The sequence below is a fragment of the Macaca nemestrina genome, chromosome 2 (genome assembly GCF_043159975.1).
Source record: "Macaca nemestrina isolate mMacNem1 chromosome 2, mMacNem.hap1, whole genome shotgun sequence".
NCBI classification, from domain to species: Eukaryota; Metazoa; Chordata; class Mammalia; order Primates; family Cercopithecidae; genus Macaca; species Macaca nemestrina.
In genome coordinates, this window is record NC_092126.1 from 93,703,740 (window position 1) to 93,992,097 (window position 288,358).

At 38.7% G+C, this 288,358-nt stretch overlaps 3 protein-coding genes, 1 long non-coding RNA gene and 3 pseudogenes across 24 annotated transcripts in view; 2 read left to right on the forward strand and 5 right to left on the reverse strand.

The window, feature by feature from the left end:
• Window positions 1-2,463: 2,463 nt before the first annotated feature.
• Window positions 2,464-122,943, reverse strand: LOC139361765 (uncharacterized). 3 transcript variants are annotated; one of them, XR_011619384.1, is made up of 4 exons: window positions 122,167-122,943; window positions 101,993-102,107; window positions 6,031-6,162; window positions 2,464-2,764 (listed from the first exon to the last, which is right to left on the reverse strand). It is a non-coding gene; the product is annotated as an uncharacterized lncRNA (long non-coding RNA). The 3 variants fall into 3 exon arrangements; XR_011619383.1 differs by lacking the exon at window positions 122,167-122,943 and adding an exon at window positions 121,969-122,145; XR_011619385.1 differs by lacking the exons at window positions 101,993-102,107; window positions 122,167-122,943 and adding an exon at window positions 121,969-122,145.
• Window positions 26,203-27,490, reverse strand: LOC105480081 (E3 ubiquitin-protein ligase RNF13 pseudogene; annotated as a pseudogene).
• On the reverse strand, window positions 81,284-83,125 carry LOC105480082 (FLYWCH-type zinc finger-containing protein 1 pseudogene; annotated as a pseudogene).
• A 28,413-nt stretch (window positions 122,944-151,356) lies between the features above and the next one.
• Window positions 151,357-151,860, reverse strand: LOC105480084 (large ribosomal subunit protein eL32-like; annotated as a pseudogene).
• A 25,400-nt stretch (window positions 151,861-177,260) lies between these two features.
• Window positions 177,261-243,577, forward strand: LOC105480090 (FMR1 autosomal homolog 1). 7 transcript variants are annotated; one of them, XM_011738532.3, is made up of 18 exons: window positions 177,262-177,456; window positions 198,068-198,120; window positions 199,853-199,946; window positions 211,535-211,606; window positions 212,016-212,164; window positions 212,383-212,476; window positions 212,876-212,992; window positions 214,931-215,101; window positions 217,731-217,809; window positions 221,760-221,869; window positions 227,939-228,025; window positions 229,357-229,414; window positions 229,502-229,564; window positions 234,540-234,743; window positions 236,624-236,824; window positions 237,518-237,598; window positions 241,730-241,821; window positions 242,541-243,577. In XM_011738532.3, exons 1-18 carry the CDS (start codon window positions 177,406-177,408, stop codon window positions 242,709-242,711), a joined length of 1,947 nt encoding a protein of 648 aa, XP_011736834.2. In that variant the 5' UTR covers window positions 177,262-177,405; the 3' UTR covers window positions 242,712-243,577. The 7 variants fall into 7 exon arrangements, with proteins under 7 accessions (XP_011736831.2, XP_011736834.2, XP_011736836.2 ...); XM_011738529.2 differs by having other exon boundaries at window positions 177,261-177,456; window positions 229,357-229,564; XM_011738533.3 differs by lacking the exon at window positions 237,518-237,598 and having other exon boundaries at window positions 177,266-177,456.
• On the reverse strand, window positions 236,730-256,140 carry LOC105480089 (DnaJ heat shock protein family (Hsp40) member C19). Of its 4 annotated transcripts, none has more exons than XM_071091328.1 (7): window positions 255,528-255,744; window positions 254,577-254,628; window positions 254,427-254,500; window positions 253,498-253,577; window positions 252,482-252,552; window positions 251,210-251,287; window positions 236,730-237,613 (listed from the first exon to the last, which is right to left on the reverse strand). In XM_071091328.1, the coding sequence occupies exons 1-6, from the start codon at window positions 255,588-255,590 to the stop codon at window positions 251,217-251,219; spliced, it is 411 nt and encodes a 136-aa protein (XP_070947429.1). In that variant the 5' UTR covers window positions 255,591-255,744; the 3' UTR covers window positions 236,730-237,613; window positions 251,210-251,216. The 4 variants fall into 4 exon arrangements, with proteins under 4 accessions (XP_070947429.1, XP_070947428.1, XP_011736829.1 ...); XM_071091327.1 differs by lacking the exon at window positions 236,730-237,613 and adding an exon at window positions 239,013-241,263; XM_011738527.2 differs by lacking the exons at window positions 236,730-237,613; window positions 255,528-255,744 and adding an exon at window positions 256,002-256,140 and having other exon boundaries at window positions 251,122-251,287.
• The window catches only part of LOC105480086 (SRY-box transcription factor 2), a 753,725-nt gene continuing 721,496 nt past the window's right edge, over window positions 256,130-288,358 (forward strand). For 9 of the 10 annotated variants that reach the window (XM_071091313.1, XM_071091315.1, XM_071091319.1 and 6 more), the window contains exon 1: window positions 256,130-256,257. The gene's annotated coding sequence lies outside the window, so the exon portion shown is untranslated. The remainder of the gene's footprint in view (window positions 256,258-288,358) is intronic. The other variant, XM_071091314.1, reaches the window with a different exon arrangement.

A 288,358-nucleotide genomic window follows, 5' to 3' on the forward strand; every position in this document is an offset into this window, starting at 1 on the left:
AACACACATTAGGCCCAGCACGGTGGCTCACACCTGTAATCCCAGCACTTTGGGAGGCCGCGGTGGGGATGGGGGTGTGGATCACAAGGTCAGGAGTTCAAAACAAGCCTCGCCAAGAGGGTGAAACCCCATCTCTACTAAAAATACAGAATTTAGTCGGGCATGGTGGCAGGAGCCTGTAATCCCAGCTACTCGGGAGGCTGAGGCAGGAGAATTGCTTGAACCAGGGCGGCAAATGTTACAGTGAGCCAAGATCGGACCACTGCCACTCCAACCTTGGTGACAGAGTGAGCTCCATCTCAAAACAAATAAAAAACACCACCACCAACAAAACACATTAGAAATTTTTTTAAAATTAAAAAATTTTAAAATGTTTTAATTTTAAAAAAATTAAAAGCATTGCACTAAGAAAAAGAAACATAAAATCTGAGACTCTTTAAGGAATCCTTCTGATATTCCTCAAAAGTAGATTAAATTTGCTCTCAGAAGTTTTCAGTTTTTGATGGTGGGAAATGGTAATTTCTGAAGAAAACCACAGATCATATTTAGATGAGTCAAGAAGCTATTGAAGAAAAAAGAGGAGTAAATAGGTATTTACTCTGAACTAGGTGCTCTTGGACATACTGCCTTATCAGAAACACCTTAAAAGGACCAGAATCCTTTTGGCTTTCAGGACTCGGTATTTGAATACACCAGGTTTACTAATGTTGGTAAAGTAGACAACACAGTTTTGCCTTTCAAGAAATTAACTGGACTTTGACATCAGAATTCCCAAATCCTGAGATCATGCCGCTGCACTCCAGCCTGGGTGACAGAGCAAGACTACGTCTCAAAACAAAACAAAACAAAACAAAATTCCCAAATCTCTCATAATGAAGGCATTATTTTAACAATACTCTTTGTGGAAAATTTTCCATTGCATCTTCAAAGATTGCACTTTCTTCCTCAGTGTATTTCCAGAGCCTCACATCCTTTACGGCAATAAGATAAATAAGTAATTGAACACAAAAGATATATAAATGAATGATTAGGGAAATCAATTTTTACAAATCACATTTTCCTTAGTACTTTTTCAGTGAAATTTATGAAACATGGGCTCTTCTTCCTATAGTAATATTATAGCATGCATATTAATATAGGAAGAAAATCATAGTATACAGCATTTTAAAACAAGTGGTTTACATGTGATGCCAAAACCAAAATAAGAACAGGAACATGATTCCTGAGATCTAGAAACTGTACCAAATACATGGGGTTTAGATTAACCATTTATTTGTCCCTTTACTCACTTTTTCATTCATTCCATTTTTAGATGAATTTTATTAGTTTAATTCCATTCTTTAACTTTTCATGCTACAGTTTACATACAACCAACACTTTATACATGATTTTTCCTAAGACAATAATAATTCCTATCCCTGTTCCTGTTTGGCATCTTTTTTCCTATTTCAGTTCCCCGTTCCTAATCTGCATCTTGTCAAAAGTGCCACAATGACACAGACAGACATTCAAAGCCTTTTCTGGTACAAAGCAGGAGATGTGCACAGCAACAAATAGAGGCAGTCACAATGGGATGTTTCTATACTGGTTGTTCATGTGTGTGGTTCTTTGACTGCACTGCAGGTAACTAGAGATCATTTCATTTGATAACAGTACAAGAAAATGGTTAAACCAAAGTTTGTGTTCCCTGGTTCTACATGAACCACTGTTGCTCTTACTAGCCATCTCAGGACAGGGTTCTGAGTTTGAATGGTTTCTCAGCCAAGTGTTATTAGAAAGGCATTTGTAGTCACCAGCCTTCACTAGACCTATGGAGTGCTCCTTTTCCGGGCACTTCGAGGTGGTGCATAAGTAACACGAGACATGTTTCTTACTTTTAAAGAATATGAACTAAGGATCTTTGTTAGTGATTTTAAAAAGAACCTACCGGCCGGTGCGGCAGTTCATGCCTATAATCCCAGCACTTTGGGAGGCCAAGGCAGGTGGATCACGAGGTCAAGAGATTGAGACCATCCTGGCCAACATGGCGAAACCTCGTCTCTACTAAAAATACAAAAATTAGCTGGGCGTGGTAGTGCATGCCTGTAGTCCCAGCTACTCAGGAGGCAGAGGAAGGAAAATCACTTGCACTCAGGAGGCAGAGGTTGCAGTGAGCCAAGATCACACCACTGCACTCCAGCCTGGGCAACAGAGCGAGACTGTGTCTCAAAAAGAACCTACCACTTACTACACATAATATTGAAGTCTCTTTATTATGATTAAGATCTTTGAAAGCTATGAAGTGACAATAACAGTTGTCATTCTAGAAACATTCTACAAATATTTATTGAGGGTCTACTGGGTGCCAGGAACTGTTCTAGGTGCTGGGGATATAGCAGTGCATAAAACAAAGTTCTTCCCTCATTGAGCCTATAAAACATAGAAACAAGTAGCAATAATAACTTTAACATTGTTTTAATTAAGGATTAAGAGGCCTGTAAAACACAATATACGGGAGGAACATTATGTGGCTTATTAAGCATGCCACACACATTGTCATTTCTTTATGAAGTCCAATTTAGATGCAAAAATCATTACAAAGGTGTGGCTTTGTTTTCATCACTGCTGCTCACTTCAACTCACCTGGGAGACAGGGACAATGACTGAATGAACTGTGAAGAAGGTGGAAGACCAATTGTCCTTGTGTTGGGTAGCAACAGGTTGAAGGGAAGACCAAATCACCTTACTGCTTGCTGCCATTAACTCTCTCCTCAGGGATTGAAGGCTGGTTGGGAAAGACAGATCTCGGTAAAGGGTCAAATGGGAACTAGGCAAAAGTCAGAACTTAACTATGTATTTTTAATAAGGCCCAGCAAGTTTCCCTGAGGTCCAACAATTTGGCAGAGTTCCAGAATCCTTTCTGTGTTTCTGTGTTTGTTCCAAGCTGTGAGACTAAAGCACTCCCTGCCAGTCCTCTGCAGCTCATCTTCGACGATACAGGATGGCTGCCAGGAAAATTCATCCTAAAGCTTTCTGTGCTGTGTTCTTTCCAACTACCTGCTTCCAAAGGAGAACTATCTGTTAGTTCTCAAGCACAAGTACCACTTAAGATCCTGAAGCCCATTTGGATGTGATTATTTTCCAGTTATTAGCTTAATCAGAAGAACTGTGAGCACAAATAACTGCTCTGTGTATCCTCAGAGAACAAAAGGACATAAGCATTAAATTGTGGCATAAGTAACTTGTTTTTAGAAATATTTTTAAAATGTAATTATTACAATGCATGGCTACAGTGGACTGTGGGGAGGGGTTGAACTCAGTAAACACTGTAACAAGGACTGCATCTCTCAACTTGAACCCCGGATTGTTTGATTAGACACAAAGTCAACAGGCTAGGATGAAAAACTTTCTGAACCAATACTCAAATTATTTCTTTTATTTTTTAATTTCCCTTTTATTTACTAGTCTCTCAAGGAGTGGAGGAAGTAAGGAAAGGAAATGACAAAGATAATATCCAGGCAAGTACGAGAGTCTTCCTGTACTAACTATAGTCTAGGCAAAACTTTGTCACCAGTGAAACTATTGGCAAGTCTCAAGGAAAAGACATTAATGTGACTTTCCAAGGCCAACCTGCTAGGGTACATACTGGGCAGGGAGAGGGAAGGAGGTTTAAATGTGTGGAATTACTGTTAAAGGAATGGAAGCCAAAAGTGCTTCAGCCACCCTAGCATCAGTTACACTATCTTATACTTTGGACCAAAAAAATATTAGCTGTATACATACAACCAGATAGAGTTAAGAATGTGTGTGTGTATATATAATATACAGTTATATATAGAAATATGTGTGTGTTTGTGTGTGTATGCATGTGTAAAATGCTGTATCTAGGATTAAAGATATAGATATAAATCTAGATAGATCTAGCTGTGCACATTGACCTAGTGGTGAGGAGGGGAGCAAATATGGAAGACGTTCTAAGGTTTTTATTTTAACATTTTGGCTTGTATTAATAGCCTACAATGTCTATGCTTTACTTTTTCTTCTTTAAGAGCAGAAGGAAGGTGGTTTGTCTCTCAGACCACACTAAAGAATTGGAGAGCATCCTGTGTACCAAGCTTTTGGTGGTAGTGGACTTGGGAAAAGTCCACCACTAGCTCAGTTTCTTATGCTCTGGGAAAAGCTCTCAGGAAGCAATCTCTTCCTCCTATATACCCCGCCTCTTTCCCCGCTTCTGTAGGCCTAACCCAGAGTTAGAGTCTGGGGACAGACCTGGCTGGAGCCTGGAACAGGGTCCCCACTGCTTCCACTGTGCAGAACAAAAAGGGCACTGCAGGGACACTCAGTGATGCCAGAGGAATTGACCAAACCCACCAAAAGCTGCCCTGACCTTCTCTTAACAAACAGTCTGGAGTGAGCAATATCCCTGTCTTCAAAATAACTTTTAAAATGCATAACAGAAAGAAGGCAAGTGTGCACAGAATAAAAACCAGCTAAAGGAGAAATGACATAGCGCTGGCTCAAACATTGTGTGAACCAGTTGCAGAAAGAGAATTCCAATATATTTCTTATGTATTTCACACACATTAAAAGGAGGGCTGGAAGGACATTACACAGATTATAAATTCCACTTGTCATTGGTATATATAAATGAGAAATAAATAGTTGTGTCAGCATTTTTGTCCATGAATACAAAAAAGGGTTTCAATCCTTTGATCTCTAATTCTCACAACTCTCTGTTGAGCAGCTGAGAGAGGTGTTAAGAGAAGTAAAAGCAACTTTTTCAAGTCACATACAGTTCAACTAGTTTAAAACAAAAGTCTATCAAACACAAATCCCATACACATTCTCCTCAACACACAATTTCTCCAAAAGGAAGCTACTGCTTTATGTAAACAAAGTGAAAATTATGATGATGATGCAATTAAATGTAATTTTGGCTATTATTTATAGCTAAACAGAGTAACTTCCAGAGTAGCTCAAGTTTTGTCCTCTGTGGCAGAGACACAGGGCAGAACTGAAGCAAGACTCTACGTAGAGACTGGGGAAAAGTAATGTTCAGCAACCTTACAAAGTGTAAGGTAGAAAATAAAGCAAATTATTTTGTTAAATAACAAAATTATCTATATTCCCACATTCAGAAATAACTACTCTTTACATTTTGATTTATTTCCTTCTAGCTTTTTAAAATGTGAATGTTCTCTTTGTTCGCAATTAGGCTCTTACTATACTAACTGATTTTTGTGTTTGCTTTAAAAGTTTTAAAGATAACACAGGCAAAAACAGTGAAAAACTAAATGCTTTCAACAAATGACGGTACTCATTTATAAATAATAAAACAGATCTGTATGAAGTGACTTGTAAAGTCGTCTAGGACATGTAGTGAAGTGGAAAAAGCAAAATACTGAACAACATGGAGTGTAAGATCTCATTAAAACGAAAAGAAAGTCTATGTGGCTATGTGCATGCATGTATAAGTGTACATGTATTACCCTCTCCCCATATATGTTTGTGTGGACATAGAAAGAAAGACTAGAACATCGGTTGTCTCTGTTATAGTAAGTATATGTGCTATGAACTGAATGTATATGCTCACCATAAAATTCATTTGTTGAGACTCTAACTCCAGTGTGGTCATATTTGGAGTAAGAAAATAATTAAGTTTACATGACGTCATAAGTGTGGGGTCCTGATTTGATAGGATTAGTGTCCTCATAAGAAGAGAAACCAGAGAACTCGCCCTCTTCCTCTCTCCTTGTGCATATACCAAGGAAGTATTCTGTGAAAACACACGGAAAGGGCAGCCATTGACAAGTCAGGAAGAAAGCCCTCATCAGAAATTGAGCCCTGCCAGAACCTTGATCTTGGACTGTCTATCTTCTAGACCTGTGAGAAAATAAATTTCTGTTGTTTAAGCCACCCAGTCTACAGAATTTTGTTAAACAGCTCAAACAGACTAAGACAATATACTTCCTTTGAAATACAAAAATAAAGAACAACTATTTTTTAAAAACAATCCAGACATTTTGGGGAAAAAGAAATGAAAAATCTTACCCTAAATTTCGCTCTTCTAGGATCAGTCACCGTTAACAGGTACAGAACCTTCTAGTCTTTCCTCTGTGTATACAAACATATTTTTTCTTTTATCACCATGAGACCATACTCTTCATACCATTTTAACATTTGCTGTAAGAAAAAAAAAATTATCACAGCTTTCCATTCTTTTAATATTCTTGTCTAACATTATTTTTATATGTTCTATATACAGAGAAGCATATAGAGCGGTGCTTTGGCTTGAATGTGTCCCCAAAACAGTGCGTGTTGGAAATTTAATCCCCAAGTGCAACATCATTGAGAGGCGAGGCCTAATGGAAACTATTTAGGTCATGAGAGCTCCACACTCATGAATGGATTAATGCCAATTATAAAATAGCTTGAGGCTGAGGGTTCAATCTCTTGCTCTTTCTCATCCTCTTTTCACCCTTCCACCATGGGCTGATGCAGCAAGAAGGCCCTTGCCAAAAGCAGACCCTTCAATCATGGACCTCCCAGAACCATGAGCCACTAAATTTCTGTTCATTGTGGATTACCCAGTCTCAGGTATTCTGTTATAGCAACACAAAGTGGACTAAGACAGATGGATATACTATAGCTTGTTTTAAATAGAAAGAAGAGACTATTATTTTGCTGGTCACAACAGTTCTATTTCCCACCCTCCTGCAACTTTTCTAGACCTTACCCTGATTTCTCTCCCTCTAAGTGACCAGTGATGAGCTATAGGACAATGTCATAAGCAGCCACCAAAAGAAAATCATTCACTCTATGAATCTTCTTTTTTTTTATTTTCATTTATTTTTTTTTTTTTGAGATGGAGTCTCGCTCTGTTGCCCAGGCTGGAGTGCAGTGGCCGGATCTCAGCTCACTGCAAGCTCCGCCTCCCGGGTTCACGCCATTCTCCCGCCTCAGCCTCCCGAGTAGCTGGGACTACAGGCGCCCGCCACCTCGCCCAGCTAGTTTTTTGTATATTTTAGTAGAGACGGGGGTTTCACCGTGTTAGCCAGGATGGTCTTGATCTCCTGACCTCGTGATCCGCCCGTCTCGGCCTCCCAAAGTGGAATCTTCTTGATAACATGCTAGTGGTTGCAGATCTCTTTCATAGAATATCCTTCTATACATTTGTCAAATAAAAACAAATCTGGACTTAGTAAGAAGAGACTTTATTCAAAAAGATTATTGTAAGGGGAGATTACTGTAAGGAAACTATTGCAATAGGGGGAGGAAGACTATTGTAACAGGAAGAATGCTCTGACCATGAGATCTGCAAGCATCTCAAAAGTTAGGCCAAAAAAAAAAAAAGATTTTTTTCTTTTTCAGAGAGGAATAAACAAAGCTAGGAAGAGCCAGGTGTGGGAAAGTAGAATAAAAGATGGTGCAATCAGATAGTATATGAGAGAATGTCTGACCTCGAGATCAGCTTATTCTAAAGGGGCATTGTATGCTAGCCCAGGCTGAGGGTGGGCCAAAGTTCAGGGTCCTGGAGAAAGGAAAGAAGCTTAACCAAAGTTTGAATACCAAGAATTTTGTTCCAATTGATCAATGGGACAAGCAGTTTAGCTTATCATTTATGAGGCTAAAAAAAGAAATTTTGAGGATCTATGTCAGGCCTTGTTATAAGTAAACAAAGGAGGCATCTGTAAGTCTTTTTATATTATTATTTCTTTAAACAGAGTCTCGCTCTGTCACCCAGGCTGGAGTGCCGTGGCACAATCTTGGCTTACTGCAACCTCCACCTCCCTGGTTCAAGCAATTGTTGTGCCTCAGCCTCCCCACCACACCCAGCTCACTTTTGTATTTTTAGTAGAGACGGGGTTTCACCATGTTGGCCAGGCTGGTCTCGAACTCCTGACCTCAAACGATCCACCCACCTCAGCCTCCCAAAGTGCTGGGATTATAGGCGTGAGCCACCATGCCTGGCCTCTGTAAGTCTTATTAAATCATTTTCCAGAACACAAAGAGTGGGGGGATTTCTTACCCTTTACTGTTTTTCTGGCTCAGGTGAAATTAAACATTGTGAAATTTTGCAAATAAGGTTAAAGTTAGTTACTGGGTACCCTCAGTATTGTGTTGGGCATATTCCATAAATATGTTATAACAATCCCATAAACTACATGCTATAGTCAGTCCTCATTTTCATAAATAGAAACTAGCTCAAGGAGGTAACATTCTCAATGTCACAAGACTAATGAGTGAACACAGAATTTACTGAAACTCAATTATCTGTAATTCACTCAGTTCTCAACACTGTACTGCTTTCATGAAAGCTACATGGAAAATATTTGTAACTGGAAAGTTGGTAGGTTCCTTGGTTATCTTTAAAGGGTAAATGTAAACCATCAAATTATCTTGGAGTTTATATAGTCTAAGTGGAAGGTGACTTGGAGAAATGAAACTTATATGTGATAGAAAAAAATACAGATTTTCACATCAAACTACCTGGCTGTGAGTCCTAGCTGCATCATTTCCTGAGGAAGAAATTTTGGGTGAGTTACTTAATTTAGTTGAGTCTCAGCTTCTCCACCTTTGTGGGGAAGAAGTTATAACAATATCTGCCTCACAGAGGTGTTTCAAGACTTCTCTAATTTGTTCAAGTATATTTCCTGCTTTGCAAATTACAAAACACCAGTACAAAATTAGTGAGTTACCCTGTATTTTCCTTCCTGATTATTGACCAACCAGACTTCAGGGGGTGCTATTAACAAGATTAAAGCTCATTGAAGTTAGCTAGAATGTTCTATAGAGTTGTTGACATGTTAAGTTGAAGCTGTTATTTACTTCTACATATGAATATGTAAAACATTTCTAACAGGAGAATGATCCAGAGCTAATAATTTAAACCTGATAGGGTCACCTGAAATTGCGGTGCTTCATATGCAGAAGATGTGTGAAACAATTGGATAAAAAGAAACAGGGAAGCTTACAGAACACTTGACCAATAACACTGTGTATAAAAGCTAGGAGTGCTTTACTGAGATAGTGAAAAGATATGCCTCTAGTCATAATATAGCAATGCACTCAACCCTCATTACACAGTGCTGCCTACAAATGTTGTTAGAGTTTATTCTAACTCTGTTTCCATTATAATAAAGCCCCACTTTTGAGGATTTGTAATTCAGCCAAAATAATTTGCTACAGGAGTGTTTCAAAAGACCTTTTTTATAACACTTTGAATAAACCCCAACATTAGAAATTCTAAACAATAAAGACACTGCCACTTCTAAAGCAGTTGTTGATGGATGAGTGTTAAATTTTTGGTCACGTGGGCTTTATTTCTATTATATGAAGTTCTTCTAGATCACATCTTACTTTAGTTAATAGGCACTAATAGGAAATGGAGGGCTTCAAAACAGGTTTCTTTGGTACACTTTTTATTAAGAGAATGAACAAAAAAGGCATTTGAATATAAAGAAAAAAAGCATGTTTGCTAGGAAGTCAATCTAGCCCTGAAAATTTAGATTTACAAAATATGAAAATTTTACTTTGCCTAAACCATATAATAAAAGCCATGTGCCTAGGGAAGTTCATTAAATTTTTTAAAGTACTAAGGGAATGATGGGAAATACTGTAATAGATCGCTTAATCCAGGATTTTCAAACTTTGTTACCAGGAACATCAGATGTTAACAGTTGGCCCACGCCCAAACAAAAAAAACTAAAGAAAATAAACAGGCCAGGTGTAGTGGCTCACGCCTATAATCCCAGCACTTTGGAAAGCCAAGGTAGAAGGATCACCTGAGGTCAGGAGTTCGAGACCAGCCTGGCCAACATGGCAAACCGTGTCTCTACTGAAAATAACAAAAATTGGCCAGCCATGATGACATGCACCTGTAAGCCTAGCTACTCAGGAGGCTGAGGCAGGAGAATCACCTGAACCCAGGAGGCAGAGATGGCAATGAGCCGAGATCGTGCCACTGCACTCTAGCCTGGGTGACAGAGTGGGACCCTGACTCAAAAAGATAAATAAACGAATAAGCAATAAACAATGAAATGAATTCTCTTAGTTACATAAATTTGGCTGCAAAAAAATAAACCCTCTTTGGAAAGCCAGAGAGCAATAGCATATTGAAAAGTTAGAGAGCATCAGCATATTAAAAATCCTGAGAAATACATTTAACCTTGTTTAATATGTTTATGTCAGTATTTCCCACATTCATTTTTACTATATGGCTTTTTTTTTTTTTTTTTTTTTTTTAACAATCAACCACTGTTAATCACCAAACATCAAGAATCAGTAATTTAATCTACAGAGTAGAGATTCTCTTTGACTGCTGAGAGATCATTCACTGCATCAGAATCCCCTGTTAACAATACAAATTCCAGGATCCCAACCCCAGACTCACTCACTCAGCCTAAGGAGTAAGAGCCCATTCTGCATAGTGACACTCTCCCCATCCCTGGGATTATTATGCACATGAAGCATGGCAGCCACTGACCTGTTATCCAACAGGATATCCCAAGGGTGTAAAATTGGTGGGTGCTGTTTTCTGGGATAGAATGGACACATTTTTTAAAGATAAAAATATATTTTACTAGGAGCCATTCTGTAGAGGACATATAGTCAAGTAAGTGTAATGCAAAAGGTGTTCTGCAAAGTGACTTGACAGAAACATAGAAAGGCCTCTGGTTGAAAAATCTCTTGTCATCAGTCATGACAGTCAAAGTTTCAATATCAGAAATTCCGTTGTTCTTGGAAGTGAAAATTGAAATAACTTTTCTTAAAAGCTATTGTAAATTACTTGGCAAAGGACTCAAAAATATAAAATGGCTTTAACTTAGTGATCCTACTTCTGGGGAAAAAAACACTTAAATTCAGAAAAAAACTTTTTGTACAAAGAAGTTAATTGTAAACTTATAATAGGGAACCTAAACCTCTGACAGTGTGTAATAAATTAGTGTATATTCATATAATGTAGTATTAGGTATTTATACTAAAATTTATAATAGCACAAAAAACACATTGTAATGCTAATTTTAAAAGCAAAGATAGTAGTCATGAATAGGAATTAGGGAGAGGAGAAAAGGAGGCAAATCATCTTTTAGTTTTAACTTTTAAACTGTTAGGATTTTTTGTTACAAACAACATGCATCATTTTGACAATTTTTTAAAAAGTGAGATTAAAAACAGTCCTAAGAATATTAAAAAAATACACCAAAACTTAATAGTGCTGATATGTAAGGAATAAGATTTGGGGTAATTTTAATATTTGTTTTCAATCTTATGTTTTCCAAATTCTTTCTTATAAATGTGTACTCCTCATATAAACATAATCTGAGCATTATTCTTTTAAAATTCTACCAGTTTGAGATAGATTACATTACAAATGGGACTAGAAATTGGCAAAGCACTTTCTGAAGACATCTGACATGAAAATAAATTCCTTTCATAAATATAAAACATAACATAAATCATAAACATAAACATAAATCATATACATAAAATAAATTTCATTTTTAAAAATTTACTGGGAAGTGTTCAGCAGAGAAGTAACCTTATCTAGGCCAGACATGGTGGCTCAAGCCTATAATCCTAGCACTTTGGGAAACTGAGGTGGGCAGATCACTTGAGGCCACGAGTTCAATACCAGCCTAGCCAATATGGCAAAACCCCATCTCTACTAAAAAAACACACACACACACGCAAAAATTAGCCGAGCTTGGTGGCACAGGCATGTAATCCCACCTACTCAAGAGGCTGAGGCAGGAGAATTGCTTCAACCCGGGACACAAAGGTTGCAGTGAGCCCAGATGGTGCCACTGCACTCCAGCCTGGGCAACAGTTTGAGCCTCTGTCTCAAAAAAAAAAAAAGTAATTTAAAAAAGAGTAAAAAAAGAAGTAGCCTTATTTAGTGCACTGTGCAGTAATTGGCCCTCTAAAAGAATGAACACTGTTTGGAATCTCTTCCAGAAAACTATAAATGGAAAATTGGATGCAATTCCTAAAGCTTGAGAGCCTAAAGGAGGGACCATGAGAACCGGGTCTTGTACCTGTGAGGAGAGAACGCACAGGGCAGTAGATGCTGTTATCTCTGAGAGTATGCATTAGGGCTGATTCCAGAAAAGCTGCATACTAGGGCTTGACGCGGTGGCTCATGCTTGCAATCCCAGCACTTTGGGAGGCCAAGGCGGGTGGATCACTTGAGCTCAGGAAGTTCGAGACCAGCCTTGCCAACATGGTGAAACCCCATCTCTTCCAAAAATACAAAAAATTAGCTGGGCATGGTGGTGGGTGCCTGTAAACCCAGCTACTCGGGAGGCTGAGGCAGGAGAATTGCTTGAACCCGGGAGGCAAAGGTTACAGTAAGTCAAGATTGTGTCACTGCACTCCAGCCTGGGTGACAGAGTGAGGGGAATAAAGAAAAGAAAGAAGGAGGAAGGAAGGAGGGAGGGAGGGAGGGAGAGAGGGAGGGAAGGAAGGAGGGAGGGAGGGAAGGAAGGAAGGAAGGAAGGAAGGAAGGAAGGAAGGAAGGAAGGAAGGAAGGAAGGAAGGAGGAAGGAAGGAGAAGGGGAAGGAAAGAAAGAAAGAAGGAAAGGAAAGGAAAGGAAGAGAAAGAAAGGAAGAGAAAGAAAGGAAAAGAAGAAAGAGAGCGAGGGAAGGAAAGAAGGAAGGAAGGAAGGAAAGAAGGAAGGAAGGAAGGAAGGAAGGAAGGAAGGAAGGAAGGAAGGAAGGAAGGAAGGAATTAGAGTCAACAGGCTTTTTTTTTTTTTTTTGTAACTGCTGCTGAAACCAACTGACAGGAATAGGAAGCAAAGGCAGAACAGGAAGCAAACCAAGAAAACTCAAGTCCCATCTTCCTCCTCCAGTTTTCCTATCTCCCACTAGCACTGCCTACTGGCAGAGCCTAACAGGAAAGCATTTGATCCAGCAGAAATGTAACTGCAGAGTCTTCAGCCCTAGTATCACAAAGCAAAGAAGGGAAGGTTTGGAGCTGAATGACAACAGCTTAATAGTAAGCATGCACAATATGTTATATAAAACAGGCAACTTGAAAATGATTCAAAAACCCAACTATGTCAACCTTTTGTCTTAGGAGTCCAATAATGGAGAAATCTTTCCCTAGCTTTCTACAGTCTTTCCTGTATTTAACACACAATGAAACAATCAGATACTTTCCAAAAAAATTTGATGTCTTAACCACTTGTCAAAAAGTAAAAAGAGGTAAAATTAATTTCAATAATATATATCATTTAACCCGATATATATAAAATATTCCAATTTTGATATATGATCAATATAAAAAATGAGATATTTTACATTTTTTCCTTGTACTAAATTTTTGAATTCAGTGTATTTTACACTTATGCCACATCTAATTTGTTCTAGCCATATTTCCAGTTCTCCATGTCACATGTAGCTTGTGACTAACTTACTAGACAACATAGTACTAAAGGATGAGTTTCATCCAACCAAGAGATGACTGAAAAAATATCAGCAAAAACTGAGTGTCTGTGTGTGTGTGTGTGTGTGTGTGTGTGTGTGTATGTATAATTATGGCATATTACAAACAAAAAATGAGGACAAAGGAGGAATAATGTACAAATACTATATATTGTGAAAATATTTAATTATTACAAAAATGGGAGAAAAAGAGAGGGAAAGAGAAAAAATTTCTATGCAGAAGGGTCTTTTGATCTCAGCTTTAACATTTTATGTCAGATAATTCTTTGTTTTGAGAGTTGTCCTGTTTATTATAAGACATTTAGGAGCATCTCCAACCTCTACCCATTAGATGCCAGTAATATCCCCTCAGTGTGACTACCAAAAATGTCTCCATTGCCAAATGCTTCCTGTGGGGCAAAATCACCCCAGTTGAGAATCTCTGTTGTATAGGTAATAGGTAGAAGAGTTAAAGGAGACTATTAAAACCTAATAAATCAGATAGTAAAAAATTACATGCAGAAATAGAGGTGAATAGGTACTGTAACAGATAGTACAAAGTACAAAGTACAAAGGTAATCACCAAAACAAAAATAAATATCTTCATAGATACTGAAAGTAAATATAAAGGAGCAAAGAACACACATCTCATAGAGAAACAAAGCAAACATTGTACGACACAAATAATTATGTATATATTATATCAAAATTGAAAGCAAACATACCAGTCACGTCAATAAATGTAAATAGGCTGAACTCCCCTACTAAAAGAAAAATATTTTCAATTTGGCTCACAAAGCAATTGCTGTATATAAAAATCACATTAAGACAAAATGATTCAGAACTAATAAAAGGATGGATAAATGTACCAGGCAAATGGAAACAATAAGAAATCTATAGTAGCAACTATGATATCAGAACTCAAGCCAAGAAAGCAGTATACATAACAAAGAAGAGAATGTTTACATGCTAAAAGCCAAAATTCACAAGAATATATGTTATAAATTTCTTATAATTTGTATTCTTATAACCAAATAATATAGCAATCACTTTTATAAAGCAAAAGCTATAGAGATGCAATGAGACAGAGATTAAAACACTAATAATAGAAGACTAACAACTATTATCAACACAAGGCACATCAAGTACTGTCCTATCAGTATGGATATAGAAGACCTAAACAACACAGTCAGTAAGTTTGGTCTGATGGCTATATATCAAAATTTGTGCACTGATTAGAGAGAATAGCATTTTCTCAAGTGCTTATTAAACACTACAAAATTAATTCAATATTAAGCCACAAAGAAAACATCAGTAGCTTCTATAAAGTAGACATATTAAAGCAATAATCCATGATCACAAAAACAAATTAGAAATTACTAATCAGGTAAAAAAAAAAAAAAAGGAAGATCCTTTCACCTGGAACTTTAAAAAGAAACACCTATTTAGCAACTCTTGGGTAAAAGAGAAAATATAATCCAAAATTACAGAATGTTTAAAAAAATAATAAAAACGAAAACACTTCATAGCATAATTTGTTTGAACACATTTACAGTAGCAACCAGAGGAATTCATAGCACTAAACACTTAAGAATAGAAGAATGAAAATAAGTAAGTTATATTTCCAACTCACAAATGAGGTAGAAAAAGCAACAAAATAAACCAAAAGAATTTATAAACAGGAAAATCAGGAAGGTATGCAAAAATTCCTAGGTGGAGAATAGAAAAACAGTAGAACTAATTAATATATCCAAATCCTGCCTCTTGAGAAAAAATGAACAAAACAAATTGCTAGTTCTCATGGTAGAGAAAAATCATATATAAATATACAGTATAAGAAATTACAATGAGGGGCCAGGCACAGTGGCTCATGCCTGTAATCCCAGCACTTTGGGAGGCCAAGGCAGGCGGATCACTTGAGGTCAGGAGTTTGAGACCAACCTGGCCAACATGGTGAAACCCTGTCTACTAAAAATAAAAAATCAGTAGAGCATGGTGATGGGTGTCTGTAATCCCAGCTACGCAGGAGACTGAGACAGGAAAATTGCTTGAACCTGGGAGGTGGAGGTTGCAGTGAGATGGGATCATGCCACTGCACTCCAGTCTAGGTGACACAGTGAGACTCCATCTGGAAAAAAAAAAAATTACAAGGAGGAAATAACTATTTAAATAAATAAAAAAAAAACTCATTAAGATGTTAATTTGCAGACCTGTATGCAAATAAATTTAAAAACCTAGAAAGGAATGATAATTGCTAGAGCAATATACATAACCAAAACTGATCCCAGCAGAGAGAGTAAAGGCTTGAATAAAACGATTTCTTTAAACAAAATAATGTTATCAAGGAACTATCCCGCCAAAAGCACTGGGCTAAGACAGTTTCACAGGGATTTTTTACCAAACCTTTAGAGAACAGAGACTACTAGTGCTCCATATATTGTTCCAGAGTAGAGGTCCCCAACCTCCAAGCCGTGGACCAGTATTGACCCATGGCCTGTTAGGAACTGGGCCACACAGCAGGAGGTGAATGACAGGCGAGTGAGCATTACTGCCTGAACTTCGCCTTCTGACAGATCATCAGCAGCATTCACTTCTCATAGGAGTGCAAACCCTATGTGAACTCCACATGTGAGGGATATAGGTTGTTCTCCTCATGATAATCTAATGCCTGATGATCTGAGGTGGAACAGGTTCATCTGGAAACCATCTCCTTCAACTCCCAATGCCTAGTGTGGAAAAATTGTCTTCCACGAAATCAGTCCCTGGTGCCAAAACTGTTGGGGACTACTGTTCCAGAGCATTGAAAATGAGCTAACCTACTTACTTCTTTTAAAGAAAGAAGTAGAATATTGATAATTATATCTAAAAGTACTAACAAATGAAAACTAAAGACCAGTGAATATCCATGCGAAAGTGCTAAGTAAAATGTTGGCCAGCAGTGTCCAAACCTAAGGAAGAAAATAACACACCATGATCAAGTAAGATTTACCTCAGAAATACAAGGTGTATTCCACATTATTAAGTTCACCAATATAACAAGCTATCTTAATAGATCTGAGGGAAAAATGTGTTTATTTTTATAAATACTGAAGAAAAACTTTGACAAATTCAACACTCATTTCTGACAAGAAAGTTACTCCAGAGAATAAAAATTGGTGTATATTTTCTTAACTACCTAAAATACGTACACCTTAGCCTTAAAAATGTCTTAATGAGGAAGCACTTGAGGCATTTTCACTAAGATTCAGGAACAGGCAAGAAGGCCAAATATCTCCATTACTATTCAACTTTGTAGTAGAGGTATTAGTCAATGCACATAAACAAGATGAATCAACTGAAGGCATTAGAATTGTTAAAGACAAGTAAAACTACCTCTATTAAGTAGATGATATGCCAGTACACATAAAAACCCCCAGAAATTTAAAGGTAAAACTGGCCCAACAATGAAAGAATGAATAAGTCAGGACATAAAATTAACATTGAATAATCAACAGTCTTCATCTACACAAATAATAACCAGTTGGAGAAAATAATAGTAGACAAAATTCCAATAATGACACCAATGGAGAAAATTACATATTTAGAAATAAACTTAAGAAATGTGCAAGATTTGTGAGGAAAGTTTAAAATCAATCCTGAAAGTCACAAAAATAGATGAACAAAAAGGCATTTCCTCTTGTTGGATACTACAATGCAGCAGCATAAAGCTGTCAGTTCTCTCAAAGTGAATTTATTAATTTGATGAAATTCCATTAAATATAGTAATAGCTTATTTATGAAGCTAGATAAGTTGACAAAAAGGTTGATAGGGATACTTTCAGTTTCAAATCTGACTTGTAAAGAGCTTGGAGATTGTCACACTGTGTTTACAAGAAAAAGCTGTACAAACTGAAAAATCAATTATTTTTCTTTAACCCATTAGAAAACTGAGCTTGTAAGGCAAACTGCTACCCCCAAATCTGGAGAAGCAAGTTCATCTAGAGAGACACAGCTGAGATCTACTTACCTGGAACAGAAGTCTCTGGGTCCATAAACTAGCAGGAACTTTCAAATGGTAGTTTTGATTAACTGCAGGAGAGTAACTATGAACTCCAATTAGAATGAGAAACTCCTGGGGACAGTAGTCTGGGGGTCTTGAATTCTGTGAGCTTTCCTTTTAGGAACTTTATCAGGTTCTCAAAGACAAGACTGAGAAAGACACCCTCATGACTCTGACACGGGGAGGGAAGAGTAATCATTGTGAAATACAGAAATATGCCCAGAGCTTTCTTTGTAACAAAGGTTTACTTGAAGGAAAAAAACATTGCCAGAGTCATGATGAAATCTTTCTTGGTCTAATCTGTGATAACCTGTGAGGTTCCTATCAATACAGCATTCCTCCCACTCCAGTAGCCTCTGGCTTTTCTGTCTCATCTAAAGGGGTTTAAAATAATGTTAAAAGGTGTCACGAATTACAGGCAATGAACTGGGAATGTTATAGCTAAAGAAGGGAGCAGGGATGAAAGGAGAGAAAAACAGGTGAAGGTCATAGCCCCAAAAGAGAGGACCACTAAAACACTGAGATTTAATTGGAATATTATAGAATGCTCCCATCCCTCCACACCTTACCACCATACCACCACACAAACAAGATTACAGTACAATTACAATTGGATTATAGCTAACGGAGCAGCAAGATACAGACTCTGAAAAGTACTTAGGAAGTCCCAAAATCAAGAAGGGAGAAAAAACAAAAACAAGGGACATATTTGAAGCCTCTGATAACTATAGCTATAGGAAACATAAACATAGACCCACTCCTAGGCAGGTTAACATAAATCCTCACATTAAAGGCCCATTTACCTCAGTTCATATTATCTGATACAACATGTCCAGCTTTTAAGACATGACAAGGCAAAGAAAGGCAAAAGGCAAGAAAATAATCAGTCTGAAGAGACAAAGCAAGCATAAGAACCAGACTCAGATATGACACAGATGTTGGAATTATCAGACAGGGAATTTAAAATAATTATGATTAATATGTTATGCACTCTTGGGAGACAACATTCAAGAAAAGATGGGTTATTTAAGCAAAGGAATGGAAACTCTCAGACTCAAAGGGAAAGGTTAAAAGTAAAAAGCACTGTAACAGAAGTGAAGAGCATCTTGGATGGGCACATCAGGAGACTGGACACAACCAAGGAAAGTATCAGTGAGCTTGCAGATAGGTCAATAGAAACTTCCCAAATTTAAATGCAAAGAGAAAAGAGGAAAGAAAAAGCATAAAAACAGAATATGCAAGAACTGTGGGACAGTTCAAAAAGGTGTAAAATACATGTAGTATAGGAATAAAAGAAAATTATCAAACAAAATCATAATGATAGGGGTATGTCAACTGGACACAGGAGCCAACTGAAAGAGTCCTCAGGGGCCAAAGTTGAAACAATTTCAGCAGCAAAATAAAGAAATATCAGATTATAGCCCAAAATATAGAATAAATTTCCATGAGTCTATCCTGATATTTAAAAAATTGAATAAATATATGGGGAAGAATAGATAAATCTTTAGAGCAGAATTTCAAATAATTTATGTAGATACTCGATCTTCATGGAAGAGGAGCATAACTCCCCAATATTTAACTGTCGTCTATATATAGTGACTTCCTTATCAAGCGTAGTATGGAAACGGTAACCTCACAGTGGAGAAACATGACAAAAACTACCTCTGCCAAGTGTTCAATGTTCACATGAACAGTGATGTCATGTTGACAATATATGGTAAGTATGTCACTTTCCATCTTTGGTTTTCCTCCCTCAAACCCAAACCCAATATAATCATGAGGAAAGCATCAAACAAATCCCAATTGTGAGATCTTCTATAAAATACCTGACCAAATATTCTTAAAAACTGTCAAGGTCACCAAAAAAACAAGGAAACTCTGAAAAACTACCACGGCCAAATGGAGCCTAAGAAGATATGACAAATAAATATAATGTGATATCCAGGATGGAATCCTAGGACAGAAAACGAACATTAGGTCAAAACCAAAGAAATATGAATAAAGTATGAACTTCAGTTAATTACCAATAACAATAATACCTTATTATTATTGGTGCAATTATCATGACAAATATACTATCCTATTTTAAGATGTTAATAATAAAGAGAAACTGTGTGGAGTATATCGGGAATTTTCTGCACTATTTTTGAAATTTTTTATAAGTCTAAAACTACTCTAAAATAAAAAGTTTATCTTTAAAAAGTTCATATGGCCAGGCACGGTGGCTCACGCCTGTAATCCCAGCACTTTAGGAGGCCGAGGCGGGTGGATCACCTGAGGTCGGGAGTTCAAGACCAGCCTGACCAACATGGAGAAACCCCATCTCTACTAAAAATACAAAAATTAGCCAGGCATGGTGGCGCATGCCTGTAATCCCAGCTACTCGAGAGGCTGAGGCAGTAGAATCGCTTGAACCCAGGAAGCAGAGGTTGCAGTGAGCTGAGATTGTGCCATTGCACTCCAGCCTGGGCAAAAAGAGCGAAACTCCATCTCAAAAAAAAAAAAAAAAAAAAAAAAAGGTTCATATGAAGAAACAAATATGCAAAAATTGTCAGGAAAGCACTAAAAACAAATCTACAAGGGATACTAATCCTGTTTAGACTTAATCCTACATTAAAACATACTATAGACTACATATAGTTAAAGCAATGTGGTACTGATGCATAGTCTAACAGAAATTAAATAGAAAGCCCAGGAGAAGACACAAATATATGTAGAAATTAAATATATGATAAAGATGTCATCTCAAATCACTGGAACAAAGATTTAATAAATAGTGCTGGGTCAACTGATGAATCCTGTGGAAAAAATAAAATTAGATGCAGACTTCACATCAAATACAAGAATAAAATTCACAAATTATGAAATATAAATATTTTAAAATATAATTAGACAGAAGAAATGGAATTCACTAGAAGAAAGCATGCGTGAATTCCTCTTTAAATCTTATTGTTAAGAGAGGTTCCTATGACTCAAAATCCAGTGGCAATTTTTTTACATTGAGAAATTTGAGTACAGATTTAAAAATAAACATTTTTTGCCAGGCATAGTGGCTCACGCCTGTAATTCCAGCACTTTGGGAGGCCAAGGTGTGTTGGGGACAGGCCCTCAAATCTGGCTATACACAGGCCCCAAAACTGGACATAAGCAGAATCTCTGCAGCACTGTGACATGCTCGTGATGGCTATGACGCCTATGCTGAAGGTTGTTGGTTTACCAGAATGAGGGCAAGGAATACCTGGCCCATCCAGGGCAGAAAACTGGCTTAAGGCATTCCTGAACCACAAACAATAGTAGGAGTGATCTGTGCCTTAAGGACATGTTCCTGCTGCAGATAACTAGCCAGACCCATCCCTTTGTTTCCCGTTTTAGTTAATCAATAATCTACAGAAACAATGCTTATCACTGGCTTACTGTCAATAAATATGTGGGTAAAACTCTGTTCATGGCTCTCAGCTCTGAAGGCTGTCAGCCCCCTGATTCCCACTCCACACTCTATATTTCTGTGTGTGTGTGTCTTTAATTCCTCTTGCACTGCTGGGTTAGGGTCTCCACCACCGAGCTGGTCTCGGCAAAGGCAGCCAGATCACTTAAGGTCAGGAGTTCGAGACCAGCCTGGTCCAACATGGTGAAACCCCGTCTCTACTAAAAATACAAAAATTAGCTGGGCATGGTAGTGGGTGCCTGTAATCCCAGCTACTCAGGAGGCTGAGGCAGGAGAATTGCTTGAGCCTGGGAGGTGGAGGTTGCAGTGAGCTGAGATTGTGTCACTGCACTCCAGCCTGGGTGACAGAGCAGGGCTCCATCTCTAAATAAACAAAGAAACAAATAAATAAATAAATATTTAAAAATAAACCTTTTTATTGCAAGAAATACCATTAGTAACATCAAAGACAAACAATAAACTAGGGGAAGAAAGGGTACCTTCAGTCCACACTGGAGACTTTCTCTTCCCAGCAAAAAAAAAAAAAAAAAAAAAAAATTAAATTAAATTTTAAAAAGACAACTGACAAACTAGGAAAAAATACTTGCAACATTACTGTAATAGAGATATTCCTAAGAAACAAACAAAAAAAACTTTAAACATTTTAGAAAAATATTTAGAATAAAAGAACTCTCATGACTCAACAATAAAAACACAACCTAATTTTAAAAGCCATTTGAATAATACTTCATTAAAGAAGGGATATAGCCCAGGCACAGTAGCTCACACCTGTAATCCCAGCACTTTAGGAGGCCAACAAGGGCAGATCATTTGAGCCCAGAAGTTCAAGACCAATCTGGGCAACATGGCAAAACCCTATCTCTACAAAAAAAAAATTACAAAAATTATCCAGGCTTGGTGTTAAATTTGCAAATTAAAAATGAAAATAAAGAAGATACACAGAGGGCAAATAAGTACATGACAAGATGTTAGACATCATTAATCATTGAGAAAATGTAAATTAAAACCACAAAGACATACTATACATTTGCTAGAATTGCTACAATTCAAAAGAATGACAGTATCAAGTCAAGACAGGGATGTAGAGCAACTGGATATCTCAAACATTATGAGTGAGAATGCAAAATAATATAGTTCATGTGAAAAATAGTTTAACAGTACCTATAAAGTTAAATATATTATATGAACCAGCAATCTCATTTGTAACCATCCAAAATAAATAACAATATGTGACCACACAAAGACCTATGTGGAAATGTTTATGACAGCTTTATTCATAATAGCCAAAAACTAAAAATAGCAACATATAAACATACTGGTAAATGAAGAAACAAATTGTAGTACATCCATGCAATGCAACACTACCCACCAGTAAAAACGAACAACCCACGAATACATGTAACATGTATGAATTTTAAAGCACTGTGTTAACTGAAAGAAGCCAGACACAAAAGGCTACATACTTTATTGCCAATTATATGACATTCTGGAAAGACAACAGCATATAGAGAGAAATGAGATTCATGGAAGCTGGGGGTAAAAAGAGGGGATTGTGCAAAGAGGCATGAGGAAATTTTTAACGATAAAAATCTGTTAAAATTTTTAAAAAGACAAAGGCTAGAATAACCTTTGTAATGTTGGAATAAATTTGAAAAATAAAACAGAGGTGGGGAGAGAAAAAGACAAATTAAGAGTTTCTTAGACACAGATCAGGGCAGGAGGGCAGATGGAAAAGAAGAGATACCTGATGACTAGAGGCTGAAAGAAGGTTCTTCGGAGAAGAGATGGTTCATGAAGCTTTTTCTGGAGAAATTCTGAGTTTTTGTGGGTAAAACTTTATTTTGTATCCCCAAAAATCTTCAGGAATAAAAGCAAATGTCTCATTGGCATTGGCTCTTTTGGATTTCTTGTGGATGCATTAAGGTTAGCTCCTGACTAAAACAGAGTTAGTTTATGCACATTAACATGGTTAGTCAATATCCTGCTTTTGTTTCAATGTCTCAGATCAAAAAGATCTTCAAGTCTAAGGTTGCTGAATTGGCCTGGCATTTTCAGCACGCATAATTCTGAAGAGAATGACCATTTTGAAAAGCTATAGTCTTTTATCCCCTTTTATATCAGGTTTATTTTATCAGAGAAATAAAAGTAGAGAGGTTTTACTCATTTCAGGGAATGCCTTAATAGTATTCTAATGTCTATTGTGATGATAAAAATGAAAAATTAGAGATAGGAGGAATTGCTAAGAGTGTTAACTACAGTGAAGACAGTTGAGACAAAGTGTACATGCAACAGATTTTGTTTTCAATTTTAGTTATTTTTCTTTTTTCCCCCTCACATTCACTTCATTTCTGGAAAGCAAGTCCTCTCCAAATCTGCTTGACACCAAGTCTTGAACACAGAATTACTTTCTTCTGTTTTATTAAAATACTGTTAGCACCTTTAATGCTAAAGTTTTTTTCTTGCTTCATTTGTAAACATAAATAAATACATAAAGTTATGTGTAATTGTATTAGTCCGTTTTCATGCTGCCGATAAAGACACACCTGAGACTGGGCAATTTACAAAAGAAAGAGGTTTAATTGGACTTACAGTTCCACATGGCTGGGGGAGCCTCACAATCATGGCAGAAGGCGAGGAGAAGCAAGTCACATCTTTTTTTTTTTTTTTTTTTTTTTTGAGACGGAGTCTCGCTCTGTCGCCCAGGCTGGAGTGCAGTGGCGCAATCTCGGCTCACTGCAAGCTCCGCCTCCCGGGTTCACGCCATTCTCCAGCCTCAGCCTCCCGAGTAGCTGGGACTACAGGCGCCCGCCACTGCGCCCGGCTAAATTTTTTCTATTTTTAGTAGAGACGGGGTTTCACCATGGTCTCGATCTCCTGACCTTGTGATCCGCCCGCCTCGGCCTTCCAAAGTGCTGGGATTACAGGCGTGAGCCACCGCGCCCGGCCGCAAGTCACGTCTTACATGGATGGCTGCAGGCAAAGAGAGAGCTTGTGCAGGAAAACTCCCGCTTATAATAACCATCAGATCTTGTGAGACCTACTATCATGAGAACAGCATGGGAAAAACCTGCCCTCATGATTCAATTACCTCCCACCAGGTCCCTGCCACAACACATGGGAATTCAAGATGAGATTTGGGTGGGGACACAGCCAAATCATATCAGTAACTTTAGTAAATTTACAATTAATGTTTAGGCAAACTATACTTTTAATATTTCAAAATAAACATTTTTATTAACTCTAGTTTTGTACAAAATGATTACAAAGATATATACTAGGTTATATAATTATATATAATACATAATAAATATATACTAGATAACATATATCTAGTATGTTATAAAACACACAGGTATATATTCCTTTGAAACGTGTTATATAACTTCAATTATATCTACGCTTTCCTTTTTTATTTTGATGGAGGGTAAATCTTTCTTTTGATATTTATTGTCCAAAGGATATTATATTGCTTTACATTCTCAACCCTCTGAACCTCACCCCACTCTACCTTTTTCTCTCCAAATAGCCACATTGTCTTTGGATACATCAAAGAAATCTGGATATACCATAAAGCTGATAGATGAGGAACATAAGTAAGAGGCTCCAGAAACATGGCACCATAAGATTAACACAGGGACCACCAGTGACCCTCAAAAATAAGACTTCTTTTTTAAATTAAGATTTCCATAACAATTATTATGTTATAAATAATTATATCAAAAGCCATTTGAATTATTTTACTTATTTCTTTATTAATCCAATTTAATTTCATAACTCAATTACTTTAGAATGCTGATACTAGGAATTTGCAGTTGAAGAGATAGCACATTTCACCAAAAACAATCCGAGGCTTATGGTTTTTTACAAGCAAAGTTTTTGCATGAAATTTTATTAGTTCATTTTGTTGAATGTACCTTCTTGAATTTCAGGGGCCATTGGTCATGTGATAGAAAAATCTTTGACCATTGTGTTGTAGTCTTCATGAACAAATAATTTTATGTTTTTGTTAAGTATACTTATTGCTAAATGACATGATTTTATTTTTCTTTCCAGCTTTTATTTTAGGTTCTAGGATACATGTGCAGGTTTGTTATATGAGTAAGTTGCATGTCTCTGGTCTAGTGTACAAATTACTTTGTCACCCAGGTAGTGAGCACAATACCAAATAGGTAGCTTTTCAGTTCTCTTCCACCTCCCATCCTCCACCCTCAGGTAGGCTCTGGTGTCTACTGTTCCTTTCTTTGTGTCCATGTGCACTCAATGTTTAGGTCCCACTAATAAGTGAGAACATGGAGTATTTGGTTTTCTGTTCTTGCGTTAATTTTTTTTAACTGGATTGTAGAGTGGAAAACACGTTTATTAACATTCAAACTCCCCTCATACAAGGCCATATAAAAATTGTATAAGTATTTTGATTATACATTAGTCTACATTTTCTACATAATTACAATGATGTATAATACAATTTAGCTTTTCATAATACATTGTTTCAAGACATCATTAGTTCTGTTAAACATAAGTCACTTACTTTCAAATCCAATACTTGAATAATTTCCTCTGTGCATAGTTTAGCAGGGCTAATTAGCATAAGATGCCATTTATTAAGAGCTACATGATCTGAGCATTAACAGTTGTTGAAGTTTGGTATTTTTATGCAGCATTTTCTTTTTGCTTTGATAACAATACCACAAAACTCTTAAGGATACTGAAATTTAGTAAGTAAAGTTCAGAGACATTACTTTAGTTATTGAATCAAATCTCCACATAACACTATAGTAATTAAAACGTTTAAAAAAAAAAAAAGTGTTGAAATCTGCACTGGTATAGACTGCTCCTGTCAGGATAAGACTCTTTGGAACAGAAAGGGAAAAGACTGCTTTGAGCTTCAATGTGCCGATAGGAGGAAAGACACTGAATTACCTTGTTGCCTCTCACTAATGATGGAAGGTCGGGTAAATGCCAGAACATATTCCAACTCAAAAACTCTAGGTAACTTTATGGAGGTAGAAGCTGCGTTATTTCATGCTAGGTAGCTGTAGCACTGACCTCACGTACAAAATGCAAAACACTTAAATACTGTGATCTAGGTCTTAATTGAAAGCTATACTGAAGACTTTTTGTTGTTGTTGTTGTTTTGGCTATACTTTCATTCCAAAAGAAGAGCTGAAATGATGCTTGAGTTACAGCACCAGTCTATTATTATCAGTGAAGAAGTACACTCTTGCAGATAAACACCAGATCAAAAGTCCTTTTTCAGCAATTTTATTAAATTGTAGAATACTAAAAAATAAGTTATTTCTATGGAAATCTTTGAAGGGAGTAAAAAAATCAAACTAAAGTATATACCTAAACATTTTAAAGGGAAATAAACCAATCATCTTCTGAAAGTCAAACAGTATTTGCTATGTTGTAATCCCATTCACTATTAGGCTGCAACTGGACCACAACATTATGTTCATTAGTTTCGTTTTCTTCATCACTATTGTTGGTATCTTCATGGTCATCTTCCTCATAGTCTAAAGATTTGGTCATGTTCTGATGCGAGCGGGATTCTGACAAAGCCCCAAATGACTGGGCACTGACAGAAGCTAAAAGTCTAACTGAAGGAGTATGTTCTGTCACTTCATTTTATTCTTGGCTACCATCTGTGTCAGAGTCTGAATTGCCTTGAGAAGGAACTTTTTGCTTGCACACTGGACAGGTTTTTTTGGTTTTTAGTTAGTCAAAGGTCTACACACTTGCAGTGATAAGCATGGGAACAGGGAAGGATTCTGAGCTTGTCTCCCTCTTCCTGCTCATCTGAACAAATGGCACATACATCGTACTCATCTCCTTTCTTGAATTTATGTATAGGGAGTTTCTTAAGTTGATCTTTATGAAGTCTGTTTCTTCTAGCTCTATGTCTATCCTGGAAAAAATTTGTGATCCAATAGAAATGAAAGCATATTTCCATAAAACAAATGTCCATGTCAGCTTTATTTGTAATAGCCAAAAACATGAAAATGACTATAAAGATGAGACAGATGCCTACTATGGTAAGGAAGGCAATTAGGTAGCATTCCAAGGGAAGACTAAATTCTGGAATTAAGACAAGGTGGCCCCCTTTTTCATATGTGAATTCATCTTTCAGAGAATTAGCTGATGATTCACCAATAAAGACAGATGGAATGTCAGTTGTCTTTAGTACCTCAATGTCGTTGGATTCCATGCTAATGAGGTCAACAGAATCAACATCATGAACTATGGCTGCTTTGTATTCTGCTCTCTGTGCATTTAAAATCTTTGTATCAAAATTATAATCAAGTCTTCTGATTAGCACAATGAAAGTGCCAGATGAATTATCTTTTACTGGTGGAGGCACTATGGGTTTACACGCATTCTCTGGTTTTGAGTTAATCAAAAAACCCTTTAAACTTTCAGCTGGAAGTCTATAACCAAATCTTGCAGGAAGGTCATCAAATGTCAGATGTATTTTCAAAGTTATATGCTAAAATGTCTGCTTCTACAGGCAGTAGGTTTAAGAATGCAAAGAGCTGGACAGTCAAGATGGTGTAGACTTGTGTGACTGACAACACAAGCATCCCTGTGGAGAGCAGCATCTTGTTGTAAAATCACCTGGAAGTCCAGCCCTCGCAACACAAACAGTCTTGCCGGCCACGTTGCAGGAGAAGTCCCTACCTTGACTTCATGACTGAATATCTGCACTGACCCCACAGCCCGGAGTAGGAGCAGGGATGACAACACTTCTTGTGTTAATTTGTTAGGAATAATGGCCTCTAGCTGCATCTTGCAAATGACATGATTTTGTTCTTTTTTATGGCTGTGTAGCATTCCATGGTGCTTATGTACCACATTTTCTTTATCCAGTCCCCCACTGATGGGCATCTAGGTGGATTCCATGCCTGTGCTTTTGTGCATAGTGCTGCAATAAGCACATGCCTGTGTCTTTTTGGTAGAACAGTTTATATTCCTTTGGGTATATACCCAAATATTGGATTGTTGGGTCAAATGGTAATTCTGCTTTGAGCTCTTTGAAAATTCACCAAACTGTTTTCCAAAGTAGCTAGGAACTAATTTACATTCTCACTAGTAGTGTATAAACTTTCCCATTTCACTGCAAACTCACCAACATCTGTAATTTTTTGACTTTTTAGTAATAGCCATTCTGACTGGTGTAAGATGGTATCTCACTGTGGTTCTGATTTTCATTTCTCTGATGATTAGTGATGTTGAGCATTTTTTCATATGGTTGGCCACATGTATGTCTTTTGAGAAGTGTCTGTCCATGTCCTTTGCCCATTTTTTTTTTTTTTTTTTTTTTTTTTTTTTTGAGATGGAGTCTCATTCTGCCAGGGTGGAGTGCAGTGGTGCAATCTCGGCTCATTGCAAGCTCTGCCTCCCAGGTTCATGCCATTCTCCTTCCTCAGCCTCCCAAGTAGCTGGGACTACAGGCGCATGCCACCATGCCAGGCTAATTTTTTGTATTTTTAGTAGAGATGGGGTTTCACCATGTTAGTCAGGATGGTCTCGACCTCCTGACCTTGTGATCTGCCTGCCTTGGCCTCCCAAAGTGCTGGGATTACAGGCGTGAGCTGCAGTGCCTGGCCCCATTTTTTAACACGACTGTTTTTTGGCTTGTTGATTTGTTTAAGTTCCTTATGGATTCTGAATATTATACCTTTGTCAGAGGAATAGTTTGCAAATATTTTCTCCCATTCTGTAGGTTATCTGTTTATTTTATTAATAGTTTCTTTTGCTGTACAAAAACTCTTTAGTTTAATTAGGTCCCACGTGTCAATTTTTGGTTTTGTTGCAATTGCTTTTGGAGTCTTTATCATGAAATCTTTGCAAGGATCTATGTCCAGAATGGTATTTCCTAGGTTTTCTTCCAGAATTTTCGCAGCTTTATGTTTTACATTTAAGTCTTTAATCCATCTTGAGTTAATTTTTATATATAACGTAAGGAAGGTGTCCCATTTTTATCTTCTGCATATGGCTAGCCTGTTATCCCAGCATTTATTGACCAGGAACTCCTTTCTCCATTGCTTATTGTTGTCACTTCTGTCGAAGATCAGATCATTGTAGGTACATAGCTTTATTTCCGGGTCCTCACACTTGTTTCTTTGGTCTATGCCTCTGTTTTTGTACCATTACCATGCTGTTCTGATTACTGTAGCTTTATAGTATACTTTGATATCAGGGAGTGTGATGCCTTTGGTTTTAGTTTTGTTTTTTGGTTTTTCGTGTTTGTTTTTTTTTTTTCCCTTGGAATTGCTTTGGCTATTCAGGCTCTTTTTTGGTTCTATGTGTATTTTGGAATAGTTTTTTATAATTCTGTAAAAAATTTCATTGGTAGTCTAACAGGAATAGCATTGAACTGTACATTGCTTTGGACAATGTATTAGTCTATTTTCATTCTACTGATAAAGACATATCTGAGACTGAGTAATTTATAAAGAAAAAGAGGTTTAATGGACTCAGAGTTCTACATGGCTAGAGAGGCCTCACAATTATGGGAGAAGGCCAAAGGCAAGTCTTACATGGCAGCAGCAAGAGAAAATGAGAGCCAAGCAAAGGGGGAAACCAGTTATAAAACTGTTAGATCTTTTGAGACTTATTCACTACCACAAGAACAGTATGGAAAAAACTGCCCCCACGATTCAATTATCTATCACTGAGTCCCTCCCACAACACATGGGAATTATGGGAGCTACAATTCAAGATGAGATTTGGGTGGGTACACAACTAAACCATATCATTCCACTGCTGGCCCCTCCTAAATCTCATGCCCTCACATTTCAAGGCCCATCATGCCTTCCCAACAGTCCCCCAAAGCCTTAACTCATTTCAGTATTAACTCAAAAGTCCACAGTCCAAAGTCTCATCTGAAACAAGGCAAGTCCCTTCCACCTGTGAGCCTATAAAACCAAAAGCAAGTTCAGTTACTTCCTAGATAAAATGGGGGTACAGGCATTGAATAAATACACTCATTCCAAATGGGAGAAATTGGCCAAAACAAAGGGGTTAAAGGCCTCATGCAGTCTGAAATTCAGTGGGGCAATAAAATCTTAAAGTCCAGAATGATCTCCTTTGACTCCATGTCTCACATCTGGGTCATGCAGATATAAGAGGTGGGTTCCCATGGTCTTGGGCAGCTCTGCCCCTGTGGCTTTGCAGGGTACAGTTGCTTTTATGGGCTGATGTCGAGTGTCAGTGGCTTTTCCAGGTGCATGATGCAAGCTGTCAGTGGATCTACCATTCTGGAGTCTGGAGGATGGTGGCCCTCTTCTCACAGCTCTGCTAGCCAGTACCCTAGTGGGGACTCTGTGTGGGGGCTTCAAGCTCACATTTCCTTTCTGCATTGCCCTAGCAGAGGTTCTCCATGAGGGCCCCGCCCCTGCAGCAAACTTCTGCCTGGACATCCAAGCATTTCTATACATCCTCTGAAATCTAGGCAGAGATTCCCGAATCTCAATTCTCGACCTCTGTGCACCCACAGGCTCAACACCACATGGAAGCTGCCAAGACTTGGGGCTTGCGTCCTCTGAAGCCACAGACCGAGCTGTACCTTGGCCCCTTTTAGGCATGGTTAGAGTGGCTGGGATGCAGGGCATGAAGTCCCTAGGCTGCACATACCGGGGGGGCCCTCGGCTTGGCCAAGGAAACCATTTTATCCTCCTAGGCCTCCAGGCCTATGATGATAGGGCAGACCATGAATGCCCTATGACATGCCCTGGAGACATTTTCCCCATTGTCTTGGTGATTGACATTTGGCTCCTCGTTACCTATGCAAATTTCTATAGCTGGCTTGAATTTCTCCTCAGAAAATGGGTTTTTCTTTTCCTCCACATCATCAGGCTACAAATTTTCTAAACTTGTATGATCTGTTTCCCTTTTAAAACTGAATGCTTTTCACAGCACTCAAATCACCTCTTGAATGTTTTACTGCTTAGAAATTTCTTCCACCAGATACCCTAAATCATCTCCCTTAAGTTCAAAGTTTCACAAATCTCTACGGCAGGTGCAAAAGGTCACTGCTAAAACATAGCAAGAGTCACCTTTACTCCAGTTCCCAACAAGTTCCTCATCACCATCTGAGACTATCTCAGCCTGGCTTTCATTGTCCATGTCATTATCAGCATTTTGGTCAAAGCCATTCAACAAGTCTCTAGGGAGTTCCAAACTTTCCCACATTTTCTTGTCTTCTTCTGAGCCCCTTACACTGTTCCAACCTCTCCCTGTTACCCAGTTCCAAAGTCACTCTCACATTTTCAGGTATCTTTACAGCAGCACTCCACTCCTGGTACCAATTTACTGTATTAGTTCATTTTCATGCTGCTGATAAAGACATACCTGAGACTGGGTAATTTACAAAGAAAAAGAGGTTCAATGGACTCACAGTTCCATGTGGCTGGGGAGGCCTTATAATCCCAGTGGAAAGCAAAAGGCATATCTCACACACAACAGGCAAGAGTGAATGAGAGCCATGTGAAAGGGGAAATCCCTTATAAAACCATCAGATCTCATGAGACTTATTCACTACCATGAGAACAGTCTGAGAGAAACTGCCCCCATGATTTAATTATCTCTCACCGGGTTCCTCCTGCAACACATGGGAATTAAGCAAGCTGCAATTCAAGATGAGATTTGGGCGGGGACACAGCCAAACTATATCAGGAAGTATAACCATTTTAACAATATTGAATCTTCCTGTCCATGATATGGAATTTTTTTTTATTTGTTTGTGTTGTCTCTGATTTCTTTCAGCAGTGTTTAGTAATTCTCATTATAGAGATACTTCACTTCTCTGGCTAGCTATATTTCTAAGTGTTTTATTCTTTTTGTGGCCATTGTTAATAGGATTGTGTTCTTTACTTGGCACTCAGTTGGGATGTTATTCATGTATAGAAATGCTACAGATTTTTGTATCATGACTTTGTATCTTGAAACTTTGCTGAAGTTGTTTGTCAGACCTTAGGAGCCTTAGGGCAGAGGCTATGGTGTTTTCTAGTTATAGAATCATATCACCTGTAAACAAAAATAGTTTGGCTTTCTCTCTTCCTGTTTGGATGCCTTATTTTCTTTTTCTTGCCTGATTGCTCTGGCTAGGAATCTGGTACTATGCTGAATAGGAATAGTGAAAGTGGGCATCTCTGCCTTGTTCCAGTTCTCAAAGAGAATGTTTCTAGATTTTGCTCATTCAGTATGATGTCAGTTGTGGGTTGGTCATAGATGGCTCATTTTGAGGTATACCTAGTTATTGAGGATTTTTAACATGAAAGAATATTGAATTTTATCAAAAGCCATTTCTGCATTTACTAAGATGATCTTTTTTTTGTTTTTAGTTCTGTTTATGTGATTAATCACATTTATTGATTTGGGTATGTTAAACCAACCTTGCATTCCAGGAATAAAGCCTGCTTGATCATGGTGGACTAGCTTTTTGATGTGCTGCTGGACTTGGTTTACTAGTATTTTGTTGAGAATGTCTGCATCTATGTTTATCAGGAATACTGGCCTAAAGTTTTCTTTTTTTGCTGTGTCTCTACCAGGCTTTGGTATCAGCATGATGCTGGCCTAATAGAATGTGTTAGGGAGGGAACCCTCCTCCTCAATTATTTGGAATAGTTTCAGCTGAATTGGTACCAGCTCTTCTTTCTATGTCTGGTAGAATTCAGCTGTGAATCCTTCTAGTCTAGGACCTTTTCTGGTTGGTAGGATTTTTATTACTGAATCAATTTCATAATGCCTTATTGATCTGTCCAGGGTTTCAATTTCTTCTTGGTTCAATCTTAGGAGGCTGTACATTTCTAGGAATTTATTCATTTCTTCTAGGTTTTCTAGTTTATGTGCATAGAGGTATTCCTAATAGTTTCCAAGGGTTTTTTTGCTTCTATAGGGTCAGTGGTAATGTCCCCTTTGTCATTTCTGATTGCATTTATTTGGATCTTACCTGTTTTTCATTATTCTAGCTAGTAGTCTATCAATCTTATGCTTTCAAGAACCAACTGTTGGTTTCATTGGTCTTTGTATGGATTTTTATGTCTCCATTTCATTCAGTTCAGCTCTGATTTTGGTTATTTCTTTTCTCCTACTAGCTTTGGGATCGGTTTGCTCTTGTTTTTCTAGTTCCTCTAGGTGATGCTAGGTTGTTAATTTGGGATCTTCCTTTTTTGATGTGGGTGATTAGGTGATTAGTGCTGTAAACTTTCCTCTTAACTCTGTTTACAACAGATGAGTTTAGGTCCTAATATATCTGTTTTAGATCTCAAATATCTTTGATAATTTTCTGCCTCACTTATCTAATACTGTCACTGAGGTGATTAAGTCTCCTACTATTATTGTGTGGTTATCTAAATCTCTTCATAGGTCTCTAAGAACTTGATTTATGAATCTGGATGCTCCAGTGTTGGATGCATATATACTTAAGATAGTTAAGTCTTCTTGTTGAGTTGAAACTTTTATCATTATGCTATGCCCTTCTTTGTCCTTTTTTATTATTATTGGTTTAAAGTCTATTTGTCTGAAATAAAAATAGCAACTCCTGATCTTTTCTGTTTTCATTTGCTTGATAGATCTTCCTCCATCTCTTTACTTTGAGCCTATGGGTGTCATTGCATGTGAGATGGGTCTCTTGAAGACAGCATACAGTTGGTCCATGCTGCTTCATCCAACTTGCCACTCTGTGCCTTTTAAGTGGGACATTTGTCCTGTTTACAATTAAGGTTAATATTGACATGATGTGGATTTGATCCTATTATGTTGGTTTTGGTTTCTATGTAGATTTGATTATAGTTGCTTTATAGTGTCAATGGTCTATGTACTTAAGTTTCTTTTTGTGCTGGCAGTAATGGTCTTTTTGTTTCCATGTTTAGCATTCCTTTAAGAACCTCTTATAAGGCAAGTTTAGGGGTGATGAATTCCCTTAGCATTTGCTTATCTGAAAATTATTTTATTTCTCCTTAGTTTGGCTGGATATGAAATTCTTGGTTGGAATTGATTATCCTTAAGGATGCTAAATATACATCCCCAATCTTTTATGGCTTGTAGAGTTTCTGCTAAAAGTCTGCTGTTAGTCTGATGGGATTCTCTTTGAAGGTGATCTGCCCCCTCTCTCTAGCTGCCTTTAATATTTTTCCTTTTACTTTGACCTTGTAGAATCTGATGACCATTTCCTTGGGGATGGTCATCTTGGATAGTATCTTGATGGGTTCTCTGAATTTCCTGAATTTGAATGTCAACATATCTAGCAAGGCTGGGGAAATTTTCATGGTTAATATTCTTAAGTATGTTTTCCAAATTGCTTGCTCTCTCTCCTTCTCTTTCAGGGATGCCAATAAGTCATATGTTTGGTCTCTTTACAAAATCTCATATTTCTCAGAGATTGTGGTCATTTCTTAAAATTATTTTTTCTGTGTTTTTAAATGACTGAGTTGATTCAAAGAACTGGTATTCAGGCTATGGGATTCTTTCCTCAGCTTAGTCTATTCTGCTGTTAGTATTAGGTTGGTGCAAAAGTAATTGTGGTTTTTGCCATATAAAAGTAATGACAAAAACTGCAATTACTTTTGCACCAACTAATACTTCTAATTGTATTAAGAAATTATTGTAGTGAGTTTTTCAGCTCTATCAAATCAACTTGATTATTTCCTAAAATGGCTATTTTGTCTTTCAGCTCTTGAATCCTTTTACTGTATTTCTTAGATTCCTTAGATTGGGTTTCAATTTTCTCCTGAATTTCGACGATCTTCATTGCCATCCAGATTTTGAATTCTATGTCTGTCATTTCAGCCATTTAATTCTGGTTAAGAACCATTGCTGGGAAGCTAGTGCAGTCATTTGGAGGTAAGAAGACACTGGCTTTTTGAGTTTCCAGAGATCTTGTGCTGGTTCCTTCTCATCTGTGTGAGCTGATGTTTCCTTAATCTTTGAAGGTGACATTCTTCCAGTGGGGCTTTTTGCTCTTATATCCTTTGATGCCTTTGAGGGTTTGACTGTGGTATCAGTTGGGTTTAGTTCACTGACTTTATTTCTTAATAATTTCAGTGGGCCAAGGCTCAGCTCAGCATTTGTAGGCTGTGTGCTCCAACCCTAGGGGCTGAGACCAGGCCCACAGCTTTTTTTCCTGGCTCCTTGAGGTTGAGTACCTTCTGTGCTAAAAGATCTGAGATGTTGCTGCTGGCAACACCACTCTGATGTGGGGGGTGCCTGCAAAAGCACTTCATTATCGGGGGATGGCAATAAGGTCAAAGCACATGCAGACAACAGCAGAGCAGCAGCAGGGTGGTGGACTGTGCACATGCATGTGCTAGTTGTAGGACAGCAGCAATGCAGTTCACACACACATGTGCATACACCAGCAAAGTGTTGGGGGAAGGCTGCAAGCAGATGCGCACTGGCTGGGTCCATCTGCAAAAGCTCTCTCATGGTTAGGCAGTGTCTACCAGCAAACAAGCTATGGTGGTGGCCACTGAGAAGCACCCCAGTTAGGCATCTGAGGCTGTGCTGTAAGTGAGTGCAGCCTTGCATGAACCCTGGGAGAGACCAGCAGACAAGGGACACCCAAATCAGACTGGCTCTGTCCCATGTGGCAAGATAGACCTGCTCTGTCCAGGTCCAACAATCAACAAAGGCCAAAGCTACCTGAAGGAGCATGGCAAGCCTTGGGGGATGGGTGTCCCTGTCCATGCTCTACTGCAGCTATTCCTGAGCCAAACTATGTGAGCTCCATGCAGGCTGGACTCCTGTTCCTGCCAACTCTCCAAGCAGCTCTCCCTGCCAGCTCAAATGTCCACGGGGCCATAAAGTCTCCTGCAGCTAGGATTCCAGAGGTCTTTGGTAAGAATGGGCCAACTCCATACCTATTTAACTCACATTTTCCCCAGGAGCTACTCGGGATCAGAAACGAGATCTAGTGCTCAGCAACCCAATGCAGGGTTCCCAGCTTCTTCATCCTTCAGTCTACCATCCGCATCATCCTCTGTCCACATTCAATGCCTTCCTTTCAATAACCTGCTTGGAGTGTGCCAGTTTTCTTGCTGGTCTGGTCCCCCAGTGGGGGAAGCTCTTCCTGGCTGTGTCTAGTTGGCTCCTCTTTTTGATTACTCTGAATTTAAAACATAGTTTTGATTAGAAAATTGAATCCTTCATTTAGAGTAGTTACAACATTTTCAGTTTGTAGACCTCCATTTAGGGATAGTTGTAAGTATTTCAATTTATAGATACAAAAATAAAAAGTATAGAGTGGCTAATAGACAACTAGGATTTATACTTACAGCTTTGCACTCTATCTCCCGTAAATTTTGGAGTTTTTGCTTTCATAAACATTTACTAGTGCCCTCTGGTGACAATATATATAAGAATAAATATGTGTAACACAGGCTCCTCTTCTCATAATTCTGCTTTTCTTTAGAAAATGGAAATTGAGATTATTTAGATAAAAATGAAACTGACTTCACTCTTCCTGGCCTCCTTCCACGGAATGAAACATGTGAATTTATATATTTGCCTCTTTTCCATTGGTTTCTATTTCTCATAATTCTAAACATTGAATAATCAGCTTGGAAATTATGCAGCAATACCAAGAATATTCCCTTGTACATCTTATATCTTCAGCTTTTGGGGTTTTTTTCAGCCTACTTTCATCTTTTTATTTCCTTCATGAGGAAAGGAAAGGACAGGAAGACATAAATGTGCTTATTTATATCCCTACTTCCTTTCATACTGCAGAACACCCACTGACCTCAGGCTACCCTCATATGAATACATAGCGTCTATTTGCAATGCACCTCTCCCCCACTCCCTGTAGTCCAGTCTGAGTCTGGTCTAGCAACAACAACAACAAATGCCTCAGAGCTACCACAAATGAACAGTGGCTACAATTCTGATGGAAACATTATAAAAGATTTTTATTTATTTGTCTTTCTCTAATAAAGATTCTTCTTTTAATATTTAAAAAATTCCATTGAATGATTGGAAAGACAATGAAGGTTATAAAATTACCATTTGCACCATTATAATTTTGATGAAGATGTTAATAGTAACTTTATCCACCTCTTCCAAACAAAGACAGAGAAAAAGATAGGTGGCCTGGAATCTTGAGGAGGGGGAAGTATGAACTATTATGGCCTCTCATGAGATAAGCCTCTTCTAAAATGTTATTAGTATCCTTTAATCCTTTGGCAACAGCCTGTGGCATTCCTTAAATAACTGGCCCACCAGTAAAACAGTCATATACCTTCTGTATGACAAGTGGGCCTGCCAGTCTGTTTGCTTCTGTCTCATTCATCTGTTAAACCATATGGTTTGATTTTCCTTAGTGTGGTTAGGACAGAGTAGGGAGATAGAAGAATACTGGGAACACAAAATCCTTCTGTGTTGTTTTTTATTGTTTCAGCTTTATATTTGTTTTAAAACCTGCTTTACATAGTTCTGGTTTTTGTTGGTGGTGGTTTATTGTTTCAGCTTTATATTTGGTTAAAAACTGCCATGGACTTTCTTACATTTAAAGAATCAGTGTAAAGTCTCCCAGTGCCCAATGGATTTCCACAAAACATTAGTCCTATGAAATGCTCCATGAACTAAAGATTCTGTAGCCATATAAACTTGGGAAACAGTACAACTATATCTCCCTTCTGGAGATTCACAAGGCAAGGTAGAAAGTTAAAGTTTCAGAGTAGTCATATAAGAAAGAACACAGCTTAATTTTGTTAACTCAGTGCTACCCAAGTTTACCTGACCACATTGTTTTTTTATGTAACACTTTGGCATCAAGCTAGTGTTCAAAGACTATACTTTTGGAAATGCTGACTTTAAAGTCTCATAAGCCAGCAGGTTTTATTATGTACTATTTCAGTATAATGAGTTATTTTCCTATTTAACTTTTATTCTATGTACATGTTTGTTTGTTTACAAGTTCATAGAAATAAATCTAGACCAGTAGTTTCCAACCACAGATCATCTTGCCCCCCAGGGACACTTGATGATGTCTGAAGATATGTTTGTTTGTCACAACTTGGCAGTTGCTAATAATATCTAGTTGGTGTGGGGTCAGGGATGATGCTAAACATCTCACAATGGATAGGACAGCTCCCCATAACAAAGAATTATCTGGCTTATATGTCAATAGTACCATGATTGTGAAATTATCATCTACACAGTGGTTAACTTTGAGAAGTGGGATTGCAAGTAGGGGTCAAAAGAGAAAGGTTCATTTTTGATTTTATACAAGAATACTTTATTTACTTTTATAGTTAAAAATATAATTAATTAATGTATATATATTATAGAAAAGTTTAAAAATACACCAAATATAAATTTAAAATTACCCTGACATAAACATTGTTGAATGCTGTTAGAAGTACTAAAACATAAATGTACATTCTAACTCCACATCCCACCCAGATTTCTATAAATAGAAAAATACTATTAATAAATCCACAAAAGCCTAGAATTGTGTCAGTCTCAAAAGCGTATAAAAATCTCTGAAATATAGGAGGCAAGGGAGCTTACTGAAGGAGGAAATCAGAGCTCCAAATTAATAGATGTGCAGAAGTAGCTTGAAAGGTACTTCAAGTCAAAGGTAGCATACATGGGGAGCTGGAGGAGGTCTGTAGAAAAGAGCAAGGTGATTTTGGGGAATCCACAGAAAGCGCAGACAGTTTATCTAATGCTGAGCAGCCCATTTACCTAATGCTGAGCAGCAGAGGACTTAGGTCCCAAACCAAAGCAATAAGTATGAAGCCTCTTTAGTCCTGCGAGACAGGTTAGTGCCCAGTATAGATGGAAACTCTCTGAAGTTATGATGAGCCACCATTCCTAGAATATCTCACTCACTCTAGAGCCCATACCACCTCTCCCCAACAATCGTTAGAGGTAAGTTAAAGTTTGAAAAAGAAATACACACATTCATACATAGAACAAGAGAGAATCTAAAATAAGATTCTAAAAATATGTGTACATTAAGAATTTGAGGGCCAGGCACGTTGGCTCACACCTGTAATCCCAGCACTTTGGGAGGCTGAGGCAGGCAGATCATGAGGTCAGGAGTTTGAGCCCAGCCTTGCCAACATGGTGAACCCCCTCTCTACTAAAGATACAAAAAATTAGCCGGGTGTGGTGGTGTGCACCACCAGCTACTCAGGAGGTTGAGGCAGGAGAATCACTTGAACTCAGGAGGCGGAGGTTGCAGTGAGCTGAGATTGCGCCATTGCACTCCAGCCTGGGCGACAGGGCAAGACTCTGTCTCAATAAAATAAAATAAAATAAGAATTTGAGAAAATAATTTTAGTCTTCACAATGACAGATGCTACAGCAAATTCCCATTAGAGGAGTATGCCTTCACCTGAGGCAATTGGTGGAGCCTTCAATTTGCTGAAATACAGCAGTTGACCTAGACTAAGGTGTAATTTTAAATTTAATGTAATATAGTTATGATGGGTGCTGTGAAGATGTTTTAGGAATATCTCAACCAATTTTCCTTACTTACATATTTTTCTGTGTATAAGAGTGATATGTAATAAAACCTATCTTGAAATAAGTCAAAAATTATTTCCATAAACATAAAATTAAAAATCAAGGTGAAAAAGTATTGTGTCATAGTTTCATTGATAGTATTTTTGTTCTTTCACAGTGACATATAAAATAATGACATCTTATATAACATAAAATAGATATAAAAGCCATAACTTAAATATTAGCAAACTATATCCATTAATATATGAAAAACATATTATATCTAAGTTGGCTTTAATTCCAAAAATGCAAGATTGTTTTAACTTAAGAAATCAATTAATATAATTCACCCTATTAGCAGATTAAAAGAGAAAAAGCATTTGATCTTCTACCTAAGTGAAGAAAAAAGGCTCTTCGGAAAATCTAACATTCAGGCATGATAATACTCATGCTGACTAAGAATAGAACAGAATCTCTTTAACCTAGTGTGATGGTTAATACTGAGTGTCAACTTGATTGGATTGAAGGATGCAAACTATTGTTTCTAGGAGTGTCTATGAGGGTGTTTCCAAAGGAGATTAACATTTGAATCAGTGGACTGGGAGAGGCGGACCCACCCTCAATCTGGGTGGGCACAGTTGCCAGTACTGCTAGGATAAAAGCAGGCAGAGGAACGTGGAAGGACTAGACTGGCTAAGTCTTCTGGCATCCATCTTTCTCCCAATCTGGATGCTTTCTGCCCTCAAACATCAGACTCCAAGTTCTTCAGTTTTTGGACCTACACCAGTGGTTTGCCAGAAGCCCTCAGGCCTATGGTAACAGACCAAACACTGCACTGTCAGCTTCCCTACTTTTGAGTTTTTTGGACTCAGACTGCTCCTCAGCTTGCAGACAGCCTATTGTGGGACTTCACCTTGTGATCATGTGAGTCGATACTCCTTAATAAACTCCCTATCTTTTTTGTTTGTTTGTTTTTTGTTTTTTTTTTTTTAGCCAGAGTCTCGCTCTGTCACCCAGGCTGGAGTGCAGTGCCTTGATCTCCGCTCACTGCAAGGTCTGCCTCCTGGGTTCACGCCATTCTCCTGCCTCAGCCTCCCGAGAAGCTGGGACTACAGGTGCCCACCACCATGCCTGGCTAATTTTTTGTATTTTTAGTAGAGACGGGGTTTCACCATGTTAGCCAGGATAGTCTCGATCTCCTGACCTTGAGATCCACCCGCCTCAGCCTCTCAAAGTGCTGGGATTACACGTGAGCCACCGCACCCAGCTAAACTCCCTTTCATATATGAATTTATCCTATTAGTCCTGTCCCTCTAGAGAACCCTAACTAATACACCTAGGAATGGATGTTTACAAATAAATAAACAAAAAGCTGCTGCAAAATTATGCATAATAAAACTCTTGAAAGCTTTCTCTTTGAAATCAAGAACAAAAGAAATATGACTACTGATGTAGTTTGGATGTTTGACATCTCGTCAGATCTCATGTTGAAATTTGGCCTCGAATGTTAGAGGTGGGGCCTGGTGGAGGGTATTTGGATTCCGGGAGCAGATTCCTCATTAATGGCTTGATGTCATTCTCGAAGGGGTAAGTTGTCACTATTCATTACCACCATAACTGATTGTTAAAAAGAGCCAAGCCCTCTCTCTTTATTCCTCTTTGACCATGAGATCCCCACTCCCCTTTGCCTTCCATGAGTGGAAGCTTCCTGAGACCCTCACCACAAACAAATGCTGATACCATGCTTCTTGTACAGTCTGAAAAACCATAAGCCAAATAAATCTCTTTTATTTATAAATTATCCAGCATCAGATATTCCTGTATAGCAACACAAATGGACTAAGTTACCCACTGTCACCACTACAATTCCACATTGTATGAGGATTTTAGCTAGCATAATAAAGCACAAAAAAGCGTTAATGTTCTGGAAGGAAGAAACTAAACTTGATACCTAGACATGATATAATTGTGATGTAAAAATTCTAAAACTATCTACAGATAATTTTAAAATAAGTAGGAGAGTTTAGTAGAATTACTGGAAATAAAATCAGTTTACAGAAATAAATGGCTATATTTCTATATATCTTGAACAAATAGTTATTGGCCGGGAGCAGTGGCTCATGCCTGTAATCCCAGCACTTTGGGAGGCTGAGGCGGGCAGACCACGAGGTCAGGAGATCGAGACCATCTTGGCTAACATGGTGAAACCCCGACTCTACTAAAAAAGACAAAAAAATTAGCCAGGTGTGGTGGTGGGCACCTGTAGTCCCAGCTACTCGGGAGGCTGAGGCAGGAGAATGGCATGAACCCAGGAGACAGAGATGCAGTGAGCCAAGATCGCGCCACTGCACTCCAGTCTGGGCAACAGAGCGAGATTCCGTCTCAAAAAAAAAAAAAAATTATTTATAATAGCATTAAGCATACAGAATACCTAAAAACAAATCTTACAAAGAATTTTTGAGACATTGATGGAGAAAACTATACAATTTTATTAATGGATATAATAATTTATTATACATAACTTATTTTATTAATGGTTATAAGTCCTAAATAAATGAAAAGATAATATCATCTCATTAAGCAGAACACTCAATATTTAAATACGTAGATGTTCTCCAATTAATTTAATTTAGACTCAATTAAAAGCCAATACTCTCAACTTGTTTTTGTGAATCTTGACAAGTTAATTTTAAGATTAATGTAAAAATATATAGAATCTCTGTGGGATGCAGCAGCTCACACCTGCAATCCCAGCACTTTCAGAGGCCAAGGTGGGCAGATCACCTGAGGTCAGGAGTTCAAGACCAGCCTGGCCAACATGGCGAAACCCTGTCTCCACTAAAAATACAAAACTTAGCCAGGCATGGTGGTACACACCTGTAATCCCAGCTACTTGGGAGGCTGAGGCAGGAGAATCACTTGAACCTAGGAGGCAGAGTTGCAGTGAGCCAAGATCATGCCACTGCACTTCAGCCTGGGCAACAGAGTAAGTCTCTGTCTAAAAAAAAGAAAAAAAAAATATATATATATATATATATATACACACACACACACACATGTATATATATATGATCTCAATTTATTTTTTGTGAATCTTGACAAGCTAATTCTAAAATTAATGAAAAAATATATAGGATCAAGAATAGCCAAACACTTTATAAAAGAGGAAAGATTTGCTTTACCCAATAGCAGGACTTATTTATTACAAAATGACTGTAGTTAAAGCAATGTTAAGTATTGGTGTAGGAAAGGATAAGTAGATTGATTAACAGAACAGAGCCCAAACACACTCTACAGATATTTGAAAACACACTCTACAGATATTTGGTGGTGAGCCCACTGAGTACCATGGAAAAAAGTAAAATTGCATCTCTATCTTGTACCAAACACAAACACCAGCTGCAGGAGTAATAAAGACTCAATCATAAATGACAAACTAAAAAGCTCCAAGAAGTGAGGAGAATGCCTTCATGATTTTTGGAATGGGGAAAGTTTTCATAACCAAGACACAAAGAGAACTAAGTATTTTTTGAGTATTAATAAGTAAGACTACGTTAAAATTAAAAACTTAAGTTCATCATCTGCCACTATAAAAGTGAAAATACAAGCTACAGAGTAGGATAAGATATTTGCAACACATGTAACTAACTAAAAAGTACTTCTATTCAGAAAACATAAGGAACTCCTAAAAATTAGTAAGAAAAAAATGAAATACAAATTTTTAAAATGGGAAAAAGTCTAGAACTTCACAAAGTGGAAACTCCAAATGATCAATAAACATATGACAAAATATTAACGGTCAGTAGTCATCAAGGAAATGCAAATTAAAACCAGTATGAAGTAGCTTTGAGTACCCATCAAATTGACGAAAATAAAAATTCTGACAATATCAAAGGTTGGCAAAGATGTGAAACAAAGGAAATTCTACACATCGCTGATGGTCTGTGAATTGTGTACAAAAGTTTGAAAGTTAGTTTAGCATTTTAGTAAAGTTAAAGGTATGCAAACTCTATGCCCCAGCAGTTTTTCTTCTACATACATCTTTTAAAGAAATTCTTGTATATGTGCACCAGCATAGTGGTACAGAATATTCTTAGCAACATTGACTGTAAGAGTAAAAAACTGTAAAACAACCCAAATCTTATCAAATATTGATGACTAAATAAGTTGTGGCATAGTGATACAACTATACTACAACACAATGAAAATGAATACAACTGAACCCCACACTACCATGTGAATAGATCACAAAACCTAATATTGACATAAAACAAGTCCAAAAGAATACAAGTCCAAAATATGATTCTATTTATGTGAAATCAAAAGTTCAAAAATAGGCAAAACCAGACTATAGTGCTTAGGATGATGTTATGAGTTGAATTTTGCTCCCCTAACATATGTGTTGCAGCATCTGTGAATGCAACCTTATTTGGAAATGGGGCATTTGCAGATGTAATCAAGTTAAGACGAGGTCATCAGGGTGGACTGTAATCCCATACAACTTATGTCTTTATTAGAAAAGGAAAAGACAAACACATAAGAAAGATGAACAGGTTATGATGAAAGCAGGGATTGGAGTTATGCTGCCAGAAGTCAAGAAGTGCCACAAGTCAAGAAAAGCATCCTTAGATGCTTCAGATATATCATGGTTCGGCCAACACCTAAATTTCAGACCCAAAATTATGAGAAAATAAAATTATTTTGTTTCTGGTATTTGTTAAGACAATCCTGAGAAACTAATGTACATAATAAAACTATAAGTACATTTTTGAAAGCAAAGAATTTATTATCTCAAAAAGCAGAATAGCATTTACCTCTAGAGCCTCAATAGGCCTGGAATTGGTGCTGACACGTATCTTTCCTATCTGGCTCTTGTTAAGATGCTCTCTTTCTGTTTGAAGTTTGTAATTTAACTATGACGTGTCTGGCTGTGGATATCTCTTTATTTGTCTTAGTTGATATTCTTAGACTTCCTAAATCTGAGACAAGTGTCTTTCATGCATTTTGAAATACTCTTAGCCATTCTCTCTCCTAGTATTACTTTTCCTTCCTCCTCCCTATTCTCTCCTTCAGGAATTCTGACTGGATACATGATAGATCACATGCTACCTTCCAGATATTTTCTATTTTCTACATCACTGTCTTTCTGTGCTGTATTGCATGTAATTTCTTCATATTTTGCCATTTTGCAACCATCACGGTAATCACTGGTTTGGGCAATTATTAATGAATGTGGATCCTTCATGAATGACTAGAAAAAAGGAAAGTTTGAGGGGAAACTGAATAATTGTATGAACTCAAAAAGTTTCTCTCAAGTCTATGTATTAGTCGCAAAGGGGAAAGCAGTAACTATATCGTGGAGAAACTAGAAAACACTCGATTGCATGATCAAAATTAACATCAATGAGGAACAAATTACGTTTTGTGCCACCAGATGTGATTTTTTTGAGACAGAGTCTCACTCCCATCCCCCAGGCAGAAGTGCAGTGGAGTAACCACAGCTCATTGCAGCCTTGACCTTCCAGGCTCAAGCAATCATCCCACTTTATTTTTTAACTTTTTCATAGAGATGAGGTCTCACTTGCCCAGGCTTGTCTCGAACTCTTGGGCTGAAGCAATTCTCCTGCCAAATTCAGCCTCCCAAACCGCTCGGATTACAAGCATAAGCCACCATGCCTGGCCCAGATGTGATATTTTGAGAAGGATGCAATGCCCCTTATTCAGTAGTCTGGTCTATGATGTATAATCTGAACTAAATTTAGAAGAAACCATGAAACGTTCTCGCCCAATGTTTCGTGACAAATGTAAGCCTTACAGAAAATGACTTGAGTGATTGTTTTCTCAATTTTTCATCCTAGATGCGTAGGAGAGAGGTTAATTCATTCTATACAATGTATGCTCCAGGGCTTAGTTCTCCTGAGGAAACTCAGTTAAAAAGGGATGACTCACACAAATTCAAATTGAGGCATTCTACTATAAATAACTAGCCCATATTCTTCAAAAATATTAATGTCAACAAAGACGAAGAAAGGCTGGTGAACTATTTCAAATTCAAGGAGATGTGACAACCAAATGCAATATGCAATCCTGGACCGAATGCTTTCCTGGGAAAAAAAAAAATGTTATAAAAAACAACATTGAGACAATTGACAAAACTGTAATATAGACAGTAAAGTATTATGTCAATGTTAAATTCCCATAATTTGATAGCTATCCTGCTGTCATATAAATAGATATTGTCATTCACAGTAAATACACAGACAGTTTAAGATGGTAAAGAGGTATGATATATATGCAGCCTACTCTCAAGTAGTTCAGAAAATAACTACATATACACATCCACACAACATCAGCTGTATTTCTTAAAACAAGTACAATATTGGTGTTCAACCTTCCCAGTTATCTTAGAAATGCAAATTAAAACAACATATGACTTTATACCCAAAATAATGGCAAATATTAGAAATTCAGATAAGATCAAATGTTGTTAAAGATGTGGGAAAATGGCGATCCATATACACTAATGATGAAAGTATATTGGCAGAGAAATTCTGGAGCGCAAACTGCCAGGACTTACCAACTCACCCTTTGGTCCATTAAAAAAAAAAATCAAATATATTGATAATTCCAATAAATCTAAAAGGACTAAATTCTCCAATTGAAAGAAAAACTCAGAAAACAACTCCAATGCTTATCAATAATTATGTGGAAAATAAATCATGATAAATTAATATTTGTAATATTATACAGCAATGAAAATGAATTAATTACAGCTACACACATTGATGTGGAAGAATCTCAAAAACATATGAGGAAAAAGGCAAGTCAGGGCCAGGCGCAGTGGCTCATGCCTGTAATCCCAGCACTTTGGGAAGCCCAGGCGGGTGGATCACTTGAAGTCAGGAGTTCGATACCAGCCTGGCCAACATGGTGAAACCATGTCTCTACTAAAAATACAAAAATTAGTTGGGTGTGGTGACACATACCTTTAATCCCAGCTACTCGAGAGGCTAAGGCAGCAGAATCACTTGAACCCAGAAGGCAGTGAGCCGAGATTGCACCACTGCATTCCAGCCTGGGTGACAGAGCAGAGCAAGACTCTGTCTCAAAAAAAAAAAAAAAAAAAAGTCAGAAGAGTGCAAAAAGTACCCTCCATTTATATGAAGTGCAAAAACAGGCAAAACTTAACCGTATAATGTTTATTATTCATACATGTGCAATAAACCTTCAAAAAAAGTTAGGTAATGATGAAGACAAAACCCAGGGTAGTTGTACCTCAGGGAAAAAAGAGAGGGCTCAATTGAGGAGGGATACCCAAAAGGCTTCACAGACGTTGGTAATTTTCTATTTCTGCAGGAAAGTCATAATTACATATGTATTTATTTAATAGCTAATACCATTTAAACTGTACATTCATACTCCCTACTCTCTTGGTAAGTGTAACTCATAATAAACAGCTAAAATAAAAGCAATACTTTCAGAAGTATATGTGACAAATGTTAAGATATGAAAAGGAAGGATGATGGGTACTCAGGTGTCTTATATTTTTCTCTGTGCTATTGTATATATTTGAAATATTCAGTAATAAAAAGAGAAAGGAGATGCAAGGAGGCATTTAATATGATTCTCTTAAAGTCTACAGATCAGGTTGATGGAAAATAAATAAAGATATTTAAAAATTTGGGTTATATCACTAGTAGTTTGCACTAATAGTTTCATATAAAACGTTTGACGGCCAAAAATGAAAATACATGATCATATATAGGCCAGTTAGAAAATCTCAAAACATTTGAAAAGTAGACAGACAGCATACAAATTTATATATGTATATATATATAGTCTATTTGAAAATTATAAAATCCTGTCTACTGGAGAGACTGTCCTTTTCCCATTGTATGTTCTTGGCACCTCTGTCAAAGATGAATTGGCTGTAAATACATGGATTTATATCTGGTTCACTAGTCTACATGTCTGTTTTAATGCCAGTACCATGCTGATTTGGTTACTATAGTAATAGGTTTTGAAGTCAGGTAGTGTAATGCCTCCAGTTTTGTTCTTTTTGCTCAGGATTGCTTTGGCAATCCAGGGTCTCTTGCAGTTTCATATAAATTTTTGAATTTATTTTCTATTTCTATGAAGAATTTCATTGGTATTTTGATAGTGATTGCATTGAATCTATAAATTGATTTGAGTAGTAATGTCATTTTAACAATATTAATTCTTCCAATCCATGAGCATGGAATATCTTTTTTTTTATGTCCTCTTCAATTTCTTCCATCATTTTTATAGTTTTTGATATAGTTTAGCTCTGTATCCCCACCTAAATCTCACTGAATTTTTATTCCTAGTGTTGGAGGAAGGGCCTGGTGGGAGGTGATTTAATCATAGGGGTAGACTTCCCCTTTGCTGTTCTTGTGATAGTGAGTGAGTTCTCACGAGATCTGGTTATTTAAAAGTGTTTAGCACTTTCCCCTCCACTCTCTCTTCCTCCTTCTCCAGCCATGTAGGACATGACTCCTTCCTCTTCACCTTCCACCATGATTGTAAATTTCCTGAAGCCATGCTTCCTGTATAGCCTGTGGAACTGTGAATCAATTAAACCTGTTTTCTTTATAAATTACATGGTCTCAGGTAGTTCTTTTTTGTTGTTGTTGTTTGTTTTTTTTTGAGACGGAGTCTTGCTCTGTCACCCAGCCTGGAGTGCAGTGGTGCGATCTCGGCTCACTGAAACCTCTGCCTCCCAGGTTTAAGCAATTCTCTTGCCTCAGCCTCCCAAGTAGCTGATATTACAGGCGTGTGCCACCATGCTAAGCTAAATTTTTTTGTATTTTTAGTAGAGACAGGGTTTCACCAGGCTGGTCTCGAACTCCTGACCTCCTCATCCACCCGCCTCAGCCTCCCAAAGTGCTGGGATTACAGGCATAAGCCACCATGCCCGGCTTAGGTAGTTCATTATAGTAATGTGAGAATGGACTAATACAGTTTTCCTTGTATAGATCTTTCATTTTGGTTAAATTGATTCCTAGTTTTTTAATATTCTTTGTAGCTATTGTAAATGAGATGGCTTTCTCTTTCAGATTATTTGCTGTTGGCATATATAAATGCTACTGATTTTTGTACGGTGATTTTGTATCCTACAACTTTACTGAATTCATTTATAAATTTTAACCATTTTTTTGGTGGAGTCTTTAGGTTTTTCTAAGATCATGTTATCTGTGAACAAGGCTAATTTGGCTCCACTTTTTCAAGTGGAATGTCATTTTTTTTCTTCCTTTTAATTACTCTAGCCGGGGCTTCCAGTATTGTGTCAAATAAAAGTGATGAAAGTGGGCATCCTTGTCTTGTTCCAGATCTTAGAGGAAAGGCCTTCATTTTTTCCCTATTTAGTATGATGTTAGCTATGAGTCTGTCAAATATGGTCTTTCTTATTTTGAGGTGTGTTCCTTCTATACATGGTTTGTTGAGGGTTTGTATCATAACAGGATGTTGAATTTTATTAAATGCTTTTCTCTCATCTATTGAAATAATCATATGGTTTTTTGTTCTTGTTTCTGTTAATGCGATGTATCATATTTATTGATTTGCATATGTTTTAAGCCATCCTCACATCCCTGGGATGAATCCCACTTTATCATGGTGAATGATCTTTTTAATGTATTGTTAAATTCACTTTGTTAGTGTTTTGCTGATTATTTTTTCATCTGTGTGCATCAGTGATGTTGTCCTGGCCTATAGTTTTCTTTTGTTGTGTGCTGGGTTTTGAAATTTAAATAGTGCTGGCCTCATTGAAGGAGTTTGGAAGTGTTCTTTTCAATTTTTTGGAAGATTTTGAGAAGGATTGTTATTAGTTCTTTAAATATTTGATAAAATTCAGCAGTGTAGCCATCAGATCATTGTCTTTTCACTAGTGGATGACTTCTTGTTATGGTTTTAATCTCACTATTCATTATTGGTTTGTTGAAGTTTTCTATTTATTTATGGTTCAATGGTGATAGTTTGTATGTGTCGAAAAATTTATTCATTTCTTCTAGGTTTTCCAATTTTTTGTGTGTATAGTTGTTCATAATTGCTATGGTTTGGCTTCCCCACCCAATACAATCTTGAACTGTAACACCCACAATTCCCATGTGTCATGGGAGGAACCTGGTGGGAAGCAATTGAATTATGGTGGTGGGTATTTCCTGTGCTGTTCTTGTGAGAGTGAATAAGCCTCATGAGATCTGATGGTTTTGAAAAACGGGAGTTTCCCGCACAAGCTCTCTTGTCTTGTCTGCCACCATATGAGATGGGCCTTTTACCTGCTGCCATGATTGTGAGGCCTCCCAAACCACGTGGAGTGGTAAGTCCAATAAACCTCTTTCTTTCCTAAATTGCCCAGTCTCGAGTATGTTTTTTTTTGTTTGTTTGTATTTTTTGTAGAGAAGGGGTTTCACCATGTTAGCCAGGTTGGTCTCGAACTCCTGACCTCAAGTGATCCACCCACCTCAACCTCCCAAAGTGCTGGGATTACAGGTGTGAGCCACCGCACCCAGCCTTAGGTATACCTTTATCAGCAGAATGGAAACAAACTAATACAATAATAGTCTCTCATCATTCTTTGTTGTTGTTGTTGCTGTTTTCTATTTTGTTGTTGTTGTTGTTGTTGTTGAGACAAGGGACAGTGTCTAGCTCTGTTGCCCAGGCTGGAGTGCAGTGGCACAATCTTGGCTCATTGCAACCTCCATCTCCCAGGTTCAGGTGATTGTTGTGGCTCAGCCTCCCAAGCAGTTGGGACTACAGGCATGTGCCACCATGCCCAGCTAATTTTTGTACTTTTAGTAGAGACGGTTTCGCCATGTTGGGAAGGCTGGTCTTGAACTCCTGACCTCAAGTGATCCACCTGCCTCGGCTTCCTAAAGTACTGGCATTATAGGCATGAGTGACCGCGCCCACCCCATGCTTTGTATTTCTATGGTCTCAGTTGTTTTCTGTTTTATTTGAGTCTTTTCTCTTTTTTTCCCTAGTTTAGCTAAAAGTTTGTTAATTTTGTGTATCTTCATTTTTTAAAAAAAAAAAAAAAGGCCCAACTTTTCATTTTGTTGATCATCTGTACTTTTTTTGTTTTAGTCTCAATTTTATTTATTTCTGCTCTCATCTTTATTATTTCATTCCTTCTACTAATTATGGGTTTGGCTGGTTCTTGCTTTTCTAGCTCCTTGTGGTACATTGTTAAGTTATTTATTATAAATTTAAGCATTTATTGTTATAAATTTCCCTCATAGAACTGCTTTTGTCATACCCCATAGGTTTTGGTATGTTGTATTTCCAGTTTCTTTTGTTTCAATAAATTTTTTAATTTCCTTCTTAATTTCTTCATTGTCCCATTGGTTGCCCAGGAGCATTTTGCCTAATTTGTGTAGTTTCCAACATTCCTCTTGTTATTGATTTCTAGTTTAATTCAATTATTGTTCAGAAAAAAATACTTAATATGAGTTCTACTTTTTTGAATTCCTTGAGAAATGTTTTGTAGCCTAATATATGATCTATTCTGCAGAATGTTCCATGAACTGATGAGAAAAATGTGTATTCTACAGCAGTTGGGTTAAATGTTCTGTATATGTCAATTAGGCCTATTAGGTCTAGTGTGTAGTTTCACTCCAATGTTTCTTTGCTGATTTTTCTGTCTGGATGATCTGTCCATTGCTGAAAGTGGGATGTTGAAATCTACAATTACCGTTTTGCAATCTCTCTCTTTATATCTATTAATGTTCACTTTATATACTTGGAGCTCCAGTGTTAGATGGATAAATATTTGTAATTGTTATATCCTTTGCTGAGTTTACCCCTTTATCATCTTACAGTGACCTTGTTTCTTTTAACAGTCTTTGATTTTTAGTCTATCTACTTCTGCTCCTTTTTGGTTTCCAGTTGCATAGAATATCTTTTTCTACCCTTTTGCTTTCAGACTATTTATGCCTTTATAGGTGAGGTGGGTTTTTTGTAGGCAGCATATACTTGAAACTTGTTTATTTTTCAACCATAGTATGCCTTTTAATTAGAAAACTGAATTCATTTACATTTAATGTCATTCTTGATAAGTAAGTACCTACTACTGCTGTTTTGTTGCTTGGTTTTTGGTTGTTTTTTAACTCGTCTCTTCCATTTTAACTGTCTTCTTTTGTGGTTAAGTGATTTTTCTCTAGTAGTATGTTTTAATTTGTTGCTTTTTATTTTTAGTGAATCTATTATAGGTTTTTATATTGTGGTTACCATGAGGCTTACATAAAATATCTTATGTATATAACAAGTTATTTTAAAGAGATGACAACTTATCTTAGATCAAAAGAAAGGAATAGAAACAAATTTTTAAAAAAGAAAAATTTCTATACTCTATCCCCCTACATTTTGGTTTTAGTTGCCTGAGTTTATATTATTTTTATATTACCTATCTCAACAGATTGCTATAGCTATCATTGTTTTTCATAGATTTGAAGATGGGACTTTCATCACAGGACTCTGTGCAGACCCTCCCCTGTACTAGCCTGGAGCTTGGTAGCTCTGCTGTATGAACAATCACTGCAGTTTGGCTCTCAGGAAGCCACATCTCTAGGGGAAGGGGAGGAGCAATACATCAAGGAAGCACCCGTGGAACAAAAGAATCTGAATAGCAGCCCTTGAGTCCCAGATCTTCCCTCTGACATAGTCCGCCCAAATGAGAAGGAACTAGAAAAACAATTCTGGTAATATGACAAAACAAGATTCTTTACTACTCCCAAAAGATCACACTAGCTCATGAGCAATGGATCCAAACCAAGAAGAAATCCCTGAATTGCCAGAAAAAGAATTCAGAAGGTCGATTATTAATTAAGCTAATCAAGGAGGCACTAGAGAAAGGTGAAATTCAACTTAATGAAATTAAAAAAAAAAGAAAGAAAATGATACAAGATATAAAGGGAAAGCCCTTCAGTGAAATTAGATGGCATCAATAAAAAACAATCACAGTTTCTGGAAATGAAGGATACACTTGAGAAATGCAAAATACACTATTAATTCTCCGTAATGGAACCAAACAAACAAAAGAAATAACTTCAGAGCTCAAAGACCAGGTTTTCAAATTAACCCAATTGAACAAACACAAAGAAAAAATAATTTTAAAAAATGAACAAAGCCTCCAAGAGTCTGGGATTATGTTAAATGACCAAACCTAAGAATAATTAGTGTTCCTGAGGAAGAAGAGAAATCTAAAAGTTTGGAAAATTTATTTGAGAGAATAATCGAGGAAAACATCCCTGGCCTTGCTAGAGATCTAGACATTCAAATACAAGAAGCTCAAAGAACACCTGGGAAATTTCACAAAATGATCATCATCTAGGTATATAGTCATCAGGTTATCTAAAGTCAAGATGAAGGAAAGAAAGAATCTTAAGAGCTGTGAGACAAAATCACCAAGTAACCCATAGAGGAAAGCCTATCACATTAACAGCAGATTTCTCAGCAGAAACCCTATAAGCTAGAAAGGATTGAGGCCCTATTGTTAGCATCCTTAAACAAAATAATTATCAGTCAAGAATTTTGTATCCAGGGAAACTAAGCTTCATAAATGAGGGAAAGATACAGTCTTTTTCAGACAAACAAATGCTGAAAGAATTCACCACTACCAAGTCAGCATTATAAGAACTGCTAAAAGGAGCTCTAAATCTTGAAACAAGTCCTCAAAATACACCAAAATAGAACCTCCTGAAAGCATAAATCTCACAGGACCTATAAAACAAAACCACAACTTTAAAAAAAAGGTATTCAAGCAACAAATATCATGATGAATAGAATAGTACCTCACATCTCAATCCTAACATTGAATGTAAATGGCCTAAGTGTCCCACTTAAAAGATGCAAAATGGCAGAATGGATAAGAATTCACCAACCAAATATATGCTGTCTTCAAGAGACTCACCTAACATATAAGGACTCACATAAACTTAAGGTAAACCGAAAAGATATTCCATGCAAATGGACACCAAAAATGAGCAGGAGTAGCTATTCTTACATCAGATAAAACTAACTTTAAAGCAAAAGCAGTTAAAAAAGACAAAGAGGGACATTATATACTGAGATAAAAGGACTAGTCCAACACGAAAATATCACAGTTCTGTATACATATATGCACCTAACACTAGAGCTCCCAAAATTTATAAAACAATTACTACTAGACCTAAGAAATGAGATAGGGACACAGAAAAGTGGGGGACTTCAATACTCCACTGACAGCACTAGACAGGTCATTAAGACAGTCAACAAAGAAATAATGGATTTAAACTATACCCTAGAACAAATGGACTTAACAAGTAATTACAGAACATTCTACCCAACAACTGCAGAATATACATTCTATTAATCAGCACATGGGACATTCTTCAAGACAGGCCATATGATAGGCCACAAAACAAGTCTCAACAAATTTAAGAAAATTAAAATTATATGAAGTATTATCTCAGACCACAGTGGAATAAAATTGGAAATTAACCACAGAAGGAATCCTCAAAACCATGCAAACACATGGAATTTAAATAATCTGCTCCTGAAAAATCACTGGGTCAAAAATGAAATCAAGATGGAAATATAAAAAATTCTTTCAACGGAACAATAATAGTGACATGACCTATCAAAACCCCTGGGATACAACAAAGGCAGTGCTAAGAGGAAAGTTCATAGCCATACATCAAAAAGTCTGAAAGAGCACAAACAGACAATCTAAGGATACATCTCAAGCAACTAGAGAAACGAAAACAAACCAAATCCAAATCCAGCAGTAGAAAAGAAATAACCAAGATCAGAGCAGCACTAAATAAAATTGAAACTAAAAAAAAAAAAAAAAAAAAAAAAAAAAGATAAATACAAAAGATAAATGAAATGAAAAGCTGCTTCTTCGAATAGATAAGTAAAATTGATAGACCATTAGCAAGATTAAGAAGGAAGAGGGAAGATCCAAATGAGCTCAATTAGAAACAAAATGGGAGATATTACAACCAATACCACAAAAATACAAAAGATCATTCAAGGCTACTATGAACAAGCATAAACTAGAAAACCTAGAAGACACATATAAGTTCCTGAAATATACAGTCCTCCTAGATTAAACTAGGAAGAAATAGAAACTCTGAACAGACCGATAATAAGCAGTGAGATTGAAATGGTAATTTAAAAATTACCAACAAAAACAAGTTTGGGACCAGATGGATTTGCAGCTGAATTCTACTGGATATTCAAAGAAGAATTAGTACCAGTCTTATTGGCACTATTCCACCAGATAGAGATAGAGATTCTATGAAGTCAGTCTCACCCTAACGCCGCCTCACCTAAAACTACAGACCAACATCCCTGATGAATATAGATGCAGAAATACTTAACAAAATACTAACTGAATCAAACAGCATATCAAAAAGATAATCTACCATGATCAAGTGGGTTTCATACCAGGGATGCAGGGATGGTTTAACACACACAAGTCAATAAATATGATACACTACATAAATAGAATTAAAAACAAACATTACATGATCATCTGAACTGACACAGAAAAAGCATTTGACAAAATCCAGCATCTCTTTAGGATTAAAACCCTTAGCAAAGTCAGCACAGAAGGACATACCTTAATGTAATAAAAGCCATCTATGACAAGCCCAGAGCCAACCTAATACTGAATGATTCTGCACCTGAATCAATACAGAATATTGATTCTACTCATCCATACATGCTCATGGATGAGTAAAACCAATATTGTGAAAATGACCATACTGCCAAAAGCAATCTATAAATTCCAAGCAATTTCCATTAAAATGCCACCATCATTCTTCACAGAACTAGAAAAAAATCCTAAAATTCATTGGGAACCAAAAAAGTTGAAAGCATTCCCCCTACGAACTGGAGTAAGGCAAGGATGCCCACTCTCACCACTTCTATTCAACATAGTACCGGAACTCCTAGCCAGAGCAAACAGACAAGAGAAAGAAATAAAGGGCATCCAAATTGATAAAGAGGAAGTCAAACTGTTGCTGTTTGCTGATGATATGACTATATACCTAGAAAATCCTAAAGACTTCTCCAAAAAGCTCCTTTTTGATAAATGAATTCAGCAAAGTTTCAGGATACAAAATCAATACACACAAATCAGAAGCTCTGCTATACACCGATGGTGACTAAGCTGAGAATCAAGAACTCAATCCCTTTTACAATAGCTGGAAAAAAAAAAAAAAAGCTAAAATACTTAGGAATATATTAAATACCTAACCAAGGAGGTGAAAGACCTCTACAAGGAAAACTACAAAACACTGCTGAAAGAAATCATAGATGACACAAACAAACGAAAGCACATCCCATGCTCATGATGGGTAGAATCAATATTGTGAAAATGACCACACTGCCAAAAGCAATCTACAAATTCAATGCAATGCCCATCAAAATACCGCCATCATTTTTCACAGAACTAGAAAAAACATACTAAAATTCATTTAGAACCAAAAAAGAGCCCACATAGCAAAAGCAAGAAGCAGCAAAAAGAACAAATCTGGAGGCATCACATTACCTGACTTTATACTATAAGGCCATGGTCACCAAAACAGCATGATACTGGTATAAAAATAGGCACATAGACCAACGGAATAGAATAGAGAATCCAGAAATAAAGCCAAATACTTACAGCCAACTGATATTCAACAAAGCAAACAAAAACATACAATAGGGAAAGGAGACCCTATTCAACCAACGGTTCTGGGATAATTGGCAAGCCACATGTAATAGAATGAAACCGGATCATCTCTCACCTTATACAAAAATCAACTCAAGATGGATCAAAGACTTAAATTTAAGACCTGAAACCATTAAAAATTTTAGAAGATAACTTTGGAAAAACCCTTCTAGACACTGGCTTAGGCAAAGACTTCATGATCAAGAACCCGAAAGCAAATGCAATAAAAACAAAATTAAATAGATGGGACTTAATTAAAAAGCTTTTGTACAGCAAAAGAAATGATCAGCAGAGTACACAGACAACCCACAGAGTGGGAGAAAATCTTCACTATCTATACATCTGACAAAGGACTAATATCCAGAATCTACAAGGAACTCAAACAAGTCAGCAGTAAAAAACAAAACAAAACAAAACAAAAATCCCATCAAAAAGTGGGCTAAGGACATGAATAGACAATTCTCAAAAGAAAATATACAAATCGGCAACAAACATATGAAAAAATGTTCAATATCACTAATGATCAGGGAAAAGCAAATCAAAACCACAGTGCAATACCACCTTACTCCTGCAAGAATGGCCATGTTCAAAAAATTAAAATATAATAGATGTTGGTGTGGATGTGGTAAAAAGGGAACACTTCTACACTGCTGCTGGGAATATAAACTAGTACAACCACTATGGAAAACAGTGTGGAGATTCTTCAAAGAAATAAAAGTAGAACTATCATGTGACTCAGCAATCCCACTTTTGGATATTTACCCAGAGGAAAAGAAGTCATTACACAAAAAAGATACTTGCACAGGCATGTTTATAGCACCACAACTCGCAATTGCAAAAATATGGAACCAGCCCAATTGCCCATCAGTCAATGATTGGTTAAAGAAATTGTGGTATATATGTACCATGGAATACTGCCTAGCCATAAAAGGAACAAAATAGTGGCATTCACAGTAACCTGGAAGTAATTGGAGACCATTATTCTAAGTGAAGTGACTCAGGAATGGAAAACCAAACATCGTATGTTCTCACTCATAAGTGGGAGCTAAGCTATGAGGATGCAGAGGCATAAGAATGATACAATGGACTTTGAGGCCTTGGGGGACAAGGTAGGAGTGGGGTAAGTGATAAAAGATTACACATTGGGTACAGTGTACACTGCTCGGGTGATGGGTGCACAAAAATCTCAGAAATCGCCACTAAAGAACTTATTCGTGTAATCAAACACCACCTGTTCCCCAAAAATCTATTGAAATAAAAAATAAATTTTTAAAAATGCTTAACATCTCTAACCACCAGGGACATGCAAATCAAAATCACAATGAGATATCACCTTGTACCTGTTAGAGTGGACGTTATCAAAAAGATGATAGATAAGTGTTGCTGCAGATGTGGATGAAAGGGAGCCTTTGTACATTTTGTGGGAATGTTAATTCATGGAGCCATTTTGGAAACAGTATGGAGGTTCCTCCAAAAACTAAAAATAGAATTACTATATGATTCAGCATTACTACTACTGGGTATATATCTAAAGGAAGTGAAATTAATATGTAAATGAAATACCTGTACCCCCAAGTTTATTGCCACACTATTCACAATAGCCAAGATATGGAACCAATCTGAGTGTCCAGCAACAGATGAATAATTTTTTTTGTTTTGAGACAGAGTCTTGCCCTGTTGCCCAGGCTGGAGTGCAATGGCATGATCTCAGCTCACTGCAACTTCTGCCTCCCGGGTTGAAGTGATTCTCCTGCCTCAGCCTCCCGAGTAGCTGGGATTACAGGTGCGCACCACCACGCCTGGTTATTTTTGTGTATCTTTAGTAGAGAATGGGTTTCACCACATTGGCCAGGCTAGTCTCGAACTCCTGACCTTGTGATCCACCCACCTCAGCCTCCCAAAGTTCTGGGATTACAGGTGTGAGCCACAGCGCCTGGCCGAATGAATTTAAAGTTATATATATATATATATATATATATATATATGTATGTGTATATATGTGTATACATATATACACACACACACAATGAAATACTAAGCCATAAAAAGCAGAAAAGTTCGCACCAACATGAGTCAATCTAGAGGACGTTGTGTTAAGTGAACAAGCTAGGCACAGAAAGACAAATATCATGTAGTCTCACTCATATTTGGTATCTAAAAAAATCACAGAGTAGAATGATAGTTACCGGAAGTTGAGTGGGGTGAAAAGGGTGGAGAGAGAAAGGGGAAACGTTGGTGTGAGCATATAAAGTTCCAGTTAGACAAGAGGAATAAGTTCTGGTGATGTTTTGCACAGTAGGGTGACTTCAGTTAGTAATAACGTATTGTATATTTCAAAAATTTCTAAAAAAGTGGATTTTAAATGTTCTCACCACAAAAAAGTGGTAAGTATGTGAGGTGATGGATACGCTAATTGGTCTAATTTGCTTTCTCCACCATGTATACATGCATTAATACATCACATTGTACCCCAAAACATATACAATTGTTATTTATCAATTAAAAATTAAGAAAAATCATTTAAGCTCTTCCCTATTTCTGATTAAATCTAGAATCTGCACTACTTGGTGGAAGCCTGTTTCCTTTGCTTCACTTTCACTCTAGATGGCAGCAGCAGAACAAAATAGAAGAGAAAAATCTGTTCTCACTGAGATGTATTCCTCGTCTACTATGTAAAAAAAAATCTCAGAATGTTATTAGAAACAAAATATACCACTAAAAATTTTTCTTTCATTATAGAAATACTTTAACAGTATTTCAATTATTAAAAATCAATGTACAGATGTCTTCATAATTGTTCATCTTGTCAGGACACTGATAATAAGATATTTACAGAAATTTTTTATAACAATATTTCCTTAAACAGTCACTGCTTATATTAACAGATTTACACTTGAAGGCTAAGATGTCATGTTTGAATATCAAATATACTTTTTAAATTGATGGAAACATCTTATAAGGGCTAAATAATTGAAGGGATAACAGAAATTATCTGGGTGAATATATTACAGAAATAAAACTTTAACATTTCTCTAACAACCATGCTTTTAAAGTTATTTCAAATACAAATATACACATGAAACTGGATTTAAATATATTAAAATTATAGCTTATAAGCATTTAAAAAGAAATAATTTTATTGTAAAACAACATTTTCCACCATCACACTTTAAACTGTGAGGATTTATGATCCAAGAGAATTTGTAGATGAGATTGCAGAAACACTGGAAACATTTTAAAAACAAAGAGACCTGGAAAGGAACCAAGAGATTAAAAGAAGGATGCAAGTTATAATTTTCAAAAAGGGACTTCCTTTTGAAAATATAGTTTATTTTTCTTGACATCATAGCCTCACAAAACTCCAGTCTAAACAGAATTCACGAGAGCTTAGAAAATAGAATTGTCCAGGTTTTGTGCCTTATGGCTCTAGAAGGTGCAATTCATGCCTCTATACTCATAGATTTATGTATTTATTAAGACAATTTTCCTGCAGAGGGCATCAAAATATCTTGGAGAAGGGTTATCTTTTTCCAAATTACACAAAGGTGCTATTTGGACTAACGGTGGCAGTGTTATCAGGAGCCAGAATGGCTTCACTAAATTAAAGCCCTGCCAAACTAAAACTTCCCGCTTTGTGCTAGAATTATTGGCCTGATAAATAAGAATTTATTAACCAGAGCCTTCAGATTATCATTGCCCAATCAATTATTTAACCAGATAGATGGAGAGGCAGCATAGAATAGTGTCAAGGAAGCAGGCTCTGGAGTGGAGATCTTAGTTGGATTTCTAGCTCTGTCATTTACTCATAGGCCCTGCTTATGTTTATGTGAATTGGAAAGCAGCTTGGCATCATGTGATTGGAACATTAATTTTTAAATTTTCTTTATCTAAGCATTGCATTCAAGAAATTTAACCTGAGGGGAAAATCAGGAAGGTGGAAAAAGCTTTATGCACAAAGAAGTTCATCACTGTATGATTTATAATAATGAACAACCTGAAAATGAGGTACAACAGGGAAATGGTTAAGTGAATTACAAAATACAGTAAGATTCAGTAATCAAATGAACATTTATCAAAGGTTTACGACATGCCATGTATTCTGCTAGGCACTGGAGATTCAGCCCGGAACAAGATAGATACGGAATCTGACCTTCCTATGATAATTTAACGTCAACTTAAAGAAAGCAAGAGGCAAGCCCTTATAAGAGCATACTATCCACTATACGGTTTATATATGGATATATGTATATGTGTGTATATGCAGAAAAAATACTAGAAGAAAATAAATCAAAATGTTAACAATTTTTAGGTCTTTTGTTATAATAATTTTTATACACTTTTCAATATTTTCTACAATGAGAATGTTACTGTTTTATTTATACAAAATGGCATTTTACCAAAGGTAGGCTACAAAAGAAAAAAAAATTTAATAATGTACTTAAAAGTCAAGGTCACTTGAGAGTACAGAAAATCCCTTCAGATATAAAGACAAATTACATTGTCTTTTTTTGTATTTTGATTTCCATCACAGTGTCCCTTTGCAAAGCTCATTTCCTCTCTAGCATTTGGAAGGCCTGTCTGTTCTTACGCAGGGAAGGAATGTGAATGCTAGCAGCACATTCCACCCTGGTGACACAAGGGGGTGCACAGGCCCTGCTTCCAAATGTTTCCCTTTGTCTATTTGGAAAGAAGAGGGGAAAAAAAACCTGACATTTGATTTGGTGACTAATTAAAATGTTTTAATAGGCTTATGTATACAGTTCACAGCGCATTTCTAACCTGAGAGATCTTTGAGAGCACGATCCTGTGTGCAAACCACTCCGACTTCCTCACATTTATTTCACAAGAAAAAATATTGCAGGAGAATGAGTGGCCTTTTAAAGCACAATTAGTAAAACTGGAGATAATACATAATATAATAATACATACAATAATACAAATAATATGGTCTAATTTTTTTATTTAAATGTATTATATGAATAAATAGAAAAATCTGGAAAGAGGTATGCCAAAGTATTAAGTCATTATCCTTGAAAGCTGGATGATAGGATTTTTTTATTACCTTCCTCCTATGTAGGTACATTTTATAATTTTTGTGCACAATGAATAAAAATTTGATTTTAAAATAAGAAAAATAAATGAGTACTCCCAAATAAGTACCAGTTCTTATGATCCTTATTAATTAAATAAATGTAAATTGCTACAAATCACCCAGAGATATGGTAACAATATAGCCCTATCTGCCAAAGACAATTTCACTTTGTAACTGTTGTTCTGATATAACTGTGAATAATGCCCCTTTCATTCCAAAACTCTGAATAAGTCACCCTACATGTATATTTTTAAATTTTTACCCCTAGCAAGTTGTGCCACTTTTGTCCTTATATCAGCAGGTTGCTTCCAATCCAAAGGATCTCAATCCTTCTCTCTACTAATATGCTAAGATGCAAGGCTAGTCCAGAAATCCTGAGATTCTCATGGTTACACCAGGGTCAGCATGGGCCAGGGTATACCCCAAGACCCATCCAAATCAGTCAAGACAGAATATTTTTGAGGCCCATCTTAACCCCTTGGCTGAAGTGCCTTTAAGGCACCCTACCAGCAGGACATCTTCTGACATGTATTTTGAGACAGAACCCTGGCACTACTATGAGAGAGAATATTTTTCAAAGTACTACTATACATGTAAAATCAATGATCCTACTGCCTTGGTTAAAATTCCTTGAATTAGAAGTAACAAACATGCTCAAATAACAAGTGAAAATGAAAAATTTGCAATTAATCTAAGGGTATCTCCCAACATTTAGTACATGGAGTCTGGCCAGGCTCTGGGTCTTAATTTCTAAGAGACAGAATCTAGTTGATTCAGTACAATGAATGGATTGGTTCCTCCTGGATTAGGTGTCCACCCTAACTCTGTCAGTTATGGCCAGGGAGCGAGGGAATAACAGTAATGAAATGGTCTACCCATGTGAATTAGGAAACGAGAATGTAGTCTGGGTAGATAGCCTCATCAAAATCTGCTTGTTAGCTTTCCCTCCTTCACAGAGAACTGGACAAGCTTCTCCTCTTCAATGACATACTCTGACTACATAGGCAGAAAAGAAGGAGCTTTTACCTGCACATCAGAAGTATTGTGATGATACCTCCAATGATACCCTCAACCATAGTTTTCAGCACAGCTGCCTTGTAGTTTCTTAATTCTATTGCCAACTTCCAAGGGAACTGGGACCATAGTCCTTCTCCACTTTCTCCATACTTTACATCCTATGATAAGGAGTCATGAGGAAGTTTCAGGTCACCCATCTGAAGAGCAAAATCTTTATTCTTTTGCTTTTTCATCCGTTCACTCATGTAACAAACATTTATTGCATTTCTATCAATTGTCAGGACCTGTACTTAGTGCTGTGGGCAGAGATAAGACATGGTCCTTATTCACAGGCATTCACAATGTACTGAGAGAGTCAAAGAGATAAAAGAATAATTATGTTACAATGTGATATGACATACAACAGAAGTATATATAGAGTGTGCTAAGTGCAGAGTAAAAGGATCTAAATCATCCCTTTGAGAAATTAAGGCATCAAAAAGGTGATTATATTCTATTTGGATGTTGAAAAAAAAAGACTTTTCTTCATGGAGATGAAGAGGAAGTTTCCCAGCTAAAATACAACAATAATAAATAGCTACCATATCCTTAATATTTACTGCATATAGAGACACTCTGACATATGGTGTACATGGATTATCTCATTTAAACTTTACAGCCCAACTGGTCTGCTTGTCATACCATTGCCCATATATATCTCAGGACCCGCCAACCATTTAGAACAGAACTACAAGCACACAGGGACTTTAATAAATGACAACGAATGAGTGAATCATCTCTCTCAATCCTGGTTTCCATTTTTATTAACAGAATTGGAGCCAGGCAAGTTGGCAAATGCCTATAATCCCAGCACCTGGGAGGCTGAGGTGGGAGGATCCCTTGAGCCCAGGAGTTTGAGGCTACAGTGAGCTATGGTCGCACCACTGCATTCCAACCTGGATGACAGAGCAAGACCCTAACTCTTTATAAAAATATTAATCAGTCAAGGGGGCTTGTCAAGGGGGTGGCTATGTGAATAAATTGAAAAAAATACAGTCTATCAGTTAGTCAAAATTTGGTCTCTGGAATGTGAATCAGTCCCCAGTATGTATGTGTTTTTACAATGATAAGTGAAGATACTCAAGTAAAATAAGTTATGTTGGATCAATGGAAAGGCATTTTTCAAACTTTTCATTATTTTAAAATAAAGAGCCTCGGCCAGGCCCAGTGGCTGACACCTGTAATCCTAGCACTTTGGGAGGCCAAGGTGGGTGGATCACCTGAGGTCAGGAGTTCGAGACCAGCCTCAACATGGAGAAACCCCGTCTCTACTAAAAATACAAAATTAGCTGGGCATGGTGGTGCATGCCTGTAATCCCAGCTACTCGGTAGGCTGAGGCAAGAGAATTGCTTGAACCTGGGAGGTGGAAGTTGCGGTGAGCCTAGATTGCACCATTGCACTCCAGTCTGGGCAACAAGAGCCAAACTCCACCTCAAAAAAAAAAAAAAAAAAAAAAAGAGCCTCAAGCAAAGGCTCCTTCCTCCTCATAAGAGCTAATGCATACTAAATACCTTCAGGTGATGAAACTGTCCTAAGCACTTAATGTAAATGTATTATCACTTTAGTCTTTATAAAACTGTGTAGAATTACTAAGCTCATTTTATAACTTAGAAAATAAAGCAACCCAGAGTTAAACTGTCAACGTTTCCAAAATATGTGAGTAATACAATCAAATCCATTTCTATTTGAATCAAGGGCCCAAGTTCTTATCTACTAAACTGTACCATTTACCAGCTAAAATTTAGAATTTCTGAGTTTGTTTAGCTTAATTCTATTATATTCAGAAAACATACTTTGTATGATTTTCATTTTTTTAATTTGCTGAGTTTTGTTTTATGATACTTAATATTGTCTACCTTGGTTAATGCTCTTGGTCAACCTGAAGAAAATGTGTATTCTGCTATTGTTGGGTAGAGTCTGTGAATGTCAATTAAATTCAGTTGGTTAATGGTGTTTTTTAGTCCATCTTTGCTAATTTTCTCTCTACTTGCCTTGTCAATTACTGAGTTGACAGAACAAGAAAAATTGAGCTGAAGTTTCGAACTATAATTTTTATTTGTCCAGTTTTATCAGTATTTGCTAGAGCTCTGTTATAAGTCACATATATATTTAGGATTGTTATCTACTTAATAAATCTTTCCTAAATCTATTTAGTAAATTAATCATTTTATAATTATGTAGTATCCTTCTTTATCCCTAGTAATTTTCCTCTCTCTGAAGTCTACTTTGTCTTATACTAATGTAGCTACTCAGTTTTCTGTTGCATAGTGTCTGCATTGTATATAATTTTCCATTCTTTCATTTTTAACCTATCATATTGTTATATTTAGAGTGGGTTTCTCATAGGCAGCATATCATTGTTTTCCTCATTCTGACAATCTGTTTTTTAACTGGTATGTTTAGGTAATTTATACTTACTATCATCACAGATACATATTTGGATTTAGGGCTACCATTTCGGTATTTAAGAGTAAATTGATTCTGAATAAGTGCTCCTTTAAGATTGAATGAGTTTTAATAAAAAGGAACTAGGGCCATATCTTTAGCTGTATAATAGCCTTTTTTATTCTTTAGAGCAGTATGCAGTTGTGTTACAAATAATCAAAATTTCCAAACAAACTTTCTATAATAACAGTTACTTTTATAATTGAAAATGAGAAATATTATTTTAATGATAAAATAGCCATATAACATAGAGTAATATTGTTATCTCAGAAGATCATCAGTAATATTAACTGAGATAATGTATGTGAAAAATTACTACACTATAGAGGAAAAAAGCAGACTAGTGTTTGCCAGGGGCTGCAAGTGGGGGAAGGAGTTGATTTAAGGGCCCAGGGAAATTTTTCTGGAGTGATAGGACTGTTCCATGATTTAGTTGTGATGCGTTTATATACATTTGTTAAAACTTACAGAGTGAATATTACTGTTCATAAATAATACCTTAATAAAAAATATTTAAATGCCTCACACACAGAAGGTAGTAAATAAGAGAAATTCAAAAGTTAGTTTTCACTTTAGATGATATATTATATTCTCAAAAATGGAATGAATGTGAGAACCAGTGCATACAGTTGAGTGTGTATCTAAATGCATGCTATTTGAAAGCTGACATGCTGTCTCACAAGTGTTTGGATGCTTACAAGCCTTACTTCTGTCATTGTCCACTAATAAGATATAGAAATAGGGTTTTTAAAGGGTTGTAGTTAGGTAGGCCTCCTGCCAGTTCTGTCCAAACTGTCCAAACTTACCAGCACTGTCTCTGGTCTCTAATTAGGGGGTGGAAAAAGAAAGTTTCAAGTGAAATGACACAGCATGAATGTAGTTAACAGAAATGTTAAAATTGAGAGCTGAAAAAATAAAGTAAAATAAGCTAAAGAGTGATGCTAACACTCTGGGTCACAGTCACACTTGCCAGTGGCATTTGAATAAATGAAGCGTGAGATTTCCCCACAGTTCTTGCAGACTTTGAATGTCATGATTCCATAGGTAGGTGACCGTGTTAGGATCAGAACATGAGGTGTGTGGCAGCCACTGAAGCAGACAATAGTGAAATGGGGTTACACCCTTTAGGAGCATTTTGCAAGCTAAAATCTTTGGAATGATGGAGGGTTATTCACTGCTGATAATGGCAAAAAGTTAATATTTCTTGAGTTTCTGAAATGTCAACAATTTGGCTAAGTGTTTTATATTTATTTCTCAGAATAGTCTATTGCTGTATTATTACCTCCATTTTACAGATGGGAAAGTTGAGGCAAAGAGATTGAGTTACTAGCCCAAAGTCACAAAGCTAGTAAGTGTGGTAGAGCTGAAATTTGAATCCAGCTTCTTGCATTCTAAATTTCCTTCTTCTAGCCACTATCCTACAATAATCATTTGTTCAGTGGAAATGCTTTTGATCATATCTTCTGGTAGTTGTATAAATTTTATTGAAAAAATATTATTTCATTTTATAAATTGCACATTGTAAAAAGACCTTGCGAAGGAGGACAGATGAATTGAAAATTCAAGGTATTTTAGATTTTTAAATAAGTACCCAAGAGCTTATATCTGTAGTCTAAGGCTTAAATACAGCTTAAAGAGAGAGAGCGACAGCGAGCGAGCGAGTTACAGAGAGAGAGAGAGAGAAAATAGCAAAACATTATGGAGGAGACTGGCAGCAAGGACTGTGCTTCCGGAATTAATGCAGGGCACTCTGACCTTGCTGTGAAACTGACCAGACAGGGTAGAAACCGAGGGCTGGAAGGGCTCTGCCTTGTAAAAATGAGATGGAACAAGCCAGGGCCATGAAAGATAGCTGAGCAAATATTGAGGTCAAGAACCCTATATGAGTCTTATTCTAAGTTCAATCCAACTCCTGGAAATCGAATTATCTATTTCTTAAGATTTACAATGATCCTACACTTCTTGGGGCCAATTCATGGAGTGATAAGGGGTTGTAAGCATCCAGGACACACAGCCTTTGTTATTCTATGGTTCAACTCTGATGAAAGTAAAGTTCTGAAGAATCCAGGCTACTTTTCTTTGTTCAAGAAAAATTAGGGTTTTGAAATAGAACTTAGGGTTTTTTTTTTTTTTTTTTTTTTGAAATACAAATTAGGGTTTCTGAAATGAAACTCTACCTTTTCTGTTTAAAGGGATTATGTTAAACAAATATACCAGGAATCATTCAATAAAATTGTTTTTGCTTTTCTGGAAGGTAGATCTAGAGTCTACAATTATTTTATTCCCTTTTTGACAATACACAGGACTTATTATTTGTACCATACTCTTCAGCTCTTGAATATATGCAGCTTAAACATGTCACTTGTACTATTCTTTAATTGCCCCATCTTTGTTGGTCTGGCTTTCTTAAGCTTTTTATGAGAGGGAAGATTCATATACTTCTACAATAAAATGTATGAATAGTCATGTTAATTGAAATAGACTATAAATAATCAGTTCAAGTCCAATTTTTCTACAAATTATTTACAAAAAAAGTTTTGTTAAGATATTTTTGGATGTAGAAATTACAGATACAGTGTACCAGTTTGTGGACCTGCAATACTATGCTAGAAAGGAGTTTTATTTGTTTATACTGTGTATGTTATATTTTTAAATAAACAAATTAATCATCTTAAACCTACAAAAATATACACATGCATATACTTGTACAAACTACAATTCGTATTAATTTTCTTATCTAAAGCTTTCAAAAGAGCATATGCATTGACAATATTGAATCAGAAATTTGAGAATGGTGATGCTATTAGCAAGATAATAATCTATTACATCTATATATTACTTTATGTTTTGGCAAGTGCTATTATATGTACTATCATTTCAATCTTCATACCAATTCTGTGAAGCAAACAAAGCAATAATTATTATCTTTTTTAAAAAATCACGTTAATTTTTATCTAGTTCTGAAAGTAAGATAAATTTCTTCAAATATATTGTGAAAAACAACAGGAGAGAAAGTTGAGAGTTTTTCCCTATGGTTTTAATGAAGAAGAAATTTGAGGTCAGAGAGATTCCATGGCTGACTCTGGGTCAATCAGCTAGAAAGTGGCAGAGCTAGAATTGGAGACTAGTCTGACCACAAGACTTGTGGATTATTCTCTCAACAAATCCAGTGAGCATCAACTTGGTGTCAGGCTCTCTGGTAAGCACATCTTATGCCACAATTCCTTCAGCCAAGAAACAGAAGAAAAGACACAGAATTTTACAACTTAAACCAACCATAGGAATCTAGGTCTGAAGAAAGTACTAGGACCATACTGTTAGGAGAATGGCTTCTTTTCATTCTAAGGGGAAATTTAATTTGCTAAATAAAGTAGAATCTTTCTTCCCAAAACTTTGTTTCAACTATTTGATGGGTCTCTTGAACCCAACAATCACTCTGGTACTGGTTGGGGGCCTGTTGACTAGTGTAGAGCAAAGCTACCTTATACCAGCCACTCCCATAAATGACCACACTTGCTTTGTAAGTTATGAACCTTAACCATGTGCAGCTCCGAGAGTCTACTGATGGTTGGACTGAAGTGGTGAACATAGGCCAGTTTGGTGAATTATTAAACTATTTCCCAAAACTTAGTCTTTCCCCTGATACTGTGGTGAAATGGTTATCATTAAACTGTTCCTGACAGGTTTTAGAAAATGAACTTATCGTGAATTAGAATTGACCTAAAGACATTTAATCCAATTGTCAACTTTATAATGAAGGGCTTCAAATTTACATATTTGATGTTATCTCCAACTGAATTCATACATACAGTCTGTATTTGTTTCCTGGCACTGCTGTCACAAAGTACCACAAACTGCGTGGCTTAAGCCATACAAATTTATCGTTTTACAGTTTGGGAGGTTGGAAGTCTAAAATTGAAGTGTCAGCAACGTTGCTTCACATTTTGAGATATTGAGGCTTAGGACTTCAACATCTCTCTCTGGGTATATGAAGGCTAATGTTGTGTATATCTTGAAGGGTGTTTTGGATGAGATTAACATCTAAATCAGTAAATTTTGTGTAAATCATATTGCCCTCCATTATGAGGGTTGGCGTCATCAAATTAGTTGAAGGTCTGAACAGAACAGTAAGACTAGCCTTTCCTAGCAAAAGGGAATTCATCAGCAAACTGTCTTCATACTTGATCTGCATCATCAGCTCTCCTGGGTCTCCAGTCTGCTGGCCCCACACTGCACATGTGTACTTGCCAGCCTCCATAACTGCATGAGCCAATTCCTAATAATAAATTTCTCTCAGGCCTGGTGCGGTGGCACACACCTGTAATCCCAGCACTTCGGGAGGCCGAGGTGGGTGGATCACCTGAAGGCAGGAATTTGAGACCAGCCTAACATGGTGAAACCCAGTCTCTACTAAATACAAAAAATTAGCCAGGCATGTAATCCCAGCTACTTGGGAGACTACTTGGGAGACTGAGGCAGGAAAATCACTTAAACCAGGAGGCAGAGGTTGCAGTGAGCTGAGATTGCACCATTGCCTGGGCAACAAGAGTGAAACTCCATCTCTAAATAAGTAAATAAATAAATTTCCCTCTGTCTCTCTCCCAACCCCCATTGGTTCCATTTCCCTGGAGAACCCTAATACAGGGGTGGGAGAGATCCAGGAGACACAAAATTCAACATCCCCTGCTGTGTATTATGAATTAAAATCTTTTCGTAAATCCTGTAATCATCTTGTGAATGCTACCATTATATTGCATTATACTTTCTAGTGTTTCAAATATCACATAGATGTATTTTAAATATACCATAAATTTTGCAGACCTGCTTTGGAATTTATTTCTATTTTAATATGTCAGAAGCCTCAAAAACTGGAAATAGCTTAGGTCTTTCTCAACTTCTCAGAGACTCTACTTAGCTGTTACTTCTCTACTTACCTCTGCCATTTGCCTCCAACTACCAGGAAATTCTTGCTAATTTTGGCCTAATAGCCTTTGCATACATTCTTCTTATTTTTCTTTTTTTCAATAGAGATGGGGTCTTGGTATGTTGGCCAGGACTAAGTAGACTCGAACTCCTGGCCTCAAGCAATCCTCCCACCTTGGCCTCCCAAAGTGCTGGGATTATAGGTGTGAGCCACCACACCCAGCCTGTACATAGTCTTCTTCTACTTTCTTTCCCTGGTTATTTTCATCACCTGCTCTAAGAGAGCTTCTCAAATAAACTCCAACTTTACTTAATCACTACCTAATTAATTACATATTTAATTTGTGCTAATATGAGAAAAAAAATCTTTTCTTTCATTTTCATACTATAATTCCAGCCTTCTTTATAACTATGTATGCTTTTGTGATAAAGTTGTCTCCAATGCCTTATAGGTATGACTAAGCAATTTGGCTTCTAAAGTATAGTGGGAAGCCACTGAAGTATCAGGAGAAGGTGAGTTATACAAGTCCATTTTTCTTGGAAAGATTCCGCTGGCTGATTTGTAGAGAATTAATTAGAGAAGGCAAAATGTATGCAGGAAGACAAGATAGGAAGCTCAAAAATTAATCCAGATGAAGAGATTACAGTTTTATCTGATACAGCTACAATGAACACTGAGAAAGAAAAACATACTTGGTAATTGGTTAGATATGAAGAATAGGGAAGGAAGAAACTGTCAGTAATGACTAACAGATACAAAAAGATGGTCAACATCACCCATAATAAGATAAATGCAAATGAGATCTACAACGAGATACATTTCTCACCTTTATTTTTGAAAAAAAGAAAAAATCCAAAATCTTGACAGCATTCTCTGCTGATGAGACTTGGGGAAACAAACACTCTCATTTAATGCTGGTGGAAATACCAAATGGTATAGCCTCTTTCAAAGACAACTGAGCAACAGAAACATTTATCTTTTGACTCAATAACCCCACTTCTAAAAATCTGTTCCAAAATTATACCAGCAAATATCCAAATTGACACAGGTACAATGCTATTCACCACAGAAAAATTTGTAATAGCAACCAATGAATATACTAGAACTTGCTTGTATCCACTTGCAAAAATTGATTGTTACATTTCCAGTAATTTTGCAAGCTAGTTTTTAAACACAGTCACTGTTGAAATTATGTTATATAGACTTACAATTAAACAAATTATATTAAAAACAAAGGTAAGTCAGGCATAGTGGCTCATGCCTGTAATCTCAGCATTTGGGGAGGCCTAGATGGGAGGGTCACTTGGGTCCAGGAGTTCAAGACCAGCCCAGGTAATATAATGAGACTTTGTCTCTACAAAAAAACAAACAAAATTGGCCAGGTATGGTGGCACACACCTGTGGTCCCAGCTACTTGGGGAGTTGAGGTGGGAGAATTGTTTGGGCTGGGAAGTCAAGGCTGCAGCAAGCCATGATTATATCACTACCATCTAGCCTAGGGAACAGAGCATGACCCTGTCTCAAAATTTAGAAAACAAAAAACAAAAACAAGCAAAACTATGTTCTTCAGATTATTTACATGTACTGTATCCAAACGCTGGGAATACTATATAATGATATGCTACTGTACATCACTTCTCATTCAGTGACATTATATTAGTAGCTTAAAATCAGCCATGGTAGGAGTATTGACACTACAGACATTTGCAAACTCCAAATCAGGACTTTTTCCCCTATAGAGATCTAGTTAAATATTTACCAGCAGACAACTGGAAATAATGCAAATATCTACCAAAAGGTTCTGGTTGACTAAACCATGATATACCCACTCAATTGAGAAATATGTAACTATAAAAGGAAACTACAAGCCAAGAACGATTACATTAACCTCTGAGACAGCATCTGCCCCATAAGCAGAGTCTCGCCCTCACCGTTCTGCCATGAGTCCACACCCACTGCCAGCTCACCAGAGATAATGATATCGCTGCGCTCGTCATGGACAATGGCTCTGGCATGTGCAAGGCCAGCTTAGCAGAGCTGGCTATTTTTATATACTTTATATAAAAGTGATCTCTAGGAAAGTGAAAAAAGTAAGCTGAAGAAAAGTGAGTGTAACATGTTACCATTTATTGGTAGAAAGGAGAGATACAAAGGAAGAACATGAAAGGAGGGAGGATACAAAGACATATGTTTTCACATTTTTTTAATGTAAGGCTAAAGCAAAAAGGTTTTTAAATGGCTACTTACAGGGAGAGGAAAGAAACTATAAGGAATATAGGAATAAATGATGGACTTTTTGCAATAGATCTTGTTTGGTACATTTAAGTCCTGTAACTATTTTACGTAATTAAAATTTAAAGTTAAATTTTTTAAATTCCTAAAAATCTAAGCAAAATGAAACCAATCTAAGCAATGAGCTGATGGCATAATTATACATAGAAGAAGTATTTCAAATAAATTGAAAACACAATAATTTCATTCGTCTATTTGGATATACCCTGAAGCTCAAAATAAATAAATAAAATGTATTTAAAAAAAGATCTTGAATAATTTTCAACAATCATATTGTTAGTGACAACATTGGTTATGATTTTCTGAAACTATTATAATACAAACTAGGATGAAGAAAAATAGATAAAGGATAAAGAAAATAAGTAATTATATTTACACATTTAGGAACCAATTTTTTTTTTACAATAGTAGAGAGAATATGAATTTAAAATCAAAGAAGTAAAACTATTGTAATCTTAAATTTAAAATTAAAATATCATGATTTCTATAGACCAACAACATCCAAGTTGAGAGCCAAATCAAGGAAGCAATCCCATTCACAATACCACAAAAAGAGTAAAATACCTAGGAATACAGCTAACCAGGAAGGTGACAGATCTCAACAATGGGAATTATAAAACACTGCTGAAAGAAATTGGAGATGATACAAACAAATGGAAACACACTCCAAGCTCATGGGTAGGAAGAATCAATATTGTTAAAATGGCCATATTGCCCAAAGCAATGTACAGATTCAATGCTATTCGTATCAAATTACCAACGACATATTTCACAGAATTAGAAAAAACTATTCTAAAATTCATATGGAATCAAAAAAGAGCCTAAATAGCCAAGGCAATCCTAAGCAAAAAGATTAAAGCTGGAGGCATCATACTACTTGACTTCAAACTATATGACAAGGCTACAGTAACCAAAACAGCATGACACAGGTAGAGATATACAGACCAATAGAAGAGATTATAGAACTGAGAAATAAAGTCATACACTGCAACCAACTGATCTGTGACAAAGTTGACAACGGTGCTGGAACAACTGGCTAGCCATATGCAGAAGAATGAAACTTGCTTTTTTTTTTTTTTTTCTGAGACGGAGACTCACTCCATCGCCCAGGCTAGGCTAGAGTGTGGTGGCAATCTGTTCACTGCAAGCTCCTCCTCCTGGGTTCACACCACTCTCCCACCTCAGCCTCCCGAGTAGCTGGGACTACACAGGCGCCCGCCACTACACCCAGCTAATTTTTTATGTTTTTGTATTTTTAGTAGAGATGGGGTTTCACTGTGTTAGCCAGGATGGTCTTGATCTCCTGACCTCGTGATCTGCCCACCTCAGCCTCCCAAAGTGCTGGGATTACAGGCATGAGCCACCATGCCCTGCCTGAGCCACCTGGCCTTCCTTTCACCATATACAAAAATCAACTGAAGATGGATTAAAGACTTAAATGTAAAACCTAAAGCTATAAAAACCCTAGAAGAAATGTAGGAAATACCATTCTGGACATAGACCCTAGCAAAGATTTCATGATGAAGACTCCAAAAGCAATTGCAACAAAAACAAAAATTGACAAATGAGACCTAAAGAGCTTCTGCACAGCAAATAAAACTATCAACAAAGTAAACAGACAACTGATAGGAGAGAATATTTGCAAACTATGCCTCTGACAAAGGTCTAATATTCAGAATCTATAAGCAACTTAGACAAATCTACAAGCCAAGAACGATTACATTAACCTCTGAGACAGCATCTGCCCCATAAGCAGAGTCTTGCCCTTGCCACTCTGCCATGGGTCCACACCCACTGCCAGCTCACCAGAGATAATGATATCGCTGTGCTCATCATGGACAATGGCTCTGGCATATGCAAGGCCAGCTTAGCAGGCAGCGATGCCCCTCCATCGTGAGGCACCCATGGTGCAAGGGTGTGATGATGGGCATGGGTCAGAAGAAGTCCTGTGTGGGCAATGAGGCCCAGAGCAAGAGAAGCATCCTGCCCCTGAAATACCCCACCGAGCATGGCACGGTTACCAATGGAGAAGATCTGGCACCATACCTTCTTCAATGAACTGCATGTGGCTCCTCAGGAGCACCCTGTGCTGCTGACTGGGCCCCCCCCCGAACCCCAAGACCAACCATGAGATGACCCAGATCATGTTTGACACCTTCTATACCCCAGCCATGTATGTGGCCATTCAGGCCGTGCTTTCCCTGTAAGCCTCTGGCTGTACCACTGGCATCATGATGGACTCTGGCAGGGTCACCCACACTGTGCTCATCTGCAAGGGGCACGCCCTCCCCAGTGCCATCCTGCATCTGGACCCAACTGACTACCTCATGAAGAGCCCCAGGGAGTATGTCTACAGCTGTACCACCACCGTGGAGCAAGAGAGCATGAGATATCAAGGAGAAGCTGTGCTACCTCACCCTGGACTTCCAGCAAGAGATGGTCACTGTGGCCTCCAGCTCCTCCCTGGAGAAGAGCTGCAAGCTGCCTGAAGGCCAGGTCAGCACCATCAGCAACGAGCAGGTCCTCTGCCTCAAAGCTCTCTTCCAGCTTTCTTTCCTGGGCATGAAACCCTGTGGCATCCATGAAACTACCTTCAACTCCACCATGAAGTGTGACGTGGACATCTGCAAAGACCTGTACGCCAACGCAGTACTGTCCAGTAGCACCACTGTGTACCCTGGCATCCCCCACAGGATGCAGAAGATCACCACCCTGGCTTCCAGCACAATGCAGATAAAGATCATAGGTCCTCCTGAGTGCAAATACTCTGTATGGGTCCCGTGGCTCCATCCTGGCCTGGCTGCCAGCCTTCCAGCAGATGTGGATCAGCAAGCAGGAGTACCATAAGTCCCACCCCTGCATCGTCCACTGCAGATGCCTCTAGGCAGACTGTCACTTAGTTTCCTTTGTTTCGTTACACTCTTTCTTGACAAAAACCAAACCTGTGCAGAAAACAAGATGACACTGGCACGCATTAGTTTGTTTTTGTTTTTTGTTTGTTTTTGTTTTTGTCTTTGGTTTGACTCAGGATTTAAAAACTAGACCATGACAGTGTCAGCAATCGGCTGGAGCCAGCATCCCTCAAAGTTCTACAATGTGGCTGAAGACTTTGATTGTATATTGTTCTTTTTTTTAATAGTCATTCCAAATATTGTGAGATGCATTGTTACAGGAAGTCCCTTGCCCTCCAAAAAGCCTCCATATTTCTCTCTAGGGAGAATGGTCCAATCCTCTTCCAAGTCCAGGAAGGTGACAGCATTGCTTTCATGTATATTATGTAATGCACAATTCTTAAATCTTTGCCTTAGTACTTTTTAATTTTGTTTTATTTTGAATGATTGGCATTGTGACCCCTGTTTTCTGTCTCCCAACTTGAGATGTATGAAGGCTTTTGGTCTCCCTGGGAGTGGGTGGAGGGTGGAGGCAGCCTGGGCTTCCCTGTACACTAACTTGATACCAGTGCAATAAAAAGTACACACCTTAAAAAAAAAACACTACTCTTAAAAAATGGGTAAAGGATATAACTGGAAATTTCTCAAAAGAAGACTTATACAATGTCAATAATAAACATATGAAAAAAATGTTCAACATCAATAATCACTAGAGAAACAAAAAAAAAACACAGTAAGATACCATCTCACACTAGTCAGAATGGCTATTATTAAGAAGTCAAAAACAACAGATGCTGGCAAAGTTGTGCAGAAAAGGGAACACATATACTGCTGATGGGAATGTGAACAAGTTCAACCACCATGGAAAGCAGTTTGGAGATTTCTCAAAGAACATAAAACAGAATTACCATTTGTCCCAGCAATCCCATTACTGGATATACACCCAAAGGAATGTAAATCATTCTATCAAAAGGCATGCACATGTATGTTTATCAAAGCAATATTCACAATAGCAAAGACACAAAATCAACCTAGATGCCCATCAGCAGTGAACTGGTGAGGAAATGTGGTATATATATACCATGGAATACTACACAGCTATAAAAAAAGAATGAAGTCATGTCCTTTACAGCAATGTGGATGGAGCATGACGCCATTATCCTAATTGAAGCAATGCAGAACAGAAAATCCAAATATCACATGTTCTCACTTATAAGTGGGAGCTAACCATTGAGTACATATGGACACAAAAAAGTAAACAATAGACACCAGGGCCTCCTTAAAGGCAGAGGGTGGGAGGACGGTGAGAACTGAAAAACTACCTATTGAGTACTATACTTCTTACCTGGATGATGAAATAATCTGTACACAAACTCTGATGACATGCAATTTATCCATATAACAAACCTGCATATGTACCCCCTTAACCTAAAATGAAAATTGATAGGAAACAAATTTAAATAATAATAATTAAACTAAATTAAAATATTATGAAATCAGATTTTCTCTTAAAAAAATATATGTATTCCAGCTGGTCGCAGTGGCTCAGCCTGTAATCCCAGCAGTTTGGAAGACTGAGGCAGGTGGATCACGAGGTCAGGAGATCAAGACCATCCTGGCTAACACGGTGAAACCCCATCTCTACTAAAAATACAAAAAATTAGCAGGGTATGGTGGCAGGCACCTGTAGTCCCAGCTACTCAGGAGGCTGAGGCAGGACAATGGCGTGAACCCAGGAGGCAGAGCTTGCAGTGAGCCAAGATCAGGCCACTGCACTCCAGCCTGGGTGACAGGGTGAGATTCCGTCTCGAAACAAACAAACAAACAAACAAACAAAAAAGTATGTATTCCTTAGCTACGTTCACTGAACAAGTGTAGAAACAATGACCAATGAAGCAACAATGAGCACTCCTAAAACCCAGACCATGGTCTCTAAATACCATTTCCCAATACTAAATACCTTAGAGAAATGGATGATATCTCTACTACAGCAGAAGATGTCTATGATAATCTTGATATATCTTATAATATTGAAAACATTAAGCTATTAAGTACAATTGAAATTTGTCAAAAGGACTCAGGAGCCAAACTGAAGAAGCCTCTACTCTTTAAAGATGGCATAAGTTGAGCATCAATAAAAATAACTAATGCAGTGGACTAAAACACTTAAAAACATTTTTAAAAGTTCATTGATCAGCCAGGCACAGTGGCTCATGCTTGTAATACCAGCACTTTGGGAGGCCAAGGAGGGAAGATCACTTGAACCAGGAGTTCCAGACCAGCCTGGCCAACATGGTGAAACCCTGTCTCTACCTTGAAAATACAAAAAATTAACCGGGTGTGGTGGTGTGCACCTGTAGTCCCAGCTACTTGGGAGGTTGAGGTGGGAGAATTGCTTGACCCCGGGAGGTGGAGGTTGCAGTGAGCCAAGATCACACCACTGCACTTCAATCTGGGCAACAGAGCAAGACTCTGTCTCAAAAAAAAAAAAGTTCACTGATCACTCATGGAAGATGATACAGAATGAACTAATCACACTGAAAGCTGATGAATAAAGGAGAAGAATATTTTGTCTTTCCTATATGAAAGGTACTGCTGGATAACCAAAAGTTGTAAGGAGAAGTTTATCTTTATAGAAGAATTTCAACCAATAAATGAAACACTGATTTAAAAATAGAATATTAACATTTTGTAACCACTAATGATATAATGGATCTATTCTAAACAATAACCATCAACAGTTGTTCACAACACAAAAAGGAGAGACAATTTGACTTTCTGTGCTTCCTGATGAAAGTACCCAACACTTTCCATAAACTATTCCTATAAAAAAGCAAACCTGAACAAAACCAAGTTAAGCCTTCAGCTCAAACTACCAATTTACAGGAAATTAGAGGGTCAAAAAAAAAAAACTACAGGGCAAACATTTCTTCAACAAATATATTTGGGATGAGGTGAATAAGAATGAGAATGATTAAAAAAATGTAAGACATATATCAACATTTGCCGTTTATGGACTTTGTGTGGATTCTGATTTAAATTGACAGTGAAATAAAAGGAAAAATTTGTGACAAGTTATAATATTTTCATAAATATTTTAAGAGGATTGTTTCAGAGACACATGCACAACTAAATACGCATAAAATAGTATGGTATTTAGAATTCACTTCCAAATAATCTAGTTTGGGACGTGGTGGAGTGGGTGGAAACATAAATGAAAAAAGATTCGCCATGCTAATTGTTGAAGCTAGGGATTCTCTCTATTTTTATATATATTATAAATTTTCATATTAAAAAGTTTTTTTAAAAAGTTTAAATACCTGTCCTATTTCTGTTTGAACCGAGGGGATAGAGATGTTATTTACTAACTTTGTAATATTTTGAGAAGGACCAATTTGCGGGTGGGGAAGACATCTAGAAAAAGGAAGATTAATAATTTAACTTTCGGTTCTGAACATAATTTGATGTATCTGAGAGACATCCAAGTGAAGATACTAGTAGTCAGATATATACAGTCTGAACCTCAGCAGAGAGACTGGAGATATAAATTTAGGATTTGTCAACATGTGGATGGGAATTGATGCATTACATAGAGAACGAATATGCTACAGAATAAAAACAATTAAAAATACCAGTTGGGCGCAGTGGCTCACACCTGTAATCCCAGGCCTTTGGGAGGCCTGGGTGAGTGGATCATCTGAGGTCAGAAGTTCAAGACCAGCCTGGCCAACATGGTGAAACCCCATCTCCACTAAAAATACAAAAATTAAACGGGCATGGTGGCAGGCGCCTGTAATCCCAGCTACTCCAGGGGCTGAGGCAGGAGAATTGCTTGAAACCAGGAGGTGGAGATTGTAGTTAGCCAAGGTCACGCCACTGTACTCCAGACTGGGGGACAGAGTGAGACTCCATCTCAAAAACCAAATAAACAACCCAAATGCAGTGTTCTAAGGTCTTTTTTTTTTTTTTTTTTTTTAAATGGAGTCTCATCCTGTCGCCCAGGGTGGAGTGCAGTGGTGCAATCTCAGCTCACTGCAACATTCGCCTCCCAGGTTCAAGTGATTCTCTCTGGTCTCAGCCTTCTGAGTAGCTGAGATTACAGGCATGCACCACCACGCCCAGCTAATTTTTGTATATTTTTAGTAGAGACAGGTTTCACCATGTTGACCAGGCTGGTCTTGAACTCCTGATCTCAAGTGATCCACATGTCTAGGCCTTCCAAAGTGCTGGGATTACAGGCGTTAGCTACTGCACCCAGCCTAAATTCTTTAAATGTATTTACTTAATCCTCACAATAACCCCATGAAATAGGAACTATTATTATTCTCTTTTATATTTTAGGAAGCTGAGGCAAACAGAGTTTAAGCCTTGCCTGTAGTGAGTTCAAGCCCTGTAACCAGGATTTGGATCCATGAAGTCTAGCTGTGTAAAAACAGAACAGCCCAGGACTGTTACCTAAATAGCTCTAATATCTAGAGGTAGAGATCGCTAATGGTAGTAAAGGAGAAGAGAGAAAAGGGCTCGGAAGCAGCAGCAGCCAAAGAGGTAAGAGAGAAACAGTTTAAACAAGTGTCAGCATAAGTCAAAAGAAGAGCACATTCAAGAAAGAGGGAGTAACCAATGGTATCGAATGGTGTGAGGTCAAGGAAAATGCACACTAAAATTAATTCTATTACTGGTAGAAGACTCAGCCCATGACTCCTAGTTGTTTTTTTTGTTGTTGTTGTTGTTGTTGTTGTTGTTGTTGTTATTTTCCTTCGGGATACTTTACTAGAATAACTTAAGGTGTGATTCTAACTTGATAAATAGAAAAGAAATGCTTTTGTAATAGCTTCTACTATAAACATATCTTGCCTTAAAATACATGAAATACACAAATCCAGACACTCAAAATATAATTTAGAGAGAATTTTCCTGTGGCTAACAATAGAATTCCTTACTGAAATGATTCATCCTAGCATTCTCTTATATGGGGATTTCTCTTAATACATTTAAAATACAATTTAATTTTCAAATCTGTAGGACATAAAATTTTAAAGACACATTTGCTGTACACCTGTATGATTTTTACTGATTGTAGTATTTGCTAAGATTAGGAAGAATTTAAATTTTCAGGAAGAATGACGCTTAAGAACTATTAAAGGAAAATGATTAGCTTTTCCTACCATTCAAAGATTATCTTCTTTAAATTTTCAAATCTTAGTTTCAGTTTCAGTGAATAAATTGTTAGCAGTTATGTTTTTGGGTTCTCACGCGGAATCTTTACATTCTCAAGAAATTTATTTGTGATAAGGATAATAGTAAAGAACTTCATTTTCATCTGTATATATGCAGTTCTTAAGAAATCTTCAAGCACCAAGTGCATCACACATGGTGAAAAATAGATTAGAGATATTCCTCTCAAAGAATATATTTGTAATTATCAATGTAATATTAGCTTATGTTTTAACTTTCATAAAAAAATATATATACCATATAAAGTGTTTTTTTGGCTTGAATTTTTACAACCTTTACAACAATATTAGAAAATGGGAGACACTTACTTTCCTATCTATGTTTGTTTGATTTAAAATGTTGGCTTAAAGATCAAGATGCAATTATTAGCACCTGTCTTTAATCTGAAATAATAGAGGAAAATGGTGGGATGCGCGACACGAACTGCATGATCTGAGGAAACCTATGAAAAAGCAATGTACTACTTTTCTTCCCTAGTAACTAGAGTAAAATGAAAATAATAGCTATGTTGGAGTTGCCAACTATCGGACTAGATCAGGGTCATCGCCTGGCACAGTGACTGTTATATACTAGGTTCAGAAGATCACTGTAGAACAGACAAATGAACATACAAATGAATAACAAATGACGCTTGTGTTTGCACCAGTAATGAGAAGAAGGAGGAAGTGTGTTAAATAATAATAGCCAATTTGTACTGCATGGCTATCACGTGTTCAGCACAGCAGATAATTATAAAAGCCAAGATTTACTAATGCTTACCATGTGTTCTACTACCTACCAAACCATCACTAATTGAAGCCTCAATAGGTAGCATTATTATCATTATCCCTCATCATTTCATCTTACAAATGAGTACTCTGAAGCAAAAGAGGTCAAGCAACTTCCCCAAATCACAAAGCTGGTAAATGATAGTTTTGGGCTTTGAACAGCTTATGTTCAAAGCCTGCTCTTTTAACTACCAGGCCACAGTATACATTCCATATGGTTAAAAACTATATGTTGTATTTGCTGAAATCCTTACAGTTCCACCGCAAATCCTACCAACAGCCTTATTTGCCACTTTAGAAAGATATTTGTCTTCCAGAATCACTGACTTTCAGAGCTAGGTAGCGGCCTAGAGATCAGTATAAAGTAGTGGCCAAGTACATGGGCTTTGGCCTCAGGCAAGATGCACATCTGGCCTTACCCCTGTACCAAAAATTTATTTTTGTTTTTGTCATTGTTGTTTTAAGCCCACTACGTTATGTTGTAATTGGTGACGCACCATTAGATAACTAATACAATTACCCATAAATCGGCTGGCTTTCAGGAGAACACGTCTTGAAGCACAGTTGAACTTGAATCTTTTCTGGGTCCTCCTGCTGGGTCATGCTGGGGAGCCGCTCCCACTGCCTCAAGGCCTCTATGCCCTCCAGGTCGGGCTGGTGGCAGTGGCTGCGAAGGACCATGACCCGCTGGCCCCAGGTGATGGCGCAGCTGCGGCAGCCCAGCCAAGCCTAATCCTGGTACATCCAGTACACCTTATTCCTGGCTGCCTTCTCCTTCCTCTAGAGGAAGGACTTGGGCACCAGGAACCTGCCCCCCAGGGAAGTCCTCAGAATTCCAGGGACCAGAAGGGTTCTGGGCAGTCCCACTGTGACAGGATGGAGAAGTGCTCCCGCTGCCGCAGGGCCTCCAGGCCACCCAGGTCCAGTGGGTGGCAGTGCCTGTGCATGACCATGACCCGCTGGCCCTGGGTGATGGCGCGGCTGCGGCAGCCCATGCGGGCCTGGTCCCAGCAGGTCCAATACATCTGCCTGTAGAAGAAGGACTTGTACACCAGGAAGCTGCCCCCCAGCGGGGACCGCAGGAACTCAGGGCTTCCGGGGTCTGCATCCATGTCCTGGTCCTCATCCAGGGATCCTTCCAGGGCTTGGGGATGGGTTGGCAGCTCCTGGTCTTCGACCTTCGCTGGCTTTCCAGGCTGGGGCCTGGTGACAATCAGGGGTCCGGGGCCTCTGCGGTAGAGAAGACTGTTCACGCCTAGGAGGAGCGTGTCCACTTGGCTCCCAGGGCCGTCCTGCATAGCCTGCAGAGTCTCCATGGCCTTCTGCTGCTGCCGGGCCTCCAGGCCCTCCACGTCAGGTGGGTAGCAGTAGCCACGCATCACGGTCACCCGCTGTTCCTGAGTGATGGCCCGGCTCAGGCAGCTGTGCAGCGCATGGTCCCGGCAGGTCCAATACACCTTCTCCCCCAGGGCCTTCTCCTGCTTGTAGGGCAACGACTTGTGCACCAGGAAGCTGCCCCCGTAGCACCTCCTCAGGAACTCAAGGGGCCGGGCCTGTCCCAGCCCCAGGATCGAGCACTTCTTGGGCGTCAGGCTCAGCAGCGACAGGACTTGGGGTCCGTCGCCCTCCTCTGGGCCGGCTTGCTCAGCACCAGCCCAGGGGTGGGCTCTGGCTCCGGCTCCTTGGGGCAGTGCCACAGGCCCACCCCCTCCAGCAGCTCCTGCACTCAGCTTCCAGGGCCCTCAGGATCCCAGGGATCTCCCAAGCCCTCTGGCAGGGCCAGGCTGGGCGGCTTCTCCCACTGGCGCCAGGCCTTCAGGCCTTGCTCATCATGGGGCGCGTGGCAGTGGCCCCGCAACACTGTGGCCCGCAGACCTTAGGTGATGGCCCGGCCCTGGCAGCCCAGCTCAGGGTGCTGGTGGCACTTCCAGTACACCTTGTCCCCCACAGCCTTCTCCTGCTTGTACAGGAAGGACTCCAGCACCAGGAGGCGACCCCCGAATGGTGTCCTCAGGAACTCCAGGGAATGCGGGTGCTGTGTCCAGCTTGCTGCTCTTCTGTTTAGGCATCTGGGGGGCTGGCTGGACCGCCCCTCCCTGCTCCTCAGCTGGCAGGATCTGCAAGGTGCTGGCGAAGGTGGCCGGGCCAGTCATCTCCAGCGACAGGACGCAGTGCACTTCCTGGGGCTTGAAGCCCACCCCATCCTCATCTTGGTTGGATGCTGTGAGCAGGACCAGTTTGGAGAACTTCCCGGGCTTCCTGAGCTGCCAGGACGATTTCAGTGCCTGGCTCGGGGGATGGCTCCTGGCCGGCCTTCCCACTGTCACCCTCCTGTTCGCTGGGCTTGGTCAGAGGCATCCCGGGACCCAGGGCCTGTCCCTCAGGCCACGCTCAACCCCCAGCAAGGAACCTGGAGTCCAGCGGTTCCGTTCATGTGCCCGAGCTGTTGCTGTTGCTGCCTCGGCTGGTCGTGGTGGGGCTGCGGCGATGTCTGGAGAATCCTTAGATCACCGCGCGTTCCCTGGGTTCCAGCCTTCACAAGTGAGTGAGAGACGCCACCATCATCCCCCACACCTGGTCACGGCGCTGGCTTGCTGGGCAGGAGACCTGGGGGACAGTCCTGTAACTTATCTGGGCTGGTTTCACCACGGCAGCAGGGCCCTCACTCTCCGGCGACAGCGCTTCGGCGGGTCCCTCAGCCTCTGCTGCAGCAGCAGCAGGCGTGGACTTCGAGGCTCAGGCCACCGCTGCCACCCCGACCCCGGCACCTGCTCTCCGTCCCGAACTGCCCCTTGGGAGCTAGCCCTGTCCAAAAATTTCTTAAAGGTCTGTTTATTATTATTTCACTTTGGAAAATGAGGCAAGTATATTCAGAAGCAAGCAACTATGTACTGCTCACCAGGTATTGACTACATTAGTTCAAGTTCCCACCTACTGCTATTAAATTTTGTCTCAGCAAGACAAGGCAATCTAGTCATTAAGAAGCCGGTCCCTGCTTTTAATGAGTGGGCCTCAGTGTTAATAGTTTCTTACTTTTGATGTTTTAACTTCATGGGAAATGGAGCAGTAAGAAGCTGGCCCATTTTTCTGACAACAGAAGGGGAAATTCAAGACTGTAACAATATTGAACTCTAGTCAGCTTCTTTTTTTTTTTTTTTTTTTTTTGACAGAGTTGTGCTCTTGCGCCCAGTCTAGACTCTCAGGCTGGAGTCTAGTGGCACAATCATGGCTCACTGCAACCTCCACCTCCCAGGTTCAAGCAGTGCTCCTGCCTCAGCCTCCTGAGTAGCTGGGATTACAGGCACCCGCCACCACACCCAGCTAATTTTTGTATTTTTAGTAGAGATAGGTTTTTGCCATGTTGGCCAGGCTTAGTTCAGAGATTTTCAAAATGCAATTCAAATACTCCCGAGATCTCCAAGACCATTTCAAGAAGTCTACAAGGCCAAAGCTGTTTTTATGATAAAACTAAGATGTGATTTTTCTTCTTCATTATGCTGTAATTGCCAGTGTTGCTAAGGCAATGGTAGGTAAACCCGTAGGTTCCTTAGAAAGAATCAAGGCTGTGATACCAAAGTACACTGGCAGTTAGCACAATCTTCACCACCACATGTTCACAATAAAAATAAAATGTCAGTTTCACTTAATAATGTCCTTTATAAAGCAATAAAAATGATTAACTTTATTAAATCTAAACCCTTGAGTATACACCTTATTAATATTCCATATTACAAAATGGGAAGTGCATATGAAGCATTTCTACCACATATTGAAATATGATAGTTGTCTCTAGGAAAAGAAATTCATGCAACTGAGTTACAAATGGAACCAGCATACATTTTTATACAACATCATTTTTACTTGAAAAAGAAGACTGACAGACAAATGAATTTTCAGATTATTTGGCAGATTTTAATTTTAATGGACAAAGTAAGCCTGTCACTTCAAGAAAAACAACAGATGGTATTTATTGCCTATGATCAAAATGTGAGCTAGAAAATTAAAATTTTAGAAACCTTGAATCTACTGCTATGAACTTGGTAGTTTTTCAATACTTACAAGCTTTCCTGATGAGATTAGTGGTGATATTAACAAAATAATTTTTGATATTGTAAAATGAAATGGGTCAAGATTCAGAAAATCTGAATAAGTCCGTGAACCAATATTTTTATCATTGAATAATGTTACAAAGTCATGCATGAGTAAAATACCCATTCTAAGTTCAAAACAAATAAGAGGATTTTAAACACAACCACATACATAAAATTTATTTATATAATTTAAGGTTCTACAGTGCAGTTAACCTTTTTTTTTTTTTTTTTTTTTTTTTTTTTTTTTTTGAGACGGAGTCTCGCTCTGTCACCCAGGCTGGAGTGCAGTGGCCGGATCTCAGCTCACTGCAAGCTCCGCCTCCCGGGTTCACGCCATTCTCCTGCCTCAGCCTCCCGAGTAGCTGGGACTACAGGCGCCTGCCGCCTCGCCCGGCTAAGTTTTTTTTTGTATTTTTAGTAGAGACGGGGTTTCACTGTGTTAGCCAGGATGGTCTCGATCTCCTGACCTCGTGATCCGCCCGTCTCGGCCTCCCAAAGTGCTGGGAGAGTGCAGTTAACCTTTAAGAAACTAGCTCTTGGGTGGGCATGGTGGCTCTCACCTATAATCCCAGCACTTTGGGAGGCTGAGGCGGGCAGATCACGAGGTCAGGAGTTCGAGACCAGCCTGGCCGACATGATGAAACCCTGTCTCTACAAAAAATACAAAAATCAGCTGGGCATGGTGGCAGGTGCCTGTAATCCCAGCCACTCAGTAGGCTGAGGCAGGAGAATAGCTTGAACCCAGGAGGCAGAGGTGGCAGTGAGCCAAGATCGCTCCATTGCATTCCAGCCTGGACAACAGAGCGAGACAGGACAGGACAGGACAAGACAGGACAGGACAGGAAAGAAAAGGAACCTCTTGCACAGGTTTGATATAATGTTAAAAATGAGAAAACAGTAACAGACAGAACAAGTGAATAGCCCAATATCAGAAACGAATTGCTGAGGATCTGAGATGAGAAACTTGGCTCTTAAATCCCTACCTCCCAGGAAAAGTTTCTACTAATATCACAACTGTATTAGTATTTAGCCTTTTTAAGATTCTGAAGAACATAGCCCTTACTTGATCCCCAATCATCAGAACTTAAAATTTAGAAAGAATTGGTCTACAAAATAGTTTCCAACTTTTTAATGCTAAAACATTTTTAGGATGTCTACATGGAGTGTATATATTGTAAGCATCCATTGACAAAATACTGTAAGAAATTATATTTAGTCTTTGGCAACATATGATGTACATTTTGATTCAGGTTATCCTTTCTTTTTTTGCTTGAGATGGAGTCTCACTCTGTCACCTAGGCTGCAGTACAGTGGCGCGATCTTGGCTCACTGAAACCTCCACCTCCCAAGTTCAAGCCATTCTCCTGCGTCAGCCTCCCCAAGTAGCTGGGATTACAGGTGCCTGCCACCACGCGTGGCTCATTTTTATATTTTTAGTAGAGATAGGATTTCACCACGTTGGCCAGGCTGGTCAAGAACTCCTGACCTAAAAGATCCGCCTGCCTCGGCCTCCCAAAGTGCTGGGATTAGAGTGAGCCACCATGCCCAGCCCAAGTTATCCTTTTTAAGCATCCAAATCCCACAAATTGGAATTCAAAGGTCTCAATCTAAGTCTTTGAAAATGCTAATAACAGGGGTAACCCTCAGATTCAGACTAACACAGAAGGCAAAATTTGTCCCATCAGCTATGGAGAAATCTGAATTTATTTGTATTTTTATTGTAAATGTACGCGAAGAAGGGACAATTTTCTCAATAAATCTGGTGCCTTTTCAACATTCTAGTAGAGTGGGAGAAATACAACTGTCTAGTCTCCTTTGTGAAGGTATTACTACTCTGGTTTTAACCAGTGATCATTCCTACCCAAAGATAAAATAGCACCATATTATTCCATTGCCAAACCCAACCTGGAATTGAAGCAGGGAGGAGATGCAAAGTAAAAATGGCTGCATGCAAATATAAGGTATTCTGTTTCTAGCCTTATTCTGCCTAAGACTTAGAATCAGAGAATTTCAGAATCAGCAGAAGTCTTACACATAATCTAGCCAATCATCCCTTTTTAAAGATAAGGAAACTGTGACCCAGAAAAATTAAGTGGCTTCCTCAAGTTTTTACAGTAAATTAATGCCAGAGATAAGACGACAACATGGGCTCTTGTCTATACCACAACTTGATCATCTAATTGCTTTTTTTTCTTGATCATCAGTTTTCTATCTCTAAACCTACACTGAAGTTTTCCTAACCACAACAAAAAGGAAACAGCATGCTAAAGAATTGGTTAAATCAAATCAAGGAATTCTATTTACTTTCAAAAAATAAAAGAAACTCTTGTTAAATGCTAAGAAGTTTATAATAGTATAGTCAGTTGACACAGGTTCTCAGGTTTCAATTACGGAAAAACATTTTGCCCAAGTCTGTAAATGCTATCCTAATTTATCAGATTACTTACTTAGAAAGCGTGCTTTTGATCTGCTCTTCCAAAGAAGAACAAATGTACAGACTTCAATACTTAATAAAGTTGAAAGCTTCTCCCTGGGGTAACTGAAATTTTTATCAAAGGGGCGATAGACCTGGTTGCAGCTGTAACAAAGAAGTACCATATAAAGCCAAGTGGAAAGCAGTTATACATCATTGGTGGTAAAGGGCCATTGAACATGGTCATATTAATTGGAATCTATTGCACAGGACATTCCACTACCTGCTGGGCAAATGACCCTGAAAGTTTTGAGTCTCTCTGGTGTATAAAAAAGTTCAGACGTAAAAATAATCATACAGATGGTGGATTCTCTATCCTTGAATGGACATAGCTACCCTGAGATCTGGGTGGCTGGAAATTTCTTTTTTAAATAATGCCCTTTGAGTGAGTCCCCATATATGCATCTTCTTTTACAACCATTTGAAAACTTGTCTTCTAATAATTTCACACAGAGCTTTCAGTGTAGCAACATTCAAAAGAACGAAACTAATGAAACACAGCAACTTTTACATTTTCACTTTTGTGCTTTGGGAAAATTCTGATTAAAAGGTATGAGACAGTTCAAATTGGAATTGCATCATTTCCTCCAAAATGAGTAACTTCTAATCAAATAGAAAAATTAGAGAAATTGATAGCCAAGGCAATATGGAACACATTTCAGATATATCAGGATGCAAGCCTTATGCACCTACAATTTAAATTCTTTTATCCTTAGATGCTATATTGTTCCAGATTTTAGGTTATATGTAAAGAGTAATCACTATATTTGCCTTTTAGGCAGATGCTGTTCCAGACCTTCATCACAGCTACTTTATCTTATTCATTAAACTAAATATTAAAATAAACCCCCAGAAGATATTATAATGTCAATAAATAATAATCTTAAAATGCTAGAAACATTGTCAGGATATGCCAACTGATAAGATTAATCCATTTTTGACATAGCTACACAATAATACTGGAAGACTTGAACACCCCACTGATAGTATTAGATTATCAAGGCAGAAAACTAACAGAAAAATTCTGGACTTAAATTTGGCCCTTGGCCAATTGGTTCTAATAGACATCTACAGAATACTCCACCTAATAACCACAGGATATGTATCTTCTCATCTGCACATGGTACATACTCTAAAATCTACCACATTCTCAGCCATTAGGCAAGTCTCAACAAATTCAAAAAAAGTGAAATCATACCAAGCATATTGTCAGACCTTAGTGGAATGGAAATAGAAATCAAACCAAGAGGAACTCTCAAAACCACACAATGACATGGAAACTAAATAACTTGCTCCTGAATGGCTTCTTGGTAAACAGTAAAATTAATGCAGAAATCAAAACATTATTTGAAACAAATGATAATGGAGACACAGCATGACAAAATCTCTGGCATGCAACAACGCAGTGTTAAGAGGGAAATTTATTGTACTAAATACTTACATCAAGAGGTTAGAAAGATCTCAGATTAACACTCTACCACTTACAGGGACTAGAAAAACAAGAACATACTAATTCCAAAGTAAGCAGAAGAAAAGAAATAATTAAAATCAGAGTAGAGCTAAATACAATTGAGACCCAAAATACATAGAAAGAATCAACAAAACAAAAAGTGGGTTCTTTGGTAGGATAAACAAGACCAATAGACTGCAAACTAGATTAACAAAGAAAAAAGTGAGAAAATTCAAATAAACACAATCAGAAATGACAAAGGTGGCATTATAACCGATTCAACAGAAATACAAAAGATCCTCAGAGACTACTATAAACACATCTATGCATACAAATTAGAAAATCTAGAAGAAATGGATAAATTCCTGGAAACACATAACTTCCCAAGATTGACAGGAAGAAATTGAAACCCTGAGCAGTCCAATAACAAGTTCCAAAATTGAATCTGTAATTTGAAAAAAAAAAAATCCACAAACCAAAAAAAGCTGTGGACCAGATGGATTCACAGCTGAATTCTAGCAGACGTAAAAAGAGCTAGTACCGGCCGGGCGTGGTGGCTCACGCCTGTAATCCAGCACTTTGGGAGGCCGAGACGGGTGGATCACGAGGTCAGGAGATCGAGACCATCCTGGCTAACACGGTGAAACCCCATCTCTACTAAAAAATACAAAAAACTAGCCGGGCGAGGTGGCGGGTGCCTGTAGTCCCAGCTACTCCGGAGGCTGAGGCAGGAGAATGGTGTGAACCCGGGAGGCGGAGCTTGCAGTGAGCCGAGATCCGGCCACTGCACTCCAGCCTGGGCGACAGAGCGAGACTCCGTCTCAAAAAAAAAAAAAAAAAAAAAAAAAAAAAAGAGCTAGTACCAATCCTACTGAAACTATTTCAAAAAACTGAGGAGAAGGAACTCTTCCCTAACTCATTTTACGAAACCAGTATCATCCTAATACCAAAATCTGGCAAGGACACAAGAAAAAATAAAACCAAAGGCCAATTAAACCTGATGAACATAGTTGCAAAAATCCTCAATAAAATACTAGCAAACCAAATCCGGCAGTGCATTGAAAAGTTAATTCACCATGATCAAGTGGGCTTTATTCTTGGGATGTAAGGTTGGTTCACAATACACAAATCAACAAACATGATTCACTACATAAACAGAATTAAAACAAACTCATATGATCATCTCAATAGATGAGAAATATTTCAATGAAATCCAATCCTTTCATGAGTGAAAAAAAAAACAAACCTCAAGAAACTACACATCAAGAGACAATACTTCAAAATAATAAAGGCATCTGTGACAAATCTATAGCCAACATCATACTGAATGGGCAAAAGCTGGAAGCACTCCCCTTGAAAACTGTAATTAAACAGGGATTCCCACTCTCACTGCTCCTATTCAACATAGTACTGGAAGTCCTAGTCAGAGCAATCAAGCAAGAGAAAGAAAAAAATAAAAAGACATTAAACCAGGAAAAGAGGAAATCAAATTATCTCTCTTCACTGACAATATAATTCTATACCTAGAAAATCCTAAAGACTCCACCAAAAGAATCCTAGACCTGATAAACAACTTCAGTAAAGTTTCAGGATATTAAAATCAACATTCAAAACCCAGTAGCACTTCTATATACCACTAACATGCAACCAACTCAGGAAGGTAATCCCGCTTATTATAGCCACAAAAAAACACCTAGGAATACATCTAACCATGGAGATGAAAGATCTCTACATGGAGAACTACAAAAAACTGATGAAATAAATCATAGATGACACAAACAAATAGAAAAATATTCCATACTCATGGATTAGAAGAATCAACATTGTTAAAATGTCCATAGTGTCACAAGCAATCTACAAATTCAACACTATTCCTATCAAATGATCAACATCAGTTTTCACGGAATTCTGAAAAACTATTCTAAAATTCATATGAAACCAAAAAAAAAAAAATAGAGGCCAAACAACCACAGCAATCCTAAGCAAAAAGAACAAAGCCGGAGGCATCACATTACCTGACTTCATACACAGTTTGAAGATGATAGTAACCAAAAACAACAAAATATTAGTACAAAAATAGACACATAGACCAATGCAACAGAATAAAAACCTCAGAAATAAAACCACATGCCTGCAACCAATTGATCTTTGACAAAGTTGACACTAACAAGCAATGGGGAAAAGACTCCCTATTCAATAAATGGTACTGGAAAATCTTGTTAACAGTATGCAGAAGAATAAAACCAGACTCCTTTCTTTCGCCATATACAAAAAGACAAAAGATTTAAATGTAAGATTCAAACCTTAAAAATCTTAGCAGAAAACCTAAAAATATCTTTCTGGGCATTGGCCTTGGCAAATAATTTATGACTAAGTCCTCAAAAGCAATTGCAACAAAAACAAAAATTGGCAAAAAGGGCCTAATTAAACTAAAGAGCTTCTGCACAGCAAAATAAACTATCAACAGAGTAAACAGACAACCTAAAGAATGGGAGAAAACATTGGCAAACTCTGCATCCAATAAAGGACTAATATCCAGACTATAAAAAACTTAAATCAACAAGCAAAAAACAAACAACCACATTAAAAAGTGGACAAAGAACATGGATAGGCACTTCTCAAAAGAAGACATACAAGCAGCCAACAAACATAAAAAAATTCCCAGCATCACTAATAATCAAAGAAAGACAAATCAAAACCACCATGAGATACCATCTCACACCAGTTAGAATGGCTATTATTAAAAAGTCAAAAAATAACGGACGTTGGCAAGGCTGTGGAGAAAAGGGAATGCTTATACACTACTGGTAGGAATGTAAAGTATTAGGTTGGTGCAAAAGTAATTGTGGTTTTTACTATTAAAAGTGGCAAAACAGTTGAGCTACTGTGAAAAGCAGTTTGGAGATTTCTTAAAGAATTAAAAATAGAACTACCATTCCACCCAGTAATCCCATTACTGGGTATATACGCCCCCAAAGTAAATTGTTCTACCAAAAAGACACATGCACTTGTATGTTCACTGCAGCACTATTCACAATAGCAAAGGCGTGTAATCAGCCTAGGTGCCCATCAACAGTGGGTGAGATAAAGAAAATGTGGTACATATACACCATGGAATATTATGCAGCCATAGTAAACAAGGACATCATGTCCTTTGCAGGAACATGGATGCAGCTGGAAGCCATTATCCTAAGCAAATTAACACAGGAACAAAAACCAAATACCCTATGTTCTCACTTATAAGTGGGAGCTAATCATTGAGTGCACATGGACACAGAAAGGAACAATAAACACTGGGGACTCTGAAAGAAAGGAAGGAGGGAGGAAGACAAGGGATATAAAACTTCCTATTGGGTACTATGTTGGCTATGTAGGTGACAGGATGAATGGAAGCCCAAAACCTCAGCATCACACAATACACCCTTGTAACAAACCTACACATGTAACTGCAGAATCTAAAATAAAAATGGAAATTTAAAAAAAGAATAATCACTTTCTAAGATTTCCAAATTTGCTTAGTTTTATAAATTGTCTAAAACTTATGTATAAATCAATGAAAGTATAAGCCCTGGTTACGTGAGATCCAAATAATGAATGTCCTTTAAAAGTATTACACTACAAGTGGGCGTGGTGGCTCACGCCTGTAATCCTAGCACTTTGGGAGGCCAAGGTGGATGGATCACCTAAGGTAAGGAGCTCGAGGCCAGCCTGGCCAACATGGTAAATCCTCACCTCTACTAAAAATACAAAAATTAGCCAGGTGTGTTGGCGGGTGCCTGTAATCCCAGCTACTCAAGAGGCTGAGGCAGGATAATCACTTGAACTCAGGAGGCGGAGGTTGCAGTGAGCCAAGATGGGCACAGTGGCTCATGTCCATAAAGGTCAAGGCAGGAGAATCACACGAGCCCAGGAGTTCAAGATTAGCCTGAGCAACATAACAAGACCTTGTCGCTACAAAAAATTTTAAAACTAGCTACGAGTGTTGGTGTGTACCTGTAGTCCTAGCTACTTGAGAATCTGAGACAGGAGGATAACTTGAGCCTAAGAGATTGAGGCTGCAGTGAGCTGTGAGCTGTGATTGGCTGTGTGATAGAGTGAGATTCTGTCTTTAAAAAATATTTGTGTGTGTGTGTGTGTGTGTGTGTGTATTTATCATACTTCAAGCCAACTTTCATTTACTCTAAACTGGAAGCCCCAAATTCTTAAATATATTAATCTAGTGTCTCAAGACATATATCACATACTAAAAAGATGCTGAGTTTATATTACATCCAAGTTTTACTTTCCACCAGGATTCCACACAAAATGTTCAATGGATTTTTTAACAAGTAAAAGTTATATATATTTATGGTATATGACATAATGTTTTTATATACATATACAACTGTGGAATGGATAAATTCAAACTACTAAACACATGCACCATTTCACATTTTTTTGTGGTGAGAACACAAAATCTTTTAGCACTTTTCAATATACAATATATTATTACTAACTCTAGTCACTGGACTGTACAATAGATCTCTTTAAATTATTCCTCCTAACTGAAATTTTGTGTCCTTTCACTAACATCTTCCCAATCCCCCAACCTCCAGCCTCTTGTAACCACCATTGCACTCTCTCTGAGTTCAACCTTTTACACTCTACATATAAGTGAGACAACGTAATATTTGTCTTTCTGCGCCTGGCTTATTTCACTTAGCTTAATGTCCTCTAGGTTTATCCATGTTGCTATAAATGACAGGATTTCTCTCTTTTTTAAAGCTGAATAGTATTTCATTGTGTATATATAATACATTTTCTGTATTTATTCATCTGTCAATGAAAACTAAGGTTGGTTCCATATCTTGCTATGGTGCATAATGTTACAGCAAACATGAGAGTGCAGATATCTGACTGACAAGGATTTCAATTCCTTTGGATATATAACCAGTAGTGGTATGGTTAGATCATATAGTAATTCTATTTTTACTTTTGTGAGGAACCTCCATATTGTTTTCCAAAATAGCTCTACAAATTTACATTCCCACCAACAGTATATAATGGTTCCCTTTTCTCCGTATTCTTGCCAGTATTTATCTTTTGTCTTTTTGAATAGCCATTCTGACAGGTGTGGAGTAATACCTCATTGTGCTTTTGATTTGTGTTTCCCTGATTATTAGAGATGTTGGGATCTTTTTCATAGACCTGTTGGCCATTTGTATATCTTCTTTTGAAAAATTTCTATTTAGGTTCCCTTTGCCCATGTTTTAATTGGGTTGTTTTCTTACCTCTGAGTTGTTTCAGTTCCTTACATGTTTTGGCTATTAAACCCTTCTGAGATTGTTTACAAATACATTCTTCCATTCTCTATGTTATTTCTTCACTCTGATTGTTTCCTTTACTTTGCAGAAGCTTTTTAGTTTGATGTAATCCCACTTGTCTATTTTCGGTTTTGTTGCCTGTGCTTTGGCATCATATTTTTTTTTTTTTTTTTTTTTTTTTTTTTGAGACAGAGTCTCGCTCTGTCACCCAGGCTGGAGTGCAGTGGCCGGATCTCAGCTCACTGCAAGCTCCGCCTCCCGGGTTTACGCCATTCTCCTGCCTCAGCCTCCCGAGTAGCTGGGACTGCAGGCGCCCGCCACCTCGCCCGGCTAGTTTTTTGTATTTTTTAGTAGAGACGGGGTTTCACGGGGTTAGCCAGGATGGTCTCGATCTCCTGACCTCATGATCCGCCCGTCTCGGCCTCCCAAAGTGCTGGGATTACAGGCTTGAGCCACCGCGCCCGGCCTTGGCATCATATTTTAAAAATCTTTGCCCAAACCAGTGTCATGGAGCATTTTCCCTATGGTTTGTTGTTGTTGTTGTTAGTAGCTTTACCATTTCTGGTCTCACATTGAAGTCTTCAATCCATTTTGAGTTGATTTTTGTATATGGTTTGGGATAAAAGAATCTAGTTTCATTCTTCTGCATGTGGATATCCAGTTTTGCCAATAATATTTGTTGAAGAGATTGTTATTTCCCCATTGTGTATTCTTGGCACCCTTGTCAAAAATCAATTGACCATAAATACAGGGATTTATTTCTGGACTGTCTTTCTGTTCTATTGGTCTATGTGTCTGTTTTATGCTGCTTTGGGTACTGTAGTTTTATGGTACATTTTCAAGCCAGATAGTTTGATTCCCCCTACTTCATTCTACTTACCAAGATTGCTTTGGCTATTTGGAATCTCTTGTGGGTTCCATATAATTTTAAGATTTTTTTTCTATTTCTGTGAAGAAAGACATTGGAATTTTGATAGAGATTATATTGGATCTGTAGATTATATGAACATTTTAATAATAATTTGTAAATGCATGAACAGGGAATATCTTTCCATTTGTTATATCTTCAATTTCTTTCATCCATGTTTTACAGTTTTCAATATACAAATGTTTCACTTCCTTGCTTACATTTATTCCTCAGTATTATATTTTTTGTAGCTATTGTAAATGGGATTGTTACCTTAATTTGTTTTTTAGTTTTGTGTTGATTTTGTAGCCTGCAACTTTATTAAATTCATTTATTAGTTCTAACATTTTTTGTGGAGTCTTTAGGGTTCTCTCTATATAAGATCATGTTGCCTGAAAACTGAGACAGTTTAACATCTTCCTTTCCAATCTAGAAGCCTTTTATTTCTTTCTCTTGCCTAATTGCTCTGGCTAAGACTTCTAGTACTATGTTGAATAAAAGTAGAAAGTGGGATGTCCTTGTCTTTTCTTTATCTTTATAATCAAAGACAGAGAGTATTCTGAAAGCAGCAAGAGAAGATAAGCAAATCACATGTAACAGAACTTTATTAAGGCTGGCAGCATATTTCTCAGAAGGAACCTTACAGACCAAGATAAAGAGGGATGATATATTCAAAGCACTGAAGGGTATCTTCAAAAAGTATAAACCAAGAACACTACACCCAGCAAAACTGTCCTTCAGAAATAAAGTAGTAACAAAGGCTTAGTGATGGGTATGTCACATATGGTCTTTATGTTGAGATGCATTTCTTCTATACCTAGTTTTTTGAGAGTTTTTATAACAAAGGAATGTTAAATTTTTTCAAATGCCTTTTCTGCATCATTGAGATCATCATGTGGTTTTGTCCTTCATTCTGTTAATAGGGTGTATCACATATATAGATTGGCATATGTTGAACTATCCTTGCATCCCATGGGATAAATCACACTCAATTACAGTGAATGATCATTTTAATGTGCTGCTGAATTCAGTTTACTAGTATTTGGTTGAGGATTTTTGCATCTATGTTCTTCAGGGATACTGGCCTATAATTTTATTTTCTTAGGTATCCTTGTCTGGCATTGGTACCAGTGTAATCCTTGCAAAATGAGTTTGGATGTATTCCCTCCTCTTCAATTTTCTAGAAAAGTTTGAGAAATATTTATATTAGTTATCTTTAAATGTTTACTAGAACTCAGCTGTGAAACCATCATGTCCTGGGCTTTTCTTTGAAGGGGGACTTGTTATTACTGATTCAGTCTCTTATCAGTTATCAGTCTGTTCACATTTTCTATATCTTCAGATTTAATCTTGGTAGGTGGTGTCTAGGAATGTATCTATTTCTTCTAGGTTATCCAATGTGTTGACATATAATTATGTAGTAGTTTCTTGTGATCCTTTGTATTTTCATGTTGTCAGTGGTCACGTCCTCTCTCTAATTTCTGATTTGAGTCTTATCTCCTTTTTCCTAGCCTGGTTAAAGGCTTTTCAAATTTGTCTTTTTACAAAACTGTTAGTTTCATTGACCTTTTCTATTATTTTTTTAGTCTCCGTTACATTTATTGCTGCTTTAATCTTTATTATTTCCTTACTCTTACTAACTTTGGGCTCATTCCATCTTCTTTTTCTAGTTCCTTGAGGTATAACATTATGTTGCTTATCTGTAATCTTTCTTCTTTTTTGATGTAGGCATTTATTTATTTATTTGATGTAGGCAAACTTCCCTCTTAGAACTGCTTTTGCTACATCTCTTAAGTTTTTACATGTTGTGTTTTACTTTTGTTTGTCTTAAGATTTCTTTCAGTTTTTCTTTTAACTTCATCTTTGTCCCATTAGTTGTTTTGGAACATGCTGTTTTATCTCCACATGTGTGAATTTTCCAAAATTCTTTCTAATACAGATTTCTAGTTTTATACCATTGTGCCTAGAAAACATACTTGATATGATTTCAATCTTCTTAATTTTATTAAGACTTGTTTTATGTCTTAACACGTGATTTATCCTGGACAATGTTCCATGTGTGCTTGAGAAGAATGTGTATTCTGTTGCTATTGGGTGAAATGTTCTTCACGTGTCTGTTACATTCATTTGGTCTAAAGTGTAGTTTGAGTCTAATGTTTCCCTATTAATTTTCAGTCTGGACAATCTTTTCATTGTTGAAAGTGGAGAATTTAAGTCCTCTATCATTATTGGGTCACAGTTTATTATTCTCTTCAGCTCTATTAATATTTGCTTTATATATTTAGGTGCTCTTAAGTTGGGTGCATGTATATTTACAATTGTATCTTCTGGATGAGTTGACTCCTTTATCATTATATGACCCTTCTATCATTTTATAGTTTTGACTTACACTCTATTTCATCTGATATAACTATCACTATCTCTGCTTTCCTTTGTTTTCCATTTGCAAAGAATATTTTCATCCACTCAGTTTCAATTTATCTGTGTTCTTAAAGGTGACCTGAACCTTTTATAGGCAGGATACAGTTGGGTCTTGTTTTTTATCCATTCAGCCACTGTCTTTTGATTGGATAATAAAATCCATTTATATTCAAGATAATTATTGATAAGTAAGGACTTACTACTGCAATTTTGTTAACTATTTTGTGGTGGTTCTTTAGATCATTTCTTTCATTCTCTCTTGCTGCCTTCCTTTGGGATTTTCTTTATCGGTATGCTTTGATTTCTTTAAGAGGGAGTTTCACTTGTTGCCCAGGCTGGAGTGAAATGGCACGATTTTGGCTCACTGCAACCTCCGCCTCCCAAATTCAAGTGATTCTCCTGCCTCCGCCTCCCATGTAGCTGGGATTACAGGTATGCACCACCATGCCCAGCTAATTTTTTAATTTTTTAATTTTTTTTAGTAGAGATGGGATTTCATCATGTTGGCCAGGCTAGTCTCAAACTCCTGACCTCAGGTGATCCACCCACCTTGGCCTCCCAAAGTGCTGCTGGGATTACAGGCGTGAGCCACCATGCCTGGCCGCCTGGCCAATTCTTTTTTTTTTTTTTTTTTTTTTGAGACAGAGTCTCACTCTGTTGCCCAGGCTGGAGTGCAGTGATGCAATCTTGGCTCACTGCAACCTCCACCTCCTGGGTTCAAGTGATTCTCCTGTCTCAGCCTCCAAGTAGCTGGGACTACAGGTGTGTGCCACCACATCCAGCTAATTTCTGTACTTTTAAGTAGAGACAGGGTTTTTTTATTGAACAGGCTGGTCTCGAACTCCTGACCTTGTGATCTACCCTTCTAGGTCTTCCAAAGTGCTGGGATTACAAGTGTGACCCACCGTGCCCAGCCTGATTCCTTACTTTTTATCTTTTGTATATGTACTATCGACATTATTGTGGTTACCATGAGGCTTACACAAAACATTTTAAAGTTATAATGGGATATTCAAAACTGATAACAACTTAACTTTGATCACATAAAATAACTCTACACTTTACTCCATCTCTCACACATTGTATGTTTTTGATGTCCCAATTTATAATTTTTTGTATTGTATATCCTGCAACAATCTATTGTAGCTATTATTTTTCATAGTTTTGTCTTTTAACCTTCATGCTAAATATATCGATTTACACACCACCATTTCAGTAGTAAACATTCTGTGTACTTAGTTTTTGCAATAAGTTTTATAGCTTCATATGTGTTACTAATTAGCATCTTTTTCTTTCAGTTTAAAGAGGTCCCTATAGCATTTATTTTAAAGTAGGTCTGATGGTGACAAACTTCCTCAGCTTTTGTTTGGGAAAGTCTTTGTCATTCCTTCATTTTTGAAGGACAGTTTTGCTAGCTACAGTGTTCTTGGTTTGCAATTTTTGAATATATCCTTCAGTGCTTTGACTATATCATTTCACCTTATCCACACCTATAAGGTTTCTTCTGAGAAATATGCTGCTAGTGTTGGTGAAATTCTGTTATATGTGACTTGCTTATCTTCTATCTTTGATTTTTGACAGTTTGAGTATAATGTGCCTTGGTGTCATCTTGTTTGGATTGAATATGATTGGAAATCTGTGATCTTCTGGTACATGGATATTATCTCTCCCCAGATTCGGAAAGTTTTCTGCTATTTTTAGATAAGCCTTCTACCCTCTGTCTTTCTCTTTGACTTATTTAATATCTTTAACTAAATATTTGCTCTTTTGATGCTGTCCTATACATCCTGTAAGCTTTCTTTTCATTCTTTTTGCCCTCTGATAATTTTCTTAAATAACATGTCTCTGAGTTCACAGATTTCTTCAGCTTATTCGATTTTCCTGTTGATGCTCTCTATTGCATTTTAAACTTCATTTATTGTATATTTCAGCTCTAGAATTTCTGGATTTTTTTTTAAAGTAATTCTAATCTCTTTTAAATTTCTTCTTTTGGTCATTTTGTATTTTCCTGGTATCATTCCATTGTTCTTCTATATTTTCTTGAAGTTAACTGAGCTTCCTTAAGACATTTATTTTAAATTCTTGGCCATGCACAGTGGCTCACACCCGTAATCCCAGCACTTTGGGAAGGCCGAAGCGGGTGGATCACCTGAGGTCAGGAGTTTGAGACCAGCCTGGCCAACATTATGAAACACTATCTCTACTAAAAATACAAAAAACAATTAACCGGGCATGGTGGCGGGTACCTGTAATCCCAGCTACTTGGGTGGCTGAGGCAGGAGAATCACTTGAACTCAGGAGGTGGAGGTTGCAATGAGACAAAATCGTGCCATTGTACTCCAGCCTGGGCAACAAGAGCGAAACTCCATCTGCAAACAGAAAAAAAAAACAAAAAAAAACAAAAAAACAACTTTGTCAGGCAGTTTATATATCTGTTTCTTTGGGGTCAGCTACTGTGAAGATTGCTGTGTTCTTTTGGTGGTTTTATGTCTCCTTGGTTTGTCATGTTTCTTGTTGTCTTACATTGATGTCCATGTATTTGGTTGAGCGGTCACCTATTGCAGACATTACAGGCTAGTTACACTTTGGAAATATTTTTGAAGGGTATGAGGGCACTTGCTCACTGGGGTGTACCAATGAATGTGCCAGCTGTGTAGTCTCTGTGCAGCTCTATCAGCTAGGGAGAGTGTTGATGAAGATTCCAGGTGTCCTCAGTGGTCAAGGCTGTGGGTTTCCACAGTGGTAGTGAGGGTTTTTGAAGTCTTCAGTGGCAATGGCTACTAAGATCCTCCCACTTTTTTTTCCCACCGGGGAAACTGTGTCTGAAGAGATCCCTCTTGGCACTGGGTCTGGTTCATGGGCTTGCTTGGAGTGACAGTGGTGCCAGCATCAGATGAGTGGTGCCCATGGAGTGGCCACAGAGCTGAACCCAGAAGCATGAGCATGCATGGAAGAACTACAGATCTAGGATCAGCAGTGATAATGGCACTGGTGCCTGAAGCACAGACACCTCTTCTGTAATGCTGGTAACAGAATGTGAGGCATGAAGATTTGTGAAGCAGTCAGGGAAGTTGGGAATGGGTAGATAGGTGTACACAGAGTTAAAGCAGCTTTGGGGTTAGGGTTCTAGTACCTGAAACATGGGCATGCCCAGTGAGGGTTTGGCTTCAGGGCCCAGAATGTGAACTAGCTTACTCTGGTGATGGCTTCAGTGTCTGAGATATGGACAGGCCCAATGAAACCATACAGCCTGGGTCCAGAGTGTGGGCACTCAGAGCAGCCACTGCTCCACAGTTGGGGCACACACAGGATTGGAAGAAGTAAGGTTTTTTTTTTTTTAAAGTACCTCAACAGTAGTAACTTCTTGGGTAAGGGAGAGGTGTAGAGCCACATTGCCCTCTTTGGGAATCCCTCGAATAGCTGTTGGTTACTGAAATAGCAAAAGATCCTGATGTTTTCTGTGGAACAGGCCCCCAGGGACCATAGTGGCTCCCACTGCGTGGCTAATAGCCTCCACCCTGTTCTTTGATCCTAGCCATCTTCTGGCATCTCAGTATGCCAGAATCACCACTGATCTTTCCTATGTGGATATTCTCTGGGGGTATTTTGGTCCCACCATTTTGCTGCAGATTATTTAATGGCCTCTCAAGCCCTCCCTGGGCTCTTTTGGTTTGGGAATACCTGTCCATATTTGTTTTTGTTAGAAGGAGTTGGTGGATTAAAGCTGGTATCTTCTACTCTCCTATCTTGGTGATGTCACTCTTAATTGGATTTTTGTCTTTTTTTTTTTTTACTGCATTTTTGATTAACATGTTTATCTAAGACATAGTACTCATGAGAAGTCCAAACACAGAATTCAACACATTCACAAACATCTTCTCTGAACTAATTACAGCAAATAACCATGCTTTTTTTCTTTCAAATCATAACTAGCATCTCCTCTATATTTAATTTTCTATTAGTAAGTAAAATTTCAATGATTTCTACCTTTCACAAAATAATTACTTCAGAATTATTTGGAGCCTCCAAAAGGTAGATATTATTATTGCTGAGGAGAGCAGGAAAAATATATATAACCAAATCTTGTTAGATGTGGAGGAACTTCTATGGATAACCTCCCTATTTCCCAAGGGTCAAATATCAACGAATATAATATTTAGCCAGAAGCAACCTGACCTTCTGAGTTACACTTCCCTGAGTAGAATGGAGCTAATGAAAGACAAATAACAAGTGAGGAAACATGATATTCTGCGGTGGACCTTGCTTCCCTCTAAGTAGGGAAGGCATACACTCTTGAATGGAGCAAGAGCCAGAACCAAGATTTAATGGAAATTACAAGATAGGCATGGTAGACCCTGCCAAATTATCTCCTTGTAATGAATAACTCTTGTTGTCACTAGTTTTGTTAATGATTATAGCAATAGGCCAGGTGCAGTGGCTCACACCTGTAATACCAGCACTTTGGGAGGCCGAGGCGGGCAGATCACTTCAGGTTAGTAGTTTGAGGCCAGCCTGACCAACATGGTGAAACCTCGTCTCTTCTAAAAATACAAAAATTAGCCAGGCGTTGGGGTGCATACCTGTAATTCCAGCTATTTGGGAGGCTGAGGCACATGAATCACTCAAACCCAGGAGGCGGAGCTTGCAGTAAGTTGAGGTTGCACCACTGTGCTCCAGCCTAGGTGGGGTGATACTCTGTCAAAAAAAAAAAAAAAATTTTATCGCAATAATCTAGTACAGGTATCCTCGAAAAAAGGTTAGCAAGACATTAAATAAATAATTTTCCTACTTTGTCATTACGTTGTCCACAATCCTCTCTCCCATACCTCTTTACTAAAATTAATATAGTTATAATATTCTGTGAGAGGTATGAACAAGTACTATTCTGTGAGTGGTTTCATCATGAAACACAACAGGCAGAAAGCAGCAATATTCTTTTCCAAGATTATCTAATTTTATAAATTTGTTTCTCTTCATATTACACAAACAAGTTTTCACTGGGTAATCGAAGTAGATATTCTCATTCCAAGTCAGAGTACAAAGGTTTTCAAACAATTATATATTTTTTCTTAGTGACTGATAAATCATGATTATTTTATCTGGCTATAAAACCTAATAGGGAAACTTGAGGAACACTTAACTAAAAATCTATCATTGGCAATATAACATAGTTGGTTTAGAATCAGACAAATCTAATTTAAATTTAAATTTAGACTACAATTCATATGAATTCTGTGACTTAAATCAGGTAATATAAATTCCCTAATTCTCAGTTTTTTCCTTTTTAAAATGAGAATAATACTTTCCATATAAGGTTGTTATGAGGATTATGTGATAATATGTTTAAAATCCTTAGCCTGGTATCAGACACATAGTAATTACAGGGATAAATAGTAGCTATCAGGGCCACCACCAGTTCTTTTCAATTAGAAAAAGCCCTGTGGGTAATTCAACTTGGAAAGCAGAACATGAGCTGGATTTTAGCCTCCCCTAGCCACCTTAGTTAGGTGCTTCTGTTCAGTGGACAAACTGCACAACTACTTTCAGAAGCATTGGTAGCTACTATCAACAATGGCACCTAAGATTCTCAACATTTAAATAATGCCTTGTGAATAAACGTTTTCCCTCTCTCTAGGAAGCCCCTGATCTTTTGATATTCAATTAAAGTAAGATAATGAGATAGACACTTTCCCATACAACTGACAGGAGTAAAAATTGGTATGAAATCACAGGAGAAAAAGAAAGTAATGATATTCACTAAGAGCCTTACACAAGCTTATGCTGTTTGATCTAGTAGTTCCATTTTAAGACTCTATTCTAAAAATAATCAGAGGTACAAAAAATATTTTTGTATAGTGTTATATATAATAGTATTAGAAATTATTTGAATATGATTATAGTGAAGTGAAATACTCTGCAGCCATTTAAATCACTTCTCAAAAAGTTTCAATCATACAGTAGTTTATTAAAATATTGAGTAAAAAAGCAGAATGCAGATTGCATATTTATATGATTCCATTAAAAAAATAGATGCAGATGGTCTCTGACTTACCATGGTTCAACTTTACAATTTTTGACTTTACAATGGTGTGAAAGCAATATGCATGCAGTAGAAACCACACTTCAAGTACCAATACAACATATTGTTTTTCACTTTCAATGCAGTATTCAATAACTTACATGAGATATTCAATAGCTTATTATAAAATAAGCTTTTTGTTTATTTTCTCCAACTGTAGGCTAGTGTAAGTGTTCTGAGCACATTTAAGGTAGGCCAGGATAAGCTGTGATGTTCAATAGGTTAGATGTATTAGTGCATTTTTGTCTGACAATATCTTCAACTTACAATGAGTTTACTGGGACATATCCCCATCAAAAGTCCAGGAGCATCTGTATATAGAAACAATTCTGAGATAAACTAACAACAGAATATTTACAGCATTTCTCTCTGAGTGGTGTAATTACAGGTGATTTTTAAATTATTCTTGACACAGTGTCTTTAGACTGAGCATTTTTACTATTATAAACAGAAGAACGATTTTTTTAAATTTTCTTTAAAAATCAATGCATAGGATAGAAAACATTCATTCATTAACACTGGCTTATTAACAAGTCAGTTAATACATGACACAAAGAAATAATGAGCAGGAATAAGGTGATGGGAGGAAGATGTCAGAAATTCTTGGAGTTGAAGTTATTTTGAGTAGTCTGATTTACAAAGGTAGGAAGCTGAGGCTTTACACTTGATTGGGCAAATAGGCAGTTAAATAAATGGTATGAGGGACGTCTATCTCTGGCTAATGTGAAGTACCAGGGACCAGATATACTGCCCCACCAGAAATAACCAAAAATCAGATAAGATATATCAAATAACGGTGTTTTAAAATATGATTTTTTATTTCCTTCCAGCTTTATTAAGGTATAATTGACAAATTATATAGATCTACAATGTACAACATAACATGTTGATATATGTATACATTGTGAATTAAATCAAGTTAATTAACATATTCATCACCTCACTTAGCATTTTTGTGGTGATAACACTTAAAACCTACTCTTTTAGCAATTTTCAATTATATAATAATTATTAATTATAGTTGCGATGTTGTACAATAAATTCCCAGAACTTATTCATCCTAACTGAAACTTTGTACCCTGTGATCAACATCTCATTTCTGCTGCCCCACTCCCTGACTCCCAGACCAGGCAATCACCATCCTACTTACTGCTTCCATGAGTTCAATTTTTTTTTTTTTTTTTTTTTTTGAGATGGAGTCTCACTCTGTTGCCCAGGTTGAAGTGCAGAGGCACGATCTCCGCTCACCGCAACCTCCGCCTCCCAGGTTCACACCATTCTCCCGCCTCAGCCTCCCGAGTAGCTGGGACTACAGGCACCCGCCACTATGCCCAGCTAATTTTTTGTATTGTTAGTGGACATGGGGTTTCACCGTGTTAGCCAGGATGGTCTCGATCTCCTGACATCGAGATCTGCCTGCCTCAGCCTCCCAAAGTGCTGGGATTACAGGTGTGAGCCACCATGCCCAGTCAAGTTCAATTTTTTTATTCTCCACATATGAGAGAGATTATATTTGCCTTTCTGTGCCTGGTTTATTTCACTTTGCATAATGTCCCCTAGGTTTACTTATGTTGCTGTGAATGACAAGATTTCCTCCTTTTTAAGGCTGAGTAGTATTTCATTGTACACACGTACCACATTTTCTTTATCCATTCATGTGCTGATAGACACTAAGCTTGATTATGCATCTTGTCTGCAACAAACATGGGAGTGCAGATATCTGATGACATATAGATTTCAATTTTTTTTTTTTCAGACAGAGTCTCACTTCGCTCTGTCACCCAGGCTGTAGTGCAATGGCACAATCTTGGCTCACTGCTACCTCCGCCTCCTGGGCTCAAGAGATTCTCCTGCCTCAGCCTCCTGAGTAGCTGTGATTACAGGTGCCTGCCACCACACCTGGCTAATTTTTGTATTTTTAGTAGAGATGGGATTTCACCATGGTCAGGGTGCTCTCAAACTTTTGAGCTCAAGTGATCCACCTGCCTCAGCCTCCCTATATGCTGGGATTACAGGTGTAAGCCACCGCGCCCAGCCTCAATTCCTTTGGATAGATAGTCAGTAGAAGTACTGTTAGATCACATAATTTTATTTTTAGTTTTTTGAGGAACGCCCATGCTGTTTTCTAAAACGGCTCTACAAATTTACATTCCCACCAACAGTGTACAAGTGTTTCCTTTTCTCCGTATCCTCACCAACACTTGTTATCTTTTATCTTTTTGATAATAGTTATTCTAATAGGTATGAATATCTCTGTAGTTTTGATTTGTATTTCCCTGATGATTAGAGATATTGGGCATTTTTTCACACACCTGTTGGCCATTTGGATGTCTTTTTTTTTTTTTTAGAAATTTCTATTCAGACCCTTGGCCCATGTTTTAATCAGGTTATTTGGTTTCTTCCTATTGAATTTTTTGAGTTTCTTATGTTTTATAAGATATTAGCCCCTTATCAGATATGTGGATTACAATTTTTCCCCCTATTTCATAGGTGGTCCCTTCATCCTGTTGATTGCTTCCTGTACTGTGTAGAAACTTTTTAGTTTTATACAACAGCTTAAAATACACTGGACATTAGACAAAAAAGGACACTCATATCTGAGAGAAAAGAAATAAATTAGGTGAGCTTTACAATTAAATATGAAACAGATAAAGTGGCAAAGTGTGGTGGCTCACGCCTGTAATTCCAGCATTTTAGGAGGCCGAGGCGGGCAGATCACATGAGGCCAGGAGTTCGAGACCAGCCAAGCAGGTAGAATTCACAAAGCAGAATGCTAGAGAGAGAAATCTGCACTGAGTGAGAACTCCAGACGTCTGCAGAGGATGCTTTTAGCATATTCAACCAAGTACTAATCAATGTATACATGTAAGGAAAATACAAGACACCAGGGAAAAGAAACATTCAATGGTTCAGAGGTACAATCCTCCAACAAGACTGAAAATCATTCCTGTTCTCATCACTCAGATTGGAAAAATCTCATAATTTGTGTAATACAAGGTACATTACACAAAAGCATTTTGCCTCAGAAGGAGGGTAAAATAAGTCTGAGAGTAAATGCTACTCTGGTACTACCTAACAAAATGTGATCCAGAAAGATCAAATCATTTCCATGTAACTTAACCATATCCCAGGAAAAATTCAATAATATTCATAGGTATAGAAAAGTAATTTATTTTACCCAACAAGGTAAAATTATAATCTCTTACATATAGTCAAAAATTACCAGGCATGCAGATAAGCAGAGGAATAATGACCCTTAATGAGAATAAAAATGAATCAATACAAAATCCAGAAATGACACAGATTATAAAATAGAGGACATTAAAACACATATTTTAAGCATATAACTATATTCCATATGTTCAATAAGTTACAGAAATGATTGAACATGAGTGAAAACTATAATGTCTGAGGTGAAAAATATATGGAATGAAATTAACTACAGGAAGACATTGCAGAAGAAAAGATTAGCGAATGAAAAATGTAGAAATAGAAACTATACAAAATGAAAAATCTAGAGGGGGAAAGAGGATGAAAAAAATTAACAGAACATTTTTAAGCTGCAGAAGAGCTTCAGGTAGTCTAATATAAGTATAATTGAGGTCTCCAAAGGAGTGGAGAGATGAGAAGGCAAAAAAGAACATTAGAAGAAATAACATCTAAGAATTTTCCAAATTTTATAAATGCTGTAATCTCATATATTTAAAAATATGAATGAACCATAAGCCAAAAAACATGAAGAAAAATATAGCAAATCATATCATTAACAAATTGCTTAAAATTATTGATAAAGAGAAAAGTCTTAAAAGCAGCAGAGAAAAACACACTATGTACTTAGGAACTAAGATAAAAAAGAGCACAGATTTTTCATTGTAAACAATCCAAGCTGGAAGACAGTGGAATAACATATTTCAAATACTAAAAGAAATAAACTATGAACCTAGAACTCTATACTTAGAAAAAATGTCTGTTAAAAATGCAGGCAAACAAAAGCTCTTTCACACCTAAAAGAATTCATCACCAGCAAGCAGAACTTCACTATAAAAAATGTTAAAGGGCCAGGTGAGGTGGCTCACGCCCGTAATCCCAGCACTTTGGGAGGTCGAGGCAGGTGGATCACCTGAGGTTGGGAGGTCCAGACCAGCCTGACCAACATGGAGGAAACCCCACGTCTACTAAAAATACAAAATTAGCCGGGCTTGGTGGCACAAGCCTGTAATCCCAGCTACTCAGGAGTCTGAGGCAGAAGAATCACTTGAACCTGGAAGGCAGAGATTTCAGTGACCCGAGATCGCACCATTGCACTACAGCCTGGGCAACAAGAGTGAAACTCCATCTAAAAAAAAAAAAAAGTTAAAGGAAGTTCTTCAATCAGAAGAAAAATGATACCAGATACCAGACAGAAATCTGCATCTACACAAAAGAATGAAGAGCACCAGAAATGGCAACTACGTGAATAATTACAGAGATACTGTCTCTTATTGTTTAAATCTCTTAAAAAGATAAGTGACTGCTTAAAGTAAAAATAACGATATATTCTGGGGTCTATAACATATGAAAGAGTAAAATGTGTGACAATAATAGCACAAAGCCTGGGAGGAAACAAATGCAAATATAATGTTATAAGGTGTTATACTATATGAAAAGTGATTTAATATCACTTTAAGATATACTGTGCTAAGTTAAAGATGTATACTGTAAACCATAAAGTAACCACTAAAAAACCATAGAAGAATCATAGCTGATAAGCTAACAACAGAGATAAAACAGAATAAAATATTCAGTTAATCTAAAATGAGGCAGAAAAAGAAAAAAAAGTGAAAAACAGTAGTGCGAACAAAACAAATTACAAGATGATAGATTTAAACCCAAACATTTCAATACTCATAGTATCATATAAATGTATATGATCTAAACACCTCAATTAACAGACAGAGGTTTTTCAAGATGGCTCACTAGAGACAATGGATGCCCGTTCTCAGATAAAAATGAACCAAGGTTACGGGTGAATAATCATGGCCCCAGTAAAATACTGAGAGAAGAGTGCAAGGGCCTATTAGAGAAATCACAAGAAAAAGTTGAGATGCAGAAAATAAATGAGGTTGGGCGCAGTGGATCATGTCTGTAATCCCAATCCTTTGGAAGGCAAAGGCAGGAGGAGTGCTTGAGCTCAGGAGTTTGAGACCAGCCTGGACAACATACAGGGACCTCATCTCTTCTAAAAGAGAAAAAGTTACCTGGCTGTGGTGGTGCATGCCAGCTACTTAGGAAGACGAAGTGGGAGGACTGCTTGAGCCCAGGAGGTCAAGGTTGCAGTGAGCAGTGATTGCTCCATGGCACTCCAGCCTGGGTGACAAGCAAGACCCTGTCTCTAAAACAAAAAAGAAAAGAAAAAAATGAAAGAAAAGAAAAATGAAGCAAAGTTATGGCAGATGTTGAACCCGGAGGAACTTGGAGTCCTATGGAAAAGGTAGGTGAGGGTATTGTTTGCTCCCCTCACTCCTGCAGCAAACTACTCTTTCCTGAATTATTGGACAGCCACTCTGCACTTGCAAGCTCTAGCACTGGTGTAGGCAGTGATTTGGGAACTTCTTGAGCGCTGAGCACCAGGCTACTAGCTCATGCAGGGTCACTGCCCTCAGTCCAGACCTTAGCTGAGATGGTAGGCACCATACTGGTTGTGCCCTCTTTGTGGGCCTCTGTCCTGCCCTGGACATCTCAGTCCCTGTGTCTCTGCATCACTGGACCCTCTGCAAAACATTTCCCAGCACCTTGGACTGTGGCAACCACAAAGGACTGGCAGGACCCAGGGAGCTGCAGGATTCTCAGAGGTCTAACCCTCAGTGCAAACTTCCTACAGGAAGAAAGAGTGCAGTGTGCCAAAGCACCCCTTGGGACTAAGGACACCAAAGCGTGTGTTTTCCTGTGCCTAAGAGCTCCTCACTTGTGAGTTGAAGGTGACTGCTCTTCTCCCAGTGGAGACGTGGGTGCAGCCAGATGGTACCAGTGCTTGCTAACAGATGTGGAGAGGGAGACTTCTTCCCCCTTACCCATTGCTCTGGATGCAACCACAGCTATTCTGGCAAAAGATTGGCATGGGTATGCCTATAGATGACCATTCCAATGTTATTAGGGGCAGCTGTACCTCCACTGAGGATGTACCCACCAGGCCTGGGCTTGCATGAATGGCTGACCCCTCCTCCTCTCTATAGGGAGTATCAGCATTCCTGCAGTGGAGATTAGGCAAGCTGCAAAACTGTCAGCTTGGGTCTGAGGGAAGAGGTTCCACCTTGAAGTCATTTACACAGACAGGTTTTGTACTGGTGTCTTCCACAGCCTTCAGCTACATTGCAGACTGGAGATAAATGACAGATTCTATCTGAACTGAAAGCAGGGGCCTCTGGACAGGGGTATGATAGGGATGTGGGTTGTTTTCCTGACTGCTCAGGATACGGAGTTGGTGCAGAATCCCTCCCCTCCACAGCTTGTCATCAATCCCATCAGGTCTGGTACTTGAATGGATCGTTGAGGTATCTGTGGGTGAATTTAGCAGTGCAGTACTGCCCAGCTTTGTCCCCACCTCAGGGGTGAGCAGAGAACTCAGAACACCTGGCATTCCACAGACCAGCCCACCAGCTGAGACAACAGAGTGCCCCTCCCGGAAAACAAAGATCAAAGCATACCAGTCAGCTTCTGCCACAATTGGCTCTTACCCATAAGTGCCACCTACTGATATGGAGGTTGAACTGCATAATCTTATTTAAAATGTGCTGATAGAGGCCAGGCATTGTGGCACATGCCCGTAATCCCAGCACTTTGGAAGGCTAAGGTGGGGGTGCTGCTTGGGCCCAGGAGTTCAAGACCAGCCTAGGCAACATGGCAAAAACCCCATCTCTGCTAAAAATACAAAAAGTAACCAGGTGTGGTGGCACGCACCTGTAGTCCCAGCTACACAGGAGGCTGAGGTGGGAGGATTGCTTGAGCCCAAGAGGTTGAGGCTGGAGTGAGCCAACATAATCCCACTGCACTCCAGCCTGAGTGACAGAGGGAGACCCTGTCTCAAAAGAAATGAATAGATGAATAAAAAATAAAAATCAAATGTGCTGACAGAAGTGCACAGTACTGGCAAATAAAATAAGTTCCTTAAGACCTCTGCAATTCTAGTCCCACTATGTGCAGTAAGCGTGTTTATATGCTCAGTATATCACTACTACAATCAGCATCTGAGAAAGCCACTGTACAAAGGCTATTTATAACCAAGAAACTCATAAGACTTGGGCCCCTGAAAGCACACAGAATCAAAGCCAAACAACCACACAATATACATTACAGTCACACCCTCAAGTGGGGAAAATGCTTTTTAAAAGTCCCAGTCAAGCAAAAGTAAATTAAAAAATAAGAAGTGACAGCTTCTCCAGATAAGAAGGAACCGGCATAAGTATTTTGGCAATATTAAAAAGCAGAGTGCTTCAACACCACCCAAAGGATCACACTAGCTTTATAGCAATGAATCCTAACCAAAATGAAAATTCTGAAATAACAGATAAAGAATTCAAAATATAGATTGTAATGAGATCCAAGAGAGGGCCAGGTGTGGTGGCTCATGCCTGTAATCCCAGCACTTTGGGAGACTGAGGCGGGCGGATCATGAGGTCAGGAGATCGGGACCATCCTAGCTAACACAGTGAAACCCCATTTCTACTAAAAATACAAAAAATTAGCTAGGCGTGGTGGTGGGTGCCTGTGGTACCAGCTACTTGGGAGGCTGAGGCAGGAGAATGGCATGAACCCAGGAGGCAGAGCTTGCAGTGAGCTGTGATCTTGCCACTGCACTCCAGCCTGGGCGACAGAGTGAGACTCCCTCTCAAAAAAAAAAAAAGAAAAAAAGAAAAAAGAAAAAGAAAAGAAAAAGAAAAAGAAAAAGAAAAGAAAAGAAATTCAAGAGAAAGAGAAAGAAAATTCAAGAAAACCAATACAAATAAATAAATAAAAAATTCAGAATATAAATGAGAAATTTACTAAAGAGATTTAACAACAACAAAAAAAAAAACTTCTGGAAATGAAAAATTCATTGAAGGAATTACAAAATACAGTTGAAAAGCTTTAACAATAGACTAGACCAAGCAGAAGAATTCCAGAGTTTGAAGACAGTTCTTTCAAATTAACCTTGTCAGACAAAAATAAAGAACAAAGAACTTTTAAAAATGTAAAAAGACTTGAAGAAATATGGGAGTATGTAAATCAACCAAATCTCAAAGTAATAGGTATTCTTGAGGGAGAAGAAGAAAAAGTAAAGCACTTGGAAAACCTATGAGAAAGTAATTCAGGAAACCTTCACTGGTCTTGCTAGAGATTCAGACATCCAGATACAAGAAACTCAAAGAACACTTGAGAGATACTTTGCAAGATGAACTTCATCAAGGTATATAATCATCAGGCTTTCCAAACTCATTATAAAAGGAGAAATACTAAAAGCAACAAGACAGAAGCATCTAATAACATATATATACACACACACACACACACGTGTGTATATATACACACAATACCATCAGATTTACAGCGGACTTCTCAGAAGAAACCTTACAAGCCAGAAGAAATAGGAGCCCTATTTTCTGTCTTCTTAAGAAAAACACTGCCAGCCAATAATTTCGTGTCCTGCTAAACTAAGTTTCATAAATGAAGGAGAAATAAAGTATTTCCCAGACAAGCAAACCCTAAAGGAATCCATCACCACCAGACTGGTTCTACAAGAAATGTTCAAAGGAGTTCTAAAGATGGAAATGAAAGGGTAACATTTACCATCATAAAAGCACATGAAAGTTTAAAACTCACAGATCTTATAAAGCGATTACACAATTGAGACTACAGGGCAACATTATAACTGGAACAAAACCTTACATATCAATACTAACCTTGAACTTAAATGGACTAAATTCTCCTCTTAAGAGATACAGTCTGGGGGAATGAATTTTTTTTAAAAAATCCAACCTTATGCAGTTTATAAGAAACTTACCTAATGAGTAAAAACATTCACAGACTCAAAGTAAAGGGGTGGGAAATATATTCTATGCAAACATAAATCAAAAACAAGCAGGAGTAACTATATGTACCTCAGATAAAACAGACTTTATAACAGGTAAAACGGTCAATCACAGTGAAAAAAGACCAAAAAAAGTCATTATATGATAAAGGGACCGATTAAACAAGATGTAACAATTCTAAATATATATGCACCCAACACCAGAGCACCCAAGTTCATAAAACAAATACTACTACACATAAGAAAATAGCGATACAATAACAGTGGGGGATGTCGAAACCCCACCTGACAGCACTAGACAGATCACTGAGGCAGAAATTCAATAAAGTAACACTAGACTTAAACTGGACTCAAGATCAAATAGACTAGTCGGGCTCATGCCTGTAATCCTAGCACTAGCACTTTGGGAGGCCAAGGTGGGTGGATCACCTCAGGTCAGGAGTTCGAGACCAGCCTGGCCAACATGGCGATACCCCATCTCTACTAAAAACACAAAAACTAGCCAGACATGGTGACACCTGCCGGTAATCCCAGCTACTTGGGAGGCTGAAGTAGGAGAATCACTTGAACCCAGGAGGCGGAAGTTGTAGTGAGCCGAGATCATACCACTGCACTCCAGCCTGGGCGACAGAGCGAGATCAAATACACTGAACAGACATTTATAGAACAGTCTACCTAACAACCACAGAATATTATCTGTGCATGGAACAGTCTCCAAAATATACCATATGCTAACCCACAAAGTAAGTCTCAATAAATTTTTAAAAATTGAAATCATAACAAATATCTTCTTGGACAACAGTGGAAGCAAGAATAGAAATCAATATGAAGATGTGCTCTCAAAACTAAACAAAAACACCTATTCTTGAATAATCTTTAGTTAAATGATTAAATTAAGGCAGAAAATATTTTAAAATTTTTAACAAGTGAAAATAGAGACACAACATATCAGAACCTGTGGGATACAGCAAAAGCAGTGCTGAAAGGGAAGTTTATGGGGTTAAATGCCTACATTAAGCAGAAAGGTCAGATGCAGTGGCTTACACCTGTAATCCCAGCATTTTGGGAAGCCAAGGCAGATGGATCACTTGAGATCAGGAGTTAGAGACCAGCATGCCCAACATGGTGAAATACCGTCTATACTAAAAATACAAAAATTATCTGGGCCTGGTGGCAGGTGCCTGTAATCCCAGCTATTCAGGAGCCTGAAGCAGGAGAATTGCTTGAAGTGGTGAGGCAGAGATTGCAGTGAGCCAAGATCGTGCCACTGCTCTCCAGCCTGGGGGACAGACCAAGATTTCATCTCAAACAAACAAACAAAACCAGATTGAAAGATTAGAAATATCTCAAGTTACAGCCCAATGTCACACCTCAAGGAACTAGAAAAACAAGGACAAACCAAACCCAAAGCTGGCAGAAGAAATAACAACGATAAGAGCAGAACTAAATGAAATAGAAACAAAAAAGAAAAAAGAAAAAGAAAGGATTAATGAAACAAAAGCTGGTTATTTGAAAAGGTAAACAAAATTGATAGATTGCTACTAGATTAACCAAGAAAAAAAGATAAAATTCAAATAAAGCACAATCAGAAATGATAAAGATGACGTTAAAACTGGTATCACAGAACTACAAAAGATCATCAGAAAGTACTATGAGCATCTCTACAGGAATCAACTGAAAAACCTAGAAGAAATGGGTAAAATCCTGGAAACATACAATCTCCCAATATTGAACCAGGAAGAAAAAAAAGTCCTAAACAGATGAATAGTAAGTCATGAAATTAAATCAGTAATTTTAAAAAAATCTCCCAATTTAAAAAAAGGCCCAAGACCAGATAGATTTATAGCTGAATTCTACCAGAGCTACAAAGAAGAACTGGTACCAATCTTACTGAAATTGTTCCAAAAAAAATAAGAAGGAGAGAATCCTTCCTAGCTCATTCTATGAATACAATATTGATTGCCCTGATACCAAAGTCAGGAAAGGAGAAAAAGAAAAGAAAGAACAGAACAGAAAGAAAGAACAGAACGGAAAGAAGAGGGAAGGAGAGACGGAGGCAGGGAAGGAGAGGGAAGGAGAGGAGAAAGGAAGTTAGGAAGGAGAGGAGGAAGGAAGGAGAGGAGGAAGGAAGGAAGGAGAGAAGGAAGGAGAGGAGGAAGGAGAGGAGGAAGGAGAGGAGGAATAAAGGAAGGAAGGAAGGAAGGCAACTACAGACCTATATCCCTAATGAACCTAGATGGAAAAATCCTCACCAAAATACTAGCAAACGAAATCCAACAGCACATTGGAAAGATGATACACCATGATCAAGTGGATTTAATACACCATGATCAAGTGGGTTTTATTCCGAGAATGCAATGATAGTTCAACATATGCAAATCAATAAATATGAATCACTAAACAGAATTAAAAACCAACACTGTATGATCATCTCAATAAGTACAGAAAAAGTATTTGATCAAATTTAGTATCCATTCATAGTTAAAAAAATTCAACAAACTAGGCATTGAAAGAACATACCTTAAAATAATAAAAAGCCATCTATGACAGACCAAGAGCCAACATTACACTGAACGAGGAAAATTTTAAAGCATTCCATGTAAGAACTGAAACAGAACAAGGAAGCCCATTTTTACCATTTTTATTCAACATAGTACTGGAAGTCCAAGCTAGAGCTGTCAGGCAACAGAAAGAAAGAAATAAAAGACACTCAAGTTGGAAAAGAAGAAGTCAAATTATCTGTTTGATGCAGATAAGACCTTATACCTAGAAAACCCTAAAGACTCCTTCAAAACACTCTTAGATTTGATAAATTAATAAAGTTGTAAGATACAAAAATCAATGAACAAAAATGAGTAGCATTTTTATACACCAATAATAATCAAGTTGAAAATCAAGTCAAGAAGGCAATTCCATTTACAATAGCTACAAAATACACACACACACACACACACACCCCTAGGAATACATTTAATCAAGGAAATGAAACATCTCTACAAGAAGAACTATAAACCATTGATGAAAGAAATCATAAGGACAGAAACAAATGGAAAAATACCTTATGCTCATGGATTGAAAGAATCAGTATCATTAAAATGACCATACTGCCCAAAGCAATCTACAGATTCAGTGCAATTTCTATCAACTTACTAAGGTCATTTTTCACAGATTTAGAAAAAACAATTCCAAAATTCATATGCAACCCAAAAAAAGACAAAGTAGCCAAAGCTATCCTAAGTAAAAAGAACCAAGTTGGAAACATCACATTACTTGACTTCAAATTATACTACAAGGCTATAGTAACCAAAACAGCATTGTACTGGTATAAAAAAAGACACATAGATCAATTGAACAGAATAGAGAACCCAGAAATAAGGCCACATATCTACAACCAACTGATCTTTGACAAAGTTGACAAAAACATACACTGGGGGGAAATGACACTATTTAATAAATGGTGCTTGGAAACTGGATAGCCATATACAGAAGAATAAAATTGAACCCGTTTATCTTACCATATACAAAAATTAACTCAAGATGGACTAAAGGCTTAAGCATAGGACTTGAAACTATGAAAATCCTAGGAAAAAAAAAACCTGGGAAAAACTCTTCTGGACATTGACCTAGGCAAATAATTTATGACTATGTCCTCAAAAGCAAATGAAACAAAAACAAAAATAAACAAATGGGACTTAATTGAACTAAAAAGCTTCTGCACAGCAAAATAAACAATCAACAGAGTACACAGACAACCTACAAAATGGGAGAGAATATTCATAAACTATGCATCCAACAAAGGGCTAATATCCAGAATCTACAAGGAACTCAAATAGGTCAACAAGAAAAAAACAAATAACCCTATTAAAAAGTGAGCAAAGGATGTGGACAGACAGTTCTCAAAAGAAGACATACAAGCAGCCAACAAACATATGAAATAATGCTCACCATTACTAATCATCATAGAAATGCAAATTTAAACCACAGTGAGATACCATCTTATACCATTCAGAATGGCTATTACTAAAAGTCAAAAACAATATATGTTGGTGAGAAGGTGGAGAAAGAAAATGCTATACACTGTTGATAAGAATGTAAATTAGTACAGCCTCTAAGAAAAACAGTATGGAGAGTTCTCAAAGAGCTAAAAGTAGAACTACCCTATAATCCAGAAATCCTACTAGTGTCTGCCCCCAAAAAAAGAAATTCTTACGTAAAAGACACCTGCACTTGAATGTTTATCGCAGCACTGTTCACAATAGCAAAGTCATGGAATCAATCTAAATGTCCATCAATGGATGACTGAATAAAGAAAATGTAGGATATATACACCATGGAATACTACTCTGCTATAAAAAAAAAAGAATGAAATCATGTATTGTACAGCAATGTGTATAGAAAAACTGGAGGCCAAGACCCTAACTGAAATAAATGCATGTTCTTACATATAAGTGGAAGGTAAATAATGGGTACACAGGGACATAGGGAATAGAATAATCAACACTGGAGACTCCAAAAGGTGAGAAGGCATGACAGTTGAAAAATTACCTATTAGGTACAATGTTCACTATTTGGGCAATGGGTACACTAAAAACCCAGACTTTATCACTATGCAATATATCCACTTAACAAAACTGCGTGTGTACCTGCTAAATCTATAAAAATTTAAAAAGTTATTTTAAGGCAGATATTGTCAGATTTGGATAAGGTAAATAAGACTCAACATGGCTGGGCGCGGTGGCTTACACCTGTAATCCCAGCACTTTGGGAGGCCGAGGCAGGCGTATCACGAGGTCAGGATATCAAGACCATCCTGGCTAACACGGTGAAACCCCGTCTCTATCAAAAATACAAAAAATTAGCCGGGCGTAGTGGCGGGTGCCTCTAGTCCCAGCTACTCGGGAGGCTGAGGCAGGAAAATGGCGTGAACCCGGGAGGCGGAGCTTGCAGGGCGCCAAGATCGCGCCACTACACTCTAGCCTGGGCGACAGCGAGACTCCGCCTCAGGAAAAAAAAAAAAAAAAAATCTGAGATACATACACAGGAAATTACAAAACATTATTGAAAGAAATTAGAGAAGATCTAAATAAAGATACATTTCATAATGGATTAAAAGATTTACTATTATTAAGATGACAATATTCCCCTGATCTATAGAGTCAACACAATCCTTATCAAAATATCACTTAAGTTTTTGCAGAAATAGACAAGCTGATCTTAAAATTAATGTAGAAATTCAAGTAACTCAGAATAACCAAAGCAATCAGGAAAAAAACTAAATTGGAGGACTCACCCTTTCTCATTTGAAACTTACTACAAAGCTACTGTAATAAAGACAGTATGGTCATGAAACAGAACAGATATATACATCAGTAGAATGGAATTAACAGTGTAGAAAGAATCCCTTACATTTACAGTCTGTTGATTTTTTTGTTAAGACAGTGTCTTGCCTTGTTACTCAGGCTGGAGTACAGAGGGACTGTCATAGTTCACTGCAACACCACACTTTGAGCTCAAGAATTCCTCCCACCTCAGCCTCCCGAGCAGCTGGGACTATGGGCACATGCCATCCCACTCAGTTTACAGTGAGTTTTTTTTTTTTTTTTTTTTTGAAACAGGGTCTCACTTTGTTGCCCAGGCTAGGGTGCAGTGGCATAATCATGACTCGCTGCTGCCTTAATCTCCTAGGCTCAAGCAATCCTCCTGCCTCAGCCTCCTGAGTAGCTGGGACTACTGATGTGTGTCACCACACCTGGCCAATTTATTTATTTATTTTTTAAGACAGGGTCTCGGCCTGGCACGGTGGCTCACGCCTGTAATCCCACCACTTTGGGAGGCCAAGGCGGGTGGATCACCTAAGGTCGGGAGTTCAAGACCAGCCTGACCAACATGGAGAAACCCCATCTCTACTAAAAATACAAAATTAGCCAGGCATGGTGGTGCATGCCTGTAATCCCAGCTACTAGGGAGGCTGAGGCAGGAGAATCGCTTGAACCCGGGAGGTGGAGATTGCGGTGAGCCGAGATCATACCATTGCACTCCAGCGTGGGCAAAAAGAGCGAAACTCCGTCTCAAAAAAAAAAAAAAAAAAAAAAAAAGACCGGGTCTCACTCTGTTGCCCAGCCTGGAGTGCAATGGCACAATCATGGCTGCAGCTTCGACCTCCCAGGCTTAAGCAATTCTCCCACCTCAGGCTCCCAAGTACCACAGGTGGTACCACAAGCACACAACACCATGCCTGGCTATTTTGTTGCTGTTTTTTATTTTTTGCAGAGACAGAGTCTCCCTATGTTGCCCAGGCTGGTCTCAAACTCCTGGGCTCAAGCTATTCTCCTGCCTCGCCCCCTCAAAGTGCTGGGATTACAGGTGTGAGCCACCACACCTGGCCCAGTCAGTTGATTTTTAATGAAGTTGCCAAGACCATTCAATGAGTAAAAGGATAGAATATTCACAAATGGTGCTGAGACAACTATATAGCTACATGTAAAAGAATGTAGGAAGTTAGACCCTTTTTCACACCATATAAAAAAAAACAAGATATATGCATAAATATAAAAGCTAAAGCTATAAAAAAAAGTTAGAAGAAAAATGAGTAAATATTTTTACCTTGGTTCAAATGATGGTTTTTTAGATGCATCACCAAAAGCATAAGCAACCAAAGAGAAATTAAACAAATCATACCATCAAAATAAAAAACTTGTGTTCATCAAAGGATACTTCCAAGAAAATGAATAAACAGCCCACAGAATTGGAGAAAATACTAGCAAATCATATGTCAGGTAAGGGTCTAGTATCCAGAATGTATAAGAAACTGTTACAACTCAATGATAAAAAGATAAATAACAAATTAAAAGTGGGCAAATTGTCTGAATAGACATTTCCATGAAGTATAAATGGCCAAGAAGCACATGAAAAGGTGCTCAACATCATTAGCCATTAGCGAAATGAAAATCAAAACCACAATGAGATATTTCAAAACTACTAGGATTGCACTATATATGTATGTATATATGTATGTGTGTATATATACATACACATACATATAAAGACAGACAACAACAAGTGTTGGTGAGGATGTGGAGGAACTTGGACTTTTGTACATTGCTGGTGGGAATGTAAAATGGTACAGCTTTGGAAAATAGTCTGGCATTTCCTCAATAGGTTAAACATAGAGTTACTATATGATCCAGTTATTCTAATCCTAGGTATATACTCAGGCCAAATGAAAACATTAATCTACACAAACACTTGTACACAAATGTTCAGAGCAACATTATTCACAACTGCCAGAAAAAAGGAAACAATTCAAATGACCATCAACTGATGAATGGATTAATAAACTGTTGTATATCCAGTCAGTAGAACATTATTTAGCAATAAGGATGAAATTATCATACACACTTCAACATAGATCAACCTTGAAAGCATTATGCTAAGTGAAAGAAACCACCACAAAAAAAAACACATTATATGATTTCGTTTATATGAAATGTCCGGAATAGATAAATCTATAGTGACAAAGTAAATTAGCGGTTGCCAAGGACTGGGGTTGGAATGGGGACTGACTGCTATGGGGAGTGACTGCTAATGAGCATAGAATATTATTTTGGGGTGATAAAAATGTTCTAAACTTGATTATAGAAATGAGACACGATAGTTCCCTTGACCCACTTCGTGGGTGGGAATGAAAGTGGCTCGTTTCACTTAGCCCGCCACTAGCCACTCCTTGCGAGACAGTGTGCGCGAGCAAGCGAGTGTGGGAACTGGAGGGAGTGAACGCTGAAACTGGCCAGTCACTCCTCTCTGGCGGGAGCAGGCTCTGTGCGGGCCCTACAGCAGCATCCAAGCCCCTGTCCTCTTGGCACCCGAGCTCTTCCAGGAAGAATTAGGTCACCCAACCGGATTGAAGGGTAGTTATGTGGAAGAATTTATTGGGTAATGGCTCTCAGCAGGATGGGAGTTGGAAAGGGGATGGTGCGGGAAGAAAGTGATTTTTGCCTGAAGCCACACTATCTGAAGTTAGTTGCCTATTTGTAGTCTCTGACACTCAGTTGCTGCTTCTCCGCTTGCTGCGCATATACCCGGCGCTCAGCCGTTTGTGTTGCTCTGCCAGCTGAAGTCTTTTATATATGCGCACAGGATAGGGGCATGGCAGGCCAAAAAGCAACATTTGAGTACAAAAATGGGGTCAGCTGTTTTCACACATGGCTGTGGTTCCAGGTTTAAGGGTGCGGTTTAGCCAGGAGCCAAGCCATTCTGTATCATTTCACCCCTCTGAAGAGGCACATCTAACTGCCATTAGAATATGGACAACGACCGGTCTTTCCTTTCCTCCCAGAAGTCCACCCAAGGATCCCCAGCGAAAGGGAGCCATAGTCCGAGTCTCTGGCTGCCTGCCTGTTTGGAGCTTTGATGGCCTCTAGATGAGAGAAAAAACAAGCTTTACAAGGCCAAATATGCATGCATCAAACATGTATTATACAAGGAAAGAATCTAGTGTGAAATATTACAGAAATAAAAAGTGAAATATGCTAGTAACATTGTACCCCAAGCTCTCACCCTGGTGAAAGAAATTAAACCTTGTATGAGAGCAGTTAAACTTTGAGAGATAACTGCTCTTGTCACGTCTGTGGCAGTTAACAGGTGAACCCTAGGAATTCTGGGGTCTGTGGGCTTGCATGGTGGTCATTAAAGCTTCTTCCTCTTTCTTGTGTCTAAATGACCAAGCTGCCACTTTCAGGAGGTCCCCTAAAATGCTACCTGGTCCCAGGGTGCCTTTCTAAGTTTAAACTGGAGGTGGTCAAGTTTATTGGTTGCCCATTCTGAAAGAGAGGGAATTTGGTGTCTCTCATTCCCTTTCTTCTTTCAGTGAAATCTTGGGGTGTGAGGGAGAAAGAAAGCAGGCATTCCCCCTTTCTCTTCTTTTTGTCTCAATCTCGGCAACCTTGGCAGGTGCCACCCATGCATGCCAATGAGGCTTGCACCCAGAAGCAGGGAGGGCCTAGAAAATAAGAATTACCCACACTCATCTGTGCCTCTACCTCCCCTACTGTCGACCTTTGAGCTCCCTTGGTCTCATTTATGCCGTGTAGCATGGCCTCCTTCCAGGAAGCAGGGGGTTAATTGGCAGGAATCGGTCCTGCCCAGTTATTTACACTGGGCCTGTTGCGTGGCTTTTGTTCCCTCAGATCTGGTTTTCCTTTCTAGGGCCTCAACCTCAAGTTTAGAAACAAGTTTTAGATCTCCCCCCCGCCCCCCCCCCCCCACAAATGGTATTTCAGAGGCTGCATGGATGGATTCATTTAAATGTAAGTCCAAGAGGACTTTGCCAAATTATCAGCCAGGAGGGGTTGCTCCTCTGTTGCCTCCCTGTCATAAACAAAGTTGAGGTAGGAAAAGAATCCTCTCGCTTAGAAAAGAAAAAAAGCTTGAATTACCTAAGTTGGGGGGACCTGGGGGAAGGGTCTCTTGCTCTGTTGAAATGGGTTTCTTTAATCACTGTATCCCTCCTCTGGTTCAGACCGGCTAGACCTCGGTGAAAGGAAACAGCCAACATTCCTTTTACCTAAAGGAAAGAGAGAGGTGGCAGGGTCTTGGAAAAGACACAAATTCGACAGTTCCTCATTTTAACTCACTCTTTTTCATATCCTGGACAGGCCCCCATATGAGACAGCACTGTTCCCTTCACCTTAACCCCCTTCGTGGGCGGGAACCTGGCTGCAGAGCGTGCGAGTGCGGGAACCGGAGCTAACAAATGCTGGAACCGGCCAGTCACCCCTCTCTGGCGGGAATAGGCTCTGTACGGGCTTCACAGCGGCGTCCAAGCCCTGCCCTCTCGGCACCCGGGTGCCTGTCCGGCGTCCAGGAAGAATTAAGTCACATGAACGGATTGAAGAGTAGTGTATGCGGAGGATTTGATTGAGTGGTGGCTCCTGGTGGGATGGAAACTGGAAAGTAGATGGTGAGAGAGGATCATCTTTCCCGGAAGCCGCACCGTCTGAAGTTAGCTGCGTCTACCTCTAGTCTTCAACACTCCGTTGCTGCTTCTCTGCTCACCGCTCAGCCGCTTGTGTTGATCTGCCGGCTGAAGTCTTTTTTATGGCCACAGGATAGGGGCGTGGCAGGCCAAAAAAGCAACATTTGCGCAGAAAAACAGGGTCAGCTGTTTTCAAGGCCGTGATTCCAGGCTTAAGGGTAGGGTTTAGCTGGGAGCCCAGCCGTTCTGTATCAGTGATAGTTGCACAACTATAAATATACTAACAACTATTAAATTGTGTACTTTAAGTTAACTGTGTGATATATGAATTATATCTAAGTAATTTTTTTTAAAATATGCATATACCTTAGTCTAGCTATTCCAGGTCTAGTAATATATACTACAGTGATAGTAGCATAAAGATATAATATGTGGTTTATAATAATAAATATAATAAAATAAATAATAAATATAATAATAAAAATAATAAATATTGGAAATACTTAATCTTGCAAATGCATGATCAGTAAGGTAGTGGAGGCAACTAGGTTTCCCAGGAGCTCCAGGCTTCTCAATTTCTGAGTAGCAATCTCAAGGAAGTACATACTCTGACTGAAACTGTTTATGTTACAGACCTACTCTTTAGACCAATCACTGTTCCCATAGAGATAGCTCATTATGATTTGAGGAGTCAGAATCATGTGCCCACTGCTGAAATCAGGAATTCAGGGTCCTGGGACAGACATCCGTGCCACCCACCTAATGTTTTCTGGAAGTTTGACTTTAAAAGGAAGAAGAGAGCAAGAGATCAATATAGCTAGAGTGTGGAGATGAGGTGTTTTCTTTAGAATAGACGTGACTTGAACATGTTTAAATGCTTGTGCAGAGTAGCCAATATAGAGGGAGCAGTTAAAGACACAAAAGAAATGGAACATTTCTAATCAATACATCTCACGAAATTATTATTTCCCACTACGCCTCAGAAAATTATATTCAATAAAGGAATTTGTTTCTGGATCCTTGGAGGATTAACTTTGCTCTTCATGCTTAGGCAATACAAAGTTGAATCACCACTTTAAACCACATTACACAGACTAGAAGGTGAAACTCCAATGCACAGGCCATTATGTTAATCAATAGTTCAACCTTCTTTTTTTTTTCTTTTTTGAGACGGAGTTTTATGCTCTTGTTGCCCAGGCTGGAGTGCAATGGCGCAATCTCGGCTCACTACAACCTCTGCCTCCTGGGTTCAAGCAGTTGTCCTGCCTCAGCCTCCCACGTAGCTGGGATAACAGGCATGCAGCACCACACCCAGCTAATTTTGTGTTTTTAGTAGAGACGAGGTTTCACCATGTTGGCCAGGCTGGTCTTGAACTCTTGACCTCAGGTGATCCACCAGCCTCAGCCTCCCGAAATTCTGGGATTACAGGCATGAGCCACCGCACCCAGCTGCAACCTTCATTAAAAATAGGATTCCCTCCACTCACTCGTTTACCCAGTTAGTGTGTAATTGTGGCAGGCCATCTGTCTTTGCAAAAGGGAATGTGGTAATCATTGTTTTATTTGTTCACCTCTTCTCACATTCTCAGCTGCTGTAGCTGACCCCTCTTAGTTGGAAAACGAGGAAGGAGGAGAAGAAAGGGAAGCAGAAAGTTCTTCCTTGACTGGTACTATTTTAAGACGGCTTTGCACTCTCTGGTTTTGGCAGATGTTTAAAGCTGAGTCATACTTAAAGATGGTTTCATGGATTCTTTGGACACTATCCTGCAGGACCCTTCCAACTACAACTCCTGTGACATGGGCCAAATGTTCTTTTCTTATAGTTCCTGATCCACCCTTAGCTGGAAACAAGAGCCCACTTCTCAGAAGCTCTGTTGGGGACCCATTGTCTTCCCAGGCAATCTTAGAAAAATCTCTTGCTAAGTGAAGGTATGTGTTTTCCTCATTAAGTGAATCGAGTCATTGTTTTAGGTTATCTGCAGCCAAAGGCATTTTCACTGGTAGAGCAACATGCATAAATTTTTTATCTTCCCGGTGTCCTGTTTAATTTAGTGGGAGGAGAGTTGCTATTTGTTTGTGTGTTTTATATCTCTTTAGAAAATTTCAGTGGTCCTGTCCAGGTGTGGTGGCTCACGCCTGTAATCCCAGAACTTGAGGAGGCCAAGGTGGGCAGATCACCTGAGGTCAGGAGCTCGAGACCAGCCTGACCAACATGGAGAAACCCCGTCTCTACTAAAAATACAAAATTAGTCAGACGTGGTGGTGCATGCCTGTAATCCCAGCTACTTGGGAGGCTGAGCCAGGAGAACAGAATTGCTTGAACCTGGAAGGCTGAGTTTGCGGTGAGCCGAGATGGCGCCATTGCACTCCAGCCTGGGCAATGAGAGCGAAACTCTGTCTCAAAAAAAAAAAAAAAAGAAAGAAAATTTCAGTAGTCCTAATTTAGAAGGTTTAAGCTTCATTCATTCAGAGCCTCAGAGAAAAGCCTTGTTATATAAGAAGAATATTGAGGAAATTGTTAAATTGATTATGATTATGAATAAAAACTATAATAAAGAATTATTTTTTAAGGTCTTGAGAATCTTATCCCAAAACCAGCAAACGGCAGAGTTCCTGGACTTTTCTCCTTGAACCTTCCTAACTGAGTTTTCTCTGAGAGTTTTAGGAAATTAGATGGAATGCCGGTATGTTTTAGGCAGTAACTGTAATATATTAATAGCTGCCTTGAAAACTGACAAGAAACCAAAAGAAATAGAACAAAGAGACTAATTTTGTACCCAGCTACATGCTAAACATAAAATGATCCAATCTGAACCTAAATGTAACTGCCACTTTCAGATGTCTATTTAATTGATAAGTAACTTATATTCTATTATAAAAGATTCAAGCAATCTGAAAGTTCCTTTCCTTTTTTTATAAGTATTTGCATACATACACATAGCTTTGAATATTTTACATAAATGAAATCATAAATGTATTGTTCTATGACTTGCATTTTTTAAAATTTGGGGGTTTTTTTGTTGTTGTTTCTTTGTTTTGTTTTGGTTTGGTTTTTTTTGAGACGGACTCTCACTCTGTTGCCCAGGCTGGAGTGCAATGGCACTATCTGAGCTTACTGCAACCTCCGCCTCCTGGGTTCAAGTGATTCTCCTGACTCAGCCTCCTGACTACCTGGGATTACAGGTGCACACCGCCACTCCTGGCTAAATTTTTGTATTTTAGTAGAAATGGGGTTTCACCACGTTGCCCAGGCTGGTCTCAAACTCCTGAGCTCAGGCAATCCACCTACCTTGGCTTCCCAAAGTGCTGGGATTACAGGCATGAGCCACCACGCCCGGCCTAATAATTTGTTTTGAAAATTTTCCAAGTCTGTGTACCAAGCTCATTTTAGCAACTGCGTAATATTCAATAGTAGGGTGTATATATTATTTATTCAATCTTATCTATTAATGGATATTTAGATTCCTTCCCATTTTTAGTTATTAAAAACAATACTATTCTGTTAATAAACATGAGTAATAAACATTCTGTTACTCATATGTTTCTATAGCATTTGAAAAAATCAACTGAAACAGTATACAACTAGAATGACATAATATCCTCTTAACCACTCCTGCATATAGGCTTGCTTCAAGTTTTTACTTTAGTTGCATATAGAGAATGGTCTAATTGGTAATAATATACCATTGAAACAAATACAGTACTGCCTGCATGAATATAACCTAAAATAGTATCCTTAATAAATGTCACTTGTGTCTCAAAATGGAACTGCAATAGACAAATTCATGAGATGACCAATCTAATTGAGAATGCAAGCCAACTTTAGGTGGAATTTATTATTCCTTTCTTCCTTCTTTCTTTCCTTCTTCATTCTTTTTTTTTGCCCTTCTTTTCATTTTTTCTCTTCCTTCCCTCCTTCCATCCTTCCTTTTTTCCTTCCTCTCACACTAGGCTATCACTAACTATTTATTTATTTATTTATTTATTTTTATTTTTTTAGTTTTTGAGACGGAGTTTCGCTCTTGTTGCCCAGGCTGGAGTGCAGTGGCGTGATCCCCGGCTCACCGTTATCTCCGGCTCACCGCAACCTCCGCCTCCTGGGTTCAAGCAAGTCTCCTGCCTCAGCCTTCCGAGCATCTGGGATTACAGGCGTGTGCCACCACACCCGGCTAATTTTGTATTTTTAGTAGAGACGGGGTTTCTCCATGTTGGTCAGGCTGGTCTTGAACTCCCAACCTCAGGTGATCCGCCCACCTTGGCCTTCCAAAGTGCTGGGATTACAGGCGTGAGCCACCACGCCCGGCCACTAACCATTTATTGAATATGTTAGAATACACCTTTCAAGTCTTGGTGCCTCATTACCCATTGAGACATAAGTGTGTAATTATTATGTATGGACTAGGCACAGTGGCTCAAGTCTGTAATCCCAGAACTTTGGGAGGCTGAGGCAGGTGGATCACCTGAGGTCAGGAGTTCAAGACCAGCCTGGCCAACATGGCAAAACACCGTCTCTACTAAAAACACAAAAAATTAGCTGGATGTGGTGGCAGGCTCCTGTAATCCCAGCTACTAGGGAGGCTGAGGCAGGAGAATTATTTAAACCTGGGAGGCAAAGGTTGCAGTGAGCCAAGATCTGCCATTGCACTCCAGTCTGGGTGACAAGAGCAAGACTCCATCTCTAAATAAATAAAATAAAATTATTATGTATGGACAACAAAGAGGTGTTTCAAATTTACACACTGTTAGAAGACTACAAGATCTGTTTTGATAAGTGATTCTCTTTTAAGCAGTTACAGAATTACACTTGTCAAACTGTTTGTTTTTCATTACAAGGGAAGACTCAGATTACATTTTTACTGCCTGAAAGAAAACCCTCCCATGCTTTTCATGTTATGTAGCCTATAAATAGATGTTCTCATTCAGCAGAAAGGAAGCAGAAATGTGATAAGTTTTACATAAGGCATGAAATATTCCTGTGGTTCATGGTTGGACAAACTGAACAATGAAACCAAATCTCCCTCACATATTATAGTCTGCATTAGCAGGAATTCTTAATTTGGCAACCTAAGAATATTGTAACAGAATCAAGGTCTGAAGGCATCAGAGGGTATTTTTAGACTTCTATGGGGTCATGGTCTGCTCTTTTTAGGTGTGGATTTCACATATTAAAATTCAGTAACTAGTTTTCCAAACTTCATAAAGCCAGTAAGGCAGTAAGCATAATGAAAAACTGCTATGGGTCCCAAATTATAACAAAGGATACCTTTTAATTTTAATTCCAATATTGTTTTCAATAGTATTCCAACATGTTTCCTGTTGTGCCCTGGTATTCTTAGGCAGCCAGTTGTAAAAGGCTTCTTTGATTTGGCAGTAAAGAGCCCACAAAGGAATGAGCACTAAGTTATTCATTATGCATTAGCAGGTTAGGTATCAGTCAAGTGAGGCAATGGATAACATTTCTTGTATGGGTCTAAGAAACTTGTGAAACAGAATTTCCTGGCAGGTTAAATATAATTTAACCATACTGAATAAAGAAAATTTTCAGGGACTTTGTAAATAGATTTCTTAGAAGGATTTAAAAGTGGCTTAAGTTTTTCAGTTCAGTCTTTTAAAAAAAAAAATCTTAAATTATACTCTCAGCATTTTCATACTAACACTCAGAGCAACCTCTTTATACTTTGAAGATATTTTTAAAATGTAATGAATTAGAATCAAGTTTGAACTTGTATCGGTAAATACACTTACAAAATTAGGGAGAATTTTTTTCTTCAATGCACTAGTAAATCCAGAAGGGATTTTCATTCTAATTCTGACTCATTCTAAGTAATCTAGGTAACTGTTGCAAGTATTTTGTACTGTTTGTGATTTATAAATCATGAGTGCTTTCTGATATGTTGATTGTATCATGAAGTAGTGTTCCAATATTCAGATTTTTGAAGTATTTAAAATGTTTTTACTAACCAATCAAATAGGTTTTTTAAAAAGACTATTATTGGCTCTTAATGTTGCAGCAAATGCATTTTATCCGATTCCTGCTCGGTGGTTATATGAAATCAGATCCTGACAGGTGGAAGATCCATCCATTACTCATTTTCTGTGACCAACATTTGCTAAGTATTTACACCAACCCCTTGGCTATTTCTATTTTGTAGAGCAGAAATCTAATCTAAGGCATACAGATGTTGAATAATTTGCCCAAGCTCACAGAGCACTTTAGTAACAAATTAGAATCTGTCTTCTGGAAATTTCAGGATGTGACTTAACCTACCAAATGATCTTAAAATACCAATATAGTGGCTGAAGATAGGAATGAATTATAGTTGAGGCCATAGTGCAGAAATGTTGATGCTTGCTAATGGCCATAATAAAACAATTTTTTTAAAAAATAGATGTTAGCATGGATTTGGTGAAAAGGGAGCACTGTTACTCTGCTGGCGGGAATGTAAACTAGTAATCACTATGGAAAACAGTGTGAAGATTTCTTAAAGAACTAAAAGTATAACTACCATTTGATCCAGCAATCCCACTACTGGGTATCTACCCAGAGAAAAAGACATCATTATACAAAAAAAGATACTTGCACACGCGTGTTTATAGCAGCACAAATATGGAACCAGCCCATCAATCAACAAGTGGATAAAGAAGCTGTGGTTTATGTACCATGGAATACTGCTCAGTCATAAAAAGGAAAGAAAAATGGCTTTTGCAGTAACTTGGATGGAATTGGAGACCATTATTCTAAGTGAAGTAACTCAGGAATGGAAAACCAAATATCGTATGTTCTCACTCATAAGTGGGAGCTAAGCTATGAAGATGCAGAGGCACAAGAATGATATAATGGACTTTGGGGGCTTGCGGGAAAGGGTGGGAAAGGGTAAGGGATAAAAAACTACACAGTGAGTGCAGTGTACACTGTTCAGGTGATGTGTGCACCAAAATCTCAGAAATCACCACTAAAGAACTTATTCATGTAACCAAACACCACCTGTCCCCAAAAATCTATTAAAATTAAGTTTTTTTTAAAAAAGAAGTGTTGATGCTTGCTATATTTATCATTTTTCCTAAGAGGAAAAAAGAGGAAACAAAACAAGAAATATAAATGGCAAATTAACATAAAAAATATGTACACCCTAAGAACTAAAAAAAAGTAGATACACATAGAAAAAAATTGTGCAACGATACACACTACTTCATAATAGTTGCTTTGGGGAATTAGGATTGTGGCAGAAAATATTTTTATTTATTTATTTTTATTTTATTTTTTGAGACAGGATCTCGCTCTATCACCCAGGCTGGAGTGCAGTGGCATGATCCCGGCTCGCTGCAGCCTTAACTTCCCGGGTTCAAAGATCCTCCCACCTCAGCCTCCCAGGTAGGTGGGACCACAGGCACACACCACCACTCTTGGCTAATTTTTACATCTTTTGTAGAAATCGGATTTTACTATGTTACCTAGGCTGGTCTCAAACTCCTGGACCCAAGCAATCTACCAGCCTTGACCTCCCAAAGTGCTGGGATTACAGGCATGAACCACCCTACCTGGCTCATTTTTAATTTAAACATTTTTGTATTGTTTATATTTGTTACAGTCAAAAAGTATAATAGTCAAGAAATGTCTGTCGTTTACTTCTACAGTGTGCCAGCCCTGTTTTTAGAATACTTCAGTGAACAAAACAAAAGTTCTTGTTGCCACAAAGATTACATTCAGCTTTCGTTATACTGGATTTTTTTAAATGGCTGAGGAAAATGTAATGTAAGCTTAATTCAAACAACTGCAGCAGAAAAAAATTAGCAGAGGGAACTGCTCTCTCAATACAAGTTACAATAAGGTGGCTTCGTTTCTTTGTTTATAATGATTGGGAGAACAAAAATCCCAGGTAAAGATAGAAAAAGAGGCAAAACAAAAACAGATTTCATCAATAATCTAGCAACATATAAACTGCTTTTGTCTCTGATAGTAGCCATGTTTTATAATTTCACAAAATTATAACATGAATCATAAAATTTAAAATAAACCAAGAATACAGGTCATGGTTCATATTTATTCATTCATTTATTTATTTTTATTTATTTTTGAGATGGAGTCTCACTCTGTCACCCCAGCTGGAGTACAGCAGCATGATCTCGGCTCACTGCAACCTCCGTCTCCCAAGTTCCAACAATTTTCCTGCTTCAGCTTCCCAGATAGCTGGGATTACAGGTGTGTGCCACCACACCCAACTAATTTTTGTGTTTTCAGTAGAGACAGCGTTTCACCATTTTGGCCACGCTGGTCTCAAATTCCTGACCTCCGGTGATCCGCCCATCTGGGCCTTCCAAAGTGCTGGGATTACAGGCATGAGCCACCGCGCCCAGCCTATGGTTTGTATGTATAGTAGAATATGGTTTCTGCAGTGCATTTGAGAGAGATTTTATATTTTGTTTGTGTGTATAGTAGAATATGGTTTCTGTAGTGCATTTGAGAGAGATTTTACATTTTTGTAACTAGAGCAGAAAGAGGAGGATGACAGAAGGAGAAGAAACCCATGAAGGAAATGAAAGAATAGCAAAACACAGTCTTAGCCTTTAAATCTTAATGCAACTGGTTCAGATAATTTGATGAAGGAGGTATTGTAAGTATTCCAGAGCAGGGGCATTTACTGCATTGCAACTGAATGAACCAAGGGTCCAAGTGATTGCTTCAAAATCTCCCATTAATTAAAAACATATTGGCTGGGCACCACGGCTCACGCCTGTAATCCCAGCACTTCGTCAGGCAAAGGCAGGCGAATCATGAGGTCAGGAGTTCAAGACCAGCCTGGCCAACATGGTGAAACACCATCTCTACTAAAAATATGAAAATTAGCTAGTCAGAGTGGTGGGCACCTGTAATCCCAGCTACTCAGGAGGCTGAGGCAGGAGAATCGGTTGAACCCGGGAGGTGGAAGTTGCAGTGAGTGGAGATCACACCGCTACACTCCAGGCGAGAGTCAGACTTTGTCTTAAAAAAAAAAAAAAAAAAGTATTCCTTTGTTACTACAGTCTCCTATTTCTAATTAAACGTTTTCCATTATCAAAAAGGTGGCTTACATTGTTCACTCTTAGAAGATACTTGTTTTCATTTATGGGTCCATACATATTTTTCAAATGTCTTTCTGACATTTACATGTACGCTATACCATTTATTATGTGGTTTCAAATTTAATTTTACAATTGATTTTAAATTTATACTTAAAATTTTTCTCTGCTGCATGATGCATTTTATATGAATACGATTTTGAATGCTGCAACAAAGTTTTGAAAATGCTGTATCATACCTTGTACATTTGTAGTCATACTGACAGAAAAACTAATACCTAAGCACTTAGCCATAACATAATCACATTCTCATCAAATTATGCTACAGAGAGCTATTGCACATACGAAGATCAATTCTTTATCATATATTTAACTTTTACTCTGATCTTGGATTCTGAAATATATAAAAATACAAATACATATATACCATTTTTTTTTTTTTTGACACAGAATCTCGCTCTGTCACCCAAGCTGGAGTGCAATGGCGCAATCTCCACTTCCTGCCAACCTCTGTCTCCTGGGTTCAAACCATTCTTCTGCCTCATTCTCCCGAGTAGCTGGAATTACAGGCACCTGCCACCACGCTCAGCTAATTATTTTGTATTTTTAGTAGAGATGGGTTTCACCATGTTTGCCAGGCTGGTCTCACACTCCTGACCTTCAGGTGATCTGCCCACCTTGGTCTCCCAAAGTGCTAGTGTGTCCGGAATTGGGTTCTTGGTCTCGCTGACTTAAAAAATGAAACCACGGTCCCTTGCAATGAGTGTTACAGTTCATAAAGATGGTATGTCCGGAGTTTGTTCCTTCAGATGTGTCCCCAGTTTCTTCTGGTGAGTTCAGGATCTCACTGACTTCAAGACTGAAGCTGCAATCCTTGACAGTGAGTGTTACAGCTCTTAAAAACAGCGCATCCAGAGTTGTTCCTTCTTCTTGGTGACTTCGTGGTCTCGGTGACTTCAAGAGCGAAGCTACAGACCTTCGTAGTGAGTGTTACAGCTCATAAAGGTGGTGTGGACCCAACGAATGAGCAACAGCAAAATGCATGGCAAAGAGTCAAACAACAACCCCTCCACAATAGGGACCAGCACCAGGGCCCATTGCCACTGGCAAACTCAGGCAGCCTGCTTTTATTCCCTTATCTGGCCCCACCCACATCCTGCTGATTGGTCCATTTTACAGACAGCTGATTGGTCCGTTTTGACAGAGTGCTGATTGGTGCATTTACAATCCCTGAGCTAGACAGAGTGCTAGACAGAAAAGTTCTCCAAGTCCCCACTAGGTTAGCTAGATACAGAGTACTGACTGGTGTATTTACAAACCGTAAGCTAGACACAGAGTGCTGACTGGTGCGTTTACAATCCTTCAGCTAGACACAGAATGCTAGACAGAAAAGTTCTCCAAGTCCCCACTAGGTTAGCTAGATAGAGAGTACTGATTGGTGTATTCACAAACCTTGAGCTAGACACAGGGTGCTGATTGGTGTGTTTACAATTCCTTGGCTAGACATAAAAGTTCTCCAAGTCCCCACTAGACTGCAGCCCAGCTGGCTTCCCCTAGGGGATCCCATACCTGGGCTGCAGGTGGGGCTGCCCGCCAGTCCCGAGCCACACCTGCACTCTTCAGCCCTTGGGCGGTGGATGGAACCTGGCAGGGGGTGGCACCCGTCAGGGAGGCTCGGGTCACGCAGGAGCCCACCGCGGAGTGGGGGCTCAGACATGGCGGGCTTCAGGTCCCGAGCCCTGCCCCACGGGGAGGCAGCTGAGACCCAGCGAGAATTCGAGCGCAGTGCATGTGGCCCGGCAGTGCTGGGGGACCTGACGCAACCTCCGCAGCTGCTGGCCCGGGTGCTAAGCGCCTCGTTGCCCTGGGCCGGGGGCGCCAGCCGGCTGCTCCCAGTGCGAGGCCCGCGGAGCCCCCTCCCGCCAGAACTCGCGCTGGACTGTGAGCGCGGAGCGCAGCCCCGATTCCCGCCGGCGCCTCTCCATCCACACCTCCCCACAAGCAGAGGGAGCCGATTCCGGCCTCGGCCAGCCCAGAGAAGGGCTTCCACAGTGCAGTGGTGGGCTGAAGGGCTCCCCAAGCGCCACCAGAGTGGACTCGGAGGCTGAGGAGGTGCTCAGAGTGAGGGCTGCTAGCACATTGTCACCTCTCCCTGGGATTACAGGCATGAGCCACTGTGCCTGGCCCACGTGTGTTCTCTGTGACATATATATATAATATATAAAAAAAATATTTTTCTCTCTATTTGACTAGTGAATGAAGAAAAAAACTGAACTAACACTAGCAGAGAAAAAAATCTCTTAAAAATGAATCGAAAGCAATGAACATTTCTAGTATATTTAATATTGTTTTTGGTTTTTTTGTTTTTACGTTTTTTGGTGTTTGAGACAGGATGTCACTCCATTGCCCAGACTAAAGTGCAGTGGCACAATCATAGCTCACTGCAGCCTCAAACTCCTCTGCTCAAGTGATCCTCCTAAGTAGCTGGGACTACAGACACGCACCAACACACCCGGCTAATTTTTCTATTTTTTGTATAGTGAATTCATGACTAAAACTCTAAATTTATGAAACACAGGTTAATTGGAGCAGATTGAATAATTCCTTTTTTGTGGCTTTAGGAGGTTTTTATGTATGCTCTTTCAAATTCTAAATTCAATGTTAATGTAAATACATGAAGAAAAATTACATGTTGTTTCAATAATCTTCAATAAAGGCTGGAAGAAAGAAAAAAATAAGTAGCAATTATGAAGGCCTACATTTGCCAAGAATTGATACAAACTTTTTAATTAATACAACAGTGCCATGAGGTAATAAATATTATTTTTCTTTTCTTTTTTTTTTTTTTTTTTTTGAGATGGAGTCTTGCCCTGTCGTACCCAATCTCAGCTCACTGCAGCCTCCGCCTCCCGGGTTCAAGTGATTCTCCTGCCTCAGCCTCCTGAGTAGCTGGGACTACAGGTGTGCACCACCATGCCCAGCTGATTTTTATATTTTTAGTGGTGACAGGTTTTCACCATATTAGCCAGGTGGTCTTGAACTCCTGACCTCGTGATCTGCCTGCCTCAGCCTCTCAAAGTGCTGGGATTACAGGCATGAGCCACTGCACCAGGCCAAAATGTTATTTTCAACAGTTTACAGATGAGGGAAAGTAACTTTCTCAATGTCACACAGTTAGTAAGGTTCAGCCTAGAATCTGCGTTCTCAGAAACTCAGTCCTGATTATAGAAACAACTATAATCTGCTACCCATCTGCCTTGTCTTAATTCCTTTCTGTCTCCTGGTTCACTGTTTTCTTTTTCTTTTTCTTTTTCTTTTTTTTTTTTGAGACGGAGTCTCGCTCTGTTGCCCAGGCTAGATAGAGTGCAGTGGCATGATCTTGGCTCACTGCGACCTTCACCTCCTGGGTTCAAGCGATTCTCCTGCCTCAGCCTCCTGAGTAGCTGGGACTACAGGTGCATGCCACCATGCCCGGCTAATTTTTGTATTTTTAGTAGGGATGGAGTTTCACTATATTGACCAGACAGGTCTCGAACTCCTGACCTCGTCATCCACCCACCTCTGTCTCCCAAAGTGTTGGGATTACAGACGTTAGCCACCGCGCCCAGCCACTGTTTTCTACTTTCATCCTTTTTCTTTTCTCTCATTTTCCCTTCTTTCTTTCCTGTTCTAATACAAAAGGAAAAACACAAGAAAACAACAAATATTGTTTCATTGTATTGGGAAAAATACGTTATGGATGTACTAGATATTTTACCTTACTTATTTTCAGGTTTTTTAGGATAAGGATCAAAAGTAGCAGAGTCGTAAAGGTCTTATCAGTTAGAAGTGGTAGGAAATAGAAGGAATCCTCAAATTGGATAATTTCAGGAGAGTTGTTTTTTTGTTGTTTTTTTTGTTTTTTTGTTTTTGAGACGGAGTCTGGCTCTGCCGCCCAGGCTGGAGTACAGTGGCCGGATCTCAGCTCACTGCAAGCTCCGCCTCCCGGGTTTACGCCATTCTCCTGCCTCAGCCTCCCGAGTACCTGGGACTACAGGCGCCCGCCACCTCGCCCGGCTAGTACAATTTTTTAAATGTCATTGGGACACAGGGAAACTACATGATGGAGTGAAGCACCAGTTGGGCTCTGTCGCCACTGTCAGGCCTGATAGCACCTCTAGAGGCCAAGAGAAGTTGTGGCCTCCAGAACCTGAAGACAGGGAAAGGTATTTAGAGGGGGCCATCTGACAGGTACTCTGATCTCCAGTCCAGGGATGCAAACAAGTAAGAGGTGGTGGAAACTGTTTCAAGAGCTCTCTGCCCATCCAGCATCTCTGGCTGCGGCACTCCATTGGCTGGTCCCACTTAAGGCCAGAAGACAAAAGAGCCTGTTGATGCAGTCTATGCAGGTCAGCCTCCCAGAACACAGAGCAGGCAGAAGAATGGAACAAAGACCTGGAGAGGTAAACAAGATATTCAGCATAAGACCCAAATTGTGAAAAGTTGCAGTGTAACTACTCCAACTGCAGATATTTCTTTGTCTCCCAAAAGCTTTCTTTTTTGCTAATATTAGAAATAACTCTCAGATTAATCCCATCACAATTCAGGTAACTTCCTTGCACAAATTGCAACAACATTAACTATTTTGTTTGCATCTAATTTATCACATATATCTTTTATAGCAACTATAATTGTTCCTAAGTTTTTGTAGTGTGGATAGGAGTATGCCACTCCTAGAACACAGAAACAGGCAGGCCTATGGTCTCCTACGTCAGATGGCTAGGCCCTGGTACTCGGAAACACAATGTTGAGAGTAGCTATGTCCCCAGACTATATTACTAGCCTCAGGCAGCCTCTTTTTCACAATGCTTAAAAATAACGGTTCTGGCCAGGTGCAATGGCTCACGCCTGTGATCCCAGCACTTTGGGAGGCTGAGGTGGGTGATCACCTGAGGTCAGAAGTTCGAGACCAGCCTAACCAACATGGTGAAAACCCCATCTCTACTAAAAGTACAAAAAAAATTAGCCAGGCATGGTGGCACGCGCCTGTAACGCCAGCTACTTGGGAGGCTGCAGCAGGAGAATCTCTTGAACCCGGGAGATGGAGGTTGCAGTGAGCCAAGATCGCACCACTGCACTCCAGCCTGGGCGACAAGAGCGAGACTCCATCTCAAAAATAAAAAAAAACTAAAGGGCTCTGAAGTTAGATTCTGCTACTTGTTAACTCTATGATACTAGGTAAATTATTTCTGCCCATATTAACTATTTATAAAACAGAGAATAATGGTACCATCTACCTCAAATGGTCATCCTAAGGGCTAGATATATTAACAGATGCAAAGTGATTAGAGCAATGTCTAACACATAGCAAGCACTGAACAAATTTTAGCTTTTATTATTACCTCAAAAATAAATGTCTTTGTGTGTGACACAAATTGGCTTATTATAAAGAGACTGTGTGTAAGAAAACAGATCTATTCACATAAATTAGTATTAGAAAAGCAACTCAAAGTGATTTTGAGATCACTTACAGAAACATCAGGGCAGAAACTACATCCAAGTAAGCAATTGCAAGTAAACACAGTCGAGAAACCAACTTTGCAATACGGGGTCTCATATCAAATCTGCTTTCTGTATAGGTTGAATATTACATTTCCCTTGTTCCACAATTCTTTGCCAAATATTTTTTGGGTCATTCCATGTGACCAAAAGCTTAGGTCAACTTGCTTTCTCCTTGGCACCTCTTCATGGATTCCACATCTCAAGTGTCCTGAAACAGCCACTTTCCCCCTCTGTCTACAGCTCTGCTGGTTTCATTTAATGCCACTATTTTACCTGCTCCTGAGGACAATGCTTTCTTCACCATTCTTATTACTACAATTCTCTAGTCAACTTTGCCCAGTTCATTCTTAAGGCCCTGGTTTATTCTTTTTAGATACCTTTAGCCTTATCAACTTTATTCTTGCCAATTCATGCCTCATACAGATAATTGCCTGTGAACATTTATTTTCCATACTGTCTATAACCTTCATGGATCCAAAAGTGAAAGTATAGTAGGCATGTTGTTATAGATAAATAAAAAGGTTTATTAGTCATTTAGCAAGACCAATGTTTTCCAAACTTCAGATAATGAACCCTGAAAGGTCAAACACTAAGTTTCATTGGCAGATGATAGAATTTTTTAAGCTAAACAAAATACAATGAAATAGACTAGAATAATTAAAAAAAAAAAAAAAAAGGAATGTAACCAACCGGGTTCAGTGGCTCACACCTGAGATCCCAGGACTTTGGGAGGCCGAGGTGGGCGGATCATGAGGTAAGGAGTTTGAGACCAGCTGGACCAACATGGTGAAACCCCATCTCTACTAAAAATACAAAAATTAGCCAGGTGTGGCGGCACATGCTTGTAATCCGAGCTACTCAGGACGCTGAGGCAGGAGAATCCCTTGAACCCAGGAGGCGGAGTTTGCAATGAGCCGAGATCACGCCACTGCACTCCAGCTTGGGTGACAAAGTGAGACTCCATCTCAAAAAAAAAAAAAAAAAAGTAACCATAAAATAAGAGTATGCGGGAGGCTAAGCAGGAGGACTACTTGAACCCAGGAGTTTGAGTCTAGTCTGGACAACATAGTGAGACTCCATCTTTTGAAAAGAACAATAGTAGTAAGAGTATACATTGTTTCATAAAACTATAAAACTTTAGTTTTAGTTTTCTTTTTTGAAGGAGTCTCGCTCTGTCTTCCAGGCTGGAGTGCAGTGGCATGATCTCGGCTCACCGCAACCTCCACTTCCCAGGTTCAAGCAATTCTCCTGCCTCAGCCTCCAAGCAGCTGGGACTACAGGGGCCCGCCACCATACCCAGCTAATTTTTGTATTTTTAGTAGAGACAGGGTTTCTCCATGTTGGCCAGGTTGGTCTCAAACTCCTAACGTCAAGTTATCTGCCCGCCTCAGCCTCCCAAAGTGCTGGGATTACAGGCGTGGGCCACTAAGCCCAGCCTGTTTTAATTTTTATGTGTATATATATGCTTGGTAGCCATGTAAAATGTATTTCTTCCTCTGGGTTAAGATTTTTTAAAGTTTGAGAGCTACTCACATTTATTTATTTGTTGCTTTGAAAATGTTCTTAGTCTTCTCCATAATGATACTTTTACATTTTCAATTACATTGTATACTGCTTGAGGGAAAGGACTCTCTCATTTACCTTTTGCATAACAGTTCCACAATTCAATTGAACAGACATTACTGAAAGCCTTAACACATAAAATATAATAATTCAATGAATACTGACCATCGGCTGGGCACGGTGGCTCACACCTATAAACCCAGCACTTTGGGAGGCCGAGGTGGGCAGATCACAAGGTCAGTAGTTCAAGACTAGCCTGGCCAATATGGTGAAACCCGGTCTCTAATGAAAATACAAAAATTAGTCAGGGGTAGTGGCGTGTGCCTGTAGACCCAGCTACTCGGAAGACTGAGGCAGAAGAATCACTTGAACCCAGGAGGCAGAGATTGCAGTGAGCTGAGATTGTGCCACTCCACTCCAGCCTGGGGGACAGAGTGAGACTCCATCTCAAAACAAACAAACAAACAAACAAAAATACTGACCATCCTGACATCTGCACAACTAAAAAAAAAGAAGGCAGTGCTACTTGAAAGTAAGTCTGTAAATGAACTAAAATTTATCTTGTAATTTATGGAATACTCACTACCATTTGTTCAATGCCATTAAATTAAATGAAAAGAATTGATCATATACTATGTGCCATCTCAGGCATTTTGTTAGGTGTTCAAGATAGATATGTGACTATAGTCCCTGCTCTAAAGGAGTTCATGATTTATAAAGGATATGTATTTTGATTAGTGATGGTGAAATGAATCTATACATCGTCATGGCCTTACTCAGTATGCTTGAGATTTTCTGATTAATTGAACACTTTATATACGTGGTTCTCTTCTTTTTAAATTAACATGTAAAGAAACCTTAAGCTTTTTTATTTCTTTTTTTTTTTTTGAGATGGAGTTTCTCTCTTGTTGCCCAGGCTGGAGTGCAATGGTGTGATCCTGGCTCACCGCAACCTCCTCCTCCCAGGTTCAAGCAATTCTCCTGCTTCAGCCTCCTGAGTAGCTGGGACTGCAGGTGTGTGCCACCATGACCAGCTAATTTTTTTGTGTGTTTTTAGATGGGGTTTCACCATGTTGGCCAAGCTGATCTCGAACTCCCGACCTCAGGTGATCCGCCCAACTCGGCCTCTCAAAGTGCTGGAATTACTGGCGTGAGCCACTACGCTAAGCCAAGTTTAAGCTTTTTTATGTCAAATTTTATATATTTATATATTTTTTGAAATAAGCCTGAGCTCCACATACATTGACTCAAGGGGTTAGAATCCCAAGTATACCTTAACATCTCTGAACATGTTTCCTCTTCTTAAAAGTGTGAGTACAGCCATGGTGGCTCACACCTGTAATACCAGCATCTTGGGAGGCTGAGGCTGGCAGATTACTTGAGGTCAAAAGTTTGAGACGAGCCTGGCCAACATGGCAAAACCCCCCACTCTACCAAAAATACAAACATTAGCTAGATGTGGTAGTAGGAGCCTGTAATCCCAGCTACTTGTGAGGCTGAGGCCGAAGAATCTCTTGAACCCAGGAGGCGGAAGCTGCAGTGAGCTGAGATCATGCCACTGCACTCCAGCCTGGGTGACAGAGTGAGACTGCGTCTCCAAAAAAAAAAAAAAAAAACAGACTTTTGTTTTGCTATTGTTGTACTGCCATTCTCCCTTCATTGGAAAGCATTATCATTCTTTTCCTTGTAAACAACACTCCAGGAACATCACTAGGAATGCCTCTTTGAGCAAACCTCTAAGTGATTCTCTGAGGAAAAATGCCAAGAAGAAAGGCTGTTGGGTCAAAGGATATTGTCGACTAAAAGAGTCACACTCTGTAAAATATTTGAAGAGATTTATTCTGAGCCAAATATGAGTGATGTGCCCACGACACAGCCTTCAGGAGCCCTCGAGAACATGTTCCCAAGGTGGTTGGAACCCAGCTTCGTTTTATACTTTTTTTTTTTTTTTTTTGAAACTGAGTCTTGCTCTGTCACCCAGGCTGGAGTGCAGTGGCACGATCTCAGATCACTGCAACCTCTGCCTCCCGGGTTCAAGTGATTCTCCTTCCTCAACCTCCCAAGTAGCTGGGATTACGGGCACCTGCCACCACACCCAGCTAATTTCTGTATTTTTAGTAGAGACAAGGTTTCATCATGTAGGCCAGGCTGGTCTCAAACTCCTGACCTCAGGTGATCCACTTGCCTCAGCCTCCCAAAGTGCTGGGATTACAGGCATGAGTCACTATGCCCAGTCAGTTTTATACATTTTAGAGAGGCATGAGACATCAATCAAATACATCTAAGAACTACATTGGTTTGGTCCAGAAAGGCGGGACAACTCAAAGCAGGGGCTTCCAGGCTCTAGGTGAATTTAAACATTTTCTGGTTGACAACTGGTTGAGTTTGTCTAAAGACCTGGGAGTGATAGAAAGAGAAGTTTCAGGTTAAGATAAAGATTGTGGAGACCAAAGTTCTTTTGAAGTCTTATAGCGGCTGCCCTTAGAGACGATGGATGACAAATATTACCTATTCTGATCTCAGTTAATCTCTTTAGGATTGGGAGGGTCTAGAAGAAAAAGATTTAGCTATGTTAATGGAGTATCTTTACAGATGTAAATTTTCCCCCACAAAGAACAGCTTTGCAGGGCCATTTCAAAATATGGCAAAGAAACATGTTTTGGGATAAAATACTTTGATTTTCTTCCTTGTCTTGTAATGTTATGCCATCAGGTTGGAAAGTAAGTCACGCTATGTAGCGTTAAATAAAATCTATCTGATAAGAATGTATTATTTGTAGGGCATTACTCCCCAGACCCCTTAGATAGGAATTTGGGCAAGATGGAAAAAAAAATCAGAGTTAGGTCCTCAATATATACATTTAAAATTTCATTAGGGACCAGATATGGTGGCTCACTCCTGTAATCTCAGCACTTTGGGAGGCCAAGCGGGTGGATTGCTTGAGGTCAGGACTTCGAGATCAGCCTGGCCAACATGGGGAAACCCCGTCTCTACTAATAATACAAAAATTAGCCCGGCATGATGGCACACGCCTGTGGTCCCAGCTATTTGGGAGGCTGAGGCGGGAGAATCACTTGAACCTGGGGGGCAGTTCAAGTGAGCTGGGATTGTCCAGTCTCAGACAGAATGAGACCCTGTCTCTAAATAAATAAATACATACATACATAAGGCTGGGCACGGTGGCTCATGCCTGTAATCCCAACACTTTGGGAGACCAAGACAGGTGGGTCACCTGAGGTCAGGAGTTCAAGACCAGTCTGACCAACATGGCAAAACCTCCTCTCTACTAAAAATACAAAAATTAACCGGATGTGGTGGTACATGCCTGTCATCCTAGCTACTCGGGAGGCTGAGACAGGAGAATTGCTTGAACCCTAGAGACAGAGGTTGCAGTGAACCAAGATTGCCCCACTGCACTCCAGCCTGGGCGACAGAGCAAGACTCCATGTCAAATAAATAAATAAATAAATAAATATAAAATTTCATTAGGTTAGACCTTCAGCAATGGCTATGCCAATTTATAAACACTGGTAAATGTTTGAGATTGCCCATATCCCACTGGCATTTAGTAATATATACTCATTTTTAAGGTATAATCCTTTTTTCAAATTTATTTTTAATAGATGTATAATTATACAGGTACGTATGTGTGAATTTATGTATATAAGTTTTTAATGAAAACAGCCATTCTCTGCCCTAAGCTTTCTCACAACTGGTATCTGTTTCCCACAGGCAGTCATTGGCAGCTCTGCTAGCTATTTTCTCTGGTATTTATCTCCACATTTGTGAGTACTGTGCTTCTATGGCTATTTGTTAATTTATCATTTTTCGAATTTTTTTTCTTTTCTTTTTGAAATAGGTTGTGGCTGTGTCATCCAGGCTGGAGTGCAGTGGCATGATCGTGGCTCACTACAGCCTTAGCTGCTGGGCTCAAGTGATCCTCCCACTTCAGTCTCCTGAGTAGCTAGTGCTACAGGCACACATCACCACGCCTGGCTAATTATTTATTTATTTATTTATTTAGTTAGTTAGTTAGTTAGTTATTTTTGAGACAGAATCTCACTCTGTTACCCAGGCTGCAGTGCAGTGGCACCATTTCCGCTCACTGCAGCCTCTGCCTCCCAGGTTCAAGCAATGCACCTGATTCAGCCTCCCAAGTAGCTGGGATTACAGGCATGCACCACCATGCCCGGCTAATTTTTGTATTTTTAGTAGAGACGAGGTTTCACCATGTTGGCCAAGCTGGTCTCAAACTACTGACCTCAAGTGATCCGCCCTCCTCGACCTCCCAAAGTGCTGGGATTACAGGCGTGAGCCACCGTGCCCAGCGTATGCCTGGCTAATTTTTTTTAAAAGTTTGTAGAGACAGCCGGGCGGGGTGGCTCACGCCTGTAATCCCAGCACTTTGGGAGGCCGAGGGGGGCGGATCATGAGGTCAGGAGATCAAGACCATCCTGGCTAACACAGTGAAACCCCATCTCTTTTTTTTTTTTTTTTTTTTTTTTGAGACGGAATCTCACGCTGTTGCCCAGGCTGGAGTGCAGTGGCGCGATCTCAGCTCACTGCAAGCTCCGCCTCCTCGGTTCACGCCATTCTCCTGCCTCAGCCTCCTGAGTAGCTAGGACTACAGGCGCCCGCCACCGCGCCCGGCTAATTTTTTGTATTTTTAGTAGAGACGGGGTTTCACTGTGGTCTCGATCTCCTGACCTTGTGATCCGCCCGCCTCGGCCTCCCAAAGTGCTGGGATTACAGGCTTGAGCCACCGCGCCCGGCCGTGAAACCCCATCTCTACCAAAAATACAAAAAAATTAGCCGGGCGTGGTGGCGGGCACCTGTAGTCCCAGCTACTCGGGAGGCTGAGGCAGGAGAATGTTGTGAACCCGGGAGTCAGAACTTGCAGTGAGCCGAGATCGTGCCACTGCACTCCAGCCTGGGCGACTGAGCGAGACTCCCCGGTCTCAAAAAAAAAAAAAAAAAAAAATGTTTGTAGAGACATGATTTTGAGACAGGTCTCCAATTCCTGGTCTCTAGTGATCCTCCCACTTCGGATTCCCAAAGTGCTGGGATTATTATAGGTGTTAGCCACTGCCACCGGCCTTTTTTTTTTTTTTTTTTTTTTTTGAGACGGAGTTTCGCTCTTGTTGCCCAGGCTGGAGTGCACTGGTGCGATCTCGGCTCACCGCAACCTCCACCTCCCAGGTTTTTAAACGATTCTCTTGCCTCCTCAGCCTCCCGAGTAGCTGGGATTACAGGCAGGGGCCACCACGCCCAGCTAATTTTTGTATTTTTAGTAGAGACGGGGTTTCTCCATGTTGGTCAGGCTGGTCTCTAACTCCCAACCTCAGGTGATCCGCCCATCTCGGCCTCCCAAAGTACTGGGCTTATAGGCGTGAGCCACCGCTCCGTGCCCTAGCCTTATCATTTTTAGATATTGCTTAATGACTTTGATGGATGACTAACCTTTCCACATGTATAGCTATCATTTCCCCTCCCCCATCATCCCAACATAGCTTTATCACACTTTTTGGAGGAATAGTCAATATTTACATTATAATTGATATAGGAGTTAAGAAGAAATCACTTAGGCAGATAGTGAGTATACAGAAGTCCTCAGTTAGACTTTTCTTTTTAATGAGAGGCAGCCCCAAATCATTTTCTAACAAAGAGCAGCCTGTTAGCTGGGCGCAGTGGCTCACGCCTGTAATCCCAGCACTTTGGGAGGCCGAGGCAGGCGGATCACCTGAGGTCAGTTCAAGACCAGCCTGGCCAACATGGTGAAACCCCGTCTCCACAAAAACAGAAAAATTAGCTGGGCGTGATGGCGGGTGCCTGTAATCCCAGCTACTTGGGAGGCTGAGGTGGGAGAATAGCTTGAACCTGGGAGAAGAGGTTGCAGTGAGCTGAGTTCCAGCCACTGCACTCCAGCCTAGATGACAGAGAGAGAGAGACTCTGTCTCAAAAAAAAAAAGAGCAGTCTGTAAAGTCTAGCTGCAGACATACACAAGCAAGCTGGGAGCTTGCACAAGTGAATGCCAGCAGGAACTAGGGACCAGACATGTTCAAGATGGTGGCTCCGTCTTCCCTTGTCTTTGTCAGCCACGTGTACAGTAAAGAGCAGACAAGATGGCCCCCATGAACTGAAAAGCTCGTTTGCATAATAAGATTAGGGCGGGGACCAGCCTTCCCCTTGTGCTATGTAAGCGTCATAGCCCTAAGTACATCAGACACTGCCTCCTCAAACCGGACTATAAAATCTGCTGCGTTCCACTAAGTCTCCTTTTTTCCCCCAGATCTGTTTCTCTTGCCTCTCTCCTTTCTCCTCTCTCCTGTCTCTCTATCTCAAAGAGCTGCTCTCCTCTCTCCTTCCTTCTGTCTATTAAACTTTCCACTCCTTAACCCACCCACATGTGTCCATGTCCTGAATTCTTTCTCCATGTGAGACATCAGACCCCAGGGTATATATCCCAGACAACGTAGCCGTTTCACATGACTATGCACGTATTGTTCACACCTGAGCCATCTGTAGCATTACATATCCATTCTTGTGCAGCCAGAAATCCTAAAATTAATGCTGGCTTTATTTTTAACTTCAACTTTTTTGTTTTTTTGTTTTGTTTTGTTTTGACGCAGAGTTTCGCTCTTGTTGCCCAGGCTGGAGTGCAATGACGCAATCTTGCTTCACGGCAACCTCCGCCTCCTGGGATCAAGCGCCTCCTGGGATCAAGCGATTCTCCTGCCTCAGCCTCCCGGATAGCTGGGATTACAGGCATGTGCCACTACGCCCGGTTAATTTTGTATTTTTAGTAGAGACGGGGTTTCCCCATGTTGGTCAGGCTGGTCTCGAACTCCCGACCTCAGGTGATCCGGCAGCCTCGGCCTCCCAAAGTGCTGGGATTATAGGCGTGAGCCACCGCGCCTGGCCTAAATTCACCTTATTTTTTTACTATTTATCATTAGTGTGCTCTAAAAGATTTGACATCTCTACTGAAGACCTTTTAATTATATTTTCCATATGCTCAAGCACATCAATTCCATTTCTATTTTCCTAGAACCCTCTTAGGAGGTCTCCTTCCTTCTGGACCCTGGGCTGGCTGGGCTCTGGTCTGTTGCTCTGCTGTAGTCCCGAGCCTCACCACTCCCGGGTGTTGTATACCCTATACCCTGTTTGGGTGATCTCCTGTCTCTTCTTCTTTTTGTCTTCTGTTTTTAAAAATTTACTCCTTCATTTTGATGAAGAATTTCTCTAGCCGTGTCCTAATAAAAGTTACTTGGGAACGTACTTGGAGCATTTTGTTCTTCAGTGAAAAATTATGCATTGTTTAGAGCATACCTTTCCAAGTTACCTGATTCTGATTATAGAAGCTCAGTGCCTTTCGCTACCTTTGAGCTGTTTTACAACTCTGTAAATTGTGGATAACTGATAGCAATGCAAAATAATTCTTATTTATAGACATACAATAAACAATTCACATCCCTCTACCCACCTCTACAAAAAATAAAAAATAAAAACAGCTTAATATCTATTTGGAAATTTTTTTCAAAATTCCTTTATTCCATATAAATTTGTGCTTCTTTGAATTCTCCTTTAAACTGGCTGTAAAATCTTACTGGTTCCCTCATTAACAATGAGTTAAGTAAGATATTTAGCACATGTTAATTTTATATCTGTATGTATGAGAGTCATGATTTTACCTTTTCTGAGTTATTCTTTAACAGAAGTATACATTTCAAGTTACTGTAGTCTGAAAATACCTGCTTTACCTTCATACTTTACTGATAGATTGGCTGGTTATAAAATTATAGGTTAAAAATCCAATGCCAAAAAGAACAAAGAAAAAATAAAACTGGTGTCTTTGAGAGATCATCAAAAAGATGAAATTCAGAGTTACCACTTGCGTCAGTGTAAATTACGTATTATTCTCCAAAAACGTCATCTTACCAGTAACATTCTTTTCCCTAAAACTATAACTCTTAATATAGAAGGGAAACTTTCTATTTTCTAGCCATGGCAAAAAAAGATTTCACAATGCAAGATCAGAAAAAGAAATAAAATACATGTATAAGTGACACCAGAAAACAAAATTATTAAAAAAAATCAAGAATACTTGGATGCATTAATAATTTTTTTAAGTTCTCAAACCATATCTGAGGTGGTCACATATTAATTTGGACTTTCTCATGAGATGTGCTAAGTCAATCCTCATTTAAACAAACAGTATGACCTATAAATAAGAGTATTATGGTTACTGTCTTAATAGAAAGCTTACACACTATTTAATTAGTGAACTGGAGAATTCAAAGGAAAATGAAACACTCAAGTATTATTTCATCTTCCTCATCATTTATTCTGCTCTTTACTCCCTAGGAAGGGGACAATGAATCCACATAGTTCTAAAAATTTTACTCTAACCTGTACCCATCAAAAGAATATGAGATTCAGGCCAGGCGCGGTGCCTCATTCCTGTAATCTGAGCACCTCGGGAGGTCGAGTCGGGTGGATCACTTGAGGTCAGGAGTTCCAGAGCAGCCTGACCAACATGGTAAAACCCCGTCTCTACTACAATTACAAAAAACATTAGCTGGGCGTGGTGGCAGTCGCCTGTAATCCCAGCTACTTGTGAGGCTGAGGCAGGAGAATCGCTTGAACTCAGGAGGCAGAGGTTGCAGTGAGCTGAGATTGAGCCATTGCACTCCAGCCTGGACGACAGAGCAAGGCTCTGTTTCAAAAGAAAAAAAAAAAGAGAGAGAGAGAGAATATGAGATTGAAAACAAATTGACCATGTCCTTTCTTGCTTTTTGTATACTTAGCACCTAGTCAACACTTAACATGTTTATGTATTCCAAACATGTTTAGTTGATGAATGAATAAAAAACTGCTTTTATAAGAATTTTTCGGCAGGGGCCATGGCTCATGCCTGTAATCCCAGCACTTTGGGAGGCTGCAGTGAGCCAAGATCACGCCACTGCACTCCAGCCTGGGTGACAGAGCAAGACTCCATCTCAAAATAATAATAATAATAATAATAGTAATAATTTTTCTTGAATGTAGATCATAATTGAAATTTTTAAAAATCTAAAAAAAAGATAATTAAAAGTCTTAGTCTGCATACAAATGTGTATTTGATTACATTTCTTAGGTTAACCAATATAGTTAATAATGTTTGGGATAAGGGAAAAAACTTTTCTGTAGGTAAGAGCGTCACTTGATACAGTGGACTGGATCCAATACACCTCCCACTTCCCCTGCTCCCATGGTTTCTTTAGAGCAGTGTGTCATTATCATTACTACAACTCTTTTTAGTCATTAGTTTATTCACAGAAAACAGAATGAAAAACTCACAAGAGAAAAACAAACAAAACACTGAATCAAGGTCAGATGACTCATCAAATCCCAAAAAAAAAAAACAGCATTCTCTTTGTACCTTCCATTGGATGAGATGTCTTCTTTCCCATTTTCACCCAACTACACCTACTTGATTTAATGTTTTTTAAATAGAAGTATCTTCCTCTCAACATATCCATGTATATATTTAAAGCAAAACAATTTTAATCAAATTCACATGCAGATTATATGGGCTCCAGCCAATTCCTCTTATCATAATCGACCAGAACGGTGGTACTGCCATGCTTTATAGAGTTTTAGAATAATTTTCTTTGATGCACATTTCATATAATTATGAAATGATATGGCCTGTTTAAAAATATGTTTTATAAAACCAATTCCCTCCCCTGTCTTATTAACTCTTAGAAGTACTGAACAGTAAAATTTTTGAAAGTTATTTATTGCCCATCGTTTTGGCTTTGAAATTTCCTTTATATTGGAAATTGAACAAAACACTATTAAATTTCACTTGTGTTTCTAAGTAGTTTTACTTCTTATCCCAAATATATTAAACAAGTACTACAAAATACATATCATCTGTAGTTATCTTTCAAAATGCCTCATCAAAATTAGCAAAGGCAATTCATGTCCAAACAGAAAATAATTCTATGGTAAAACTGAAAAATGCCGATTTTTTTTTTTTAGTTTGTAAATCATCTTTAAAAGTTTAAATGTCTGATGGGCATGGTGGCTCACAACTGTAATCCCAGCCCTTTGGGAGGCTGGGGTGGGGTGCAGAGATCACCTGAAGTCACGAGTTAGAGACCAGCCTGGCCAACATGGTCTGCTAAAAATACAAAATGGTCCTGTCTTTGCTAAAAATACAAAAATTAGCCAGGCGTGGTGGTGGGTACCTGTAATCTCAGTTACTCGGGAGGCTGAGGCAGGAGAATCGCTTGAGCCCAGGAGGCAGAAGTTGCAGTGAGCCCAAATTGCACCATTGCACTGCAGTCTGGGTGACTAGTGAAACTCTGTCTCAAAAAAAACAAAAAAAAGAAGAAGAAAGGAAATAAAAAACAGATACAGCCTCAGCCTAAACTAACACGTAATGGAGCAGTAGTAATTAAAACAATCTTATCCATACAATTGAACAATATGCACCATTAAGAGGAATGGAATAGGACCACAGTTCCCAAATTTTGTGCCACAGGCACCAGGACATGGCAGTGAATTTACATGAGTGCTATGGGATCCTTTTTTTTTGAGACAGAGTCTCAGTCTGTCACCCAGGCTGGACTGCAGTGGCACGATCTTGGCTTACTACAACCTCTACCTCCCGGGTTCAAGCGATGCTCCTGCCTCAGCCTCCTGAGTAGCTGGGATTACAGGAGCGCACCACCACGCCCGGCTAATTTTTGCATTTTTAGCAGAGACAGGGTTTCACTATATTGGTCAGGCTAGTCTCAAACTCCTGATATCAAGTAATCCGCCCACCTCGGCCTCCCAGAATGCCGGGATTACAAGTGTGAGCCACAGGGCCCAGCCATTTTACGTTTTTAAAATAAACATTGTGACACTTAACATCTGTTAGGCATTGTGCAAACTACTGTCAAGGTATTTGACAGCTCATACGTTAGACTATCCTACATTCTATTCCATGATGTCATAAGCTTGCACGCATAGGGTTTTCAGTGATTGATGTGAAAAAAACAAAAATCAAACAGGAAACACTGGTAGTAGTATGTTTTGTTAGGGATCTTAATTACATATGTAAAACCCCTTCACCTTTGCCACATTCTGTTGGTTACAAGCAAGTTCCAGGTTCTACCCACACAAAAACATGCATACCAGGAAGCAGAATCAGGAGGGCTACTTTAGAATTCTGCCTACCACAATGTACAGAGTGTAGAACCTACTGATGACTGAAAATCTGTGAAACACAGCTTTAACCAACCAACTCTCTCTAGACTGTTTCATTCATTCATTCATTCATTCATTCATCTATCCATTCATTCATCTGACTTATGTGAAGCACTTAGAGCCAGGCACATAATAAACTGATCATAAGTGTTGACTACCATCATTTTTATTTTTTGTGTGTTTTAAGCAACAATTGAAGATTGTCTATGCTCAACGCTAGGTAGTAGAAGGGAATACAAAGAAAAATAAGACTGACCTCTGTTTAAATTCTGGGAGTGGGCCGGGCGCGGTGGCTCAAGCCTGTAATCCCAGCACTTTGGGAGGCCGAGACGGGCGGATCACGAGGTCAGGAGATCGAGACCATCCTGGCTAACACGGTGAAACCCCGTCTCTACTAAAAAATACAAAAAACTAGCCAGGCGAGGCGGCGGGCGCCTATAGTCCCAGCTACTTGGGAGGCTGAGGCAGGAGAATGGAGTGAACCCGGGAGGCGGAGCTTGCAGTGAGCTGAGATCCGGCCACTGCAGTCCAGCCTGGGCAACAGAGCAAGACTCCGTCTCAAAAAAATAAATAAATAAATAAATAAATAAATAAATAAATAAATTCTGGGAGTGAAGGTGGAGGACACCCACATAAACAAGCGATAACAATTCGATAGACTATGCAATATTACAACTCTGCACCATGTAAGATGGGTGTGCAAAGAAGGAATGCCAATTTTGCACTGTGTCAGTGGTGCCTCCACAGAGCAGAAGACAATTTAGTGGCATCTTGAAGATACTGTAGTTTGGCTGATAGTCAAGGAAGGGGACATTTCGAACCTATGAACAACATGAAAAATGACAACAGTGTGAAAAAGCAAAATTCAGCCCAGTTTAAGTTTTTCCCTCTGTTCACATAGAATTTGAAAATATTTATACTGCATTGTATTATACCACATAAGTGTTTGCAACATTTTGTACTCGTTATTTTTCACCAACTCACATGCTCTTTGAAGGAAGTTTTAAAAATATACATATCAACTATACTTGGTACTTAATAAGTAATTAATGAATGGGGAGATGGATTTCAGATTGAATTGGGAATAATACTATAAGCCACACTAAGAGGTCTGGAATTAATATATTTGTGAAAGGTAGCTGTGAGGTAAGGTAATGTTAAGAACAAAGACTCTAGAGTCAAACTACCTGGCTCTGCCAAATTACTGATCTTGGGCAAATCATTTAACCTCTCTATGTCCTGGTATTTGCATTTGTAAAACTGGAATGAAAAATGCTGTTTCAAAAGGGCTGATGCAAAGATTAAATAATATAAAGTACTTAGAAGAATATCTGGCATATATTACATGTTCAATATATGTTTAAAATGGTGATAATATGATGAATTGATAGTGTCAGATAACAAACAAGAAATCGTGTGTTTAGAAGTAAGAAGACCATTTGACTAAGGTTTTTTGTTTTTTGTTTGTTTGTTTGTTTTTGCAGTTTTTACATTTTTATTTAAATACAAAACGTGCATATGAGTTGTCTACTCATTTTCTTTGCTGCGCAGCCTGGCATTGGGGTTGGTGACTCTGATGGCCAGCTGGGCAGCTCTTTCCACCATGGCTTTGTGGTTCTTGGAGGAAACACTGTGAGCAATCTCAGCACAGTAAGATTTGTTGCATATCAGCAGCACTTTCAGCTCCTTGATGTTGTGGAACAGGAACTTCCAGAAGCCACTGGGCAGCATGTGCTTTGTAGTTTTTGTTGCTCCCATAACCAATGTTGGGCATCAAGATCTGGCCCTTGAACCTTCTATGAACCCCGTTGTCAGTACCTCTGGGTTTCCGCCAGTTAGGCTTCATTTTGATGTATCGGTCAGACTGGTGCCAGATGAACTTCTTCGTTCTCTTTTCGACAATCTTGGGCTTCACAAGGGATCTGAGGGCAAACATGATTCTGAGGAGGAGATGACTGCCACTTTCATAAGCAGCGCCCAGGTTGGGGTTTTAAAAAATTAACTTATTTATTTTGAGACAAGGTTATAAGACTACATATATATATATATATATATATTTTTTTTTTTTTTTTTTTTTTTTTTGAGATGGAGCCTTGCTCGGGAATGCCAGGCTGGGGTCCAGTGGTGCAACCTCGGCTCACTGCAACCTCGGCCTCCTGGGTTCAAGCAATTCTCCTGTCTCAGCCTCCTGAATAGCTGGGATTACAGGTGCCCACCAGTATGCCCAGCTAATTTTTTTTGTATTTTTAGTAGAGATGGGGTTTCACTATGTTGGCCAGGCTGGTTTTGAACTCCTGACCTCAAGTGATCCACCGGCCTCAGCCTCCCACAGCACTAGGATTACAGGCATGAGCCACCGTGACCGGCTGAGATTTTCTAACTTTTGTACTTTTGTAAAGACTGGTTTTCACCGTGTTGCCCAGGCTGGTCTCGAACTCCTGGCCTCAAATGATCCACCTACCTTCGTCTTCCAAAGTGCTATGGTTACATGTATGAATCACCACACCTGGCCTAAGGTTGACTTTTAAAAAAAGAATTCTTATCAGTAGAGAGGGATAAAGACTGAAAAATCACAATGGAGAAGGCAAAAACCAGTTAGGATAAAGACTGAAAAATCACAATGGAGAAGGCAAAAAACAGTTAAAGGGCTACTGCAAGCATACAGAAGAGATGAGTAGAAACTGAAGGAATACAATGAGAATGTAGATAAAGAGATAAAAGTGAGATATTTAAAATGTTGAAGTAATGAGGCCTACTAGGTAGAGATGTGATAAGAAATGAGGAGAGATTCATGGGTAAATTTAAGTTTTTACTTAAACAAAACATTATGAACAATTGGGTACATAATGATGCCATTAGTTAACATAGAATATAGAAGATCCCTTTATTTGTGGAGGCAGATAAGTTCTTTTTGGAAAAAATTATATTTGAGGTCTCTTCAAAACTTGCAATGATTTTAGAGAAGATTAAGTTTTGGGAGTCTCTAGTGAATGTTCAGCATTTAAGATGGTTGGATATAAAAATGCTCTAGAAATAAATGCTCGGTGCCACAAAGTGGAACCAGCATTCAGGCAAAAGTTTTCTCAGCAAGGCAACTTACTTCTGCAGAAGGGTGCCACTTGCATCAATCAAGATTGCAAGAGCACACAGAACAAAGGAGAGCAAGATGTTTTTATCTCTGGCACATAGTCCTTACCTTTGTGTCACTCCGCAATGGGCTGGGGTCAGACCACACAATCTGAGCTGACCCAATTGGCTACTTTCAAATATCTTTGTAAATATGGAAGGGAAGGGGGACATGAGGTACAGTGGTGAAGCATGTGAGACATGCAGTATCAGGCAAAGAATGGGTGCAGGTAACCAAGGAAACAGATGTGAGTTATTGATTAGAGCTGACGGGAAGGGTGTAGGCTGTTTACAGTAACTAGGGGCGAGGAGGCATGTAGAACAAGAAAGTTAAGTTTGGGAACAAAGAACCAGGAAGTTAGCAGGCTAAACCTTTGAAGAGAAACTTTACTGTATCCTGCAAGATCAGGAAAACATGAGATTTTTTAGGAAAGTTTAAATGAGAAGAAACTATAAAAGAGTAAATGCAATTTATAGGTAGGACTATTTTGAAAAAAAGAGGCTACATGGTGTAATTTACAGAGCAAAGGAGACTATATTATTGTATTAATATAGACTATCATATTGAAGAGTAATATTAATAAAAGATGGAAGGCACCAGGCATGGTGGCTCATGCCTGTAATCCCAGCACTGTGGGAGGCTGAGGTGGGCAGATCACTTGAGGTCAAGAGTTCAAGACCAGCCTGGCCAACATGGAGAAACCCCACCTCTACTGAAAATACAAAAATTAGTGGGTGTGGTGGCAGGTGCCTTGTAGTCCCAGCTACTCTAGAGGCTGAGGCAGAAGAATCGCTTGAACTCGGGAGGCGGAGGTTGCAGTGAGTGGAGAGTGTGCCACTGCACTCCAAAAAAAAAAAAAAAAGAAAAAGAAAAAAAGATGCAAGGCAAATTAACTGATTAATGAAGACTAGATATAAACTCCCCTAGAGCAAAGATACAAAGATTTCTGTTTTGGCATGACAGTATCTTGCCCAGTACTTCATTCATTATAAGTTCAAAGTAAATATAGATGAATACATGAGATATGAATGATAAAAATAAATAGAATGGATGCAGTGGCTCACGCCTGTAACACCAGCACTTAGGGAGGCAAAGGTGGGAGGATAGCTTGAGCCTAGGAGTTCGAGACTTGCCTGGGCAATATGGTGATACCCCCATTCTCCAGAAAAAATTAAAAATAAAAAAACCATGAATAGATACCTAATCTATGTAAAAACATGGAAAATGCTTAACAATATGTGCACAAAAAATAAAGCAGAATATAAATTGATCCTCTGGTGTATACTGGAGTTTGAAAAAAAAAGTTGATCAGCACTATGATTATAATTTTGTAAAATTTATATGTGCAAACAGATAAGAAGTCAAGACTTAAATGAAAATAGTTTGTTAGGGTGATTAAAATACTGTTCCCCGAACTTTGGGAGGCCAAGGTGGGTGGATCACAAGGTCAGGAGATCGAGAGCATCCTGGCTAACATGGTGAAATCCCATCTCTACTAAAAATACAAAAAATTAGCTGGGCATGGTGGCGGATGCTTGTAGTCCCAGCTACTTGGCAGGTTGAGGTAGGAGAATGGCATGAATCCGGGAGGCAGAGCTTGCAATGAGCTGAGATCACACCACTGCATTCTGGCCTGGGTGACAGAGCAAGACTCTATCTCAAAAAAAATACTGCTCCCCCTGAACCCCAACCATTTATTTGGAATTCCATTCATAATGTAATTTAATAAGAAAAAGAACTGTTAAAACATACTTTTAAATTTTATTTATTTACTTTAGAGACAGGGTCTTGCTCTGTTGCCTGGGCTGAAGCACAGTGGCATGATCATAGCTCACTGCAACCTTGAACTCCTGGGCTCAAGTGATCCTCCTGCCTCAGCCTCCTGAGTAGCTGGGATAACAAGCACATGCCACCACACCTGACTAAGTTTTAAAGAGATTTTTGGTAGAGATGCTGTCTTGCCATGTTGCCCAAGTTGGTAATGAAACATTTTTGACCAGAAGGCAAGATCACTGACCTCCACAGCAAGCTTGAGTCTATTGTGGTTACCTTAGGCTAGCCAATTCACCTCTTTGAGGTAGTGCCATTATGCCAAAACATGAAAAAGATGATGTCAGATATAACCAGGTGGAATGGAGACAGTAATAAAGGGCATAGTATTCTAGTAAGAATATGAAGGCTCCTAAGGATCAAGATGACTGGAGCATAGAGTATAAGGGAGCTATGGCAAGAGTAGAGCTTGGCCTAGAGATTCCTGGCAAACAACTAAGGGATTTATGTTTTATCCTCTGTCGTTTCAGCTATTTGGGTGGCTGAGATTGGAGACTCACTTGAGCCCAGGAGTTTGTATTTAGCCTAAACAACGGAGTAAGACCCTTCCTAAAAAAAAGAAAAAGGAAAACAAAATGTTATTCTAAGGACAATGGGAATCCATTATAGGTAGAATAAAGCAAGCTGTGGCTCTTAGAAGACCAGAAGCTCATGTGAGGAAGCATAAGGTTTTATCAAAACTTAGAGTTTACTTAAGAGGCTGAGGTGGGAGGATGGCTTGAGCCCAGGAGGTCTTGGCTGCAGGAAGCCTTGATCGAGCCACTGCACTCCAACCTGGATGACAGAGACCCTATCTCAAATTGTTTTTTTAAAAAAGCAAAAACAAAAACACTTGGAGACTATCACAAGATAGCTGTTCACCTGACTTGCCTGGGCAGGTAACCTTAGGAAACTTCTCAACTTCTTCAGGAATGAGGACTGAAAATACATTATCACAAACTCATAATCTGGGGACTGTGATTAGCCTCCTAAAAACTTGCTCACCTCCACATTATCCTGAATATTTTCCAGAATTTGCATGGAAAATTATGGGCCTCCTTATTTTAGAATTTTTTGCTTTCAGTTCTTTCTTATTGTTATTAAACAATACTTGCCTTTTAACATAAAATTTTTATTCTGGAATAATTTTAAATTTACAGAAAAGATTCAAGTGTAGTACAGAGTTCCTATATACACTCCAACTAGTTTCCCCTAATGTTGGCATCTTATATTGCTGTAGTACATTTGTCAAAACCAAAAAACTAGTATTGATATATTGCTATTAACTAAATTCCAGACTTTACTAAAATTTCACTAGTTTTTTTTTTTCCACTAATTTTTGTTACTAATATTTGGTTCCAGGATCCAATCCTGGATAGCAAATGGCATGTATTATCATGTCTCTTTCATCTCCTCTAGTCTATGACAGTTTTCGCTTGTTTTTCATGACATTTTGTCAGTTTCAAGTCAGTTATTTTGTAGAATGTCCCTCAGTGTGTTTTTGTCTGATAGTTCTCTTGTGATTAGACTGGAGTTAAAGATTTTGGGGAAGAATACCACAGAGGGGAAGTGCTCTTCTCACCATATCCTATCACAAACGGGATGCCATCAACATGATTTGCCACTGGTGATATTAGCTTTGATCACTTAGTTGAGAAATCTGTTCTTCAGATTTCTCCACTGCAATTGTTTCTTTTTTTTCTTTTCTTTTTTTGAGACAGAATCTCACTCTGTTGCCCAGGCTGGAGTGCAGTGGTGCAATCTCGGCTTACTGCCACCTCCACCTCTACTTCCTGGGGTCAAATAAGTCTTGGGCCTCAGCCTCCCAAGTAGCTGGGACTAGAGGCACCTGCCACCACGCCCAGCTAATTTTTTTGTATTTTCAGTAGAGATGGGTTTTCACCATGTTGGCGAGGCTGGTATTTAACTCCTGACCTCAAGGGATCTGCCTGCCTCAGCATCCCAAAGTGCTGGGATTACAGGCGTAAGCCACCGCACCTGGCCCAATTGTTTCTTATACATACTTTATTCTTTCAACATCACTAAGTTCAACCCACACTCCAGGTGAGAAGGAGTAAAGAGGGGAAAGAGTGAATAAGTTCCATCTTCAGGAATGGGGGTTATCTGCATATATTATTTGGAACACTTCAGTAAGAAAAATTTGTCCCTTTACTCCCATTTATATGGTTATTTACTCATACATATCAGTCTAGATGCCTTGTTATTCACTATGTACGTTGAGTATAATCCAATACTACTTTTTTTTTATTTAATTAATTAATTTATTTATTTTTGAGATGCAGTTTTGCTCGTCACCCAGGCTGGAATGCAATGGCGTGATCTCGGCTCACTGCAATCTCCGCCTCCCGGGTTCAAGCAATTCTCCTGCCTCAGCCTCCCAAGTAGCTGGGATTACAGGTGACTACCACCACGTCTGGCTAATTTTTTGTAGTTTTAGTAGAGACAGGGTTTCACCATGTTGGCCAGGCTGATCTCAAACTCCTGACCTCAGGTGATCTGCCTGCCTCGGCCTCCCAAAGTGCTGGGATTACAGGCATGAGCTGCTGTACTCAGCCTTATTTTATTTTTGTCACAGGGTCTTGGTCTGTTGCCCAGGCTGGAGTGCAGTGGTGCAGCCTCAGCTCAAGCAATCCTCCCACCTCAACCTCCATACCCAGCTAATTTTTGTAATTTTTTGTAGAGACAGCATTTCACTGTGCTGCCCAGGCTGGTCTGGAATTTGCAGGCTCCATCGATTTGCCTGCCTCAGCCTCCCAAAGTGCTGGGATTACATGTATGAGCCACTGAGCCTGCTCTACTTTATTTTTTTGCTCAGATTACCCAGCTTTGGCCATTGAGAGCTCTTTCAGGTTGGGTCCTGTGTTTTTGATGTACTCCCATCCTTTAATTTTCTGAGTACTTCCTTGCTTTCTATAAGCCTCTGTAAGCATCTGGAAGATGCTTATAGCTCATTTAATATTTTCTCTGGCCCAGCCCTAGAATAATTTATTTCTCCATATATTCTTTTTCATTAACAATTTGTCCCAGCTAGGTACGGTGGCTCATGCCTATAATCCCAATGAGACAGCCAGGTGGAGGAGGGTCCCTGGAGAAACTCCAACCAGGCTGCCCACTGAGGTGGAGCCTTGGGAAGTTCATGATGTTTGTAGCAGGGAGGAACCTGGCTCCTCCTCTTCCTGTATGGAAGCTGAGACTCAAGCTGCAGGTGGGAAGCACTCTAGCAGGGACTCTGTCCTAGCAAGAGTCCCTGTTTCCCCCTTTTCTTCATTTTCACCCAATAAAACCCTGCTTTACTCACCCTTCAAACTGTCTGCGAGCCTAATTTTTTGTGGCCGTGGGACGAACAAGGACCCCATCTTTAGCTGAATGAAGGAAAAGTCCTGCAACATTTTTTGGCGCCCAATGTGGGGCCTCAAAAAGCAATGAGTGAAATGGGGACTCCAAACCTCTCACTGTTGTTTCTAAGCCTTTCATCCTTAGACTTCTGAGGGTGGGAGAAACCATGTCCCCAGCCCCCCATCACTCCTGCACCTTTTCATGGCCTTTTCCTTCCTTTTTCAGGACTGACCAGTGAGTAGCAGCTCCCCACGACTCTCCCCTCCTTGCTGGGGCTGGGATGCATGGCCCAAGGTTCCAGCACAGCCAGGTGGCTGGCATTTTCCACCATGTGCCACTGGAGCCTTCCCTTTCCCCAGCCAAGGGGCTCTTCTCCATCAGACAGTAATTAAGCTTTTCTCCTGTTGGAGGAACAAGTTGTATAAGAATAAGAGGTTATTTCCCAGGCATGTTTAAACCTTTCATCTTTCCTGTTCTCCACCCATCAGCAGTTAACCTTTAAAATTTCTCCCCCATTTGAGAAGACGGTTTTACTAGGCCAGGCCCCAACTCTCATTGTATTCTTTGCAAAGTTTTGGTTGTGAAATCAAGCCTCCATCTTATTTTACATCCTGAGGGCAAGGCTTGTAACTCCAGTGGCAAGGCTTTGTTTAGCAATCCTGCCTTAGGGAACAAGTTTCTTTCTGGTTTGATAGCTGCATGTTTTCCTAGCCCTGTCTCTTAAAGGGAGACTCCCAATGACTGGGTATTCTGCCTCTCAGTGTGTGTGTTGTGCATAATGTCTGTAAAAAGAGCTCTAATTAATTTGGCCTAAAGGAATACAAGGGCTTGGATCAAATACATTTTAAAGGGAAGATAAACACTGTAGTACCTTTTAGTTCACATGACTTTAATCTTTGAGAAATAAAAACAATCCTAAAGATTTGGTAAAATGCAGGTCAGATGCAAAGTTTGCTAAGTGTTTTAAGGTTACAAACTGCCACTGCACTCCAGCCTGGGTCACTGAGCGAGATTCCATCTCAAAAAATAAAATAAAATAAAATAAAATAAAATAAAATAAAATAAAATAAAATAAAATAACAAGGTTTTCCTAAAGTGCTAATCTGCTCTTTGGCAAAATTTGTAAAGGGTGATAAAAGATTTTTGCTTCTTTAAAATTTCTAAGTCATGATTTTGGCAAAATAAATAACTTATGGTAATCTGGAATTCTTTTTTTTTTTTTTTCTTTGAGACAGAGTCTTGCTCTGTCGCCCAGGCTGGAGTGCAGTGGTGCAACCTCCACCTCCCTGGCTCAAGTGATTCTCCTGCCTCAGCCTCCTTTGTAGCTGAGACTACAGTCACATACCTCCACACCTGGCTAATTTTTGTATTTTTAGTAGAGATATTGTTTCACCATGCTGGCCAGGCAGGTCTCAAACTCCTGACCTCAGATGATCCACCCACCTTGGCCTCCCCAAGTGCTGCAATTACAGGTGTGAGCGACCATGCCCAGCCTGGAAATGTGGAATCCTATTCCATAATATCAAGTGTTTTAAACCTCAAACATTTAACAGCCTTCCCAAAATCAAACTTCAGCTTCACAATTGTCTTTCCTGGCACCTGGCTTTTCAAATACTTCAGAGGGCCCCAGAAGTGTCCAGAAAAGAGAGGTAAACAGGATTGTGTGACAAGTTTAGGTACATGGAATTGCCAAAATATGCTTAATCTTCTTTAGGTTGTATCTTGGTGAATAATGCTAATACATGTTCCAAATTGTATGGAATTTCTAAAATTCTAATATCTGAGTATATACTATCAATCATAATTAAGGTTTTTATCTTAAGTTATTGTAAACCATAGAGATAACCAAACTTCTTCATCAATCGTATTTCTAACTAACTACCCTGGACATTTTGCTATTCACAGATAATTGTTGTCTTGTTTTAATCCTTTTCAAAGATGGTTTATAATGAGTGATAGAACTTTTTTTTTTCTTTTCTTTTTTTTTTTAGTAGAGACGGGGTTTCACCATGTTGGCCAGGCTGGTCTTGAACTCCTGACCTCAGGTAATCTGCCTGCCTTGGCCTCCCAAAGTGCTGGGATTACAGGCATGAGCCACCACACCCAGCCATGATGAGCTATAGAACTTTAACAGGTGCTGTCAAATATAGGCTTCCCATAACTTTAGGGAGATTATAACATTGGAATAAAGGAAAATGTATAGGACTCATAAAGCTGAAATGCTCACAAATATCAAGCAAAACAAGAGTTAACTAAATGGACAGAACTCAGCTGAAGCAACCTTTTTGAAATTTGCTTGGAATATTGCTGATCCTTGTTTTGTTTTTCAGAGTCAAGGAAACTTTTTTCTTTTCTTTTTTTTTTTCTTTTTGAAATTGAGTTTTGCTCTTGTCACCCAGGCTGGAGTGCAATGGCGCTATCTTGGCTCACTGCAACCTCCACCTCCTGGGTTCAAACGATTCTCCTGCCTCAGCCTCCTAAATAGCTGGGATTACAGGCACCCACCACCATGCCTGACTGATTTTTTGTATTTTTAGTAAAGATGAGGTTTCACCATGTTGGTCAGGCTGGTCTTGAACTCCTGACCTCAGGTGATCCACCTGCCTTGGCCTCCCAAAGTGCTGGGATTACAGGAGTGAACCCCTGCACCCAGCCATTTTGAACTATTTAAGGCCTTTAATAATTCAGTAAGGTATGCTCCTATGAACAAAATTTGGAGTATGTTTGTTTTCCTCTGCCTGGTTCCTCTAAAATTTGGAAACTATCTGTGAGTATTCATACGGCAATATAGTTGTTTGCATCAGTGCAGTAAGAATCCATTTTCTTTTGCAAAAGGACTCAATTGGAGAAACTGGTCATTTTATCACTCGATGGGTATGCTTTCCTTTAAGGAGTCAATCTCAACTTGCAGAGCCAATAAAAGCCCAGTGGGGAAACTGGCCTCATACCCTTGCCTATGCAGTCCCTGTACAGGATTCCTGACCTGTGGTCAGTAAAGAATGTCACTTTCTAACAGGTCTAGGAACTCCAAGTTTATCTTGAGACCTTAAGAGGACAGAATCACCCAACTCAGAGGTGTTTGAGGATACAAACCCATGTTTGGGCTCAGCTTTAAAGGTCTTATCTGAGATCCCTTGGGGAACAGAGTTCCATCAAAGCCAATCCAAAAGGCCTATGTAGAAGTAATTATTCTTGCAGCACTTTATGCAAATAATCAGGCCAAGTATAAGATTAAAATCTATTTTGCAAACCACTCAGTCCTATCATAATTTTTTTTAACAAAAATGAGGACTGGAGAGAAAGAAATTATGTTCCCAAACTTATCATACATTTGTCACTGAATTCTAAACTCAGTAGTTTTTAAGTTTTCGCCTACATGTTAGACTAGCCCTGCTTGTTCCTGTGAACCAACCAGCAGTCTCCAGCTGCAACTCAGAAAAGACAAGAGGGATGGTAATGTAGAAATCCAGATCAATATTCTGGTTCTAGGCAATTATCCTACAAATCCTGCCAGGTGATGGGGATAAATAGGATGCCCATCACTTGGAGGTTTCCTTTTTGGGAAAGTAAAACCAAGGGAGCTAACGAAAGCCAGGCACCATGCACCCAAATTCTAACAAACATAACTATAGCTACCAGTTACCTGGGTGTGTCACAAGACATCCTTTTCTCTCCCTTGTTGGAGAAGGACTCAATTCCACAGTTTCACCCTAGCATTCGGCTTATGATAAGGAGTCTATGCACCGCCCCCTCGTGACACATTTTTGTCCCATACTCAATTTCAAGCTTCAAGTCAAAGTCCTAGGAAAGAAAACTGGATCTAAGGGATCCAGAGGCAGATGACAGCAGAGGTTAAAAGGCACAGTGCAGGTGAGCGTGACTGACTCCTGTAATTAAGCCAAGTCCAAGCTTCCTATTTCATGGATAAAGGCCGCATTAGCATCCATGATGTAAATTAGGTCTAGGCACATCAAAGGCTACTGACAACAGGGGAGACAGGGTATATGTGGGTAAGAGCAGATGATTCTCGCCCCCTAGAGCCCCCTGCTTCATGGGTGCAAGTCACTTTGACACCCATGGCGGCACCTGCCAAGGTTGCAGGGACTTGGAGATGCAAGGATGGAAGATGGAAATAGGATGCTCTTCCCTCTCTCCCTCATGTACCCTGGGTATCTGCTAGGAAGAGAAGGGAACCAGGGAAACCTGCTTCCCTCTTTCTAGATGAGTAGCCATTCATCTTCAGTCTATACCTCATTCGAATGCATACTGAACCTCTGGGACTCCTTTAAAAACTCCTTGTTTTCCTTTCTCCTCCTCTGTTCTCTCTTCACTAATAGGTAATTGTGTTTTCATATTATGCTCCTCTGAGATGCATCCTCCAACCTGAAAGAGTTAATTTGCCAAGCTTAAACTGGTTGTCTTAGGATTGGACTTAGGGGAAGGGAACCCAGAAGCCCAACATGCCAGCAAAAGGGTACATTTTTTTTTTCCAGTTGAGCTTTTGGCTTCCCTCTCCCTGTGCAAACTGGTAAAAGGCCTAGGGATTATTGAGCTGTCCTTACCCCTACTCTTGTTTCTTGCCTTCAGGCCATCAAACTCCAGTCATGCAGTTGGAGCTTCTGACAATGGCGCCTTCTGCTGGGAACCCTTACATAGGCCTCTGAGGTAGCTCTGACTTCTGTTTGCCGGAAAACAGTGCCCCCCGTCAGCAGGAAGCAGTTAAGATTCATCTTCATCTGTATCCTTAATCTAAGGACAGTAACTGATGTACTTTTCTTTTTTTTTTTTTGAGATAGTTTCGCTCTTGTTGCCCAGATTGGAGTGCAATGGCATGATCTCGGCTCACTGCAACCTCTGCTTTCCAGGTTCAAGTGATTCTCCTGCTTCAGCCACCTGAGCAGCTGGGATTACAGGCATGCGTCACCACGCCCAGCTAATTTTGTATCTTTAGTAGAGACAGGTTTTCTCCATGTTGGTCAGGCTGGTCTTGAACTCCCGACCTCAGGTGATTTGCCCGCATCAGCCTCCCAAAGTGCTGGGATTACAGATGTGAGCCACCGCTTCCGGCCAGATGTACTTCTTTAGAGGGGGAAGTGAGATAGCCAGGTGGGAGGGGGTCCTCAGAGAAACTCCAGTCAGTCTGCCCACTGACGTGGAGCCTTGGGAAGTTCACTTTGCAGCAGGGAGGAGACTGGCCCCTCCTCTTCCTGTGTGGAAACTGGGATTCGAAACAGCGTGTGGGAGGTGCTCTAACAAGGACTCTGACCTAGCGAGAGTCCCTGTTTCCCCCTTTCCTTCCTCTTCATCCAATAAAACCCTGCTTTACTCACCCTTCAAACCATCTGCAAGCCTAAATTTTTGCAGCTGTGGGACAGACAAGGACCCCATCTTTAGCTGAACTAAGGAAAAATTCTACAACACCAGCATTTTGGGAGGCCAAAGCGGGTGGATCACCTGAGCTCAGGAGTTCAAAACTACCCTGGACAATATGGTGAAACCCAGTCTCCACTAAAAATACAAAAATCAGCCAGGCGTGTGGCACGGGCCTGTAATCCTGGCTCTCAGGAGGCTAAGACAGGAGAATCACTTGAACCTGGGAGGCGGAGGTTGCAGTGACTACACTCTAGCCCAGGTGACTTAGCCAGACTTTGTCTCAAAAACAAACAACAAACCCAGTTTATACCAGATTCAGCCAGTGGGAATGTCTCCAAACTGACTAGTGGGTTCTTTTAACATGGTCCATCAGTATTTGAACTATATGTACATTGTGGCACAGCAGCATGTACTAGGTTCATCTCATACTCTCCTTCCCCGGACATGGAATCAGCCATTTCTCCTGGAAGCCTTGGTTCCTATTATTGGGGAACTGCGTTTAGAAACTAAAGTCTGAATGATGGGCATACATCTGCTTCTTTAAAAATATAAAATGTTTTATCAAAGACATTTTTAATGAACTAAAAAGATAAGACTTTAGGATTTTTAATGAACTAAAAAGATATGACTTTAGAATTTTATTCATAGGCATAAAATATGAGCTAGGATGCCATGGACTTCAAAAAGTACTTTTTTTGATTTTGGTGGTCTTGAAAGCATTGAAAACTAGGAGTTATTTGATTGTAAACATAGACTTGACCTTAGACTTTTATGAATATCATAATTTATTACTGTAGTGAAGACATTGTAAAAAATACACAAGACCAAGTGCAGTGGCTCATGCCTGTAATCCGAGCACTTTGGGAGGCCAAGGCAGGCGGATCCCGGGCTCAGGAGTTCAAGACCAGCCTAGCCAACATGGTGAAACCCCATCACTACTAAAAATACAAAAAATTAGCTGGGCGTGGTGGCAGGCGCCTGTAATCCCAGCTACTTGGGAGACTGAGGCAGGAGAATCGCTTGAACCCGGGAGGTTACAGTAAGCTGAGACTGCGCCATTGCTTTCCAGCCTGGGCAACAGAGCGAGACTCCATCACAAAAAATAAAAAAAAAACAAAAAAAGAAAAACATACACAATCATTTTTAATCATCTTTATCCTTCTGTAACTGTTCATTTTATTTTCTCTTTCCATAATTGTGCATTTTATTATTTTTAATCTTCCATAACTGTTATCTTAAGTGCATGTATTTATTTTTAAGTTTTTTTTTTTCCTTTAAATCAATGTTACTGTGCTCTTATTTAAAAGGAGGGGACCACCATTAGCTTCAAATAGCACTAGCCCAATATTTCTGAAACATTTAAATAAGCCTTTATTAGTGGAAAGTTCTCTGGTCTATTCACTAGTATTTCATTCCAATTTTTAAAATGTTGGTAACATCCACTGAATTGATTTAATGATCCAATAATGAATCGGGATTAGACGTCTCTACTAAAAATACAAAAAAAGTAGCCAGGTGTGGTGGCATGTGCCTGTAGTCCCAGCTACTTGGGAGGCTGAGGCGGGAGAATGGCATGAGCCTGGGAGATGGAGCTTGCAGTGAGCTGAGATTGCGCCACTGCACTCCAGCCTGGGCGACAGAACGAGACTCGTCTCAAAATGATAATAATAATAACAATAACACTAAGTAAGGCTGGGCACGTTGGCTCACACCTGTAATCCTAGCAATTTGGGAGGCCAAGGCGGGCAGATCATCTGAGGTCAGGAGTTTGAGACCAGCCTGGCTAACATGGTGAAACCCCATTTCTACTAAAAATACAAAAAATTAGCCAGCTGTGGTGGTGCATACCTGTAATCCCAGGTACTCAGGAAGCTGAGGCAGGAGAATCGCTTCAACCTGGTAGGCAGAGATTGCGGTGAGCCGAGATCGCGCCATTGCACTCCAGCTTGGGCAATGAGAGTGAAACTCTGTCTCAAAAACAAAACAAAACAAAACAAAAAAACACTAAGTATTTACAATGATTTCAAATAAATGAGTCTTTTACTTAAAATACTGAATCTAGTAGTAATAGACTTCTGGAGCTTAATAATAATAATTTAAATGCTTATTACATGCCAGACACTGTGTAGTCAGCACCTTTACATATATTTCTTTTTTTTTTTTTTTTTTTTGAGACGGAGTCTCGCTCTGTCACCCAGGCTGGAGTGCGGTGGCGCTATCTCGGCTCACTGCAAGCTCCGCCTCCCGGGCTCACGCCGTTCTCCTGCCTCAGCCTCCTGAGTAGCTGGGACTACAGGCGCCTGCCACCATGCCTGGCTAATTTTTTTTTTGTATTTTTAGTAGAGACGGGGTTTCACTGTTAGCCCAGATGGTCTTGATTTCCTGACCTTGTGATCTGCCTGCCTCGGCCTCCCAAAGTGCTGGGATTACAGGCGTGAGCCACCGTGCAGGGTCACATATATTTCTTTACTTGATCTTATCAGCCCATTGAGGTAAACATTCTACATTTTAAAAAGAGAGAACTAAAGCTCAGAGATGTTAAGTAACTCACTAAAGACCATATAAAGGATTCTAATTCTAAAGTTCGTGCCCTTAACTGCAACATCACAACATCTCAGCACTATTAGCAATTTAATTAAGGTGGAATGAGCATAAGAGTTACATTATAAGGGTTGCCTAAAAGGGATGGTAAAGGAAAGCAGCTTAGGAGTTGAAAAACGGCATGATAGCATAGGCCTGAAATATGATCCTAAAGTTGAGAACCGTGTCTATTGACTTTCAGAACATTCTATTTTTCTCGGTCAACACTGGTGCTACCAGACCTCAGACCCTCAGTTCTGCATTAATGCATCTCAGTCCTGGATTGTCTACAGAACAGAAAGGATACTCTTTCTTCTGAATAAAATTGTATTTCTTCTTTTTAGTTTTGATCTTTGTCAAAAATTCTACCTATTTAAAGAATCAGGCTGCTTTGGGCACACTGCCTGTGGGGTAGCCCAGCTCCAAAAGGAGCACTTAAAAAGAAAGAAAGGGGCCAGGCGCAGTGGCTCATGCCTGTAATCCTAGCACTTTGGGAGGCCGAGGTGGGCAGATCACCTGAAGTCAGGAGTTCGAGACCAGCCTGACCAATGTGGTGAAACCCCATCTCTACTAAAAGTACAAAATTAGCCAGGTATGGTGGTGGGCGCCTGTAATCCCAGCTACCCAGGAGGCTGATGCAGGAGAATCGCTTGAACTTGAGCTGAGATCACGCCACTGCACTCCAGCCTGGACCACAAGAGTGAGACTCCATCTCAAGAAAAAAAAAAAAAAAAAAAGGCCTGGCGCAGTGGCTTAAGCCTATAATGTCAGCACTTTGGGAGGCCAAGATGGGAAGATCACTTGAAGTCAGGAGTTCAAGACCAGCCTGGCCAACATGGTGAACCCTCATCTCTACTAAAAATACAAAAATTAGCTGGACATGGTGGTGGGAACCTGTAATCCTAGCTACTTGGGAGGCTGAGGCAGGAGAATCACTTGAACCTAAGAGGCAGAGGTTGTAGTGAGCTGAGATCATACCACTGCACTCCAGCCTGGGTGACACAGTGAGACTCTGTCAAGAAAGAAAGAAAAAAAGAAAGAGAGAAGAGAGAGAAAGGAAGGAAGGAAGGAGGAAAGGAAGGAATGGAGGTAGAATCAATTAGTTTTCAGAAAATTTTAGAAAACTTTAATGTCTCACTACTCTCCATAATTATTTTGCTTTTCCCAGAGACAACTGCGTTTAACTTTTTGGCTTATTATTTGGTGTCTTCCACATCTCTAAAAAATATATGGTCATTTATCTATTGCCCATATATTATGGGCATTGTGGAAAATAAGACCTCAGCTCTCTTCCCTTTATTTCCCACATTACACATGCACAAGTACCACTGCTCTTTCTTCAACTTACTCATGTTGGAATTCAGTTAGATCAATTTTATATGTCTTTTCATAATATTTATATATTCAGAGCTGAGCCATGAGATAAATGAGGACTACTTTTCTGAAATGACTTTATTTCTTCCCAATGTTGTTAATTATCTTTTTAAAACTTGCTTAATATTCTAACTACCTATTCATAACTCAATCCCAACAGTCCATTAACCATCTAAATATCCACTCAGGAAGTTCATTCACAGGAAGCATTCTATCAGATTAATCCTGAAAAAGTCTCTCTCAGAGATGTTTTTACTTCCTAAAAACTGGGCTGGACGCTGGGTGTGGTGGTTCCTGCCTATAATCTTAGCACTTTTTGGAAGGTCGCGGCAAGCAGGCGGATCACCTAAGGTCAAGAGCTGAGGTAGGAGAATCCCTTGAATTGGGAGGCCGAGGTTGAAGTGGGTGGAGATTGCTCCACTGGACTCCAGCCTAGGTTATTTTTAAAACAAAACAAAACAAAACAAACACAAAAGAACAATAACAACAACAAAATGGGCTGGTTACACTCTTTTAAAAATTATTTATTTATTTATTTTAGTTTTTCAGATAGCCATTTCTGGGTTCAAGGGCTGGTTAAACTATTTTTTTTTTCTTTTTTTACTGTTGGACACCATTGACTAGATGGTTACACTCCTAATACAACTGTCATACTGACATTGTCTTCACCATCTTCACCAACATCTGGGGATCCACTCCACCTCTCCTCTGTGTTAGAATCCTTTTTTGACCCCTCAATTTTCTTTTTTTCCTTTGGAATAACCATAATCTTTAGCTGCTTCCTCAGAAAAAAAAGGTAAGTAAATTTTTTACATTTTTTAATGTCTTATTTTCTTTCTTTTGAGACAGAGTCTTGCTGTGTTGATCAGACTGGAGTGCAGTAGCGTGATCTCAGCTCACTTCAACCTCCACCTCCTGGGTTCAAGTGATTCTTGTGCCTCAGCCTCCTGAGTAGCTGGAGTTACAGGCACGTGCCACCATGCCCAGCTATTTTTTTTTTTTTTTGAGACAGAGTCTCACTCTGTCGCCCAGGCTGGAGTGCGGTGGCACAGTCTCGGCTTACTGCAACCTCCACTTCCCAGGTTCAAGTGATTCTCCCGCTTCAGGCTCCCAAGTAGCTGGGATTACAGGTGTGTGCCACCGTGTCCGGCTAATTTTTGTATCTTCAGTAGAGACAGGATTTCACCATGTTGGCCAGGCTGGTCTCAAACTCCTGACCTCATGATCCACCCACCTCGGCCTCCCAAAGTGCTGGGATTACAGGTGTGAGCCACCACACCCAGCCTTTTATTTTTTTTTTTTTGAGACGGACTCTCGCTGTGTCACCAGGCTGGCGTGCAGTGGCATGATCTTGGCTCACCGCAACCTCCACCTCCTGGGTTCAAGCGATTCTCCTGCCTCAGACTCCTGAGTAGTGGGGGCTACAGGCACACAACAACATACCCAGTAATTTTTGTATTTTTATTAAAGATGGGTTTTCACCATGTTGGCCAGGATGGTCTCCATCTCTTGACCTTGTGATCTGCCCACCTCAGCCTCCAGAAGTGCTGGGATTATAGGCATGAGCTGCTGCGTCCAGCCTTTGTTTTTTAATAGAGAAGGGTTTTTGCCATGTTGGCCAGTCTGGTCTCGAATTCCTGAGCTCTAGTGATCGGCCTGCCTTGGCCTCCCAAACTGCTGGGATTACAGGTGTGAGCCACGGTGCCCAGCCTTAAAGTATTTTCATTTTACTGTTACAGCTGATGATAGTTTAGTTGGCTATAAAATTCTAATTTTAAAATAATATTCCTTCAGAATTTTGGAAGGCATTGCTCAAGTATCTTATTTCCATTTTTGCTATTTAAAAGTTTAAAATGATTTCAATCCTCCATCTTTTGTATGGGACCATTCTTTCATGTCTAGAAGCTTGTAATATCTTATTTTCTTCTCAGGCATCCTTGAATTTCTTGATGTGCTTTCGTGTGGGTCTATTTATGTGTGGGGCACTAGATGGGGTCTTTCAATGTGTCACTACATGTCCTTCTTCTCTGGGAAATTTCCTGAATTATTTCGTGTACAATTTTTCCTCCTCCTTTTTCTCTGTTCTCTCTTTTTAGAATGCTTACTATTTGGAAATTGTATCACCTAGACTGATATTCTTGTTTTCTTATCTTTTCTGGTGTCCGTATCTTAATCTCTTTGCTCTATTTTCTTTTTTTTTTTTTTTTTTTTTTTTTTTTTTTTTTTGAGACGGAGTCTCACTGTGTCTCCCAGGCTGGAGTGCAGTGGCGTGATCTCGGCTCACTGCAAGCTCCGCCTCCCGGGTTCACGCCATTCTCCCGCCTCAGCCTCCCAAGTAGCTGAGACTACAGGCGCCCGCCACCACGCCCGGCTAGTTTTTTGTATTTTTAGTAGAGACGGGGTTTCACCATGTTAGCCAGGATAGTCTCGATCTCCTGACCTCGTGATCCACCCGCCTCGGCCTCCCAAAGTGCTGGGATTACAGGCTTGAGCCACCGCGCCCGGCTCTTTGCTCTATTTTCTAGAATATATTCTCAACTTTATCTTTCAACTCCTTTATTGAGTTTTTTTGCTTTTGCTGGCATACTGTTAATTTCCAGAAGCTCCTTTTAATTTTCTAAAATAAATAAATATATAATGTGTGCACAATAGTATATATATGTCATAGATTTTATATATATGTAAATATATACATATGTATAATTCTATACACACCCGCACACACACACACACACCCAACCATCACCACCACCACATCTAGCAAATTAAAAATTTTTTTTTCTGTAGAGATCAGGGGGTCTCACTCTGTTGCCCAAGCTGGTCTCAAACTCCTGGCCTCAACTCAAGTGATCCTCCCAAAGTGCTGGGATTACAGAGGTAAGCCACCATGCCAAGCCTGAATTTTTTTTTTTTCTTGAGACAGAATTTTGCTCTCGTTGCCTAGGCTGGAGTGTAATGGTGTGATCTCGGCTCACGACCACCTCCGCCTCCTGGGTTCAAGTGATTCTCACGCCTCAGCCTCCTGAGTAGCTGGGATTACAGGCATGTACCACCAAGCCTGGCTAATTTTTGTATTATTAGTAGAGACGGGGTTTCTCCATGTTGGTCAGGCTGGTCTCAAACTCCCGACCTCAAGTGATTTGCCTGCCTTGGCCTCCCAAAGTACTGGGATTACAGGTGTGAGCCGTTGCGCCTGGCCAATATTTTTAATATTTATAAAATCAGGCACAATTCGTTCTAGAAACTGTTGGTTGATAAGTTAAAAGTTATTTTATATTTCCTAATTTTTTGTTTCTTGAGGAAGGAGAACTACAGTCTCAATTTACAAAAGTTAAAATTGGTCAGGCGCGGTGGCTCACGCCTGTAATCCCAGCACTTTGGGAGGCCGAGGCAGGCAGATCATGAGGTCAGGAGATCAAGACCATCCTGGCCAACATGGTTAAACCTTGTCTCTACTAAAAGTACAAAAATTAGCTGGGTGTGGTGGCTTGCGCCTGTAATACCAGCTACTCAGGAGGCGAGGCAGGAGAATGGCTTGAACCTGGAAGTCAGAGATTGCAGTGGGCCCAGATTGTGCCACTGCACTCCAGCCTGGCAACAGAGCAAGACTCCATCTCAAAAAATAATAATAATAAAATAAAAGTTAAAATTAATTTCAAGGCTGGGCATAGTGGCTCAAGTGTAATCCCAGCACTTTGAGAGGCCGAGGTGGGCGGATCACCTGAGGTCAGGAGTTTGAGACCAGGCTGACCAACATGGAGAAATTCTGTCTCTACTAAAAATACAAAATTAGCCAGGCGTGGTGGTGCATGCCTGTAATCCCAGCTACTTGGGAGGCTAAGGCAGGAAAATCAATTAAACCTGGGAGACAGAGTTTGCGGTGAGCCAAGATTGCTCCATTGCACTCCAGCCTGGGCAACAAGAGTGAAACTCTGTCTTAAATTAAAAGAAAAAAAAATTAATTTCAAGTGAAATACTTTAAGATTTAAAATGATAGCACGTTTCAGTATCACATTAAGGCAACTCAAGCTAAAAATAGTGCCACAAAATTTATCAAAACCTTAATCTTAATGAGTGTTAGTAACTGGGTATACAAGGTTTCACTCTGCATTTACTTTTATTTTAAAAAAGTATTTTCCTTTTTGGAGTGCAGTGGCGTAATCTCGGCTCACTGCAGCCTCCGCATCCCGGTTCAAGCGATTCTCCTGCCTCAGCCTCCTGAGTAGCTGGGATTACAGGTGCCCACCACCACGTCTGGCTAATTTTTTTGTATTTTTAGTAGAGAAGGGGTTTCACCATGTTGGCCAGGCTGGTCTGGAACTCCTGACAGCAAGTGATCTGCCCACCTAGGCCTCCCAAAGTGCTAGGAATACATAATGTAACTCAGGAGGCAAAGGCTGTAGTGAGGCAAAGGCTCTAGTGAGCCAAGATCAGGCCACTGCACTCCAGCCTGAGCAACAAAGTGAGACTCTGTTTCAAAAAAAAAAAAAAGAAAAAAGAAAGAAATAGTACTGCTTTTCAATACAGAAAACTTGGAAAATACAGAAACTCACAGAGAAGGCAGGGCATGGTAGCTCATGCCTCTAATCCCAGGACTTTAGGAGGCCCAGGCAGGAGGATTGCTGGAGCCCAGGAGTCCAAGATCACCCTGGTTAACACAGGGAGACCTCAATCCCTATTTATTTATTTATTTATTTATTTATTTATTTATTTTTTTTTTTTTTTTTTTGAGGCGGAGTCTCGCTCTGTCGCCCGGGCTGGAGTGCAGTGGCCGGATCTCAGCTCACTGAAAGCTCCGCCTCCCGGGTTTACGCCATTCTCCTGCCTCAGCCTCCCAAGTAACTAGGACTACAGGCGCCCGCCATCTCGCCCGGCTAGTTTTTTGTATTTTTTAGTAGAGACGGGGTTTCACCGTGTTCGCCAGGATGGTCTCGATCTCCTGACCTCGTGATCCACCCGTCTCGGCCTCCCAAAGTGCTGGGATTACAGGCTTGAGCCACCGCGCCCGGCCTCAATCCCTATTTAAACACACACACACACACACACACACACACACACACACACACACACACAGAGAAATAAACATTCATAATGCCACTACCCTAAGAGAACCACTGTTAGCATTTTGGTAAAGTCTTTGTAATACATTTTCATGTAATATACATATATGTATCCTGTACAAAATTGGTTGCACATATAAGCTGCTTTTTACAGTTATAGACATCTCTTATTAGTAGACAGTCTTCTATAATTTCGTTGCTAGTTGTTGTAGAATATTCCATGGTATATTATTTAAAAAATGAAAATATCTTTTTTTTTTTTTGAGACAGTGTATTGCTCTGTTGCCCTGTCTGGAATGCAGTGGTGCAAACACAGCTCACTGTAGCCTCGACCTCCAGGCTCAAGCAATCCTCCTGCCTCAGCCTCCTGAGTAGCCTGGACTACAGGTGCACACCACCACACCCTGCTAAGTTTCGTCTTTTTTGTAGAGACGAGCTCTCATTATGTTGCCCAGCCTAGCTTTAAACTCCTGGCCTCAGGTGATCCCCTTGCCTCGGCCTTCCAAAGTGCTAGAATTAAAGGTGTGAGCCACTGTGCCCAGCCAAAAAGATCTTTTTTTTTGATGATCAGGTAAGATGCTCATTGCGAAAAATTCAGATGGGGCAAAAAATATAGACATTATATAGTTTATGTAAATCATTAAGCCATCTTCTGGAAATATCCTTTATTAATATATGGAGATATTAACTTTCAGACTTTATATACGTATATACACACAACATACATATTTTAATATGATTATGTATGGTGTTTTGTGACATTCTTCTTTAAAGTGAACATCTTTTAATGATGATGAAAATAGATCTACATCAAAATTTTAAAGTTTGTGTAATGTCCCATTTTGAATATTACATGGAGGCTGCAAACAGTCATTGATGTGGCTTTGGAAATGGAAAGTAAGAGGGCTCAAATCATAGTTCTGACACTTAGAGCTTGTCTGATCTTACGCATGTTACTGGTTGCTATAGAGCTCAGTTGCTTAACTGAAATCACGAAGTCTACCTAGAAGAAGTAGTGAAGTGTTGGCTGGGTTCCATATTCAAATGTTTTCTCTACACAAGGCCTGAAGAGGGACAATATTTATTTATTTATTTATTTATTTATTTATTTATTTATTTTTGAGACGGAGTCTCGCTCTGTCACCCAGGCTGGAGTGCAGTGGCCGGATCTCAGCTCACTGCAAGCTCCGCCTCCCAGGTTTACGCCATTCTCCTGCCTCAGCCTCCCGAGTAGCTGGGACTGCAGGCGCCCGCCACCTTGCCCGGCTAGTTTTTTGTATTTTTTAGTAGAGATGGGGTTTCACGGGGTTAGCCAGGATGGTCTCGATCTCCTGACCTCGTGATCCGCCCGTCTCGGCCTCCCAAAGTGCTGGGATTACAGGCTTGAGCCACCGTGCCCGGCGACAATATTTATTCTTTAGAGTTCAGGCAGTATGAGATGCTTTGGCTTATGCCCAAGTGGAACTTTTGCATCCATACTCAAAATCACATTGAGAACAAGCCAAAAATACACTAAAAGCCAAAACAGAGAGAGAGAGAAGAGAGAAGAGAAGAGAGAAGAGAAAAGGAAGAGAGGGAAGGCAAGGGAAGGCAAGGGAAGGCGAACGGAGGCGAGGGGAGGGGAGGGGAGGGGAGGGGAGGAGAGGGGAGGGGAACCCATAAAGAAAAGCAAACTCAGACCCTCATACACTGCTGGTGGGAATGCAAATAATGCAGCCACTTTGGAAAAATCTGGCAATTCCTCAAAAGGTTTAAACATGGAGTTATCACGAGTCAGCAATTCCATTTCTAGCTATATACCCAAGAGAAACAAAACATACATCTGTCTATACCAAAACATATACAGAAATTTTCATAGCAGCATTATTCCAAACAGCTAAAAAGTAGAAACAATGCAAATGTCTATCAATTGATTAATTAATAAATAAAATGATGTGGCATATCCATACAACAGTATATTTGACAAAAAAGAATGAGTCATAATACATTCTACAACATGGATGAAACTATAAAACATTATACTAAATGAAAGAAGCCAATTACATATAGGCCAGGTGCAGTGGCTTACGTTTGTAATCCTAGCACTCTGGGAGGCTGACGTGGAGGCAGTGGATGGTTTGAGCTTCGGAGTTGGAGACTAGCCTGGGCAACATGGTAAAACCACGTCTCTATAAAAAATGCAAAGATTAGGTCATGTCTGTACTCCCACCTACTTGGGGGCTGAGGTGGGAGGATCGCTTCAGTTCAGGAGGTGGAGGTTGTGGTGAGCGGAGATCAAGCCACTGCACTCCAGCTTGGGCAACAGAGCAAGACTCTGTCTCAAAAAAAAAAAAAAAAAAAAGCCAGTCATAAAACACCACATATTCTGCAATTTCATTTATATTAAATATCTAGACTAGGCAAATCTATACAGGTAGAAAACAGGTTAGTGATTTCCTAGGGCCTGGGGAGTTGGGGTTACATCTAGAGCGATTGCTAACAGGTATGGGGTTATTTTTGCAGTGATGAAAATGTTCTAAAATTGACTGTGGTGATGGTTGCACAAATCTGTGAATATACTAAAAACTACTGAATTGTACACTATAAATGGGAGAATTATATCTAAAGAAAATGTTTTAAAAAAGTAAATAGGACATTATAATTCTGAAGGATCATGAGATACGATATAAAGTGTTAGCATAAGACGCCCTTAATAAATCGTGGCTATTACTCATTGATGGGCATTTAGTTTGTTTACATTTTTCTCATTGTGATCAACACTTTAAAAAGAACATCCCAGCCCACTGTGGGATGGCCAAGAGTTCAGGGTTACAGTGAGCTATGATTGTGTCACTGCACTTCGGCCTCGGTGATAGAGATCTCGTCTTAAAAAAAAAAGGAAAAAAAAAAAAAAAAAAAAAGAAAAGGCTGGGAGTGAATAAATAGGTTGGGCACAGCAGCTCATGCCTATAATCCAGAGGCGGGTAGATCACGAGGTCAGGAGTTTGAGACCAGCCTGGCCAGCATGGTGAAATCCCGTTTCTACTAAAAACACACAAAAATTAGCTGGGCGTGGTGGTGTGCGCCTGTAATCCCAACTATTTAGGAGGTTGAGGCAGGAGAATCACTTGAACCCAGGAGGCAGAGGTTGCAATGAGCCGAGATCACACCACTGCACTCCAGCCTGGGCGATAGAGCGAGACTCTGTCTAAAAAAACATAATAGGCCGGGCGCGGTGGCTCAAGCCTGTAATCCCAGCACTTTGGGAGGCCGAGACGGGTGGATCACGAGGTCAGGAGATCGAGACCATCCTGGATAACACGGTGAAACCCCGTCTCTACTAAGAAATACAAAAAAAAAAAAAACTAGCCGGGCGAGGTGGCGGGCGCCTGTAGTCCCAGCTACTCGGGAGGCTGAGGCCGGAGAATGGCGTGAACCCGGGAGGCGGAGCTTGCAGTGAGCTGAGATCCGGCCACTGCACTCCAGCCTGGGCTACAGAGCGACACTCCGTCTCAAAAAAAAAAATAAAAAAAAATAAAAAAACATAATAAATCAAATCAAATCAATAAATATTGTAGTCCCAGCCACTTGGGAGGCCCACGAGGGAGAATCACCTGAGCCTGGGAAGTCCAGGCTGCAACGTTTATCACACCACTGCATTGCATCTTGGTAACAGAGCGAGAACCTGTCTCTAAATAAATAAAGAGAATATCCTGTACATGACAACAGCGAGCACTTTCACAGTCCTCATTTTCCCCCAGAATCTTCAGAGATGCAGACGTGCTCATAAAATTTATGTACATTTTTTTTTTTTAGAATCTGAAAAACTGGGTCAGTGGGCATTTCATGGGAATTACAGAATGTTAGCAAAGTATCCTTTCCTAACTTTTTTTGCGAAAATGGTAATAATGTAAGTATAACGAGAAACACTTATAGTATTATTTCCAAAGCCCTTGCTTAGGGAAGAAGCTTCAGTATTAAGTTGTTAAAATCCATACCCAAAGTATTTGTTATGCTTACAAAACTGGAGATGGTTCTGCTTTGATCCTATTTGTGGAACTTTGCATACATTTAGCAGAGGAAAACGTGGTCTCCTGCTCTATTGTTTGTCTACTTTTAATAAGGCGAATTCACCTAAACTCTATTCTAGGGTGGGAACACAGTTGACTTGCACTGAAAATACTCAGTTTGACTTTTAAATAGCTAAAGTGGTAACAGGTGGGGAGAGGGCTAGACCAAATTGTTTGAGTGGATGTGGAACTGTGGAATTTGAGTCAAGAGAAGGCCCAACTTTTTTTAAAGAAAGAGCGGGGCTAAATAACTTGGGGCACAATAGTATGTCTATTTTGTAGGCGTCCCTCTTCCCCAGGGCAACTGGAGCCCAAAAAGTGTATGATAAAGCCATTCCAGGGCAGCCAGCACTTCCAGAAATTTAAGGTCAGGATGCCGGAGGGCTGGGGAATGCCGATGTGCCCGACAGGCTGTGCCTGGGCAGTGGCAGCTGGAGGCACTACTCGGCCGCCGCGGTGCGAACAGCGGGCACTGTGGGGCGGGGACCTAGGGGCGGGTCAACAAAGGTCGGGCGATTGTGTCGGGAAGCAAATCCGACGTAGACGGCGGCGGGCGGAGCTCAAGGCCAGTGATGCAGGGTGCGCAGCGATCCCACCTGGAGAGTCGGGGCGGCACGTTGAGACCCCAGGGGTGAGGGGCGGGGGATCCAAATCCCCGCCCTGTTTTCCCCTCCCCTTTCCCCGCCTCCTTCTCGCCCCTCCCCCCTCCTCCCCTCTGGTTGGAAAGTTTCTAGAATCTCTTCCCAGCGGCCTTTGCGGTTCCAACATGGCGGAGCTGACGGTGGAGGTTCGCGGCTCCAACGGGGCTTTCTACAAGGTACTGACGGTTTTGCCACTTTGTCTAGTATTCTGGGGGCTGGAGCGCGTTTGAGGGAGGGTTGGTGGTCCCAGAAAGTGAGGTTTGGGTTGGAAAGGAGGCCAGGCCAAAGCTCGAGGCCGCTAGATTCCTTGCTTCTCCCCCCTCCACCCGCGGTTTAACGGTCTCGGGGGCCGGGGCTCCGTTATGTTTTGAAACAACACGTCGGACGCCTCTTGCATTTTCCTAGTTATGAACCTTCTTGGTTGCTAGTACGGTTCTTGGCGGGCCGGTGGGAAGCAGCTCAGTGGCTGCTGGGCGGCGTGAGCTCCCTCGGAGCAGGCCGGAGCTCTGGGAGGTGGGGGAGTCGTGAAAGGAGGCGGTGGGATTGTGTGGTCACACCCGCTCCCCCGCCCCTCGAACTGGGCCGGGCGGGAGCTCCTCAACCCGCTCCTCCGACCCCTCCCCACCCCCTGGGGCGGGTGTATCGCGGAATCTTTGGAATTCACCCTTGTATTTGAGTTTTGGGCCAACAAATCTTTAGTGCCTGAGGAGAATGAGGGTACCGGATTGAGGGTTAGGATCGAAGACAGAAAAGCAGAAAACCTTGAATTGTGGCGGGTTGGAATATTTTTGCGGCCTGGGAAATTGGGCGGCGCCTTAGCCCCTCTATTACGGAAGAAAAGGAGAGTTGTGTGCTTTAAAGTAAGATTTAAAATGCGAAATGGATCAGGGAGATAGGTGGAGAGGTGACTAATTTCTTTATATCACTGCCCCTGTTTTTGGAGGGAGGTATTGTTTTGTTTTGTTTTTCCCCCACGAGGTTTTTTTGTTTGTTTGGGGAGGAAGGGCATGCATTACTATGGAATCGGGGCTGAAAAACGTAAGAGGAATAGAGTAGAGGAATTTGGTGGGGCGTTCAGCGTTCACATATCTGAAAATGAAATCCTAATAGTTTATTTTTTGCTGCTATAGCATTCTTTTCTCCTTATTTTCCCGAAATATGCCAGGCCGTTACAAGATCAATACAGAACCTCCCCAGCTGTTGTCTGTCAGTCAATCTCACTAAGCCAGCATCTCAAATGTTTGAGAGTCTTGGCTATTTTTATGAAGGGCCGCCTTCTAATACATGAGTATTGTGCGTATGCAAAATGAATTCTCACAGGTTTTCATTTCAGGGTACCTTTTATCCCTTGGGTTTTTATTTTATTTGGCCATGATTTTCTATTTTCAGGGTTTTGTTTTTCCTTTCTTAGTTTACTGATTAGCTCTGTGGATTTGGTTTAACTGTCACGTCGTACTAGCATAATGGGGAATCACAGCGTATAAAGGATCCCCCTAAGCTTTTTGCAAGTTTAAATCTCCTTAGGTGGTAAACTTAAAGTAGGAACAGTGCCTGTTGGAAATGAGACGTTATGTTAATGCGTGAGTAGTTACATTAACGTTCTTGGTTTAAGACTTGATGTCAGACCAATGACCTAGGTGAAATTTGAGTACATATTTAATTGACTTTTGTTGTTACTGAAACCTGGTGGTTGCTTTCCCTGGACGACTGAAGATACAGTTCTCTGGGTAAGACGGCGCAAAGACAAGACTTATCCATGTTTTTCCTGTCAAGTGTAGATAAGTCGTTTTGCATCACCCCCCACCCCTTTCCCTAAAAGTTTTAGATTCTCACTATTTGGCTATATAGTTCTGGTGTAAGGGAGGTATGCATGTTTTCTTGCACATTGGAAAAAATAAAGTGATTATTTTGCTTTAATTTATGGTTCTGCATTATGCATGTGGTGGACAACTATCTTTAGCAAAGTATATTTGTCAATAGCGTGCTATACAAGATTTTTTTTCCTTTTTTTAATAAGGTGAAGATAATTTGTTTTAGTAAAGATTGTTTGCAGTCTTTGGTTTCTCACGGTATTTTTTTTTTCCAGTCAATTCACAATGAATCAAATGTCCCCATTTTGGAACTCTGAAGTATTTATTATTGATCTCTATACATACTCTACAGTCTACTGCTTGTTTCTACTTAGACTTTGACTCCATTACTCATTTTGCCTCACAAAGTGAGTTGGTACTTTGGCAAAGGTTGGAAAGGACACTAGCCACATGTGTGTGCACTGAAACCATGTACGCTTGAACACTTGGAATTTTATGTCCAGCCATAATCCACTTGCACATGCACTTTGTGGAAACTCTGGTCTTCAGAACTCTGGAAGAAAGAGAATGGAGAAGTGGAAAAGAGTCCTGGATTTGAAGTAAACAGATGAGAATTCTAGGTCTGTACTTCACCTTACCATAATCTAACAATGGACCCCTGAACAAATCTCTCTGTCTAACATGAGGGGCATGAAGTAGTTCCGTGATCCCCAGTATTTTTTCATCCTATTAAACTGCTGACTTGAAAAACATTGGTTTATTGCACAGAAATTTATTGCTTTTTAATCATTAGAATGTAAAAGTTGAGGTTAATTTACATACAATAAAATAAACCTTTTTTGGTGTACGGTTATGAATCTTGATAAATGCTGACAGTTATCAAGATTAACTGTCACCTTAACTGTGGTGGTGTCAGCATTTATCAAGATTCATAGCCCCCAAATTTCCATCATGCCCTTTTCAGTCAACCATTCCTCAACCCCAGCTTCTAGAGTGTTTTCTGTCCCCATAGTTTTTCTTATTCAGAACACTACGTATGTAGAATTATACAATATATTGTGTAGTGTTTTGAGTCCGGCTTCCATTTAGCATAGAAGCAATTTAATTTTAATTAGTTTTTTTCCAATTTAGAAGATAATGCATGGTCACTGAGGGAATTTTGGAACTCAGCAAAAACTAGAAGTTGCCTTGAGATGAGAGCTGTTAACATTTTGTGTATTTGTTTTTTTACGGTGTTTTTCAATGTACAGGTGATTTGAATTTCCCTCTTTTCCCCTTCTCTTAACCCCATATAGGCAGAAGACACACATTTGGCTATAAGCATGAATTGCCATTGATTAGTTTCAAAGTCAGTTATACCTTGAGGCAGTGCTCTGTAGACTTTGATTAAAGTTTTTCTAATAGAACTGAAACTTCATTTCACAAATTAATTGGAACCAATGAAACGCTGAAGATCTGAATATTTTACCTAAAATTAGGGTAGCCTTTAAAAAATAGTATGTACACAAATGATGGCATACTAAATACATTGTTCTGCATTTAACAGTGGCTCTATAGTTAAAGAGATTAAAAACTTGATTTGTGCATGTTCGCAGCCCTAAAAATCTGTGGGGATGAGAGGGAATGGGAAGATGTTAATTAAGCATTTGATGGTGGCCTGTGCTGTTATATAAAATAACATTATAGCTTTTGTACTTCTCATACCTAGAGTAGCATCTTAGGTTTTATACTACCGGGCATTTAAGGTGTCTTGAAAAATAAAGTTTTATTGAGGTAGAATGTATATTCTATAAAACTAACCTTTTTTTAAGTGTACAGTTGAATGACAGTGTATTTACAGAGTTGTGTAACCACCACCACAGTCTTCCTTCAGAACATTCCATTACCCCAAAGAAACCTCCGACTCATTTGCATCATTAAAGTGCTTCTTAACTGTTGTATAAATATATATTAATCTTTGTAATAGCATTGCAATTTTTATGGCCTTGGGCTGAGTATAATTTTATTTTTATTTTTTGAGACAGAATCTTGCTCTTTTGCCCAGGTGGGAGTGGAGTGGTACGATCTCGGCTCACTGCAACCTCCACCTCCCAGGTTCAAGTGATTCTCCTGCCTCAGCCTCCCGAGTAGCTGAGGCTACCGGCATGCGCTACCACGGATGGCTAATTTTTGTAATTTTAGTAGAGACGGGGTTGTTCTGTGTTGGCCAGGCTGGCCTCAAACTCCTGACCTCAAGTGATCCGCCCTCCTTGGCCTCCCGAAGTGCTGGGATTACAGGTGTGAGCCACCACGCTCGACCCTGAGTATAATTTTAAATAGAAGTTGAAAGTAAGTCACTCAGTTTCTGGCTCATAGGAAAATTTCCATGGTGTTCCAAGGGAACCTGTAATTTCTTAAGATTTCAATCACTTTCTACAGAAGGTAGAGTTCTTTTTTTTTCTTTTTTCTTGAGACAGAGTCTTGCTCTGTCACCAGGTTGGAGTGCAGTGGCGCAATCTAGGCTTGCTGCAACCTCTGACTCACTGGTTCAAGTGATTCTCCTGCCTCAGCCTCCTAAGTAGCTGGTATTACAGGCATGCGCCACCACGCCCAGCTAATTTTTTGTATTTTTAGTAGAGACAGGGTTTCACCGTGTTGGCCAGGATGGTCTCGATCTCCTGACCTCATGATCCGTCCACCTCGGCCTCCCAAGGTGCTGGGAATACAGGCGTCAGCCACCGCGCCTGGCCAGAGTAAATTACTTTTAGAGCTCTGTCTGCTTTAACTGTGTAACTGACTACAAAACAAATTTCAAAGTACTATAATATTTCTGTAATTCCCTATTTAGATTGATTTAATATTAAGTGAAATTCGAGTGTAATCTAAATTATACAGTAGGTATATTAATAGTGGTGACCAATAGAATTATAGTAAAGAAGTTGTGTTCAGAGAGTATACTGACTTTTCAAGGTTAGTACAGAATCTTGTTAGTTGGTTTCACTGTGGAGATTTGTAATTGAAAAAACTATAATTGTCTTAATATTAGGGCACCCTGTTAATTTAAAAATACATAGTTCCAGATACTTCAAAATGGTTGTTTTGCATATTTAAGAAGATAATTTTCATTAAAATGCTAAGGAATGAAGATTTAACTGAAAGTCAAAATAAATGATCACAACTTTTATTTTCATTCACAGATAGTTGCAAAACATGCAGGGGAAGGAAGGCTAGGATTTTCTACTCTATCTTGCTGATGGTGATCACAGTTACTAAAAAGTCAACTTAGGCCAGTGACTCACGCCTGTAATCCCAGCACTTTGTGGGACCGAGGCGGGTGGATCAGGTCAGGAATTGGAGACCAGCCTAACTAACATAGAGGAACCCTGTTTTTGCTAAAAAATACAAAAATTAGCCGTGTGTGGTGGCACACACCTGTAGTCCTAGCTACTTGGGAGACTGAGGCGGGAGAATCGCTTGAACCTGGGAGGCAGAGGTTGCCACGCCATTGCACTCCAGCCTGGGTGACAAGAGTGAGACTCTGTCTCCAAAAAAAAAAAAAAAAAGTCAATTTAAATGCATATTTTTCTTGTAAAGTTTTGTATTTTGTATTAAAAGAGCAACATATAATTATGAAAAATATGAAAGCAGAAAAGCACATCTTATCTATCTCGAGATATATTGTCAAGGTCCTGGCTTTAAATACTTCCAGATATTTTCCATATTTTTACTTTTATGTACCTGTGTATTTTCTATGTCAGGTATTTGTGTGCCTTCTGTAAGATAATAGTTTAAGATGAGAGCCTGTTCTTTACTAGATTATGTATTAAGCTTCTATATGTATTTCCTGGTTTTCTTCTCCCAAGGACTCTATGAGGTTGGTTTTATTTTTAATTTTTATTTTTTAGTAGAGATGGTGTCTCGCTGTTTTGATCAGGCTGGTCTCAAACAATACTCCCGTCTGGGCCTCCCAGCGTGCTGGGATTACAGGCATGAACCACCAAGTCTGGCCAGCATTAGGGAATTTTCAAAGTAAGTTTTAGGATAGTGAGCTTACATTTTCATTAGGAGGAAAAGGGCAGACACTTTGCTGGATTATAACTCTGAGTAAGTTCTCTATCACAGTGTTAAGGTTGTCAAATTAACTTTTTTGTAGTGGAAAGAGCAATATGCATTCACTCCATGATTGACCCCTCATTCTTGTCATAGCTTTTAACTGGCAGGATCATCCAGGTAGACACCTTGGTTTTCTCATACGCAGTGTGAAGTGTATTTACTTTAACCTATTTATAAGTTGTGAAATCTTTGCTAGTTTCTGTTAATGGCAGTTCCGTCTCCCTTTAGCAACTGTAACTAATTTTCATTGAGTACCCGGACTACTTACCAGACTTCCTAGGTACCTTACCCGAATTTCCCATTTAATCTTGTCAACCACAGTGAAGTAGATAACGCCAACATTTGAGAATACTGAGGCTAAGTGAATCCAGGTCTGTAAAATTAGATGCTGATTCAAGATTCAGACTATGAAGTTTGACTCCATAGAACCAATTTCTTTAACCATTATGATACAGTATTTTTTAAAGTACAAATATGTTTCACCACATTATTACTAATTTTGAATTATTGCTAATTGAGGAGAATTGTGAGGAATAAATTGGGAAGTTCCCAGAGAAATGATTTGAGCTATGCCTTTGCTTCAGACAAATCTGCTCTTTCTAATATGGTAGCCACCGGCCACGGAGCTGAAATGTACTAGTCTGAATTGAGATATGCTTTAAATGTAAAGTACAAATTGGGTTTCAAAGCCTTAGTATTAAGAATGTGAAACACCTCAGGAGTTGTTTTTTTGAGCCAGAGTCTCGCTCTGTTGCCCAGGCTGGAGTGCAGTTGCACTATATCAGGTCATTGCAACTTCCGCCTCCCAGGTTCAAGTGATTCTCATGCCTCCGCCTCCTGAGTAGCTGCGATTACAGCTGTGTGCCACCACGCCCAGGCAATTTTTGTATTTTTAGTAGAGACAGGTTTTCACCATGTTGGCCAGGCTAGTTTCAAACTCCTGACCTCAAATGATCCACCTGCCTCATCCTCCCAAAGTGCTGGGATTACAGGCGTGAGCCACTGTGCCGGGCCAATAATTGTTTATATTGATTACATGTTGGGTAATATTTTGGGTATATTAGGTTAAATAATATTGAAATTAATATTACCTATTTCTTTTCGTGCATTTTGTTTTATTTTGAGATGGAGTCTTGCTCTGTTGCCCAGACTGGAGTGCAGTGGCACGATCTCAGCTCACTGCAGCCTCTGCCTCCCAGGTTCAAGCAATTCTCCCGCCTCAGCCTCTTTGAATAGCTGGGACTAAAGGTGCCCGCCACCACACCCGGCTGATTTTTGTATTTTTAATAGAGATGGGGTTTCACCATATTGGCCAGGCTGGTCCCAAACTCCTGACCTTGTGATCCTCTTGCCTCAGCCTTCCAAAGTGCTGGGATTACAGGCATGAACCACTACCTCCTTCCTTTAATCAAGATAGTTTATGCTATCAGTGTATTTAACTTGCCTGCTATTCTCTATCTTCACTGTTTTTCTAGCTGTCTTATTTTGGGAGGATGAACAGAGGTCTCCATTAGTAAAACAGCTGATGAAGTTTATTATTGTTGGAGATTTCTTCAGGATCAGGAGCCTCAGAGGCTCCTGAATTCCTTTCTTAATCTACATAATTAATCATAGATGACTGTTTTTGGTTCCCTTTTCATATAACCTTTTTTTTTTTTTTTTTTTTTTTACAGTTTTTCAGGTTATTTTCAAATCTTAAATTTTGTTGATACATGTACTTAGTTCATAGTAAGCCCTCGCTATATATTTGTTGAATGATGTGTAATCTTAGTAACTGCTAACTTCATCATTTCTGATTTTGGTTCAAACTGAACTTAAATGATTTTTTTAAAGAAGTTATGTTTTGATCTTGGTCAAGTTCAGATACTGTCACAAAACTTTATGCATACATAGAGGGAACAGTATAGAACTTAAACTCTGCAACAAAAAAGTCAGGATTTTTTTTTTTTTTGAGTCTAGCTCTGTCGCTCAGGTTGGAGTGCAGTGGCGCTCTGCCTCTTAGGTTTAAGCGATTCTCGTGCCTCAGTAATTATCGTAGCTGAGATTACAGCCATGTACCACCAAGCCTGGCTAATTTTGTGTTTTTAGTAGAGATGAGGATTTGCCATGTTGATTAGGCTGACCTTGAGCTCCTGATCTCAGGTGATCTGCCTGCCTCAGCCCCCCAAAGTGCTAGCATTACAGGTGTGAGCCACCATACCCGGCCCAGAATAGTTTTGGGTGGCCATTTGGAACCATTAACTCATTCCATTTCAAAGAGAACTGTTAGATATTACATACAAATGGGTGAACCTAACAAGCCGAGAACATTACTGGTAGGTAAGCAGTAGTAGTAGACACTTGTGTATTCTTAAAGAAATCTTCACATCCTCAGTTGTCCTTTTTTTTTTTTCCCCCAAATTCAGAACAGTTACGTGCTCAATACTAATGAACGCTGAATGCTTGCCTTGAATAACTTTTTTTTTCTTATTAGAGCTTACTCCATAATTGGCTGGGTGTGATGGCTCTTGCCTGTAATCCCAGCACTTTGGGAGGCTGAGGCAGGTGGATCACTTGAGGTCAGGAGTTCGAGACCAGCCTGGCCAACATGGTGAAACCATCTCCACTAAAAACACAAAAATTAGTGGGGCATGGTGGCTGGTGCCTGTAATCTCAGCTACTCTGGAGACTGAGGCAGGATAATCCCTTGAACCCAGCGTGGGGGTGTGTGCAGAGGTTGCAGCGAGTTGGAGTGCAGTGCCACTGCACTCCAGCCTGGGCAACAGAGTGAAACTCCATCTCAAAAAGAGAAAAAAAAAAAACAACCAAACTTGCTCCATAGTGATGCAATAATTAATGTATAATGTAATTGGTAAATTTGCAGACTTTTTAAATTTGAGGAACAAGTATCTAGTGATTTAAAATAATTTTATTTTGTAGATTGAGTTGCGTAGATCTTTTTAAAAAATATATTATTCGAAGTTAAGACTTTTTTGATTATAGTAGCAGCCTTGACTGGTACTTGTTGGAATCAAATTACAACTTAGATCTTTTAGGTGTTGTAAGCATCTTACAAGTTTATTACACAAAATGTAGATTTGAAATCCCTAGAGAAGGAAAAATTAGAAAGAAGTGGGGAGTGGTGATGCACATATGTGCTGTATTGAAAATGTGTTGGCTGACAATAAGGTATATTCTAACTCTTAAAAGTATATGTTTGCATATACATGTGTATAATTTTATACACACATAAGTATGATATAAAAACTTAGTCTATTGTGTTCTTATTTTTTTTTTTCCCTTGGTTGCTCTTCACCACCTGGGTCTTTCACCTCTGCCTCCATATTAGGTAACCCTTGTTTGTAGCAAGTATACATGGTTCCATATATTTCACCATGCTCATAGAATTGTGTATAGGTACACATTCAATTACAAATGTAGGGTTTTTCCAGTATTACTGTATAAAAGTAGGATCATCCACATCTCAACTATTTTCATGCGGAGTATGATTTATTTTTTAAGATTATATAATCATAAGAATATCTTAAATTCAGCCATTCCCCAGTTAATAGACACATACTTTGTTTTCAGTTTTTTGTCACTCCACATAACTATTTCCATTGGATAGATATCAAAGAATGGGATAGCTTGGTGAAAGGGAACCTTTAAAAAAAACAAAAAACTAATAAATGTTAAAAGGTTACTTTCCAAAAAGGCTTCTGATGCTTCCTGTTTTCTCCATCAATAATAAATGGCAACTCTTTTTCTTTGATCTCTGCCAGAAATTGGTTTAATGATCTTTAATTTTTGCCAGTCTGTTGGATGCAAAGGGATATCTCATTGGAACTGGATCCCAGTTGTGAATTTTAATGTTTGTTTGCCATTTGCACTTGTTCTTTTAAGACTTGCCTTTGTTTGCCGTTTGATTTTGTTTTTCTAAGAATTGCCTGTCTTGCCCATTTTTCCATTGGGATGTCTTTTGTCAGTTTTGGAAATCTTTTTGTATTATGGATATTAAGACTGATCTAATGTAAGAGTATCCCCTCTCTCACCTATTTATTTAGATTATTAATTTTGAGATAGGATCTCAAAATAAATAATACTGTATCACCCCGGTTGCAGTGCAGTGATGGGATCATGGCTCGTTGCAGTCTTGACGTCCCAGGTTCAAGCGAGCCTTCTACCTCAGCCTCCGGAGTATCTGAGACTACAGACATGTGCCACTATGCCCAGCTAATTTTTAAAAAAAGCTTTCTGTAGAGATGGGTCTTGTTATGTTGCCCAGGCTGGCCTCCAACTCCTGGACTCAAGTGATCTTCCTGCCTCGGCCTCCCAAAGTTCTGGGATTACAGGCGTGAGCCACACTGTTCCTGCCTCCCCATCCTTTTGGCTTCTTTTCTTGTATTGCTGGTCATAGTGAAATTGTAGTTTTTAACATAATTTTTTTTTTTCCATTAAGGACTGGGTTTCCAGTCCTAGTTAAGACAGTCTGTGCCCAGATTATACATATAATTTCTTAGGTTATTTTGGAGTTTTATTTTTACATTTAAATAGTACATTAATATTTTTGCATGTTTATATGAATAGGCAGTTATGCTAGTGCCATGTATTAATCATCTCTGTTTGAAAGTTGTTTTTCTTGCTTGTGTGGGAGTTAGGTACTTGCTCTCCTTAGCCTAATCTCCCTCACTTATAGGATTGGGATGAGAGGATGCTGCTCAGTATCCTGGAGTGCTGGATCCCATTCCAGATTGATAGACCCTCCTAAGAATTACTCCAAAGAGTCTGGAGTGTTCTGGGAATACCATACAGAGATCTCGAGAAGGGAACATTGGGATTTGATTTTTGGCAAATAAGGCCAGTTAGGGATCTTATTTTCCTTACATTACTGTCTTGGATCCTCTCTTTTTATACCTAGGACACAGTAAGTAGTGGGATCTGAGACCTTACAGGGAAACCACTGTATTGTAGTGCCTTCATTTAGTGAGGCTTTTTTTTTTTTTTTTTTTTTTTTTTTTTTTTTACCTTGCCCTGATAAGGAGCCCTTTATATAATCTGTTAACTGTGTAGACAGTCCAGAACTTTATTATGAATCCTTTAAATTACTTGTCATAAAAGCTCCAGGAAGATTTACCATGGTAGTTGTGGGGAGGGAGTAGCTTTAAGTACTCCTAGCACATCTTTGAGTGTCAGGGAGTACCCCATTTTAAGAACCTTCACCTCTTTTGTTTTGCAAATGGAGAAATTGTTGTTGTTTTAGGGTACCCGGTCTGTCGATCTGTCTCCCTGTGTTGCCCATGCTGGCCTCGAACTACTAGGCTCAAGTGATCTTCCTGCCTTAGTCTCCTGAGTGGGTTGGGATTACAGACCCTTGGGCATCCTTGAGAACTTTAAAGTTGCCTAGATAATGATGATCACCCAGATGTGGGAGACAAGAAGTCAGACTTTTGCAGCTTGAGTTTCTTTTTTTCCAGACAGAGTCTTGCTCTGTCCGCCAGGCTGGAGTACAGTGGCGGGGTCTTGGCTCACTGAAACCTCTCCCTCTCGGGTTCAAGCGATTCTCCTGCCTCGGGCTCCCAGGTAGCTGGGACTACAGGTGTGTACCACCATGCTCAGCTAATTTTTGTATTTTTAGTAGAGATAGGGTTTTGCCATGTTGGCCTCGAACTCCTGACCTCAGGTGATCTGCCTCCCTCGACCTCCCAAAGTGCTGGGATTACAGGTGTGAGCTGTCATGCCCAACCTTCAGCCTGAGTTTCTTATCTGAACTATAAAGCACAGAAACACAGTTTCTCAGTTCTACCGGTGATGCCACATAGGTAGTAGTACCATTCTAGATGTATGTGAGAGAAGTTAATTCATTACACACAGTGGATGCCTTACTGCACTGGGCTGTATTCTTGTAGAATCCTGGTTAAAAAACATTGTTTGCTATGTTCAGTTTTCTCTTTCATTTTGAAAATCTTGTTAAATGGATCATGCAGTGTAGGGTGCAGAACAGGACTGGACGTGTTGATTTTAGGGGTCAGTAAACTATGGGTGGAGATGTCTGAATAGTTGGAAGTTGGGTTTCGAATCAACAGAATAGATTGTTTTTCCATATGTAGATTTGGGAAATCAGTGGAAGATCAACTAATTTTTGTACTTTTAGTAGAGATGGGCTTTCACCATGTTGGCGAGGTTGGTCTCAAACTCCTGACCTCAGGTGATCTACCTGCCTCGGCCTCCCAAAGTGCTGGGATTACAGGCATGAGCCACCTGCCTGGCCTCAATGCAATTTCATTATACATAAAACAGCATCAGTTGTCAGAGGCACTGTACCATGAAGAAGGAAGAAATGTGCCAATTCATCTGAACAATGGTTATCTTTATTTTTTAGTATTCTTACATAGTTATTGAAAGATATCCTTCAAACAGTCCCATACATAAAATGGGAAGTTAAAGCAAAAGAAATTCATTAAAACATATTTGTATTCAGGTACCTGCGTTTCTTCTCAAAATATCTTCCTCAGTGCCATGGAGAGTATTGATGTCAGCGAACTTTAAAAGTGCTCTCCTGGCTGGGCATGGTGGCTCACACCTGTAATCCCAGCACTTTGGGGGCCGAGGTGGGTGGATCACGAGGTCAGGAGTTCGAGACCAGCCTGGCTAATGTGGTGAAACCCTGTCTCTACTAAAAATAAAAAAATTAGCTGGGCGTGGTGGCACGTGCCTCTAGTCCCAGCTACTCGGGAGGGTGAGGCAGAAGAATCGCTTGAACTGGGAGGTGGAGGTTGCAGTGAACCGAGATCAGGCCACTGCACTGCAGCCTGGGTAACAGAGCGAGACTCCATCTCAAAAAAAAAAAAAAAAGTGCTCTTCTCTGTTGTCTCCAGGATTTTCTTCCAATAATTTTTACTCATTTTGTGAGCTTTGATCCTGGTGCTTTCTAGATTTTATCAGAAGGTGTCAACAGACAAACATTCTGATAAGAAACCACAATCATTCCTACAGTGGTTCTTTGTTGGTTTGCTGACTGAAATGCTAAGGGGTTACCATCAGGTGCCACAGAAAATCGCAGGCAAACCAAGTTTGAGTACTAAAGAGTGATATTTATATCCTGACTGACATGTGTCAATTGACAGGTGTCTATCAGCTATTCCAAGATGCCATCCATTGTAAGAAGCATCCTGATTTCAGAGATGTTAAATCAGTCAAATTGATGGGCTGGAAAGGTAGACTGGGGCCAGAGTATGAATCAATAAATAAACTGATAATTGATCAAGGGATAACAAGTGATAATAAAATCAATTGTGGCAGTTCTTGGGGGGGAAAAAAAAAAAAGCCCGAGGTGCTGAATTTTGCTTGAATTACATTAGTAACTTTTTCTCATGGGCTATATATTTTGTAATCAAATTTATCCACAGCAGTAATATTTAACTGATGTAGTTGGGGCAAGTGGAGAGTTAACCTAGTCAGAGGAAAGACCCTTCACCATCTAACGAACAGCTCAGTGTCTCTAATAAAGAAGGATATATTTTAATCAGTTTATCTTTAGAAATACAGTAAGTACTTTATCACAAGTTTGCATCAGGAATTAAGCCATGAACTGCACTTTTTTCTTTTTTTAACACATTTGAGAAGGCATAAAAAATGTAAAGTTATTTCTGACTGTTGTGCCAAATCTAGAGAGAAAAATAAAATGTTTAAATTTCATGCCAGCGATTCCTGAGAAGAGAATTAAAAAGAAAAACAGTAGTCTTAAAGCTGGAGTGACAGACTATGTAAGAATACTTGATCAAGTTTGAGGGAAGCAGTAATGTGAGTCTGATACTTTCTTTTGCTTACTTAAGAGAATAAATGTGAACTAGAGGTGTAATTCCTTCCTGACAGGAATTTTCCATGAAAATTTTAATAGGCTGAAATCTTGAGATTGGAGTCATTAAAAAGTTGGGTTAAGCCAAGGATAGTTCCTAATCTCTATTGAGGAGGATTGTACTGTATGTTTTTTTTTGTTTGTTTTTTTTTGGCTGGCTGTTCTTTTGTTGTCATTAAAAAAGAAAAAAAGGAGTTTGTTTTGCAATCAGAAAACTCTTCTAAGAAGAATTTTGAAATACGAGAACACTTCTAGGGTGTAAATCTTGGATTTTTTGGTTCTGGACTTCCATTTTAAAACTTCGGATTCAGGCTGTGCTGTTTCTGATTACATTTGGTAGTCTGCCAAATATTGAGGTTTTAACGTTTCCATTTACTCCTTTATAAGGTTTCTGTTTACTCCTTTATAAGGAATGTAAATTTAGTGTTGTAATGAATTGCAGGGGTAGGAAGGCATTAGTGGGTCTTAAATCTAAAGTAATAGATGAATTTGTAATCATAGTTATTTTCCAGTCAAAGGGATTTTTCTAGAGTAGGACGGTATATTCTTAATGGGTTTATTAGGAAAGTTCCTGAAGGGACATCTCTACAGATTTCTAAGCCACAATTCAATCAAGGTACCTGATCTATTGATCGGTATTTTAAACATTAAAATTTTCTTTCAGCTCGAATCTAGGGTTTGGACACAATAATTGCCTTACCAGTTGTGAGTTAGTTTTTGATACTTTGGGAACCTTGCCTTAAATATCTTTTTATGATAGGTGCCTTATTTCCCGTGATTAACATTACTGCCAGACTCAATCTTGTAGAGTTTAAAACTATATGAACTGGCAAAAGGATTTCATCGTTTGGTTCATAGTGATTTAGTGAAAAGAGCTCAAGACAGATGAGGTTTTAAATTTGTATTTTTAACCTAGGGAGTGAAACTTTGGGGCTATATAAGATATGTATTGTTTCAACTTTCCTTTCTTTAAAATGAGTGCTCTTATAAAATGAGTGGTTTATAAATGATATTTTGTCTGTCCTCATACAGCGTCAGTAGGTGACTTTTCCACAGTCAGGGGTCCATAATACATCTGTTTAGATTTTTTGCTATATTTGTAATATTAATCTTTTAACTCCTGAAATATATTCATACAATGTTTCTTTCTGTTTAGCCTATAGGATTTTTTTTTCCACAACAGCTCCTGTCAAGTTGAGAAACTTTTTGTTTTTCAGCTATATTCTGTAATTTCAAAAATACATTCATTAGGTAAGCAGATATCCTTTGTACGTTTTTCTTTCCACAGGCCATTTAAGCACCCATCTAAAAAACAATGAGTAGACCTTTATGGTAAGGTAGGATCTACAAGACAAACTGAAGAGAAAAGCAAAGTTCAGAACAAATTGTAGCAAATGTTTAACACTTTAAAGGAGATTTGTGTATTATTAAAATTACATTTTTCCCTGTGAATTACTTGTTCATCTAGTTCATGTCCATCGATACGTTTTCTATCAGCTTGTTCTTACTTAGTCACCTAAGAATATTTGGATTGGGGATTTAACCCTGTTGTATGCTGTTTCACCACCCTTTTCTCCTTTGTATGTGATGCTTTTATATTTTAGCTTCTTGGTAGTATACTTTTATCAAACTTCATGGCTTTTGGGTTTTGTTTTTTTGATTAGAAAGGCCTTCCTTACTGCAAGGTTATAGATAATTGATTCCTGCTTTCTCCTGGAATCGTTACTGATTTATTTTGAAGTTTGAATGTTTTATCTATTGAATTTTTTTTTTTCCTGGTGAAGACATCCATTTCTGTTTTCCCCAAGAATTATTTAAATGTTCCAGTACCATTTTAAAAAGAGTACATTCCTTCCCCATTTGTAAATTCCTAAATGACTTTAGGCCTACTTTTGGAATCTGTGTTCTGTTCCTTTGAAATATCTTTTCCATCTTCATTATTGTAGTTTTAAAATCTCTAAGGTTTGGTAAGTATAGAGTGTTATTGTTCCCTCCCATCCCAGCCCCCCACCCCCACCCCATTTTAGAAGTTTCCTTTTTGAATGCTTTCTTTTTTAAAATTTTTTGAGATAGGCTTATTTTATTAGGTTATCCCTCCCCGCCCCCCACCCCCCGGCCAAACCACATACGCACTCTTAATATTTCAGTGAGATCCCATTGAAATTGTAGGTTTATTTTAGGGGCATATTGAAATTTTTATAATATCAACGTTCCTAAGAACGTGATGGTGTTTTACATTTTCCTAAATTTTGTATTTATATTTATTAGAGCTTCAGACATTTTTGTAAATAGCTTCTGTGCATATTTTTATTGTTGAGGACACTTGTAGGATTTATTTTTTGGTTGTTGCTGTAAGTAGAATTTTTTTGTATAAAATTTTTATTTTACAGCTGCCTGTTGTTTACATGTAGAAAGCTAATGGATTGTTAGTTAACTTGCTGCTTAAGTGGATCTTTGACTAGAACCTTTTAAAAAAAAATTGTTTTATACTAGATTGCTTTCGAAATTAGTTCTTCGGATAGTGCTTTTTCACTGCTCAAGGATTCCTTCTACTCCTTCCATCCCTACCTTCATTTTACACTTAATTTATTGCATTTTTTTGTTTGTTTGTTTTTGAGATGGAGTTTCGTTCTTGTTGCCGAGGCTGGAGTGCAGTGACACTATCTTGACTCACTGCAACCTCCGCCTCCTGGGTTCAAGCGATTCTCCTGCCTCAGCCTCCCAAGTAGCTGGGATTACAGTCATGCGCCACCACACCCGGCTAATTTTATATTTTTAGTAGAGACGAAGTGTCTCCATGTTGGTCAGGCTGGTCTCTAACTCCTGACCTCAGGTGATCCACCCGCTTCGGCCTCCCAGAGTGCTGGGATTACAGGTGTGAGCCACCGCGCCTGGCCCAATTTATGGCATTTCTGGTTTTTTACTACATGTTGCCTATTTGTTGTTTTGTCAGAGTTATGTGGGCATTTTAAGATTTTTTTTCCCGCTTATCCATAGTAAGCTGTGAACGTTTTAAGATTTTGAATACACTTCAGATGTGTTATATTGCCTAGTTATTCATGATTATCTTAAATTATAGTTAAGAGTTTCAAATGTAAACGTTGTTGGACTGTGTGAGTGAACAAGACAAGTGACCTTTTAATAAGGATGCTTTGAAATCTTCCGTGTCTGCATATGTATGGAAAGAAGAAAAAGAAATGTCAAAGGCTTTCTTCTGAGAAATACGGGGCCTGAGCCAGGTGGGTGTGAATAGGAAGAGAGACAGTCAAACACCCCAAGGATTGGGGATTGAGGACAGAAATTATGGAGACTTAAAGGCATAAAGCCCCCTGCCATGTGCAGACACATGTGGCTGTTACTGGTGTCTCCTATCAGATTTTGGCAAAGACCCAGCCCTGTCAATTTGGGTCTCTTGAGCAGGCGGGGAGACCTAGCATCATTCTGGTGGCCTGGGGAGTACAAAAATACGTTTAAAAGTATTGACTGTGTCCTATCAGGTGGACTAAATTTTAGAGAAATCTGGCCATTAGAAACACGTTTGTCTAGAATTTAGGACTTGGGAATTAGATTTTATGGAGTAGGATGTTAGAAATTGTTCACTGCAGTCCAAATAAATTTTAAGGACTAGGCATCAGGCCTTAATCTAGTAAATCTTATGGCAGAATGATACTAGCAATGAGTAGATGCTCAAGGGCCGGGGTGTGGTGGCTTACGCCTGTAATCCCAGCACTTTGGGAAGCCAAGGTGGACGGATCATGAGGCCAGGAGATGGTGACCATATTGGCCAACATGGTGAAACCCAGTCTCTGCTAAAAATACAAAAATTAGCTGGGTGTGGTGGCGTGTGCCTGTAATCCCAGCTACTTGGGAGACTGAGGCACGATAATCACTTGAACCAGGGAGTTGGAGGTTGCAGTGACCAGAAATTGTGCTACTGCACTCCAGCCTGGTGACAGAGTGAGACTCCATCTCAAAAAAAAAAAAAAAAAAAAAAATTGTGCAGAGCTGTGTTTTAAAGTTTGTGAAAAATGTGCACTCCAAGTTGATACTGATGTTTATGGTGGAAGTGTTTGTGGGAAAGGTAGAAGTGATTTTTAGATAGAAAATAAAGTTCTTATTACAAAGCAGAGTGAGAAAGATTATTATAAAGGTGAGAAAGGAGAGTGAAATTTTCTAGTGATTTAGACTTCTGATTTGAACTAATCCACTATGAATTATACAGAAACTAGAAAGATTAATTTGTGAGACTTTTCAAAGTTAGTGAGAGTTTGTCGAAGGACTAGAACATGTTAGTGGAAGTTGAAAATATGGCTGTCTTCTGATGGGAGAGATGCTTTACTAATATAAACATGGAAATTCTCGGTTTCTGAAATTTGTTAAAAAATGGCAAGGGTATAATACAGTTATATTTGCTGGTAATATAACTGTGAATGCGCGGACCAAAGTGATTGTTGAAAGTGAATGTGGGCCAGGTGTGGTGGCTCATGCCTATAATCCCAGCACTTTGGGAGGCCGAGGTGAGTGGATCACCTGAGGTCAGGAGTTCGAGACCAACCTGGCCCACATGGCAAAACTGTCTCTACTAAAAATACAAAAAAATTAGCCAGGGTAGTCCCAGCTACTGGGAAGGCTGAGGCAGGAGGATCGCTTGAGCCAGGGAGGTGGAGGTTGCCTTGAGCCAAGATTGCACCACTGCACTCCAGCTTGGGCAACAGAGTGAGACTCTGCGTCAAAAAAACCAAAAAAAACAAAAAGTGAATGTGCCCTACTAGAAACTGTCCAGAAAGTCATCATTAGCATGGTCAGATAATCAAAGCCTGAACTAGAGTGGCAACTCTTAATATTTAAATTTAGGGAGGATTAATTAATAAATATCTCCAGAATTGCAAGGCAGGAGCTACTATAGCAGTCTTTTTTTTTTTTTTCCTTCCCCTTCTTTGAGATGGAGTTTTGTTCTTGTCGCCCAGGCTGGAGTGCAGTGGTGTAGCCTCGGCTCACTGCAACCTCTGCCTCCTGGGTTCAAGTGATTCTCCTGCCTCGGCCTCCTGAGTAGCTGGGATTAAAGGTGTCTGCTATCACATCTGGCTAATTTTTGTATTTTTAGAAGAGATGGGGTTTCACCATGTCGGCCAGGCTGGTCTCGAACTCCTGACCTCAGGTGATGTGCCTGCTCCGGCCTCCCAAAGTGCTGGCATTACAGGCGTGAGTCATTACACTTGGCCTACCATAGCAATCTTCAAGAGGAAGGGTATCCTTGGTTTTAGGCCTCAGTGAGGATGTTTGCATAGAAATGTCCAATAGCACACACATAAATGAAACAACAGGCAGTTGGAGCTGGAGAAGAGGAGTGAACCATTCCCAGTGCCAGTTAATATTTTGAAAATTTTGCTTAGAAAAATGTCTGACACAGAGTACGCCCTTAAATATTTTTTTTTGTTTTTCTTTTTTTTTGTTTTTTTGTTTTGAGATAAGCCCGTAATCTGTCACCCAGGCTGGAGTGCAGCAGCCTGGTCATGGCACAGCAGCATGATCATGGCTCACTGCAACCTCTGCCTCCCAGGCTCAAGTGATCCTCCCACCTCAGCCTTCTAAGTAGCTGGGACCAGACACGCCATCAGGCCCGCCTAAGTTTTTTGTATTTTTGGTAGAGATGGGATTTCACTCTTGCCTAGGATGGTCTCAAACTCCTGAGCTCAAGCTGTCTGCCTTTCTTGGTCTTCCAAAGTGCTGGGCTCCCGGGCTTGCTTTGTTTTTTATTACTGTTACCCCTCTTCCGTCTACTTTGTAAGTTTCAAAAACAAAAACAAAAAAGAACAAAACATTTGTTGTTGTTGTAAGTTTGCCTTTTCCCTTTATTCTCTTTGTTTTGGGTTTATTCCTTCAAATCTCTTTAGTGTTACTTAATGGACTTTTGGGAAGGAGTGAGATAAACAGATGTGTTTGTTTTTGCCTTGCTTTGACGAGGTATTATACATGTGTTTATATAGCTAGTTTGCTGTGGACATTATGGAGTCGTGTGATAAAGATGTTTTAGAAAAGTATTTCCTATGTACCCCATGGTTGAAAGTATGTATAAACATTTCACTAACATTCAGTAATTTGCGGTTCTGATTCATAGTAATATAAAGTCATTTAATGTTCATTGTAATTATATAAGTGCCAAGGACTGCTTGCCTGTGGTTACAGAGTGGTGGAATCAGGATTTCAGCAACAGTAATTCTACACCCAAGTCCTTTGCTCTTTCTTGAGTATGTCAGATCTTATGGTTTCTTCCAACTGTATTAATCAAAGGAAGATAAAGAAGGCTAATTTTAATATTAATTTTAAGCCTGAAAAATGACCACCAGTTGTTACTGAGAATCTGTATTCATTCCGACATCATTGTGAACAATGTACTCACTATAGCCCAATTTTAAGGGAAGGGAAAGAGAAGTATGTAGAAAAAATAAGATTAAGTTAATGGCAAAGATAGTATTCAAAATGTAGTCATGCATTTTACTGAAGGTGGACTATAATATTGATAACATTTATAACAAAATTGAGTTCTTAGTTTGTGCCAGGTACTGTGCTAAACATTACTTCATTTAGTTCTCATAATTTTTCATTAGGTGGATGATACTGTGATTAATTTCATTAGTTCAAAACTGTATTCAAGCATATACAAGTGATAGAGTTTGGGTATGAATCCTGGCAACCAGTACTCTAGAGCTTGAACTCTTTGTCACAGTAGTAAATACTGAACCCTTAGTCACAATACTAAATAACTGCCTTGCTGAACTAATACCTGAGATGTTCCAGGGATGTACATTTACTTTTGCTAATTCCCAGGTAGATGATACCAGGTGAAAAATGAGGTTCAGAGAGATTAAGTAACTTAAAAGATCATGTATCTCGTAAATGGTAGAGATGGAAATCAAACTCACATCTGCCTAATTCCAAACCTGTGTTCTTTCAGTACTCCCTATTATCTTTGTATCTCTAATACAGCCTTTTAGAGTTATGAAGTGCTTTAATATTGATATGCTTTTATAATGTTTTTGTGTCTTGCAGGGATTTATCAAAGATGTTCATGAAGACTCCCTTACAGTTGTTTTTGAAAATAAGTAAGTTATTTTTGTTGACGAAGGCCTTCATATTAGAGGTGGCAGTGCCAAACTGTTTGCTTCTAGGGGTGGGGAGGTTTGGTTGTTTGATCGTAAGTCTATCTTTGATAACTGTTTATCTGTTTTTCTGTCCATAATTGTCACTTTTTTCATAACGCTCTTCTTTGCCAAAACATGTTTAGATATGAATCAGTTTTGCAGAAATAGATGGCACAAATTAGATGATAATATGCTTAATACTTAAAAAGCCCAGAATTTTCAAATGATGTTGTAGAAGGTCTTCCAGTTGACTGCTGGTCATCAGAATAAGTATTAAGCCATCTTTAATTGCCTGAGGGGTATGTAATCTAAAAATGTGAAAGACAGCATACTGGGCTTGGTTAGGAAGGGCTATAAAAGAGCACTGGGCTGGGTGTGTTGGCTCATGCCTGTAATCCCAGCACTTTGGGAGGCCAAGGTGGGCAGATCACCTGAGGTCGGGAGTTTGAGACAGCCTGGCTAGCATGGTGAAACCTCGTCTCTACTAGAAAATACAAAAAAATTAGCTGGGCATGGTGGCGGGTGCTTGTAATTCCAGCTACTTAGGAGGCTGAGGCAGTAGAATTGCTTGAACCCGGGAGGTGGAGGTTGCAGTGAGTGAGCCGAGACTGCGCCGTTGCACTCCAGCCTGGGTGACAAGAGGGAAACTCTGTCTCCAAGAGCACTGTTTAATTGATGGTCAGAAAAAAACTGTTCAGCTTCCACTTTTAAGCTGTTTCTGGAATTGCCTGAAAAGATCATTGCCTAACAGCTGCTTCATGTAGAAACAACTGTTGAGATGATTTCTATCTTTGAGCAGCTGCCATTTGGACAGTAATGGTTAAAAGAAAGCATCCCCAAATCTTTTACTTGTCAGCTGCTACTTTGCCCAGCCTAGGCAGATGGAAACTTGAGGGACATTTTATGTCATAGTATACTTCCCAGACATATAAATGACCTATGAGAAATTAGAGTAGGGAATAATTTTTTACTTTATAATTTCAGCTTTTAAAATACAACATAAAAAATGTCAGTTAACTACTAAATTGGTTTAATACATTAATATTTGCTACAGAGTTAAAAATAAGCTTTTTCTAGGTTCTAATTATAATGTATGTATCCACTGTAGGAAAGATAAATGGAATGGGAAAACGAAATCTTTTGTAATTCAGCTGTTCAAAATAATTGCTGATAATTTTCTGTATTTCTGTGAATATGTATACTAAAAAGAGTTAAACAGTTTATATTGTTTTCTAATCTATGAAATTGTGTTTCCTTTGATAGGTCATGTAGTTGTGAAACTATTTGAAATAAGTTGGTATCACTACTATTTATTGGGCAGCTGTGTCGATTCAACATTTTGAATCAAAGTTAGTCATCAGTGTGAACTTAGCTTATTTCATTTGCAGAATAATGTACGTACTGCTCTTACGATGAGTAATTTGGGAGAATGTGTGTACTTGCTCTTAGGATAAGTAATTTGGGAGGTAATGTACAATTGTTAACAATTTTGTTAATTATGAACTTCATTAAGAGTCATACAAAATCTGTTCTACTTCAGTAACTAATTACTTGGGAAATTATTAATAGTATGAATGTTGTTGTTCTTCTCTTTAGGGAAAGCCTAAATGATAAACTAACTTGAAAAAATATGCAACACCAGGTGTAGACTGTATATTTTTAAATTGTTAATACACCTTTTCTAATCCTTCAGTTGGCAACCAGAACGCCAGGTTCCATTTAATGAAGTCAGATTACCACCACCACCTGATATAAAAAAAGAAATTAGTGAAGGAGATGAAGTAGAGGTATGTTTTTTTAAGTTTATTTTCTTGTGGTGTCTATTTTTTGATTTAAATAAATATTCTTTTAGGAAAATTAGCTTAGTTGATGGAGGATAAATCTGATTCCTTTTCTCTATTCTTTCTATTGGTGGTAATGGCCGTGTAATATAGCAGTGCTTGAGTTTTGGAGCTAGAATGGGTCTCACCTGTCCCATTTTTAGCTGTGTAGACTTTAAATTTATCATTATAATTTGGAAGTCATGGATGATAGGGTATTTGCATTTTTAAAAGAACCTAGAATAGAACTCTGTGCACTATGGTGTTACCTTTTTCCTTCTTTTTGCTAATTACTTTGAATAATTTGTCTTACGACTTGCCTGGGTGTCTTTATGAGGTGTTGATAGTTATTCTTTTACTATAGTGATCATTAACAGAGTTAATATATAACTGTAAAATATTGTAACTAGCTTTCTGCCTTCTAGAATATTCTAGAAATGTCTGAGGAAAAATTTAAAAGTACAGAAAACCAAAAAAAAAAAAAAATGGAGGGAAAGAAAAATCACAGCTCACAGATGAATAAAACACTGTTCATGTTGTGCATGTTCTTTCAGGCTTGTCTCAGCATCCCAAAATGATGAGATTACAGGCGTGAGCCACCGCCCCCAGCCCTGCAAACATTTTATTTAATTTATTTTTTTGAGATAGAGTTTCCCTATTGTCTTCCAGGCTGCAGCGCAATGTCGCTATCTTGGCTCACTGCAACCTCTGCCTGCCAGGTTCAAGCGATTCATCTGCCTCAGCCTCCTGAATAGCTGGAACTACAGGCGTGCATCACCATGCCTGGCTAAGTTTTGTATTGTTAGTAGAGACGGGGCTTCACAATGTTGGCCAGACTGGTTCTCGAACTCCTGACCTCAGGTGATCTGCCTGCTTTGTCCCCCCAAAGTGCTGAGATTACAGGTGTGAGGTACCGTGCCTAGCCATTTACAAACATTTTAAATGTACATATTCTGTACTAAGCACTTTGCAAGTGATTTAGTTATCTGCCAGTTTTATTTTATTGTTTGAGATGGAGTCTTGCTCTGTCTTCCAAGCCGGAGTTCAATGGAGCGATCTCAGCTCACTCCAACCTCTGCTTCCCACGTTCAAGCGATTCTTCTGCCTCAGTCTTCTGAGTATCTGGGATTACAGGTACCCACCACCATGCCCAGCTAATTTTTTTTACTTGTAGTAGAGACAGTGTTTCACCTTGTTGGCTAGGCTGGTCTTGAACTCCTGACCTCAGGTGATCACCCACCTCGGCCTCCCAGAGTTCTGGGATTACAGGTGTGAGCCACCACACATGGCCTGATTTTTTAATGATAAATTTTCTTTGAGCTCTCATTAATATAGGTAATAAGCTAGGAAGTCAAAAATTGCAGCACTTCAATCCCTGACAACCTTAATTTAGCGTACCCACTTTGGTGGAAGTCAGAGATAAAAGAGTGAGTAAAGTGAGTGCTTTACTTATTCATGAGGGACTTGGCTCATGGCACCCTGACATAATTTATACTTTGCTTTAGTAAAAGCAAAATAGTACACAGTGAACTTAGTGCAAATAATTAAAATCCAGGCAGAATGGCAATAAGTTAAGAAATAACTTTTTGTAAGGATACCTGTAACTATCTGTGTGTATTAGAGTTCTCGAGGAAAATGTTACTGGTGGAATCCGGGGGAGACACGAGGAAACAAAGTGGTGAAATGACTGCTGCAAATCAAGAAGTGTAAAGTGGGGTCCTTGGTGGGTGCTATATATGGCGGTGATACTGCAGATTACTATGTTCATTTGGACTTTAGATTTTATTGAAAAAGGTTTTCTCAATGTTGTATCTTTTTCTAATAGTTTTCTGTGAGAATAAAGAGGCTTGATTCGTTTCCATTTTTTGAAATTTCTGGTATAGTGTTTTTTGGATTTTGAGTAAGCAAAAGTTAGGTCAAGAAAGGAATGATGTAGGTTTGGACATGTTCTAGAATTAGAAATGTGTGGCAGTCAGTTTTGAGAGGAATGCTTCTTATACTTTTTTGTTGTTTAGACACTTAAAATTGGTAGCGTGGAGTCTCAGATTAAAGGGAAAACTATTCTTGGTGGGGTGCTGAGGGTGTTGTTACAGTGTACTTTTTCCATTCCTGTCCAGGAGGGTCCTGCCCTGTTACTGAACAGTGTCTGGCTCACCCCTGTGGTCTGCCTCCGCCTCTTTGAAGAAGACATTGATGTAGAGATTGAGTGATTTAGAAATTGAATCTAGTTTTTTTTCTTTTTAAATTTCACGTTATGTTTTATGATTCAGCTCTGGTCATATTTGCTCTCTCAAATTTTGTAAGTCATCTGAAATTAAGATGTGATTTTTTTTTTCACTTTTGAAAAATTTGAAAATTCATATAAGGAAAAAGGAAAATTCATATAAGGAAAAAATCTTGCCATCCATAGGATTTTGTTTTTTTGTCACCGTTTATTAAGGATTTATCCATATTACCCAGAGTGTTTAGAAACTCTGAGTTAGTGCTTTCCCAGGTAATGTTTCAAAAGCCTCCTCCCCTCCTTTAAATTTAAAGTAATAAAACTTAATATAAAAAATGAAATGATAAAAAATTATATAAAGTACCAAGTGAACCTTCCATCTTAATGTAGGTGTACTTGTCCACCCACCCTAACTTAAATCTCATTTACCAGAGTTGATTCTCTTGTGAGTTTTTTTGTTTGCATGTATAAAGGACATATTTAAGTTGAAAAAAAATTGGGATTAAGTTATATATTTTTGACTTTTGTATTCACTTAATTAGGACAGCAAACATTTTCTTGTCTTCTCATTTAAATTTACCTCATTTTTTGTAACCACCTCAAAATTATTTGGTGTGGATATATCAAATTAAAAAACATTGAAATTACCAAATGTTTTGCTGTTAGCTAAAGAAAACAATGCGAGAATTGAAGTTAATATTCTTATGCAAATCTGGTAGTATTATAGTTCCCGTGAGGTTAAATTGCAGAATCAAAAGGCATGATATATACATTTTTAAAAGTATTAAAATGTACCGTTTCATCATCCAAAAATGTCTTTGGAATTACCACTTTATAATTTTATTAACCCTGGAGGTATCTTTTTCATACGTTGAGTGACTGTATTGTATTGTTCATACGTACAGTTTTGTAAACTTGGTGGATGGAAGCTGATGTCTCCTGAATTCTCATTTCCTTAATCATAATATGGGAACATCACTTAAATTAGTTTATTGGCTCTTAACCCCTTGTTCTGTGAATTGTCTATTTGTTTGTTTGTGTAGTTTTTGGGGTAGGAAATCCTTGCATTTTGTGGCTGAGTTTTATCTTTAGTTTTATTTTTGAGACAGAGTTTTGCTTTTCTTGTCCAGGCTGGAGTGCAATGGCACGATCTCGGCTCACCACAACCTCTGCCTGCTGGGTTCAAGCGATTCTCCTGCCTCAGCCTCCCTAGTAGCTAGGATTACAGGCATGCGCCATCACACTTGGCTGATTTTGTATTTTTGGTAGCGACGGGATTTCTCCATGTTGGTCAGGCTGATCTCGAACTCTCTACCTCAGGTGATCCTCCCGCCTTGGCCTCCCAAAGTGCTGGGATTACAGGTGTGAGCCACGGTGCCTGGATCTGAGTTTTGATCTTTTTATGTTTTTTTCCCTCAGGCAATTTTATTTTTTATTTTTTGAGACGGAGTCTCACTAAGTTGCTCAGATTGTGCAGTGGCACAATCTCGGTTCACTGCAACCTCTACCTCCCGAGTTTAAGTGATTCTCGTGCCTCGGTCCCTGAGTAGCTGGAATTAACAGGTGCACGCCACCATGCCCAGCTAATTTTTTTTATTTTTAGTAGAGATGGAGTTTTGTGATGTTGGCCAGGCTGGTCTCGAACTTCTGGCCTCAAGTGAACACCTGCTTTGGCCTCCCAAAGTGCTGACATAATAGGCGTGAGACACTGCGCAGGCTTACTTTTACATTTTTGAATTACGTTTTTTTACATCTGCTTCCCTGCATTATTTTTCCCTTATATGGGGGCGTGGGGATGGGGAATCCTTTTAGATTGCTTCATATCTGATCGCCTTAGTTATGAAATGTAATTTTTTGGTCAATAAACACTTTTTCTTAAACTTTTTCTGGGATTGTGCAAAATAGCAGAGGTAAGCCTGACATCTAAGCTGATAACCTGTTGTTTTTTTTTTTTTTGTCGGGGTGAGATGGAGTTTCACTATTGTTGTCCAGGCTGTAGTGCAATGGCACCATCTTGGCTCAGCGCAACCTCCGCCTCCTGGGTTCAAGTGGTTTTCCTGCTTCAGCCTCCTAAGTAGCTGGGATTACAGGCATGTGCCACCACACCTGGCTAATTTTGTATTTTTAGTAGAGACAGGTATTCTCCATGTTGGTCAGGCTGGTCTCTAACTCCTGACCTCAGGTGATCCACCTGCCTCAGCCTCCCAAAGTGCTGGGATTACAGGCTCGAGCCACCACGCCCAGCCCTGATAACGTTTTTTATAAGGTTTCTTCCTTGCATTTAGCATATTTGAAATTTTAAAAACCTGTTTTTGAACTGTGAGGTTTTCTGGTTTAGTATTCATTGTTAAAATAGGAATTGGCAAGTTTTTGTTCTTGTGGCATATGCCTTTCCTTTTCTAGTCATATGGTGGATTGTCAGGCATTATGGTTATGTATCTATATATTATATTAAAATGTTGGGATAGGCGCCTTGAGAGAAATTGGATTAAAAAAGAGAATAAAAATTATCTGAGGTAAGACACTCATTTACAACTTTTTAGGTTTTTTTTTTTTTTTTTTTTTTTTTCCAAATTTTATTTTTTTGAGACAGCATCTTACTCTGTCACCCAGGCTGGAGTACAGTGGTGCCATCATGGCTCACTACAGCCTTGACCTCCTGGGCTCAAGGGATCTTCCTTGCCTCAGCTTCTCAAGTAGCTGGGATCATAGGCATGTGCCACCATGCTGGGCTAATTTTTGTATTTTTTTGAGAGATGAGGTTTTGCCATGGTGCCCAAGCGGGTCTTGAACTCTTGGGCTCAAGCAGTCGCCCACCTCAGCCTCCCAAAGTGGTAGGATTACAGGCGTGTGCTACTATGCCCAGCCTAATTTAGCATTTTATTTATGTAAAAGATATACATGGATTATTTATTCTACTTTTAAAAAAGTTTTAAGTTTGATTCTTTTGGCCAGTCTGAAGTTTTTAGCTGTCTGTATTTGGACGTAGTTTTTCTCATCATACCAAGATACCAAGACCATTGTTAGTCTTACTGCTTAGGACATGCTCACACATAAAGGAGAGAAGAACATAGTCTTTGTTACTTGTTTTTGTCTTGCCGAGTGGGTTTCTAGGACTTGATTCAGTAAAGAAAGTTGGTAGAAAACTGATTTGTTAAAGTATCAGCCTTAAAGGTGAATGAGATAATACTATTATTTAGGTAGAGAAATCACACATGTTCATTCCAGATGTTAAACTTTTCTAACGTGCGTTTTCTTAAAATGTAATAATACAAAATGGCAGATACATAATAGCAGTACTCAGTAAATGTATTTCACATGTTGAATTACGTTTTTTTACATCTGCTTCCCTGCATTATTTTTCCCTTATATGGGGGCGTGGGGATGGGGAATCCTTTTAGATTGCTTCATATCTGATCGCCTTAGTTATGAAATGTAATTTTTTGGTTGATTTATGGTTATTTATGATTGATTATTTAGTTTAATAGTAAATAATATTTGGAAAATTTCTTTGGAAAAATGGAAATATAGTTAATTTATTGAAGACTGGTAAAAATTCTCTTTGATACTTACTCTTTTTTTTTTTTTTTTTGAGACGGAGTCTCACTCTGTCGCCCAGGCTGGAGTGCAGTGGCCGGATCTCAGCTCACTGCAAGCTCCGCCTCCCGGGTTCACTCCATTCTCCTGCCTCAGCCTCCCAAGTAGCTGGGACTATAGGCGCCCGCCGCCTCGCCCGGCTAGTTTTTTGTATTTTTTAGTAGAGACGGGGTTTCACCGTGTTAGCCAGGATGGTCTCGATCTCCTGACCTCGTGATCCGCCCGTCTCGGCCTCCCAAAGTGCTGGGATTACAGGCTTGAGCCACCGCGCCCGGCTGATACTTACTCTTAATTTGGCTACTTGAAAGACATAGGTTGAACATTATGAACTTCAGTGAAAAATTGATGACTTTAGGATCCAGATTGTAATTACATTTAATTCACTTACAGTTGTTTACTTGAGTTTAGGTTTTTTTTTTTTTTTAAACAGAGTGTGACTTGGAATCATTTGGTGGAAAGAATTCTGAAATAGGCTTTTGGAATTTGATTCTTCTTATTTATTTAGTCCTGCACTCCATAAAATGATAGTGATTAAAATGAGTGCTAATGTGTTTTTAGGCTTCTCATCATGGTCACTCCACAGTCTCCTGGATTTTAGTATGTTAGAGCAGTGTGTGGGCCATTTTCTCAGAGTGTGAATTGTTCCTGTGAAATAGTTTGCAGAGTTAAGTAAAATCTGAAGAAAGGGAATTTTTGTGGGGTGCTCTTATTCAATGACATATTTGTAAATCAATTCAGTAATTAATGTTTAGGATGTAATACACTAGAGCACAGTTTTAATGCTGGCTTATTAAAGTGATATTGTGGGAGATATACTCTTCATTTTGTATAGGGTATGATTTGATCCATAGCACTAAAGTGGATCCAAATTAATAATGGTTTCTTTTTTTGTTTTCTTTTGTTTTGTTTTGAGACGGAGTCTTGCTCTGTTGACCAGGCTGGAGTGCAGTGGCATGATCTCGGCTCACTGCAACCTCTGCCTCCTAGGTTAAAGTGATTCTCCTGCCTCAGGCTCCTGAGTAGCTGGGATTACAGGCACCCGCCACCATGCCCTGCTAGTAGAGATGGAGTTTCACCATATTGGTCAGGCTGGTCTCGAACTCCTGACCTTACGTGATTCACCCGCCTTGGCCTCCCAAAGTGCTGGGATTACAGGTGTGAGCCGCTGTGCCTGTGCCTGGCTCTTTTTTTTGTTTGTTTTAGAAGGAATCTTGCTCTGTCATCCAGGCTGGAGGGCAGTGGTTTGATCTTGGCTCACCTCCCAAGTTCAGGTGATTCTCCTGCCTCAGCCTCCCGAGTAGCTGGGATTACGGACACCCGCCCACCACCATGCCCAGCTAATTTTTGTACTTTTAGTAGAGACGGGGTTTTGCCATGTTGGCCAGGTTGGTCTCAAACTCCTGACGTCAGGTGATCCACCAGTCTCAGCCTCCCAGAGTGCTGGGATTACAGTTGTGGGCTGTGCGGCCAAATTTGTAGTGTTTTGATTCAGGCTCAGGAATTTATGTTTAGTCACTTTATGAGAGTAACTTGATCTTTCAGGAGTGAAGTTATTAATGAAGCTTATAGAAATGAATATTAAGTTTAAAATATTTCACTGTAGGCCGGGCGCGGTGGCTCAAGCCTGTAATCCCAGCACTTTGGGAGGCCGAGACGGGCGGATCACTAGGTCAGGAGATCGAGACCATCCTGGCTAACACGGTGAAACCCCGTCTCTACTAAAAAATACAAAAAACTAGCCGGGTGAGGTGGCGGGCGCCTGTAGTCCCAGCTACTCAGGAGGCTGAGACAGGAGAATGGCCCGAACCCGGGAGGCGGAGCTTGCAGTGAGCTGAGATCCGGCCACTGCACTCCAGCCTGGGCGACAGAGCGAGACTCCGTCTCAAAAAAAAAAAAAAAAAAAAAAAAAAAATTTCACTGTTCAGTGAGAAAAGCCTCCAGGCAGTTAGGAAGCTAGATTCATGGATGGTTATGCTTTGGTGAAAATAGAATAAGGGGGTTAGGTAGTTTTAAGACATAACATTTTCAGCAAATCAGACTTGATGTACCCACAGATTAACAAGATATTCGAGCTGCCTCTCTGAGATAGTTATTTGAATGGGCACCTTCTTTTAGTTGTTAGGATATTCTTTTTGTAACCCTCAGTATACTTGGGAAAACAGTCATCACTAATCATTTACTACATAATTTTGTAGCAGAAATAATTAAAGGGTAGTAAGGTCATTATTAGACCTTATTCTTTTTTTTGAGACAGGGTCTCGCTCTGTCACCCAATTTATAGCATAGTGGCATGATCATGGCTCACTGCAGCCTTAACCTGCCGGTCTCAAGTGATCCTCCTTCCTCAGCCTCCGAAGTAGCTGGGACTAGAGGCATGCACCAACCACACCTGGCTAATTAAAAAAAAATTTTTTTTTATAGAGATGGGATCTTCCTGTGTTGCCCAGGCTGGTCTCAAACTTCTGGGCTCAAGCAATCCTCCTGCTTCAGCCTCCAAAAGTGCTGGGATTACAGGCATGAGTCACTGTGCCCGGCCATTATTAGACTTTTTTTAAGGCCATTATTGACTCCATGCTGGAGTATAGTGGAGCAAACACAACTCACTGCATCCTTGACCTCCTGGGCTCAAGCGATCCTTCCACCCCACCCCAGGCCCCCAAATAGCTGAGATTACAGGCACATGCCACTATGCCTGGCTAATTTTTGTACTTTGCATAGTGATGGTGTTTCTCCATGTCGTCCAGGCTGGGCTCGAACTCTGGAGCCAAAGTGATCTGCCCACCTCAGCCTCCCAGAGTACTGGGATTACGGGCGTGAGCTACCACGCATGGCCTTATTAGACATTTTAATAAGAGTTTAAACATAGCAAATCCAACTTTTTCATATTTTCCAGATTTTGATGATATATGTATCTACAATGAATGCAGTTGTCTAAATGTAACTAACTGCTCACTGTTACACATGAACCTAGGACATACCAATCTTACAAATGCTGCTAGCAGATTTAAAATATATGTCTAATAAATTCTAGCTTATTCTGGTTATTCTTACAGTTAGATTATCAGAATGCAGTCCTTGAATACTTTGGAACTTTTAGTGGCATCTCATTCTATTGAGGAAGGGATAGCCATCTCTGCTGTAATTTTAGTATTTTTAGTCAATTGAATTGACTAATCTACTGAATATTTTTGCATTTCATTGTCTTTTTTTTTTTCTAGTTAACCTTTGTATGCACATCTGCTTTTGACATTTCCACTTACAAAGTACATTTCGGCATACATACATTTCTTAAAATTTTATCTTCAATTTTTATTTTACCTTGTTTTTTTTGGAACAGAGTCTCGTTCTGTCACCCAGGCTTGAGTGTAGTGGCACGATCTTTCCTCACTGCAGTCTCAACTTCCCAGGCTTCAGCAATCCTCCCACCTTAACCTTCCATGTAGGTGGGACCACAGGTGTGCTCTACCACACCTGGCTAATTTATTTTGTATTTTTGGTAGAGACGGGGTTTCATCATGTTGTCCAGGCTGATCTTGAATTCCTGAGCTCAAGCAGTCCACCCGCTTGGCCCTTCAAAGTGCTGGGATTACAGGTGTAGGCCACTGCGCCTGACCACAAACATCTTAAAAGATGAAAGAAGACTGTCTAATACCCTTTTAGCAAACCAGGATGATCTGGGTTCTGGTTGGAGGATTTTGCAGTCTCAGTTGAGTCATTAACTGGATGAGAATGCACATCATCTTTCCCTCTTCTTAGAAATACATTGTTTGAGAATATTCATCTAAGATGTCACCATCTGAAGACTTCATAGTCTGAGACTTTGCTTTGTAAGATGATTTCACATTTATCAGTAGAACCTAGTGTGCTGCTGTCTCTTTGCATCTGTTGTCTGATACCTCTACTAATTAGAAAGGCCTTCCTCTGTAAATTTTTCTTCTCTTCGCAATTATGAGTGAAAAATTCATAATTATCAACTGGTCAACGGTAGCTAAAAGCAGACTACAAGGATGGTGTTTTTGATCTTTTGAACTGTTTTGAAAGAGATGTGATACCTTGGGCTATGCAGTAAGGAAACTGTATGAACATTAACAGTTTATTTCACTGTTGCATCCTCTAGGTGATGCCATCATTCCTCTGTTCCATGTTAGTCTTTATTTAAAGCATAGCTGAGAATAACTGATGAATGTTGATGAAATAGTAAAGTGTTTCAAGACATAGGAAAAATAAGATCACTAGATTCTCCTTACATTTATAAAAGGGCCCAGTGGATACATATAATAATTACAGTATAAGGGTGAGTTTTATTCTAGTGTTAAACTTTCTTATTTTTGGAATATGTCTAAGGAAGAATATAAGTCATGAGATATTGATCCCTTTGAATAGTTAGATCTGTTTATAAAAGAAATGGAAAAACTAAAATTGAGTTTAATGGACCCTGATTAGTAAATTGGACTTACTGGTTTTTCTCATAGCTTTTTTTCTAATCATGGTGTACAGTAAAGTTCATTAGTAGGTTTTGGTTTATTCATTTCCAGTTCCAGTATTCCTACCACTTCCAAGATTACTTTCAAATCATCCTGATAGAAGCTTCAGGCTAAAAAAGTCTTTGTTTTTAGTTGTTTGCATTTATCTCCCAGAAGTCTGTTAATATCCACTGATAGGTTTCCTTGGTCATCTCTGCAAAGGCATTCAATCTTGGTTTTTATTGGTTCTTAGTTGTTTCTTCTCAGAAACAACTTTTCTACCTTTCTCTATATTGAAAATATAATGCATTAAAGAAGCTCTGCTGTATCATAAGAAATAACTCTAATCCCAAGTAAAAGCTTCTGTGACCTATTGCGTTAATAAAACTGATATTTATAGACATAAAGAATATAAGACTTGTTTTTTTGTGGATAGTTTTTGTTTTGTTTTGGAGATGGAGTTTCGCTCTAGTTGCCTAGGCTGGAGTGCGATGGCATGATCTCTGCTCACTGCATCCTCTGCCCCCTGGATGTGATTATCCTGCCTCAAGTGATTCTCCTGCCTCAGCCTCCCGAGTAGATGAGATTACGGGCACCTGCCACCATGCCCAGCTAATTTTTGTATTTTAGTAGAGACAGGGTTTACCATGTTGGTCAGCCTGGTCTCGAACTCCTGACCTCAAGTTATCCACCCACCTTGGCCTCCCAAAGTGCTGGGATTTCAGGCGTAAGCCACTGTGCCCAGCCTGGATAGGAGTTTTGTAAGATACTTAATGTATTCTGCTAGATGGACTGAATGTGTGTAATTTTTTTTTTCAGTTAAACAATTTTTTTTAGTTCATTTGATTTAGGTTCTTCAGCAAGGGATCTAAATGTCATATCCTCGATGGAATTTAAAAATTAGGTTAATCACTTTCTGAGAACAAGTTTTAATATTAACAATGTTGACAGAAACAGGAAGACCTGTGTTTTACATTATTTAAAACTCCTTTGTAAGAGTATTTCTTTAAAATAATACTTATGTTTAGTAAACCTCATGAATGTGGAATTAATTTCCAAGTAGCTAAATTGCCCAAAAAAGTGTAGTTTATTTTTAAGTAGTAAATTTAAATGTACATATCACTTTCATTAAATTGCATTTAATATACCAGTTTAAATAAAATAGCATTTTTGATTCTTAAGTTTAATGGGATTGGGCATTAATAAAAAGTCATTATTTACAGCATTGAAATCTTTTGGGATGAATGGATATAGGCATTTTTTTTTCTTCTCAGGTATATTCAAGAGCAAATGACCAAGAGCCATGTGGATGGTGGTTGGCTAAAGTTCGGATGATGAAAGGAGAAGTAAGTAATCTTCACACTTGCTTTGTGACTAGTTTCTAAGGAATTACCTCAGTGTTTGGTTTTTGTAAATGTTATTTCAACTGTTAGTTTTATTTCTGAAAGCCTACCTGAGAAATAGTTGATCACACATTTCCATTAGCATTTATTTCTGTTTGTGTTCTGTATTGGCAAACACCAAAGCTGCTCTCCAGAGGTACACCTCAAGCATGTAAGGACCACCAAGGTTCATGCTTGTAAGAACCTATAATCTAGTTTAGGCAAATCAGATTTATGTAACTAAGCTGTGCTTAGTGTTTATGCCACATGGGGGAGGGTCCATTGGTTAAGCTGAGCAAGGTAATTAGAACTTCATTTAAACTTCATTATTTTTGTTCAGATGGGATTTTTAAAGTATTTTGATGTCTTTTAGTTTTATGTCATTGAATATGCTGCTTGTGACGCTACTTACAATGAAATAGTCACATTCGAACGACTTCGGCCTGTCAATCAAAATAAAACTGTCAAAAAAAATACCTTCTTTAAATGCACAGTGGATGTTCCTGAGGATTTGAGAGAGGCGTGAGTAATTTTATTTACTATTGAATTGTTCTGTGAATTAAGATTTTTCAGTCCTACAAAACATTTTCCCTAATGCCCAATCAAAACCTTGTGATGGAAAATCATCTTAATGAACAAAGGTTTTAGTGGGGGATGTCAAAATGAAACACTGACTTTGTATTATAACTCCTCTGAATTTAATCTGTTGAGGTCTTACACATGAATTAATTTCTCTCTAGGTGTGCTAATGAAAATGCACATAAAGATTTTAAGAAAGCAGTAGGAGCATGCAGAATTTTTTACCATCCAGAAACAACACAGCTGATGATACTGGTAAGATAATACCATATTATAAGGTAGCTTATTGATGGGTATTGCACAGATTTTATAATTAGATATTTCAAAAGAGAAAAGCTAAGGTCAACTTAGTGTATAGTGAATTTATTAATATAGTGTGGGAGAAAAATTTTGCGGCTATAAAATGTTAATTACATTCTTAACATCATAAAATTCTTATGTGTGAGATCCTGGATTTTTCCCAAATCAAGCATATTCTGAATAGCGGATCTAAATAATACAGGAATTCAGAAAGGAAAGTGTGATTACTCAGAGTAGTGTTAGATGAAAAAAGTGTAGTAGATGAGAAGCAAGGAAGGCTTTGTATAGAAGATGGTGTTTGTGCTATTTGGAAGAATGATTAAAGTTTTGAGTAATTAGCTTGTTTGTTTATAGTCTGCCAGTGAAGCAACTGTGAAGAGAGTAAACATCTTAAGTGACATGCATTTGCGAAGTATTCGTACGAAGTTGATGCTTATGTCCAGAAACGAAGAGGCCACTAAGCATTTAGAAGTAAGTGGGTTTACTTACAAAAGAGTTTTCTGTGTCCCTTTTAGTTTTTGTCTGTTTTTGGAGACAGATTCTGGCTCTGCTGCCCAGGCTAGAGTGTAGTGGTGCAATCTTGGCTTACTGCAACCTCCGCCTCCCAGGTTCAAGCGGTTCTGCTGACTCAGCCGCCATGTAGCTGGGATTGCAAGTGTGCCCCACCAAATCCAGCTAAGTTTTGTGTTTTAGTAGAGATAGGGTTTTGCCATGTTGGCCAGGCTGGTCTCGAACTCCTGGCCTCAAGTGGTTGCCTGCCTCAGCTTTTCAAAGTGCTGGGATTACGGGCATGAGCCACCGAGCCTGGCCCCCATTTAGTTTTATATTTTATATTTTTCAAGTTCTTTGCTTCAAATGAAGGCAGCCTAGGACCTCTGTTCCGTAACTATTTGGAGTTGTCGTGTCTGTAGAAGAATTGCTTTTCTATTTTACCTTGTATCAAACATAGCCTTTCCTTTGCTAAATGCCTGTTGACTTGTTGATAGGACTTAGATGACAGGTGCCAAAGAGCGAAGAAACTAGAGATACTCAGTAGACTGTATTGCTAGTTCTTTACTTTGTATTTAACCTTTTTATTTTTTTTAACTGCCTTGTTGTCTGTCAGTCATGATACCTTTCATCAGTAACTAGTTCACTGTAACAACTCTTGTGTGAGAGGAGAGGAGGACTAGGAGTGGTGTATCATGTGACATGTATTAAAATATGAAGCTTATCATTATATCTCTGTCTTATCCTAAGGTACTCAGTTGTGTCCTGTTCTTTGCTACACTGTTAGGATACTTGTTCTTCCACTCACTCACACTTTCTAGATCTGGATGAATACACATGCATGCACACATTGTGTTGTCTTAGAGAAATTGAGATGTGTTTATTATCCTTAGGACAAATTTGGAAGTGTTCTCATTAATTTAAAAGTTCTGAACAAAGGATATGTGAACAAATCTGTCTGTATCTGGAAAAGTGTTTTAGCCTAATAGACGAATAAAACAATTTCTTTTCCCCATTCATTTTATGACATTAGATGAGTTTCCTTTATTAAGAGATTGCGTTTTTTTTTTTTTTTTCGTTATGTGGGTTTTCAGTGCTTTTTTCTTCTCGTGTTTTTCTTTACACTGTGGTAAAGTGCATATGAAACTTAGCATCTTAACCATTTTTAAGTGTACACTTAATATTAAGTATGTTTACATTATTGATCAATCTTCAGGGCTTCTCATATTGTAAAACTGAAAATCTGTACCCTTTAGACAGCTGCTCATTTTCGCCTTTCCCCAGCCCCTGGCAACCATCATTCTGTTTCCTGTTGCTATAAATTTGACTATTTTAGATACCTCATGTAAGTAAAATCATTTTAGTCTTTTTTGTGTCTGGCGTATTTTACTTAGCATCAAGGTTCGTCTGTGTAGCATGTGTCAGAATTTCCTTTTTAAGGCAGAATGTATATACCACATTGTGTTCATTCATTCATTGATCTGTGGATTTGGGTTGCTTTCACCTCTTGACTATCGTAAATAATGCTATGAACATGGATGTGCAATATAAAACATTTTGTGGCCACATGTGGTGGCTCATGCCTATAATCCCATCACTTTGGGAGGCTGAAGTGGGAGGATTGCTTTAGCCCAAGAGTTCGAGACCAGCCTGGGTAACATAATGAGAGCTCGTCTCTTCAAAAAATAAAAAAATAAAAAATTAGCTGGGCTCAATGGTACGTGCCTGTATTTCCAACTATTCAGGAGGCTGAAGTGGGACGATTGCTTGAGCCCAGGAGATGGAGGTGGCAGTGAGCCATGATCATGCCACTGCACGCTAGCCTTGGTGACAGAGTGAGACCCTGTCTGAAAAAAAACCATACAAAAAAGCCATTTTGCATTTTGATCTTTTCTAATACTAATTTTCCTTTTTTATTAGTGCACAAAACAGCTTGCAGCAGCTTTTCATGAGGAATTTGTTGTGAGAGAAGATTTAATGGGCCTGGCAATAGGAACACATGGTAGTAACATTCAGCAAGCTAGGAAGGTTCCTGGAGTTACCGCCATTGAGTTAGATGAAGATACTGGAACATTTAGAATCTACGGAGAGGTAAGTTCTCTTTCTCCTGCCTTGGCCTTTACTATAATGTATTAACCATCTATTGTTTGATTATATTTTTATCTGAAATTCCAGTTTCCCAGTGAAACATTTTTGAGGTAGAATTTATTCAGTTAGCATCAGTCAGCCTAGTAGTCATTACTTATGCAGCTGAATTGAAGTTAACTTTGTATTGAGGGGAGTGAAAGATTTACTAAGTAATTAAATATGTAGTTTTTAAAATTGAAGTTTCTTAACTGCTTCGGAATTTACTTCAGTTTTATACCCGTAACAAATAATCTCTCCAACTGTTTTTTTTTTTTTTGGAATGTTTACTGTGTGCCAGGCACTGGCAGGAGTAAGTGGCATATATTAGAATAGCTTTTCTAGAACTCGAATTTGTATAATGCTTCGTCACTGGTTAATCATGACGTTTGCAGGGGTAGAAAATTAGTAAGTTATTTTTAAAAAGTTATTCAGCCAGGTGCAGTGGCACACGTTTGCATTCCCAGCTACTTGGGAATCTGAGGCAGGAGGATTGAGCCCATGAGTTTGAATCCAGCCAGAGCAACGTAGAGTTTAAAAAAATATATATAAATTTATATATATACATATACACGCACCTTATCTGTATTTTTATGTATGTAAATTGAGACCATCCTTCAAATTTGAGTAACTGGATTTTTTTTTTTTTTTTTTTTTAAAGAAACAAGGTTTTGCCATGTTGCATAGGCTGGTCTGGAACTCCTGAGCTCAAGCACTCCCCCTGCCTCAGCCTCCCAAAGTGCTGGGACTGTAGGCATGAGCCACTGTGCCTGGCCTGGAGTTTTTTTTGAATGACAATTTTGTGTCTTGACTTTTCATACATAGCTCTTATGAACAGCTTCTTTCACATGGTAAAGCTGACTAGAGGCTTTACTTTTAATTTTGAAACCTTTAAAAGTAGACAGTATAACATAGTAATTAAGGCAGCCAAGCACTGTGGCTCATGTCTGTAACCCCAGCAATTTTGGAGGCTGAAGCAGGAAGATCACTTGAGCCCAGGACTGAGAGGCTGCAGTGAGCTATGATCGTCATTGTCCTCTAGCCTGAGTGACAGAGCAAAGTTCTGTCTTGTTGAGAAGAAGGAGGAGAAAAAAAAAAAAGGGCTTTGGAGCTATACTGCCTGGATTGGAATTCACTTTAAGTAGGCCACTTTGAGTAGGCTTGGAGTTTGTTACTTTGCTTCCTTGTATAAGTGTTCTCATTATAAAATAATAATAGTGCTTACCTTAATATAGTTCTTAAAGATTGGATACATTATACAAAATGTTGATTGCATATGGTATATCACATAGTGTGCACACAATAATTTGAGCTATGGTTTTATTTTTTTATTTTTTATTTTTTATTTTTTTTTGAGACGGAGTCTCGCTCTGTCACCCAGGCTGGAGTGCAGTGGCCGGATCTCAGCTCACTGCAAGCTCCGCCTCCCGGGTTTACGCCAATCTCCGGCCTCAGCCTCCGGAGTAGCTGGGACTACAGGCGCCCGCCACCTCGCCCGGCTAGTTTTTTGTATTTCTTAATAGAGACGGGGTTTCACCGTGTTAGCCAGGATGGTCTCGATCTCCTGACCTCGTGATCCGCCCGTCTCGGCCTCCCAAAGTACTGGGATTACAGGCTTGAGCCACCGCGCCCGGCCTGGTTTTAAAATTAAAAAAATTATTTGCTTTTTACATATTTTTAGAGACAGGCTCCTTGCTCAGGCTGGAGTGCAGTGGTGTGATCATAGCTCACTGCAGCCTCAGACTCCTGGGCTCACGCCATCCTCTGGCCTCAGCCTCTTGAGTAGCTAGGACTATAGGCATATACTGCCATGCTGGGCTAATTTAAATATGTATCTATATATTTTGTAGAGAGAGAGGTTTCCTGTGTTGCCCAGAGTAGTCTTAAACTCTTGGCCTTAAATGATCCTCCTACATTGGCCTCCCAAACAAAGTGCTGGGGTTATAGGTGTGAGCCCACTGCATCTGGCCTTATCTGTGATTATTAAAGAACAAACGTTAAAAATGAAAATGACTTAATTGAGAAGTAGAAAGTCCATGTAGAGACTCACTCCCAAACCTCTAGTCATTTAAAATTGTACTCATTAGAAATTAGGAATTTTGATGATCTTACCAGTGGGTGCTTTTAAAAAATGCATATCTGCAAAAATAGCTTTTTAAGTCATATACCTGATTTTGAGAATAAATAAAATAATTCAGACAATTTGAACAATTTGTATTGTTAACACTTAACATGAGAATTTCAACCTGGGAGTATAGACTAGTATATTTAGGATTGGGTTAAAGTTTTGGCTCTTCAGCAGCTGTGTAATTTAAACTCTGACACTAAATTTCTCAGCAGCTTAAAGATGTTAGAGATGTTATTTTATTTTTGGTTTTAATAGTACTGACTGATTTGGGATTTTTAAAAATGATTTTTTTCTTAAGTACTTTGTGAATCACTTCACCTGAAATCTCTCACCAGTGGAATGAGCATAATCTTTTAGTAGAATATAATCTTATTCAGAATTTTCTCTTTTCTCATCTTTTTGTTTTGGATTATGGGTTGCTTCAAGATTGAAACAGGATTTCATTTTTACTTTTCCCCTCATCTACAGAGTGCTGATGCTGTAAAAAAGGCTAGAGGTTTCTTGGAATTTGTGGAGGATTTTATTCAGGTTCCTAGGAATCTTGTTGGTAGGTACTTTTACTAAATGTTAAATAAGTTAAACATTAGTTACATATAGCGACTTAATTGAAAACTGGTCTTGTAGTCTGATAACCTTATTCCAGTTTTGTGTAGATTTATTTAGATAGCAATAATTCTTTTTTTGGTGATAACATTTTGTGTAACTTGTTATTGTCATATGTTAAAAAGTAAAGATGTTTCTTCTGTACAAGATGACCCACTAATAAGGCCCAGAGTTTTTATAACAGTTTGTCATTACAGTTTTTCATCAGCCTTCTCATCCCTTGGGATCTTTCCTATTCTCACTCCTTTACTCTCTTTTTATCATTGATATATATTCATCAAAATTATGATAGTACTTTTTGAGAAGGTATTTGTGGTATTTGTTTTGTTTAGTGTGGAAGAAAAGTAACAGTGAACTAACAATAGGGTAATAAACTTCTACACAGTAGGTCCTGAATAGTAGGTTGTCACAAGGCATAGAATAATAAGGTAAGAACTTGTGGGCAGGAGAGAAGGATGATAATATGAGGGGTGATTTCACTGTTAATTATTTGACACCATTGTTGAAACTGTTGTACCCATGGATTATAGTTAAGTGACAAGAATTTGCATTTGAAGTTATGGTTAAATGAGCATTATAGGTTGGAGTGAGTTCATTTATAACTCTGTTATTAATATGCCCTATATCTATGCTGTCTGTCTTTTTGCTATTTGAGGCAATTGAGAAGGCTTTGGTTATGTGTTAAGTACACAGTGACTATACTAAAAATTGACGCTCTAAACATTTAATATAAAAAGCAGCATCAAGATAATGTAGTGAAGTTTACTAGAAGGGGGATGAGTTTTTGTTGCCTATTATCTCTCATTATTTTTTTTTTGACACTAAGGAAATACTTTCAGCTTCTTGGGTTCCATTTATAGAATGTGGCTTATTCTGCCTTTAGGAAATGTTTAGCCACAGGCGTTCTATTTGTTAAATTGTGTAAAACAAACATTAATAGAAAAATTAAAAAAAAAAAACGTCCATTCTAAAAACATTTTTTTTTTGGCCATTAATAAGTAGTATATTCAGGAAAAGTAGTTTAAAACACAGAAATTTGTGTCTTGGAATTTAACTGTTAGTATATATGAAAAAAGCCTTTTTTTTTTTTTTTTTTCCCCCCTGAGATGGAGTCTTGCTTTGTCACCCAGGCTGGAGTGCAGTTGCAGTGACGCACTCTTGGCTCACTGCAACCTCTGCCTCCTGGGTTCAAGCGATTCTCCTGCCTCAGCCTCCCGAGTAGCTGGGACTGTAGGTGCCTGCCACCACGTGTGGCTAATTTTTGTATTTTTAGTAGAGATGTGGTTTCACCATATTGGCCAGGCTGGTCTTGAACTCCTGCTCCTGATCTTGTGATCCGCCCACCTCAGCCTCCCAAAGTGCTGGGATTACAGGCATGATCCACCGCGCCCGGGTGTAAAAAGCCTTTCAGTTCTGCTCAAACATTTGGATAGGTATGACATTACTGCCAATTGTGTAAGCTCTACTTTATTAGTTCTTGGTATACCATTGTTCACTATAGACTGAACTGCTGGAAAGAGGAGATGTTAAAATTCAATATAAACTTGAAGAATGTTGTATAATTATACATAGGTAAGATGCACAATGTTATCAAATGTTTATCAGTATCAAATGAAATCACCTTTGATAAGCTGCTTTTGAAAAGGATGCCCTTTTAAAAAATCGTAATTATTGACATCTGTCAGTACTAACATTGTGGTAGCTGCTGTACAGAATGTAACTTTAACTTAACTAAGGTTTCCTCACTTGTAAAAATGATTTGGCAATGGGTTTGTGAAAGGGAATCAGGTTTCTTTTCAATCCAAGTCTATCCGTTATAAAAGATAGCCTTGGTCTTAGAGAGTTGTAGTAGGTGGTGTGAGTAAAAGTTTCTGATATTTCAAAAATAAGAAAATTGGGTGTATTTGTAGTTCTGTGTTCTCTCTATTCAGTGAAGTGGTGAGTACCTGCTGTCTCTTTTCCTGTATCCTGTCTATGTTGGCTTTGGTGATGCGGGTTGTGTGCTGTTTAGGAAATACACAATAGCAGTAACTATTACACATTGGTGAGATACTCAGGAACTTAGTACGATAATTTCTGTTGGTTGTCATGTGTAAAAGTACAATGTTTCCCTCCATAATGCTTTATGGATGAAGCAGTCTTTTGAAAAATAGTACGTTTTTAGTCCAAATGAAAGAAAAAGAGAACTGAGGAATAAAAGGGAATGAGAACACTTGGTAGGTAAGTTCCAAAGAGGATTACCTTATAACATTCATGTTCTGAGAGTTCTAAGACGACCATTCCCACCCCTCCCAAATCAAAGGGAAAAATATCTGAACATTGGTTTGAAAATGGTTCAAAACCTTTCACCTCCAGAAGCCTTCCTTAATCACTTCTCTCTGTCCCTTCAGCATTTATATTCAGTGCTCAATTTATACTGCAGGTCTGCTTCAGTTTGTCAATATGGTCTGGAATTTAAACTATGGAAATGATCATATAAAATATTGACGGTCTCTGGTGGGACTAAATAAAACTTGCAGGTAGGTTCCTGCCAAGGACCCCAGAAGGGTGATGGATGATCACTCAAAACTGGTATAGTTCACAAGAAGGAAGTGGCAGAAGTTCTGGGGGAGGAATATGGTATATCAACCTAATCTTTGTTTTTCGAAAGACATTTGCTTGTTTTTAGCAGGGTCAAGGATGGAGTTGCTGCTTGAGCCTCACTGTGTTAACAACGAAAGTTGCTTTTATGTGCTGCTGCTAGGGCTGCTCAGAGAAGATACACGTCATTTGAATTCCCTGCCCTCCTTTTTTTTTTTTTAACCTGTTCAATTGCTACTGCTTTTAAATTTAGGGTTATTAATGGGGAAGGAGGCTTGAGAGTAGGAATACAAGAGAGAAAAACCCATTATAGTCCTTTCATTGTATTGACCAGTCTACTGTTGTCATTGTTCTTATTCATTCTTTAATGGAAACTGTTCAGGCATGCAACAGGAAAATCTGCCATTTTAACCCCTTCAACCAAGGTTTAAGTTTTTGTGAAAAGTGATTTATTTAAAAAATTGAGGATGTGGACTTGATAACAAATATGCTGTTGCTGTTCATTAAGGGGTACATCTGTTCCATATGGTGAAAGTTACTTGAATAGTACTTGTTAATAGGTACACAACTCAGTGTTGCTTTGTTATTTATGTGAGTATATGCTGATCTTTAGATAGTCCTTTAGGGAAAGAGAGCCTTTTGATCCCTTTGTTAATATACTCAATAACTGCTGTTTGACAGACTTGTAAGTGTAGAAAAGTTAAATATTTGAATTTTATGTCATTTTACAGTATTTTATACTTAGCAAGACATCATGTGCATGCTTTATGTTTTAATATAGCTGTGAAGTACTTGAAAAACTTGGTATAAAATGTAATACATGTAAATATTCATTCTAAAGTTATGTTCAAGTCATAGAAATCTTTTACAGATAGAAACTTGAAAATAAAAGCAAGATTGATGAGTTTGTTACTTATGTGAATTAATAAAGTGATAATAATTAATGCCAAATTAAAATAGTTTTCTCTTTGCCTTTATGTATATATCCAAGGTTTTGAAATGGGTTGGATGTTTAAAAAATATGAAAATGATATAAGCATATTTTAAAGTCTAGATTTTGAAAATTTCTTACATGTGAGCACTGTTTGTCAGTCCCAGTTAGTAACCTTAGGCATGCTGAAAGAGGAGTAAGTTTCAGACCAAGGGTAACATTTTTTGGTAGTCTATAGGGTGAGTTAATTGAAAGTAAAAAGATGGGAGCGTCACTTGATGGTTGTAATTTAGTGGCAAGTTACAAATAATTCGGGGCTGACACTGAAAGAATAGCAGAATTGATTTTTAGCTTACCATTATATTTGTTTTCTCTTACTAAAGGAAAAGTAATTGGAAAAAATGGCAAAGTTATTCAAGAAATAGTGGACAAATCTGGTGTGGTTCGAGTAAGAATTGAAGGGGACAATGAAAATAAATTACCCAGAGAAGATGTAAGTATTTAAAATGTAATTTCTTTCCCTCTTGAAAATGTCCTTTTTTTTGGCCAACTTAATAGTTGTAAACATTTTGTCCGTTTTATCTGATACAGAGGGTTTTTCTTTCCTTTTTAAAAATTATGTTTTTATAACAATATTTCATACACTTAAAAAAGTCATTTTCTACTGTGTGGGCCTTGTTCTTGTTGTTTTGAAGTACTTTGTACTTCAGTAAAAAAAGTCAGTTTTGATATAAAGATTTCTATTTGATAATCTTAACAGTTATTTTTCATACGTAGAGTGTAAAGCTGTAGAACTTGATACTCCCAAAGAGTTTTTTTTTTTTTTTAATTTCAATAGTTTTTGGGGTACAGGTGGTTTTTGGTTACATGGTGAAGGTTCTTCAGTGGCGATTTCTGAGATTTTAGTGCACCTATCACCTGAGCAGTGTACACTGTATCCAATATGTAGTCTTTTATCCCTTATCCCCCTCACAAACTTCCTCCCCGCTGAGTCCCCAGAGTCCATTATAGCATTCTTTTGCCTTTGCATCCTCATAGCTAAGCTCCCACTTAGAAGTGAGAACATACGCTATTTGGTTTTCCAGTCCTGCGTTACTTCACTTAGAATAATGGCCTCCATCCAAGTTGCTGCAAAAGACGTTATTTCGTTCCTTTTTATGGCTGAGTAATATTCCATGGTGTATATATACCACAGTTTTTTTGTATCCACTCATTGGTTGATGGGCACTTAGGTTGGTTCCATATCTTTGCCATTGTAAACTGTGCTGACAAAGGAATTGTTGATTGTACTCTCCTTAACTATTTTATACAATCTGAAAGTATTGACTATTTCTTAATTGAAATCATTTTATGCTTTTACATTGCTGTAGAATCTGAAAGTATTGATCATTTCTTTTTTCTTTTTCTTTTCTTTTTTTTTTTGTGGAAACAGAGTCTCACTCTGTCACCAGGCTGGAGTGCAGTGGCACATTCTTGGCTCACTGCAACCTCTGCCTCTCTGGTTCAATCGATTCTCCTGCTTCAGCTTCCTGAGTAGCTGAGACTACAGGTGTGCACCACCACCCCCAGTTAATTTTTGCACTTTTAGTAGAGATGGGGTTTCACCAGGTTGGCCAGGATGATCTCAATCTTTTGACCTTGTGATCCGCCTGCCTCCGCCTCCCAAAGTGCTGGGATTACGGGCATGAGCCACTGTGCCCGGCCTTGACCATTTCTTAATTGAAATCCCGTTATGCTTTTACGTTGCTATAGAATCTGAAAGTATTGACTATTTCTTAATTGAAATCCCCTTATGCTTTTATGTTGCTATTTTGGTTGTAGCTTTCTAAAATTTTTTGTCTTCTTTCTTCCCACATGTTGATATTTTGTCCCTAATTTTGTTCTTTGCTCCTTTTACATCATTTTAAGGATCTCACATTGATGGCTTTAGTGATCAACTGTATATACTTAAGCTTTGTGTTCCTGAATGTAAGACAAGGATTTTTACAAAATCATCTCTCAGAAAGCAGTACACTCACAACTTCTTGAGCTTTGCACAATAGAGTATTGTATGGGGAGTTTGTTAACCTGTTGGATAGAGGATCAGTCTTTTAAAAAAGACAGAAAACTATATATTTAGCCCAGCCAAGTATTTAGTGTTGTAAAGATGTCAAAGATAGCCACTTCCTTTATTCCTTTTAATTAGAATGTGGAGGTGAATATACAAGAATGAATGAGGAAAACAAATATTTAGGTATCATACAGATGAATACTTGTCTCTTGGAATGCTATTTTCAGTGATTTCATTCTACACTGCTTTAAAAAGTGCAAATCTTGCATAACTTATTCTTCATAAGTACTCCTGCCCCATTTTGCATTATTTTAAGATGGCTTAGATAAGGATTAAAACTGATGGTCTTATGCCATTATTATTGTCATCGTTTTCGTTAATGCTTAGTATAACTAACGGTAAGATGAATGGTGAACCATTTGGCATACAACCAGTGCCTAACAATTGGTCTGAAAAATCATAATATTTATTGGCCAGGGCCATTAAATTGGTCAACTATGAATTTCTAAGCTGGATATTAATGTCTTCTCTTAGCTTGATTTATTCCCAGTTGCTTTTCGGTATTTACTGTTTTGTAGTAAGTGTACTCTTCTTGGTTTCCTTCATAAGTAAGAATTTACTGTACTTTCTTGTGTTTGTAGTTTTAGTCATTGTTACTGTCATTTCTATGCCAGGGTTAAGAGACGTAAATGCTTACAGAGGCCAAGCAGTTATGTGATTAGGCAAGTTGGAATGTGTAAGATAGGGATGGAAAGGACAGTGCCTTTCTTAATGGGGAATGCATGCCTTATTTGTTGCTACAATGGTATTTTTTGAGAAGCAGGAAACCTATAATATACAGAATTTTTCAGTTTTCAAAATACTGCATGCTAAAATAAATCTGAAGGTTGGTATTGGCTTATTGGGAGCCACCATGTCACAATTTAAGTTGGAGACTCAGTCTATAACTTGTTTACTCTAAAGACTTTGGTGATCTCTCCCTAGCCTGAGATGACCTTTCCTGCATGTATACTATAGCAATTATTGTCTTTATGATTGGGTTTTTAATGATAGTCTTTCAGTCTTACTTATGTTTTGTTTTCTGGTATGTGTCTCCAAACCAGTTATGAACTCCTTGAAATCAGGAAATCAAACCTGAACTTCCATATTCTCCAATCTCCCCTATGACTATGAATTGAATAGAATGGGCACTTGATAAATATTTTAAGACATTTAAACTTAAAAAAATTAAGTTTGAGTTTTTAATTATTAAAGTTTACGTAAAGGTTAGAATAATACAAATGGGTATAATATCAGAAATAAATGTGTATCTGTGCCTTGTACATGTCTCTCCTTTCCTCTCCATGCCTACTAGGCTTTAACCTGTTTCAACTACCTTTGCATGCTTTTATTTTGCATTAAAAACAATGCTGCAGTCAACATCCCCTGTGACTCTTTGCCAACTATAACTGGAGAGGAAATTCCTCAAAGTGGATGTGATAGATCAAAGGTTTTATAGTATTTAAATTTTTAGAGCTTGATAATTACTTTCTCACACATCACCACCACCAGTGTAGGAAATAGGTCTGTTTTCCACATATTCGCCAATACTAGGTTTTATTAAATTTTAGTTAATACCGTTACAGTAAGCGTACACTTTATCTTTCTATATGTTTAAAAGACATTTTTTTATTTTTCTGTAACCACCTTTTTGTCCTTTATGTATTTTTTGTCTTTAGTATCAGTGGGTGATAAGACCATTGCTTGTTTCTTTTGACTTGATTTCTTTTTATCCTGAGCAGGCATTTTAAAATTTTTATATTGTTGGATTTTTTAGGCTTTTGCTTTATGACTGGATTTTCTGTCATGCTTGGCAAGGTCTTTCCTATTCCTAGATCAGATATCTTAATCTCCACTTGTTTTTGTTGTTGATGGTTTTTAGTGCATAAACTTTTTGCTCCAGTTTGTTGTAAGGTGTCAGGAACAGGGATTCAGATTTTTCTTAGTGCTAAGTGATTATCTCAGTGTCACCTATTACATATAAATAATCAGTTTTTAGTATTAAAAAAAAAACTTTTAAGTTTCTCCAAAATAACTTAGAAAAATGAACTAATATTCATTAGTAATCATTTACTCTTTAAAGTTTACCATTCCTTTTCTTTGGTGGTAACTAAAGGTGATAACATTTCCCATTCAAGGTCAAGGCATTGTATTTTCTCTTACTCCCTGAAGGTCATCTGTCTGGAATGACTTTATGTATTTGGCAAAATTTTATTTATTTTTAACATTTGTTTTACATAACAATATTCTTTCTTATTCCCTTAACTTTTCACACCTGGAGTGGCATAATTCACTTTCTCCTTAAAATTCCTGTTTTTTGGTCATATCATTAATGCTGTACAATGAGTTTTTTATGAGAATTTTTTTTTTTCCTGAGATTTTTGATTATCTTTAGAACAGAAACTTTATTCTTACACCTTAGCAGAAGATCCTGGCAGTTAACAAATAGATGTTATTTGGAATTAGGTAACTAGATGAAATTGACTGGCTCAATTGCTAATTTTATGACTTCAGCAAGTTATTTTGTTAACCGTAAAACTGGGATACTATTTCTTAGTTAATTTTTAAAAGCATGAAATAAAATACATGAAATGCATAATACAGACCTGAAAACAGGCTATATGTTTAAGATTTTTTTTTAGGTCCTTGCCATCCCACCTCCTTTTTTATTCACTTTGAATGCCCTTTTATCTGCTTGTGAACTCCTGAGGTCAGTGTTAAGACTTCCCTACTCCCTAATCTTAAATTAGTTTCCCTTGTTTCACACTTTCATAGTTGAAATGACTTCTTCACAGCCACTGGGAACCTCTGTGCTGTATCCCTAGCACTTGCCCTGTTGCCTAAGTTTTAAATCAACTATCTAAAAATCATTACTCTTAAAAATTACTTTGAAAATAATTGAGTCATATATAGAACTAAAATGTCTTAAGCCATGCCTAGTTTCATATTTAGAACCAAAAATCCCTAAGCCATTCTGTTTAAGTAACTGTTAGAAACTATTCTGTAAAATGAAGAAAATGAGAGACATGGAAACTGATTGGGAGAGTTAAGCTTTACTCTCATTTTTCTCAGCCATTAAGAAGCTGGAAGTATGTTTCTTTAAAGAAGAAAAATTCACAGTGTGCCATCTTACTTCTCTTTTCTGCCACTTTTTAAAAACCTTCTTATTCAGAAATTCAGCAAAGTAAACCAAGTCTGACCTAATACTTTGATTTTCCTCTACATATCTTAATAATTCCTTTAATTTTACATTGTGTAAATATTTATGCTCTGGAGGTGATATTTCTTTTAGTGGTCAGGAAGTACCTCTTGTAGTACACAGACACTTAAGATTTTGTTACCTGAGCACATACTGTAGGGATAAGTGGGCTAATGTGCTTTATTATGCTTTAAAGCTATACCTACTGAGATGATATATCTAGCCTGTAAGTTTATAGCCAGTTTGAAGGAAAACTGTTTCTTTTTGTTTTTGGAGACAGAGTCTTGCTCTGTTGTCCAGGCTGGAGGGCAGTGGCACAGTCTTGGCTCACGACAATCTCTGTCTCCCAGGCTCAAGCTATCTTCCTACCTCAGCCTCCCAAGTAGCTGGGACTACAGGCATGTGCTGCCGTGCCAGCTGATTTTTGTATATTTTGTGGAGATGTGGTTTGTCCATGTTGTCCAGGCTGGTCTCGAACTCATGAGCTCAAGTGATCCACCTGCCTCAGCCTCCCAAAGTGCTAGGATTATAGGTGTGAGTCACCATGACCTGCCAGAAAATCATTTTAACTTTAAAAGTTGATTTATATACTTGGAAAATTAAATTGGTTATAAATCAGAAAATTTGGTATAAACTGATTTTTAAAAATGATTTTTAAAGTGTTTAGCACACAGAACACAATTTACAACAGTAAATCGGGGTGCAAATCTGACAAGTGATCGAAAATCTGAGTATTTCAACTTATATGGATTTTAGCATTTTTTCCCCCTTAAATCTTGAAGTTTAGTACATGTAAATTGCTGCGTGTTTCAGAAGAGTTTTCCTAATTGTATATTGGGGCTGGGTACAGTGGCTCACGCCTGTAACCCCTTTGGGAAGTCAGTAATCCCAGCACTTTGGGAAGCCAAGGCAGGAGGATCACCTGAGACAAGGAGTTGGGCAGCAGAGCAAGACCCTGTCTCTACAAAAAATAAAAAATAATGACTGGTTGTGGTGACACGCATCTGTAGTCTCAGCTGCTCTGGAGGCTGAGACAGGAGAATCACTTGAGCCCAGGAGTTTGATGCTGCAGTGAGCTGTGATTGCACCACTGCACTGTAGCCTGGGCAACAGAGCAAGATGTCATCTCAAAAAAAAAAAGGTAGGGGGTGTGTGTGTGTGTGTGTGTGTGTGTGTCTGCCTGCCTGCCTGTCAATTTCATGTCACTTTCAGACTAGAACTTTGTTAAAATATTAAACACTGAAGACTTTTTTTTTTTTTTTTTTTTTAAACAGGGTATGGTTCCATTTGTATTTGTTGGCACTAAAGAAAGCATTGGAAATGTGCAAGTTCTTTTAGAGTATCATATTGCTTATCTAAAGGTTTGTATATGGTTCATACTATATTCTGATATCGTTGCTGCATTTACTACATAAATGTTGTACATTTGCTACAAATTTTAAATGTCCTCACATTAAACATTTTATATTTGAAGTAAACTTCAAATCTTTAAATATTTTTGTTAATTCAGCTTCAGATTTGCCATTTTTCTACATAAGAATTTAAAAAGTCTTTTGTCATCTTAAAGTGATTGGCATTGTGTGCGTAGTTTCTCTTCTCTCTGAGTTTTTATATTTCTTTCTTGTTTAAGAAATGATTACTTTCCTTTGTCTTCATGCAATTTGACTCTCAGATCACTTATCTATCTGCATGTTCATACTGCAGCCATTTAGTTTTTACTTTTGTACTTTACATACAAATAGGGTACAGAACCAGGAGTGACATTGGGATTCCTTGGTAACTTTGGCATTATGCAAATCATCTGCATCATCTCCATAGACATTATTTGATAATTTGTAACCATTGTTAACAAAATAGTCTATATGAGTTGATACATAAAGAGCAAGGGTTTTTAGAAAAATATGACCCATAAATTATTAAACATTTTAATTTTATTTTCTGCTCTTTCCCTTTTATTCCTGCTGTTTCTCTTTTTAAAGTATAATAATATCCTCACCTGTTCTCTGCCTCTAGTATGTTTTCCTCCCAGTCTGTTGTATCATTGCTGCTGTTACTATTTTGAGATCACTCCGATAATGTCATTTCTTTTCTTTTGAAATTCATCTTTATATGAAAAGTCGCAATTAAAACTGGCATTTTGAAGCCAGTGCTTTATCTTTCAGTACTCATCTTTTAACCAAGAGTTTTCTCTAGACATCTAACCTTTGCATCTTGTAATGACCTCAATTTCTGAATGACCCAAGTCTAGCAGCCCTTCTAGGTCACAACTCATGTGTGTCTACTTTGATAGGAAAGTGGCTTGTTAATAGTACCTTTCATAGATGCTGCCTGTATCTCATTCAGCAGTTCTAACTCCTTGAGGGCAAAATCTGGTAATATTGTATAATTGTTAGCTATTTAATAAATAACTTATTTTAAAGCTGTTAAACATCCCCTTGATCGGGGAGAGTCCATGTCCTCTTTTATATTGTATGCCTATAGCAGCATGTTCGGCACACTCTAGGCCGTTCAGTAAATGTTGAACTGAAACAGCAAATGACCTCATCAATTCTGTTGACTAGGAACACAATGCTCTTTACCATCTACTTCCCTAAGGTCACAGTTTTGGTAAGGAGCACAGCTCTAGCTCTAGGCTTTAGGAAGACAAAAAGTTATATATAAGAAGACTTACTCATTTTTGTTTTGATTGTAGGAAGTAGAACAGCTAAGAATGGAACGCCTACAGATTGATGAACAGCTACGACAGATTGGTATGGGTTTCAGACCTTCTTCCACCAGAGGGCCTGAAAAAGAGAAAGGATATGCCACTGATGAAAGTACCGTCTCTTCTGTACAAGGTTCTAGGTCTTATAGTGGAAGAGGCAGAGGTCGTCGGGGCCCTAATTACACCTCCGGTTATGGTAAAAAAACTTTTTTTTTTTGTAGTAGTAATAATAGTAGTTTAGGTGCTCTAACACATTTTCTTATAATTAGTTCATTATCTTGGCTTTGAGGGTAGAAGGTAGTTTTGAAGGTTTGGTACATGTCTTAATAGTAGTGATGGTATACGTTAAAATGACAGTAAAATATATAAAATTTCCAAGCAGTTATGTAACGAAGCAAAGCATGTTTTTAAGTTGGTAGTTCATTGTCATGTTCATTATATTTACAAATAATACATACGTAACTTGTTTTTCAAATACTTTGCTAGTACAGTTTTATACATTTCCCAGTAAATACCTAGTAATGGTGGTGATACTTTTAGGAATCATCTTTTGTCTACCCTCTTCAAGTAAAAAATGAAAGGTATGCGAATCACTGCCAAGATTGCATATAGCAAATCTTTACTAGCTTTTAAAAAATATTTTATTTACTCATTTGGCATATTTGAATATATTAACATCTCACATCTGGAATTACTTTGTTTAACAACATTTCACTAAAATGAAGGCTCTGAAAGCCAGAATCTAATTTAACACTTCATAAATGAACATTTTCTAAAATATATTTCACTGTGAGGATTGGGTATAACCCAGGTAGGAAGGGGACAGTGGAGTGATGATAGTCAACAATTCTCTAATCCTAAATTCTCCCTTATTCTTCTTCAGCTTTGGAGTTGTTCCATTTTTCTACATTTGGACTTGGATCTTAGCAGTGACCTGATTTGTTTTTTTCCTTCGCCCATTTTCTTTCTCTTTTCCTGTTCTTTTCTTCACTCCTATACTTACTCTCTTTTGAGGAAATACAAAACATTTTCCAAAATGTAAGGCATTTAAGGAATATAGAAATAAATGCAAATTTCCTGCTTAATTGAAGGATCATGTAATGCTGACAAAGTTATATTAAACCTGAACTATCTTCAATTTGTTGTAGAGTTGTAAGTTTGTGTCCCTTCCCTTTAATATCATATCTTTGTGTTCTCATTTTTACATATATATTTTTATTTAATGCAGTATTGAAACCTAAATAGCAAAATTCTAATAAAGAAGTATTCAGCATATAAATGGATGAAAATTGCAAACTGTTATTATATTTCTGAAAATGTTTAATGCAAAAGACAGTTAACCAGTAATCACATAGAAATTAAATATATTCTCATTGATTTTTGAACCATACATTATTAGCATAGATAATCAGACTTATTGGATGAAGAGTATGATGAATTCATTGAATAATTTTATTAGCTTTTGTGGGAAGTCTGCTTATTGAGAGCTTACTCTGGCAAAATGCTTTTGTTGAGAGTAGATAATTTATGTGAGAGGTAGAGAAACATCATCTGGATTCAAGAAAGCTGTGCAAATTGTTCAGTAGATGGCACTCTTAGCTCTGAATCTTAGCGGAATTAATAACATTTTATTTCTTGAAATAGTTACCAAATCTGAGTGGGCTTGGAAAAGCACGAAAAACCATTTGAATTTGGTTGTAGATGTTCATGTATACTTATATGAGCGGGACTTTTAGTTGATTTTTTATATATATATATATATATATATATAAAAAGTATGAGTTTTATCAGTTTAATAGGAACTATAAGAAACATTTCCCAGTGTAACATCTCCGAAGTTGGTATGTGCGTTAAATTGGACATCTTACAACTTTAACAACATTTTCTTTTTTAATGACACATAAAATAATATCTTAAAATTGATGGCCTCTTGGAGTTGATAAAACGTGATTAGTTTTAGCTATTAAGCTTAGCACAACCATTGAAAATGATATAAACCATCTTCATAAGGTGATTTTAGAAGTTTGAGGGGGAAAATATGATTTTAAAATTGGTTAAAAACACAATGTCATTATATTTCGTTACTTTTTTTTTTTTTTTTTTTTGAGACAGAGTTTCACTCTTGTTGCCCAGGCTGGAGTGCAGTGGTGCGATCTCGGCTCACCGCGCCCTCTGCCTCCTGGGTTCAAGTGATTCTCCTGCTTCAGTCTCCTGAGTAGCTGGGATTACAGGCATGCACCACCACGCCCGGCTAATTTTGTATTTTTAGTAGAGACAGGGTTTCTCCATGTTGGTCAGGCTGGTCTCAATCTCCCGACCTCAGGTGATCCGCCCACCGTGCCTCCCAAAGTGCTGGGATTACAGGCGTGAGCCACCATGCCTAGCCTGGTGTCGTTACTTTTAAAGCTTGTTTAAAAAGACTTTGAATCCCCAACTTGTATTTTACAAAATTAAGGGGTTGGAATAAATGGTTTCCCTGATTATTCATTAGAGTATTTGTTTTCAATTGCAGTAATAAATTATCACAAACTTAGAGGCTTGAACCACAGAAAGTTACTGCTTTATAGTTCTGTTGGTCAGAAGGCTGACATGGGTCTTACTGGGCTAAAATCTTGTCAGCTGGGCTACGTTTCTTTCTGGAAGGTCTGGTGGGATTCCCCTTTCGGTAGTTGAGAAAGTTTCTCTACTTTTAAAGACCCGGTGAGATTAGTTTGGACCCACCTGGATTATCCAGGATAGTCTCTCTATCTCAGCGTCCTTAGCCTTAGTCACATGTGCAGGGTCCTTTTTGCTATCACAGAAACATTTCATATGGGTTATTAAGAATTATTTAATATGAATAATGTTGAGCACTAGCCAATTCATTAAAATTTTGGGGGTTATGGCCTCAATATCTGTTTTACCTACTGAAATCTATGATTTAGACATTCCCTCTAAGTATCTTGAATACTATATGTAGGTTAAATTTAAGGAAGACTTTACTTGCTGTGACACGGGGTTAGATAAATACTAGTCTGGATTTCAAAGGATACTTCAATAGGAACTTTTGAGAGAGTCTTCAAAATGAAGTATTCTTTATTTGCCCTGAATTTTGGCAATGGTTTCAGATAGGGTATATGTGTGTAAATAAATTCAGAAGTTCTTAAACGTTCTGAAAGGTTTTTTTTTTCACTATTCAAGGAGAGAGAAATTGCCTTCATTGCAACTTTTATGACATCATGTTTAATAAAGTGCTTTTTGTCATTTGGTGAAATAAATGTTAGGGGAGATTAATTCCCTTCCCCGAGATTCTAATCCCAACAAAGAATTGAAAGTGAATAATGGAAATTTGATGTATTCTTTGAAAAAACACATATCCAACTAATTACCAAATTGCTTTTATAATTGACTAGTTAAATCTATTGTTAACAACATGTGGAGAAAAGGTAGGCATCCTAGAGTTACCTTTAAAGGAGAAAGGAAGTGAGTAGGCACCTTCATGTATAAAACTTCATATACATATATACATATACCTTCATGTATAAAACTTTACATTTTATTCCCTGCACCTTAATACTTAAAACTTTTTATGTGTGAAGAGCTCATTTTTCCTCACATGATTGCAGAGTTTAAATATAGGGAACTTCAAGGTATTTCATGACATCACTCTTATCTGAGAATTTAGCAAATGAACTTCAAAATAATGTAGCAAATTATTTGGTTGAGAAAATTGTTATACACACTGCTAGGCATTTGAGGACATGTAAGATGGAGTTCCACCCTTTATCATAGACCAATTTTGAAGTAATTCCAAAGGAGGAAAAATAACACGGCATAGTCTGTGATAAATATGGGGCGATTTTAGGATAACAAAAAATGGGGAGATGCCTGTTTTAGTTGCAGTGGTCTGGAGTTAGAAATTGAACTAGGCTCTGAAGGAGATATATTTGGTCATATAAGAGGGAAAGAGGAAGTGGCATCCCAGAACTAACAAGTAGAAATGAATATGATAGTGATTGAGTCATACATATCTGACACTTTAGTTACAGTAATTATTAAATAATGATACTGTAGGCTTCTGATGATATCTTTGTAGTGTTTAAATAAATTTTTGAAAGGTCACCATTACAATAGTTGCAGTGTTAGAAATGGTCTGTAAACTTCTAAAGGCATGCTGAGTATTTGTCTCACTGGTCATGGCTTTAGTTCTGTTGTCAGGAGAGAGACCTTCTGTTTCAGAGAAACCTTAAATTCTGTTTAGTTGTTGCACGTATTAGGTTGGTGCAAAAGTAATTGCGGTTTTTGCCATTAAAAGTAAAAGTAAAAAAAGCAGAAAGTAAAAGTAATTTTAATGGCAGAAACCACAATTTAAGATGCTAGTAAAGCATGCTATCATTTTATATACAACCTACTGGAAAAATTACTATGATAAGCTGGAAGCTTATAATAAAGATGCCATCAATTATAAGAAATATCTTGATTTCAGAGATGTTAACATGTGAAAAGTATACCCTAGAATCAGTGAAATGATGGTGAAATACACTATACAGTTAAACTATTCATTTTTGTAAATATGATTAATTTACTCAAATATTGGATAGAAGTTATTTTTATTGTATGAATAATTTAGGTTATTAAAACCCAAATGAGCAGAAACATTTGACTATCCATATTAAATACATTTTAATATTGATACATGATGGATGCTCTGTTTGTTCTTTTTTTTGTGTGTGTGCCAAAACCCAGGAATTAATGTTATGTGTATTTTCTGTAATTTTTCTGTTAACTGCATTTCTGCACATTAGTTTTTTTTAACTTCCATGACTTTATATTTCCTGGATATTGTCCTTTTTTGCTGATGGAATGGTCACACCTTTGACTATAACATGACATAGCCCATCTTAGACTGTAGTGAGGGATTCTTCTGCTGGTTTTGAAGAAGTGAGCAGCCTTCTGCACATCAGTTTATTTTTTAATCTGTATTAAGTAATAGATACTATACTATATTAATAGTATAATAATATTTGATTATTCCTTAGTACATTTCATATTGATTTTAACTTTCATGGATCTTTCTTTGAAGCAGCCAAATGGTATTGCTTATTTAAACAATTTGTAGGAAATAATTTTGAACATTTTAAAAGCCTCTTTTTATAGAAATCTAATTGGTTTATGTTCTTTTCTTCTCCAAGGTACAAATTCTGAGCTGTCTAACCCCTCTGAAACGGAATCTGAGCGTAAAGACGAGCTGAGTGATTGGTCATTGGCAGGAGAAGATGATCGAGACAGCCGACATCAGCGTGACAGCAGGAGACGCCCAGGAGGGAGAGGCAGAAGTGTTTCAGGGGGTCGAGGTCGTGGTGGACCACGTGGTGGCAAATCCTCCATCAGTTCTGGTAGTCTTTTCTATACTCTGTCAGCATCATTCTTTGTAAACAGTATAATTTTACACAAGTTAGTTCATCTCCCAGGGCCATCCATTTTTGGAAGTTTCTCTTTCTACGCGTCTTAGAGAAGGTAGTGGATCATATGGAGTATCAGGAAAAGCCCTTGTAGAGTGTTTCTCAGTGAAGGTTTACTTAGAATATTCTGTTCACAACTTTAGTTGACAGCTTTTCTTTATATTATGAGGGTCAGATGTTTATCTCTTCAGGTTTGGGAGGCTTATTTAATTAGAAATTTTTTGTTTTCCCTAGAATTTTTGGGTTATGTATTTTTGTTTGCCAGACAGACCCAGAGATTTCTAATGCACGGAGAGATGTCAGTACTTTTCTATATTTAGTATTGAAAACTAAGTGAAGAGCGTTCTTAGCTATACTATATAGTACTTTGGGAACAGGGAAAAATTGTGGAATTAACTAAGTTTTTTAATCGTTTGAGGAATTGTGCTGTAAAGGAGTGTTTGGATGACTAAAGATTTGAGGGTGTAAGAAACATTTTACTTAATTCTGTCTTCTAAAATTTTTTTATGCTTTAAGTTGTAGGAGTTTCCAGAATATTCTTGGTTAGCATAACAGGCTAGGGGGATAATTGCCAGGGATACATAGACTATTAAGGATATAACTTTTAACATATCATTATGGTATACCACTTTAAGAAACCCACACTTTCCTTAATGTTATACCCATGAAAACTTATGTAGTATTTTAATATTATAGAAAGTGTGTGTAGATACATTAAATAAGATGCCAGCTGTGCTTACAAATTACAAAAACTGGAACAAATCAGGGCAAAAATTAGGAACTTGTTCTTTGTTTGTTTAGATTTTCTCACTTTCCACAGTAATATTCTTTGAGCCCTAATAAACTTACAGGCTTTCAGGAAAATAGCTTTTATATTTTAGTACACTGTGTACAGTTACCAAGGTGATTAAAATTACAGTATACTGAACTGAAAAATAAATGTACTTGACCTAGTGTTTTATGATTAATGGATACTCTTAGTGTCTTTTGCAAAGATGGTTAGCTTGCTAGCTGTTACCAAAGGAATCTTAGGAAAAATCGGAATTAGTTGAATTTCTGCTATAAATTTGATTGTTGGAGGTAATAAATGCACATAGGTAAGACGGGTATTTTTCTTATGAATTATACCTTAACAGTTTTTCCTTTTCTACCTTCACCTAACCTTCACACGTTGTTTCTAAAGATGGAGTACTAGTCAGCATTCGTTTCAACATTTTCCTTTCATAACCAGTTAGAAGTTCAACCTTATTTAATTGGCTGCTTTGTTTCATCTTGTTTTGATTGCTTCAGTTCATAGTTACAGATTTCTATTATGTCATGGAATGTAGGTATTGAGTATTATTTGGGAAATAGTCTATCAACATCAACACAAGAAAGCTGCAGTCATTTTGAACTCAGTTACGGACGAAAGCTCTTTCGTATAATTATTTCTTAACAGCTGAATATTTATTTCTTTTCACTTTTGTTTTTCTAGCCTCTGGGCAGGATAACCTTGAAATGTGAATGCCAGAATTAGCATGTAATACACTATTTTCTAATGTATATTTTAAAAACAAGGCACAGGAAATGTTAGGAAGCCAAGATGTCTGGTCACTTTCTGCTTTAATTTTTCATCACCACTTAAAGTTTTATCATATTTAATTATCTTTGTTATTTTCCAGGTAAATAATATTGAAAACATTTTATGTGAAGACAGTGCATTTTTATTGGGGGATATTGAAGTTTATCATTAATTGATATAGTTCAATATAGATCAAACATTCATAATTGCAGTCCTCTTAAACGAATATTTCTTGCCTCTGACATGAATATAGTGCTCAAAGATCCAGACAGCAATCCATACAGCTTACTTGATAATACAGAATCAGATCAGACTGCAGACACTGATGCCAGCGAATCTCATCACAGTACTAACCGTCGTAGGCGGTCTCGTAGACGAAGGACTGATGAAGATGCTGTTCTTATGGATGGAATGACTGAATCTGATACAGCTTCAGTTAATGAAAATGGGCTAGGTATGTAAGCACTTAGGGAAAAGAAATACATATATATATATATAAATTGTATACTATTGTTAGTGTATGAAGCTTTTTTCAAAGAAAGTATGCAATTCACAAATTGACCTTTTCTTAGTGTTTACTTGGAACAAGGTAGATAGCTTTTTTGTCTGTCTTAAATGTTTAGTTCTCAGATTTCTTATAGCCAAATTATTTGAAACTTGGAGGGTTAAAGTGCCCTTTGATGCCATTAAATCAGTACGGCAAGGTACTTAGTGCTTTTATTGTCCCCAAGCTAAAATCAGGCTTTCATCTTACCTCTTTTAAAATAATTATAAATGACACTGGTAGAGGTATATATATCAAGAGTAGGCATTAATTTTCAAGGGCTAAAATGTCATTAACTTCGGTATAAACCAAACTGTACTAGAGAGGAAGACTGTGTCCCTGAATGATGGCAGTTTAAGTCTGAGAGTTTTACTGTGAGTTAAAACCCTCTGAATTTCCAGATGATAATTCCATTTTTAATCCATTTGGAATGCTGAAAGCTACAAAAATGTATTTCCTGTCAGTAAACATTTGTTGTTTTATTTTTGGTGTTTAATTAAAAGTTTATTTTTACCCTTTAAATCTTTGAAGGAAAGGTTTTTTTTTTTTTGTTTGTTTGTTTGTTTTTGTCAGAATAGTTCATGGTAAACTTTGCAATTACAGATGATAGTGAAAAAAAACCCCAGCGACGCAATCGTAGCCGCAGGCGTCGCTTCAGGGGTCAGGCAGAAGATAGACAGCCAGGTAACTTGAGTGGACCTGTTGACAACATCAGGTTACAAGCATGAAAAAAATGTCATATGTCTGCTTTCTAAATATATTATACTTACATGTACACATGTGTGCATATACATTCAAAATTTGCATTGCATAAATTGTTTATTCAACTAATAAGACTACTACTATTAAGAAAATGCATTCTTCCTTCACAGTGTGTTAGTAACTTGTCTAATTGAACTAATGTTGTGTCCTAATTGTTTACATGGAAATACTGTTGAGAAGACCATTTTGTTCACTTGCCGGTTTCTTCACACTTGAGATGGGGCCTGCCATCCCAGGGACTATGTTGTAGATTGTGATTGAGGTTGATTGGCAAAACTGGGCAGCTTTTGCATGGTGCCTGCTTACTGTATCTGAATTCAGCACCTCATTTTTGTGGGAGTTGTAATACCCACAATTTAAAAAAGTATAAAAGAGAAAAATATTTGAAGGTGTCTTTAACCTAATACGAGGAATGCATGTTATGTTTTTGTTTGTTTATTGTAGTGTGATGCCTTTTCCCTTACACCCACTAACTATTCAAATTAATAGTACTTACTTTTAGAATGTTTATTTTATGTAGTCATTAATTCTTAGTAACTTCAAAGAAAGTTGTTTGCTGTGTCTATTATTTTGAACATAATTCCATTTCCTATGTACAGAGAATCACATGTATATTCACAATGAAGCAATTGTGTGCACCAGAAATAAACCCCTTTCAAACTAACCAATTTTTGCATTCTTTCCAAAACCAGTTCTTTTATGTGTTTTCCCCAAATAAAGAATGTAAATTCTGGCATCTTTACTATTTTAAATTTAGTGGTTGTAGAGACATTTGGGAAAACTGATTAAGAGAATTAGTTTCCATCCCTAAAAGTTCATGTTTTAAAGATAGTTGCAAAATTTTAGAGCAATTAAATATTGTCAAAAAATTGGAAGTGTCCAGAAAATATTTGTTTTCCTTCTCCTTCTTTCCTCCCCTCCTTTAATGTTGGAAATATATTTTAGGGCTGAGCGCAGTGGCTCATACCTGTAATCCCAGCACTTTGGGAGGCCAAGTGGCAGGATTGCTCGAGCCCAAGAGTTTGAGACCAGCTTGGGCAGTGGGATCCTGTCTAGAGAAAATACAAAAATTAGCTGGATGTGCTAGTGTGCACCTGTAGTCCCAGCTACTCTGGAGGCAGAGGCGGGAGAATCACTTTAGCCTGGGAGGTCGAGGCCGCAGTGAAGGGTGATCGTGCCACTGCACTCTAGCCTGGGTGACAGAGTGTGACCCTGTCTCAAAAAAAAAAAAAGTGTTTTAGATGAAGACATTATTTCATTTTTTGAAGGTGGTACAGCAGTGATACATTTTCTGGCCCTACTGTAAACAAGAAAATTCAGGCTATCAGTATGAATGTAACAATATATTACAGCATTTATTAACTAGATACATGCTGGTTTATTACCAAGTCAGCAGGCATAAACGGAGTAACAGTGGGGTTTGTTGGAGAAGAGGCAAAAATTTCTGTATGGTATTAATTGCAACTTGAGTAGTTTGGAGGCTTCAACAGTTTGACAATGATTTCTGTTCCATACTGCATCTGTTCCTTTTTTACTACTTCTTTGGGATTACTACTTCCCTCTTTTAAAACTTCTTGCATTTCCTAGCTTGCCCCTTCTCCCAAAAGATAGGGTGGGTGAAACAAGCACAAAATTGTTACCCTTGATCCTGGTAGCAGTTCTAGGAGGCAGCCTCCATCTAAAGTTAACATCAACATTCTCTTTAAAACGCTCATTTAATTTGATCTCATCTGCTCAAAATTTCTTGCTGCTCTTCGTGTAAATTAAGCAGTGAATATTCTTTACCATTCTTAGAATGTGACAATACACACTGGTGTCCAGTTGATTAACTTGGATCCCTTAGAGGAAATTCTAGAGTCCATGTCATTACACAAATTGCCTGTATTTTTTCTAGATATTGTTATTTATTAATCTGTATTGGATTTTTAAGGGGCTTTGTATTATAAGGACTGGCTATGAACAGGTTTTTATTTGAATTAACAGAGGTTTCTTTTGGCTTCCTTTTATTTAGGTAGGGGATACCCCAGCTAAGTGCTTGCTGATTTAGTTGAAAACTGTATCAAAATATATTATTCTATCTCTGTACACAGTGGATGAAAGGTTCTAGGAATTGTTTCAACATGTGTTAGGTTGGTGTAGTTTTTGCACCCATCCCAAAATGGTGAAAACCACAATTACTTTTGCACCAACTTAATTTAGCAGCAGGGTTTCCAGTTAGATGTTTAGGTGTCACTGAGGGCCGAACTTGGAAACAGTGCATTCGCTATGCTGTTCCCCACACTGGCTAAAATTGTTCTTGTAATAGGTTTGCTGCCATGTATATAGACATAATAAAGTGGATTATTACAATAGCCCTTTTCCCAATATTGTAAACTTTTTAATGTAGTTATAAATATATTAGCAATGAATTTAATTTAAAAAAGCCTCAAGATGAGCGTACTGAGTTTCTTACAGTTTGGAAGGAAAGAGGTAGTTTCAGATTTGAAACATCTTTAGTGGTTTTCTAGTAAATGATATATGTAAGTTCTTAAATAGGTTGTTCCCTTGTAGTTTTAAAAGATATACACGATAGTTCTAGGAAGTTCTTGGATCTTATGACAGTGTTAGCATGTTAATTCATAATTAAGAAACATGAATTGTAAATACTATCCAGCTTTTTATCATACCTGAATGATTTAGTTGTTTTCATAGAATTTATACTTTATGGACCAATTCTCCCCATACCTAGTGACTTTAAATAAATAATTTAAAATTTACCGGAGTTTTCATTCTTCACATAATTAACTTGCTCCCATAATTTAAAATATATATTGCGCTTTTACATATCAGGGATTTTCTAAAACAGTTTGTGATAGAAAATAATTACTTGAAAGAAAAAAGGGTGGTTCTTTTGATATTTCTTAAAATCAGTGAATTCTAAGTTTCAATTCTTTTTTTTTTTTTGAAACAGAGTTTCACTCTTGTTTCCCAGGCTGGAGTGCAGTGGCACAATCTCAGCTCATTGCACCCTCCACCTCCCAGGTTCAAGCAATGCTCTTGCCTCAGCCTCCTAGGTAGCTGGAATTACAGGCTGTGCCACCACGCCTGGCTAATTTTTCATTTTTAGTAGATGGGTTTTCACCATGTTGGTTGAACTCCAGACCTCAGGTGACCCGCCCACTTTGCCTCCCAAAGTGCTGGGTTTACATTTGTGAGCCACCATGCCCGGCCCTAAGTTTCACTTCTTGAGTGTTGATGTATAAAGTGAGTCAGTCCACATACTGTAGAACATAGGTAATTTGTTGAAGTTGGGTTGACAGTAGGGTGTTAGTTTCGTTTAGTCTTTTTCCTAATTCACTACTGCTGCTACTTTGCAAATACACATTTAAGATAGTCCCTACCAAGACTGACAAAGGGGGCGTGGGAGGGGTGTCACTGAATACACTCTGGACCTTTTCCCAGTCTGATCAATGTCCACATTTTTAGGGTGGTGGTCTGTCATCTTTAGTTTGCTTGTAGTTTCTTATTTTAATCACTCAGAATAGTTTCTAGTGTGAAACGTTGAAACAAAGCCATAGGATAAACCACACTTGGATATCTTAATTGTGCTTTAAAAAAAAAAAAAAAATTGAGTAAATATTTTTGTATCTGATGAAATTTTCAAATTTAAGTATATTATACTATGATTTGGATCAAATTTGCCCCATTTACCCCCACTGACAATTGCAAACACTGGGCTTAGAACACTGCGTTTGTATTTCCTTTTACTGGTTGTGGGTTTCTCTACCAACTTTGTTCCACAACCTTAGGGTCAACCAGAAGCAAATAGCTGGATTCTTGGCAAAGAGGAATTTAATCTAGATTTCCTCAATCTCAAGCTTGAAATTTTCTTCAGCACCAAAAACCCAGGCAGATTTTTAAAGCTTTGTTTTTGGTTGGAGGTGATACCCAGCTTAAGAAAATTTTGACACTGGGTGACCCACCACTAGTTTAATAGTGAAATTACCCTTTATCCATAAATAAACTTTAGAAATATTTTTTCAACACCTGTAATTTTTTTCTCATCTTTAACAGTCACAGTTGCAGATTATATTTCTAGAGCTGAGTCTCAGAGCAGACAAAGAAACCTCCCAAGGGAAACTTTGGCTAAAAACAAGAAAGAAATGGTAAGGAGAATTTAACCTGTAGGTTTTTGTTGTTTTTTTAATTTTTGGTATGGTTTAGCTTTATTTTTTTACTACTTTTACTGTGTGATCACTTGTTTCCACAAATAGACAATACTATTTTACTTAGACTCTTGAATATGTTCTTGGCCCCAGATAACTGAAGATATGCATGCTTGAGCCTGAAATGCTTTTTAGTTAGAGCTCCAAATAGCATTTATAAAATTCAATCTGCCCAAAGATATTGGGCGTAGAGACTGTTGCCTAATTCAGGAGCAATAGGCTATATACCTCTTCTCATTGATGGATATAGACCTTTTAAATTTTAGTTCTTTTAAATGCTTTACGGTATTTGATATGTAAATGTGATTTTTCAAAAGGTGAGTAAAGTAGGTGATTATTTAAATGTTTAATATTAACTGTTTATGTCATTTTCATGGTGAGCTTTCCAGTGTTTTAAAATTAGGTACAGTTTTCGTTAGTTCAGATGTTTTGTGTGGTTTGGGCACTGCTAGGTACTAGAGATACAAAGTTGGAAAGACCCATAGAGTGGAATACTTTGGTATTTGTTTTGAATTTTAGAGACGTTTTAATACTTTGATCCATTGTGGCATATGAAACTGAAAATTTTCATTAGCTAATTAATGTTTATGTAGCTGTTTTCCTCCTCAGCTATAGATTTCATTTATAAAGAAGTTGAAAAAGTTGTCTCCCTTTGGCAGGCAAAAGATGTGATTGAAGAGCATGGTCCTTCAGAAAAGGCAATAAACGGCCCAACTAGTGCTTCTGGCGATGACATTTCTAAGCTACAGCGTACTCCAGGAGAAGAAAAGATTAATACCTTAAAAGAAGAAAACACTCAAGAAGCAGCAGTCCTGAATGGTGTTTCATAAACTGAAGAAGTTCCTAGTTTACAGTTCTTTTACATTACATTTACAATAGTGCTTGTACAAGCTTGCCAAAGATAGAATATGGATCGCCAGTCTTTACATCGCACTTTCAGTTCCTCCATTTGGAATTCAAAAAGGGGAGGGATCCTGAAGAAATCATATGTTAAACATACTTTGACACCTACTGTGTTATAAAATATATCATCAGATGTGCCTTGAGAATAGTATATGTAACATTAAAAAAAAGTTGCTGGCTATAGGAAATGTTATTTTGTTTTCAAAATATGGCAGAGATGGGGGGTGGTGGGTGGGGTGGGATCCCTAACGTAATATTCTTTATGAAAGCATTAGCTGCTTTTGTTACATTTTTAATATGCAACCACTTCTTCACCTGAGGAAAACTAGAATGAAATGCAGTCTAAAATATTTTGCACTGAATTGTAATTTCTTCATTAGTTTAGTCTGGAAACTGGTCTGTTTTAATGTGTTTTTTAAATGCTGTATGTAGAGGAAAATCTGCAGACCACTGGAATACATTTGTTAAACTCATCTGCAGGGACACTGGGCGATACTTGGCAGTGACTGTTCTACCTTGAGGCTTTGTTTGGTTTATTTATTAAAGTGTACAGTATTTAAAAATCAAACATAGCTTTAGTTAAAACACTAAGCTGAATTAGTCATGTCCATTCAGACATAACCTGAACTACTGAAAAGATCAATTTCCAGAAGGTTTATTCTGTATAAACTACATGTTAGTCTTCAGTAGAGTATCTTTTTTTTTCCTTTTTTTTTTTTTATTTCGGTTGTTTGATGTGCAATATGTTTTTGTATGCAGGTAGTAAATAAACTTTGATCTTCCATTTGCTGAATTTTTTTAACTTTCTACTTTTTACACCAATTGTTGCAAAGTAGTTGGAGCTATTTATAGGCTTAGGATAGTATACTTTGCTTTTTAAAAAGCAGTTATACTTGCTGGTAAATAGCATTAAAATGTCAGCTGGCATTTAATCATTTTGTAATGAATCCTCTGAAATCTTAACACAAGTTTAGGCTGTTAGATGCATAGGTAATTAATAATACATGTGATAATTAGGAAAAAAAACCCAACAAAATTCTAATCAAAGGCAACTTTGGAAGACAATGGGGGATAGAAGGTATGACAAGCAACTTTTAAATAATAGGCCAATGTTTTGCTTCTTGATTCTCAACTTATTTTGAAGGCTCTCATACCAGTGACTAAAAATCAGTTATTAAACTTTATATGTTTTAGCCAGAGCTTAATTTTTATGAAGATAAAGACATGAAGTTTAACAGTGGTACAACAATTAGTACAGCTAATTTTGAGGTCAAGTCAATTGTTAGAAGGCTTTGTTCCACAATATTATATAGACCACTGAACAAAGAATGACAGCCCTTTGCATCATTTGGCATACGAAAAGTGTTTTTTGTGTGCATAGTTTAATTTTTTATGTGCATAAAAATGTGATTTTATATGATCTGAAGGATAATTCAGGATACAGTTTAAAATGTAAAATTTGCCAGGTCAGTGTATATAACCCTAGCCCTCAAATTAATTATAATTAAGGTTAAAGTGCGCTGGTATTAAGTGCTTTTTCCTGAAGCCTTCTGATTGGTTCTTGGTAACAGAATTTTAAGGTGTGAGTAGTGCAACTCTTGTCCTTTATATATAAAAGGTATCAAGTAATTTCATGTTGTGATTTAAAAAAAATTACCCACAAATGTCTTTTTTTAAATCGATCAAAGTTAGAAACAGTTTAAATAGTCTCAGTTCTCTTACATAATTGGGTTAAAAATTATAAGGTATTAGAGGAACTTTAATGCCAAATTGGCAAATTGGTAAATAAAAAAAATGATTTTTCATTCTCTCCCATGTAGAATAGTCAGATACACTAAAATCCATTTTCCATAAAGATTGTTTCAATGGGAATAGAAGAAACAAAATCTTAAGAGTATAGCTGAACCAGTTCTTCATACTAGCAATAACGACACTAAGTTCATTATTTTACAAATGACTAAACCCAGTGTCTTGTCCTTTAAAAAATATAGGTACTGCAGAATTGTGATAAATATGCATTTGTTTTTTTAAAGAGAGCCCACTCCCTAAATGGTAGCCATTAATTCAGGTAGTCTTCTAAATGTATTTGAGAGGGGTCCGTCTTTTTGGCTGCTATCCTAGTTAGATGAGATGTTGCGGGGTCCGTCTTTTTGGCTGCTATCCTAGTTAGATGAGATGTTGCTATGGGAAGAACTTGCCAGTATACACTAAACAGACACTTAAGCAAAAGATACATTCTGGAGCCAGGCGCGGTAGCTCATGCCTTTGGTTCTAGCTCCTCAGGAGCCTGAGGTGGGAGCATCATTTGAGCTCAGTTCTGCGCCATTGAGACCCTCTTTAAAGAGAAGGAAAAAAGGTATTCTGGAAGGTCTTGTGCAGTTCCAACAATGTTTCAGCATATATATATATGAATTCATACGATACCTGAACGGAATCACGAAGTAACAGCTGAGATTATATGGTAGCAAAAATGACCTGCTTTTCCTGAAGCTTTGGGAGGCCTACGATTCCTAGTTTAGGCATCATGATCTTTGTTAAGCCTTAAAGGGGGCTAAAACTTCTGCAAAATGGTGTCTCTGGTAACACGTCAGACATAATTGGCAAAAGTATAATAGGAATGCACAAATCTTTGTTTTGAAATAATCATGTATTTTAATGTGGAATTAGAAGCAGCACATCAAACTGGTGAGTTCATAGAAACTTACCTCAGATGCTGCTGGGTTCCATTGCCGTTGTGTTAAGTCACGTATTTTTGTAGCTGCTGTTAGCTGTGTCTAGTGTTTTGTAACCTAAGGAGGGTCTTATAAAAGTTGGTATGTTAACTAAATCTTGGATTGGGAAATAGCACCATTTGTATCCTCTGCAAACAGATTTATGCTTTTGAGGTTCAAACCAACTAGTGTTCTCATAGGCTGTTGCCTAAGGACAGATAAAAATGGAAAACAGGCTGTGTCCAGGGACAGATGATTGGTTGGTGATTAAGAATGGCAGTAAAGGAAAATTACACCCGGATTTTCTTCTGTAAGGTTTCAAGGAACTTGGATTTGAACTGAATTTACTGTTTTGGAAAAAAATCCCAACAAAAAGGATGTCTGTTATTGTCTCAGTCTTCCTGTCTTTGCTACACGATTTGGATCCCTTATGCTTTTTCATAAGAATATGTGTTTGCGATAGTGAATTTGCTAGCCCCCCCCCCCTTTTTTTTTAAATTTCAGTTCTTTATTAGAACGTGTACTTGAATGGACTACAGTTGCTTATAACCCATGTTGATCTTTGATAGTATTTGGGGTTTTATTTCAGGAGCTTTTGCAATAAAGCAGGAACTGCAATCTGCTTAAAGTCAGACTGTTAGCAAGTGGTGTTAACTTAAAACTGACTTAAGCCCATTACATTGAACAGTAGGAAATCACCACTTTTGTAAGGGTCAAAAATGATCAACTATTAACAATTTCTTTAATTACAAATTTTAAAAAAGTTTATCAGTATATCACTTCAGATTCATCTGTATCTTCTGTACTAGTACTTCCAGTACTGAGGTAAGGTACACAATTCCCCTGGAAAAACTATACTCTAGTTTTGTAAGATGATTTCCCAGTCCATTTGCTTGTTTCTTCTTTTGATAATTCAAAGAGATGCTTTAGGTGACAGTACAGAATTAGAAGCCACTATTTTAGCTCTATAAACGTTTTCTCTATGGTTTCAGTTTTATGCAACCAGAGAGGGCTGGATGAGTTGGTATCTTTAAGGCCCTTCCAATGGTAATTTGAGTCTAGTCACATGTCAGACCCTGGGCAACACCTAACCGAATGCCCAAGTATTCTCATAAGGAGTATGCCAAACTTAAGTGGTGTTTGTTTTACATATGTATCCATCCCAGACATTTTCAACTATGCTGAATGCAATCTATAAGATATTCCAAACAAGGACAAAGTAATTTTTCACAAGTCTTACAGCCCCACTATTAAGTATGCTACTTATTAGCTTCTTGCATTTCTTTGTATTTCAGTGATTGGTATGTTCTTTTTATTTTTGGAAAGTTTTTACCTCTTTGTACCCTCTTAATTGGATTAACTGTAAAATGTACGTACTAATTTATTAGTTTTAGAGAATATTTTCATTAAAAATATTTTCCAATAGTTTTTCTAGATAAACAATTTTTACTTAATTGTTGCCTGGTTGCTTAAATTTCAACCTCTTTAGACTTCCTTTTTCAGCTAACTTGGCTGTCTTCAGGTTGTGAAAAAAAATGTAAACATATATTTGAAATTTCATTAACTGAAACTGCAGTAAGGTGGCAGCAAATGTTAACCACAACAGATTATCCCATATCATTGGACTGTTCTATTATTGGGTCAGGAATAATAGGTGACACAGGATAGAAGCTCTTCCTATATATATCTTGTTACTAAGGCAGTAGTTGGCTCTAAGCTGAAAAACAGCACACTGTACAGCAGTCCAAAAACTAAAACCAGAGCTTAGGTCATTCAAGTTAACTGGTACTCAAGGTTACTCATTCCAGGATACTTTACATAACCAAAAACCTAGGAGAGCATTCTACATAGTAATTTTTTTTTACTTTGTTTACATAAAATTTACAGGTTTTTTTTTTTTTCCTTTTTAGCTTAGTCTGTTCTTTGACATTGTTGATCCATGTTCTAAATTTTCCTCAGATTTAACCTGTTTGGAGGCTCATGTGCACTCAGAATGTGAACCTACTACAAGCTTCTGAACTGCAAAACAACTTTTTTTTTGAGACGGAGTCTCACTCTGCCGCCCAGGCTGGAGTGCAGTGGCTGGTGCGTCCCTCCCGAAGCTGCGCGCTCGGTCGAAGAGGACGACCATCCCCGCTAGAGGAGGACCGGTCTTCGGTCAAGGGTATACGAGTAGCTGCGCTCCCCTGCTAGAACCTCAAAACAACCTTTTTTTAAGGTCACTGTCAACCTTATACAATTTCTCATGATTGAAAGAGAACTTCTCATTCCAACCTAAAACACCACTAACCCGTTTAAAAATGAAGCATTATGCCTGAGTGAAATTTTATTTTTAGACATTTCTGATACTAAGTTTTCTTATGGGAGCCCATATATATTCAGTATACTGAATTTACACAGCTTTCAGTGTGGCAATAAGCTAGTTCCCTGATTTTTCTCAGTTCTCATTGGTATTCTATTTAAATGTTTCCATAAGTACTCATCATTTGGAAAATAGTTGATGGCAGGGCAGGATAACTTGCTTAAAACTAAAGTTGGAGAAAGAGTTAACTTCCAGGACAACCCATTATAGCTCACTTCTTACCAACAAAGCAGTATACAGCACCTTAGGACTCATTTCTAATAATGTCAACCCAGATGGCCAGTAAAGCCAAAAGGGAAGAGGCTAAGTGACTCACAGAAATCTCTGAATTTGAGGTCTAATATGAAGGCTATAGATAGGAATTCCCCACAAACTTCTAATGAGGACTAATATGAACATAGCAAATTGGAGAAGACAGCCAGGACCTAATTCTAGTTTCACTAGCTGTGGGACCTGAGAAAACGACCACTTGCTCTGGACTTTTGTTTCCCAAGCCATAAAACGTGGAGGAATCCTCACAATTTCAAGTTGGTCATGTATCCTTCCCTTTCACAGAGAAAGCTGAAGCCCCAAAGCTCAGATTTACCTGGCTTCTGCAGAAGTTTAACTTGCAACCTACCTCCCATTCCCTAAGTGTGTTTAATCATGCCGCCTTCTTTAAAATTTATCTGGAAGCACCAATGAATAAAGACAAAGGCCCCAAACTGGATCTGTGGAGATAAATACCAGACTCACATCTCAGTACCATCAAGGAAAACATGCTTAGGTTATCAGAATTGTAAAGCCATAGTACAAAAGTTAGGAGAATGGAACTTGGGATGTAAGAAAGATCAGCCATTCTCAGCATGTCGCCTTGGGTGCTTAACTTTACTAAACTTCCATTTCCTCACATGTAAAATGTACATCATAATAACCAGTCTACTGAGAGATACAGGAAGAATACTTAGCACAGTGCTAGTACATTGTAAGTACTCAAATGTTACAGACCAAGTATTTTGTAAGAAAATACCAGTAAAAGATTAAAGTTTTTTTTATGGATCGTATTGGTATCAATCACCTACCATGATCTTTAGAGCCCTCACATGGATGACATTTAAATGTTCAGTTTGCCTAACAGCCTTCAATGAAACATGGATTCTTCTACTTAAAGAAGGTAAGCCTTGAGAAAATAAAACTGATTACTATGCAAGAAAAAATGTGCTCTCCTGTGCTCCCTGGTATTATTTTTAAGTGGTTTCCGTTGTTTTAACACCTATCTTAAAACAGGTGTGCTGTCTGCACTGAACACCCAAAAGTATTTATATCTACTAAGTTAAATTTCCCTTTTTAGAGTTAATGCTTCATTGCCTGTCAGCGTATTATCACTGTCTGTCTTTGAAAAATGTGCTTTTAAGTCTTAACTATTTCTTCATAAAGATCTTGTTCAGAGGAACATTTTTTGATTTGTCCAATGGACTGAAATAAAAGGTTAGTAAACCAAAATACAGTTGATCCTCATTATTAGTGGAATTCCTTATTTGTGAATTTTCCTACTCACTAAAATTTATTTGTAACTCCAAAATCAACATCCTTTTCTGGTCATTTGTGAGTATTTGCAGAGTGACAAAAAGTTTAAACCACTTTATGTGCACAAGGCAATGCTCTACTTGTTTAAGCTTTCACACCATAAACAAGTATCCTTTTTGTGGTCTATTTAGTGCCAAGCTTCATGTTTGTGCTTTTTGTTGGTGATTTTGCTGTTTTAAGATGGTTCCCAAGAGTAGTAGTGAAGCATGCTACCTACTGTTCTTAAATGCAAAGAAGGCTGTGATGTGCCAAGTATGAGTTATAGTGCTGTTGGCTGTTAATTCAAAGTTAATGAAATACTAAAGAATGTTTTCAAGCAGAAACAGGTAGATCAAGGTTATATACTGACTGGCAGACAATATTGTGACCGAAGGGTCACAGAATCTGTATTTCTCTTAGGAACTTGTTCCTTACAGGCGAATTCAGTGTTCACAGCCACCTTAAAGAACAGAATTACCACAAACAAGAACCAACTAACTGTACCTTCATGTCTCCTTGTCCCTGGAAATAAAATAATTTATCTTGCATAAAAGCCTTAGAAGCTAGTGTTTCATCATACACTAAATCACAACAGACTCCATCAGATTTTAAACAAGGGTATAGGATAGAAAACACAAAGAGCAGATACACCTTTACTTTATAAGGCAGATAAATATTACCTCCACTATTTTTTTTAACCTCAAAAGTCCTTGTATCCTTCAATAATTAAGAACCTTATGATGATTTAAGGAAGTTTAGATGGTAGGTAGTAAAATTTATCATCTTAGAGCTACACATAGAAATATTCCTGTTGGGAAATACATACTAATTTATATCAGATGTTTTATACAGGTCCTCTGGTTAAGATCCTTATATATTTTATGTTAGATGAACAGTAAGTAATTTGCCTTTAAACATCATTTAAATTAGTATATAAATTCTAAATAGTCCAAATTAAACATGTTGATATTGAGAACATTTGTTTTCAGTTTTGCTAACAGTGTTTATCATAACAATTGCAGAAGTTTGATTATGTCAAGAAATAGCCAACTGAAGGAATAATTTATAAATGATCAGTACTGTTGAGGGGCTAGCTGAATACAATGTAAATACTTCTCATGCCTGTAATCTAGCACTTTGGGATGCTGAGGCGGGAGGACTGCTTGAACCCAGGAGGTTGAGGCTGCAATGAACTTGTGGTTGTATCAGACCTGTACTCTGAAATATTTATACTATTTTTAATGCATGAAATAAAAATTGTATGTACATAGAATACACACACACCCCTAGGTCAATTTGTTAGGTCTAAGTTGTGGTTAAATTCACTTTTAAATACAAGGTTCCAAGTATCCAAGTTGCTGGGCCAGTTGCCTATACCTGGAACAGCCTTTCCACCGAATAAGGTAAGAGTCCCTACTTAAAACAGCCTGAGCTAATTTCCATCATACTATTTATCACATAGTCTAATTATCAGTTTATCAGTCTCCCATTAAAGTGGGGGCTCCCTCAGAGCAAGGACTGTCATCTTCACTTTGCTTTGAAAAGTAGACATAGGTCCCAAATCATCTGCTAAATGAGTAATGAACAATATTTCTATTCAGATGGTGTGTGCTTGCCCATAATTAATATGCAAATATTCTAAACTAATCTGATTTTAAATCCCCAAATTTAAACAAGAAAAATATACCAAGGCTTTGAGATTTAGCTTGTGCTAAATCATTTTTTAAAATTGTAGCTCTGAGGCATTTTATTATAAAAACTTAGTACTCATATACATAAACTAATATGAACTTAAAATTCATCATACATTTACTTCATTTTTTAGCTTGACCTTCTAGTAAATCTTTAGCTTCATTGATTTTGGCTGCTATATAAGGAGATCCTCCTATAGGAAGAAAGAAAAAAGAATAGTTACAATATGGATTCTCAATTTCTGCTTGGTAAAAAGCTACTCTTGTTTCAAGGACTCCAATGCTTATCTGAGGGAGATTTAGCAGAAACAGTGTTTTTAATTTTTAAAAATTAACCCTGACACTGCAACTGGATGACCAGATACATGGTAATATATGTGACCAATGAGAAATGAATTTACGTGGGAGAGATTTCTACAAAAATGACACCTTTTTAGAAAGCTTAAACTGATAGAAATAGGATTTCTATCACATATACTGGATACATATGTATATGCCTTTGAACTGGTGTTAGCCTATTCATGATTACAGATCATAAATGAACATCAATTATACCATGATATTCTCAAAGGCTTCTGAGCTGTTTACTGGAAAGATACCAGTTTGCTTTACATCCTTTTTCTGTCCAGTTTTTCTATTATCTACTGTCCCTTCACAATGTCAATCTACAGCTGCTTTCCTACAAATCTGCTGGAGGAGTGATTCTCAAAGTATGGTCTTAGACCAGCAACAAATAACAGGAAACTTAGTATAAATGCATATTTATGGGGCCCAACTGCCGACCTACTGAATCAGAAGCCCTCCATATAATACAAGCTGAATTTCATAAAAGACACTGTGAAATCAGATATCAAACAATTATAACGCTGTTTAAACTGAAAAACCCTCTTTATTAATGAAAGCCCTCTCCTGTATAAGTAAAAGGATACAAACACTAGAACATGAATTCTGTGGTCTAATTTTTGGTATTCAAAGAAATTCTTGCTTTCCTTCAACACAGCCAAGGCTGCATAGAAGTGTATCAGAAACGAATAAATAAATCCCATTAAGTTTCTATCTAGGTAATCTCCGTTTCAAGGTATCTAAAATGGATAAGGAAAAATGACGTTTTAGTTTTACTGAAATTTAACATCTTAATTTATAATAAATGTAGGCCAAAAAACCCCACAAAACATAGTAATAGTAGCACTTACATCTGCTCACTCTGTAAATAAAGTTTTCACTCAGAATTTAAGATACCAAAAATATATGGCTCCAGCCTAGGAGACAGGACTTACACACAGATTTAAGTGTTTCCCTTCTAATAGCCAGGAATTTGAGATAAAATCCCATTAATAACAACTAGTCACACGAGCAACATCTACAACAAGAATTTAATGACTACTTACCTTTGTCAGGATGATTTAAAAGCATAATTCGTCGATGAGCATCTCTTATTTTCCCTTTATTGGCAGTAGGGCTAATTAAAAAAAAGAAAAGGTATTTACTTCAACCTACTTCTGTATCACATCAAACAATTGTACATAAAGGCCAATTAAAGACATTGTGAAACTAGTAAATTAACACAAAGATATGAAAAGCTGTTTAGAAACCTTAACACACCCAATGCGTATCCTAAATTGGGGAACTAAACTGCTCCTTAGAAAAGTAAGGCACTCTCAAAAATGTGTTGAACTTGTAATACTCATTACAACAGTCCTTTTATTGATAAGAAAAGCATGTTTAAGGATTTGAAAGTGAAGAAGGCAGAATTTTTTTATTTTTCTTTTGAGACAGTCTCACTCTGTCACCTAGGCTGGAGTGCAGTGGCTTGATCTTGGCTCACTGCAACCTCTGCCTCGCGGGTTCAAGTGATTCTCCTGCCTCAGACTTCCAAGTAGCTGGGATTACAGGCGTGTGCCACTACGCCTGGTTAATTTTTGTATTTTCAGTAGAGACAGGGTTTCACCATGTTTGCCAGGCTGGTCTTGAACACCTGACCTCAAGTAATCCACCGGCCTTGGCCTCCCAAAGTGCTGGGATTACAGACATGAGTTACTGTGCCTGGCCAAAGGCAGAATTTCACCACACAAAAAAAATGTCAGTTACAGAGAACACTGAACACTGTGATAATCTGCTGAGGAGTCTATCTCTCAATAAATGAAAAAGTGCCTGTGTTTTAGCAAACACTCTAGGAAAAAAGAAAAAGTGCTTAAGTGCTAGTGTGCCTTCTGATTTGAAGGACTGTTTACATCTTAAAAATAACATGAAGGAACAGTACAGTTTCATTGATTAGAATTGGTAATATCAATCTTCCTAGGACAAAATCCCCATGACCCTCTCCTATTAAAGGAGAGAAGGTCTTATATTTCCTCATTGCTCTAGAGTGGTAGAAAAATGCTAAAAATATTAGAGATTATTTTACCTTACACCTAGTATTAATGCTGCTTCCCGTTTTGTCATTTTGGGTTCAAACCCACCTCTATAATAGCCACCACTGAAGGCCTGGAAGAAGAAATGCCATTTGTAAAGAAAGGTTAATACAATAAACAAAGCCGCTTTAAAAAAGAAGTCTGGAAATATTCACAGAGCCAGTAGAAAAACTAAGACATTCCAGAGGACTTTTAAGTGCAACTCCTGAGGTATTAAGAAGTGGCTCAAGAACAGGATCTGGAAGTCTTTTGAGACAAGAGGTTCAAGGGTATTTGAAACAAGACTTTAAGATACATATACAGAAAATACCACTATCAGCTCCTCTGGCCTTGCTATGTCAGAAATCATATTAGTAAAGCCTACAATCACTCTATTCTGTTACACTTAATCACAACATAAATATTCAACAGATGATCACAATCAAATCTATTCTTAACTGTGACCACATAGGGTATGACCAGAACATCAAGTCAAACCCTACAGCCTAATTAACTAGAGTGCTACCTATGTATGACGTTTGGGAGTGCCAGGGCCACATGGTAAGATCGGATCACTTTAGAATCTCATATACCTGTGTGTGTGTCATGCAGAGCAGATAAAGGAAAACAAGAATATGTATAGATGATGCTGAAGGTGATGGTATGTGAAAAAGTGATTATTTCACAAGAAAGTTGGGTCTAGTGGGGTACTAGAATTATCAATACCCCATCCAACTCTGTCACATATAACATCTGATGTTTCAGGGTAGCACCATTACAAAGTTCAGAACTTCTATACTCTCCTTGTGGGAAGCAGGAGAATGGGTCCAAAGCAATCACTTAGAACTTCATGGATATTTGAAAATTTACCCTTCCTTAAGTGTGGCTCTAGGTTTCAAATACAAGCAGCAAAGAATTAGCAAAAGTGTTCATTAAGTCTTACAGATTTTGGTAGGCTTTGAAAAACTTGTTTTACTTGAGGCTCCATATGCTTCATGGCTTGCAAAACATAACGGCCTAAAACCAAAAGCAATAGAATAAGTAAATCTCCAATCTCCCCGACTTCACTTCCACCCCCAAACCATAAACAAACCTGCAAATCCTGCAGCAGCAATGGTCAGTCCAACTGCTACCACTGTACTGGCCTGGTAAGGGGGAGAAGAGTAAATATTTACTTCTCTAATTCCCACCCTTTCTCATTTTGCCCATTCTCCCATCACCAACTCATTACAAACTGCATTTTAATAGGAGAAACAACATTTTTTTTCCTTTTTTTTTTTTTAAGAGGCGGAGTCTTGCTATGTTCCCTAGGCTGGTCTTGAACTCCTGGCCTCAAGCAATCCTCCCACCTAGGCCTCCCAAAGTGGTAAGATTACAGGCATAAGCCACCATGTCTGGCCGAGAAACAACTTTTAAGGCAGAAATATTCTGCCCAGCAATCCTTAAACTACTGCATCTGTTATACCGAATGTATTAAAGTTACCGGATTCATTACTATGGGAAAGACGGCAAGTTCGACTTGCTTATTTACCTCTACAATAGGGAAAAAGATGATTCCCTCCGTTTGAAAACTTCTTTCATCCCCGGACAAATTAGGTTACATTAAAGTTCAATCAAAAGTAGTGGAAATAGGCCGGGCGGGTGGCTCACGCCTGTAATCCCAGCACTTTGGGAGGTCGAGGCGGGCGGATCACGAAGTCGGGAGATCAAGACCATCCTGGCTAACACAGTGAAACCCCGTCTCACTAAAAACACACAAAAAAATTAGCCAGGCGGTGGTTGGCGCCTGTAGTCCCAGTTACTTGGGAGGCTGAGGCAGGAGAACGGCGAACCCGGGAGGCGGAGCTTGTAGTGAGTCGAGATCTTGCCACTGCACTCCAGTCTGGGCAACAGAGCAAGACTCTGTCTCAAAAAAAAAAAAAAAAAAAAAAAAAGTGGAAATAAGATTTCTGCTACAGAAGGAAAAACTGTTCACAGACGGCTCCTGTAAAATTCTGATAACGCATTTTCGAGGCTAAACGTGGGCTAAACTAGGAGAATATACCTTTGGCACTGCCCCGTTGTTTCCTAACAACAGAGGCCCAAATATGTTCAGGAATTTCCGCATGGAGACGACATCTGTCGGCAAAAGCCAAAGAGAAGGATATAGCAAAGTGGAGCCAGTGCTGTGAAGATGTGTTAGGGCAAGGGCACCTATAATCAAATACGTTTCCACTAATCTCCGAGTCCATGATAGACTTCTGACCTTACAGGAGTTCCAGGCAAGCAACGCCTTAGCGCCCAGAGCCCGTGCGGACAAGAAAATGGAGAACCGTGCAGAAAGACGATGTAAAAACACAAAGACCCAAGAGAAGCGAGCCAACAGGGCTGTGTCCTGGTGAGTGACGCCCCGAAAACCGAAACCTCCCGCCCAGAGTCGCACTAAGGAGCACAACTTCAACTCCACACCTCCGAGGCCGGGAGCTGAGGCTGAGGCCTGGGCCGGATGTTGCTAAGGAGACCGGAAGGCCGCACTCACCATGGCTCCGTCTGCGCTCCCTTGCTTCCACCGGGAGCACGGCTCATCCCAGCTCAGAGAGCGCGGCCAACACCTGCACGCCTTTACCAGAGAGCGACGCAACCCCCAACCTCAAGCACAAACCGCTCAAGCACAGGCGCCCTACGCAACACGGCAGGAGCAGCCGCAAACTAGGCCGGAAAACTGTCGTAAAAGGGGACGCGGAGGAGAAGGAAAGTCGCTCAAGCAGTGGACAGAGCGGAGAAAGCGACTTCGGGTTGGTTGAAGGGTGGGCGGATCTTTTCCTTTCTAGGTGTAGAGGTGGGGCTTCTCTGTGTTTTCTGTCCTTTGCTCCTGGGCGGTGGGTATTTGCAAATTCTTGCAGGAAAGGGCATGGGCAGCTTTACTCAGAACGATTCCCCCCCCCCCCATCTTAGCACCTCGTTTTGCCTTTATTTTATGTTAATAATTGTCAAGGGTAGTGAATATAGTTAAACATGCTGTGACAGATTTCCACCACGAACCCAAACAAATACGTTGTTACCCAGTGTACTAAACGAGATGCCCAGAACAACAAATGAAACCAACCACACTGTGTTTCAGGGGTTGCTCTGTAGCATTTTTTAATTTAAAAGAACTTCATTTAAGGAGGTGATTTGACAAGACTTTGTGAATGTTTGGGTTTTCGTTTTGTAGAATGGGATTAAAGTGTTCATATTCTGAACATGGAATGTCAAGATCCTGCAACTGAAAAGGGCTATTTAAAAGTTTTCCTCCTCACCCAAAATAAAAAGTAGGGCTGGATTTTGCCCTTACGTGGACATCAGTTTCATACGTCCCTACATAAATGCTTGAGAAGAGAAAAATAATGGAAACAATAATGGAATTTTACAATGCAATGTTTACATGATCAAAATAAGTTTGGAGTTACTTCCCTCTTAGAATTTACAGATTATTAAGTATCAGTTTACATTGCAATGCAATTCTGCTTTGATGACTTGGTTACTTATTAAACAAATATGCAAAATTTTTGGCTTTGTTTTCCTCATCTGCAAAAACAGTTTGCATTTGATAATCCAAGAGGTCTTCTAGCTCTAAGGTTTTTGTGACGTAATTTATTGTCAATACATGATTTAAGGTGACATCCAGCACTAAGACACTAGCATTAAGTTTATAACTTCCTCTTTTGCCTCTCTTTTATCTAGTTTTTATCCAGCAATTACAAAATAAATAATCAAGTGAGGCATAAGACCTTGGGACCAAATTGGCATCAACAAACTAGAATGCTATCTGGAAAAATTTATTATGCATATTTTTGGTATGTACAAACTATGTAATGCAGTTTTCTGGAGGAACAGATTTGCAATAGAATCTAATTAGCTTTGAGACTTTACAAAAGCCCAGACTCAGGAAATTGGGAGTGGCAACACAGCAAGACACTTTGTTGAGCTGGAGATAGCTCTGTTTTTGGTGGCAGATCAAACTGGAGGTAACCTGGCTCTGTCACTTACTAATACTGTGACTTGGACAAGTTATTTCTGATTGAGTTTCTTCCTCATTTGTAAAATGAAGGTAATGATAACTACCTTGCTGAGTTTTTGTGAATGTAGAGATTATGCACATATTGTGTTCTGCACATAGTTGTCACTCAGTGTGGGGCTCTTATTATTATGAGGGAAACCAGAGTACAAATTGGAGGGTAGAAGCCTTCCTCATTCTCGTGACACCGCATTCATGAATCTAAGTCTGGTTGCCTCTTACCTACCTGCCAAGATCCTAGAAATAGCCTTGAAAAGTAATCTTTTTAAATGTCCATTGACTGATGAATAGATAATCATTCCTCATTTCTTCCAGCTTCTGATGACTACCAGCATTCCTTGACTTGTGACTGAATCACTGCAGTCTTGTAAGCCAGCATCTTGAAATCTCACTCTGCTCCGACTTCTCCATCTTCACATTGTCCTTCTCTTCTGTTTGTAAAATCTCCTTCTGGTTTCCTCTTAAAGGATATATGTAATTGCATTTACCAGCCACCCAGATAATCCAGGATAATCTCCCCTTCTCAAGATCCTTTATTTGATCATAGTTTCCAAGACTTTGCCATATAAGGTAACATTCACAGGTTCCAAGGATTAGGACCTGATATCTTTGGGGCACATTATTTAGTTTACTATAGAAAGTAATAAAAGACAAAAGAGGGGGCAGGGACAAAAGAATGAGAAAGGACTCAAGCACATCTTCTTAGTTTCTCATCCCAAATTTTTAAATCAGGTAAGTCACTTCTCCTTGGGAAAAAATAAGTGAGAGTTGAGAGCAGTAGCTAAGAGTGTTCTTGCACTGTGGCTTTCAAATATTTTTTGGCTGTCATCCTTAGTAAGAAATATATATTACACTGTGACCCAAGGAGCAAATACATACTTGCACACGCAGATATATATTAGATAATACTTATCCTTACTTCATGAAATGCATACTGGTCTTTTCTGTTTCTTAAAAAAATAAGTGCTAGAAAACCTACTAAACTCACAACCCACTAATTGGTCATCACCTAAAGTTTGGAAATTACCACCGCAAAAGTCCACATTTGGAACTATAATGCCAGGCAAATAAGGGGGTTGCCCCACCAGCTAAAAGCCATGTGCCAGACATTGTACTAAATGCTTTACACAGATTGTTTCATTTCACCCTGTGAAAGTAACATTTACTTCACTATATTGCTATATTGCTGGATGCATTTTGCTTTTCCCCAGATCCTCTCTCTACGTTTTTTTCCTGCTCTGTGCTCCAGAGGAACAGAAAGGTTAGGAGGGTGACCTTAATGAGCTGTATCCATGAGCAGCTCTCTTGTTTTCTGCCTTAGGATTCATTTAGCTCTGTGATCAGGAGATCAGAAGGCAGGAGGAAAGTGAATTCATGGTTTTTATTTCTACCTCTCACTTTCTGGTGATTGCTGTAGGCTGACTGAATTGGTCTGCTGAAGAATACTGCTCCTGTTGTGTGCACGTGTTCTGGTCATTACTCCTGCCTCTCACTCCTTCAGATTTAAGGGTAGTCATGCCTTTACTACTGGCCCCTGCTTGCTAGGCACAGGGCACTTGAACATTTTATGCCAGTTTCCCTTCATCCTGTCCACATCTTTGTAAACAGTCCTCTTATTAAACTTTCCATTTGGCTGTGGTCTGAATGTTTGTCTTCCCCCAAATTAATATGTTGAAACCTAATAACCATTGTGATGGTATAAGGAGATGGGGCCTTTGGGAAATGATTAGATCATAATGGTAGACTCCTTGTGAATCAGATTAGCACCTTCATAAAAGAGGCACGAGAGAGACTCCCATCCCTTCCACCCTGTGAGAACACAGTGAGAAGGAACTGTCTGTGAAACAGAAAGGGGGCCCTTACCAGACACACATTCTGCCTTGGTCTTGGACTTAAGAGTGAAAAGATTTCTGTCTATGAAGACATGGGCCCTCATCAGACACCAAATCAGTCAGGACCTTACTCTTAAAATTCCCAGCCTTCCAGAACGCTGAGAAACAAATTTCTGTTGTTTATAAGCTGCCAGTTTATGGTATTTTGTTATAGCAGCCCAGACTAAGGCAGTATACCATCTGTTTCCAACATGAATAGTGACTATTATTTTTATGCTAATTTTTTTTTAGTTGAAGTCTTACCCTGTTTCCTAGGCTGAAGTGCAGTGTCATGATCCTAGCTCACTGCAGACTCTAACTCCTGGCATCAAGTGATCCTCCCTTCTTAGCTTCCCAAGTTACTGGGACTATAGGCATGAGCCACTGAACCCAGTTTGATGATGACGGTAATAAGAGGCCGTTGTAATAATTCAAATGAGAAGTGATGGTAGCAGTGTTGGTAGAGTGAAGTGGCTGGACTTCTGCTTGTATGTTTAAGGTACAGCTGAAAAAATTTGCTGATGGATAAGATATAGTGTATGAGATAAAGAAGTCAAGAGTGACTCCAAAGCTTGAAGCTTTAGCAGCTTTAAGGATGGATTTGCAACTGAATGGGACTAGAAAAACTTTAGGAAGAGCAAGCAGGAAATGGAAGGCTTTTGCCATGTTAAGTTTGAAATGCCAATGAGATGTCAAAGTAGTGTTGTCTAATAGGCAATTGGACATACAACTCTGGTGTCAAAAGAGAGGTTTGGGAGTCGTCAACCCATGGATAGGCTTCGAGGCCATGGAACACGTAAAGTCATCCTTTGCATGAGTGGAGACAGAACGAAGAGGAATAAGAACTGTGTTTTGGGATACATCTGTGTTTGGAATCGGGACATGAGGAAGAAAAGAGAAAATTATTTAATAGACTGAAAAAGGGTGGGCATAAACCAGGTAAGTGTGGTGTCTTGGTAGCCAAGTGAAGAAAGTGTTCAGTGGAGGAAGGAGTGATTAACTGTGTCAAATGCTGCTAATATTCTTCTGAGGGAGAGCCTTTGGAAACAAAAAAGCAAGACAAACAAATGTTGTTAGTAGTCAAATAATAAAGAATTGAGAATTGACTATGGGAGATCATATTCATGAGAATTTTTGTGGTGTGATGGCAATGAAAGTCTGATTGGAGTGGGTTCAAAAGAGGATGGTAGGAGAGAGAGTGAAGATATGGATTATAAGAAATCTGTTTTGGCCGGGCACAGTGGCTCACACCTGTAATCCCAGCACTTTGGGAAGCCGATGTGGGCAGATCACGAGGTCAGGAGATTGAGACCATCCTGGCTAACACGGTGAAACCCCAACTCTACTGAAAATACAAAAAATTAGCCCAGTGTGGTGGCAGGTGCTTGTAGTCCCAGCTACTAGGGAGGCTGAGGAAGGAGAATGGCATGAACCTGGGAGGCGGAGCTTGCAGTGAGCCGAGATCGGGCCACTGCACTCCAGCCTGGGTGACAGAGCGGGACTCCATCTCAAAAAAGAAAAAAGAAAAAACAAAAAACAGAAATCTCTCTTAAGGAATTTTGCTGAAAAGGAAATTATAGAAATGGGCAGCGTGAAAGGAGGAAGCAATATAAGGAGAGCCTTGTTTTTTTGAAAAATACAAACAAGAATAAGCTTGGAGTAAGATAAAAGTAAGAAAAGTGATCAGGCACGGTGGCTCATGCATGTAATCCCAGCACTTTGGGAGGCCAAGATGGGCGGATCACAAGGTCAAGAGATCGAGACCATCCTAGCCAACACAGTGAAACCCTGTCTCTACTAAAAATACAAAAATTATCTAGGTGTGGTGGCATGTGCCTGTAGTCCCAGCTACTCAGGAGACTGAGGCAGGAGAATTATTTGAACTAGGGAGGCGGAGGTTGCAGTGAGCTGAGATTGCACCATTGCACTCCAGCCTTGTGAGGAGTGACTCCGTCTCAAAAAATAAATAAAAAAATTAAAAATAAAAGCATTTTTAGCTACTATAGGAATAGGAATGATCTTATAGAGGAGAAAATTTGGAAAAATTCATTGAATTAGGTAATTTAAGAATGAGAAGAAAATATAGAGACCATATTTCCCCCAGCAGCTTTATTTTATAAATGAGGAAACTGGGCCTCGGATAGGTTGACTGACTTTTCTAAATCCCTGACAGAGTCCAGTAATTTTTGCCTTTCTGTTCACTTTCTAGATATGTATAATGTTAGGGTCATAAAATTAGATGGTCCTAGAATTGTCTTTGCCTGTATTTTCTTACCACTCTTTCTAGGGATTATTCGAGGTCTGGATTAGTGACATCTAAATTCCTCATTAGTAACAATTTAAGCCCAGGGAATCTATCTTGTGTAGGCAGCTGTTCACATAATGCTATGTGGAAAAGCCCTTTGTCTAAAACTCAGTAGGCACTTGGTAGATACTCCCTTCCTTTCCCTTCTTTGTTCCACCCATTTTTGTCTCTTCCTTCTCTCCTTTCTTTCAATGATCCTGCCATCTCCTGATAATCTACTGTGAAAAGAAAATAAAATATGAGATCCCAATTCACTACTCCAAAAGAAAAAAAATGGAGCTGAAAACTGACTCATGCAAAAAGCTGACTTTCCTTTTGTTGCTAAGTAGATAGCTACAGCTATCTTAGATAGCTACAAATATCTCCATAGGTAGCTCCTCTATGTTCACCTTATCTTCTGCAAAGTGTTGGTTAACTGAGCATAAGACAAATGCATTATTGACTATTCTCTTCCCTGCCCTTTTTCTCTTGCAACATGTGGATTGCCATACTTTCCTTCTTTCCCCTCCAGCCCATGTTTCCCCTTTAAATATTGAAGCCCTCAAAATTATCTTTGAAAGATGGCGTAGACCACAGACTGTTTCTGTGATTCTGTGTTTATTTCTTCCAGGCATGTCCTTAACCTTAGCAAAATAAACTTCTAAATTGATTGAGACCTGTCTCAGATACCTTTTGGTTTACACTACCATTGGGAATTCATCTTATGTCTCCTGTCTGAATGTGAAGTTCTTGGTGAATGATCAGACTGAGATATGATCAACAGACTCCTCTATGAAGTGTTTTAAGAGATCATTTTGGTATTATAACTGGTCAAAGGAAGATTTTAATTGGAGTGCAAAAAAAGAAAGGAAGGAAGGAGAAGATATTTAGAGCAAGAGGGTTTGAGGACAGGCCCAAGTAGGAATGATGTGAGGATCCAAGGCACTGGGGAAGAAGAGAGGATGCTGGGAAGCCAGAAGGGAACACCCAGGGTCCAATCACTTTTTCTTCCAGCTGGCCTCATCTGCATCCAAGTCAGGTGACCCTGCTCTGCCCTGTGGCTATTTTAAAATAATTTATGACTGTTTCTCCTGTGATTTTCTCACCCCTTTTCTCAATTTGCTTCATTTTTCTCTCACTGCATCTGTTTTATTTTATTGTATTATTTTTTGAGACTTAGCCTTGCATCACCCAGGCTGGAGTGCAGTGGTGCAATCATAGCTCAATGCAGCCTTGAACTCCTGGGCTTCAGGAATCCTCCTGCCTCAACCTACTGAGTAGCAGGGACTATAGGTGTGTGCCCCTACACACAGCTAATTAATTTTTTTTTTTGTAGTGATAGTGTCTTACTATGTTGACCAGGTTGATCTGGAACTCCTGGCCTCAAGTGATCCTTGGGCCTTGGCCTTCCAAAGTGTTGGTATTACAGGCATGAGCCACCATGCCCAGCCTGCATCTGTTTTAGACTGACTTCCTACCTTCCTTTCTAATTACAAAGACGTGTGTGTGTGTGTGTGTGTGTGTGTGTGTAAGTCTAGAGCATGTGGCTGGTGGACCAGTGAGAGAACTGCACTGTGTTTGATCAGAATAACAGCATCCAGGAAACATATATTTGAGGATAAAGGCTTTACTCTCTTCTCAAGCAGTGAGGAAAGAAAATTGAGACACTGTGGATTTCAGAGAAAACTTGAAAATTGGGGTAGCCTAATTGCCTTTCCAAAATGGAGATTCCTCAACTGACCCTCCATTTCATTCCATCTTCACATGCCTTTGCCCATTGCCTTCTCCAGTCTTTTTTTCTCCTTCCTTAGCCAGGGTTCCAATTATATGCAGCAGCTTTATGCGTTAAATAAATTGAGCTCTCCCTGCTGTGCTGTCAGCGAATGGAACTGACCAACAGAACAATCTATCTAAGTGCATCTTGTGCCCGGGCCAGACAGACAAGCATAATTATTTGATTGCTGGAGATTGCTACTAAATGAGGATGAAATAGCGGGTCTGAGACTTGTTGGTGAATATTATTAATACTATAGTGTCATGCATTAATAATACAGTGTCATGGGAAACATAGCTACACTGGAGGGTCTGTCTGAAATCCCATTTGAAATCGCATTTGCAGGGAGCTAGATGGTTGAGGAGATGAGTGATAATAAAGCAAAATGCCTTTAAGCACAAATTTAGGAGTTTCAATTTGACTTAGGCTGAAGTTAAGAGAATATACATCACCATTATACATTATTTGGTGACCAGAATAAAGCATGGGATACATCCCTGGCTAATTGTCATAAAAATTGTGCTTCTATAATATTCTACTGTGAAAAATCATCTTCACTGTCATCATTAGAGTGCTTGAAGAGAGGCCACTGCAAAAACTCCATAAAATTCTTTCTGGCACCTATTATGCTCTCAGTTACTATTTGCGTAGCAAACTTCTTTAGCCTGGCACCACAGACAGTCTTTCCAAACTTCTCTTTCACTTCTCCCCTTCATAAACCTCATAGCCTTGTCAAACGGGATTTGTCACCACTATTCTTCAAATGTGCTCTAAATCCACTGCCCCCTGGGCTTTTAGCCAAGTCACTCCCGCTTTTCCAAGTGCCCTTCCCAAATCCCATCTCTGTCCCTCAATTAAATGTCCAGATCAAATGTGCCTTCTGCAAAGCCTTCTTTGTTCACTCAAGTCTGGAACAGGTGTCTACAAACTTTTTATGTAAAGGAACGGATAGTAAATACGTTAAGCTGTGCAGGCAGCATATAATCTTGTATTCTTTCTTTTTTTAAATGAAAATATAAAAATGATCCTTAGCTTGTAGATCATTCAAAAACAGACCACAGGATGAATTTGGCTCATGGAGCATAGTTTACCAAACCATGGTCTAGAGTGATCTCTCCTTTCTCCAAACTCCTGTACAATTTTGTTTGTGTAATACTGCCAGTTTCTAGATAATGTCTAGAAATTATTGATATAGAAGTGTTTTCTCTATTAGACTGAAGATCCTTGAAAGAAAGCATGTCACATATACTTTTTCTTTTAGTTCTTTTTTTTTTTTTTTTTGAGATGTAGTCTCGCTCTGTCTCCCAGACTGGAGTACAGGCAGTGGTGCGATCTCGGCTCACTGCAAGCTCTGCCTCCCGGGTTCACGCCATTCTCTCACCTTAGCCTCCCGAGTAGCTGGGACTACAGGCACCCATGACCACCCCCGGCTAATTTTGTTTTTGTATTTTTAGTAGAGACGGGATTTCACCATGTTAGCCAGGATGGTCTCAATCTCCCGACCTCGTGATCCACCTGCCTCTGCCTCCCAAAGTGCTGGGATTATAGCCGTGAGCCACTGTCCCTGGCTTTTAGTTCTTTTTTTTAAAAAAAAAATTTTTATACTTGAAGTTCTGGGATACATGTGCAGGACATGCAGGTTTGTTACATAAGTATACACGTGCCATGGTGGTTTGCTGCACCCATCAACCCGTCATCTACATTAGGTGTTTCTCCTAATGCTATCCCTCCTCTAGCTATCCCTCCACCCCCACCCCCTGACAGGCCCTGGTGTGTGATGTTCCCCTCCTTGTGTTCATGTGTTCTCATTGTTCAGCTCCCACTTATGAGTGACAATATGCGGTGTTTGGTTTTCTGTTCCCATGTTTGTTTGCAGAGAATGATGGTTACTAGCTTCATCCATGTCCCTGCAAAGGACACAAACTCATCCTTTTTTTATGGCTGCTTAGTATTCCATAGTGTATGTGTGCCACATTTTCTTTATCCAGTCTATCATTGATGGACATTTGGGTTGGTTCCAAGTCTTTGCTATTGTGAACAGTGCTGCAGTAAACATACATGTGCATGTGTCTTTATAGTAGAATGATTTATAATCCTTTGGGTATATATCCAGTAATGGGATTGCCGGATCAAATGGTATTTCTGGTTCTAGATCCTTGAGGAAACATCACACTGTCTTCCACAATGGTTGAACTAATTTACACTCCCACCAATGGTATAAAATCATTCCTATTTCTCCACATCCTTTCCAGCATCTGTTGTTTCCTTACTTTTTAATGATCGCCATTCTAACTGGCATGAGATGTTATCTCATTGTGGTTTTGGTTTGCATTTAATGACCAGTGATGATGAGCTATTTTTCGTATGTTTGTTGGTTGCATAAATGTCTTCTTTTGAGAAGTGTCTGTTTATATCCTTTGCCCACTTTTTGATGGGGTCGTTTGTTTTTTTCTTTTTGTTTGTAAATTCTTTTGTTGGTAAATTTGTTTAAGTTCTTTAAAGTTATTTAAAGTTGTTTAAATAATTAAAATTAAATTATTTAATTATTAATTAAATAAACAATTAAATTATTATTTAAATAATTCTGGATATTAGCCTTTTGTCAGATGTATAGATTACAAAAGTTTTCTCCCATTCTGTAGGTTGCCTGTTCACTCTGATGATAGTTTCTTTTGCTGTGCAGAAGCTTTTTAGTTCAATTAGATCCCATTTGTCTATTTTGGCTTTTGTTGCCATTGCTTTTGGTGTTTTAGTCATCAAGTCTTTGCCCATGTCTATGTCTTGAATGGTATTGGCTAGGTTTTCTTCTAGGGTTTTTATGGTTTTAGGTTGTGCATTTAAGTCTCTAATTTATCATGAGTTAATTTTTGTATAGGTGTAAAGAAGGGGTCTAGTTTCAGTTTTCTGCATATGGCTAGCCGGTTTTCCCAAAACCATTTATTAAATAGGGAATCCTTTCCCCATTTCTTGTTTTTGTCAGGGTTGTCAAAGATTAGATGGTTGTAGATGTGTGGTGTTATTTCTGAGGTTTCTGTTCTGTTCCATTGGTCTATATCTCTGTTTTGGTACCAGTACCATGCTGTTTCGATTAATGTAGACTTGTAGTATAGTTTGAAGTCAGATAGCGTGATACCTCCAGCTTTGTTCTTTTTGCTTAGGATTGTCATGGCTATACAGACTCTTTTTTGGTTCCATATGAAATTTAAAGTAGTTTTTTCGAATTCTGTGAAGAAAGTCAGTGGTAGCTTGATTGAAATAGCATTGAATCTATAAATTACTTTGGGCAGTATGGCCATTTTCACGATATTGATTCTTCCTATCCATTAGCATGGAATATTTTTCCATTTGTTTGTGTCCTCTCTTATTTCCTTGAGCAGTGGTTTGTAGTTCTCCTCAAAGAGGTCCTTCACATCCCTTGCAAGTTGTATTTCTAGGTATTTTATTCTCTTTGTAGCTATTGTGAATGGGAGTTCACTCATGATTTGGCTCTCTTTCTGTTATTGGTGCATAGGAATGCTTGTGATTTTTGCACATTGATTTTTGTATCTTGAGACTTTGCTAAAGTTGCTTATGAGCTTAAGGAGATTTTGGGCTGAGATGATGAGGTTTTCTAAATATACAATCATGTCATATGCAAACAGACACAACATGACTTCCTCTCCTCCTATTTGAATACCCTTTATTTATTTCTCTTTCCTGATTCCCTGGGCAGAGCTTCCAATACTATGTTGAATTGGAGAGGTGAGAGAGGGCATCCTTGTCTTACGCTGGTTTTCAAAGGGAATGCCTCCAGTTTTTGCCCATTTAATATGGTATTGGCTGTGGTCTGTCATAAATAGCTCTTATTATTTTGAGATAAGTTCCATCAGTACCTAGTTTATTGAGAGTTTTTAGCATGAAGAGGTGTTGGATTTTATCAAAGGTCTTCTGCATCTATTGACATAATCATGTGTTTTTTGTCATTGGTTATGTTTATTTGATGGATTATGTTTATTGATTTGCATATGTTGAACCAGCCTTGCATTCCAGGGATGAAGCTGACTTGATCGTGATGGATAAGCTTTTTGACATGCTGCTGGATTCGGTTTGCCAATATTTTATTGAGGATTTTTGCATCAATGTTCATCAGGGATATGGGCCTGAATTTTTTTTTTTTTTTGTCTTACCTTTGCCAGGTTTTGGTATCAGGATGATACTCGCCTCATAAAATGAGTTAGAGAGGAGTCCCTCTTTTTCTGTTGTTTGGCATAGTTTCAGAAGGAATGGTACCAGCTCCTCTTTGTACCTCTGGTAGAATTCGGCTGTGAATCCATCTGGTCCTGGGCTTTTTTGGTTGGTAGGCTATTAATTACTGCTTCAATTTCAGAACTTGTTATTGGTCTATTTAGGGATTTGACTTCTTCCTGGTTTAGTCTTGGAAAGGTGTATGTGTCCAGGAATTAATCAATTTCTTCTAGATTTTCTAGTTTATTTGTATAGAGGTGTTTATAGTATTCTCTGATGGTAGCTTGTATTTCTGTGGGATCAGTGGTAATATCCCTTTTATCATTTTTTATTGTGTCTACTTGATTCTTATCTCTTTTCTTCTTTATTAGTCTGGCCAACAGTCTATTTATTATGTTGATCTTTTCAAAAAATCAGCTCCTGGTTTCATTGAGTTTTGGAAGGGTTTTTCATGTCTCTATCTCCTTCAGTTCTGCTCTGATCTTAGTTATTGCTTGTCCTCTGCTAGCTTTTGAATTTGTTTGCTTTTGCTTCTCTAGTTCTTTTCATTGTGATGTTAGGGTGTCTATTTAAATCTTTCCTGCTTTCTCCTGTAGGCATTTAGTGCTATAAATTTCACTATAAACACTGCTTTAACTGTGTCCCAGAGATTCTGGTATGTTGTGTCTTTGTTCTCATTGGTTTCAAAGAACTTCTTTATTTCTGCCTTAATTTCATTATTTACCCAGTAGTCATTCAGGAGCAGGTTGCTCAGTTTCCATGTAGTTGTGTGGTTTTGAGTGAGTTTCTTAATCCTGAGTTCTAATTTGATTGCACTGTGGTCTGAGAGACTGTTTGTTTTGATTTCAGCCCTTTTGCATTTACTGAGGAGTGTTTTACTTCCAATTACGTGGTCAATTTTAGAATAAATGTGATGTGGTGCTGAGAAGAATTTTTGGGGTGGAGAGTTCTGTAGATGTCTATTAGGTCAACGTGGTCCAGAGCTGAGTTCAAGTTCTGAGTATCCTTTTTAATTTTCTGTCTCTTTGATCTGTCTAATATTGACTGTGTGTGTTAAAGTCTCCCACTATTATTGTGTGGGAGTCTAAGTCTCTTTGTAGGTCTCTAAAAACTTGCTTTATGAATCTGTGTGCTCCTGTATTGGGTGCATATGTATTTAGCAGAGTTAACTCTTCTTGTTGTGTTGATCCCTTTACCATTATGTAATCCCTTCTTTCTCTTTTTTGATCTTTGTTTGTTTAAAGTATGTTTTATCAGAGAGCAGGATTGCAACCCCCTTTTTTTTTTTTTTTTTTTTTTTTTTTTTTTTTGCTTTCCATTTGCTTGGTAAAGATTCCTCCATCCCTTTATTTTGAGCCTATATGTGTCTTTGCACATGAGATGGGTCTTCTGAATACAGCACACCGATGGGTCTTGACTCTTCATCCAATTTGCCAGTCTGTGTCTTTTAATTGGGAATTTTAACCCGTTTACGTTTAAGGTTAATATTGTTATATGTGAGTTTGATCCTGTGATTATGATGCTAGCTGGTTATTTTGGCCATTAGTTGATGCAGTTTCTTCATAATGTTGATGGTCTTTTCAATTTGGCATGTTTTTCAGTGGCTGGTACACATTTTTCCATTCCATGTTTAGTGCTTCCTTCAGGAGCTCTTGTAAGTCAGGCCTGGTGGTGACAAAATCTCTCAGCGTTTGCTTCTCTGTAAAGGATTTTATTTCTCCTTTGCATATGAAGCTTAGTTTGGCTGGATATGAAATTCTGGGTTGAAAATTATTTTCTTTAAGAATGTTGAATATCAGGCCCCACTGTCTTCTGGCTTGTAGGGTTTCTGCAGAGAGATTCGCTGTTAATCTGATGGGCTTCCCTTTGTGGGTAACCTGACCTTTCTCACTGGCTGCCCTTAACATTTTTCCCTTCATTTCAGCCTTGGTGAATCTGACAATTATGAGTCTTGAGGTTGCTCTTCTTGAGGAGTATCTTTGTGGTCTTCTCTATATTTCCTGAATTTGAATGTTGGCTGGTCTTGCTAGGTTGGGGAAGTTCTCCTGGGTAATATCCTGAGGAGTGTTTTCCAACTTGGTTCCATTCTCCCCATCACTTTCAGGTATACCAATCAAACATAGGTTTGGTCTTTTCACATAGTGCCATATTTCTTGGAAGTTTTGTTCATTCTTTTTCATTCTTTTTTTTTAATCTAATCTTGCCTTCATGGTTTATTTCATTAAGTTGATCTTCAATCTCTGATATCCTTTCTTCCACTTGATCGATTCAGTTATTGATACTTGTGTATGCTTCACGAAGTTCTTGTGCTGTGTTTATCAGCTCCATCAGGTCATTTATCTTCTTCTCTAAACTGGTTATTCTAGTTAGCAATTCCTCTAGCCTTTTTTCAAGGTTCTTAGCTCGCTTGCATTGGGTTAGAACATGCTCCTTTAGCTCGAAGGAGTTTGTTATTACCCACCTTCTGAAGCCTACTTCTGTCAATTCATCAAACTCATTCTCTGTCCAGTTTTGTTCCCTTGCTGGCAAGGAGTTGTGATCCTTTGGAGGAGAAGGAAGTTCTGGTTTTTGCAATTTGCAGCCTTTTTGCACTGGTTTTTCTTCATCTTCATGGATTTATCTACCTTTGGTCTTTGATATTGGTGACCTTTGGATGGGGTGTCTGTGTGAATGTCCTTTTTGTTAATGTTCATGCTTTTCCTTTCTGTTTGTTAGTTTTCCTTCTAACAGTAAGCTCCCTCTTCTGCAGGTCTGCTGGAGTTTGCTGGAGGTGCACTCCAGACCCTGTTTGCCTGTGTATCACCAACAGAGGCTGTAGAACAGTAAAGATTGCTGTCTGTACCTTCGTCTGGAAGCTTCATCCCAGAGGGGCACCTGCCAGATGCCAGCTGGAGCTCTCCTCTATGAGGTGTCTGTTGACCCCTGCTGGGAGGTGTCTCCTGTCAGGAGGCACGGGGGTGAGGGACCCACTTGAGGAGGCAGTCTGTCCCTTAGTAGAGCTTGATTGCTGTGCTGGGAGATCCACTGCTCTCTTCAGAGCTGGCAGGCAGGAATGTTTAAGTCTGCTGAACCTGCATCCACAGCTGCCCCTTCTCCCAGTGCTCAGTCCCAGGGAGATGGGAGTTTTATCTATAAGTCCCTGATTGGGACTGCTGCCTTTCTTTCAGAGATGTCCTGCCCAGAGAAGAGGAATCTAGAGAGGCAGTCTGGCTACAGGGGCTTTGCAGAGCTGTAGTGGGCTCTGCCCTGTTCAAAATTCTGGGCAGCTTTGTTTTCACTGTGAGGGGAAAACCGCCTACTCAAACCTCAGTAATGACAGACACCCCTCCCCCCACCAAGCTTGAGTGTCCCAGGTTGACTTCAGACTGCTGTGCTGGCAGTGAGAATTTCAAGCCAGTGGATCTTAGCCCGTTGGGGGTGGGATCCACTGAGCTAGACCACTTGGCTCCCTGGTTTCAGCCCCCTTTCCAGGGGAGTGAATGGTTCTGTCTTGCTGGCATTCCGGATGCCACTGGGGTATGAAAAAACTCCTGCAGCTAGCTCGGTGTCTGCCCCAGTGGCCGCTCAGTTTTGTGCTTGAAACTCAGGGCCCTAGTGGCATAGGCACCTGAAGGAATCTCCTGATCTGTGGGTTGTGATAACCATGGGAAAAGCATAGTATCTGGGCCAGAGTAAACCATTCCTCACGGCCCAGTCCCTCATGGTTTCCCTTGACTAGGGGAGGGAGTTTCCCGACCCCTTGCACTTCCCAGATGAGGCAATGCCCCGCCTTGCTTCAGTTTGCCCTCCTTGGGCTGTACCCACTGTCTAACTAGTCCCAGTGAGATGGGTTGGGTACCTCAGTTGGAAATGCAGAAATCACCTGCCTTCTGTGTTGATCTCACTGGGAGCTGCAGACCAGAGCTGTTCTTATTCGCCATCTTACCAGCTGGGCCACATATACTTATTATTACTCCTTACCACACCTGTTATAGTGCCTAAACATAGAAAGTACTCAAAGGATATTTGTATAATTTATTTAAATATAAATAAATTAATAATTAAATAAATTAATAAATTTATAAATAAATTATAATTATAAATAAATTAATAAATAATTAAATAAATAAATTAAATAAATTATATAAATATAATTTATTTCTGACTCTTCTAAGCTCTTACTTTTATGAGAGCTAGGTAGATCTTCTATCTTTGGGAGGCCGAGGTGGTAGATCACCTGAGGTCAGGAGGCCCTTACCATGGACCCCTTAGCAAGGCCTTGGTTACCATTAATGCAACTGGTAATTAGAGATGGAATAGTTTCATTTATTAAATATTGCATTCATTGAGCATTTATTATATGCAAGACACCATTCTAGGCTTCCAGAAAACATCAATGGATAAGACAAAAATCTCAGCCCCTGTGGAGCTTTGCGCTGTAGGTTGGGAAGCATTATCTTAATATGAGCTTTCCTCCTGATTTGTTTCAACTTCACTTTCCTACTTTTCATAGTGTTGACTTGAAAATAGTATTTGCCACTTGGTTTACCAGGGTGTGAGAAATAATAAAAATTGTACTAGTGGAGGGTGATACCGATTGTAGACCCAAGACACTTGGAAGTATTTGTTTTAAATATGTACAGCCACCTAAGGAATTTATGAAGCAATTACAGTAGTCCTTCTTTATCTACAGTTTCACTTCCTGTGGTTTCAGTTATCCACAGTTAATCACCATCCAAAAATATTAAATGGACAATTCCAGAAATAATATGTTTTAAATTGCACGCCATTTTGTATGCATGAACTACCAAGCTGTTCTGTTCTGTCCCACCCTGGAGTGATTCATCCTTCTGTCCTGTGTATCCATGCTGTATACCTTACCCATCCATTAATAATTTAGTATTCCTCTCAGTTATCAGACCAACTGTTGCAGTTTCATAGTGGTTGTATTCAAGTAACCCTTATTTTACTTAATGATGGTCCCAAACTGCAGGAGTAGTGATGCTGGCATATTGTTATGCATGTTCTGTTTTATTATTGTTGTTGTTCATCTCTCACTGTGGCTAAATTTATAAATTAAACTATATCCATAGGTATGCATGTATAGAAAAAATAGGTGGGCACAGTGGCTCATGCCTATAATCCCAGCACTCTGGGAGACAGAGGTGGGTGGATCACCTGAGGTCAGGAGTTCGAGACCAGCCTGGCCACCATGATGAAACCCTATCTCTACTAAAAATACAAAAATTACCCAGGCATGGTGGTGGGTGCCTGTAATCTCAGCTCCTTGGGCGGCTGAGGCAGGAGAATTGTTTGAACCTGGGAGGCAGAGGTTGCAGTGAGCTAAGATTGCAGCACTGCACTCCAGCCTGGGCGACAGAGCAAGACTCTGTCTCAAAAAAAAAAAAAAAAAAAAAAAAAATAGTATAGTCATGTGTCATTTAATGACAGGTATACATTCTGAGAAGTGTGTCCTTAGGCAATTTTGTTATTGCTTGAGAGTGTACTTAGACAAACCTAGATGGTAGAGCCTATCACACACCTAGGATATATGGTATAGACTACTGCTCTTACACTACAAACCTGTATGCACAGCGTGTTACTGCACTGAATGCTGTGGGCAATTGTAACACAATGGTAAGAATTTGTGTATCTAAACATAGAAAAATTACAGTACAAATATGGTACAAAAGATTTAAAAATGGTACACCTGTATAGAGCACTTAGCATGAATGGAGCTTGCAGGATTGGAACTTGCTCTGGGTGAGCCAATGAGTGAGTGGTGAGTGAATGTGAAGGTCTAAGACATTACTGTATTTTTCTTTCTTCAATAATAAATTAACCTTAGCCTACTGCAACCTTTTTACTTTACACACTTTAAAAACTTTTTAACTTTTTGACTCTCCTGTAGTAACACTTAGCTTCAAACACAAACACATTGTATAGCTGTACAAAAAATATTTTTTTCTTCATCTCTTTATAAGATTTTTTCCATTTTTAATTTTTTTTTTTTTTACTTTTTAAACTTTTTTGTTTAAACACACACATTAGCCTAGGCCTGCACAGGATCAGGATCATCATTATCATTTTTCATCTCTATATTTTGTTCCATGGAAGGATCTTCAGTGGCAATGAAACCCATGGAGCCGTTGTCTCCTATGATAACAATGTCTTCTTCTGGAATACCTCCTGAAAGACATGCCTGAGATTGTTTTACAGTTCACTTCATTTTAAAGGTAGAGGGAGTGCACTCTGTAACTGGTAAAAAAAAAAAAAAGTACAGTATAGTAAATACATAAACCAGTAACATAGTAATTTATTATAATTATCATGTACTGTATGTAATTTTTTTTTTTTTTGGAGATGGAGTCTTGCTCTGTTGTCCAGGCTGGAGTGCGGTGGCATGATCTCACTGCAACCTCTGCCTCCCAGGTTCAAGTGATTCTCGTGCCTCAGCCCCCCGAGTAGCTGGGATTACAGGTGCGTGCCACCATGCCTGGCTAATTTTTAAATTTTTGTAGAGACAGGGTTTTACCATGTTGGCCAGGCTAGTCTCAAACTCCTGCCCTCAAGTGATCTGCCCACCTTGGCCTCTCAAAGTGTTGGGATTACAGGCGTGAGCCACTGAACCTGGCCCGTACATAATTTTATATGTTAGACTTTCATATGACTGCAGTGCAGTAGGTTTGTATACAGCAGCATCACCACAAACAGGTGAGTAATATGTTGCTCTATGGTTGCTATGACATCACTAGGCAATAGGAATCTTTTAGCTCCATCATCATCTTTTGGGACAATGGTTGTATATGTGGTTTGTCATTGACCAAAACATGGTTATGTGGCACATGACTGTATATATAAGGCTTTGGTCTATCCATGGTCTCAGTCATGCACTAGGGGTCTTCGAACCTATCCCTTGAGAATAAGGGGGACTACTGTAACTGGCATTTAGTAATCTTGTTGTCAATCAAGATAAGCTGGTGATCATAATTGTCACTTAGCTACATTCCAGATGATAAAAAAAGTCTACTAGAGGCAGTATCTTGATCACAAGCTAAATTAAGCAACGTTTAGACTAGGCACATAGAGCTTAATAATTGGTGGTAGTTTATAAAAATAACTTACCTATTAGGTAAAGGAGTAAAGATTTGACTTAAGGTCTATTTGAATTCTAAGTCTATGATCTTTCCCCTGTAATCAAAATAATGTTGGGTCATATTGAGTTCCATTCTGAGCACAGATTTGCGTTGAAATTAACAACAGTGAACTGAAAAATAAAAATAAGAAATAAAAACAATCTACACATACAATTAGCTGAAACACATCAAGATATTTTATGGCCGTGGTCCCCAACTCCCACGTCAGAGACTGGGTATCAATCTGTGGTACCGGTTAGGAACCAGGCCACACAATAGGAGTTGAGCAGTGGGTGAACAAAGCTTTATCTGTATTTACGGCCACTCTCCATCACGCACATTACCACCTGAACTCGGCCTCCTGTCAGATCAGAGTCAGTGGTGGCATTAGATTCTCACAGGAGCATGAACTGTGAATGCGAACTGTGCATGTGAGGGATCTAGGTTACATGCTTCTTATGAGAATCTAATGTCTGATGATCTGTCACTGTCTCCCATCACCCCCCAGATGAGACTGTCTAGTTGAAGGAAAACAAGCTCAGGGATCCCACTGATTACATATTATGGTGAGTTGTATAATTATTTCATTACACTTCACAATGTAACAATGATATAAATAAAGTGCACAATAAATGTAATACAGTTTCATCATCCTTCCTCCCTCCGGTCTGTGGAAAAATTGTATTCCACAAAACTGATCCTTACTGCTTGCTTGCTTTCTCTCTCTCTCTCTTTTTCTTTCTTTCTTTCTTTCTTTCTTTCTTTCTTTCTTTCTTTCTTTCTTTCTTTCTTTCTTTCTTTCTTTCTTTCTTTCTTTCTCTTTCTTTCTTTTTCTTTCTTCTTTCTTTCTTTCTTTCTTTCTTTCTTTCTTTCTTTCTTTCTTTCTTTCTTTCTTTCTTTCTTTCTTTCTTTCTTTCTCTTTCTCTCTTTCTTTTCTTTCTTTCTCTCTCCTTCCTTCCTTCCTTCCTTCCTTCCTTCCTTCCTTCCTTCCTTCCTTCCTTCCTTCCTCCCTCCCTCCCTCCCTCCCTCCCTCCCTCCCTCCCTCCCTCCCTCCTTTCCTTCTCATTCTTTCCTTCTTTCCTCCTCTCCTCTCCTCTCCTCTCCTCGCCTGTCCTCTCCTTTCCTTAGATGTAGTCTCACTCTGTTGCCTAGACTGGAGTACAGTGGCGCAATCTCGGCTCACTGCAACATCCACCTCCTGGGTTCAAGTGATTCTTCTGCCTCAGTCTCCCAAATAGCTGGGCTTACAGGTGTCTGCCACCACGCCCAGCTAATTTTTGTATTTAGTAGAGACAGGGTTTTGCCATGTTGGCCAGGCTGGTCTTGAACTTCTAACCTCAGGTGATCTGCCCGCTTTGGCCTCCCAAGGTGCTGGGAGTACAGGCACCTGGGATTACACCACACCTGGACCTTACTGGATCTTTCTTAATGTCTGCCTCACACAAAATCCATTCCCAGACAAAACTCAATCTCCCAGTTGTCTCCCAGTTCTGTTTACTCAGCTCTTTTTCTTCTTGCCACCACTCTTCAAGCTATGTCATTCCCTTCTTCAGTCACTCTCTGCCCATTCAATGTTTTTTTTTCCCCATTTCTTTATTTTCTCTCCCTTCCTGCAGTACACACTATGGTAGGCTGTTCTTTGGTGGGTAACCTATGCAGAACTACTCACACAGGCCAAGGTAACTGAGAGGCTGAAGAAGTAGGCTAACAAATCCATTTTTTCAGAAAGAAACATTAAACAGGGACTTATGGCCAGGAGTTGTGTGACTCACACCTGTAATCTCAGCACTTTGGGAGGCTGAGGGAGGTGAGTTGCTTGAGCTCAGAAGTTCAAGACCAGCCTGGGTAACATGATGAGACTCCATCTCTACCAAAATTACAAAAAATTAGCTGGGCATGGTGGCATACACCTATGGTTCCAACCCCTTAGAAGGCTGAGGTGGGAGGATTGCTTGACCCCAAGAGGTAGAGGCTGCAGTGAGCTAAGATTGCACCACTGCACTCCAGCCTGGGTGACAGAGTGAGACCTCATCTCAAAATAAAAATAAAAATAAAAATAAAATAAAATAAAAAAAGGAGAGTTACAAACAGAAACCATGTCTTAGATAGTTGCAAGACAGTGGATCCTTGCACTGTTATCCTTTAGACACAGGGCTTGTATACTATAGGGAAGAGGTATACTTGCTTCAGAAGGAAGGTGTGAGACAATTGGAATTGACACCTCAGAAAAGGCAAGAATGCCATGTGTGTCATAGCCTGTAATTTGCTTAAGGGCAGGATTTATGGTAAGTATTTTCTCTTACACATGAAACAGAAGATAAAATAAAAATTTTAAAGGCATTTCTGGAACCAGGGTTAATCAGAAATCAGTATGTCAAATTAGCATCCAAAGTGGAGTTGCTTAAGCCTCAACATAGGCCAAATTCTAAGATAGACCCCAAGAATTCCACCTATGCTGGTGTACACCCCTTATATGATTTGCATCGCCTTGGATGTGGACTGGAACTATGAAGATGGTAAGACAGTCATGTAACTGCCCAACAGGTTCACCTTTCCTGCTGACTAGATAGCCGATTTATCAAGACAGGGGAATTAAATAGAGAAAGAGTAATTACGCAGAGCCAGCTGTGTGGGAGACCAGAGTTTCATTATTACTCAAATCAGTCTCCCTGAGCATTCAAGGATCAGAGTTTTTAAGGATAATTTGGTGGGTGGGTGGGGGTGCCAGTGAGTCAGGAGTGCTCACTGGTCAGGTCAGAGATGAAATCATAGGGAGTCAAAGCTGAGTCAGTTCCTGCGTGGGGGCCACAAGATCAGATGAGCCAGTTTATTCATCTGGGCGGTGCCAGCTGATCCATCAAGTACAAGGTCTGCAAAATATCTCAAACTCTGTTCTTAGGTGTTATAATAGTGATGTTGTCCCCAAAAGCAATTTGGGGAGGGTCAGAATCTTATAGCCTGCAGCTGCATGAATCCTAAACCATTATTTCTAATCTTGTGGCTAACTTTTAGTCTTACAAAGGCAGTCTAGTCCCCAGGCAAGAAGGAGGTTTATTTTGGAAAAGAGCTGTTACCATGTTTGTTTTACACTATAAAGTAAGTTCCTCCCAAAGGTAGTTTGGTCTGTGCCCAAAAATGAACAAAGACAGCTTGGAGGTTAGAAGCAAGATGCAGTTGATTAGGTCAGATCTCTTTCACTGTCTCAGTTATAATTTTGCAATGGCAATTTCAGTCACTCCCTTGATTAGATTACATAACTTGGTAAAGGTGATGAGATATTCACTCTTGTGGTTACATTACTTTATATAAGACAGTATCATAGCAGACTATAGTGTGATTTTCTGGCTTGCTTTGAAGAAGGAAGCTGTCATGTTGTGAGAGGGCCATGTGGCTAGGACGTCACAGTGGCCTCTAAGAGTTGACAGCCAGTTAAAAAAAAGGAAACTTCAACTCTATAACTGCAATAGCTGAATTCTGCGAACAACTTGAATGAACCTAGAAGAGGTCTCAAGCTTCAGATGAGAGCGTAGCTCTGACTGACATCTTGATTTAAGGCTTGTGAGATCCTGAACAGAAAATCCAGCTACATTGTGCCCAGACTTCTGACCTACATAAACGATGAGATAATAGACGTTGTTGCATGGCAGTACATTTATGGTAACTTATTAAACAGCAATAGAAAATTAATGCATGTACATTAACTTAGTTTGTGTAATAAGGTCCAGAAATATCTGGGAAAAAAGTGGTTCTGATATTTTTTTCACACTACAGTACACAAATAAGACACCTAATGATGTGGCATTCTTCTATGACAGTAGTGGCTCCCTATATCTGTGACTCTCAAAGGGAAAGGGAAAGGCTTAGGTGGTTTGTCAAAGCCCCCAGGTACCTGGGATATGCTTTGGGTTGCAAACTACTGCATTATAATATTTCAGGGACTGCTTAAACTGGGTCTGCCTCCCATCTCTGGACTAGGTTATACACTGACTATTTGATTTTAATGAGCTGGAAATTTTAAGTCAACAAAGGTGACTTAAAAGTCATGTTCCCTCTTCCTGATAAAATTCAATGCCAGACAATATCTAGATATAAATTGCTGTTATGGTTTTGTGAAAATAAGTAATTCAAAATCTAAGCAGTTGGAACTTTAAAATATTTGAGCCTTAAAGGAATGCAATTATGGGACCCTGTTCACATGACAGGCAGCAGTAAACTAGGTAGTTGTAACTTTGATTTTCTGATTAGATTAGCCTTCTTCCTCACCTACATTGGTAAAATATTGTAAATGATTGAAGAGCACCAGGGAAGGCCCCTTTTCTCTTAACTGTTGATCTTCATTATAGATTAATTTCCCTCCTTACTCTCTCACACAAAGACTGTATGACTATCACACTGTCTAAGATATAATGTTAAGTACATGCTTTTAAATTGGAAAGGAAAAGAAAACAAGTTGTATAAAGATTTCTGAGTTGGTGCTAAAATGAGGTAAGACTTTGGGGCTATGGGGTTGAAATGAATATATTTGTAGGTAAGAAGGACATGAATTTGGGGGGACCAGAGGCAGAATGCTATAGTTTGTGAATATTTGTTCCCTCCAAAACTCTAGTTGATTAAAAAAAATTTTATTTATTTATTTTTATTTCAGTAGGTTTTTGGAAAACAGGTGGTGTTTGGTTACATAAGTTATTTAGTGGTGATTTCTGACATTTTGGTGCACCCACCACCCAAGCAGTGTATACTATACCCAATGTGTAGTCTTGTATCCCTCACCCTGCTCCCACCCTTTTCTCTGAGTTTCCAAAGTCCACTGCATCATTCTTATGTCTTTATGTCCTTATAGCTTAGCTCCCAGTTACGAGTCAGAACATACGATGTTTGGTTTTCCATTCCTGAGTTACTTCACTTAGAATAGTGATGTTCAATTCCATCCAGGTTGCAGCAGATGCCATTATTTCATTCCCTTTTATGGCTGAGTAGTATTCCATGGTATACATATATATATACCACATTTTCTTTATCCACTTGTTGATTGATGGGCATTTGGGCTGATTCCATATTTTTGCTGTTGCGAATTGTGTTGCTATAAACATGCATGTGCAGATATCTTTTTCACATAATGACTTCTTTTCCTCTGGGTAGATACCCCATAGTGGGATTGCTGGACCAAATAGTAGATCTACTTTTAGTTCTTTAAGGAATATCCACACTGTTTTCCATAGTGGTTGTACTAGTTTACTTTCCCACCAGCAGTTTAAAAGTGTTCCCTTTTCACCGCATCCATGCCAACACCTATTATTTTGTGATTTTTTGATCATGGCCATTCATGCAGGAGTGAGGTGGTATTGCATTGTGGTTTTGATTTGCATTTCCCTGATCATTAGTGATGTTGACCATTTTTTCATATGTTTTTGTATCTTCTTTTGAGAATTGTCTATTCATGTCCTTAGCCCACGTTTTGATGGGATTGCTGTTTTTTTTTCTTGCTGATTTGCTTTAGTTCCTTGTAGATTCTAGATATTAGTCCTTTGTCAGATATATAGATTGCAAAGATTTTTCCTAGAGTGGCAGTATTAAGAGGTGAGACTTTTTTTTTTTTTTTTTTTTTTTTAGAAAAAAAATGTCTTTGTGTCCTTATAGCTTAGCTCCCAGTTATGAGTCAGAACATACGATGTTTGATTTTCCATTCCTGAGTTACTCCAGCCCAGGCTGGAGTGCAGTGGCACAATCTCGGCTCACTGCCACCTCCACCTCCTGGGTTAAGCAATTCTCCTGCCTCAGCCTCCGAGTAGCTGGGACTACAGGCGTGTGCCACCATACCTGGCTAATTTTTGTAATTTTAGTAGAGATGGGATTTTACCATGTTGGCCAGGCTGGTCTCGAACTTCTGACCTCAGGTGATCCAACCACCTCAGCCTCCCAAAGCGCTGAGATTACAGGCGAGAGTCACCACACCCAGCTATTTGTTCATATTTTTACCATTTCCTTCATTTGTTTTGTTTATTTTGCTCTTCATATTCAAACTTCTTGAGATGTTTAACTGGTTAATTTCTAGCCTTTCCTCTTTTCTGATGTATGCAAATACTATAAATTCTGATGTATGCAAATTCTGTAAGCTACCTCTAAAGATTGCTTTGGTTGTATCCCACAATTTTGGTTTGTTATGTAGTGTTTTCATTATTGTACAATTCCTAATATTTTCAGATTTTTATTGAGATTTAGTTTTCTTTGATCTACATTGGTCGTAAAGTACATTTATTTGTTATCAGACTTATGAAATTTTATATTACTTAATTTTGAATTGACTTCTAGCTTAATTACAATGTGGTTTGAAAACATATTCTATATTATTTCATTTTTTGAAATGTCTTGAGATCTGGTTTACAATTCAGCATATGGTCACATTAGTAAATATTTTATATGTAATTGTGAAGGATATGTCATCTGCCATTGTTTAATATGTATCATTAGGCTGTTTACTAATAATGTGATACAAATCTTCTATATATTGCTAATTATCTGTTTGTTGTATAAGACTATGAGAGAGGTATGTTAAAATATTCTACTATAATTGTGGATTTTTCTATTTCAGTTTTTAGGTCTTTTGCTTTTTGCTTTTTGTGTTTTGAAGCTATGTTAGCTTACATAGAAATTCAGAATTATTATATATTCCTAGTTGGATTACTCTTTTTATGAAATTTTTTTAAAAATCTCTGCTAATGCTTCTTGCTTAAAGTTTTCTTTCCTGACATTAATATGTCTACAGCAATTTTCTTTTGGTTAGCCTTCGTGTGCTGTGTTTCTTCACATCATTTCACTTTCCACCCTATTCCTTTATATTTAATTACTGTTATACCTTTGGAGTTAAAAAAATCCAATTTGACAATTTTAGCCTTTTAATATGACTGTTTAGTTCATTTATATTTAATCTAATTTATGGCATCTTATTTGTTTTCTCTTTAACCGTCTTATTTCATGTTCTCTTTGCCCTTTTTTCTTGCCTTCTTTTGGATGTCAGGCTTTCATTTTTAAAATTCCATTCCTGCTTCTCTATTATTTGTTGGTTGTGCATTCTTTGACAGTCTTCTAGTGGTTAACCTTGATAACCAGCGTAACTCTTTAACTTATGAAAATGTAATATAAATTAGTAGTTCTTACATTTCCTAGAAGACTTTTTCTCATTCTGCCTTTTGTGTTATTGTTGTCATCTATTTTAATTCTACATATATGTTAAATACTGGAAACTTTATTTTTACTTTATATAATAAATATTCATTAAGATTTATCTAGATATTTATCTTTTCTGTTGCTTATTCATTTTGTTTTTTTACCTACATTTTCATATCTCTTTCATGATTATATTCCCTCCACCTGAAGAAATACATCTAGTATTTCTTTTAGTGAAGATCTATTGATTACCACAGTTTTTATTTGAAAACATACTTATTTCATTTTACAATTACTGCATATAGTTTCTAGCTCATGACAAATTTTCAGTAAAAAAGTATAGCTGTTTTAAATTTACATCTGATTAATTCAAACTGAAACCTTTATGACTCTGTTTCTCTTGTTTGTTATTTTTATTTATTCTTGTTCATGTTCTCTTGCCTTCTTTTTTGTCTACTTATACTAGATTTTGTGCTGGACATACTTGAAAAATTATTTGTAGAAATTATTTCAGAACTTGTAAGATGTGACCTTCTTCCAAATGGGATTTTTGTTTCTTTAAGGGTCTACAAACACTAGCCTTTGGGATATCATTAATCTGGCATTTTCTGGACCACTCAGATGACTTAAATCTGGAATTCCCTTCCTGGTTCTCCCAGGTACAGCACTTTGGGATGCCAATGCAAAAATGGAGATTTTACTAGAGCCCTTATCATTGGGGGGCCAGGACTTACTCAATTTTGTCACCCTAGCTGCACGAGCCCATTAAAAAAGTATTCTTTAGTGTCTCAACTACTTCATCCAAAATTGGCAAATGTTATCAGAGTAAAAGAGGTCAATATTTGTTAGCCTCTTTGGATTTCTGACGTTGTTGATACCTCAGAAAAGTTATTTTCACAATCTTGTTAACTCTTTGATCTATCCGTGTCAATGTTTTAAATATTATTCATTTTTTTGGCAGTTTTCCTTTGTTAGTAGGGTGGTGTGGATCATTTAGTCAACCATGAGTAAACTCCAAAATCTTCCTGTTCTTTATAACAAAATAAAAAATAAGCAAGATCTGACTACATACAATTAAAGACATTCAATAAAGAATGTGTAAAAATCACACGTCGTTTTACCCCGTTGCAAAAATATCACTCATCTTCTGGGAATGGACATAGGAAACCTTGTATACCACGCTTAGACATGCAACAGTCATCCCATCTACTTCCAATAAGTACAAACATTATTTGCACAGTAGTTAGAGATCTCTGGCCTCATGAATAGAATTTTCTTTGGGAACTCTTATATTATATGCTATAAATGGAACGGATAAAGCTGTGTGTTGTTTTAAATGTAGTTAATGTTGGAGGACAGAAAGAGAGAGAGAAAGGGAGAAATTGGTTTGCTGATGATATTACTGTAAACCTAATCAGATTTATAAGTAGGCCTGTGGGATAAACTGTCATGGGGGATAATTTCATGATAGTCGTGACTGGATGTGATGGGAGATGGAAAGGAGAACTTGGTATTTTGGATTTCTGTCTAAGCCCTGTGGAATGAAGAACTTCAAGCAGAAGGTGAAGGAGTGCTTTAATGGTGGGTTTGCTGAAATGAGGGTACCAGATATGCTGTTATGATTATCAGTGACAAGTGAGACACAGAAAGGGCACAAGAGGGTCTGGCACTGAGAACTCTATGGGGATCAAATGTCATTTTCATAACTTGGTATTGTGACAATTGGGCATCCAAAGAGAGTTCAACAGGCAACTGGAATTATGGTGCAGAGAATGGGCTAGAATTTAGTATGGAAGATACGAATTTGGCAGTCATCAGCCTAGAGGTAAGATCAACCCCTTCAAAAACGAAGATGTTAATTGTTAATAGTGATTCTAGGCTGGGAGTGGTAGCTCATGCCTGTAATCCCACCAGTTTGGGAAGCCGCAGTGGGTGGATCACTTGAGGCTGGGAGTTCGAGGCCAGCTGGGCCAACATGGCAAAACCCGGTCTCTACTAAAAAAATACAAAAATTAGCCGGGCATGGTGGTGCATGCCTGTAGTCCCAGCTACTTGGGAGGCTGAGGCACTAGAATTGCTTGAACCTGGGAGGTGCAGGTTGGAGTGAGCTGAGGTCGTGCCACTACACCTCAGCCTGGGTGACAGAGTGAGACTCTGCCTCAAAAATAATAATAATAATAATAACAACAATAATAATAATTCTATAGAAACTATAAAAATCCAATTGTTTTAAAAACATAATTCAAGCATTTCTTTATTCTTTGACATATTCCCGAATTGAGATGACCTGGATTATTTAAAAACAAAGGAGTTCTGTGTGTGTAAAATAAAGAACAGTGAAACAGTAACCTGAACCCCACTGAAAGAAATCTATCAGTTAGCAGAGTAGTGATGGGCTTATAGGTGGTGGACTGATTGAAGGTGAAGACAATGAAGGCAAACATGGAATAAAGAACTAAATTGGCCGGGCCTGGTGGCTCATGCCTATAATTCCAGCACTTTGGAAGCAACCTCAGCAGGTGGGCAGGTCACCCAAGGTCAGGGATTTGAGACCAGCCTGGCCAACATGGTTAAACCTTGTCTCGACTGAAAATACAAAAATTAGCCAGGCTATGGTGGTGTATGCCTGTAATTCCAGCTACTCGGGAGGCTGAGGCAGGAGAATCACTTGAATCTAGGAGGCAGAGGTTGCAGTGAGCTGAGATCGTGCCATTGCACTCCAGCCTGGGTGACAGAGCGAGACTCCGTCTCAAAAAAAAAAAAAAAAAAAAAAAAAAAAGAAAAACAGAACTGAATCATTTGTTTTCAATAAATTAGAATGTGGTTTATAATTAACTACAATAGCTACAAAGACATGTGGGCTCAGTCTCAAATACTGGAAAGCATTTATCAGAGACAATCAGGGATAAATTTGAAGTTGAAAGATTTCTGCAAATTTCTTTCTTACTCTCAGGTCACTTTTCAGGCAGTGGGGAGTTTACTTCCTGGGTCACTAGGAAGTCAGTTTCCCTCTAATTTTCCTTCCTTTATCCCATTCTGCCCACCCCACTATCAGGCTCCTGGTTGAAACAGACTAAGTTATTCTTAGCTCCTGGCCTGCTCTATCTTATTATCTTTTATCTCAATCCCCATATCTAACGAGTCACTTCCCTTTGCTAATTGTAGCTTTGAATTATCTTCTCTTTTTGTCATTCTTGCTGCTACTGCCTTAGTTTAGATTCTCATCATTTCTTGGCTGAATTATTAACTAACAAAGTAAGTGACTATGAAAATGGTATGGTGGAGTAAGCTGGGTTTTTCTGAAGGAAATATTTACCTACTTGAACTGGAGAAGGGAGAAGTTCCTCCTTTTTAAAAAAAAACTAAAGGGGTATTGGACGTAAACTCAGGAACATGGGCTTACATGGAGATTCCACTCATGTGAGTGGAGAGGCTTTTTCTTCACTGAGCCCTGGCAGGAGGCATGCATGGATTCAAAGTCAGATTTTCCCTTTTTATTTCTTTTTTTTTCTAAAAATATTTTAATGAAAAAGTTACCTTTCTGTAAACATTTCATTATACTACAAATGAAACATCTGAATCCATTACAGAACACTTCTGAATTCTTAAAAATCAGAAAACATATTGAAGTTTTAAAGTAATTTTTGAATATTTAGATAGGCTAACAATCTTACATTACCCTTGCACACTGGCATGCTTATTCACTATTTAGTGACATCAATTACTGGAACTCCAAGAGACACTGTCGTTATTTAGGTTTCAAATTGTGACTTTTATATACTGGAACTCTTAAAACCAAGCCTATTTCACTTATTTAGTTACTTAACAAATATACTTTATTACCACATATTCTCCTTTAGGACATGAGTATAAATTCAGCTTTTTAGAAGTGTAATATTGGAAGCAGTAACCTACAAGTTGGTTTAACAAAATCAGTTAAATCTGCCTCAAACACTTATATAACAATCTTTTTTTTACTGCTCTTACAACTTAAGAGAATACTGTATTTTTCAGAAATGACAATGGAAAACAATTTTATTTCATAAATAAATGAACTAGAAAGAACAATGCCCTTAAAATATAAAAATGTTTCATTTTTTAGGAAATTTACTTCACTAAAACTGTGTTGTGAAGGAAATTCATCAAAGGCTGTTAACTTACTCAACACATGTATAGAAATTGGGTTCTGATTTAGATACAGAACCAACTAGTTACTTTCTGAGAACGCTGGCAAACTGACTGCTCTTTATGTAGGAAACTGATAATTTAGAAACTAGAAACATTTTCTGTATTTGTCTCCAAAGGCTTTTTTTTTTCTTTCTTCTTTTTAGTAAACTAACCACCTAAATTGTTAAGCCCTTTTGGGGGCAGTAAAAACAGCCCTTATTAACCATCAACAAAAACAGCCCTTATTAACCATCAACAACCAGTTTCAACAGTAATTCAGTATTCTTTGGGAAAATGTCTTCTTACAAAGGAGCACAATTAGGCCCCCAACTGCTTCTGGTTAACAGATGAACCAACAACAACAAAAACAGAACCGAAATGTAACCTATTGGTCCAGTGAATTCCCTGAATTTGTATGCAAGAGAACTGATGAGGCCACTTGAAGACCAACTTTTCATCTGTGACATCTGATAACTTTTCTTTTTTGAGATGGGTTCTGTCACCCAGGCTGGAATAGAGTGGGGCAGTCAGCTCACTGCAGCCTCGACCTCCTGGGATCAAGGGATCCTCCCACCTCAGCCTCCCAAGTAGCTGGGACTACAGATGTGTACCACCAAGCCCGGCTAATTTTTATATTTTTTGTAGATAGGGTCTTGCTATGTTGCCCAGACTTCTCACAAACTCCTGGACTTGGGATCCATCCGCCGTGGCCCCCTAAAGTGCTGGGATTACAGGTGAGAACCACAGTGCCTGGCCCTGATAACTTTTAATGTTCTTTTGAAGGTGTTTTTCCTAATATGAGGATTGGCAGCTTACTGAGTCTGTTGTGTCATGCTTATTACAAAAACGGTTTTCACCAAAGCTGAAGCTACTTTCTCTTACCAAAAATTGAGTTTACCCTGAAGACACTAATAATGAATTGTATACACCAGAGGTCACAACTGACTCAAGAGGAATACTTATGGCTATTGCAGGGGAATTTTTAATATTAAGGTTTAAAATGTGTTGGACATGGTACCAAGGTAGTTTTCAGCTGAAGATTTTTACCAATGTGCCTACTAGAGAGGGACAAAGTTGTGAAATAGGTAATATGGACTTGTAAGGAAACAAATGGTGTTATCAGGTTTTGCTGTCAAGTACAAACCTTACCCAGTGAGAAATCTTTGTATTTTAGATAGTAGGAAAGACGTTCCTCATTTAGACAAGTAGGGTTCTCATTGAACCTGCAAATCAAAAAGATTACTCTTACCTTGCTTTACAAAAAATTACTCTTCAATTAGTGAAAAAATTCAAATTGAAGCCTTGCCTAATGCTTATTGCCCTTCCTTGCTGGTCTAAATGCTGGACCTAGCGACTGTGGCAACTATCTCTCACTGATGTTCCAAAAGGGGAAGAGCTCATTCCTGCTAGACTTTCTTTGATATTTCAGTTGTAATAAGCAGATTTGACTAACTTTTGGAAAGTTGCTCACTATCATCAATGTATGTTATGCCTTCACTTCTCTGTATTTGAAGCTCTTGCTGCTGCCTTGTCATTCTTTATTTATGCTGACTTGTCCATACACAAAAGCCTGCTGAAGTCCTGTCTTAGTGAGTTTTCTTTGATCCACACTGTACTTTAAAAGCACGTCTTAGGTCCTTTAAAGTTGGTTAAATCGCTCTCCTCATGGCTTACTTTTCCACACTGTTCACAAGAGCTAAGCTAATACAACTTGTAAACAGGTCACATACACAGATTTCACCTGCTTATATGTCATAAATATCAACTTCCTATAAATGTTTTCACTATAATACTAGTTCCAGAACATAGATTCTCTTATTATTTCTAAGAACAATTCTAGGGAAAGTTACATTCCGTGTTGGAGTTTCTTTTCCTCAAGTCTTCCATAGTCTTTTAAAAGTGTTACTCTACACTATGGAATTGAAGGAAACATTATTTCCTCTTTAAGGCTAAAGTGGGGACATCAGCAGAGTCTCCAGTGAAATAATCCTCAGCAGAGCAGTGTCTTCAAAGGAGCAATCCGGAAGAGGCAGTACCACAGTGATGAGAGGAAGGGCAGGTAGAACATATGGAGGAAATTATTCCTGATAATGTCTGTGGCAACTCACTAGGAAACTCCCAGAAATTATACTTGGAGTGGCAGAAGCAAAAGAATATACTTTCAACTTCCAGCTAGTAGGCCAGTAGGGCTCACATCATAATAACTTGGGTAAGAATAATCTCTGATAATATGCACAGGC

What these genes read in the sequence shown, in the direction of transcription:
- LOC105480089 (XM_071091328.1), bottom strand. Translation starts at nt 255,590, where the DNA reads ATGCGGAAATTCCTGAACATATTTGGGCCTCTGTTGTTAGGAAACAAC. An exon ending in TGCTGCTGCAGGATTTGCAG is followed by an intron (nt 254,501 to 254,576) that starts GTTTGTTTATGG and finishes TTTTGGTTTTAG; the next exon opens with GCCGTTATGTTTTGCAAGCC. An exon ending in GCATTAATACTAGGTGTAAG is followed by an intron (nt 252,553 to 253,497) that starts GTAAAATAATCT and finishes TTTTTTAATTAG; the next exon opens with CCCTACTGCCAATAAAGGGA.
- LOC105480090 (XM_011738529.2), top strand. Translation starts at nt 177,406, where the DNA reads ATGGCGGAGCTGACGGTGGAGGTTCGCGGCTCCAACGGGGCTTTCTAC. An exon ending in CAAATCCTCCATCAGTTCTG is followed by an intron (nt 234,744 to 236,623) that starts GTAGTCTTTTCT and finishes ACATGAATATAG; the next exon opens with TGCTCAAAGATCCAGACAGC. An exon ending in GGCAGAAGATAGACAGCCAG is followed by an intron (nt 237,599 to 241,729) that starts GTAACTTGAGTG and finishes CATCTTTAACAG; the next exon opens with TCACAGTTGCAGATTATATT.